Source organism: Oreochromis aureus, linkage group 9 (genome assembly GCF_013358895.1).
Source record: "Oreochromis aureus strain Israel breed Guangdong linkage group 9, ZZ_aureus, whole genome shotgun sequence".
Classification (NCBI taxonomy): domain Eukaryota; kingdom Metazoa; phylum Chordata; class Actinopteri; order Cichliformes; family Cichlidae; genus Oreochromis; species Oreochromis aureus.
The window spans coordinates 7,244,289-7,511,738 of NC_052950.1; the positions used below are offsets into that span (position 1 = coordinate 7,244,289).

Here is a 267,450-nt window from a genome sequence, read left to right on the forward strand (position 1 = left end):
CAGAGTAGCAGACACATCTCTACGTCAACGGTTCAGAGGAGACTGCAGCAATCAGGTCTTTAGGGTCAAATAGTTGCTAAGAAACCATGACTAAGGAAGAGCAACAAGCAGAAGAGATTTGTTTGTGCCAAGAAACACAAGAAAAGGACATTAGACCAGTGGAAATCTGTGCTTTGGTCTGATGAGGCTAAATTTGAGGTCTTTGGTTCCACCCGCCGTGTCTTTGTGTGATGCAAAAGGGGGACAGATGGTCTCTACATGCATGGTTCCCACCGTGAAGCATGGAGGTGTCATGGTGTGGGGGTGACACTGTTGGGGATTTATTTAAAATTGAAGGCACACTGAACCAGCATGGCTACCACAGCATCCTGCAGCAACATGCCATCCCATCCAGTTTGTGTTTAGTTGGACCATCGTTTATTTTTCAACAGGACAATGACCCAAAAACACAGCTCCAGGAGAGAAGGAGAGAGTGTGCAAAGCTAAGGGTGGCTATTATGAAGAATCTAAAATATAAAACATTTTTTGAGTTATTTCACTTTTTTTTGTTCACTACATAATTCCATATGTGTTCATTCATAATTTTCATGCCTTCAGTGAGAATGTACAATGTAAATAGCCATAAAAATAAACATGTATAAGTATATAGTATGTATAAACTTTTGTAAGGGACATTAGATCCAACACAGCTGATTTATATGGCTAAATTACCTCCTTAACATGTCTTGAAGTTCTCCAGAGGCCTGGTAATGAACTCATCATTTGATTCAAGTGTGTTGACCCAGGGTGAGATCTAAAACCTGCAGCACACTGGCCATTGAAGCCTGGAGTTGGACACCCCTGGCTAAAGAGATAAGGTGGGGGCTGTTTTTTTGACCATGTGTGGGTTAGGGTAAGATCTGATATCTGTTTCCTCCAGTGACTGTTTCACTGTTCACACCTTTGTTTGCCATGTCTTGGTTTATCTTTAACTTTCAAAAAAGGGTTTGTCTTCGACCTCAGTGTGTTAATAAACATTTTGGTAGGGAGGAATGTACAAAGGCTATTGTATATCATATATATGTATACATGGGTGTGCATACTGTACAGTGTATTATTATATCTCCCTAAAATCAGCCTCTACTTTTGCCTCTGCAAGAAAAGGAGAGATTTAAAGGGACTGAGAGACTGTTTTGACATGAAAGAGCCAAGAAAGCCATCCAGTAGATAAACAGTCCAAAACATCCTTAGAGTTTGTCCTCAGTCCAAATCTTTTCTTCATCCAAATCCACAGTCAAAGAAGTCTTAACATAATCACAGAGTGCTCATATAAATTAGTAAGCACTCACCCAAACTGTTAAACTCTGGTTGACATCTGCGAGCGTCATTAAATGCTCTGCATATAGACAGAGGAGCTCTTCTCCTTTTATGTGTGTTTACAAAGGGTGTTAGCATGTGCACGTCTCTGTAAACAGACATGTCTGCTTCAGAGTAAGTTCAGCCAGGTCAAGGGGTTACAGTAAAACTCACTCGTCAACTGTCAAAGATTTTCTTTTTATTTTTACATTTCTTCCAGAGGTGTAAAATGGCATCTGGTGGAGATGGACAAAAGAAAGTGATCTGCGAGCACTCGAGTAACGAAGTATCACTCGCTACGGCTTTTGTGCAGACTCTCACAATGGCCTCTGTGATATGGATCCCCCTCATACGAGCAAAGTGGCCACCTATTGTGAGAGGTGAACACGCAGGACCCGAGACGAGCCTCTCTCCTCAGTGCTGCTACAGTAATTATGATGATAATGCTTTTTTTCAGGATTTCAGCAAGTCTTCTCACTTTACTCAAAGGGTTTGGGATTGGACTGAATTTAAGGGGACACCGTGGGGGGTGCTGAGATTTTACACAAAAAAGTTTGCATGGCTTTATACTGCTTTTTTTTTTTATCAGATGATGCTTTTTCATAAAACTGAATTTTTTACAGCAGTGATGATGAGTTTGCATGCGGTAATGTACTCTAGGTGATTTATTAATATTAACATTTGGGCTTTTAAATGGAGCAAAGCCTACAAGCTAGTTTAAACAGAGAAATCAAGTTCTTCCTCATTTTGTATACACAACACACCCTCTTGATTAGGCAATGGTTATTTAGACTTGGTTTGGAGTATTTGAGCCTTTATTGCTGAATACTCTGGGAAGATAGAAGAAAAACCCTGGGGGAGAGTTGAACCCTGGCCACTTCAGTTGCCTTGTGGTGTATGGAGCACCTACTCAACCTGATGACCTATGCTAGCATCTGAACTTTTATCTTTATTAAAGCTACCAAACTTCCCATTGGTCATCATATCATTGTTGGGGTTTTCTCTGTTTTCTGCAATATAAAGCACCTTGAGGCAACTGTTGTTGTGATTTGGTGCTGTATAAATAGATAAATCAATAAATCAGCATCATCAGCTTTAGGCTATAAACAAACTACACCACAGTCACCACACCACCACTAAGCTGTTGCTTTTATCATTGATTGTCCTCACCAACATCTCACTCCAGTCTCATTTACATATATTAGCAAATTATTAGCAAAAGTAACACACATAGTGTCATAGCATGGCAAATTATGTGAGATTTGCTGACATATTAGGGAGGTGGAGGTGTGAAATGATAAACAATTCAGTGTATTTAACTCATTCTTTTAACAGTTATAGTCAACATTTTATTGGTTTAATACCTCTATATGCTCAGCGATAGAGTTTCTGTAGATTTTAATTAATGGATGACAAACATTGTGAAAGAATTATTATTCTTTAAGACAATAAATGCTCTTTGTTCCTTTGTTAAAAAAAAAGAAAAAAAGATTTTGCCTTCTACTCCCTGCCATCACGCTGTTTTTTTCAAAGTCTCAAATAAAAAAACAAAGCAGCTCGGTTGTTTGACTTTTACCCAGTACTGAACAAAATCTGTCGCAATGTGTCCCACTTCTGCTGAGTTGTGTCAATACTGTACTGGGATTAAACAAACAAAGTGTTCCTGGAATTTATACCAACTAAAACTATGACAGTCACTTCGGGTCATGTCCTTCATGCACTGACATCATCCAAACACCTTTCTCTACAGGGAACCAAAGTGATGTCATCAGGCTGACAACCATATGTTAGGACAAGAGGACAAGCCCGCCGCTCCTCCAGACAACATGTCGTTTAACCTGTTTACACAATAGGCTGTCTCCAAGATGGCTAGATAGCTTGTGTGTGAATGCCATTTTTTCTACGCACGAATTATACCGTTACATGAGGGTATAAATATAAAGTAGCAGGCCTCCTGTCGTGGGGAGGAGGAAGTAGGGGGAGGGTCCAGACCCAGAGAGATGGCCCGTGTTTACCCAAAGCAGGTGGACTACTGTGAATATGATAGCAGGTCTCCGCGGTTTCACGTCAACAAGCTGGAGCGCCAGTCTATTGATCCCATCCATGGGGAGAGATAAGCTGTCGCCAGTCATGAAGTCACTGTAACATGCGGCAAGAGAGAGCGCCTGTGCATGTGGACTGTACATACACCGAGCTATTATGTCGACACTAATAAAACAAGATGTTGTTGTGAGTGTAGCAGACAGTATTTGCAGTATAAGCACTTGTATTTTCCGTATTGTTAAAAACACACACACACTTCTTTCCTATTAACTAGTACTGTATGTGTAGCACAGGCTGATTTCATTTTATAACTGACGTGATGGATATTTTTTTATTTCTCAACGTTACAGTTATCATTCCCTGCTACAAAGGAGACACGCAGACCACAAATAACACATTTGTGTGCATCTTGTTTCAAAGAGAAACTCCCACATTCTTGTGCATGTTTGCACTTTTTATTTCTTCTTCTTCTTCATTTTCACAGGAGTCTATTTTACCTCCTAAGCGTGCAGTACAGACGCCAGAAGATAGTTTTGTCTTTTTTAACTGTTTTTGCGTAGGAAGAAAACAACTTACATGAGTATAAAATGATATGAATTAAACTTTTTATTAGTTTCACACAAAAAATGGGAAAACTGCACTACTTTGTGTTCACACTGTACCCATTTTGTTTCTCTCCTTAATTTGGTTTGTGTGAGGGGAAAAAAATGCCACTCAGAAAAATCTGCATCATTTATTGAACATAGCTCGAGGATTACTCATATTACTGCAATACGAAACGTATAAACAGGGCAAAGTTCTTGAAACATTCATCAACAGTAACTCAGAAGGCTTGTTAGTTTTGGTGAAAGTGCAAACCACCTTTCAGTTTTCCCCAAATTGCCCCAACAATGTTTTCAGAGCTGTGAAAAAGGCCGTGTGTGAGGGGCGAGGGGGTCGTTTACGTCTGATGGTTGACTTTTCCTTACCTTGTTCCCTTCACTCAGCGCTCTCATTAGGGCCAGTTTCCATTGCAGTGCTTATGGGGGAACCCATATCTGATATCACTGAAACTACAGTGTTAAACGCAGCCAAAATTTTTAAAAAGAAAGAAAGAAAAGAAGTATTCGTTAGGAGACAAACAAGAGGAAGCAGAAATAAGCTGACTCTGTTCTCTGTTGTATCATTTTTTCTTCTTCATCTGTATTTTTACTGTGCAGAAGCCAGACACTCTGTGTAATCAGCATGCTGGCGATAATGCTGTCTGCTCCCTCTCCCCGTCAAGTCACTTTCTGTCTCCCATTTCTCAGCAGGGAAGGGGGGGATGACTGACAACGCCGGCTACGGAGAGTCAAAAATCTATCTATGGATTTCAGAGTCCTGTTGCTCACCACCACTACCACCCCGTCCCCACTTCCACTCTTTGCCCCTGCCAAATCAATTTTATGCAGGGACTTTATTGACTCAGGTAAAGGGGTTGTGATCCAGCAGTCAATGTCTGTGTCTGTACAGCGGAGGGAGGGGAGGAGACGTGCAGGGAGCGGGCCGCATTAATGGACCCTTCCTACTTGGATCAAGGGACCAGTGTGCAAGTGTGTACATGTGAATGTGCTTATTATATGCATACTAAAGTGTGCATACACATGCATGCATCCTTTATGTCTGCAACTGCATTTTTTGTGTGTGTGTGTGTGTGTGTGTGTGTGTGTGTGTGTGTGTGTGTGTGTGTGTGTGTGTGTGTGTGTGTGTGTGTGTGTGTGTGTGTGTGTGTGTGTACCAGGCATCTTTATAGGAGCCAAAGAGGCAGGCCTGGGCCTCAGGGTGCTGAGGGGCAGACATTGATTATCAGGCACTGTGTGGAGCCACTGGTCTGTCTCCACTGGTGGGAGAAAGGCTGGGATGGTTAGCCCAGGAGCATGTGTAGCTGGGGGCTACAGGCAGAGACAGGCCAGGGGGGTTAAAATGGTAATAGTGGATGATAGGTGGGGATCAGGTTGGGAGGTGGTCTTCCTGCTTCTTTAATGATTAAAGGAGGATGTGACACCCCTCCCTGGAGCCAAGAATTCACCCTAAGGTGCTTTAGTGCTACTGTCCTCAGTACACAGGCCGTTGTCGCTGTGCTGACTGACACGCTGTTAGACGTCATCAGCGGAGCCCTGATAAAAGTCATAATCACACCTGGAGAGACAGCTTCTACAGGAGTATGCCACTTTAAGTCTTTCTTCAACATTCGAGACAAGAAGTAGAGAAATTAGATCAGGAGAACAACACGCAGCGAACAACACAACATGTGACTTTCTGTTCATGTGCCCACCTAAGCACTCGGCTATCAGGTCGCTCTCACGGCCTTTTCGCTAATGTCGTAATGTTGCATAAAGTGGAAACTGCCTAAAAAAATGATTTGGTATTACATATATCTACTACAACACTTGCCTTTATATGTGAATCTTGCAACTTTAGCAAACTTTACACCTTTAGTCTCATTGCATGAAACTCTTTCTAACCTATATTTGCACCATATATTGCAGTGACTGTTTTCCCTTAAAGAAATTGTAAAACTTTTTTTATAAAAAAAAAAATTTCTTCTCAGTTAGGAATGACAGAGAAAGTGAGAACTGTTTGCATGTTGCGATGTCTTTTTTAAAGCATGCATTATAACTGTGTTATTCAGTGTTATTACTCCAACACAGCTCATGACTTTTATTTTTAAATATTGCACCTCTGCTGTTCCTAAACTATATAAATGACTGCTGAGCCTCAGGTGAAGCTCATACTTCTTGCTCTCCCCTCTCAGCCTCTGTACTGTACAGCGGTGTGGGTCCCCCGGCCCACTCATGGTGCCAGCTTACCTCCAGCATTCCTTTGATCAATAGCGGCCTGACTGCCTCGTCTCCGCTCCTCCCCAATTCGCTCCTCTTCAGATCAGCCTGCTCTCTAACCCATCTATGACTGCAGCATCATTAAAAATACATCACATCTAAATTACACTGATCTCTTTTACTCTTTTCATTTGCTTTCACCGTCTCTCTGCCCCCACCTCCCAGTGTTCTCCTGTTCTGCTGTGTCATGATGTGGGACACAAGAAAAGATCTTTTAATGTGAATCTATGAACAGTACATCTCTATTTTCTGCACATATTTCCATTTATGAAAGAAATCAAAATTTCAACTTTATGAGCCAAAATAAAAAGTCAGTTTCAGTCCAGTGGAGCAGTACATTCAGAGGTTGTGGTTCCATTGCATTTTTCCTCTTACCAATAAGACAACTTTTCTTCATTAGCAAAGTTTAAAAGCTTTTCCTTTTTGGAACATTTAAGATTATCTTTCAGAACAACCCATATAACAGATTCACCTGAAATCCTTTAATGTAACAGCTGATAAATAGATAATCCACAAGTGGTTCACATAACTTTTACTTCTCTTATTCTAAAATATCTCTGGGTTGTCTAAGAGTGTACATGTTTTTTGTTTTATTCAAATTGCAGTATCTTCTTCTGAGCTGGGTGGCATTCCTCTGGGAGATAATAGTGAGTGTAGCTCAGCTCATTTGGGGACTACAGGGCGAGTCCGTACAGGCCACTCGTCTCTATCATGGCAGACAACCGGCAGACCAACCTCACAGCGTGATGTGCTGATACCCATCCTGCACTCCCTGCTGCACACAAACACATAGTTGCTGTACTGTGTGCCTCACTAAGTCTGTATTCACATTCTCTCTCACTCTTAAGTTTGATCCAGAGCACTGCGATGATGCTGTGCTGGTGTGAAAGTAAGCTGAGTGAATGTGAGCTAGTCATTTTGGACTAGGAGGTAGTGATTCTTAAACAAGTTAGTTTTAGGAAAAACACTAAAGAGCGCTGCATTTGCATAATAAAGAAGCTAGATTTAATTACATGGTTACTTGTGCTGATCAATATACTGTGTTTACTGTGCTTTTATAGGGGCTCAGTGGTTAGCAGTAATTGATGAAAGCAAGAGAATCATTCTGCGTGTGAGACTGCATCTCTTTTCATTGCAGTGGAAGTTTCCATGTAAACTTGGGCTCTTCCATCGATGAAATCATTAATCAGCATTACATTAAGTGAAAAATTAATGATGACTAGGCCTTCTGGGGATATTCTTAAAAATGACATTTTTAATATTAGAGATTTACTTTCTGCTTGATGGTGATGTGGCTGTAGCTTACAGGGTAGAACAGGTCATCTACTAATTGCCAAATATCATTGGGTAAGATGCTAACAGCCAAGTTGCTGTGAATGTTAGAAATGATAGAAAGCATTTAAGCATATAAAAATGTGCTTTTATAAATGATGGTGAATGGGGAATGAAGTTCTTTGAGTCCTCAGGTACAGTAGAAAAGCACTATATAAGATGCACACACACACACACACACACACACACGGACACACAAAAGTTTTTAGAACTGTGAAATTGAGTTATGGAAAATGTCATTTTGATTTATCAGTGCTCAAACTTGCACCAAAATCAGGTTGTCTTGTTACCTGTTAAAAAGCGAAAGTTTGAAAAACAGAAAAGTAATGTAGCATGATAGTTCGGGTTTATTTAGCTGCTGCTAGCAGCAATTTTGATAGAAAATTCAGTTCTACAAATCCATCTTTGGAGTCATTTTTTTATGCAAACAAGCTTGCCGTAACAACTTGCTAACAGGCAGTGTTAACCAGTTAGCACAGATGTCTTTTTTTCCCCCTTCACTTTATTAACATGAATGAAATGTTGGACAGCATATTGGTGGAGGAGTAAACAGCTCAGTAAAAATGAAAATGAAAACAAATTCATTGCTTATGCTAAAGAGGCATTGGCTAACAAGTGTGTTGGCATTGTTTTAAGTAGCATCGGTTTATACAGCAGTAAAAGTAAAAGACAAAAACGATCAAAGTGTCTCTTGAAACAGTTTCACATTTAAATTTTAACTTTTCTAGTTTGGGTGCATAAGAGTTTTCTTATCTTTAAGGATATTGATGTCAAAAGTTAGCCTGAGTTAATACACAGCAGGAAACAGAATCATGTGATTCTACTGTTTGATAAGAACAGAACATGCTATTAAAATGGGAATGGTTCCTAAAATACATTAGAAGGACCAGAGCAAGCATGAAGGAACTGTGCTCCCATCACAATACACATTTTAAAGAAAAAAAAAACACTATCCCAACAGCCTGAGCTCTGCCCTAATCCCACCTTTATCCCATGTGCTGCAGGTAAGCCTGACCTAGGGTTATCTCCCAGGCTAAAAAATGTGGGGATTCCTCCTTTGTTGTTCCAGATTTAAGTGGAGTGAAGGCTCAAACTCATGGAAAACCCATACATTTTGTTATGTTAAAGATATTTAAACTAATTTCCAGTGCTGATTCTTACATTTTAATAATTTCAAAGTTTTCAACACCAGACAGGAATTCAAATTCTGAAACTCTTCCAGTGTTTTTAACTACAGTTTCACAACTTGAAGGCATTTGGAAAGAAAATAGTCTCTCATGCTCATGATATTAAAATCATGTATATAGATCATTTACTTGTTTGTTTTTTTTCTTATTGGAATACTGAGTTATTTGGCTGCTTGCGAACTCTGCATAAAGAAAAAAGCAGCAATGAGCTAACTGATGATGATGAATGGAAGTGGCGATGCAGGAGAAAGAGCAGTAAGTTCAGGTGAGTGTGGTTGAGGGGGGCTTGCGGGAGCTATGGACATAGAGCTCAGCAGAGGGAGCCCTTTCTTCTGAGTGCCTGTCTCTGAACATCCATTCATGTCAAGCTACAGAAAGCGCATAGTTAAAGGTGTGCTTCTAGAACAACAACACAGGCAATCAGTCAGTGAGCTTTTTAAAATGTATATATATTTTTTAAAATCCCGAATGCAATATTTAGTCTCCAAACTGGTTAAAAAAAGAAACCGCAAAGGCCTCCCTTCACAGAGATCACAGGGGGGCACAAAAAAAGAGAAATTACAGCCTTCAAGTCTCAGCTTCAAAACAGCATGGCTCCCTGTTCAGAAACCACAGACACAGTGATGCTTGAGAAGAAAAACAGCTCTCCCAGACTTTACAAAGAAGAAACATTGAGGCAACTCTGAGCTTAATATGTAAAACATACACACTCATCATAAGTCTCTGACACTGTAAATACCAGTGGCCAGATTAATCAAAAATAATGGACTTGCTGTGTTTGCTGATCCACTAAGTGAATATTTTTCACTCAAAATCCCTCTTCATTCCATATTGCCGTCTGGAGCACTGCCAGTGTCAAGAAACCTGATCCACACCCTCATATTTCTGCGTCCGCCATTAATGACCAGTTGTCAAGAGTTCAAAGAGGAAAAGGTCTCAGAATATCACACTTAATGCCACACACTCCTTTTCATACACATATACAGATGCTCATGTGGGCCACATGCACTGGGGAAATAGAAAAATCACACAGTATCAGAAGATTTTCCCATACACAGCAACACACGCACTTACCTGTCACTTGTAAAGTGCTACAGAAATTCTGTTTGTCTGTCCACACTGTGGGAGGGGTTGCCTGGAGGTGATGAGGAGAGAGTTTCTGTGGAGACAGTAATAAGCGAATGAGGTTGAGTGCAAGGACCCGGGGCTGCGATGTGCTTTGTGCCTCTCTTTGTTCCCATAACAGTAGAAATTACAGGACGCAGGAACAACAGGATTGAGTACACATGACCTAATGAGGGTCCAGGCCTCTGGGAAGAGAGAGCTGGGTGGGGCGGGAGGTTTTAGAGTATCAGGGGAATGTTGGTGGAGGGGAGCCTCAAGGAGAGTCACACAAAGAAAGAGGTGGGATTATAGGTGTCACATTGGTGTTTGTTTTAACTTTGGAGGACAGTTTCGTATAGTGTTATGTCTCCTACATCGCTGATGTCATGTCTGAAGTATTCTTCTGAAGCTCTCTATCCATCTGCATCCCCTTTCTCTGCCTTTTTATTTCTTCTCTCTTTCTTTCTCCGCTGACTGACCTGACGCAAAGTGACAGCAGTTCTCATTAAACACAAAACCCCGGTCACATGTGATATTGACCCCGCAAGTGTTCTGGCTCACCCTGTCCACCACTGGGCTTGACTCTCATCAGCCTCTCTGGCAGGGAGTGACCGAAGCCCCAGAGGTGTCAGGTATGAAGAGGGTTGGAGGTTGGAAGAGATTTTTATTTTTAATCAGCCAATTCGGTAGATTTAATGTGGATTTGCCTGTGATCACCAGTTTATCCCTTCTTTCTTCCTAAATATCTTCTTTAATACACTTGAGAGCAGCAGGGAAGAAGAGCATTGTTTTCCTTATCACAATGCATCACTCGTTTTCCAAAGATTTTCTTAAAGGCACTCTATAGTTTTCTTGTCGTCAGTTGACAGCAATGTACAAACTAATGAGGATTAAAATCCACTGAAAACTCCAGGAGGCTCACAAACAGTCATCTGTAGTTTCACTAAAATCAAAATAATCTACAAGGACTAGCAATTTTTGACTATGATCTTGATTTTTGAGCAAAAACCCATTAGGTGATTGTGTGCAGATGTCACTTATTACTGGACAATACTCTAGGAGTAGTGATTTGAATAACCGACCGCCATTATTGCATACAGTCCTTCGACCAGAGGTAAAAACTAGGATAATAAATTTCCTATTTAAATTATTGTCTAATTTATTATGTAAATTATTTCATCTTCATCTTCTTATCATTGTGGCTGCGACCAGGTGTAACTATAAAGTTTGACATCCAGGCATGGGATCTTTGCTGTTCCTGAGCCTTTGGTACTTTTCCAGCTTCTCCTGTTCCTTCTTCCTGATGTTGCTGTCATTCAGTATTGCTACGCCGATCACTACGTCCACCACTACTATGTCCGATTGGTTATCCATCACCATTTTGTCCATCTGTATCTGGAAGTCCCACAGGATCTTAGCTCGTTCATACTCATCCACCCTAGGAGGCATCTCCCATTTTGACCTCCAGGCTTCCAGTCCATACCCAGCACAGATATTCCTGTATACTATGCCGGCCACTTGGTTATGGCGTTTTATGTATGCCCTGCCTGCTAGCATCTTGCACCCTGCTGACTGAGGGATGTACAGCCCTGCTATCACTTCTGACACAAATGAAGACAGAAAACTAACCAGCAGCAATGCTTGCAGGGTTACTGAAGTTGGGCTAGCTGGTAAATAATGGTGTGGTCTTAACAGTGGTGTTAACAGGAAGCTACTTTGAGACAAGTAAAAAATAATTTGCTAATATATCTCTCTTTTTTAAATCACAACCCCAACAATAGTTTGTAGTTAGCAGACAATATTTACATGTCAGAGTTCCTAATGTAGTAAATGCCAAAGCAATGATAAGAAAGAACTTCCTTGTAGTGAAGTGAAATGCGATGTTACAATGAACAATGAAAGCTGCAGGTTTTTTAAATCTTTGATGTTTTTTTCATGTTTCTTCCGCTTTCTTGGCATTTCTGAATTCGCAGACTCCCGCTCTATGCATAATCAAAGACCTGTGCAAACAGGCACCAACACAGGACCATAAATCCTGCATGAATCCAGTCTAATAAAGTTCAGTCCACAGGCAGCCGACAAGGTTCTTCATCATAAAACACATGTTAAGCTAAAAAGAGCATGAGTTAAACTTTGTATTTAAGTCTCCACTGTCAGAAATAGCACAGCCAGTTTGTCTCGATTAGACACTGTGATTATTCAGATTTGTGACTTGTGTGCGGAGCTACATTGCTGTGACTGTGTCCATCCTTGCGTCCATCTGCCTGTAGTGCACGAGGAGGCCCATCTGCTGTGTTATTGCTCTTGGCTGCCTCTGACAACTTAATGGGATGTTTGATTTTCACATCAGACTTCCTGCGCCGACTTACCCTTTGGTAGTTTGACTTCTCCCCGCTTACCTCTTGAAACTCAAAACAAACACGCACATATTCACACATATATAAATACACAAACGCAACACTGACCTCACATCACCTGCGACACACATTGCTAATTTCATTTACTCAAACGTAAGCGCAGACGACAGATCCAAAACACACACTGCGGTCGTCCACTCTTACTTTGAGGCCAGTTATTTCCATAGTTTCCCCATTTAGTTTGTACAAATAATTCTCGGCGGGGATAGGTCTGAGGTATTTTTCACATCTCACTTCAAGGCCATCAGACATCTTGTTTGTCATCACTGCAGGCCACGAGGATGACCTAGCCGTGAGACTCAATACTCGGCGCTCAGTGATATCGCTTACACCCACTGATGGCTATCTAGCAGTCAGCCATGTCTGCTCTCTGTCTCTGTGACATACGATGATAAAAGATGTCTTCTAAATATCATGAAGTGATGACTCCAGGTTTATGGCCCCATGTGACCTTTTTGACTTATCCATTTGGTCAGAATGCTTAGTGCATTAAGAATGCCCCAAACAACCACTATTTATGTCCTTAACTCTGGTAAAATGAACCATTGTTTCTTCTAAAAGTTAGTAAAATAGCATAAATAGTGGCACCAGCAGCATGATAACAGCACACACTGAGAAATGAGTGCTGGTGCCTGTTGATGGCAAAATTAAAGGTTGTTAGTGAATTTTGGGAAAATGAAACAGGAGTATGTAAAAGTGTCGATTCTGAGGAGAAAGTCTGTATGTGTATAGGTTTGGTTCATTTTATGAACTCATGAGTAAATGCTGATTACTGAAAGCTGCTTATTGGTCAGCTGTGATTATAAGCGGATTAGGTTGCACTTTAGCAGCAATCTATTTTTCTGTAAGATGTTATAGTAATCTCATAGCTTTCAGTAAGGAGTAGCATTTACAACTTGAGACTGAGTAATGATAGTTATCAGTCCCAGGTATGTCTCTGAGATTTGCTGGTCAGCTTGCTTGGTATCTGATGTTATAGTCATTCTAAGGAAAACAGTGGAAACTCTGGTACGAACGAAACGATTGCACAGTCGCTTCACGAGAGGTTGAGAGTGTTGCACAGTATCAGGGGAACTCTCCTTAAGAGTTGCAGGAGGTTGCCGTCTTGTTTTTACTCTTTTACTCTTTGTGCAGATCTATTTTTCTGATTGTCTAGAAGTTGTCATCTAGTGCAGAACATATTCTAGTGTGGAATGTCCACTTTGCAAAAATGTCAGCTACTACCACCTTCTTTGAGCCCAAGCTCATTTCAAACAGGTTGATGGGATGTGTAAAAATATGCTGAACTAAACTGACATTTCTAAAAATTTAGAACTCAGAAATCATGCAGAATGCAGCATAATATCACTTCACAGTTCAAAAGCCAGCATCTGTTATAGCATAGAGCTGCATAAACGCTAACCTCCATCAGTAAAAGTACCGCTAATGCTAAATGACATACAGTATACAGGTTTGGGATCAATACGTGCAGCCAGTATTAACCCAGTTCCTGCAAAAATTTGCCTAGGTCGTAAAACTTGATATGTTGCCCTACTGATTTCAGGTTTTAAATTTTCCATTACAATTTGTTTGCATTGACATCTTAGACAGTGTACTAACTTTTTCCAAAGAAGAAGGCGGTAATGTAGAGGTTAGTTTCTCTAGGGCAGGTTGCATTATGTGACAAAAGGATGAGGAAAAAGTTTCTGTCTCTTTGTGAGAAGGTTAGGTAAGGCCCAAGTTTGAACAAGGCTAGAGTTTGTCACTAATGATGGTTAAAGTTACATGTTTGCAACCCAGAAATCTAAAGTTCTGCAGACTCTAGACATTCACAGTGTATTTCATTTATTTCATTTTAAACACCAGTGCATTTAGTATTTTTGTCAGACAGTTTGATCCAGGACATAATCAAAGAGCTAACTCAATCTAAACTGTAGCTCTGTTGTTTGCCAACGTCAGTGACATACTAGCTCATCCGGCTCATGATCATGTTGTTTGGATTAGTGTGGAATCCAGTTGAATGATGCGAACACCAGCAATTGTTGTGTGAAGACTTTTGAGCCTGCAAAATCACTTAGCAGAGAAATTGCTTTTTTATCTGGTCCACCGTATTGGATGTTGCCTGCACAGTAAACAAACAGCACCGAGCAACTGTCAGCACTCTGTGAACCCTTCAGACAATGTGCATGTGTGTGTGTGCGTGTGTGTGTCTAATCAGCAATCATGCCAAAGATTATTTTCACATGAGTAAGCAAAAGAAACAGAGAATTTAGACTTTAAAAGCAAGACAAACAGCCCCTAACTCTGTGTATGTTTGAGTGTACATGAAGCAAGTGTCAGAAAAAGTTCATCCTTGTGTGTGTGCGTGTGTGTTAGGACAGTATCCAGGGAGGGGGGAACAGACAGCGTGAGCTCCTGCTGTTCTGGCTCTGTGGACACGTTCACTCTGCCCTCATTAGATGGTTAACCAGCGTCCAGTCAGGCACACAAAAAAACGGGGCCCCTCCAACTGACTATTCGTCTCATCTCCAGAGACAGCAAACAAACCTCCTCGCAACACCGATCTAACGCTCCATGAGTGCACCCGCTGCAGCTTGGAACAGAAAAACTAGAAGTATGAAAAGGCTGGGTTGTTGCAAAAACAGCGAGGGGATGGAAGATTCAATCGATTCGCTACGTATAACCATATCTGACATGCATGTCGGTAGCTGCTTGCTAATTACGGTCCAAATCTACACTACAAGGTTGTTGTGTCACTGGGAACAATCTGCTGATTGTTGTGTGAGAAGATTGGTCAGACAAGGGCCGGCCACTTTCCCCTCCCCAATTATCCCCATTTAGCGGTTCTGCTTCAAGCTGCCTGGACGGCCAAGAGGGGAAAAAAGGAGGAAGCGAAAGGAAAATTGAAAGACGTCAGCGAGACAGAGAAAACAGTCCACCGACTGTCAGGCCATTCTTTTGACACGAAACTGTGGAAACTTAAGCATGCTTTTGGTGAGGATGTTTTTACTTTGCAGCAGCGGGCATTTTAAGAGCGATGATCCTTGCCCTAATGAGCTCAGCTACCAGTTCCTCAGTTCCTCTCCCCCTCCACATCTACCTCCCCCGGCCAGTAGGGGTGAGAGGAGGGGAGGGGGGACAGAAAGGGTCGATTATGAATTGAGTTAATGAGCCCAGGTTCGGGTGGTGAGGTGGGGGAGGATGGGGGAAGGGCAGCCTGAGAATTCGCCCTTTTTCCCCTCTCTCTCTATCCCTTGTTTCCTGTTTCCTTCACCCTTCCTCTCTTCCAAACTCCAGCAGGTGTTGTTGAAGTATTCTGATTCCTTGTGAAGGATTTCCGTTGCTGGAGGTGTCAGATGTGTCAGATGTGACAGCTCCCGTAAATATATCTGATCTCTGCCTACTTTGGAAGGAAGGAGAGCTGAACAGAGTGTAAATATGATCAATACTGATAAAAATAATATACATTTGGTCACAGTTCATGCAGTTATTTACCTGATAACTTTTTTTTGCCCCCAACAGGTACCTGTTCCTCCACAACCTTTGGCTTTTAGGTGTGTATTGTCCTTTCATATGTGTGTGCTACTCAAATGAAAGGCAGCTAAGAAAAGTCACTACTATTTGGAAAATTAAAGGTAGTTGGCATAGCCAGTAGCCATTAATGTTTCTTGCTGTTGAGTCATAGGCTACTCCTTGGTGCTTAACTGATAGAGATACCTTGGATACAAGTATCTGCAGACTGAGTATGAATCCAATACCAGTGTTTCAGAAATAATTGGTTTTCCTCCCCATGGAAAAAATCAGAAATTATTCTTTCTATGTAAGGAACTATCAACTATGACTTAAACAGCCTTCCTGATTTTGTAACCATGTAACAGAATCAAAACCATGTAACAAAAATAAATCGATATATCCAAGAATATACATTTACTGCATTAGTATTAGCGAAATAACACATTAAAACTAGCACAGGACAAATACAACAACAATAAAACAATGCTTTCTGTTACCAAAACTAATAAAAGCTTACCAACAAGTGTTACTCTGATCCAAGGTCCTTCTAGCTTCTTGGATAAAGAAGCTGAATAGCAAGCAAGAGGGAGACAAATCCCTGTTGTCAGATCTTTTCGGTCATGTCAGGTCACGTTCACCACAGTTTGTCGTTAAGTAAAAAACATTTGCAAGCACCCAAACACGAGCTGTTGGTGTAGCAGGTGTGAAATAGGCAGGTTAGCTTCCCTCATGCTATGCAAGGTTTGCTGTCAACTGCAGGAAACTACACTAAATACAACTTACACTTATTCACAGTAACAGAGGAACAGCCTTTCTGCACAGTGAAACAGCTAGCCTTGCAAACCTTTATAATGTAGAAGCAAGTTCAGCTTTGACCGTATTGACATGTGTAAGCTTTAGTCGCATTCATCAACACTAAAATAGTTTTTCACTGGTGAAATTTGTTGCACTTTGCACCATCCATGGTTGGCTTATTTTGGCATGCTAAAGTTAGCACTGCTAGCACCAGTAGACTTCTTTACCCCAGTGCAATAGATAAAAAAAATATTTGTGGTCCTTAGATTGCATTCATGGAATCAAGACATCCCTTTTGTTTTTCATTCCGCCAATGATGGCTCGCTAGGAGAGAGGTGAACCTGTGGACATGCTGAACTCTGTGGCCGAGCCTGGACGGAGGTCAGAGGGAAGCGGGAGGAGGGTAGAAAAGTGCGTTTGTGCTCCTCTGCGTGCCAAAGAGAGGGCTTGGCCTACTTAGACTGATTTCAGCCCTAGCAGCAGCCCATCAGAGCTTCTGCATTTCACCCACTGAGCTCGCTTCAACACCCCGACTTGATCAGTCAACCATGTGACTCAGGCCTGGAGCCAGAAGGACTAGAGACGGACAAGAGGGGCGAGGCAGACGGCGAGCGAGTTGGTTTCATGAGCGGCAACATTGCTCACATTTATCAATTTCACTTTCAATCTAATAGAGCCAGATTTTGTGGCTGGAGATTTGTATTAAACCACTTATCTGCCCAATTTATCAAGAATCCTCAAAGGCTCTGCTTACTAGCTGAGTCCATGAGGATGACACAGGGTCAGACCAGTGGACAAAAACCCTCATTCTGCATTTGCCCTCTCCAAACCAAGCTGAACTTTCCATCGAAGATAATGGCGGACTGCTGATCTTCAGCGCCGTATCAAAAGAAGGCCATTTCCCACACTAAGGCCTGTCTCTTTCCCACAGACGACTCTAAAATGCAAAGCACAGATAGCTACGCTCTGTCTCTGCGCGCTCAATATTAGCCATGCCAAGCTTATCATCAGCACATTCTGACACAATTCTCCACAGGCCCCCTATTCATTCCCTGTTTTCATTCTCCTTCACCCCAAAAATGCGTATTGTACGCTGGAAACAGGAGAAAAAAGTCAACTCAAACAAAAGAGCTTTTTGTGTACTATCCAGGCGCCAACTTCAGTAAACAAAGTGTACTAATAAAAGAGCTCAGTTACAGTGCTTTTTATTTGCTTCAGTCCTGTTTGCTGAGTCACAGCGATTTTAAATTCCCTCGCATGCCACCACATTACATAAACAGGAGCATTGTCCACGATCAGGTCACCAGGATGTTTGATGTTTTAATGTCCCTCAGCTGCAACACGGGAGCCTGTTGTTTACAGCGACGCTACATGAGAGACACAGGGTGAACGGGATGGGAACAGCCTGGTGACATTTCGCTGGCGACACGCTGCGACCTTTCAGTTCGTCATCCTGCACTGACGAGACACAAGCACTGATGGAAGAGATAGCACTCTGCCACGAGTCTGCCCTTTAGTGTCTGGCATAAACACACACACTCACAATGATGTTGTCCCGTCTGTCTCCAAGGCTACAGTGATCTGTTCCCCTGAGGGATGATAGTCAAATTAGGACAGTTACTGATGTGTCCATCTGATTCCCACCTTTCAAAAAGGACTGTTTTACTTAAATTGATGTGTTAAATGTACAAAAGGTAACATTCTCACATGGTGTCAGAAGGTTTCAGGGTGTTGGCATTTACAGTTTGTATACATTTTGACCAAACAAAAGTTCCATGGGAGGCTATCGAATCTTATCACCTCATGCACGGTGATCGATGATCAGTCTATCTTGGCAATGTTGCTGTTGGACGTCTATGACATGGTGCCGTAACAACAGAGAAGTGAATACTTTTAGCAGCTGTTAAATTCTTTGATACACACTTAAGCCAGCAAGGAGGTAAATGAATGCGTTGGACTGTTTACCATATGCACATTTTTAAAGTAGCACCATCTTTCTATTGCAAATCAAGCCTATGAGATTTTTAAATGAGTAAAAGTACCCTTTATTACTTCTTTCCTTTGCACTCAAGAGCAGTGTCTGTACGCCTCTTTGTTGAATATATTTTTAATACAGTATTTTATCATTTATCATTACAGTGGTGGTTTTCCCTCCTGCGATAGACCGTTTCTAAACTTTGTTGACCTCTGCAAAAATAAAAAGTAAAACCGTATTTTCTTTCTCCCCTATCTGTCTTCATATTAAGCCACTGATTCACTTTAAGTTTTATCTATGAGGGAAAAGTTCAATGGGGGCTTTGTCCCACCAAAGTTCATTGCCATGCCATTGGGTAATACACAAAGTCTCGATAAACAGCCCAGATTTAAAATATGTACTTTTATTAGATTGAAAACAAGAATGATTTGTGCAGGGATATTGCCATTTTTGTTCTCAATAGGCTGACATTTCTGTGTGTATTAGTTTCAGTATTAGTCCGTTTAATGTCTCATGACTCTTTATTGCTATTGCTCTTTTTTTGTCTCTCAATGCTCACTGTGTCTCTTTTCACCACAACAAGCAGGTTAAAATCTGTGTGCCATGGTTAGCCACTCCCTGTCCATCCTGTTACTTTTATAGCAACAATTTATTCATTTGTTTTTTCTGGAAAAAATCAGAGTTGTCATATCAGGTGAAGGTTTACCACACTGGACCAAGAAATTGATGAATGACCCACATTTAAATACTATGATTTAATAAGTATAATAAAAATAAGTCCCTTTAAAAACTGCAATGAAGATTAAATGTTTAACTTAACAATGAATTATTCTGGTTGATATGTTTATCGGCTCATTTTCAAGTTAGAAAAGTAAAAGCTCTCTCACATTGGAGACTAACTGACACTTCTGCTAGAAATTTCTCTGTAGGCGATATAATAACGACTAGAAAAAAATTGTCATTTTTTTTTTTTTTTTTTTACTGGAAAGACAGAAGTGTAACTTTAAGAAGTTTGTTACAAAATTATAATCCTAACCCCTAAATTTGGATGATCCATCATTCAAGGTAATCTTTGTGTGCACCTCCTGACTGCTTTCAGCATGTCTGCTATTGTTAAAATGCTCAGTTGAAGTAAATTGAGATTGCTGTTGATTTACTTTTGGGGCTTCATTTATAATCAAAACAAGGCTGAAAAGCAACTTTCTCATTAGCTACATCTAACTTTTTGCATATCTGTACAGAAATACTGACAAAGGGAAACAAACAGTGATCTCTAATCTAAATGCTATGTTGACCCATCCATCTGCCCCAGTTTCAACACTACATGACTCAGAACATGATTCAAGTGTGAACAGGGAACCTCCACCAGCTGGAAAAAAAGAAAATGGAATAAATAGAAATACTTTCCCAGGCACTGGGTTCGTCTTTAGTTTGAAATGGCTTTGGGCTCAGTTCCTCCCACAGGCAAACAGAGGTTAATGTGTTGCTGAGCAAAAGAAGCACTCAGCAAATTTGACAGGAAATTCCCAACAACAACCAATTCCATTTTTTTCTTAACCACCAAATCCCTCATTTGACTTGAGGGTGGAGAGGAAGGAAGGTCCACCGGTGCCAAGAACGACAAGTGAATTAACTGACGGTTTCTTTCTTCTTTTTCTTTTTTAAACCTTTGCTACCACAGAAACAAGCCGTCACACAAAATGAAAAGAATAACTAATATAGTGTTTAAGAGCCATGCAATACTTCCTCATTCTAGCTATCATCATTAAAGCCAGGCCTCCGTCCTCCAAGTATTTTCTTACACCTCTCAAAGGTTTATTTTGATTGAGGTTCCTGCAGACCTATAAACCCTTTCGTGAATGCATTTATTTGTCTTTCTTTTCTTTGATTAAAATAAATGCTTCTCGAGGGCGACACACAGAAAAAGTGTGATGTGGAAAAAAAAAATCAATTCCGTCCTTCAGATGTGATGTTGATATGCACCGGACGGGGTTCCACAAAAAGGTTATTGTGTGCCTTAATTGTGCCCAGTCGATCATGACAGTGGTGGGGAGTGAGGTAAGAGTACTGCCCATATTGAGGGCTGGGCCCATCCCTGCCCTTATGTTGCAACGGCTCCACAGCTGTCATCACCTCATTGTCCTGCCAATTACCTATAATTACTCCTGGCAGCGTCAGTGTCATTCAGCAGCACTAACAAAAGACATTACCTTCCTGTCTGTTTGATCAAGAGAGCTACGGATGTTGCCCGAGAGGAAGCTCATTCCAATGAAATGCTTTTTAAATGTCAGTGTGATACAGTGAAACAAAAAGCTTTCTTTGTTGAACCTACTGTGCTGTGACGCTATACTGGACGATATCCTCCTTGCCCAGCAAATGTACCTCCTTTTCTTTACATGACAAAATATAGTAAAGAGAAGAATGCATGCAAACACTAAACCTAAAGCTCCGTCTATAAGGCCATTCACTCATCACTCATGCTTTTTTACTGATAGTTGGTCTGTAGTCAGTCATACTGACTGACATGTTTGCATTTAAGTTTTCAGTGACCGATTGCAAGCAGTTGCGCCCCGTTGTTGAGTGTGCAACACCCTCAGCCTGTGCGTGACCACTTTCGATTGCAAGTCATTGCAACCTGTCTCCAAGCAATGGAGGTCCGAGTTGGGCTGATTGCGATCATTACAAGACAGACTGGTGAAGATCTGGAAATCATTGCCTCGTAATTTATGAATGTAGACACATTTTCAATATATTGCAATGAATCAGTTGAATCATTCTGTGTTGATGAGCACAACTGGTCTGAAACACGTCTCTTTGCAATAGACTGGAGTTGGACTGCTTGCTAACTGGTTGCCCACTGACTGTATTGTGGTAATATATATATATATATAATATAAGTGCAAAGTTACACTGTAAATTTGAAGTTAAACTGCTGTTCTGGTGAAAAAACACTATTTATGGAGGAATTTCTGTTTCAAATGTATGAGGGCCTGGGAGGACTCTATAGTCCCTTTTTCACTAGCACCTTATCGGATAGATTGGCCACGGTTTCCAGGGTTTTCCATCAGGTCATAGTACCTGGTACCAGGTACTTTTTCAGTACCTGCTCGGCCATGGTTTCAAGCAATCCAAACAGGTACTAAAATGTGATGTTGTCAGACTGCATGTCACTGATTGGCTGGTCAGTAGCATCACTCGATGAATCATGAGAGCGTCTCGTTCACAAAATTCAAAAACACCATCTTTGAAACTCAGGAATGAAGGAAATGGCTATAAAAAAACGCCATGTTCCCCCGAGTGTGACAAAAAGCTACAGACCAAGCTGCATCCACCGTTGTTGTAGCATTCATATTGCATATTAATTATGTCACGGGACGCACAGACGAATTGCTATGATGACAAGCGTGCAAACAAGGTACTACTGGGTTGTAATGGAAAACCAGTCGAGCCGAGTCGAGTCGATCCCAGTAGGTACTAATGGAAAAGGGGCTTATCAATGTAAGCGGTTAATATGAATTTCTGGGTATACAGACTGTAATTTTTGTGAGTTTATCACAGATAATTGTCATATTATGACAAACAGACTGTAACTGCCAACGTGGCTCCATTCAATCACAAGCTGATATCACTAATTTAGAGTCACCAAATAATGTTTCCTGTAGTGTGACTGCAGAATAAATGGACAGTCCAGGCTTTGAAGTCTGCTTGAAGTCCAGCTGAAGGGCACCTGCAGCTGCGGTAGTGCAGTCCACACGAAACTGACAAAAACTGCTGAAAGTCGTAACAGTTTGTTCAAACCACTCCTGATATTGTTTCTACAGAGAGGACAATTTCAAACAAGGTGCAGTCTTCTTAATTACTGAAAGAGTGCCATGAGACACGTGAATATAATGGTATATATTGTATACTCTTGCTTATTTTATGGCCAGTAACACAGCTGCAGGGTTCCTTCTTCAAATGATGCAATCAGTAACCTGCTGCATTATCTTGCTTATTACAGTAAATGTGACAGTGTCACCACATGATTTGTGACCGGCATGTCCTGCAATGTTATGTTAATGCAGTCTAGATAACTGCTGTATAGCTCAGACTGTAGTACAAACCCTAAATCTTCCTTTGCAAATCTCATTATGTGATAAAAAGAACACACTGCAGATGTTTCTGCTCTCCTAGTTATCACAGCTCTGCGTCCGTCTGCCACTGGTTATCCAAACCAGGGGTTTAATCATTACCGAGAGCCCAGACGTGTTCCCATGCTGCGACTGATTTCACTGTCATTTTTCATCCATGAGCGGCTTGAATGAACTTTACAGCTACAGCTCCTTCACTTAATCATGTTTTATGGCTCCTCTGACCCTGGCTGCCGAGAGGAGATGGCAGAACATGGCGGACTGAGGCCTTAAACTAATATTTATGAACCAGCTTATGCTGACTGTTTTCCAGACAGGAGCTTCCTCTATGGAACAGTGGCAGAGGCTCATGTAGACTAAGTTCAAAACAGTCAAACATCAGGTAAATCTACAGAAGTAAATATTTCTTAAAGGGAAAATAGCAAGAATTGCATATAAAATCAGTCAGTAGAAGCAAAAAATAAAAAACTTAAGGGGCTAAATCTGGCCCTCTATCAAAAATACTCAAGTCTACAATGAAGTTAAAATGTTCACATGTGTAGTTTACATAATTGCAGATGGCTGACCCTCCCTGAGCCTGCTTCTGCTGGAGGTTTCTTCATGTTGAAAGGGAGTTTTCCTTCCCACTTTCATCAAGTGCTCGCTCATAGCGGTTGTTGATGGTTTTTCTCTATATTGTCGGGTCCATATCTTGCAGTATAAAGCACTTTGAGGCAACTCGTATTGCCATTTGGCCCTATATAAATAAAACGGAATTGAGCTGAATATAAAAAAGGCTTACATCAAAATAATTTATTATGAATTAACTATCTAATAGTAGTTATTTCTGTTTCAAAAGCTAAACGGTGCAGTCTCATGGAGTTGCTATAGTAGGGTTGTACTGCATTTTTACAGTGTAAGCCAAAACTAAACATTTGATAAAATGCCCAAGATTAAAATCATTACATGAAATCCAACCTGCCTTCAACCACCACTTATAAATACTAAAAAACAATAATTAAAAAAATCTAATTAATAGTCCCATTACCATTTACCGTTTGATACATAATAATAAAGCTGGGAATCTTGTGAGAGACACTTAAAAAAGGGTGAAAATTTAGGCAAAAGAGTTTAACTCCATTCAATTTGCAGTTACATCCAAAGTGAGATCACCCTCATGATATTATCAGAGTTATTTCTTTTGTTTTTGCCTCCAGAGCCTGCATTTGTAAAAATGCTGAAGCAAGAAAAATGAAGATAAAAACATCTACTACAGTCACAGTAAGCTGCAAGCCTAACAGGTGGCCTTTCAGAGTCCCACACACTGGAGGAAGTAGAAATCCAAACAGCACAACATGACCTGTGACAACTACGGTTTCCCAAAAAAATGCTACACATAATGCCACACTTTTGTAGGCAAAGTGCTCCATCCAAAGTCAAAGTTTTTGACTGCATTTGATCTATTTTGGATCATTTTTTGCATTTCATCCACATATTTAAAGTAGCACGTTTATTTCATGTCTCCAGTGATAATCACTTATGCTGACTGGAGTTGATCAAACGAGATGGAAGATAATATCCAGCTACCCCAAACTAAAGTGCACACACATGAAAACAAACATGCAAGACATTTTAAACTTGCATCTGTCTCCCCGAACTTTTTTCCCAACATGTAGTGGGTTTGCTGCTTTTCCTTTCTTTCGCTTTAATTCAGTTTCTTTCATTTATGAATCATTAATTCATTCTTGCATTACGTCATGCATACACTTCTGATTGGATTTACAGGCCAGAGGAGACGAAAGGGTTTGAATCAGTCACTCTCAGGGAGAGGGAAAGCTAGAGAGCAAGGAGAGAGGGAAAAAAAGGAATTAACTGAACAAGGGTGCGTTCATAAATTTTACTTTTTGCTTTCCTTCTTTCAAAAGCTTCACAGTCTCACTTCAAATTCCTTTTTCAGTGTTCATGCTGTTATTACTACCCCCTGAAATTCCCATAAGTCCAAACACATTGCCAAATTGCTGTATTTCACACACAATGTCAGAAAACGGTGGCACACTACTGAACAAGGAAGTCCTAGTTTACAGTTTTGCGGTGTGCCTGCATAACTTTTACACCTCGCTGTGCCAGCATCAACACTCGAGGCCTCCAAACCACACCATACTCACTTCCAGAGCTCATACTGTGAACTCACAACAGCTTTTCTGAGAAATTTATTTATCAAGAAGACAGACCGTTGTAATATTCAAGGCAAGACCAAGGTCGGCTGGAGACCTGTCGCCAAGCTTGAGGTACCACTGCCAACACCTCTGCCGGGACAGGTGGAGACAGTCTCGAAAAAGTGGCAACTGTCAGAGAGCAGCCAAAATATCTGACTCCACTTGTAAGACTGAGCTGATGTAATTTGTCCTGGAAGGCCTCCTTGTTGCAGTGACCCGGTGAATTTCCCTACATTGAACTAACTTCTGCCACAGTCCCTGCGTGGTATATCAAATGTGAGTGAATGTAGGTTTTATTAAGTGACTAGAGATCTCTAACGTCTAAACACACAGAAACATCGCTCTCTGAGTCTTGGATGTGACCCAAATCAGAGGAGAGACAGCTGAAGTGATGCCTACTCCAACTCCAGTCTATAAACTGGGAGTCTTGAGCTGCACTCGACTCCCACAGTCAAACTGAAGAGCCTTTTTATGATCTGTTTATGTTACTCAAAGCAGCCGCCATTTTCCAGACCCTCTTCAGTTTGGTCTTCTGTACCCGACTCCCGATGGACACATCAGGAAACCCTGGCTCCAACTCCGTGGGAACACGAAAACCAGCCACGAGTGGCGAGAAAACTGTTCTCCTGCATTCATGGGCGCTCCCGTGAATGCAAACGCTCACATCGCTGCTCTTCCGCCCTACGTCCCTCCCCGCGCTGTCCTCACCTGCACCAATAACTTTGTCACGTCATAAAAAAACAGTTGCTAAAATGAACACCATTTCAACCCCCACCTTGGCCCTAGGTAGCGTGTGAGGAAACACCTCGCTGGAGCTTCGTTCAGACATGGCTCTGTGCAGGAATACAGCTCTCACCATGTCGCTTGAACTTGGCTCCAGGGCCCTGTGCAGTAAACCAAACGGCACAGCAGCTTCATTGTATGCAGCAAATGTATTTCTGGCCTATTGGCGCTCTGATTATACAATGTGCGTATTATTTTCATGCACATTATGTGTAGTGGAAAATGCTTTCATCTCGGGGCAAAGGGGTTTGCTACAGCATTGCCCTCTCGGCTGCTGAGACTCACAGAGTGGAGACAAGGGTCTGCGCCTGATATGAGTCACACTCAATCTGGACTGAGGGAAAGCAGCGGTGGCCACAGGCGTTCTGCACGGGCTAGCTAGTCCCAGTCCTGCTAGTCCCAGTCTAATTTTATGTTACCCCTCTTGTTTTGATCCTCATTCTCAGAAAACTCAAAGGTGGCCAAGGGATTAAAGGAGCATTTTACTTACCACAGATATAGATATTTCCATTATATTTACTTGTGTCTGTTAATATACAGACTGTGTCACTCCCTTATAGCTTAAAGTGGAATTAATAGAGCGGTAGCTGTGTAAGCATACCCTTAACTGAAAAAGCTCAAGCTTTTTCACTTCTGTAATTATGTGATTTATGCCCGCACTGAAACCGATCAGTTTTTATATTTTCTTATAATTTTCCACCTCAATTTGCAGTTGCATCCTTAAATGCTGAAGGGGCCCAAATTAAGCAGCCACAGCGGCAATCTGGTTCCTATTTTGAGACATAAAGACTGAAAATGAAAAAGAAAAAGAACAGAGAATGAAAGAGAGCAAGCTGCAGCCTGCCACTGCTGAGATGCTAACCATTTCCATGTGTTTGTGTGTCTTTGCTAAAAACCCCCACCCCGCCTTCTCTTTTTTTACCCGGCCGCGTCCTGCTGTTTCTTCCCCTCACTAAACAGACTATAAAGAGCATGCATGGCAGTGGGAGGGACGCAACAAGGTGCAAGTGCTCTAAACAGCCAACCGCGTTCTTCGTTCCCGACCTCGGTTGCTTATTGACTCCCCTGATTGGCTGTGCCCGGTGCACAGATGTTCCTTCTTTAATGATTTTTGTAACCATTAAGTTAATAGTTGTTTATGGCAGTGAAATTCAGGAATGTGAGGGGGAAGTGGAGGAGGATAGCGGATAGGGAAGTAGGGGACTTTTGAGAGGGGAGGGTGGAGTGTGATGTTGGGATAAATATGAGGAGGGGGCTGGCAGACTTTGGGCCAACTGTGGTGGAGACTGTGGGTTAACATTACAAGGGGTTGGAGACAGGGGGTTTACACATATTCTGTCATGTAAAGATGCAAATGCACACTTACACATTACCACAAGAATCTTTAGTGGACCATCAAAGCTATAAACATAGAGATTTGGCACAAAGACTAGCATAGTGGGAGTGTGGCTATCCCTTATAGAGAAAGTTTAGAATCTAAAAATACTACCACAAAGTTGATGTAAAAAAGATGCATTGTAACATCAAACCTTGTAAAAGATCATTTGTAACCAGGGCGTTATAAAGTTGCAATACTGAAAGAGTTATTTCATGCATCCCGATTCCCATTAATTTTTCCCAAAGACGGTAAAGGGACTCACATTTGCATCACTTAGAAAGCTTGAATCAACTTTATTCTTTTAAGGCTTATCTTCAATAAAAAGGGTACAAGCTTGTGGGCATAAAGTTGTGTTGACAAAAGTTAATGATTCCTAATGTGGATTTTAATTAGCATCTTTCAATCATTAAGCTTATAATTCTGTTGCTAACAGTGGATGCTAGCTAGGAGGCATTGTTTTATCAACACATTGTTAACACTTGCACAGCTACCCCTTTCCACTAGTACCTACTTTTCAATTTTTCTTCATTACAATTGAGTACCACCAGAATGTACGGTTAGCCATGCCACCAAAGGTCCTGTGACGTCATTTGTATGCGACACAAGCAACACAACAATGTAGGACATTGGCAAACCTGCTGATAAACCGATGGCAAGTATCTGCATCTCGTCGCTGGACTATGGTGGTGCCATTGTCCTCTACAGGGAGTGCAGAATTATTAGGCAAATGAGTATTTTGTCCACATCATCCTCTTCATGCATGTTGTCTTACTCCAAGCTGTATAGGCTCGAAAGCCTACTACCAATTAAGCATATTAGGTGATGTGCATCTCTGTAATGAGAAGGGGTGTGGTCTAATGACATCAACACCTTATATCAGGTGTGCATAATTATTAGGCAACTTCCTTTCCTTTGGCAAAATGGGTCAAAAGAAGGACTTGACAGGCTCAGAAAAGTCAAAAATAGTGAGATATCTTGCAGAGGGATGCAGCAGCCTTAAAACTGCAAAGCTTCTGAAGCGTGATCATCGAACAATCAAGCGCTTCATTCAAAATAGTCAACAGGGTCGCAAGAAGCGTGTGGAAAAACCAAGGCGCAAAATAACTGCCCATGAACTGAGAAAAGTCAAGCGTGCAGCTGCCAAGATGCCACTTGCCACCAGTTTGGCCATATTTCAGAGCTGCAACATCACTGGAGTGCCCAAAAGCACAAGGTGTGCAATACTCAGAGACATGGCCAAGGTAAGAAAGGCTGAAAGGCGACCACCACTGAACAAGACACACAAGCGGAAACGTCAAGACTGGGCCAAGAAATATCTCAAGACTGATTTTTCTAAGGTTTTATGGACTGATGAAATGAGAGTGAGTCTTGATGGGCCAGATGGATGGGCCCGTGGCTGGATTGGTAAAGGGCAGAGAGCTCCAGTCCGACTCAGACGCCAGCAAGGTGGAGGTGGAGTACTGGTTTGGGCTGGTATCATCAAAGATGAGCTTGTGGGGCCTTTTCGGGTTGAGGATGGAGTCAAGCTCAACTCCCAGTCCTACTGCCAGTTTCTGGAAGACACCTTCTTCAAGCAGTGGTACAGGAAGAAGTCTGCATCCTTCAAGAAAAACATGATTTTCATGCAGGACAATGCTCCATCACACGCGTCCAAGTACTCCACAGCGTGGCTGGCAAAAAAAAGGATATAAAAGAAGAAAAACTAATGACATGGCCTCCTTGTTCACCTGATCTGAACCCCATTGAGAACCTGTGGTCCATCATCAAATGTGAGATTTACAAGGAGGGAAAACAGTACACCTCTCTGAACAGTGTCTGGGAGGCTGTGGTTGCTGCTGCACGCAATGTTGATGGTGAACAGATCAAAACACTGACAGAATCCATGGATGGCAGGCTTTTGAGTGTCCTTGCAAAGAAAGGTGGCTATATTGGTCGCTGATTTGTTTTTGTTTTGTTTTTGAATGTCAGAAATGTATATTTGTGAATGTGGAGATGTTATATTGGTTTCACTGGTAAAAATAAATAATTGAAATGGGTATATATTTGTTTTTTGTTAAGTTGCCTAATAATTATGCACAGTAATAGTCACCTGCACACACAGATATCCCCCTAAAATAGCTAAAACTAAAAACAAACTAAAAACTACTTCCAAAAACATTCAGCTTTGATATTAATGAGTTTTTTGGGTTCATTGAGAACATGGTTGTTGTTCAATAATAAAATTATTCCTCAAAAATACAACTTGCCAAATAATTCTGCACTCCCTGTAATATCCTGTTGCTGGGTTTCAAAGATGGTGGTTTTTCAATTTTTGTGAAGGAATCACTCGAATGACTCGAATGAAGTATGACGCCACTACATGGCCAATCGGTGGCATTCAGTCTGTTAACATCACATTTTCGGATTGGCTTAGATCACTTTAAGATATTTAAAAGGTACCTGGTACCAAGTACTACCACGTAATGGAACCCTTGTCGATTTGAGTAAATCAAATAAGTACTAGTGGAAAAGGGGTGTAATTTAATTGATACAGTTTGAGTCGCTGTATTTCAGCACCTGAAATGAAATACATTACACCTAAAGTACACTGCTGCTTAGTGTTACTTGGACTGGCCCTAATTTTTTACTTTTCCATGTTTATGGAGTTTATGGGCAAGCTAGTTGGAAAAACTGTGCTGGTTACTTACTCATTTGTGTTTTCTTGGGTAATAATAACTAAATGTTGAATACATTTGCTACACTGACATTACACCATTGGTGACACCGCCATGGGTACTAAGCCCAGCTCCATCAAATTTACTTTACTCACTTGAAATGCATTTTCTGCATTATGTTTTCTCTCTTTACTTTTTGACTCACTGGCACTCTATGATGCGTCAATATTTCAATAAACTTTCATTTATTTTATATTATGAACAAATAAACAACTTTCACCTTTTATATATATATATATATATATATATATATATATATATATATATATATATATATATATATATAGAGAGAGCGAGAGAGAGAGAGAGAGAGAGAGAGAGAGAGAGAGAGAGAGAGTTGACCGAGAAAGAACATAAGATACTCTTTATTGACATATTAATAATTATCTGAGGCAGGAGAAGATTAGTGGTTACTACAACATACTGTAAAGAAAACAGGAGATTACTCAGCCACTCAAAGCCCCCCTGTCTCTGTGTGTATGTCTGTTTGTGTATGTCCACTTTTTATTACTGTACCATATGTAGTACACCTTCATTTACCTCCTGGTATTTGAACTTTTACTCAGACTTCTGTTAACATCCCACTTCCTCCTCATGCTGTGGTGTTCCTCTCTCCACCTCAGTGGCCAAACTCATCCATCTTAGTCCAATCAGGCGTCTGTCATATTGAAGGAGCCTCTAAAATGTAAACTTACGAGAAACACTGCGGTTACTCCATTCTCTCTCAGCTACTTTGAATTAATGGAAGAGGGTAATCCACACAGGACTGCACTGGGGCGCCCAGTCTCTGGTCAGGTACAGCCAAAGTAAGGGTGTGGCCTGCAAGGTCAGAATGAGTCCCAGGTGTTCCTGAGAGGAGGGGTAGGGGGGTCGTGGCAGCAGTGGCTGGGACTGTGGCTATTGCTAACGACGCTAACACAAACCTTCTGTCGCAGCCACATAAACTGCGGCCCCTTATTAAGAGGGGAAAATGAGGGATGGGTTTCCTATAGGGTCCCTTGAGGAGTTCTGTGGAGCGTGACGTGGAGGGAGTGCTAACTACTACTGTATGTATCTTAAATCTGTCTTCTCTCACGGGTAAGACTGGAAGTCTCCCATGAACTATGTGCACAGACTACATGCGCATTTGTGTGTCTGTTTGGTTGCTGATTTGGGAGTTTTTCTTAATGAATGAGGCTCTCAAAGCCTCAAGACACAGCCTACAATACGTTACACATGCCACAGGGTATTCTAGCCTAAATAAAATAAACTAGGATTAGTTGCAAACCTCCATTTTTTGCCATTTTTTACCAGTATAATACAGTAAAGTAGCAGAAAATCAGTCAACAAACCAATTCAGTTCATACGAACTGTTCATTTTAGCAACAAATATCAGATATCAGCTTAATGTGTCATTAATTTCTATGAATTTAAAGCTGCACTGGGTATTACATCTGTAATGTGATGACTCTCACTTATATGAGAAAATTACCACTCGGCTCTGCAGTTTCCCTCAGCTATACAAAGAAATCTTTTTTTAAGTCATTGTTTTAATTTTAAACCTCAAAACTTTGTTTAGTCTTTTACACTCTCATCAAACTGACACATGGAGCAGATGGCTATATTCAGACAACCACAGCATCCCAAATTGAATTTAGTGACCAGCTACTACCAAAATGCATAAAGACTATGCATATTTACAAGAGAGGTTCCAAGAGAGGTCAATTGCCACTTCAGCTGAGAAAATCTAGCTTTACTTTAAGTAAACCTTACTCCAGGCTACTGTAACCTAAACCATAATGTTACAATATGAAAATCCTTTCAGCATCTCTCAGTTCACCCCTTACATGTATGTATTGGCCCAAATACCTCAGATTTAATGCTACACTTCACCTACTAGTCTCACCTACTAAACAGCTGAGCTCTACAGCGGCTGCTTAATCCTGCCCTGTTAAACCTGTTTTTATCTGCAAGTCAGCCGCGTCCATCAACAGGAAATTAACCCCAGCTTCCTTGTAATGCGAAACAGCTCTGGGCTCTATGACAACAATTCTCATTCACAAGTCTTAGACACACACACACGCACACACATTGTTAAAAATATGCCCTGACGCCTGGGACTGGGTTGAGGATGAAGTCATCATCGCACATGCAAAAGTTTGGATACGATACACACTCACAAACACACACACACGTAATTCCCACCCCCACCGCCCTGCACCACACACAGGCAGCATTCCCAGCACTAAATGGCTGCAGAGACAGGGGTGTTATGGCTTCACTGTGGGCAGACGTACAGCTGGGAATGTTGGACGTGCAAGCTGGAATACCTGGCAAGGCAAAAAACTCTGGGAAAGGAATGTTGCATTGACAGCAAGGTATGGAGAGGAAACTCTAGGTATGCGCGTGTGCTGAAAACAGAAGCTGCAGTTGTCAATTGGTATTATCATTTATGGCTAAAAGTAGGAGTGTTTGATTAATGTGTAGTCAGGAGGGCGAGATAAGGTGGAAAACAGATTGGTTTAAAGAGATAAACATCTAATCGGAGAAAACACATTAAACATGCTGGTTCACGTCTGTGTGTAAAAGATAGCAGAAGCAGCCTCACTGCTGCTGATAAGGTCTCATTAGTGACAGGATCACACCAGGTGGAGCGCATGCATCTCCTCCATATAGGAAGTCTGCAGTGTCTATCTGACAGTGTACTGTGCTGCCATTCTGTCGTTAATGTGGGCAGACCAAAAATGAAGAACATACCTAATCCTATGCAGGAAAAAAGATGTTATCTAGGAAAGTCCTTCCAGGTGGAAAGTCTTTAGACCGGTAAATATCAAAGCTTTTTTTATTTGTGCTACATCAAGAAATCGGTGACTCATAAATAAAAACAGACCCCCCCCCAAAAAAGTCACGGAAAACTACATAATTTGTGAAATCACTCCCTTATTCACTCAGGCACTACTCCCTCCCTATACGTCATTAGTTTACTTTAGAAAAAGGAGTAAATGGCTATATTTTAGACATTCATGAAATCATACAAACACAAGGACATACAATTATGAGAGACGCAAATGTCCCTACCAATTTCTAGACACTGCTCTATGTAAAATAAATATAACCACTGTTGTCTGTGAGTGTCTACTTTATGTATTTGTTGCACACTATGTTTGAATGAGGATTGCATCTCCTATTGATTCAGCAAATAAGAGCATTATTTTTAGATATAAGACATTATTATATCAGTTGGGTGAAAACCATCAACCAGAATCAGTAACGATCTAATGGTAGATAATGTCGATGTTCTTATGCACTATACCTAAACCTGCTCCAAAGAGCAGGTTAGGCTTGAGGGAAGAGATCCACAAATACAAAATCATCACCTATGGCCAATAGGTTTTTTCTGGAAAGTAATGCCTCCTCTCCTAGAAGATTTCTTGGACCTTGGTGTGCAACAGGGTCTATAGTTTTTAGAGATCACTCAAGTGGCAACAATAAAAAAATATAGATGGTTAGAAGTCCCTTTCTTTCTCTGACCATTTGACCATTTGGCTGTAACACATTTTGTGTGTTTTGTATGTTTTCTTTATTAATTTTTCTTCTTATAAATAATTGCATAATGGAATTGTGAGTTTAGATTTGTTTCTATCTGCTCTTATACCATTCAACTTCTCCAGGCTAGCAGCTGAAATAATACAGCTCCAACTGTCTTATACACCAAAAGAACAGACCCCTTACTTTTAAGCAGCACATTAGTTTAATAGTAACAATGGTAAGATTTTGTCAGTTCTTACCAACTGGATGGTAACCACCAACAGAGTCTGCGTTTTGTTTGTTTTTTTCTTATTTTTGGTGATAACCACTTTTGTGTGACTGTGTAAAAGGATTGCCGATATTAGTGTGAGGAAAGCCAGATAAGGAAAAGAAATACTAGTTATGCTGAACTTGCATCATAGTATAGTATTATAAAGGCCCCAGGATGTTAATGTGAAGTATTATTAGAAGACATAGCATTTTCATTGCTATGCAGATGATATCCAACTTTACCTATCCATGAAGCCAGATACCTGGATGATCTCTAATTTCTGCTTCTACATTCAGATAAAATTCAGGTTATTGCATTCAGCCCTATAAGTCTGGTGACTTACCAGGTGATTCCAGTAACACTGTGAGGAATCTTGGACTCATTTTTGACCAGGATATTTCATACAATGTGCATGTTAAACTGCTTTTTTGCATCCATACCTTATCCATATTGGGCCATAATGAAGATTTGGTTATATTTCGTAGTAGTATCTATCCATTCTGAAATGAGATTAGTAACTCTGTAATTATAGCATTTACAATGGCGCTCCCCAACAAACTACAATTTTATCCAAAACATGGTTGTGTGGAAGTTTTTAAAACTTGGTAAATAATACAAAATTCAGGATGTAGATTAAATTCAGTCAAGTTTAAAGATTTCATAATAGACACGTGACACTGCAAAACTAACTTTTAATCTAGTTGATAATCAACAAACACACTGATAAATTATGTAAATTTTGGCTGTTACACATGTTGTTCCCACGTTATGCGATCACCTACTCTTTGAGGTATCAAATTTATTGGTATTGTGAAGATTTTCCATTTTTAACCAAAGTGATGGCATTAGAAATATTGGCGTTCTGGTCCTTTTACTTTCTAGCCACCAAACAAGTGTACTTGTTAAATATGAATGAACATGCTGTCTGGCAGTATCTGCATATACTGCATATCTAATATAATAAGTGGCTATTTTAAAAATCTTCTGGCAAAAGTTTTATTTGAATAGGATGCGGCAAAGAATAAAAGGACATTGTTTCAAACAGTATGCACAGAGGTTAATCAGCAGAATGACGTCTTAAAGTCTGACAACCTTGAGTGGTAGTAGACCAAAATTAAATTGGGGGAAAGCAATCATGCACTCATACAACATCTGAAAGTGATCTACTTTTTAGCTACTGACATAGTGCGACACTAACACTCATATATGCTCCACCATCCACATGTAACACCAAAACCAACCCCCTAAACCCACACCTAGTTAAGCTTAAGAGTTTTGGCAAATCCTTTCAAATCTCCCCATAACATAAAATTCCTCAGGATCATTAAGTAACCATAACCTCAGTGTGGGTTTGAAATTCTTCAAATATACATCCGTAGATCTTTAAAGCAAGTAGCAGCAAAAAATAAATATATACATGTAGTGAGGTGCAGTGTTTGTTTTTGCTAGAGATCAATAGAATAGCTTTTTTTTTTTATTGTCACTGTTACAAGAACAGTGAAAGGCAGTTTGGCATCTCTCCATGTGTGTGGAGTACACAATAAAATGGTAAAATGGCCTGTATTTATATAGCGCTTTACTGGTCCCTAAGGACCCCAAAGCGCTTTACATATCCAGTCATCCACCCATTCACACACACATTCACACACTGGTGATGGTAAGCTACATTGTAGCCACAGCCACCCTGGGGCGCACTGACAGAGGCGAGGCTGCCGGACACTGGCGCCACCGGGCCCTCTGACCACCACCAGTAGGCAACGGGTGAAGTGTCTTGCCCAAGGACACAACAACCGAGACTGTCCAAGCCGGGGCTCGAACCGGCAACCTTCCGATTACAAGGCGAACGCCCAACTCTTGAGCCACAATAGCGTAAGTATTTACACAATAACACACAAATTTACATTTACACAAGAAAGATATGTACAAGTCATATATACACCTGCAAACATACACGCACATACATACATATATGTATATATACATATTTGCATCCGTACATGCACACACACACATATTCCACAAACACGCTTACATCTATATACATACACATACATACCATCTAACTAGCAGGTGCATTGAGAGGTGCAGTGTGATCAGTGATATTGCACATTGAGTGTGTGGGGGGGATGATATTGCACATTGAGTGGGGGGGTGCTGTTGGAACTATACTAAATAATGTTATAATAAATACAGTTTAAAGAGGTAGGGGTGTTGGTTGCATTGAAGTATAAACAGAAATACGATTTATAAATAAGGTGTAATGTCCATGAGTGTTGGCAGTGCAGTTATCCTCCAATCAGGGAGGAGGTAGGGCATGTTTGACAGCCTGTGGGTAAAAACCTCTGTTGAGTCTGTTTGTCTTCGACCTGATGGACCTGTAGCGTTTACCAGAGGGAAGGGGGGAAAAAAGTGAGTGTCCAGGGTGTGAGGGGTCTTTGATGATGATGCTGGCTTTCTGCTGAAGTCTGCCAGTATAGATGTCTCTGAGGGGGGTTAGTGAAGTGCCGATTGCCTGCTCTGCTGCCCTCACCACCCACTGCAGTTTCCTCTTGTCCTCCGCGGTGCAGCAGTTGAACCAGAGTGTACAACAGTAAGTCAGAATATGGAGCAGAATGTGGAGCAGACTGGGTCTATTAGCCACCCCTGTGCACTTCAAACGAAGGAGTGCAGAAGGAGCAGATGTTGCTGATTTATTAAGACAACAAGGAAATGGCTAATGGTATCTGAACTTTATTTGTTTTGGCTAATTACATAGAGAGCAAAGTCCTCTTAATTGACAACCATGATAATGCTGGGAAATCTGTCAGGTTCAGTCTCTCAGCGCTGGAACTGAGCTGATGCACTGTGGGCTCAGTGCAACGGTGGCAGCAGTTTCTTGGCTTGCACTCTGATGTGCCACAGCTTCAGGTCACAGCGGTCACTGCAGCACCATACTGCCCTGCGTACAGTTCTATTGTCTGTGGACAATGCAGACAGAGAGCCTCCACACGGTCACTGGGGCAAATACTTGTGCACATACTGGGGTGGGACAAAAAACTCCCACTGAGATTTAGACTGTGGCACTTTTCTTAAAAAAAAATCAATGTTTTTTCTTTCTTCTTACCAAACTCCTTGTTTGATTTTGCTGTCAAGTAAATGTTTGTAACTAAAGCACTTTCAGAAATCAAAACAGACTGACATTTTTTTACCCACTTAAGCAGCATAGGTCAGTTGGTTCATACCATGACTAATGATCTGACCTTTTCTTTTCATTTTTTTAACAATATGCAAAGAAAATGGATTCATGGGGCCCAGAGGATAAACTCTTACAGGTGCTTTTGGGCAACACAAACTGGTGGACATAGTGACCCCCTTTTCTGTGTCCACACTGCAGGAGCTTTGTAATTTTTAGAGCATGGTTTTTAGGAGCTTTTTTAAGCTCCTAATATGGAGCAGTAGTTTGAGGTGATTGGTCAGGATGTTGATTTGTTTAGCCTACAAATAGACACACTGCTAAAACACTGCCCACATAAATTACAGCTCTTAACCTCAGTCTCAAAAAAACACCCAAAAGCAGTACAGTTATATGATAGACCAGGGGTGTCCAACTCCAGCCCTCAAGGGCCAGTGTCCTGAAGGTTTTAGATAACACCCTGGGTCAAAACACCTGAATCAAATGATTAGTTCATTACCAGGCCTCTGGAGAACTTCAAGACATGTTGAGGAGGTAATTTAACCATTTAAATCAGCTGTGTTGGCTCTGGGATATATCTAAAATCTGCAGGACACCAGCCCTTGGGGCCTGCAGTTGGACATCCCCATCACAGCTGAATGAAAGCTGAATTCAAAGAACATTATGTGTTTATTCTTTCTAGATTTTGCCCCATTCAAACTTCCTGGACCACAATGTAACTGTACCTGGCTTCAGGACTTTTAGGACAGACAATGATGTTAATCTGAATGATGAAGACAAATGTGGGAGAGAATACATTAGATGTGGTAGTAAAGTGGTGGAGTCCCAGACATGTTATTGTGAAGGAATGTTTCTCTGGCCTGAATATTGAACAACTAGCTGCTGTACTGTGGTGAGGAGACAGAGACAGGAAATCTTTACCACTTTCTACCACAATACCTCATCATCTGTCAGATTTTACTTATTAGGCTCCATGTTGCACATCTTCAGCTTTCTTAAGCAAGGTTGTTTTTTGGAGAGAGAGAGAGAGAGAGAGAGAGAGAGAGAGAGAGAGAGAGAGAGAGAGAGAGAGAAAATTTACACACCCTCGAACTGGGATGGATGGATGTGTCGGGGTACCTCGGGCTTCAGTATCTTGCCCAACTACTTTCACAAGGAGTTGTAGAAGCCTAGATCGATCGACCAACCTCCTGATTGGCAGACAACTTGCTCTTTTATTAAGTGTTTGCTTAAAAAGCACTCCAACACTTGGGAAGCACTGTGCAGTGAATGAAAAGAGTTGTACAATGTCATCTTTGGCTCTGGAAAAGCTTACTCATGATGTCCTAGTGACGTCACCAGGGCTGTTCCATCTTGTAAGCTCTACATCATTTTTTTTTTTTTTTTACAGAAAGCCAGCAGGATGAAAAACATGTTTTTAGTAGGAAACAAGTGTCCACTTTTAGGCTGAATTATGGGAAGTCCACAATTTAGTAAAACTTGGTATCTACAACAAAATCTGAAGAAGTTTGGCTTTATTTGGTGTAATTTTGAACATTTTTATTTCATTTTATTTTTAAATTCCTATGAATCTTCCAAGCTTCATGACATGTTTGTGGTTTTTCATGTGTTACATGGTGGTTAGCACTGATCTGGGTGCAAATCTAGCCTCTGTGCTTTCCATGTGAGGTCTGCTCATCTTTCAATGTACTCCAACTTCAGGAGTTAGGTTAATTACTGAATCTGAAATTGGCTGTGTGCATAAATGTGGAAGGGACTCTATGTGTTTGTGACCTGGACAGGTTGCCCTGTGACAGCTTCGATAGGGTTAGGGTTAGGACTGGATAGGATCCAGTCCTGCATGTGACTGTGAATGGGATAAGCGGAAGAAAATGGCTAGATTTTGTAAGTGGTTATTTTCTTTAACATATAATTCCCCATCCTCTTTACGGCACTCTTCCCACCATAAGAGTTCCTTGAAAATGTCAACACAAATTTGCCACAGCTCTCCTTACATAAGCTTTAAAAAAGCAAGTCAAAGAGTCCAATTAAAGCCGCATGCTAACCATGGATGTAACGCAATCCAAAACTAAAGATCATTTAGTGGAAAAACCAATTTTGGCCTGCTGGTTAAAAGAGGGATGTTTTTCATTAACAGGAGTATGAGTGAGCCCTCACTGACAGACAGCAAATGAAGCACGAGGCTTCTGTTTTCGCATGCGTGAGTGACACAGAGTAGCAACATGTTCTCTGTGTTTCAGGACAGTCGTCCTCACAAACATGTGCAAAGTTAAAGTCGGAAACTATTTCTGGCTTGACAGAATGTTGTGAGGGTCGGTGAGGTAACATGAAATCATAATTATTAACCTGTGTGTGTGTGTGTGTGTGTGTGTGTATGTGTGTGTGTGTATGCATAGGTATGTATGCTTGAGAATGACAAAAGAGATGAGTCTGCCTTGGAAGGCCAGTAGAGAAGAATGGCAGCGGGTTCATGGGGGTAATTTTCATACCTGTGTCATTAGTAATGGTTCCCAAATTTCATGGGGCCCCAAATAAGACTGAGGGGATTAGATAAAGCCCCTCTACTGTAAAGAGAGAGGGAGGGAGGCACAGTACCAAGGAGGGAGTGTAGGGAGTGCGTAAAATTAAGAAGGTGCATGTTTCTGTGGAATGACAGTCAAGAGTTTTTATGATTACTGTCTGTACTCAACACACTGGGTTCATTTGCTGTGCTTAGAAGGTCATCAAGGGCAGCCAGGGCTCATTGGTGCACATGGATAGCGAAGGCTGACTCTTGTGTTTTGATCCAACAGACGACCTGCTTAAATTGCCAAAAAAGTCAATACTCATTCTGATAGAAAGGTATCAGAATATACAGTGCACCACAGTTTGTTGTGTATGGGGCTGCAGAGCTGCCAACCAGTCAGGGTGCCCATGCTGTCAGAGTGCCCCTGTCCACCATCAAAAGCACTAACAATGAGCATGTGAGCGTCAGAACTGGACCACAGAGAAATCCCAGAATGTGTCCTGGTCTGCTGAATCATATTTTCTTTTACATCATATGGAGGGCTGGGTGCCCATTCGTGGCTTACCTGGGGAACACCTGTCACCAGGACATATTTATGGGAAGAAAGCCAGTGAAGGCAGTGTGATGTTTTGGGAAATGTTCTGCAGGGAAACGTTGGGTCCTGCCAGCCTTGTGGATGTTACTTTGACACGTACCATCTACCTAAGCATTGCTGCAGACCATGCACACCCTTTCATTGAAACAGTGTTCCCCAATGGCCGTGGCCTCTTTCAGCAGGATAATGCACCCTGCCACAAAGGAAAAGGGTTCAGGAATGGTTTGAGGAGCACAACAATGAGTTTGAGATGTTGGCTTGGCCCCCAAATTATGTGGGCATATCTGTGAGATGTGCTGGACAAACAAGTCCGATCCACGGAGACCCCACCTCAAAACTTGCCGGACCAAAAGGATCTGTTGCTAACATCTTGATGCAAAAACCACAGCACTACTGCAGGGGTCTAGTGGAGTCCATGCCTCGATGGGTCAGGGCTCCTTTGACAGCAAAAGGGGGACCAACACAATATTAGGCAGGTCCCTGATCCATATGTTGACTGAGGTTAAATTAAAGAGCAGGACTTGGCTTCTAATGCTAGCCTAGACTATTTACTGTGTAGCATTACACAGTAAATATGGGCTGTCGTGAACAGCCCATTTTTAAAACTTACTCTGGCTTTGGCTTCTAAAACAATTGAACTGAAATTCAGAACTTTTTTAGTGTTCAATATCAACTAACATTTTTTCTCATGTTGTGAGACGATATTCTTAAAAGTTGCGTGCATGCCCAGGATGAATGGCAGAGACAGTATGAGAGGGAATGAGAGGGAAAAAAGGAGGATCAGAAGCAAAAGGAAAGAGGGGTTGGAGAGCTGCAGGGTGAAAATTGCAGGAGTGGGATTATGAAAGATTACTGTGCAGGAGCAGGAGCAGGATGTGGGGGAGCCAGAGAGAATTGGCTTTCATCTGGTCACACAAGACAAAGGAGCTGCCAGTGACGAGCCCGGCTCCCCCTGCAGCCACGAGGGATGGTGGATTGGGTGTTTGGGGAATGGCAGTGTGTGTGGGGGGGAGTTTGCGTGTGTGGGTAGCGTGGATAAAAAAATAATAAAGTGACAGGAGTGGACAGGAGAAGGACTCTATCTTTAAACAGATCAAACTTCTCATTTTTAAACTTGGCTAATTATAAGTGATGGTTGATTTCCTGCTTCTCCCTCTAAAAAAATCTGAGGCAAAGACGTTTTTCAGCCTGAACGATGTGTGTAAACACAAAATGTCAGCGCTGTGTACTCTTGCACGCATACAGACATAATGATGGAGTGAGAGGGGAGGTCTCCAGATGAGTGTTTGTAGTCTAACAGAAGTCTCTGTGCAGGCAGACAGTCTAATTACACCTCTGCACCACACCACGCTACTGTCTTACTGTAGGTTTAGCACAGATGAAGGCTTTCTTTGTGTGTGTTTGTGTGTAAGGAAAGAATGACAAAGTGCACATCTTTTGTGCAACTGAACTTGTGTATTTATACTTTTGCACATGCATGGGGTATATTTCTGTGCCACTTCTCAGGTTCCACCTCTTTCCTGTCAGGTGTGAACAGAAAGCATTACATGAGTTGTGTGCAGGAGACTCTTTGTGTGCGTGTGTATGTGAGTAGGCTTTACATGCATGTTTATATATCAGTCACCAGCCTATCTGCCTTTGCCATCTCGCCCTCTCACTCGCACTCATTTAACCAGGTCTGAGACACAGAGAGAGCGCGCCACTGTCATCTGTCTACGTCTGCTGCTCAGCCATATCTAATGACCACTAACGGGGCCATCTGGACTACCTCAGCATACGGACCAACTGTTTACACACTCATATTCACATGCACATGTGTACACACACCATTTTCCCTTTTGCGCTCAGCCTTTTGTTTATATGCATATGCACGCATGTACATATTCACTTATACACAAGAACCACATGCAGACGGGTCAAGTACAGAGCGCAACGTAACAAAATCAGATTGAGTTCTCCTTACAAATAAACACTACTGCATGCAAAGAGTCTGCCCACACAAACTCACACCACCCACATATGCCAGCTTGTACTTGGATTATTAGTCAGAGTGTTTTTAACCAAAGAAACAATTCCTCTGACATCTGTCAACCCTTCTTCTCAGGCCTGGAACCTGCCAAATTAAGTTACTTCTGATCATCATCTGGACTCTCTACTCAGTCAGCTACTCGTCACTCTCCGCTTTTCCCAGGCAGCAATCCGATTCATTCTTCCACGGCCTGTATCCAATCCCACACATATCAATTCAGCCATCGGTGTGGTGACGGTTTGTACAGTATGGTACTAAAATACTTAGATCTTCTCTCACCTAATCTGTTTAGTCAGTTTACCTCAAAGTCTGACACCCCCCTCCCCCATTCTGTGGTTTGTTTGTGATCCTGGTAATCGCACTAGGATGCACACCAAAACCACCTCCCCAAAGGCCACCTTTGGGGAGGTGGTCTTGGTTCAGTTCCAAACAAACTCCAGAGCCTTTTTTATGATGTGATCATGGTCTGACCCGAACTACCAGGTGTACACCGCAAGTCTGAGCTAAACACCTTCTCATAGCCACGTAAGCTTTGCATTCTGGGATGCAGCAGCATTGGGGTAAGGCTTGGAGTTCATTTGTGTTTTTCTCTGTGTGAAAAGTAAACAAACCTTTAGTTTAAAAACTCATCAACTGATCAGGCACGAAAACACCTTACCATTTGTGCACTGAGGTCAGACAGGTCATCAGGTGACAAGCAGCTAATTGATCAGTAGGCAGTGACAGTGACCTGCTCCAAAGTGCATAATTTTACAAAATAACACAGTGCGCTGTGCAAAAAACAGAAGCCACACCTTCAAATGTACCAACACTGGGTAAACAAATTCATGACATTCATGATGTGATACATGATACATATTTATATGCAATGTGGTAACTTCAGTAACTGGATTTCTTGGGTTATTTTTGGCCATGCATTTGCTCAGCTGTACTATAAAGATGTCCATAAAAATGTGCAATTTTAAATTTATGATAGAGTCTGTTTTTCTGTGTGTGTGTAAACCTTTTGGATCATTTTTTCATATTTTTTATTGAGGGCTTATGCAAGGGGTTTTTCTTTTCCTTTTTCTTTTTTTCTCTACAGGCATAAATACAAGTCTGTATAAAAATCCCACATCAGCACTCTCAGCCTGTCTGTAAATGATATATACTTAAAATCACATTACTATAAATAAAACATGCTTTTGTGTTGCACTGTGCTCAATGGGGAATTCTCTTTTAAACCTTTTAATCTGTTAACAGCAGCGGTTATAAGTTTTGTTTTGTTTTTTCTGGCAATGCCATGGATCATGTGAGTTGTCGGTTGAGAGCAGGGGAATACCTTGATAACTTGAAGTGAAAAGTGCAAAAGCTAATTGTTAAGATGGTCGTGTTGGCAGGACACACCCCTTCATTCAGTTTCTAACTGCCCCTCAGGCTCATTCCCATTTGTGCTGTGATGGCTTCTCTGTCATGGGAGTGCCTATAGCTGTCTCTCAGGTATCCCTGAGCTAAGACTTTAATCTCAGCCAGAAACTAGAGCCACACACAGCACTAATGGGCCATAATGGCTGACAAAAACCCACGGAACAACCTGCAGGGGCTCTCTGGCTTTTCATTATCTACTAATTCCACCATCTCAGTATCCCTCACGCTGGACCCATTCACCCTCCATCTCTCTTTAATTCTCCCTGCCTTCCTTCTGCTTAGTGATATTCTCTCATTCCTTTTATCATACTCTCTCTCTGTTGCTACTGGCCAGGCCTGTCAGCGGTAGCTGATGGCACGGTCGGCTGCATACTTGTGTCTGACTGAAGCTTTGTTTTGGAACCTGCTCACCCCACTTAACTGATTCCGCTAACGTATGTAGGTGTGAGAGTGTGTGAAAGGAAGCATCTCTGTGGGTGTGTGCCAGTTTATCTCTATCCTTAAACAGGCTGTGCATTTATACACAAATATGTTACCACAGGCATATATGTGTGTGTCCACAGTGAGTCACTCGTTGCCAGTTCTGATGTAAAGCGCTGAGCAGAGTGGCAGCAGCTCCACAGCCGAAGGCCTTTTGACAACAACTCCCTTTGTTGGCCTTTCTCTTGACTTAAGAGCTTTTCTTCTCCAGTAACCTGAACAGTTTATTAGCCATTCAATGGCACAATGCAGGCGTGGCGAAGTGCTGCACAAGTAGCAAGAGGAGGAGGAGGCTTTGCGAGCCGTGTTTGTTTGTTGCTGCTGTTAAATCAGCTTGACCTCCCTCGAAAAATGCCACGCTTCAGTCGCAGTCACCCGGGAGGGTGTTATCTTGGTCAGCAGGATTTGTGTGTTTATGTGTGTGTGTGTTTCAGCCAGTCTCTGATCTCATTATTGTGATGCAGGCTCACATACAAATGTATAAACCCAAACTTACGTGATGCAAAGTAGCCAAAAAAAATTGCCTCTAACCCAGTTTGTAGTGCGTATTTCTCTCTTCATTGCACAACTATATTTGATATTCAGTCAGCTTTTATCGTTCACCGCAACATCCAGCTTCCTAGTTTGCTTACTACATACCGTTAACTAATTAACTGATGTTAAAAAATAAATTTAAAAATCAATAATAGCTAACCAGTTATGTTGAAGATGATGGGCATTAGGTATAGAAACTGTGCTGTAGATTTGCTGTACTGGATGGCCATCTTGCTGTATAGTAGGAGTTATCAGCTGGTTACAGATGTGTTTGCTAAACCTTCAAAAAGACCACAAAACCATAAAATAAACATACTGCACTGCTGTCTAACAAAGAGAAAACTCATTGCTTCTGCTAACTGTGATGGTTCTTCTAATAAACACGTAAATATGTCAAAACTAATTTGAATTGTTGTGTATTAGTTGTTTTGTTTAGCTAGCTGTCTGAGGCTCATGCTAATAATGCTGAGAAGGTACCTGATGTGTTAGCACAGGCTGCAGCTAAGCTCTCACCAACAGAACAAGATTAAAACAACAGACTAAAAATAAAATAATTTATTGTAGTTTTGAGCCTTGTTTTTTTTATCAGTACCCTGAAGAAAAACACAGAAATGTTATCTGGGCTTATCAAAATACCTTGAGTAGCTGAAAAGAGCTCCACAATTTAAAATGAAGTCAATTAATTTACTCTTTAATGTCTTCTCTTTAATTTACTCTTTAAGTCCCATGTTGACCTAAATTAAGTATAAATAATTACGAAACAGTTCAGCCTATGAAAAACAGTTCACTGCCTTTAATATATTTTTATCAGTTGCACAATTATTGCATTATTGGTGTTAATAATTGTGCTTAAACTTTTCATTCCCTGCTATTATAGCTGATTAAATCCATATTCATTTTCAGAGTTTCTAATAAAGATTTTAAACTTCTACAGTCTCACTCCTCGTCGAATATTGGTCAGTTGGTCAAATTAGAAGTACACAAACTGGTTTTCATATAAGGATTGCTTTTTTGATGAGACGAGAAAAAAATGACGAGAAAACAATATCTGCAAAAGAAAGAAAAAAAGCCAATCTAATTACCATGTTAGAAAATATGTATAAAAAACACTAGACTAAATTTAAGATATTAAAATTAATGTTATGCACTCCATCCTGTCTTCAGATTTAGATTTATTTTTTTTTTAAATCAGCTTGGGTGGTTTTGGTGGGCTCCCTTTTGCATCATATGACTTACAGTTGAATATTTAATTAACTACTGTGTTACCTGGGATACTGACATGCTGACACATCAGTTCTACATGACTCACTCTCATTTCCGTGTAATTTTATCATGAAGGTATTGCCTGAGTCACGTCACCACAGAAACCAACGGTAACCAACCAAATGAGAGGCTCAAGGAGCCGCGCAGAGTGGGAGTTGGACTAGCATGGGCGAAATGTTAGCCACCATTGTGTTGAAAGAGACGCTGATTTGGAGAAAACAATGCAGGCAGTGCTCCCATAGACAAACAGGCGTCAAACTGTCACTCAGATAAGGTGTCATCCAGAAGCCTAACGGCTTCTTTTGCTGCATCATGCAATGTTTGTGTGTCTGTTTGTACGTGTGTGTGTGTGTGTGTGTGTGTGTGTGTGTGTGTGTGTGTGTGTGTGTGTGTGTGTGTGTGTGTGTGTGTGTGTGTGTGCAACCCATAAGTTAAGCCAAAGATCATGCTGAAACTTTACAACTTTTGAAAATATCACAAGACAACAGAATCATGATCACTCTTTTTCACCAGTTTTATTTTATTCCTACCAAATGGCCATACATGCAGAGTGATGTTTCCCTATTGTTCAGAATATAGTATGACAATATTCCAAAATTTAAAATGAGTGAAATAAGCATTTAGGATATTTCCCATCGGGCCTTTTTCCAGATATATGTGCACTCTTACTTGGTGTTTTTCCAGCAGTCTGAAACATGCGATCTTGTTTGATCTCAGCATGGCAACACAAACCAACCAGCCAAAAGCAACTGGCCATGATCACTACGACTGGATTGTGGATGGTTGTATATGAGATAATCAGTGAAATATGAATAAGAAATGATTTATAAAACAGATCAAACAGAATATCATACATTTTGGAATAAAAGTGAAGAAAGTCATTACTTTGTACGTAGGGGTTGTCACTTTGAAACAGATGGCCAAAAAATGAAAAAGAAACTCTTACTAAGTGAAGATAACACATTTATATTCATTTGTGTGTCAGCCAGCATCCCAATGGCGCTTTCACTAAACAGCTGTCGCTGGCACAGCTTATCTGAGGATCATCTTCTTGAAGCTTCTCTAACATTTGTCAAGGTTTCAGGTCCCCTCAGCTTGCTGCTACATGCCCTCCCTGGAATCTTTCTGCAGTATTTGACCACTCAATAAGATCAATTAGTCACTGTCTTCCAGCAGGACCAAGCCTAAACAACGCCAGGCCCCTCAGAATCAAGTGGCCTCCCTGGATTCCATCAAAGTCACCGACAATCTCCCATTTTTCTCCCCTTTGCAGGAAACTCTAGTAAGTCAGGGAAACGAGGTTCTAGGGTTTCATAAATTATGTTGGCTCTCCTGAAAGGGGAGCGTGGGATGTGTGAGTGCCTGTATCCATTCCCTGTGTGGAGCTGCACTCATTAGGAGGCCATATCAGAATGTAGCCCTTCCCCCTTTGACCAAAACGACATGCTCTCCAACCGACCAATCACAATATGACCCTGAAGAGAACTGGTTTTAATCAGCATGGGTGTGTGTGTTTGTATGTGTGTGTAGGTTGTATTTTGGATGCATTTATAGCCAATCTGTGCCCACATTTTTCTCTTGCATTCATTCATTCAACATATTTCTTTCTAATTGATGTAACATAGCCGTGAGTAACAGAGCACAATTTTAGATCAGGAATGCGCAGATAAAAAGACAGAGCGCCCCCACAAGGATAACATCCATCCAACTTTCCCTAAAAACTCTGGCTTGGCACAATATACCATTTCATTTAAATTCGAGATGGAAAAGACATTTGTGTGGGAAGCCATTCTCATGCCACAGCTTCACGTGCTGCTGTATTCCTGACCAAAAAAAGTTCCCATTTTTTGTATCCCTCATTCTGGAGGATGTGTTGTAAAATCATGACAGATCCCCACTCAGTAATGCAGCAAGAAGGGAGAGATTTAAAATTTTACAATATGTTGCAACACACTTTCAACGAGGTGAATATAGTGAAAGTATTTACCCCACTCCCAATTTGTTTGTTTTCCCAACAGTTCAGAGGTGCGTGTCCTGCTGCATAACCCAAGTGCACTCGAGCTAAGGGCATGAACTGAAGCCACTGAAATCACTCCCTTTTTACTGTTTTGGACCAAATTATTTCTTTATCCCAGGTGGGAATAAATATTATAATAAACTACCCCTCCAAACTTTGTGCACAGCTACAAGCCAACGTGCAAACAGCACATGTCGTGGCTCAGCTGACTGTTAGTGACAGCAGAAAGCTGCTCGATGCCTTGGAAGGGGTGGTCCCACTCATCATCCCCACGAATGATGAGACGCGATGGGACAATGAATGAAAGACATCATGTTTACCTGCAAGCAAGATCCCAGAGGGATTTCACACTTACAGCCAAGACGCTAAGAAACACATCTTGAAATATTTTGCAGCACAAATAGCAATTTAATCACAAACTGACTCACAATCCTGTGACAGCAGAAAGCACACAGGGATGATCTGGATACATTCCTTTCCAACTTTTCAATACGCACCTTTATTTCAGAGTAACAACTACAGTTACCTAACCTGTTAAATAAAAGACAAATGGACTAGATTGAAACTGTCAGTCACAAAATACTCACAAAATATCCTAAAGTGTGTCAACCACTTGCTTCTTTAACTTTAACTTGCAGCTCTACACTGTGGCTGCTGTTATTCACTTTAACCTTTCATACATTGGAATTTGCTATCCAAGATACCGTAGAACATGCTACAGAACTGAGGCATTTTCACATACATGTTAAGTCTCAATCCTTTTTGAGCTGCCTCCTTCTCTGCATGGAGATTTACAGATGTGGATTTGGGATGACTAACATGCCTTTTAAATTGACAGCAGTTTGTTCAGATTATTTTATATTGAAGTTAAACAGCTGGTCAAAAAGCACTACATAGAAGCTGGATCACTTGTGTGTGAGAAAGAGATATTGTGCATATTAGTTTCATTAAAGAAAAGAAAAAGTTTTATCATTACTTAATTACATAACTCTGTGGTTATATGTATAAGTTCACACAATCAAGTTCTTTGTTTGTGGTCTGCTGTGAGACCCCCAACCGGTCACAGCTGCCCGTCCCTGAGCCTGGTTCTGCAGGAGGTTTCTTCCTGTTAAAAGTCAGTTCTTTCTTTCCACTGTCACCAAATCATTGCTCATAGGGGGTGATCTGATCATTGAGGTTTTCTCTCCAGTACTGCAGAGTCTTTAAGTTACAATACAGAGCACTGAGGGGACTGTTGTTGTGATTTGGAACCATATAAATAAAACTGAAATGAATTGAAGTCTATCGTGACTTGTGTCTTCTCTGCAACAAAGGCTAAAGTGAAAGACCAATAACAGTTACCTACATATTTTTGACACTGCCCAAGTGACAGTGCACATTCTTCAATGGATGCAGATGAGCAGTATATAATCTATTGTACTTATGTTTATGATGGAATATCGCTTATCCAAAAAAACAGGCATGAAAATTCTAATCTTACAAACATTTTTATACACCCCCCTTAAAGATTAGTATTCTAAACATTCCTAAAAAAAAAAAAATCCTTTGCACCGATGGATAACCAGCATACTACCATGTCAGGACTTTTACTGTAGTTTTTTCTCTCTCATCGTTTCTTATTTTAATCCATTGTTGTCCCCCCCAGGATCTCTTAACCCTACTCTGCTCACTCTGACCTTCTTTCAGTCTCTCTTTACCAAGCAGACTATAATCTTGGCTTGGGCTCCAGCATCTCCTCCTACCCTTCAATCTCGCACAGCCATAATTATGGCCACACCAAGCAGAGAGGCTTCTAAATCATTCAGGGATGGTTTGGCTCTCTGACTCCTTTATTTTTTCCCTTCTCTCTTTCTTAAATAAAGTGGGAGTGAAGACCCATTTGGGCTTGTACTGAAGGCTAAATTATAACAGTGAAGATCCACGGTCCTCCTTCGCTCAGTGGCCTTTTGATATTTTATCTTGCACTATTTCGAGCTGCTTATAAAAAATAAAAAAAAACCATTATGGGGGAAAAATGTGGGTTCCAGCTCTTAAGCTCACTTTTCCAAGCTTCTGTCAATCAGCCTTGAACTTCTTAACATGTTTAAAAGAAAGAAAAAAGTTCTACTTTGTGACTTTTAAGACTTCGCATTTTAACAATGAATTCTCAAAGCTGTGACAGCTCAGTGAGTGTCGGCCACAAACTGTTCCAACTATAGTGCCCAGCTTGTGAAACTCTTAACCCCTTTGATTCTTCAGCTGTTTTTGCTTCATGTTCAGTCACTTCACAGACTCATGGTAGAGTCATTACTAATGTCTAGTGTCTTTGCTGTGTCCAAGTTTTAGGTATAAATTTATTTTTAGATTTTACCTCCAAGGTTCCCATCATGCACTGGGTGTTGTAAGTAAGAAGTGCAATGCTGCCATGCAGTTAGTGTCTATCCAACAGTGAGTGATTTTAAATTATCCATAATGTTTGGTCCCTTTATGCTACATAAGACAGAAAGTCATGATACATTAGTTGCATTGATCATTACTTTGCACTCCAACTGCAAGCATGCAGAGAGGACATAACGAATTATAAAGTAAGGTTTGAAGCAAAAGTCAGGGTCTTACAGTGTCCTTCACTACACTTTGACCTGATAACCAGCAGCAGAAAAAGGCAGAGAGAAGGAGAGGAAACAGGAAAGCAACCAAAAATCAAGGCAAGAGTAAAAACTAACATGAAAGATGTTGGAAAGACAAAGGTGGTGGTGGTGGGTGTGTGACATGAAACAAACCTTCCTTGTTTTCTGTCTGCTGTCCATCAGTTTGTGATCTTCAATAAATACATATCATGAAAGTTTATTTTGAGGAGAAAATCCCTCCGAAGGGGAAGGAAAACAAAGTTCAAACGCTACTAATGTGATTATGGTGAGATCAGAGCGCAGATCCTTTCACTCCCCTCGCTTCAATAACACAGTCGCACCACGAGCTCCGCAAGCCACCCCTTACATATGACAGCCAAACGGTAGACGCCGCGGTGTGTGAAATCCTAAAAGCACAGAGCAGCTGGGACAGCATGTGCTTTTCTGGATCAAAAAGAAGGCAGCTTCGTACAAACAATTATATGGATATGGAATCTGTTTTATATATGTTTTATATTCCAAACCACGGGTGATTTTTTTCAGTCACCAAAGGGGTATGTGAAAAGATTACTAGCAACAAAAGCAATAATTAAAGGAGTATGAAAAAAATGGGAAAACCCATAGAAAATTGATAAATGTTATAAAAGTGTGGACAAAAAACAATGTAATATATCTTTAAACAAAGACTAACCTTTAAAAATTCAATTCAGTTCAATTTTATTTATACAGCACCAAATCACAACAATTGTCACCTCAAGGCGCTTTATATTGTAAGGTAGACCCTACAATAATGCATACAGAGAAAAACCCAACAATCATATGAGCAAGCACTTTGGTGACAGTGGGAAGGAAAACTCCCTTTTAATAGGAAGAAACCTCTGGCAGAACCAGGCTCAGGGCTATCTGCCACGACCTGTTGGGGTGAAAGAAGACAGGACAAAAGACATGCTGTGGAAGAGAGCTAGAACACAAACCGCGGATTCCCATGGAAAGCCAACAGCTCACAGATTCCGAAACTCCAGATTTTGTTACTCTATAACCAAAATTCACTGAACCATCAGCAAAAGAAGACCACTGCACCATGCTTCACGTTTGAAAACATTGTAATGAATTACCTCTTACTTTTGCTGGCTTGCTTCCACCACTATAAAATCCCAGCTCTATCTCTCAGTGTGCTTCGAGACTAGTTTCCCATCAAAAATCTCTATTTTCTGCCTTATTTGCTTGCTTATTATGCACCAGTCTACCGCTGTGTACAGTGTTGTTGGCCGCTGTTTTTCCCCAAAAAAATGACATCTGAAGAAAGCCTGATTTCTGCTATTCACCAAAAAAATGTCAATGTTCACAATTTATGTTAAATTGTAAAACGCTTTGCTATAAATCAGAAAACTTTGTTTTTTACTTTCTACTATAGAAATCTCTGGGGTTTTTATGACTACCATTAAAAAACAACATCAAAAATAGACAGTCTACATAGGCTGATCACGGTATGGTTACTTTTGACTTAAAAAATAAATAAATGCTGATGCTGGTGCTGATATTGAAGCCTCACAACAGTGCTTCACAGAGAAATGGGTGGTGTCCATCTTTTATATACAGTCTATGGAAGGTATTCGCTTCAGTATTGAAAGAATTACTGTCAAGTCAGTGTATGAATTGTACTGAAAAGCAGCTCATTCAGACATGGGAACAACAAATAAAACTGTATTTTCATAATGTGCTGACTGTAGCTTGCACATAAAATGCACAATGTCTCCATCCATACTCTTGCCTCATGTTTCTAATATTTGCCCTCCCCACAGTATACGTAATAAGTTTAGAATTTCCTGACCAGTGTTTTATGACAGTATATCATTTAATCTTGCATGTTAACCACAGGGACACGCTCCCGATCGTATACCTCCTTTCTGCATTACACCACGCACGGGCCAGAGCAACCCTGTACAATGACTCCCTTTTACAGCATCTGCAGGCTGCGCTCAGAGCATTAACATTGAAGCGCCATCAAAGGTTCAGAGGGATCTCTGAGGAGACGGGAGCTTTACGGTCCCTCTCCAGCTGCCGCCTCCTGCTTAGCTCCCTCACACCTCCGCCGCGTGTCAAACAGGCTCCAGAGCCAACCCCGCAGGTAGGTTGGAGCAATGGGAGGGGCAATACATAGTTTTTATATTATATTAGTGTTCATTCATGACTTGGAAGGGAGGAATGTGCCAAGAGCTGGCACAAAACAGTTTAGCTAGCTTGCATTGACTCCCCCCTCCCTCTCCCCCTCTCTCTCTCTCTCTGAGTAGGAGACAGGCTGTGTTTATGGCCTCTGTTAGTGATTTAACAAGGTACATGACCTAGGGGAAACTGGAGTTTGGAAACAATGCGGAGCAATATGGGAGAAATCAAAACACAGCACTGTATGTTAGGTAAACACATCCTGCCCTTGCTGTAGGTGGAATTTATCGACATTTGAGTAATGAGTATGGGCCTTAGGTGAGCACATGGCAGGGCTGTGGGAGGTACGCTATGTTAAGTGTTCAGTGTGTTCATGATTGTGTATCATTTCAACATTTAGCAGGATACATGTCAGAAGTATAGGCTATGAATAATTTTAAGCATTACAATATAGGATCAGATCACTTAAAAACAGCTGCAAATCACATCTGGATTCATTCACTGAAACATTTTCAATAGTCTTACTGTTCTAACTCCCTACCCCCCACTCCACCTGAGATAAGCCAGAAGTTTTATGAATGAACAAATAAAAACAAGTGCATGTCTATTTCAGGGCTTATTCGCAGTAGCACAGGTGCACTGAGGTCAAAGACAGAAGGGATGAAGATGCTGTCTGGATCAGCCGATGGTTGATGACGATAGAAAACCTAGCAATATACAAAGATTGTAAGAGCTGAGTGTGCACAGCTGATGCACCACCTGCACCCTTTTAAACACTTATCATCTGTGATCTGGCCCCTGGAGGACAGACAGAGGAGGCACCTGCCTCACCTAGACAGCCCAGTAAGAGGAGCCTCTCATCGGGGTTCACTGACCAAAAGGCGGTGATAGCAGGGGTGCTGGAAAATAATAAGTCGACTCTGGACAGATGGAGCCACTTTGCCTCGGTAAAAGCTAGTGTCATGTCTGCTGCGTGTCTGCCTTGTCATTATCTGGCCCTGCACGCCCTAATTTCAGCCCCCACGACTCTCTGGGACACCTATAATGATGGCAACACAGAGAGGAGGATTGGTGCCAATGGAACAGGCTCCAGGGGCCGACAGTGATGGCGGTGGTGACTCACACTGTAACAGGGAGGGAAGCGCATGTAACCTAGCTGGACTTTAGCATGCAAAGACACACTTGGGAAATTAAAGCTTGCATGTAGTGTCAACACGAAAAAAGAACACGCAAACCGCCCTTATTTCCAGTCCCACTAGCTGCCAGTCTGCCAAGGATCGTTCCCCTTTACCCTGGGGACCTGTGTGACCACTCTGGGCCTTTGTGGGACTGAAGGACAAATCCAAAGCTCAGCTGAGCCCAGCGCCCCACCAGGCACTTTACTTTTATGTCAAGGGGGCATGGACAGAGCCTACGGTGCGCCGTGCAATTATCAAGCATGATGGGACACGGAGAGCGGAGAACATCTGGCACTGGTGGATGGGGGCGGGACGCACTTCCAACCCTCCCCCCTTTTTCTGCACAGGAGAGGCTTTCCTTTGATCTCCAGCTGGAGCCGTCTGCTGTGCCTCTCCAGATCAATCACACAGATGAAGGATTATCTTAGCCGTCAGTATCGTCATACTGTACCGTGCTGTCAGCCATGTTCTAGAGTAAAATGCACATTAACGGCCTTCTGGGCCAGAGGTAAAAGCGAGCTGTGCATTCACCTATTAACCCTGCTCCTGCTGTACACAGCTCAGCAGGTCCCCTTTCTACTCAGACCCATTTTCTCCTGCTGCAGTCAGCAGTCCTGCCGTCTGTCTCTATTTATCACTTTTCCCACTAGCAGACAGACAGGCGGACTCCCAGATACTGAGAACAGGGTTATAGTTTAACTTCAAAGTGCTCTGCACTGTAACCAATATTGAACATTTCTTACTGGGGGGATAATTCACCTTCCAAATGAAAACAAACCACTCTGTCACTACAACAAAGGGCATTTATGCTTCATGGGCTCTTACCGTAATTAATTCAGATACAATAACACAACACATGGTGTGAGGTGTGTCACAGAGAGCATAACATTTACACAACACCTCACTGTCTGTTTACATGGCTGAACTCTAATGTCTTCAAATGATTAGAGTGGTGAAAACAGGCCAGAAACAGAACAAATGAAGGAGTCCTTTACAGACATGTGTTTGCCAGGGACGCCATCTTGTCATGTTTATGATGTTATGAGGCCATGTGACATCATATTCCTGACTTGCGGGCACGCTGTCCTTTGTCCAATTAGGGATGTTGTGGAGGAAGGTAATGGAAAACGGATGTGTCCTCTGCTAAAACAAAATAATAATAATAACAAAAAGGAACAGCTTAATTGGAAAGTAAATCTCTGTGGCCTCTTTGAAAAGGGAGGTTTCGATTTCATCCGAGAGCCTGAACGTCGCTGAATGAAAGAGAACCATGAAAAAACAAAAAGGAAACATTATGGCTTCTAGCACAGCTAACATCACGAGTAGTAATGCCAGCCATGTCGTAGTGATGGTAAAGTTTGGGGGGTTTTTCAATTTCAACAAAAAAGTTTTTGATTTTTTCCTTTGTTGTGTGCAAATCAGATAGCATTTTCCATATTCTGTCCATCATTGCCCAATGCCCAGAATTAACAGTATTACAAACAGATGTTTTGGAGCACTTGTTCGCATGAACCCATCTGGTTAAAAAAAAAAAGAACTAGAGAAGGAAATAAGATGCCTTTGATATCAGCCACTGTTTGAATGTTTTGTACTGTGTGTAACAGGAAGTGCTATAGCTGAAACAACATGAAACACTTGCTCCTTCCAGTGGCTCTGTAGGTATATTGGTTGTTTTGTAATAGACATGGAGATTTAAGAAGTCTATACGCCTTCTTCTAGTTTGGACCCAGTAACTGCCAACCCAGTCCAAGCCTTATATGGTCAAATGTAACAAGTGTGGTGTGAGGGACTGGAAAGATTTAAAGACGATTGAATATGATGATTTTAAGCAGTTTGGCATCATGCCTACTGAATATAAAATATGTCCTGCAACGGCAACAGGTAAAAGATGTAGATTAAAACCGTTTTTAAATTGGGTACACATTTTTACAATTGGATTATGTAACAAATTCCTTCCGGCACAGATACATTTTTAAAGCATGCAATTTTCACAAAACTCACCTTCATAGTTTTTTGTCAAAGGCACAGTGGGCCAGCTCTGACAAGGAGGAGCGAGGCTGACTGTGAAATTGCTTCCTCAATGGCTAACCTCTTGTCAATCACAAGTCATTACCCAAAAAGCCTCCTTTTTCAAAACATAGCAGGGCCAAGATAGACTTAATTTATTATTCAGTATGAGCCTAAACGGGTGACTGAGCTCATAAACTGGTGGAGATTTAAGGTGCTTCCGTATTGGGATTATTTTTATGAACTGGAAGCTTTGTCTATGTTTTGTACTATCGTGACCTAATTGAGTTGCACCCTATGCTTTTTAAACATTTTCTGCATTCTACAGCTGACAAAGTTCCCAAAGTTACAGATCATGTTGCAGTATTGCACTGTTTGAACAGAAGAGGCAATCCTACTTAGACCCCTCAGGGCCATTGAAGATGCTAAGGTGAGCTTCAGTGTTGTATAACAGATTAATATGTAAGGAATGACAAACGACCTGCAGCTGACAGAAGATTTCCACAGAGGTTAAGTGTCATTTAGGAGAGATCCCCAGTTTTCCACACATTGCATTGAACCTCGTAGAGCTCACTCTCAGTTCACCTTTCCACATCCTTTCCTGACTTTAGTTAGCACACTTCTGCAGAGTTTGGACACTATCATATCACTCTCGTCTCCATATCTTGACAGTAGACTTATGTGCAGTGACTCAAAAACACAAAGCGGTCATATTTATGTGATTTGAGTTTTAACATACTTCAGCTTCTAATCTAAGCCTTGTGTAAATAAAGCCCCAAAGCCTGGGCCTCTCCAAACGTACTTGCACAGTGCAGCCTTTGATCAAGAGCCCCTGCACTGTAGCAGTTGTCCAATAACATTTCACTTTATGTTTTTTCTTCTAGTTTTCTTTTCTCAGGACAGATGGTGGCCTTCCAGGGTTGTCTCAAGGTTACACAGACATATTCTCAGTGATAGTGGAAGTGGCACCGGACCAAGAGATATCCTCGACATACTTCTGTTCTTCTCCCAAGGTTTTCTTAGTGAATAACAGCAAGCTTCCAGCAGATAAGAGAATGAGAGTCTCTGAGTATGGAACACGTGTCCTCCGGCATTATCTTGCAGCCAGATAGAGAGACGGGGGAATATGGCTGTTGGTTGGATGTTATTTTTTCTACAAGGGAGTCAGGGAGTCAGATATCCTTACACAGAAATGATGTATTTTTCAATGGGAAGAAAAGCTGGGCAGTGTTAAAAAAGTCAATAATGCTGTGCAGAGTCACGCTACAGATATTAATCGCAGGTCTTTTCTTTGAATTAAAATTTTTGGATAATTGCATTTTTGAAATCAAGCTGATTTCATCCTATTTGCAGTTTTCAAATGTTTGTTAAACTGTTTTATTTATTTTTGTATTTCTTTGCAAAATGTGCAGTTGGCTTTTCATTCAGAGGGAAATGCAACTGAAATAAAAATATTAAATCAAAGGTTTACTTATTCCAACAAGTCATCATTAGGAAAATATGCTTAGTATAATCTGAATGTATACAAATCAAGTAAATTCTGTTGACCAGATGCCATTAAATTTAAGGTTTTACATTATGCTTATGTAACAAATTACATGGAAAATTTACATGTAATCAAATTACTTGAAGTCAGCATTTTGGGCATGGATATTTTCGTGAGTGTTTCAGTGTGACTGAATAATAAAAGCTAATGTTTTCGTGTCCAGGAGTTTGTGGCAGCCCCTCTACATTCACTCAGCTTCATCGCACTCACCAGGCCTCCGTCCGTGCACATGCTCCTACCAGACTTAGCTCAGAGTGCACAGCCTTGTCCCTCTGAACCCGAGAGGACTCGGCGCGCACACAAAGAATTCATTGAAAAGCAAAAAGCGAGAGAAGACAGTTTCTCAGGAAAAGGACAATGGGCGTTCTCCTCCATTTGGCTCACCCTTTCATCCTTGGTTGTCCACAAGGGACGTAATTGTTTGGACACAATGCGATATGGGGCAAAGCTTTAGAAGACGCATCGCTTTTAATTAACTGTTGGTAATGATCTCATTATTGGGGAGAGTGTGTTCCCTCGGCCCAGCGCTGCACACAGAGGTGAGTCTGGGGTCACCGTTCTGAAGGTCCCCACGCTAACTGACAAAACATGGAGGAATTTGTTATGCCGCCACCGTGCATAAACTCAGACACTGTCAAATGGGACTGGTGCACAGAAAAGAGGGGGGAGCTGCTGCGTTGTATCAGTTAATCAAACAGTCGGAGTTTGAGTTTTGAACTCATTTTATGCAGAAAGTTTCTTAATCAATAAAAAAAAAAAAAAATGTAAAAAAAAATTAAAAATAAAAATTAAAAAATAAATAAATAAATAAATAAAAATTAAAAAATTAAAAAAAATTAAAAAAAAGAAAGAAAGTTTCTTAATCAGCTGAAAAGTTGAATGCAAGTTATACTGTACTATACTGTAATCAAAGGAAGGAACACAAAGTCGGGAACCTACAGTACAGGAGAAGCACTGAGAAGCTTAAGATATGTCCATGTAAGTTGTCAAGGTTTTCAGGGAGGAGAGGCCTTCTCCTAGCAACCCTTACAAACTGTACTGTCGTGAACTTTAAATTTAACCTAGGCCTGTAAATGTAGATCTTCTCTTGTCTGACCTTCGAGTAACTTTGCTCGGACATCTCCTGGGAAGATTGTTGATTGTTGCATAACACACACCTGGGTGCTATAGACCAGCAAAATTGCCAAAACGTCTGCTTCTATAGAGGTGCTCATACTTATTAATGATCAGTTAATTAAGTGCATTTGATTAGCAGTGCGTGGATGCTACTTACCCTTTTCTATGGAAGCCTTAAGGATGCAAATAGTTTTTCACCGGACTGCACGGAAGTCTGTGAATACTTTTTCTCTGTAATGTATCTAATACCTGCTTTTTCCAAAAATGCACTGAACTCTCCAGGATGCTTTGAGGTGCATGTGGCACAATCTAATGTCAAACAAGCGTCGTGTCGAAGAGTTAAACAGAATATAAAAGTTGCTCTTTCCTTCTTCTGTCCCCCAGACACCTGGCAGTACTAAGTAAACAGGGACAAAGGGAGACAGGAATAGAAACGATAGACTGAAGTGGGAGGATTTTTTTTTTTTTGATTTTTTTTTTTGAGAAGTGTTCAAGGTCTTATCTCCAGACAGACCAGAGGAACGGCTGGCTCCCTCCAGGAATGATCCTTAACCCTTCCTATCTGCCTGCCTCACACACGCTGACCTACCAGCATTGACGTGTGTGTTTGCACTCACATGACTGCCTCCACAAATATATTCACATGCATCCGTGAACTTTGAAGACAGAGAAGAAAAAAGGGGGATTTTTGTTGTTTATGTGCTTTGTGCTTATCTGATAGTGCTTTCCTCTGGTTTATTTTCGGGTGTCTTCCTCCAGGGTTTGTCCTTTTTCTCATATCTCTGCCTGTCTCACTGCAGGGAGCCTTATCTGCCATCGCAGAGATCACACTGGTGGCTCTGTGTGCCCCCAGCGTATCATAATCAGAGCTCAGCTGCACAGAAGTATCTGATGGTTTGAGTTATGGGAACAGGCCCCATTCAAGGCTGCTTGTTTCAGTTTCTAGAAGAGGAGCCACACAAAAAAAACTTAATGATACTGTGCTTGATAAAGACCCAGCACAACATAAGTGAAGGTTAGCTGGGTGTGGTGAAGACACTGAATCAATGGGTGTGGCTGCATTTTGCAACAGCTCTAATTATAGGATAATAATGTGTAGCGTTTGCCTGTTTGCGTCTCTGCTTTGAGAATAAAGACGACAATGTGAGAATTTGGGCATAATTCGTAATTCTGGTGGGTTTTTTCAAGCTTGTGTTCTACTGTTTTGGTCCATGACAGCTTCACTAAACTCCATGGTCCCAGATTCTGGGCTCTGGGGAGGCCATTCCATGACCGATAGTGTTCCTATCCATGTGCAACCACTGTTGTCCTGAGAAGGGAAGCTGTTGCTAATCAGACACTTTACAGATTGTGTTGCTGGATAGATCTATATCCGATGGCATGTTCCTGCATTCACAATACCATTGGCTTTGACAAGATTGACAACTGTATTTTTTTTGTGTGTGTGTTTGTTTCGTTTGATCTTTTTTGTTTTATGGGAGGTTTAGGTTTTTTTGTAGATTCAGTTAAAGAAATGGGAATAAAATATGTGCTAGTAATACAGTCCTTAAAGATACAATTAAAAGTTGCTTCTTTGCTACTTTTCTGTTAAGTGTAAACTCAAAACCAGTTCATCATTTAAGTTGGGTGCCTTTCTATTCAGTGTTAAGTGGCTTTAAAAAAATGCTCATGTACAGAAACAAAAGCAGCCGTCGTCCAAAGAAAAACTTTGGAAGACCTTCAGAAACCATGAAGAACTATTGCTCAACAACACTTACATTACAAGAAATAAAATCAGACTGCATGGCTCAAGAATTCTGCACAGTACTCTACATGTAGCTGTGTAGATATAGTATGGATGGGTGAAGGCTTCATAGTTCCTGGGTGATCAAAATTGGAGCAGGAATTTTCTGGGGAATAAGGAACTATGTCCAGGAAATTCAGATGCTTGTTTACCAAGTGGCATGATGGCTTGGTGGTTAAGTAACATACCACATAACTGCAAACACTTATTTCCATCTGAGGACCTTTATTTCTCTCATGGTTGCATATTAGAACAAAACAGACAGTCGTAGTTTCTAAGAACAGTAGAATCTTGCATTCTTATGCACATTAGTTTTAATTAGATAATTATAAATATTGAAGTAAAAAAAATCCAGTTTTTATTGTCAGAAGTCAAACTGTGTTATTTCCAATTCAAAAAAGTTGTTATAATTTCACACACACTTAAGATAAGATAAGATAAGATAAGATAAGATAAGATAATTCTTTATTGTCATTGCACAGTCATACATAGTACAGTAGTACAATGAAATTGGAAAAACTGTCCACGTCGGCACTACATATAACACAACACGACACGATATGACACATCACAACGCATAACACAAACAACACAACACAGTATATTAACTTAGAAATAAAAAAAGAAGAATAAGTGTTATGTGTATTGCACACTGTTATTATTGCACATTAATTATTATTGCACCTTGTTATAAATATAAATATTATTATTGTTATTGTTTTAAACATTGTTACCTCCCCCTAAAAAAAGTCCAGGGAGGTAGCCAATCAGGTCAGCTATTTGCATTGATTAGGGCTATTGCCCTGTTGTAAAAGCTGTCCTTGAGTCTGTTTGTTCGGGACCTCAGCAGCCTGAACCTCCTGCCAGACGGCAGCAGCTTAAACACCCGATGTCCTGGGTGTGTACAGTCTCGTAGGATGCTGCGTGCCCTCTTGAGACGCGAGTGCTGTACAGGTCCTTCAGGGAGGGAAGAGGATGTCCAATGATTTTTTGGGCCATATTGATGACCCTCTGGAGTGCCTTTCTGTGTGCTGTGGTGCAGCTGGAGAACCATACACCGATGCAATATGTCAGCACACTTTCAATGGAGCAGCGGTAAACTTATCTGTTTCACTAAGCTGTTGGGGGTGGTTAATAGCACTTGTCAAAGCAGAATATATGATTCTCTCTAAATCTAGCAGCACAGCAATAAAAGATACTGTAACAGATTTTAAATGTCTTGTTAAAGAAAGAACAGCACTTGTGTATTCTCCTGAAATCCGGGGATAAAACTGGCTGGAGGAACTAGAGCATTCCCAGCGGCAAAACACATTTGACAAATCTCATGTTTTATGTGTTCTTTCTGTGCTGCTCGGAGCTACAGAGCTAATTTAATTCAAGACTGAATTTTTCTTTAACCCACTTTTTATCGCCCGTGTCTCGGTGTTGCTCAGTTACTCCATTTGGCCGGGCTGGTTGTGACGGGTGATGAATACACACACTGTTTATTTTATTCATTATTTGGAGGTTTGCCAAGTAGCCTGTTACAGCTAATAGACTCTTCTGTGGTGCATTGTAATGTAAACAGAATGTTTTACATGCCCATAAAGACAAAATATGAACACTCTTACAGTGGAACTCTAACTGAATCCTTATAGGCTAGTGCAGCTCTAAACCCAGAGCAGGGGAGATGCTGGAAGGCACGCTGGGGCTTCTTAGAAGCTTCAAAGGAGGGGCGTTCCCGGGACTTTTTAAGACTAAACACAGGGAGAGCACGCAATATGGCATGTGTGTGTTTAGAGTACCTGAGGGCTGCAGACTGCACACTTGGACACTGTTTGTGTGTGCGTGCTGTGTGAGTAAATCAGTCTGTGGTCTGATGAGTCAGTCACTTCACTTCTAAGACCTCATTACTAAACATAGCGTGGTGGGCATCCTTTGTCAACTGGTGCACTAGGGGAAAGAGGAAGACTTTCTGATAAGAGTGAGATAAACACTTCCACTGACACAGGCTTCAACCATCCTTCGGGCTTTACTTAAAGCAATAACAGAAACTACAGCAAGAGGGACAGAGGATTGTATTCCTTGTGGCATCCTTTCAGCCAATCACATCTCATCACTTCAATCACTTTCCACTCCCATCCTGCTCAGTTTGCCTCCCTTCTGCAGGTGCTGCATCTGAGTCACACTGCACTGAATGCATGTTAAAGGCTTACATGTATGTGGTTACTGACGCAACACGCAATCTGATGTTGTGTCCAATACATCCAGCTTGGCGCATCTGTAAAGCCCATCGACACTGCTGAGGAGCAGCGCTCGTCTCTTCTGTGTGGTTGAATTTGACGACATCTTTGAAAAACATTTTCACTGCAGGGGGACTTCTATTTTGTTTTTTTTAGCTTGTGCATGCAAGGACACCCATGCTGAGTTTACGCCAAGTCATGGCTAAACAGAGCTACAATAGTTTCATACTTTGATGCTTTTTATTTTCACAAAAAAAGTCTTATCACTGTTATTGTGTAAGATTCATGAACAATGAAAGACTAATACTTGGCTTCTACAGTATGATTGTTTTAATAGTTCTGTGTATCATTTCTTGCAGCACTTGTTGCATTCACCTACAGCTAGCTACAATCAGCAGATAGTTAGCTTAGCTTACCAAATTCTGCACTACAATGCTACAGTCACACTAGGGAAGAAAGTGCTTTGAGACCTCTGCAGTACAAAAACTTTTGCAACCATATGCAATGAACTTCCACTTACAATCCTGTTGCTCTGAAGACAGGGACCAATGTCCTCGATCACTCACAGTCAGTTTTCGTCTTCTTTAGGTCATACTCAACATTTCCCTTCCTCTAAAAGCAGGGGACTTGAGCTGATGCCAAAGAGCTCGATTTTGGTTTCATCTGGCCACAGCACTTTTTAGATGTTCACTAGCAAACTTAAGACGGATCTGTACATTTGCCTTCTTGAGGAGGGGGGCCTTGCAGGCGCTGCAAGATTTCAATCCATTGTGTTGTAGTGCATTACCAGTGGTGTTCTTGGTGACTGTTTTCCCAGCTGCATTCAGATAATTGTTAAGCTCCTCCCCTGTAGTTTTGGGCTGATTTACCACCTTTCTCATGATCTTCCTCACCCCATGAGGCAAGATCATGCATGCAGCTCCAGACCATGTCCAAGTAATCACACCAACAATTTTACACCTTCCCACCAAGCTTCATGTGCAGGTCCACAATGTTGTCCCTAACGTCATTTGACAGCTCTTTGGTCTTCACCATGGTGGTAAAGAGATTGGAATGGAAGAAACTGATTCGTTGGACAGATGTCCTTTATAGACGTAATGAGTTGATATCAGGAGTATGTGTACCTGGTGACTGATTGATTTCAATTTGGCACACAGCAAATCTGTGGGACTGCCAGAATGATTGATATTACGTCTCTCTTAAATAAAAAGAAACTACCATGAAAATTGAACTCTACTCATTTCTTTGCATATTCAGAAGAGGAACTTCTTTGCCACCTTTGCTTTTGAGTCTGAAATTTGTCGCTTAGGATCAACTAACTTTTGGAGACAGCTTCAAATTACCAACCCGAGATCTGCAATTTTTTCATGTCTCATGGGGTTAATTTTTCAGTCACAGAACTGAATTTCTCCCTCTTTTTTTTTTATGTTTTTCCCTTTTGTCGATACGTATCTTTAAGTTCACTACAAAGAATAACTTGATATAGAGACACAACATGGACATAGTATAAACAAACAGCGAGATATCAAATACATAATTTGACAAACATTAAAATGAGATTACATCCAAAGAGAAAGGCTGGATCAAAGTAGACTTTCCTACTGCATGCTTCTCAGTATGCCCTGCTCTGCTTAAAATGCTGGCGACATAAGCAACCACAGCTAAACATATAACAGTTGCAAAACAAACAGGAGAACAAAAAGACAAAAACTGTCCTCTGATGTCTGAACACACCCTCGGGTGATTTCGTGTCTTCCCCAATCTCTTTATTCCTATTTTTCACGAACATTGGCTTGCGCTCTCTCGTTTGCCGCCAGTTCTAATTAGCCATCAGTGCACCCAGAACATTCATTTGACTGCACAAACCGTACATACAGTACATACTGTGTACTTTGCATGTCGTGATGCTTGTAGGGAGGCACTGTTAATGCTATGATCTTAATTAAATTTAGGGAAAGGAGATACTGACATAAAGAGAATGGCATTGTTTTCGTTGGATGGAAACCACATGGCATGTTCTTTTTAAAAGTTTTTTGTGATGATGTTTTGGAGTAACAGCTCTTTCCTTTCCCTTCATCACACTCACACATGTACACATGAGTGTACATATGAGTATCATCTTGTAATGTGTTGCAGTGTGTGGTTTTGTTTGTATGTGTGGCTCCTTCTTCTCCCTCAAACAGCCAGAAAGATTTAAAAAATGAAGATTCTTTGTGTGTGTGTGTGTGTGTGTGTGTGTGTGTGTGTGTGTGTGTGTGTGTGTGTGTGTGTGTGTGTGTCGGCGCTCTTGGTGCTAATGGCTTCTGCATTAGTTGATGAAGGCCTCAGCCTAAACATCCCTCTGGGGGTTCTTAGCGGACAACATAAACACTGTTTACATAATGAGGAGCTGGAAAAGCCTTCACCCCCCCTCTCCCTTACACCACACACTTCACCTCATACCTCCCCTGACTGTGCTTCGCCTAAACAATCACAGCCTGACCCCCAAAGACACCATTCGCACATTCCAAATGAAGAAAGGTGTAAGACAATTTAACACACAAACATACACCTACGTTCACATTTAAACCACCACCACAGCAGCAGACTGTTTGTGCACAAACTACTGTCTGTGGCTAATTGACCAGGTGCAGCCTCCTCTAAACAGCCCTCCTCTTTCATTAAGCAAGTCTCCTGCAGGGAAGTCCACCGGACAGCACGGTAAATATTTGCCTTCTGTCTGTCACTACTCCTCTGCTGACAAATGCATTTGTACCTTATCCCACTCTCCTCCCAGGTCCCATTTTCTATCTCATCCATTTCTTCCTCTTCTTCTTTTTCATTCCCTTCTTCTGCAAACAAAGATTGAGAGCAGCGACCTGAGCAGCACAAACAAAACACTGCAGGTCAGCTTTGAACGAGCTGCTTGTTAAGCTTTAACATATCTCACCCACTCTGATGAACTACCAGCAACATGCACACACGCACACACACACACACACACACACACACACACACACACACACACACACACACACACACACACACACACACATATATATACAGGGTGTTATTACCTTCATGAAGACATTGAAGCTCACCACTTTCTCATTCTAGAGGAGCTTCTCTGTCAAAGTCTCTGCCATGGCTCATTTACACAAAATTTAATAGCACTACTGAAACACTAACAGAGCATTAGCGTTACTGTTGCAGAGGGCTTTTTTTGTTATACCCCAAACTTTTACCTATTGTTCAACCTAAAAAAATAAAAAAAAATAAAATAAAAAAAAAAAGCTAAAGCATAAAACATAAAGGATGAAATGATTGTCAAACCATGTCAAACAACTTTTTCCATGGTAGGTCCCTAATGTGGATCTTTCTGCGGTCAGTATTTGCACAGCCAGATTAAGGCACAAACAGCAAGGACTCCTTGTGCAACAGAAAGATGCTGGTGGAGGAAAAAGAACTTTTGTTATTTCCCTGCATGATATATATATAGAGAGATATAGATATTTGGTCAGGAACCATTGGAGTCACTTTTGGAATTACACTGGATGTTCCTTTGCACCATTTTTAAATGTGTTCGAATAAGTGGGTCTTTTCTTGGAGATAACAAGTAGATTTGGTTCCTCAAACCTACATAAACCCAAAGCTCCCAGTCTCTTGGTCTCTTGGTCTTTTCATTTACACCAATCCCACAAGTTGCCTGTTTATGTGGTATTTAGTTTATCAAATGGGGATGTTTTGCTCTTGGTGTCACTCCCTGTTGCATGGTGCCATGCTTCTGTTTTTTAAGTGTCTCTTCAGCCAATCATCACTTCAGTTTTACTGCCAATTTAATGGTATTCCAGTACAGAAGCTCAGAGATATACAGATATACAGAGGGATATGTCGGAACACTTTGAAAACATGACAGTGTGTGGAAAAAAGCTGATGTGCCAACATCAGCTATTGCAGCAGCTTCCTGTGCCTTAACATCGGGCCTAAATAAAAGTGACTGCATGATAGTGTGGCGGTGCGCAAAGCAGTCAACGGGAGGGTATGCTGGTACCCCAAGTTATTGCATCACAGCCAAAAAACAGCCTCCAGGGTTGAAAAATGAACCTCATGTGCATAATAACTGCAGTTCCACTATTGGCCACTTTGGGCTGGCTCTAAAAACTAGTAAACTCCAATAAAATCAAATTAAAAATATGAACTTAAAGCTTTCATAAACATCTTTACAGGATGGTAAGACAAATGTTTTGTCACCTCTCCAACTGTTGTGACTGAACTGGACCATGTTTGTGTTGTTGGTGCTTTTAACTGTACAGTTTATGAATACAGCTTAGCTTGCTAGTTTTAGCTTTGCACTTCTTGTCCTAATATAGTAAGTTCTAGCTCAACATTTCTTTGTATTCCTGATAAACTAGTAAATATGAATATAAAAATAAGAACAGATTGCCTAAGCATTCAGCATATTGTTTACATGCATTTCACCATGTAAAATAAAGAGTGAAAGCATCATCAGTTTGTTGCTACTCCGAGCTCTACAGTTCAGACGCAAAAAAACCTGATTACTTCCTGTTATCCCAAGTTAGCATGTGTTTGTTTCTGTGGGGTTTTGGTATGTTTTTTGGTATTTTTTTCACACAGTGAAAAATATCTGAGCTGCAAGTGTCAGGAAAATTTGTTATCACTGCTTGAAGTATTTCCAACTGTGTCAACTTTGATCCACATGTCTGGTTGCACAGAGCAATCCCATAGCTATTAGTCTCACCGCACTCTTTTACAATGGTCTTTAAATCACTCACAATGAATCACATATAATGTTACATAGTTGTTAGTTTAGCATAATCACAAGACGCTTGGCTCTCTTCTAAAATCACTGGATGTTTAAGTGTAATAATGTTAAGCTGAGAGTAGCTTCAGACTGTAATGGACTTGTAACGATCATGTTTGGCACCTCGGACTTTGACACCACCCTGTTCTGTTGGAATGGAAACACTGAGCTTATGAGCATCAACGTCACTGAAGCTTCCTATGGGCTGAAGAACTGCCATGCACAAGCCTGTCATTTTCTAAATGCTATTAATACTCAGTCACATTATAGGCCAATGTGGCATGGTAGGTGGGTTAATAGCAAAAACTGAAGCCTGAGCAAATTAAAAGAGTGGACATTGCCAGCTCTGTCAGTGCATCAGTATAACATAAGGTCTCTGTTCATTTTGACTGAGTAAGAGTCTCAAATCTCCTGATATTTTATATTGTCAACCAATGATAATCTCAAACCTTTAAATCAGGCCATACAAATTAAAAAGTCAACATTATGTGCAAGCTTCTGCTAATTTTACCATCTGCAATTCATGCAAATGTTCACCTATGTCTCTATTTATGTAAACACCAGGGATCTATGTTTAGTGGCCCGGCCATTATCAGCTGGCGCTGAAACAGAGCTCTAAGGATTAAATGAATGTAGAAACCTAGGGAAGATGAGAGGCTTCTGGAGGTTGGCACAGCTCAAATGACAGGGTGATAGGACTCACAAAAGCTGTCCCAGACACTCAGGAAGTCTGTGAGGGGGTGGCAGTGGATATATGTTTGTCTACAGTTGGTGTCTAATGATTTAAAAGCTGTCAGTTTGTATGGTAACAGTGATGAGTTTTGAAATTAAGCAGAAAAGCTAATCTCTCTCCAACGCCTCCAAGGTTTTGGTTAAACTATCCTGCCACAATATGAAGTTTCAGTTTTTCACTTTTTTGTTGAACGCTGAAACAGCTTTCCTTTCTTTTCAGTCGTAGTGAATACGTATGGTGGCCCTGAAAGGTCAAATGCACTGCAACATAAGAAAGCATCAGCAAATGGAAAAATGTTGCAAAAACACGTAAAAATCAAGTGAAACTGCATAAAGCACAACAGAAAGAGAAGTAAAAAAAAAACAACAAAGCTTTTTGAAATATTTTTATTTAGTTTTTTTTAATGCCCTTTACCAATCAGCATCACCCATCTAGCAGCTTTTCCCCTCAGAAGTACCAAATAATTACTCCCTCCCGAAACCTGAAAGAGGTCTTATTGGTTGTGGCTGTCGTGCTTGAAATACACACAAAAGGTGGAGGCCTCCATAAAAAGGCACACAGCTTCCTGTGTTGGAACTTTGTGGTTCTTAGATACCGAGAGGTTGACTTTAAATGCTTTATGTCAACCCTGATGCTCAGTGCAGAACTGAGATATTTGTGAATGTTAACAACAAATCTCATTCAACCCAGAAACCACAACTGAACTGCAAAGACCCACTGCATTAAGTCGGCATGTCTCCGTTGTCTCTCACGGTAGTCAGAAAGTCCCGTTGAGCTGGTTAAAACCAGTTCCGGGGGTTAAATGACAGGTCTGGAGATGCTGGAATTACACAGTCTGCTACAAAGCTTCTGGTGCAGGACAATTATGGAGAAGTTAGCCGTCATTGTTTAAATGCCTTTATGTTTTCCAAGGTGTGGCGGATCTACAGAGCAAGCACTTCTACAGGTATTTCTCACTTCTATTTACAGTTGTTCCTAACATGCCAGTGGCCTCCATGTGTGCTGCCTTCTCACAGCTCTGTGTTTGTGAGGAGCAGGAAAAATGCAGGCCAGACTTTGAACTAAGCACTGAAAACCAGCTGTTGCTCCCTCAGCTTCCCAGGTGTGTGTGTATATATACTGCGAGTGTGTGAATGCAGGCTCATCACCAGGTGCCTCATCTTATGTCTTCGGCACAGCTTACAAACACTAATTACCAAGGTAAACCATTCCCAGGCCAGTGAGAGGTGCACATTATCAGGCAAGTGCTTTTGGCTGTGAGCGTGGAAAACAACGCCAGCGAGAGAAATGTGTCCAAACAGAGGTGTCAGAAACTACAGCATTTTCTGATTGGGCCCTTTTACAAGCTCATAATACAGCAGAGCACGTTGTTATGTAATGACAGACTAATGACATAAAGGAAACAGCAGGCAGGGCGAAGATCAGGCCACAAACATGCACTCTGCCTGTCCATACATATTCAAAGAATACTTATCCAAATCTGATCCTGGAGTGACATTGTGCATACTGCTACAATAAATAGCTGAATAGCTAACATACACGTATGTTCAATATCAAGCAGAGTGTTAATTATCAATGGAGTTAGCAGTAAACTGAGTGCTGCAGACATTAGTAAATCAGTTTTCTCCCCACTATGTTTTGCACTTTGCGAAAGGAACTCCCAGAAATATAAATGCAACAGGTTCAACCACAAAAACCTCTGAGTTCCCACCTCATACACACAATGCCAACGCTCCGCTCGCTTTGTAAATACTGAAAGTACTTCATCTGATGCAAATTAATTGTGTCAGCTTTAATCATCTTAACTTCACTGTTCAAGTTCGAGAAAAAAAAATTGAACTGCAAAATGAAATGGTGGTTGTTTTTACAGTTCTTGAGGGGAAAAAATGCTAAAAAAATAAATAAAATACCAAAAATAAATATTATTAGTTTATTAAAGGTTTTAAACACTGAAAAGCATAGGTTTTGCTTTGGTGTCATGGTGCAACAAAAATAGAAACAGTGGTCAAAAAAAAAAGAGAATATGTGGTATATTCACTGGTATTTACAGTGTATATATAATATTATACATGTCTATATGAAAGTTAATATAAATACACGCAACAGGAATACATATTAACTAGCTACAGATATTGTAATACACATTAAAAATGAATGCAAATGCAAAATTTTGGCAGAACATGATGTGCACAGACATAAGACAGCAGTATGACAGTTAAAGATGCAACTACATCTGTTCTATTCATCTGTTATCAAACCAGATTTCAGGTTAATTAATAACGTTCAACAGGCAGGTCTGTGTGCATGTAAATGTATTCTGCACTCTCTGATGTTTGCAGACCAGTGTTGGTGCTGAAACTTTTTAAGTCACACAAGGCTTCTCCTCCCAAACATGGGAGGGATACATACTTGCTAACTCCACCCTGATTTACTTCATGCTACAGTATAGTGCTGAGAGAATACTTCACCCCACACCAGTGCATCCCTTCCACCATGCTCCAGGCCCTGCTAGCTGAGCTCATGCAAAGATCATATAGTTATGCTCACTGGATGCCTTATTAGTCTGCCTTGCTATTACCAGATCACTGCCTTTTCGAGTTCAGAACTGCCCTAATTCTTTGTGGCATATGTTCAACAAGGAGCTGAAAACATTCCTCCAGGATTTTGTTCCATGTTGACATAATTGCGGCAGATTTGTCGGCTGCACAACCCAATGCAAATCTCCCGTTCCGCCAGATACCAAAGGTGCTCTATTGGGTTGAAATCAAGTGACTGTGAAGGTCATTTGAGTACAGCAAACTCACTGACATGTTCAAGAAACCAGTTTGAGACGATATGAACTTTGTGACCTGGCGTGTTATTCTGCTTGAAGCGGCCATCGGAAAATGGCGACTCCACGGTCATAAAGGGATGGACACAGTCAGCAACAATACTCAGGTCAGCTATGATGTTTAAATAATGGTTAACTGGTACTAAGGGGCCCAGATGGGTCCAAATGGGACAGCAGAAATCAAAATTAAATAGACCCATGTGAACTGGACCCTCAGTTTCCTGTTCTTAGCTGGTGAGGTCGTCTGCTGCTGTGCTTCAAGGTTTCAGATGTGTTTTAGATGCTCTTCTGCATACCTAATTTGGTAATGAGTGGTTATTTGAAGTAACTGTTGAGTTACCTTCCTAACAGCTTACCTTACCTGACCTCCGGCATTAAAAAGTCATTTTTTCCTACTGCTGACTCGATGTTTTCTTTTTTCTGACGACTCTCTGTAGACCAGGGGTGCCCAATCCCAGTCCTCGAGAGCTACTGTCCTGCAGCTTTTAGATGCATCCCTACTCCAACACAGCTGAATCAAATAGTTGGATTACCAATTCGGCATGCCATCAAGTCTGGCAAAGGCCTGATAACGAGCCATTCATTTGATTCAGGTGTGCTGGAACAAGGACGCATCTAAAAGCTGCAGGGCAGTAGCTCTTGAGGACTGGGATTGGGCACCCCTGCTGTAGACCTTAGAGATGGATGCAGGAAAATCCCAGTAGATCAGCAGTTTCTAAAATACTCGGACCAGCTTTCAAAACCACTTAAATCCCCTTCTTCCCCATTCTCATAATTGATTTAAAGTTCAGCAGGCCGTCTTGACCACGTCTACATGCGTTGATGCATTGGGTTGCTGCCATGTGATTTCTGATTAGGTATTTGTGTTAAACAACAGTTTTAAAGGCGTACCAAATGGAGTGGTCGGTTAGTGTATTTGCATAAGCAGAACTGCTTGGTAGCTTGTTCCTCCTGCTCTCCCCTCTCCTGACTGTAAGATGCCATTGAAACCCAAGTAATGACTTGATTTAATTAAATCCTGAACTGTAATTTGGTGATAAATGAGGGGAAACACAGACAGGGGCAGGCAAAATCTTGTTCTGCTCCGACGCCTCCCTCATAACCTTTACAGAATTACCACAGAAAACGACACACAATGTATGCCTTTTATTTAATGCCTGCATGTCAGTGTGGGTGCGTATCCCATAGACATACAGAATCTCTATACCATACCCACGTTTGCACTCATTCTGCTGAATCACCCACTATGCCAACTAGATCTCGTAAAGTTGGGTGCAATTACACTTTGGCGTCTGTGGCAGCAAATCAGGCTGTGGAATTTATTCAAATTTACTTAATGCACACAGAAACACATACATGCTTCACCCAGCATCTCGCTGTGTGGTACGTCCTCTCCTGAAAACTCATAAAGTTGCGGCTTTGTCGAAAAAACTCGTTATATTTTGGAGCCTCTCAGCACCTCTGCTAATGGTTGACATAAAATCAAAACAGTTTCTGGCAGGGCAGAGGTTGAAGCTAGCGGTATTAATGAGGCAAAAGAGATGCTTTTTTCATAAATACTGCAGATCTGAGTTAGATCATAGGAAAGCTGGTGTTTTTCCAACTCTAATCCAAAGTTGATGCTTTTTTTGTTGTTTTTTCAGCCTGTTTTTAACATGTGTCTCTGTGTAAACAAGCCAGTGTTCGCCACACTGCGATTTTTACGGCATCATTTGAAGAGTCATTTTGGAGATGCGCGTCATGTCTGGGAAACACTGGCTTTTATCATTTGGGGGAAGGAAAAACAAAAAAAAAACACATCTCTTCAGCAGTTCTTTCAAAGCTCTCTTTCCCAGCAACAGGAAGTCTAGTGGCATTTGAAACTCAAACCAAAACCAGTCCCCCCCTCCACCCCACCCCTGCAACTTTGATGAGCATAATTGGGAGTTGGTTCTGTGGAAATGAAAAGGTAGGGCCGGCTCAATGATGTATAATCATCGCGGGTAATAAAAATGGAGAAGTAACAGAAGGCAGGAAGGGAGGGTGGGGTGCGTTAAAACAAATAAGAGTTTACAGTTGCTGGAAAACAGAAAAAAGAGAGATACAGCCATCCTAAAAATACAATGATGATAATAATGATTTTTTAAAAAGGAGCTTGACCTGTTACTCTTACTTTCATTTGCACCAGTGATTTTTGTTCCTCTGAAAACAGACGCGGGCAGAGGGAAAGCGAGGCCGAGCAAGTCTGTAACATCCACTAAACTGTAGCTGGTAGGCTGCTTCAGGCTGTAACAGGATATCATAATGAGCCGGCCCTCCCGCTGGGCATTTCTTCCTGTCTCTGCTCTGCCTGAGACAGTCTACCTGAAGTAGGCAGCTAGCCCTCCTCTGCCTTCTGTTTTCTTTAAATATGCCCCCCCCCCAAGTTGCCTCTTCACCCACAGCAAATGACTGCCAGTGAATTATGGAAGGTTGGTAATTATTTCTAATAGGTTTTGTTCTTGTGATCATGGAGTAATTACTGTGTCAAAATCGCACACTGATTACATTATGATATCGACATAACAAACCCCATTTTACAGTTATTATGACATAATTACTTTTATAATGACATCCAATTAAATCATGTTGTGTGTATTCAGCGATCTGCTCTGAAAAACAGTTTGATTGTGGTCGTGAATTTATAGTTGTGTTTGAGGTGGGGTAGATGTTATTTGTGTTTTTTGCCTTGTTTTTCTAGGTTTTTAGGAATCAGAAGACTGTTCAGCCACTCTCCAATCTGTAGATAAGCAGCTTGACTGTACAGAAAGTAATAGGCCTGCTTTATGAGAAGCAGGTACAGTTGCAGGAGCTGATTGGAGCTGAGATGTGTGTTATAGCCTGCAGCAGCCAGGAGCTGGTTTGGTGGAGTTGTAAAGCTACCATGGAGACAGACGTGCAGGGGAATGAGTTTCATTAGCAGAGTACTCAGCAGGACACTGTCAGTCACGATGTTATTGGAGCAGAACTACAATGAACTGCTAAACGTGAGCATGTCTAACAGCATGCAACAAAATCTAATCAACAACAATTGAAAAATAAAAAGATTTAATTCAATTCAATGTTATTTATACAGCACCAAATTACAACAACAGTCACCTCAAGGCACTTTATAACGTAAGGCAGACCATACAGTAACACATACAGAGAAAAACCCAACAGTCATATGCCCCCATATGAGCAAGCACTTTGGCAACAGTGGGAAGGAAAAACTCCCTTTTAACAGGAAGAATTCTCTGCCAGAACCAGGCTCAGGGAGGGGCGGCAGATCCAAAGAAAATAACTAATGTAAAAAAAATCATTCACAAAATGGGATAACTTTAACTGCATCCTGTGTTTAGAGCTAATGTGAAGTTTGAAAAGCCCCTGACACATTTAGATAGAAAAGGCTCCACGGTCTGATGGAGCCCCCAAAGTAACTGACAAACAGTCCGTCCCTGATCCTGGTTCTGCTGGAGGTTCCTTCATGTTAAAAAGGAGTTTTTCTTTGCCACTGTCACCAAGTGCTTGCTCATAGGGGCTGTGTGATTTTTGAGGCTTCTTACTAATATTGGAGCGTTTTTACCTTAAAAACACCAAGCTCCTTGAGTCGTCTGTTGTTGTGAATTAACGCTATATACATATAATAACACTGACTTGAATTTAGCAGGTCTCTAAAACAAAGAGTGCATTACGTGGTTGAGGAGAAACCAGTGTTTTAACTCATAGGTCAACCAGCAGACTGTGGTTTGCATCTCCTTTGGATCTTTGTGGTTTGCACTCATTTTTTTGCCACTTAATTATTAAAGGCACTTGGTTAACTTTCGGGGTAACGATGACCCATTCAAACTCTCCAAGTCAAGGTGACTACTCTGTCTTACTTGTGCAAAAGTGACGGTGGCATGGAAATGAGAATACGCTGTTTCTTCTAATTGTTTGATATATTTAGGAGTGATTGCACTTTAAATAAGAGACAAGGTGACATAACATCACAATGGTTTCTGGCAGGGCAGGGGTAGAAGCTGCCAGTACTAATGAGACAAAAACAAAGGAAGAAGTGATCCTTTTTTCATTAGTGTTGTGGATCTGAGTTATATCATAGGAAAGCTGGTGCTTTAACAAGCAAGGTGTAGAGTTTTCTTTTAGCTAACTCGCTTAACAACTGGGTTACTAGCTCCATCATGTTTAAACTCTCAGTCTCATTTCCACATAGTTTAAATAAAAGATATCTCTGGGCACTGTGATGTAACCCACTGCAACTCATGGCTGGTTCTAAATAAATGTGAGCATGTGAAAAGCGGTATACCCTTACCACTTCTGCAGAAATTAAGCGGATAAGCAGCAAAGTGTTGCTAATCCAATGACTGATCATCACCAAGTGTGAGCACCTGTATAAAGAAAGATGTTTAGGCCGTTTGCTGGTCTGAAGTGTGTGTCAACAGAATGCCAAGGAGGAAAAACATCAGTAAAAATTTTAGAAAAGACACTGAAGCATCGGATAGACGAGACCAAAGTGGAGATGACTGGTTGCAATGCACAGCAACACGGTGAGAACCAGCATATCAGCACAAACGCTACATACCAACTATAAAGTACATCTGTGTGTGTGATGATTTGTTCAGCAGACATATCACCTGGGCATCTTGTTGTCATTGAGTCAGTTGTGAACCCCTCTGTGTGCCAAAGTATTCTAGAGCCAAATGTGAGGTCATATGTAGTACAGCTAAAGCTCGGTCAAAACTGGGTCATGCAGCGTAGTTACTGCTGCTAAAAGTTGTTCAACAAGCTGCTGATTCCTGAAGTGTATGTTGTTCTTAACAGGACTACATGCATGTGAAAACATTGTATTTTCAGCTTGCGAGCTTGGTTAGCACAATGCATCGAGGTAATCATTAATGGGATGCTAATTTTGGCTTGAAACAAAATGTAGCTAGGGGAAAAATTAAACAGGCAACTCTTTAGCATGTCCTGGAGCATAAGCCCTATGGTTCAAAGCTAGATCCCTTTAATTTCATAGATCTTTAGGACATAGTTTAAATAGGTGAGTTAGATTAAAAATAATAATCCAGTCAGTTGTCATAAACCAAAAGATTTTCTGCTACAAAGTGAGGCATTAACATTGAGGTCCAGAGTGATCGTCTTCCTTTTAATGTAATAATCTTGGATATCAGTAGAAAATGTCACTTAAAAGAAACAAAAGATGGAAGGATATTACCGCCACCCCAACATCCTGCCAGTAGTGTGACTTTGAAGCTTTATTTAAGTGCCTAGAGAAATAGAATACATATAAAATCCCATTAAAAACTCTTATTGGGCGGTAATAATATCCCAACCAAAATGCTTTTCCCAGCACATCGGCTATATTCCTGTTGTATCTGGGAATAAAAACCCAGTGTAGCTCACTCATGTCAGTCACAGCCTCTACCCTTGAAGAGGTAATAACATCCTAAATGTGATTACACATTCACATATCATGTCGCTGGAAGAGCTCCCTACAGGTCGTGAGAACTGTCCAATCCCGGCGGTGTCAGCGTCTGACTCTCAATCTAATTACTTAAAGGTTGGCCGTGAGGCAGTTTTCGCTGTCCATCAAGCTCAGACCCCTGATTCTTGGACCTCACTGTAGCGTTCTTCATTGTGCAACTGCTTGCACTGTTCAGGAGGAGAGTTCAGAAACCTCACCACAGCCAGGCCATGGGAACTGAGAGAAAACTGGAAATTGATCCAGAATGTGGTTATGAATTCATGTTTCATTTCAGACTGTTTCGAGGCTCTTACACAGTGTGAATGAATGCAGCAGGAAGGGAAAACTCTTGGGGTAAGAGTGATGTGGCATATGCTTATGAATGAGTGACAAATTGGTTTCTGTAACCCACAACTGGGATTCAACAACTTGGCCTTGAATTTTTCATCATATCCTGGCTTATGCAGAATCCAATAACAAGACTAGTATTTTTATAAAGCTGATCTAGCACAACTGAACCTCGTAATGAACCAGATTTTCTGAATATGATCATCACTGGGGAGAACCTTTTAGGTTATCATCCTACCAGCATAGTTTGGGCTCTGTGGTCAGACTGAACAGTGCTTCGCTCCTCAGGAGCAGCAGCAAAGGGGGAAAGACTGCCCGTCAGACTGTCAGCGCTAATCGCACCTCATCTGGTTCCTGTTTGCAGTTTTACAGGGCTGCTGCCATGTCCCAGTCAGCATGCTCATTCTTTTCCCTCTCGCCTTATGTATTTATTTGCCCTGCGCAAACACTTGCAGTTGTTAAGTCATGTTTTACTCCAGGACACTATGAAGGAGTTTGTGCTTTTTTGCATACAACGCCCCCCTGTGACAATGTGGTCTTCATTGAGTTTAGATGAGATTAGATGAAACTTTAATGGCACTTGCGGTGCAGCTGGATTGTTGCAGCTGCGCATAATTCGACACAGCTTGGATAAAGTAAGACATAAACAAATGTGCCGTGTGGTTAAAGGTCTGGGGTGCAGAGCGTGGACAGCAGCAAAGTATAACTTTAGCTTAATCCCGAAAAACAAAAAAGTAGCAAATGCGTAGATTAATGTGCAGCCAGTTTATCTGCAAAAAAAAAAAAAAAAAGCACCAGGAACAAGCATCATAGTGTTTGAAATTCATGTAGATGACATCACACACACCCTTGGTCATGAAAACAGGGAAACGGATGATGAAAAATTCCTGGACCAGGCTGTGAGAACGGAAGGCTCCTGCCAACAGCGGATACATCACACACACACACACACACACACACACACACACACACACACAGAGTCACACAAAGACACTAATCTACTGGTATGGGCACACATATACAGCAGAGGTACCCAGAGAATGACTAAGTGTCTCAAAACACACATGCACTGCTCACCACTCTGACATGATGTAAGTATGACAAAGGGACTGGAAGTGTGCAGTTATGTTCAGAATGACATGAGATGATGTTTGCATGTTTTTACATGGAAATATACAGGACACCGATCATCATTAAAAACCACCTGCCTAATATTAGAAAGTTCCCCGTGTTCCACTTAAACAGCTCTGACCCATTTGCGCTTGGACACAAAACCCCCGGGGGTGTCTTGTGGTGTCTGGCAGTAGGTCTTTGGCAGCAGATCCCTCGGGTTCTGTGGGTTGCAGGGTGGAGCCCCCGTGGTTCGGGCTTGTTCCGACACATCTGGTGGATGCTTGATCGGACTCAGATCTGGGAAGTCTGGAGGCCAAGTTAAAGCCTTGGGATCTACGTCACTTTCCTCAAGCCATTCCTGCGCAGTTTTTGAGGTGTAAAGGAACATATTGTCCTCCCAGTTGAGGCTGCTGACTTCAGGCAGTGCTGCTGCCGTTGGTGGGAGGTGTATGATGTTGTCACTTTTAAATTGAACTGTATCTTGTGTCTTATTAATTAACATACATTAGGGAGGTCAGCTTTGACTGGGTGATCGAGAGTTTAGCTGGAAGTCTCAGTGCAGCCCTATTGTTCAGTGTGCAGCACTCCACAGCTATTGATTAACTATTGGGCAGGTAGCACATCATTCAAGTGCCACATTAAATTTGAGCAAATATACATTTTGTGCAAAAATGGTGGATCCGCATAGGAGTGGAGAGATATAAATCTAAATTTACTGCATGAAAGATTATAAATGTGATCCAAAATCTAGTAAAAACTCTCAGACCACCTGAGCCCACAGCACTGCTTGGTTTGTCTGTGAAGTGATGATCAGAGATGATTTTAAACATTAAAGATCTTGTTCTCCTTTTAAGGACAGGCATTCCTGTTGACATGTGATCAAAAGGTTTTTTATTATATTGCTAACTGGCTTTTACAAGGCAATGCATTGCAGGCAATGTTTGCACAAAAGTAATGCTATGAATAGTGGAACACATGACTTTTTACAGGCAGTTTATAAGAGTTGGAATGCATGGCTTAAAAATGGGTTTAATGTGTAATATATTTATTTATTTTGAGCAAAAACCGTAAGACTGATCACGGGACTCCTATGTCTCAGCTAGCCTGCAGCATCTCTCAGTTTAACAAATATTTAAGATATATATTTTTTTTTTTTTTTTTTTTTTTTTTTGTTAATTAGGAGTACATTTTCCCTGTAACCCCATATTAAAAACAGAAGCAGTTAACCAGGCTTCGTGCTTTGTTTTTCGTTTTTTTCACTGCGCCAGACGGAGGCTCTAACATGGCACCAGCCTGTTAGTTCGCCAGCTCATGGTGTTTATAGACTTATTAACAAGAACATCAGTGATGGTGTCAATCACTCACTGTTTCATAGAGAGGCAGTGACTGGCTCACAGTAAGATGTGGGTTTTGTTTTGGGGGGGGGTTGTTATTGCTGTTGTTTTACAGATGGAGTACTGTTGGTGGGCTGTCTGGATATTTGGCTTCAATTGTGTTTTGGAGAATATGCTTTCACGTAGCTCTGTGGAACAAATCAGATCAAATAGACATGGAGTTCAGTGTTTTCAAATGGTGCATGTGTGCGTGTGTGTGTTGCTCAGGCTGCTGGTGGTGTTTGGGCACCATAGTAGTGACTCCTTTAAACACCACTGCCAAGTCTGTCCCTTTATGCCTACAGTGTATCATCATCTGATGGCTGCTTCAGCAGGATATTGAAACCATGTGTCAAAGCTCAAATCATCTCAAAGTGGTTTTTTGAACATGACAATGACTTCACAGTACTCAAATGGTCTACACAACCATCATATCTCAATCCAATAAATCACCTTTGGGCTGTAGTGAAATGGGAGAGTCATATGGGCTCAAATTGTGGTCATAAATATTTTGTACTTGTAAATCAGTTTTGTACTTTGTATGTGTAAAAAGAATTTGTGTGTGTGTAAAAAAAATTTGTATGTGGACTTAGCCAAAATATACATGTGAAACTCTGCACTCAAGTTTCAAGTTACAAGTACGAATTTTGACCCTTTTTTTCTTCCTTTCATCTGATTGGCCAATGTCATGTCAATCACAAATTTTACTATCCAATCAGAGAACAGATGGGTTTGGCTATTGGAGGGGTGCTTTATGGAGCTATCGGATATTTATATAGAGATCCTCCAGCTTCAAACTGTATTACCCTTCAAGGACCTGCAGTTCAAAAAAGCGCCCCTCCGACAGCCAAACCCATCTATTCTCTGATTGGATAGTTAAATTTGTGATTGACATGACATTGACCAATCAGATGAAAGGAAGAAAAAAGGGGTCAAAATTCATACTTGTAACTTGAAACTTGAGTGCAGAGTTTCACACGTATTTTCTGGCTAAGTCCACACACATCTTTTTTACGCACACACAAATTCTTTTTCCACATAGAAATCCTGATTTACAAGTACAAAACTGATTTACAAGTACAAAATATTTATGACCACAATTTGAGCCCATAGAGTCACACCATGGATGTGGGTGACAAATTTGAATGCATGAATTTGTGTTTTGAAAGAACTAAAAACTTGATCTGTACTGAAGTTTGGTCCATTTTCAGTGTCTTTTCCCTGCCGTATGATTGCATTTGGCTTTGACCATCAGGCACATCATTGCACGACATCTAGCTTTAGTAACCATACAAACATACAACATCCTGTTTAATTCTTCTGCAACTTTTAATTTTTAGTTTTTTAGGACTCTCTCAGTCAGAACATGGTATATCATCTTTAGAAACTGGTGAGCTAACTTCATGCTAACTTCAAACACATTAAACTTTATATATTCTCTTTCTCATGGATGTCTGGGTTTATTGTAAGAGCTGATTTTTTAGTATGCAAGCTGAGCTTTAGCGTTAGCTGAGAAGATTAAAACAGTTGTTTTGTATTGAGATGAGTATCTTTTGTCTTCCATTTATGGGCTGTTGTAAGTTTTGTACCTTCACTGCTTTAACAGAGCGCTCAGAAGAATTTCATTCACCACTAGTGAGCACAGAGGCTGCTGTTGGTGCTGCTTTAAAAACCTTACATAATGTTTCTCAACAACTAGTACTACTATTCAAAGTAAAACAGGTAACTTTGGTTCCTGTTTTAAATTTTTCACAAGAAAATCTCAGGTTCATACTCTAATTCTTTCATTCTTTTATGAGAAAGAATCTTGAGAGATAAAAGTGTTTCCATTTTTATTTATTTTTTCTTATACAGTAATAGGAACCACAAATGGATTGACTCTGAGTTGATGCTAACCCAGGTACCATCAAACCTATCCTATACCAGGCTAGACTGGGCCTCCTGTCATCTAAAGGGGACAGGAGTTAAGCCAGTGCTTCCTGTTAGACTAAAGGGCTCTCAGATTCCACCTCTGGTCTAAATTATGTCTGCCTGTCCCAACGGCCATATAAACTCCTTTTTCTCCTCCTTCCATACTGCCATCATGCCCATGTCCACATCTTCCCCCTCCCACTCTCCAGACAGCACTGGAAAGACTACCCTGCCCAGGAAAAGATAGGATACTACTGGCAATTCAGTTAGTTGAAATTACAGAGTTTGAAAACAGACCTTTTGAATTCTGTCCTAATATGAACCTTGAGCCATACCTTTGACCAACTTCAGAAATACAAGTCAAAAATCCATATTCTCTTCACCCAGAGCTAATGTACAGCACAACATGGGGCAAATTTGTATGATTTTAGCCACTGGACTAGTCTGTGCTGTGCTCTGTACAGCTAATATTAGAGATCTACTAGATTGGCTGGATTCTCCCCTTTTGTTGGGATCTGATAGGCACCACCAGGGGCCTGTTGCAATAAGCAAGATGTACATACAGAGGATATCTTTGCATTATCTGGCTTCACTTACCTTTGCATTAGCTATCAGACTAAACGATCACACGACTTAATAAGTTAACCCAGGGCTTCTCCGTCTAGCTATGAGCATGAGGAGCATCTGACAGTCATAAATATTGATAAGTCTGTTGGCAGCAGAGCACCTGACCTTATAAAGAAGGATGAAACTATACTATGGGGTAAATACGAAGTAGTTAAATACATGATAGAGGCTGAAAGTAACACAGCAGGTACAGACAAAGTTCGTGAGTTTGATTGCGGTACAGTAGTTTGGTACAGTACGCATAGTGCTGTATATATTTTTCCTCCAATCTACACTACTATTTTTTTATTTTATTTTTTACATGAGTGTAACCAAGCTAACTTTTTTTGGTAGTTTTCTGCTACAAAGAGCCTTCTGTGAGGCCTGCAGAGAGTCCTGGGTATTTTATAATGTGTTGTTTTCAAACTTTTTACATTCAAAGCAACATTTGTGGACTGCAAACAACGTCCACTGATGTGAAAGTTTGCAGAAGTAATTTTTTAACTTCAGCTCTGGCCTCTAACTCTGGCTTCAGACTGCAGAAGTCTGGCCAGTGTTGAGGAGACAGCCTTAATCTGCTTCTCACTCTTAATGCTCCACAGATGACGAACACCACTGTTGCCTTAACCACACAGGATGCTGCAGACTCCTGGACTGAGGCAGGCTGTTAGGAACAGTTTGGTGTTGATGGGCTAAAAGAAGAAGAGAAAAAAGTAGAAAAGCATTTTCCTGTACACCCCACAGGGGAATAAAAAGAGCAAAGAGGGGGAAGGAGTGGATTATCGCAAAGATCTTGATGGGGGGGGCTTTAATGTTATAAAGGTTCGAGTGGTCACGTAACCTCCCACATTGAAAAAAGTGAGCAAATGAAAGCCAGAGCTCCTACTTCCAGCTCACAGGTTATGGAATTACAGGGAGCTTCCGTGGAAATATGATGTTAGATTTAATTCAGCTTGTCTTAGGGCAAATCAGAGGCCAAATAAAAAGTCATTTACATGAATGTGCAGGTATAAAAAACAGTCACAGGAGATAGATAATTAAGCGTGGCGAGTGTCTTATCCCGCAACTCTAAATGGCTTTTTAAATGTTCTTTTTCTTATGAAACTGGTTAAAATGGGTTTCATTTGCCTCCAAGGCAGAGGGGCCCTGTTAGATATGATCTTCAATGTGGCCATTTCGTGCTTGGGGTGCGTTTTAACAACAATGGCTCTTCTGAGAAAGCCCGTAAACATGTGCCTGGGACCTTGACCCCGGCAGTAAACAGTCTTTCCACCTGATGATGAATAGCAGAGCTGGGTAGGGCACAGAGGACAGGCCTGGTGCTCTTTTTTTTTTTTCTCCCGGCTCCTCTGCTCCTTTGCTCCAACACACACACACAGACACAGACTGTGAGGGAGCAAACTCAAGCTTACAACTATGGCCCTGTGCTTTACGGTTAACAAGACCCCAAAGAATAAAGATTCTATCACATTAACAAGTGTTTATCAAGAACTGCCGTCTTAGAGCTCCACTGTTTTGCAAAAGTCTGAAATGAAAAATCCACAGCGTTGGACTTCATAGCATCACTCCCAAATAGACCATCCTGAAGATACGACTGAGAAACACAAGTACAATGCATACTCACACGTGACGCGTCAATCACAAGGTAGGCCCGCCCTAAATCATACCCTGTTTTAGGATCCTTTGTAACTCCGTGGGAGAACAGTATTTTCCAAAATGAGCAGCATGTTGTATTCAGTAAGATTTGAATCTATCAATTAAGATGATAAATTCTTCAGGAAATTGTTTACTAAGGTCTTTGATCGCAGAGGAATTATGGGTTATTTTCTTATAGACTTATATGCATTTTAAATCACTCCAGCATTGGTTCATCATTTTTATGCACTCTATGTGAGAAACGCGTTGTATTAGGTGTTTTCATCAGCTTTAGCACACTGATATTTCTCTCGTCACCTGGCTTCATATTTTAAAGACCTGCATACACCTCTTAACAGAATTTTTCAATGCGCACAGCAGCTACAATGGTCGCGTATTAAGTGGCCAAGTATAAAATTAAATTCCGATTCAGATATAGCAAATTATAGCAACAGTCGCCTCAATACTCTTTATATTGTAAGGTTAAGACTTGACAGTAATATACAGGAAACTCCAACAATCAGACAACACCAAATAAGCAAGCACTTGGCGACAGTGGGAAGGAAAAACTCCCTTTTAACAGGAAGAAACCTCTGGCAGAACCAATCCAACAAAGACCGCACCGGGCTTCTCACTTTCACCCAGGAGACTGGGGTGTGTACCGCTTTGTGGAACCATCAGTTTTGATATAGTTGATTTATGATTATTGTTTTAAGTTGCTGTTTGCTTAAGCTTAGGCATGGATGATAGTACATTTAGGGAAAGATTGTTGTTTGACTTCAAATACAACCTTTCACAAACTAACACATGTAGTGCAAAGATATTGAAGAACTTCTATTGAAGACTACTGGATAATGCAAGGTAACCTAGTGTGTTAAACATCTTTTTGAAATCATTCACTCTCATAATTACACAGGTAATACAAAGAAAGAATGAGAAGGCTTTCGGGCTTTGGCTTGTAAATAATTGTGTTGTGAACAATCATCTGTATGACCTTTGCAGACCATACAAAACACAGAATTGTGCTTTAGACCCTATAGGTATGGGGCATCAGCAACAGAACTCATTAGTGATGCTTATATTTTTAATCACAGTGAGACATTTCTCTGAAGTCTGTGTAGATGGGTAATTGGATCTCATAAAAGCGCACACATGCACACTCTTGGCTAAAGGAGTTTGGTGTTTCTGTTAACTACAGGGAACCTCCTGATTCCCAGTTCGGTGGGGAAGACAGACAGACAGAGGAAGCCCCCTGTTTGTTTAGCCTGACCTGTTCAGTGGCAATCTCCAGAGACAGGCACACATCTAGACATATTTATGTTTAGAAATCAACTTCCCCTTCTGTCCTGAAGGCAAGGAGCACTCTGGGGTTCTTAGCAAAGAGCTCTCTACATTTGTTTAGGAGAATTCTCTTTTGTTGCGAACTTGCAAGTTCTGGTGAGATATCAGGTATCACACTGGAGCTCATTAAAAAAAGAAGGTTGTAGAAAAGGGTAGGAAAGAGTGGCCAACACACGAAAACTGAAAACTGTCTTCAGTTGCAGTGGTGCGCACCTTCCAAGGGTATCATGCTGGGAGCCTCAAACACTGAGGTTGAGATGAGGTCACTTAACACTAAAACCACTGGCCACACCACACCTGCCTAGAAAAACAGCCACAGCACCGCAGAGTGAAGAAACAACCTGTCCTGCCTCACCAGCCTCCGCTCTGGATGCCAGAGACCCTGGACAGCTTTAGCAGCCTCGTGGCAGATACAGGGACAGACGGCCAGATAAGCACAGGGCCTGCTGTTTACCCCTGCACGCTCGGGTTTCCAAACAGGACACAGACTTCTCCAACAAACTTGGCAAACTGTGTGGGTCAGTGAGGTTCACAGTGCAGCAGTGACATGGGAACAATTAAAACAGGAATATACACATTTACTTATGTAAGTGCAGACTATTGATCGTTAATATTATTATTATTGGGGTGATCTCAAGTGATCCCTATTTATTCTCAGGAACAAGCTTTTTTTACCCCCTCCTCTTTAGGTACTTTGATTGCATTTTGATACTTAAGCTTGTGTACTTGTTGACTTCTCTATAATTATGATTATTATTAAACTTTTAAGTAAATACTTGTTTCACCAATTTGTAAAACACCAGCAGACTTAACACACTCACAATAACAAGTGCCACCCCTTTAAAAAATGGAAAGGCCCCTGAGTTTACCAGGGGCCTTTCCAAACAATCCTCCATCCTTAACTTTAACAAAGTTAAAGATGGAAGATTGTTTTCCCCAGAATAACATTATTTCAATTTGTTTTTATTTATATAGCACCAAATCACAGGAGTCACCTCATGGCATGTTGTATTGTACCATCAAGATCCTACAATAATACAGAGAAAAACACCAACAATCAAACAACCATCTATGAGCAAGCACTTGGTGACAGTGGGAAGGAAAAACTCCCTTTTAGCAGGAAGACACCTCTGTCAGAACCAGCCTTATGGAGGGGCATCTGCTGTGATCAGTTGGTGGTGATGGAAGGAAGACAGGACGAAAGACACAATTACAAACCTTGAAATATGTATGGTATGACAATGGCCTCATTACCAAAACCACATTACCTTTATTTATGCCAAAAAGTAACCATTTCTTCCTTGTATTTGGATGCAAATTTTTTTAATTCTGAAAAGATTTCGTACCCGTGCTTTGTCTTATAGTGGAGATAAAACCATATCTTCCAAATGAAATCAGATGAGTTTACATTCTGAGTTTCTCAGCTTTCCAAAATTGAGAAACCAACAAACGGAGTGACACAGAGGATGTTTTGGTGGAAGCAGACAAGGACATAACAGGGAAGATGGGGGTTGACCCCTAAAGTGCCTGCGCTATATAGATTGCAGGTTAAGGGCCTCATGTGCTGGATCACTGGCTAATAAGTTTCCAGTCATTCCCCCAGGGAAGCAGGCTGGTCTGGATGGAGAGGTGATGGTGATGTTTGTGTCTGTTGCTTTGTAATTTCCCGCTGGAGACTTCATGTGTTTATTTCCCATACATTTGGACATGCTGATGTCTCCTTCAGCTCTGCAGTATTAACTGCGCTGTTCTGATTTCTCATGCCTTATGTAGACATCTTCCCCAAAAACAAACATTCCCAAGAAAATGTCATAAAAATGTGCAGAGAAGAGAATGATTACCAAGTGTTCCCCACACACACAGCAGCTCCTAAATGTCAAATTTTACATGGCCTGAGCAGTAACACTCAGCATGTAAGTTAGCAAGACATAAACAAATAGATAAATTCATGTCGTCAGGGATTTTAGCGCTCTGGTTGCTTTTCACATTCACTGTATTTAACATGCACTCCTTCTGTGGTTTAAAGTGGTGGGTCTTCTCTGTCAAAATACACGTCAGAGCATTTTTCCTCAACATGTTGGACAGCTCACTCTGACAACGCCAGAATAAACACTAGATGAAGAGGGAGTGGTAAAATATGTTTAGATACACAGTCGGCCCGCAGTATTTGGTCTGAAAGATAATGACATTTATCAAACTGAGTTACAGTAGATGAACCTTTCTACAAGCCTTTAAAGTTGGTTACAAGTGATTTAGGTCTGAAAGAAAAACAGCACTTTAACGTGTTTCTCTGTAAAACTGCAGCTTTGTGAGCTACAAACCAGACTTGTCCTCCAAATTGAGGGTGAAAATTACACCTAGACACCTGATAATAAACAACTCTTATGAAAATGACAAATCTTGGCAGCATAGCTTTAAACTTTTAATTAGCCTCATATTTTAATGAGCATACAATGATATCATGTGTGTCCTTTGAAAGGGGTGTGGTGCATTGCACAAAGCTTCAATTCGTTGAATCTGAGCTGTATCGGCATTTTGGCAAATATATACTGCCATACTAAAAGATTCACATCTGTCTTTGGAGAGCCTAATGTACCAAAACTGGCTTCAATTCACTTACCAGCAAGTTGGATCTAGAAGACTGATGCAGTTATTGCTTGTAGATGAAAAAGTTATGTTATTTAATTTTACAATTTACCATGTGATAGATTAAATTAAACAACACCGATGTCCTTTTGTTTTTCCTACGAGGAGGTCAGTTTTGTTCATAAAACGCCTTCCACGATGGCACCTGAGTTAATCAAAACAGAACAGAACCTTTATTGGGCATACTGGAAGATATATGTTCTAGACCCACGGTCCCCAACCCCCGGGCCTCGGACCGGTACCGGTCCGTGAGTCGTTTGGTACCGGGCCGCGAGAGTTGAGGCTCAGGTGTAAAATGTATGGTTTTCAGGGTTTATTTCAGTTTTAAGCGTTATTTTATTATCGTTTTTATCGTTAACTCTGTTTTCCTGGGTCTTTTCACGTGTGTTATGAATAAATCTTCTTTTTTTCGGTACCGGCACTAGTTTTATTTTGTTGTATTTATGCGCGACACCTTATTGCCGGTCCGTGAAAATATTGTCGGGCATAAACCGGTCCGTGGCGAAAAAAAGGTTGGGGACCGCTGTTCTAGACTACTGCAGCTCATTTGATGAGTAAAAACTAAATGAATACCATAAATGCATGATGCAATTTATTCTTACAAAGTTAGTTTACTACACTCAAAACCCTATAAAACCTTAAAAACTGGAATAGGGTTTATAATCTTGGACCTGTCACTCAAGAACTTTAAGGAAACTGCCTATCACTGCGTGAAGGTTACGGTTTTGGGGCTGCAGCTCTTAAGGGCCACAGTAAATCTGGACTTCACCATCTCGCAAACTCTTCTTGTAAAAACAGGAAATTCAAAGAGTGAGAGTTTGCCCCTATTAGAAAATCAGCATAGTGTAGCTTTGCTTAGCTTAGTTTATATTAGCTAAAGGCAGTTAAAGGAGGCAAAAGTTTGTCTAAAATTTGAAAAGTAACAGTATCTGCTTACCACCATAAACTGAACTACTTAAAAACTGTATCTTGTGTAATTTCTACTGATTGTCTATGTCAACAGTGCTCGAGCCAGTCACTGCACCCTGCCAGAAAACAGTCCAACACAAAGCCACTTATTCCTTAAAGCAGGGGTGCCCAATCCCAGTCCTCGAGAGCTACTGCCCTGCAGCTTTTAGATGCGTCCTTGTTCCAGCACACCTGAATCAAATGAATGGCTCGTTATCAGGCCTTTGCCAGACTTGATGGCATGCCGAATTGGTAATCCAACTATTTGATTCAGCTGTGTTGGAGTAGGGATGCATCTAAAAGCTGCAGGACAGTAGCTCTCGAGGACTGGGATTGGGCACCCCTGCCTTAAAGGATTAAAGGTTTTGGCCTTGTGTGGAACGATGCCGAATGCGCTCTGTGAAAACTATCACAGTAAATTCTTTCAGTCCGTCAGTTGAGCAGTGACTGATGGACTCCTGGTTAAAAAAAACTACAGAATGCTTTTACCAAGATTTGACAGTTATTTCTTTCTTGTCACTTTTTCCACTGTGAACATACCTGCTGATACATGGGGGGATCTTTGAATATAAGTTCCTGCAGTCTGTATGGGATTAGAATTTAAACTTTCATCGCTAACACCAGCTTTAAAGTACAAACTCTGGAAGAATCTATGTCACCAACCGCATGTTATTTTAGACCACTTCCTAAACTGATATTGGTTTTTAGCCCTGCTCACACAGAGATGTTGTCAAAGAGACACAAGCTTCTCTGCTTTCAGCCCAGTAATCCCTGGGATCTACACTCACAATGAACACACATCAGAGCCAGCCAGCTAGCATCAAATCCCAAGGGTATGTGCTGCCAGCTCAAGGTGCACATCTCTGTTAGGTAGAGAAAGCTGGTCCGGTGCCAAGCCAAAAGGCTTTATGGGAGCCATTTTTGTCGGTCCTCGGCACGCACGCAAGCTTTAGGAAGTTGCCACACCTCTGGGATGTCCTTGTTCCTGATTCATGTTACCATGCTGCGGTTGCACAAGGTACTTCTCTTATAATCAAACTCACAAAGATTTTGAAAACGTACAGGATTCTAACTTTTAATTTGCTAAAATTCTTCTCTGAGCAGCAGATGTATAGTTATAGTTTAGCAGCCATATTTCTTTATTTTTTGGCGTTTCCTTTCAAGCTATGTTAATCATTACATAATATTAAAAGCTTGGGCAGTAATTTATTTTTCTTATATATTTCAGAATCAGTAGAAAGGAGTAAAGTGAGTTAAACAGTGGGTTTCTATGTGCTAAGTTGGTAGCATGTATGACTACCTTGCTTACTCATGATTAAGCTAGCTTACTTCACAATTACTTCCAAGCTTAGAAGTATTTCTTAGTAGTAGCCTATTGTTAGTGGGTTATGGATATTTTTTTAAAGAATATTTTACGGCTTTGGCGCAACTCTTGAAAATTACTGTTTAAGGTAGTATTACACTCAGCCAACCCACTAGCATTCCTAAATCTTTCATCAAACAATAATTAAAACTAAAAAACTACCATACACAAAATAAATGTGACCTAGATTTTCAGTTTTTTAGGCTCATCAGCTCAGTGGGGCTGTGTTTCAAAATAAAATAACTGTGTGTTTGTCCACTTTTAATTACCTTTAGCACTTCTTTAATCAGCAAAAAAATCATCCTGACATGCAAATGTGCTTTCGCTTTCATAACCAAAGGGCTTTTCTGAGTGACTGGTATCCATGAATGATGCTGTGTCATTGAGAGGAAGGTTGCATTGTTCGGCCATCTGTCTTCAGGGGCCCTCAGCTGACAGACGGGCCAGTGAGACACCTCAGCTGAACAAGAAGCCACATTAATGGTCGAGTATCTAAAGGAGCGCACGAGTAGCTGACCGTTCAAGGACCAATGTTTGCAGATATGCCTTTGAGTGTGTGCTCATTAGCCATTTTGTTTGTGGTTTCTTCATAGTCTTGGCTGGAAATCCTTCTTTTAGGAACATAAACCTTTTTTTTTTCTTTCTTTCTTGTTTTTTTGCTATTTGCAGAGTGCGACATTTAACTTCAAGAAGCCCGCTCTGTCCTGTAAACATTCCCAACATTATTATTTTCCTTTTGGGGCAGATTTATATCTAAATGTTAACAACACACTGGGGTAAATGTTTAGATGGGGCGGAGGAGCTCTAAAGCTGTAGCTTTATCCACTGGAAGGAAATGAATTGGCTAAATATTTAGATCACATCTTATTCCAGCGGATGTCTGTCACCGCAGACGATGATTTGTCTCTGCGGTCATGCACATTTTTCAATTAAAAATGACATTTTTTTAAAAAAAAATTTGTCTTATGGAATTGCAAGTTGTGTTTATTTTCCGGAATGTCTCTATTTGTTTGTGGTTGGGAAATGGTAAACAGCCTTCAAGTATCAGTGATATGATTTAGACCGCAGCTACTTTGCAGTGGAGCCTTTGCAGAGGCTGCTTCGGTATCTTATAGAAGCTTTATTGTTGCTTCTGTTGAGTATGAAAAACCTGTTGTATGATGGTATGTAAGGGCTGAAGCACCTGCTTGTTTTCATGTCCTGAACATCAGCAGAATCAGATGCTTAGATCATTAATTAATCAAGTGTTTTAGGCCAAAACAAAGAAAAGCTGAAGCTTGATTGATCTTAAATGCAGGGTTTTGATTTAGACTTCATCGTGTACATAAAAACTCTATGGGAACATTTTTTGGAAATCTTTAAATTATCTGTAGACTGTATAAAAAGCTCCAGACTTGGACTGGGGATATTGTTTGGCAGTTTGGCTGAGGAACTTCAAATCTCAGCCAATATCCTATGTGACAGAGGCAGACCCTGAAGTCCCAGGGGGAAAACATCAGCTAGGGTAGTTGAGAAGCTTCCTGAAGGCAGGGTACTACCAGTGTCTTGGCTGACACACCTCTTTAATGTCACTTGGACGTATAAGACAGTGTCTGTGAAGTGGCACACTGTGGTAGTGGTGGTAGTTTCCATTTTAAAAAGGGGGACCTGGGGGTGTGCTCTGGGGTATTGTACTGTTCAGCCTCAGAATAGGGGGCTTTGTCTGATCCTTGAACCTTGGATTTGGGTGGAGCAATGAGGATTGTGTCTTGGCCGTTAAACAGTGGACCAGATCTTAACCCTTGCAGGACATCTGGAGGAATCGTGGGAATTTCACTATCCTGTCTGTAGGATCAGGGTTAAATTGTTCTCTGTAAAAGTAAATGTTCAGGACTTCCAGTCAGCAGAAGCATATGCAGAAAATGGACAAAACTCAGTTATGAGCTCACATGAGAAAACGCGAGAGCCTCATCAAGCGAGGTAGACCCTTGGACCTAGAAGTAATCACTGTGTCATCACTCGGCAAGCAGATGGTTTGCTGACTCATTGTTTTAAAGCTTCAGGTGCTGCTGCTTTTTCAAGAATGTTCATCTTGTGCGAGGGCTGCATGACAATTTGTACTCGTATGGCAATCCCAAAGTAGCCACTTTATATGGGACCATTACATAAACAATGAACATATTAGCTAATACATGACATAAACCTAGCTAATGAGACCATAAACTTGCTGTCGAAATCTTTAGCAAGGTCACACATTAAAGGAACAGTAGGGTCATTGTTTTGCAACTACAGGATTTGTCCCCTTGCTAGGATCGGGAGAAGACAAGTTTAAGGCACCTCCACAGTTTATCTTCACTTTTCAGACTAGGGTGTTGTATCCATCTCTTTAGGGCTACCATAATACATGTTGCCAAGGGTAATGTTAGTAATGCCATTAAAAAAAGGGGAGTCCGCAGTTTTTTCTGAAAATTGCTCTATGCAACTGTCATTTGCCACCTTGAAATTTACGTTTCAGGGCAGAAAGTAGCTTTTACATGAGGCAGGAGTTATGGAAGCGAACAGATGTGTAGCATAACAGGATACTAGAGGACCATAATTTGTTTTGGATTTTTTTTTTTTTTTATTATCAGCTATGGCCATCAATTTGTTTGGCATGATTACCTTAAAACATCAATTGCGTGTGTTCCACCTGTGGATCAGGTAGGCAGCAGAAAACACAGTGATCTGAGGATATGGAGTGAAGAAAACCAAGGAAAAAAACAGGATCCTTCTAAAACAAGGGTTTAAAACAGGGCTTGTTACGAACCCCGGGAGGCACGCAACCATCGCCACGCACAGGTGTTAACAGGTTCCACGTGTGTTTACACTTCATATATTGTTCCACACGTCGCTGCTGCCACAGTAGGCATAAGGCTTTCCGGGATGCAGAGGCGGTGGTTCACACATTTCAGATTGTTAACCCTGCAGCAGGAAGGCAGCCCACCTGAGGATGGAGAATATTCAGGAGGTGGCATTTAAGATAAAAAGGGAAGGACGGTGAGATTTTCTGCTGGAAGCTGGCAACAACGTCATGGTGGCGGTTGTACTGGTGTCGGCACTGGGGGCCAGCTTGAAGTCGTTTCCAAACAAATTGGGGCTCTTTTGATGCGGGCCAGTCGGCCACCTCATTAAATTTGCATGTGAATGCAGACAGCTTGACCGCCTAGCGCTGCACAAAAAGGCCGATGCTAATGACCATGCCTGTGTATGCCTCGTACTGTGGAAGCTGGAGCTGTGTGTGTGCATGTAATTAATTCCCAATGCTGCCAGATGCACAAAAGGGGAGTCCACTTGCTTACCCTCCTTTAAGGCTTACCTGAGGTGATTTCCTAACCTTCCTGTGGCCACCTGACACCCATGGGTGAGGCAGCAAAGTGGGATCAAGCTAAAGAAAACAGCAGTCACATTAGGCAGGCCAGGCAAAGGACATTGTTATTATTACAAGGGTAATAGTCCTGGGGGAGGCCCTGAGCATGGGCTGAGCCTCGCTAATGCAAGCTGCCGTTAAGTGGTTAGCTGCTAATAGTGTTTTCCTGTCCTCCTAATGGAAAGAAACAAGGGTCAGTGCTCAACACACACACACAAACTTTTTAGCCAAGCGGACCTCCACTTTCAAAATACTTACAGGATGTCTTAATTGCGTTGCTGTGGTAACAGGAGAGCGACCACAAGGGTGTGAACTTTTCAACCTGAGCGTCTCCTGTCATCCTCCAGCGTGACACATGTGGCGCATAATACACAGCCTGTTGTAAGTTCCCATCGCGATCACTGCCACATTTGGACTTTTGGACTGTGGCTCCTTTCAGTTTGCATCCACGTTCTGCAAGAGTTGAGCAGAAAGGCTGCCCTTCCACAACAGCCCAGATACTTTGTGACAGTGTCACACGTGGCATCGCAGTCCCTTCAAAAAAAATGGTAAATGGCCTGTATTTGTATAGCGCTTTACTAGTCCCTAAGGACCCCAAAGCGCTTTACACATTCCAGTCATCCACCCATTCACACACACATTCACACACTGGTGATGGCAAGCTACATTGTAGCCACAGCCACCCTGGGGCGCACTGACAGAGGCGAGGCTGCCGGACACAAGGGCTTTTATTCTGAAAGGGCAGGAGTGGAAACTAATTAAATATACTTACTCATGTATTGTAAATAACTGGATTTCTATTTTATGCTATCCAGTGCTTCGCAAAGACATGTTGCAATTTCTGTTTAGGGATGTGCTTCTGGAGCCTGCGCTAACTCCAGGCACAGTCAGCAAATTTATGTGAAACTGTATGTTCAGTAACATTTAAAACATGTAAAATTTTAAATGCATGTGCTGTATTTAAAACCATTGCCAGTGGTTAACCTCTTCCATTATGTTCTGCTACATGCTGTTTTGTGAGCATTAAAATCAATCAAGAGCCAGGTCACTTAAATTACTAAAATAAAAAGAAAAGTCACATTTCTAATGTAGTTGCTATATAATGCTTATAGCACGCTGTCACAGTTTTAACTGAATTGGATTTGTTGTTGTATTGGGGTCCTTGGTAGAGACCTGAATCCTGGACAGGATCTTTCTAAAATTAAGTTACTCTCCTTGGCACTCTTCTCTGCTCCTACGGGAACTTATTAGGAAAGTTATTTTAACTTTAAACTTTTAATTTCACTGGCCATTGGGAGATAAAAATATGTACAAGTCAAATCTGGCAACCACTTAAAAAGTCTGATCACTGCACCACAAATGAATGTTTTCAAAAGCCATTTCACCCCTAGAATTATACTTCTCCCAAAATCTTTGTTATTGTGGACATCTCCCATAGATCAGGCTTCCTTGAGTGCTGCCTCTTTCTCTCTCCTATGTTTCTGTTCCAAACTAAGAACTTTGCTGAACAGCACGTTGTAATTTGGGTGAACCAACCTTTTAACAACAAGGAATAACTATTGTTTTTTGTTTTTAAAAAAAATAATAATCCTGCAAAGCCAAAGATTAATATGCCGCAAGTATATTTCTGAGTTTCCATCCACTGCTTGTCTGTTGTTTCCTACTAAAGACATACGTATTGACATTTTTGTTTCAGAACAGCTGGACTCTGTAGTTTCAATAAGTATCACAAAGAAGAGAAAAGATTTTTGTTAGGGTTAGGCTAACCCATCTTCAGCGGTTAACTGATACACCTTTGGTGCTCTGGTGAGCATTTGTAGCAGCAGGACTAAACGTGTAGGAGTGACTTTGTGCTTCAATATTGCAATCCCTCCTCACTGACACTCTGCTGAACACAGACGGGGGAACTTGGGTGACTCTTACTGGCATTTAGAGTGGAGTATAGAAGAAAAACAAAAAACAAAAACAGCTTTACTACTTCCTGTGTGAAGAGGGAGTTATATGAAGCTGAAAACCTGACCTCTGCTGAGGGTTCAGGAATAACTGAGATAGATAGCAGCTTTATGGTAAAATAAGACTTTACTGTTAGCTCCATTAGATACACACACGCACACACACACACACACACACACACAAACACAAAGGCCACCCTAGCGCATGCTTTTAACAAGATCTGATAGTCACTAAAAACTTCACAACAGCCCCAGCAGTGTGTCTGTAAAGTTCACGGATGGTACATTTCAAAGCTGAATACGTAGCAAAAACAGAAGCGTGAATCAGGAAATAAATAAAAAGTCACTTTTAATGGAAGTTCTTTCACACTCAATCAAGCTTATAGTCTGATCACAGAGAGAGATGTTGGACATTCACCCAGAATAAGACACACGCCGGTCAGTTTTATCAGACAAAAATATATATATTTAGAATCTTTACATTAAGCTTGAATCATGAAACATACACAGAGGAGTGCGCACACCTACAGTCAAACACTGATTTTTTTTTTTTTTTTTACTCCTCACACAAGTCCTTTTATTTTGTACCCTGGTGTCAGTGTTGAATTGTTGTCTTAAGCAATGATGTTTTTTTTGTTGCTGTTGTTGTTTCTTTTTTACAAATGTGCAAATAAGACAGATTTGGAATCCTTCAGCGCTCAGTGTAAAAATAAAACAGTCCAGGATCCTAGGGAGCGGTGACAGAGCTCTCACTCTACCTCAGCCCTGCCCTCTCAAGTTTAAATACAGCTCCTCATTGCTTCGCCTTTCATTTTCAAGTAAAGTGCTCCTCTAGCAAAAACCACAAGGCATGAGATCAGTCTCGTATTTTTTCGCCAATGGTTAAAAAACAAAACAAAATGAAAAACAACACAACAGTCCAAAGGACGAAAAACGTGGGAATGTCTTTTTAAAGTACAAAAGAGCCAAAGCCAACGATTGAGAGGCAGTCCTGGCTGTTTGTTGGAGGTGTCAGTCATTCAGTTCCCAGCAGGAAGTCATACAAACTCCAGCTTGCCGTGGCCACTGTACATCCCCCAGTGCACCAGAGACAGGATCTTGTCGTTGCCTAGGTCAGCCTGCCTCATCTTGTCGCAGGTCAGACAGCAGTTCTCGTGGCCCGTCACAGGTACCATGCACTCCAGGTCCAGCTTGGCCACGTGTCCCTTCTTGGTGTGGTGGCCGTGGAAGCTGTAATGGAGCCGCGACAGCATCTGCTGCCGCTGGTCCTGCAGCCGCTTGTTCTCACTGCGCAGCATCCGTAACGCCAGCATGATGAGCAGGACCAGGATGAGACCGCCAGCGATCGGCACAGCGATCACAGCTGCACGGAACCACACTTCTTTGGCTGAGGTCAGCTCCTGAACCCGAGTCACCAGGTTCCTGTTGTTGCCGTCTGGCTGGTAGCGGCCATCTGCACACACGCATGGAAAAATAAAATAAAATAAAATCATCTGGTTAAATGCATGCTCATATGGTTTCCACTGCTCCATAGAGCCTGGTCTTAAAGCAAGTGATTATGTTTGAACTGCTGTTTGGAGCTTAATGAGAAGGAGCTGCTCTACTCGCCAGTCATGCCAGTAAAGTAACCGCAAAGAGGGAAAATAAGACAGACAGACAGACGCGAACGCACAAGTGAGAAAGGCCAGCAGGGGCAAAAACAAATGAGTCACCTTGTCCCGAACTGAGAGCCAAAAATTAATTTGACCTAATAAACTATAGTCTGCTGTGCTCGGGTTCACACAGGAGAGCTGCCGTCCTTCCTCTCTGACTCTTCGCGCACCTTTTCATGACTCTATAAGCTGATGTTTCTGCCCAACATGCATATTCATTCTATGAGGCACATTCCTGCTCAGTGGGAAAATTACATGGTGCACATATAATAAAAAAAAAAGAAAAAAAGAAAAAGATTATATCTGATCTCTTTCCAAGTGCTTAAAGGTAAACGGGCTGCTCCCTGCCTTCCCAGGCACAGAGCTGGAACCCATTAAAAGTCAAACCAAAGTTCTATTAAGCTTGGGGGGGCAGAAAGAGGGCAAGGGTGGTCTGAATATCCATAAACATCAAGTGTTTAAAGAACCTTAGAGCTCAATGTATTGCTCCTGGAACTAGATGGAGGAAAACATGGGAGTATTTGCTGAAGAGGACTCGTAAAATCCCTCCACAGAGTGCCATCGTTTCTAAAAACGAAGGCTAGAGTCTAAAAACAAACATCCCGACAGCCAGTAGTTCAGCTCCGCTACCCTGTTCTCCCTTACCTGTCGAGTCTCTGGTGTGCGCCAGGTCATGTAGGCCCCTGTAGTTGCACATGTCATCGTGGCAGCACTCCAGCGTTGCCGCCCCGCTGAGAGCATCCAAGGCCCTTTGGCTGCTGCAGATGTCCGCAGCATTGGCAATGGGGTCTAAACACCCATGGGTGAGGGGAGAGTTGGCGTTGAGCGGGTCCAGCACCTTGGTGAAGCAGGCGTTCAGCTCTGATTTGCACATGTATCCGGTGGCCACACAGTGCGGCGCATCACAGTAGCACCTAATTTCTCCTAAAAGTGGGAAAAAAGGCAGCATTAGGGAAACCTGTGCTGACATTAATCCACTCAAGGTTTCAGAGTCACGATGGCTATTTTGTCTTTAACATCTAACCGTGTGAATATAAAACTCCTATATTTTGCAGCTGACTTTTTTTTATAAAACTTATGCCGGCTTGTATGAAAGACTATTTTACACCAACTGTAGTTCAACTTTTCCCATAGTGGTATACCCTGCTTTTATTTTTGAAATATTGCTCTAAAAGGATCTACTAAACCCTGCATTAAACAACCTGGTAACTTTTTGAAGAGATCACAGGATGTTCCAGATTTACTCTTTTTCTCTTTTTTTTTTACCTATTCACCTGTCACACCTTCATTTAAGAGCATCCTGTTTAAATGGTTCTTTTTCTCTGTATTCTAAAACAGGAACCACGTAGCTTGTAATTAGTGGGTTGTCTCAAACGTCAATTTCTTTCAACCTAAATGAAAATTAGTAAAGAGAGGAAGAGATTTTTCTTCTTTTTTTTTTTTTTTTTTTTAAACCTGCAAACTTTCTCCCCCATCCAAAGTTTGCATGCAAAATTGCCTGGGGGTATGGGTATGGGTGTGGTGGTTGGGTGCGGGAGCTCTGAGGTCCCATCTAAGGAGCTTCCAGCAACCTTATCATTAAGGCAACCTGCTCTTACACGGGCCCACTCATTACTTCATCCAGGGCTCCTTTCTCAAAACAGAAATCTGGGCCAAGGATCTGCCCGAACAAAACAGAACCACGGAAACATATATTTATCAACTTAGTTTGCCTTTGATGCCCTCTGTTACTGTTATTATTATAAGTATAAGGACCACTGCAGGACGACCAATGTGATTGTCACTTCACATACTGCGTGACTGCTTTATTTTGAGGAAAATTATCAGAGCTCCGCATATAAAGGCTTCCCTTAAGCTTTCATGTGCTGGACTCAGGAACAAAACCTGAAATGAGAGAGCTAAAAAGCCCGAAAGTCTGTGACTGCACCAACTTAGCAGCGCAGAAGCACATTCATCAGATCAGTGTTTTCCCTGTGAATGATTGGAGCGGTGGGGCCCAGGCAGGTCATTTGGAGAATATTTCATTAGAAAGGAGAGGCCCCTTTGTGGACTGAAGGGGGTAGTGGTGGTGGGGGGAGTACTGAAGCTTTTCTAGCCCTGCTAAGTCTCGTATGAATGGCAGCTTCAACATTAGTGGAGTTATTAAGTGTAGCCTAGCTGCTAAGAACTGTATTACACAGCTGAGGATTAATCAGTGTCTTACTATTATATTAACAACAATGTATAGAGGTTAGGTCTTATTAAAATTAGGTTTTAACTGAAAAAAAAAACAAAACAAGCTATTTCATGCCTTCAGAAAAAAACAATAATAATTAGGGCAGAGGTAGTTTTTGTGGTTTCCGCTGCTGTTATTAAGTTTTCTTTTCTTTTTTTTTTTTTTAAGGGGGTATGACTGAATAAAATTAACTGAAATTTGAAGACGACTGGAAGAATAATACGTTTATTACGAAAAAGACAGTAATAAACAAACACGTTTATGATTCCCTCATTGGTAAAGTACAACTTTATGACCAAATCCTAAATCATTTTCTTGCTAATTGTGACGGGGGGGTTTTCCCGCAAACACTGGCGCGAGCGCAAGCTGCCCCGCAGAAGCCTGGAGCCATCGACTGAGGGTTAACTTCAGCCTCGTTTTATCGCTTCAAAACACTGTTTATCCTCTTTTGAAGAAGCCAACAAACACGCTCTGTCCACGCAGCAAAGTCCACACGTACCTTTGGTCAGAAGAACGGCCATGGCACAGAGTTCCAATTGTAGCCAAATGGAAATGAAACTGGACTGGCGATCCATTTACACCAAATTACTGCGCAAGAAGAGTCCTCATATATCCAGTAGCAGCAGCAGAAGAGTCCGCTGGGCAGAGAGCAGCGCGAGAAAAAAAAAGATTTACATGAAGCTATGGCGAAACATTAAGCCTTCGTGGGGTCGGAACGCGGCAGCTCACGAGTCTGACTGGAACACCAAGGAAAAAGGGAAAAAAAAAACACCCCAAAATGTCTCCTCTCCCTCATGGAGCCACCGAGACCCTCGCGAATTTGTTACCGGAGCGCACAAAATACAGCAGCCTCTTCTTCAAGCGCAGAAACAAAAGAAAAGATATATACTCCGTTGAACAGAGTGAAACCGAGTCATAAAGTTGTCACTGCTGGTCTTCATCTGTCTCGCTCTGCAGCCGGTCACGTCGAAGCATCACTTTTGTATTCCACGACTGAGAAACAAACACTAAACACGGACAACTCCGCTGTGCCAAAGACTACAAGGGACAGGCACGATTGAGCAGAAATAGCTGTGGTCAGTCAGAGCTCCGCCCCCTCTAATCTGATTGGCCAGCCTACCGAGAAAGAAGTTAGTGATAGGACGTACAACAAAGCATCCGGTGGCTCTTTTCAAAATAAGGCAAAAAAAAAAGTATTTTAAAAAGGAAAGTGCTATAAAAAAGAGAATGAGAGAAATTAAGGTAAAAAAAAAAAAAATCTGTGAATAAATTCTATCTATAAATTACATGAAATGGGCACTAAACATAAAGCATGTTTTCTTATCGATCTATGTAAAACAAATGGGATCTCCTTTTTATTAGTGCATTACTAAATAAATAAGCAGATGCAATTACACTAGTAATGGAAGGATAATGTTAACAGAAAATTTTAATGTTACGCATGGTGACATTAATATGTTAAACCTTAAACATTATACTTAAAAAAACAGCATTCTTTTAGAATCTTTTGAGGTTTTGCACAGTCTTCTTGAAGAATTATTATTATAGAATTTATTTGCTCCTTATGTTCCAATCAGGTAGCCCCTGAGGATTTATTTTCTAGACATAATCAACTTGTTTCCGGTCTCACACTGCTTATTCTTCTGTAGCTTGATCACTCTGAAGCTTTCATTCATCCTTCTTTATTTCCATAATAACGTATCCCATTTATCAGTAGTGGATGCCATTGGTTCGGGCAGCAGTCACTCCAGCAGGTTAACAGCTGTCCCGCACACAGTCATACTGTCGCCTGATGATAATGCAGGTCTTGGACTATTATCTATGTTTTCAGTGACATGGGTGCAGCCGATATGTGATGTAATCCTCCCCACTTTTTTTCCAACTTTGCATGATATAAATCACCCTAAGCTATATAAAGAGTACTGACAGATTCTTCCTTGAGCACAGGTAAGTGCATTATAAAACAGCCGTGTGTGCAGTGTGGACAGTCGCAGATACCTGCAGGGTGATCCCGATGGCAGCCAGGTTGACGCCGCGATGAGCCTCTCCCCTTCAGGCCATCACACTGCTGCTGCAGGAAAGAGCGGACAGTCAGAGAAATTAGCAATCCAAAAAAGCACATGGCGCCACCGAGACGGCTCGCGCACACACACACACCCTGGACGCACGCACACAGCACACATTTACCCATTAACAACCGGCAATGCAAAACATAGGTGTGCGAGCAAGCTTTATAGCATCCGCAGATAGTGTCTGTATTAAAAAGGAGAAGAAGAAAAAACAAACAACCAGATGATGCGCGTTAATAATCCCACGCATTTGTTTAGCATGCTTTCATTCATGTAATGACTCATTGAGCGCAGAAATAAAACATCCGCAGGCGGTTTGCGGCCAACAGACAACAGGAGGATACTGCCTCAGGCAACACAGGAGAACACACACACAAACACACACACTGCTATTAAAGTAATTATCTGCAATTCCACAGAGGCGCCAGTCCACGGCTGGCGTTACATCATTTATCTGTAACTGTGGAGTGCGTGAAATGGGTGCAACGGGACAAAGGTAGTAGTTCAGAATTCTGGAAGCTTTATTCACCTGAAGTCCTCGTAAAGTTTGTGATGCTGGGCAGAAATGCTAAGGCACCTCTCCTCCCCACGAAATGCTGTTTCTCTGACCTTAGCTCCTGCTAACAGGAAAAGTCTCAGAAATGAGAAATTTTCGTTTCAGTCAAATATGAAGGGAAATTCACCTTTAATATCACGGCTGCATTATTTCCCCCCACTTAAAGCCTGTCTGTACTTTTGGTTGATGGAGAACTATCATCCCCTGGTGGTCGAAGCTGTTAAGGACAATTTTACGTTACAAAGTGACAGTGCCCTAGCCACCGTAGGCATGGTTTAGTGGTTCACACATTTGCTTCAAAAGCCGAAGGTCGAATTTCGAGATATTAAAGGTCCTTTTTGTAATTACCTCCAGACAATTTAAATAAAACTTCTACCATCAGCTGTAGTAATTTACCAGTGAGGGCTGAAATGTTTTTGGATATGTGTTGCTATTCTTTTAACCTTTACTACTTCTTTTTGTATTTTTAACAATAATAATAATAATAATAATCTGCTCTTAATGGCTTGGCTGGTAAAATAAAAAATTATACGGACTCACTTGTACACATTTTTTCTTCACATTCTATTTATGGCTTTTGTTAATTTTGAAAAGTTTTAAAAATGTAAAAATAGTTTTCAGTAAGTACCTTTAAGGGTTAGTCTTAATTAAACCTATTCAACAAGCTCTGAATTCTACATTTCCATAGAAGACAGATGGAGTTGTGTCTGTTTGCATATAGCGAGTTAGATTATACTAATGCAGAGACTACAAAGACAGCTGCTAGTCATCTGGAAAAAAAGAAAAGAGAAACAAGGAATCACTGGTCATCATTACCATGTAAAGAACAAATGCTGATTGGTTTGGAAGTTTAAGAGGAAAGGGAGTGAAGCACTTACAAGTAGAAAGAGTGTGAAAGGGAGAGTTTTAATTGTCTATGTATAACCTGTGAGATAGTCTATTTAAGTAGCACAAGCTGCCTCGTACATATCCAGGGAAGTGTATATCAGGATATGGTGTAGCAGGGTTTCAGAAGGGTTTGGAGTAGCTATGGTATAGATTTAACACAAAAGCATAAATCCTGTTTCAGCTTCCCTCTAGTACAGAAAAAAACATTCTTTGTGCAACATGACGTTTAGTGGCTAAGTCAAATAGCACAAACACAGAGAAAGAGCAGGCGACATCACCAGATGTTCCACATATTTTTGGATGTCTGCAAAGCTCTGCATAGCACCCATCCTGTTCTGTTTATCAGGGTCTCGGGGGGTCTGGAGCCTATCCCAGCTACCATAGAGCGAGAGGCAGGGTAAACCTTGGACAGGTGTCAGTTTGATGCAGGGATAACACAGAGAGACTGACAACTATTCGCACTCACATTCATACCTATGGGCAATTACCAATTAACCTAACCCCAGTAACTGCATGTCTTTGGACTGTGGGAGGAAGCTGTAGTACCCAGAAAAAAAAACATGTACACACAGCTATAGTTAGGTCCATAAATATTTGGACAGAATCAGTTTTTTTTTCTAATTTTGGTTCTGTAAATTACCACAATGAATTTTAAATGAAACAACTCGGATTTTCAGGACTAAACAAAAAGATTGCATTAAAATGAGAGGAACTAAATCATTTTTAACACAACCCCTTCATTTCAGGGGCTCAAAAGTAATTGGACAAATTAAATAAATTAAATTATGTAATGTTAACTTCTAATACTTTGGTTGAAAACCCTTGCTGCCATTGACACCCTGAAGTCTTGAACATATGGACATTTTTTCATCTGTCCAAAGAATGTTTTGGCTTTTTGAGATGTATTTTAGCAAAGTCCAGTCTAGTCTTTCTATTCTTGAGGCTTATGAGTGGCTTGCACCTTGCAGTGAACTGTCTGTATTTACTTTCATGCACTCTTCTCTTTATGGTAGACTTGGATAATGATACCTCCTGGAGAGTGTAGTTCACTTGGTCAGCCATTGTGAAGGGGTGTCTCTTCACTTTGGAAATGATTCTGCAATCATCCACCACTGTTGTCTTCCGTGGTCGTCCAGGTCTTTTTGTTGGTGAGCACACCAGTGCTGTCTTTCTTTCTCAGGATGTACCAAACTGTAGGTTTTGCCACTCCTAATATTGCAGTAATTTCTCTGAGCTGTCTTCGAAGGCCAAGGATGGCTTGTTTCACCTGCATGGAGAGCTCATTTGACTGCATGTTGTCTGTTCACAGCAAATTCTTCCAAGTGCAAGCATCACACCTCAAATCAACTCCAGGCCTTTTATCTACTTAATTGATACTGACACAACGAAGGAATTGCCCACACATGTCCATGAAATAGCATATAAGTCACTTGTCCAATTATCTTTGGTCCCTTTAAAAAGCGGCTGGCACATGTTAAGGAGCTGAAACTCCTAAACTCTTCATCCAATTTGAATGTGGATACCATCAAATGAAAGCTGAGAGTCTACACATTATATCCATGTCCATTATATAACTATAATTGGTATATGTTTCAGTAAACAGGTAAAAAAAACAAAACTTGTGTCAGTCAATATATATGGGCCTAACTGTACATTCATGCTGACTGTATAGTGAATTTATATATTTTTATATAACATACACATTAAACTTTTAAAATTTATCAAGACCAATATTTTATACATTATATATATATAGTGTGGCAGCTTTGGTTGTTCATAGCTGTTCATATACTGTCTATGATCCAGACCTAGGCCAAGATAATCCTAATGAGATCGCTATAGCAACAGCAAGGCATTTCATTATTGTTTATATCAGAATCAGAATCAGAAAGACTATTTATCCCCAAGGGGCAATTAACATACAACAGAGCAGCATGACGTTGAAGATAAGGACAGGGCATAAACAGGCAAAAAGAGTGAGATATTAAATACACAGAATATACAGTAAAATAAGATAAGATAAGATAAGATAAGATAAGATAAGATAACTCTTTATTGTCATTGCACAGTCATACATAGTACAGTAGTACAATGAAATTGGAAAACTGTCCTACGTCGGCACTACATATAACACAACACGACACGATATGACACATCACAACGCAACACAAACAACACAACACAGTATATTAACTTAGTAAATAAAAGAAGAAGAATAAGTGTATGTGTATTGCACACTGTTATTATTGCTTATTAATTATTATTGCACCTTGTTATAAATATAAATATTATTATTGTTATTGTTTTAAACATTGTTACCTCCCCCCTAAAAAAGTCCAGGGAGGTAGCCAGTCAGGTCAGCTATTTGCATTGATCAGGGCTATTGCCCTGTTGTAAAAGCTGTCCTTGAGTCTGTTTGTTCGGGACCTCAGCAGCCTGAACCTCCTGCCAGACGGCAGCAGCTTAAACACCCGGTGTCGTGGGTGTGTACAGTCCCGTAGGATGCTGCGTGCCCTCTTGAGACAGCAAGTGCTGTACAGGTCCTTCAGGGAGGGAAGAGGATGTCCAATGATTTTTTGGGCCATATTGATGACCCTCTGGAGTGCCTTTCTGTGTGCTGTATATACACAAATTACACATGCTTATATGCTTTATACATGGATGTGGGGGTGTCAGAGGTGAGCTGCGAGAGGTGTTGTTGTAAGCTTGTCCCCAGCCCCCCACACAGTAGCAGTAAGAAAACAAAACAGTGTGTCTTCTCCTGCAGAGAAGATGAGCTTCAAAGGGATTTAGGCACAGAGGGGAGAGGGGCGTTTCATGTAAGTGCTCTTTTAAGGGTGTGATCATGCCCCACAGGTAGCGTCTGCTTTCACACATTAGGAGAGACTTGTAGGTGTGACCTGCTGCAGACAGGACAGGCTTTGCTTAATAAAAGCCCCAGTGCTGCTGAGGCAGAGGGAGCAGAGGGCTAACTGGGGTCTAATTTCCCTCTTAAAAATTTGTACATTTTAAGCCAAGCTCCCTAAGGAGGCCCAAGTGATTTCACTCAAATATCACTGATTTCATGAACAGCTCAATGAAAACTTCCATCCGGATAGACAGCCTTCCTCTAACACCTCCTCTTGTGCTTCCTCTTCTCACTTTGAAGTGAGCCATATCGACATCTGTGAAGAGTCACAGACAGACAGACTGTCTCCTTCTTTCGTGATCTAGTTTACTCTCCTCAACATAATATTGTCTGCTCCTGAGAGCCTTCTGTGGAAAGAGAGGCTTGAGGAAACTGCTCACAGAAACTTTGTTGTTCTGGGTTGGGTCCGAGGGGCTACACTCCCCAGCACTCTGGGTGGGCTTGTTTTATCCACAGGGCCGGAACTAGAGAAATTTTCTTAGGGTAGCATGAAATCAAACAGAGTGGCAAAATCAAAGCCATTTTTTCACACACATGCAGGTGTTACATTCTGTAGTATGCATTATATAAGGTAAAAATACATCAAATACAGTAAGAATACACATTTCATATAAATATAGTCTGCAACTTTCTTATTTTCTTTAATCCACATAATTAAACATTTCAGTTACATAAAACGTGGATTTTGATTTTATGTACTGTATAGCCTATATGATAAATAAGTATGTAGTCCAATAAGTATAAAATCTAGAGAGCTACACAACATGGGGTAGTTCATTTCCAAACCCAAGTCTAACTTCAGTCTCAGGCTCCTGAGGCTCTGTTTTTTTTTAATTAGAAATAATCAGATTGTTACATGCTTAAATTTACACAAAATGCCAGAAATCTGCACTGTCATGAACACTTTTTTTCTACCAAAAATGTAAAACTAGCTTTTCATTCATTGGGTTACCCCTCTGGGGTCCAGGATACATTGGCCATTTTTGACTACTTTTTTTTTGTTTTCCTTTTTTTGGTATCATACTCTTCAGCACTATCTCACATGTCTGAATTTACAGTTATTTTTTCTGAAAATTACACAAAAATATAAAAACTGAGTAGGAAAAAGTTATAGTTTTTACTGTAAAAACCACAAACATGTTTAGTGAATGATTTTCATAACTTGAAATGCAAATATAATTGGTCGATTTTAAAAATGCATACAACGCATGCAATAAAGTTATATACAACTATTACCTAAAAAATGCAGTTACTGCATCTGGCGTTGTTGTACAACCATTTAAAAATACTACTAAAGCTAAAAATTAGAGAACAATAAGATGCCACACAAATTATTTGTCCCAGTGCAAAAAATTAGCCTCCATGTGAGTCTCCATGTGATACTATGTAATATATTTAGTTTAAGAATTTATAGGCAATGTTTATTGTAGCTGGGCTCAAAGTGTTAATGCTAGCTTATTTTAATAAACAGCACTGTGATATGCAAAACTGGGGTTGTAAGAGATCATTTTAGGGTGGCACATGCCACCCCTGTAGATCCAGACTGCTTTGAGACAGCAAGCTGATGACATTCACCTTTGATTTTTACCTGTTTAATCGCATTGTCAACTTTCCTCATGCTGCTCGTACTTTTAGCGTACAGCAATGTAGAGTAGAGAGGGGGGTGAGGTTTGTGTGCATTTCCCCCCCTTTAAATGATGTGTAGCAGTAAACAGTAGATCTTTAATACAGATGTGCAGAGCTGACTGAGTTTGATTTATTAAAACAGTCCTGAGAGGCCGGAAATGCTACAGGATAAAATTAAGATGAAAAACAAATAGATAAAATAAAAAGTATATAGAGGTTTAAAAAAAAGTAATCCAAGTCACATGTATATATCCTTTAAATAATATAAAATACAACCTTTCTGTAAGTCTGATTTATCATCTTTGGACCAAACAAGACCTAAAGAAAAATGCTACTCATAATAATAATAATTTTTAAAAGAGGCAGATCAAAAAATTAAAGAACAGTACAAGACTGGCAAATAATTACTTTAGATTTTATGAAAACAAATAAGGAAAAATATGCAGGAAATTCAAAGGGTGGGTTATTTCATGAGAAAATAGCTTTCTTTGATGTTGAAACAGAGTTGTCTTCCTGTCAATAAAACAAGAATAATTTTAGATGCATAAAAAATTTATTGGTTATGACAAAAGAGGATCTCTGAGCCGTCACACTCTGCTTTTAATAACGAGATGAGAAAGCAGATGCTGCCCTCTGCAGGCTGCTTAGAGCTTCAGCAGTAAGTCCAAACTAAGCAAGGCACAAAGTCTGGAGTCATTCCTCATTTCTTTGTTTTTATAGAAAAATAGGAAATAGGTGCAGCGTTTTATTAAACATTGTAAACATATATTGGAACAAATAACACAAAAAAACAAAACAAAGCAAAAAAACAAACTTGTTTTCAGTTCTGAATCTGAATGAATTCAAAGTCAGTATTTGGTATGACCTCTTTATTCTTCAGAACACCCTGAAGCCCTTTGGGCAGGCTGGCATGTTTTTATGTAGTCCTCATGAAGAGTTCTCCAGCCTTCTCAAAGGACATGCAAAGCTCTTCTTTGCCTTTTGTTCTTTTCTCTGCCAAGATGATCCAGCACCACTTCAACAGTGTTGATATCCAGGCTTTAGGGAAGCCAGTCCATGACTGATAGTGTTCTATTGTGTGTTTATTGTGTCCAGGTATGGTTTAACTGTATTGGCAGTGTTAAGGATCATTGTCATGCTGAAAAATGAAGCTGTTGCCACTCAGATGTTTTCCACATGGTATTAACTGGTGGATCAAAATCAGATTTTTCTGTGTTTATAATTTCATAAATTTTGTCAGGATCCCCAACGCCATGGAAGAGGCTCCACCCTTGTTTTACAGATTGTTGTACCTCTTTCCTCCATACATATTCATGACAATTTTAATCACAAATGTCAGTTACTCCCAAAGAACTGATGTGCAAGATGGCATAACTTGGCCTTTCCTTCCTCTTTCCCTTCCTTAAAACAGCTTCTTGGCAGCCACTCTTCCACTGAGACCATTACTGATGAGGCTTCAGTGAACAGTAGATGAAAGAATTGAAGTTCCTGTGTCAGGTTCTTGCTGGATATTTTCCTGTTTCTTAAGGTCATGACTGTTCATCTTTTGTAGTTAGCGTTTTTAGGCCTGCCACTTCTTCTCATCTTGCACTTGCCAAGTGTTCAGCTAATAGCTCTTTGGAAATTGCTTTGTTGGTGTAAAAATATTGTTTTATGACTATTAGACTTTGGTTATTGTTGGTATTTATTGCTCGAATGATTCTGAAGTAAGTGTTAAAGGGGCTTTAAAAAAATCCTCTAAAAACCGCCAAGAACATAACTGAAAATGAATGGAAAATTCAGACAATGTATAAAGAAAAATGATGAAAGATCCTCAGAAAGCCTGCTATTGCTAAGCACTTTAAAAGATTACAGGAAAGACTTTTGTGATGTTCCGTGTCTTGGTAGTCGGAGATTGACCCACCAGGGTCTCGGACCCTTGTAGCCTCCCAACAGGTTATGGATGGAGAGGCCATGTAGAAAGACTTTGGGACTGCCTCGACGAAATTCTGGCAAACCCTCAGGTGACTCCGGTGGGAAAACCTGTCCTCTACCTGGACTGTGCGGGTGGAGCGCGCCTGACTTTGACTGAGGATATTGTCAGGCTGTGAAAGGAATACCTCGAGGACATCCTTAATCACACTGGCAGATCTACCATAGAGGAAGCAGAGTCTGGGCATGAGAAGAACATCATCTATAGGGGAATCACACTCCTAAGCCGCTTCTGGAATATCTATGCCAGGGTGCTGGAAAGGAGAGTACGTCTGCTAGTCAAACCTCTGATACAGAAGGAACAATGGGGTTTTTGTCCCAGCCACAGAACACTAGACCAGCTCTTTACCTACTGGAGGATACTTGAGGGTGCATGAGAGTTTGCCCAACAAGTCTACACACGATTTGTGGTCTCTTGGAGTGTCCTGTGCTAGCTTCTTCGGGAGTAAGGGGTGTTATTCTAAGGGAGCCATTCTTATAAAACTATTGGAAGAGCTTGGTCCGCATAGTCAACAATAAGATTTCTAGGCAGAACCAAGTGGTGCAAGGCTTCCACTTGGTCTATTAGTCTCCTCTCTGCTTTTCGCAGATGATGTGGTTCTATTGACTTCATTAGGTGGTCACCTCTAGCTCACACTGTTCGCAGCCGAGTGGGAAGCAGCGGGAATGAAAATCAGCACCTCCAAGTCTGAGGCCATGGTCCTCATGGTATCCAGTGGTCCAGTTGAGGTATGTCCTTACCCTCACCTATGGTCGTGAGCTTTGGGCAATGACCGCAAGAACGACACCACGGATACATACGGCGGAAATGATCTTTCTCCATGGCTAGCCTTCCGCGTAGAAATAGGGTGAGAAGTTGGAACATCCAGGAGGGGCAGAGGAAAGCTGCTCCTCCACATCAAAAGTAGCCAGCTGAGGTGGTTCAGGCATTATCCACCACAGAAAGTCCAATATTTACTGAAGAGTTAAAATCCTGCTCTTGGACTGGTCTCAGTTACATTTTCAGGGGTTTTTTTTGTTTGTTTTTAATTATTATCAATATTGTAGTATCCCAGATTACCAACCTTCAACATTTTACACAGTTACAATAGACGTTGCTAAAAAAAAAAAAAAAAAAATCCTATTGATGTGTTTGACTTTATGTCACATATTTGATCAACTGATTTAGCTTTTCCATGTGTTGGGCAATGACCGCAAGAATGAAAGAAATAAAAGCACAAGATGGGATCAGAGTCCACACAGCTGACTGGTGATCTTGTTGCTGAGCTCCAGTTTGCAATTGACTGGTGTTTGATTGCAGAGGTATTTAAGAGCATCTACTGTGAGCCGCAGCCACAGCGGGTTGTTAATTCGGCTCAATCACTGACCAAAATGAGACCGGCACAGCTCATCCCAGTTTACATGTTTACTTAACCATCAGGCGTTTCACATCAGAGTTAAATGAAAAGAGAAAAAAAATAAGCTTGCAGCACCATCAAAAACCCAAGAACAACATGGCCCTGGAGAGGCATATTTTATTTCATTTGTCAATATACTTCAGGAAACAATATACAAAGCAATGTGGTCACCTTTTACTGAATGTGTGGTGCAGTTCATTTATCAATAGATAGTTATGGTGGGAGAAATAAACAGGCCTTCGCAACTGAGGACCCTGCTCTTCAACAGTGGGAAGCAAACAAACGAGAGGGGGGCAGGGCAGGGGAGGACGGGGACGTGCCAGAAAATCGAGTGTGTGCGTCACATGCTTGTTGAAGATCATCTTTTTGGGATTTAAAAAAAAAAAAAAAAAAAAAAAAAAAAAAAAAGTGGGTTCAGCAGGTGAATGAGGCTTAAGACTTTCAACAAGGCACTAGCAAATGAACCAAACCTAACACTCCAAGGAAATAACCAGTGCTCGCTTTAGTTTAACATGTTTATTACAATACATACATTTCACATTTGACCTCTTGTTACCCTGCGCTAACTCAAGAGGTGCTCCACATACACACCCACCCGCCTGCCTCTGACCCGCTCGCAGTTGTGATACATCTCCTAACCTTGGGTGCTATGGGGAAGAGAGAAAAAAACCAAACAAAACAAAAAACCAAAACAAACAAACAAAAAAATAAGTGTGAATATTGTTGTGATTTAGCTCTCACCACAACAACTCTTTATAAATAAACCCTTTTCTTATGTTTACTTAAAACTGCACTGCTGTTAGCAACTGTACAAAGGAATGAACCAGTGATGACACCTGAATGTAAAAAAACCAGGAACAGAAACAGCGGGAGGGTGGGGGAGAAAAAAAGGAGGGGTGTGATGTCTCAGGAGGAGGTGAGGCAGGGCAGAGGCCAGGGGAGTGGAGCGGGAATGGTCCAAAGCAGCACGCCATCATGTCTTTCTTTTTTTTTTCTTTTTTTTTTTTTCTTCCCATCACTCACTCATCACACCATCAGGCACTGTTTATTTTCAGACTGGGAAATGCAGGGCCACCAGAAAGCTGCAAAACGAATCAGTGAACCACTGGAAGCACAGACCCACACAGAGGGGATGTCTGCCACGCCTAAGTACATGTTACAGTTCACCACGAGAGGGTGGAAGGAAGAGAATCTAGACAGAGTAGATTTGAAGAAAAAAATAAAATAAAACCCAAACTACATCGACGACAGTGTGTTATGCTTTATGCTAGGCTTCTGTGTAAATAAATGGCTTCAAACATCCTCCTCTGTTTCCACACAGGTCACACATGCTCAGTGGTTCAGCGATCTATGAACTGACAAAATGAAGCTGTAAAGTCTGCAGACGAGTTAACATGAAGGAAAAGGCTAGCTAATGAATGTAGCCGCCTAGGCGTTGATTAGTCTGGATGTCAAAAGCTTTGATAGGCATGGCTTTCCATGGCTTCAATCTACAAAACATATTTACAACATAGATAATAACATCTACAAGAAATCTACATCCCCTCCCCGTCCACCCGCCAGCCACGGGTTTTTACAAAACAAAGTCTTGTAAATTGCCCTCCCCCCTTCCCCCTTCCCCTCATCCTCCCACAACAGCTCTTCCTTTCTCCCTCTTGGATTCCCAGCCCAACGGTCCAAAGCAAACCTGACTACAGCTCCTCTGTGTGTGTGTGTGTGTGTGTGTGTGTGTGTGTGTGTGTGTGTGTGTGTGTGTGTGTGTGTGTGTGTGCGCGCGCGCGCGCGCGCATATATGTGTATGTGTTTGTTAAGACTGGGCTCAAGAGGAATTGAACAACCCGTTCTCCCTCCAGCTTCCGACTATGTGCAATGGGTCTCCCCACCCCCACCCTCCCCCACTCTTCTCCGACACCTGCTCCGACTTGCAAATCAGAAGTTCTCAGACCATAAAAGAATTCTGATTCTTCAGCTTTTCAAGTTCTTTGATTTGCTGTCTCAGAAACAGTATCCTGTGGGGAGAAAAGCAGAGAACAATGAGTTATGTGCAGGTGTGTTTTACATCATTAACAGGGACTCTCCTAAAACACAGACCCTCACCTCTGCTCACGCAATGTTGCTTGTATTTCACAGACTCTGACCAAAGACCGCAGGTTTTTGAGCTCGGTGCAGTTCTCGGACATGCAGATGCTGCCCATGGTGTGAGCTTCTTCACGTAGTCTTGATGCCTGTGAGAGTTAAGACGAAAATCATTTGAATGATGCTTTCATGAAGATGTAGCCAAAACCTGTAGAAATGCCAGTGGTACAGACCTGCTTCTCTGCGTGTTCGGCGGGCCATCCCTGCACGTGTTTGATAAGGTTCTCGTTGAAGTGGGCAGCCAAGGTGGGGGTGAAGGAGCAGGAAGGTCGGGCTGCTGAGGGGGCAGGGGGAGCGGAGGCCGAGTTGGAGGCGTTGCTGCTGCTGGAGGCGACGTGGTTGGGACCTGGGGAGGGACTCCTCTGACTGCTGCAGTGAGCACAGTGTTGGGGAGAATGTGAGCGATGTGCATGAACAAACTGACATGTGACAATCATCCTGTTTACAACAGCCCTCTGAGGTAGAATGCTGAACATGGTAACGTGAGTTTCACAAGATGTCTCAGTTATCTGTATTATAGTTACAATCGATAGATCAACATAGTACGGTGATCTAGAAGAAAGCTGGCACATTAATGGAACAATATACTGTTTGTGTGTGCAGTGTGAGATTTTCAGGCCTTTGTTTGACACTTGTGAGCAGCATGCAGGCAGCGGACTGATGTCAGGCCAGATCTATCTGGTTCTGTGCTGATTTGCAACAGCCTGATGGTCAGCTGTCCTGGAATGTGTTTGCCAGGGTCCAAGTACAACAAATGTAATTGTTCTGCTTGGTGTTAATGTGCACTTTAAATACACAACACAATAAACACAAAGCACACTGACTCAAGCAAGAAACACTGTCAACAGCCTGTAATTTGAACTTGCTAATAGGGCTGTGCGATATGACCAAAATCTCATATCCTGATATAAGACATCTTTCGTCCCGATAACGATATAAATCACAAAAATGTAACATTTTCTATAAATTCTGTGAATCTCGGGCAGCTCGACTTGCATGAAGTGTTTCCAGCTGGGCGTCGTGTACCTGGAGTCGAGTGTTTTGACCGATGCATGAAACATTTTTAGACATAAGTTGTAACGGCCGCCGTTTTCTTTTTGAGTATTTATTACACAGCGTGCTGCGGGGAAAAGCCTGTTCTAACATTTGAGTGTAAGGTTTATTTTTTAGCACCTGGCGGCTCTTTTTTACTTCGCATCCGTAAATACTCTGCATACCCCTTCACGTGATTCAGTTTATTTTGAAAAGTCTCAACAGGATCTTGAGCTTTATTGCGAAAGGTTTATGTGGAAAATAAACAAGCGGACACGCGATGGTTTTACCGTCGTTGTTGCTAACGACAACACATAAAAACAGGCGCTTGTCCGTCCATAGTGTGGTTATATTAAATATAAGAGAAAGAGAGAACTTTAATTAATATAGCCACTACAGTGATCATCAAAACGATGAAAAAATATTGCCGTAAACAGTTTATTTTGCGACACCACGAAACAAATGATAGCGTAAAATGAAACGATAGACGTTTTTATATCGTCATCCGATATGTATCGTTATCGAACAGCCCTACTTGCTAACTCATAATGCTAGTACAGTAGTTCCCAAAGTGTGGGTTGGGGCCTCCTTGGTGGGCCATGATAAAAAACAGAAGTACAGCCTGAATTCAGTCTGACAGATTGGCCAACTCTGTTGTTTTAAGTAAAAGAAGCAGCTTGACATGGCATAAAAGTAACTCTACCCAAATAGGCATTTAAAGCCACTGCAATTTACTTTGGGTAATTTGTACAAACATAGCTCTCTAGAGTGATGTGAAGCAGTACTTCTGATGGAGTGAGTGATGGATCTCCCCCCCCAAAAAACTGAATTCGTCCACTTGATTGCCTGATTCACGCGAGACTGTGACATGAAAATATGGTTTCAAGGCCCCTGAGATTCTGCACAAAAATGGGATAAATATGCTGAACTATATTTACTTTGCTCTGCTGCACTCTAAACTCAGTATGTTACCATGGATATATGTCAGCGTTAATTTGTAACAATGTCAGATAACAGAATATTATTGTTTACAAACAAAAACAAAAAACTAAAATCCTCTCCCCCCCTAAACCAGTAAGAGGCAATGTCAGGGCAAAAATAAAAAATATAAAATACAATAGAAGCTGAGCATAACAAGCTGACATCAAAGTTGGACGGTTCTGTAAACTGGGAGGTTTTGAATTAAGCTTAAGCCCCTTTTCCATTAGCATCAACTCAGATCTCAGATTCTGACTTTCGGAATTGGATTTTGAATAAGACTCTCCATGTACAAGAGATAAGCTCAGAGGAAAGTCATGTTCAAACCTGTTCACACCAACACTAAATACACTTCACAGCAGTAATGAACACCTCCAATCAAAGGACTGTTGCACAAAATAAATCAAGACCTAGAAATGAATCAAAGAGCAACTCACTGTTCCATCAACAGCCAGCAGAGGGAGCAACAACACCACAAAATGAAAACTGAAAACAGCTTTTGAGTACGAGTGTATTTTCGCTAATGCAGAATTTCCACTCTCTGATAGCAGATGTAGATGAAATCAGTGCCCAGAGATTAATATGACTCTAACAAGATATGTCTTAATTACTTTTAACCAATTCTGCCCTCAAGAAGGGACAACCCAAGCGTCATGAACTCACACATATTGACACCTGAACCCAAAAAACATCCCTTGTTTCTCTGAGAGCTCACCTACTCATCATTCATGTCATAATTTCAAACAAACCCCCTCCCCCCCAAAAAAGTGAGATTTATAAAATGAACTCTTGTTCAGACACTGACCCTTGGCGCTGGAGGGTGCGTGGGGAAGATGTGGTCGCATCATAACTGTGCTGCTTATCGCTGGAGAGGGGCTGCTGGGATGTGGCCTGGGGGTGAGATGCCTGCTTTGCTGATGGCGTGCTTACCTAAAACAACAAGACAAACAGCACGTCATTTCACTGGAACAGACTACTGCTATACACAATGGCTCAATCTGAAGCATGTCCGTCTATCTCACAAACAATACATGAAACAGACTGCCAGTGTCACTCGTGACTGTAGGTGGATATTTAATAAATTCAAAAGACTTTGTACAGACCTGTACAAATGCTTAACATTCTTCGGAAAGCATTTCATGATCATAATTGCAAACTATTGATTTTTTTTTCTCCTCTGAACTTTTATTTTCCTTGGGAAATATTCAATATTCACTAAGCTGGGAGTTTTCAGTACCTGCCTACTATTATACTATCTTACTTTTGGCTGTGTGATGACAGGCTGCGTGCTGAGGAGGGGCTTTAGAGGACCAGCGTTGGTCTGTGGTGTGCTGATCCTCGGAGACACATAGGACCTTGGCGATGAGGCGTCTGATGTTAATGACATTGGTGACTGGTTCGACTGCTGAGCTGCTAGACATAAACAAAACAACAAAGTCAGTCTAGGGGATCAAAACAACTTCAAATACAACTTCTAAGTGCCTCACAGGAAACACACAGGAAGCCGACGCAGTCATTTCACAGCACACATAAGAGACGACATAAGCATACAGTGGTGGTATAGAAACACTTGTGTATGCGCTTCATTTACCTTGGTTGGAGAGTTGAGCAGCTTGAGAGAGGATAGTAGTGATATTGAAAGCTGACGGTCCAGCAGTGAGGATCTTATGAAGCATAGACTGTAATGAAGCTTGTGTGACGGCAGCTGTGAGAACTACAGAGAAAAGCAAATGGACACGCGGTTAGAACTGATGACACGAGTCCTGCTACAAGAATAGTTTAGGTACTGCACTGCAGTAAGTCTGACAGTCAAAACTCAGATATGTCTCCTATAAACTGGTTTAGAAATTAGAAACAAAAGCAGAGCCTATCAGTTGTGTGTTTACAGAGATGTTTCTGGTGGGGATATGGTGGTGATCAGTGTTATTCAGCATAAGTGATCCTGTTCATTAACCGAGATCAACTCTATGCTGTGCAATACGACACAGTATGCATGTCCATATGTCTGCTGCTTTGATTGTCAACGGCATCTCTGAAGAGTGAAACCCACCTGTCAGAATATAAATGCGAGGACATAACAGGCCCTCATTTGTTCCTTTTTTGTCTTTAAATACATATAAAAATATTTTTCTCTTGCAAGTTTGTAAATGAGATGTCACACATAAGGAGAGGGAAAAATCTTAAATCTTCAGACCCACACTGCTCTCTCGTCATATATAGCTCATTCACATACATTTGTAACAGAAGGCAACAGGGAAATCTGATATACATATAGAGCAGGGCGATATGACCCAAAATATTTATCACGATATACATTTGAAAATTTGCGATAACGATATAACTGACGATATAATTGACACTAGACAAAATACTTTATAACTCCACAACTTTATTAGTGCAAAAGACCCCATCAATGTATTTTCACTTAAACAAGCAGCTGTTTTTTATGTGCATTAAAGTTAGATAAAAATTTTACAGTGCAAATTCCTTGCTGACAGTTTAACCAAAAGGCATTTCCAGTGGAAATTGGCCGACATATCCTCAGCATAACCATGTATAATATCCACAAAACTTAAAAAGAGGTTATACACACACAATACGGTAATATTATGTTGATGCACAGTACGTATCACTCCGCGAGGCTCCTGCCTACGATAGCCGTAATGCTCTGACAATCCATCAAGCGGTGCGGGTTCGTAGCTTAGCAAAGTCGTACTAAAACATTTGACAGATTTTTGAGCGCCGTGTACCACATAAAATCGTTTCGAGGTCAGTAAACACAACCAGAATTCATACATAAGGCACACGGGATTATAAGGGACACTGTCAATTTTCAGAAAAATCAAAGGATTGATTTTAAGTGTGCCGTATTTTCCAAACAACACGGTAATAACGACGGCCCGCTAGCATGCTCTACCAAAAATAGTGCTTTGTTGTGTATCTGACGGACGAAAGCTAAACCAGTTCCACACCACTGAAGTTGCAGCATTTTTACAAACCAATTCTGGTTCATCCGTTTCATTTAACGATCCACTTTCGCTCTTCTCATTCTGCGTCGCCGCCATGTGCGTATGTAAACATAGGCACTGCGCATGCGCGTTTTACCCATATTCTATCGCGATATTTCATTTTCCTATCGTTGCCCAAAATTACACCGGTATTACCATGAACGGTATGATATAGCCCAGCCCTATATACATACATAAAAAGTACCTTAGCCAAAGTTATTATGCTGCTACAAATACACCCCACTCATAACCTGCTACCAGAGACATTTGAATTATTGATCAAAAATTCTCTACACAACCTCAGAAGCCACTGACATCAAGACCAGGAAGCTCCTGACCATGCACGGAGGGTTTCACCCCAACTTCAGCACCCTGAGGCTGTATGCTAAACTGAAGGAAGACTGGTGAGTGTCAGTACCACAGTCGAGGATGAGATAACGAACACCTACGAATACATCAGGAAGATGGCCCTAACTGACCGCGTGCTCAGTGAATACCTCAGGCAGCAGAAAACCGAGAGAGAGGGGCAACAGGAGAACCATCATGGAAGGACAGGCCCCTGCATAGTATGTATTACCAGCAAATAGAGGAAGTGGCTGACATCCAGAAATCCTACCAGTGCCTGGACAAAGCTGGACTGAAAGACAGCACAGAGGCACTAATCATGGCAGCACAGGAACAAGCTCTGAGCACAAGATCCATAGAGGCTGGGGTCTACCACAACAGACAAGACCCAAGGTGCCCCTGACACAATCCAGCACATAACAGCAGGGTGCATGATGCTAGCAGGCAGGGCATACATGGTACGCCATAACCAAGTGGCCGGCGTAGAATACAGAACCATCTGTGCCGAGTATGGCCTGGAAGTCTGGAGGTCAAAATGGGAGACCACCCCCTAGGGTGGTTGAAAATGAGCTAAGCTAAGATCCTGTGGAACTTCCAGATACAGACGGACGAAATACTGATGGCTAACCAACCAGACATAGTAGTGGTAGACAAGCATAGGAAGATGTCCATAGTGCTAGACATAGCGATACTGAATGACAGCAATATCAGGAAGAAGGAACACAAGAAGCTGGAGAAGTACCAAGGGCTCAGAGAAGAGCTTGAGAGGATGTGGAGGGTGAAGGTAACAGTGGTCCCAGTGGTAATCTGAGCACTCAGTGCAGTGACCCCCAAAGCTAGGCGAGTAGCTCCAGCAGATCCAAGGAACAACATCCGAGATCTCTGTCCAGAAGTGCGCAGTCCTAGGAACAGCAAAGGACCCTCAAGCTCCCAGGCCTCTGGTAGAGGACCCGAGCTTGAAGGATAAAGACTGCCCGCAGGGGTGAGAGGGGAATTTTTTTTTATTGAAGTTCCCACTACTATGCCAGGGTTTACACCATGAGCTGGTACCACAGTGACTCACACTGGTAAACATTGAAACCCTTTCCATCATCTTCATCCCGACTCTGGAATCTTGGACATGACAGAGTCTATCAAACTGAAGCAGGATGACTTCTAAGGACATCTAGCAGCCATCTGGTACATTACAACACATTCTAGACTTAGAAAAGTCTGTGCTGTCGTTCCCATTTTACAATGAATGCATCTCATCCCACTCTAACAGCTGAATCTTTCCTTTCAGTGTCACATGGTCAGATGACATGTTCTCATCTAGCAAACCCTGTGAGGCATTCTTCATCCAGACATCAGCTATGCAAACAGCACCGCGCTGACGATGTCGAGTTAGGACTCTACTGTGCTCAGACTAACAGGACAGATTATGTCAAAGCCTCTAACAACGGTGTCAGAACAGAAACTGATAACAGTAGTTAATAATTTCAAGTGCCTTCTTGTAACCAGTGGCCATCAATCACCGTCTCTGCTGCAAGCTGAATGTGGACAAGTTGAATATGTCAAGTGGATCTTAAATATATTTCTTCTTACCTTCGTTGATTTTTGCCATGTCCACACTGGCGTTGTTGAGCTGCAGGGCAGTCTGAAGTGCTGGGAGAAGCTGTCGAAGCAGGGTGGGGTCCTGGAGGAGCGGAGGAGCTGGGGATTGAAGGACTGGAGACACGGGTACTGTAGACGCCGACGATCCAGGTGGGCCTGATGACGGATTCAAGCTCCCAGAGCCAGATGACGACTGAGACTGGGTGGCAAGTGCTGCTGCAGGCTTTTCCACCTGGGACGACTCTGTGGAGCAAAAAGATAAAGATGCAGTTTCATCAAAGGTGGAAGTCCAAAATCCATTTCCTCCAATAATTTATGGTCCAACATAAAACAAAACCTTATGCTAAAAAAACCAAACAACATTCATCTGAAAAAGCCCTGTGCAGGAACTATCGTTCACTTTCCAGCACAGGTTGATATGCCAATAAATGCAAACAAGCCTCTGTGATTGCTTCAACATTTAACACATCCCTGCAAATGAGACACCTGGTCAAGCAGTCAGCATTGTAAATGCTGCATGTGGTTCTGTTTCTGGTCTTAGTACTTTAAATCAGTGTTGTGGCATTTGATCAGGCTTTACAAGACTTTCTGCTGTTCCAGCTGGATCTTATAGATTGTGTTTCAATGGAAGCACAAGCACTATGCCAACACCTTCAGAGGCCTGTGCATGACTGGTTACAGTATGACTGCCCATAAACGGGGCAAAACAAAACTGAACCCTTATGATTCATCGTATTTTTTCTTGATCTGAAAACAAGAATTCAGAATCTAATTTTTGTCATTTAGTTGTTTATGTTAAACGTTTCACAAAGTGAGACGTTAACTTCCTTTATGGTTGCAAACGTAGTAAAAATGATCACAATAATAATTTTAATAACTGTCTTTTTGAAAGACTACGAAGGAAAAGAAGAACCGTGACCAATATCAGCCCTGAATGGACGAATATATCGACTATCGACGATAGGCTGAGCCCATCGGCGATCATTTTACAATAGCTATTTATTTATTTATTTGCAAATGAGTAAGTTTGCTAATAATGATGGAGCTAATAGAAGCAGTCAACAGCAAAAAAACCAAAACAAAAACCCCCCCACAAAAGCGCTGTTTTAACAGCACCCTCTTTCATCTGCGAGCAAATTCACCCTCCTCAGAGTGCGCCCAAATGCTTGTTGATGAAGCTGCAGAAGCTGGTGATAGCCTAGCATACTCAGCCGGATGGTGGACATGTACATGCTCATGCAAGTTGGTAATGGCCTGTATTTAAGTTAGTTGTGTTTGAGTACTTTGCTCGCACTACACATCTGCACAAGTGGCACACCGCTTTGGTTACATCCTTAAGTTTACCTCTTTCATCCCAAATGGGCAACTTGATATTTTTTTTAGTGCTGTCAGCGTTAACGCGCCGTCATCATGACTAACGCAATTAACAATTAACCCATCTGGAGTGCAGACTGAGTCAAAATCCCTGAAATGTCTCTGTCAATGCTTTTCGGGCAGTTTGTCCAAAGTTTGTTCATTCTGCGCTCCAGATGGGTTGAGCGCGTGAAAAATTTTAACCGTGATGACTGCGTTAATGCTGACAGCCCTAATTTTTGGGGGAAATTAGTTGTCCATGTTTGGACTCCTGTGTTGTAAACGCGCAAATCAGTCCGTGCATGATTACATTGCTCCGCCTATCAAAAAGTCTGCGCATGCGCAAATGTATCGCCCATCGTCGATTATTGGTTGGAAAATTTTTGCATATCGCCCAACCCTAATACACAATACTAGTAACATGGACGGCTGTAGTGATGCATGCCACTATATGATGCTTTCATGTGTTCATACAGTCCTGTTCCATAACCCTCAGGATCATTTAAGAAATTCCACATGACTGTCTACTGCACCCCACCTCAACAGCGATGGCGTACTGCGAGAGACCCTACTTAGGCAGTTCAACAACCCGAAAACATTCAAAGAGGGAAAGTTTTTTTGCCCCTTTGCCATCAGAACGTCATGACTGAAAATGACAATGAAATGCACATTTCTGCACAGATTTGGCCTTTTAAAGGCATGGGGTCCTAAACTTTTGATCAGCTGTAAAACAGCCTGTTTCAGGTTTAAGTGTTGTTTTCAATAAATTGGATGCTCAAAAAATGTTTTGTCTCACTCTCATTTCTTCTTGTTGCATGTTGAAGCTCTACTTGGAACCTTGTTAAGATCCAACCATGCAAATATGACTTTTTTGCCATTTTTCAAGTGGTCTTTAAGTTTTGATCAGCACTGTATTAGGGCTTGTGTAGGTTCATTTTTGTCATTTTATTTGACCAATTTAGTCTGCATCATTATAAACTGGTTCAACACGCTTCAACTATAACTACCTTGTAAAGCACTAAAAGGAGATTCCGCTTTCATTTTCACAGTTTTATAAAGGTGGTGAGAGTGATATACAGACGTTCATAGACTGAAAGCTTGTGATTAGTGAGCGTAGTGCTGTGGAGACCTGTGGCTGATAAGCACCAATATGGAAACCTCTGTTTTTGTCTGACAAATATCAGAACTCACAACCCATCCAGAAGCAATGACAGGCAAGCCTAATGTCACATGTTGTTCACTTTGATTTTTTAAGCGTGTATGTTATGAATGCTTGTTTGTTCATTTTTAGAAGCTGTAAGCATCCTTCATATAATTGCTTTATTACAGCCTGTTAGTTTTGTCCAGGTAAAGACAAAAACTTCCAGGAGGCAATTTTTGCATTGAGCAAGTGTGTGATCACCACGCTTTAAATATAGCAGCAATTACCGCCTACTGGGTGTCTGTGGACGGTTAGAAAATGTTAACATATTACACAACATAACTTTGCGTTTCTGTAAATCAGAAAGATTTAATGAACATATCTGTCAGGTATGTCACGTACTCCTCTCTTAATCAGGAAGCAGTATAAGGAGTGGTTATTAGATATTCAGAAACAGGTTATTCATGATAAATGACATCCTTTTCTCAGTACACCACTTCATTACATGCTTGTTTACTTTTCAGAAGATTACTACTGACAAACGCTCAGCAACATTTTGCCTGGAACTAGCTTGTAGCAGCCTTGCTTAAATTCCTATCACAATAATAGAAGACAACCACGCTCCAGGAAATCTTTTATCAGATTGTTCAAACACACAGCACCAGGAACGGCCCACTCAAATAACTATTTCCATCTACACGCAGATATGTTTTCTGTGTCATTGAGAAATAAGCCAATAACACGGGGAAATAGGCAGAATCGGTAACAGATTGTGTGATTGTGATTTTTAAAGAACACAAAATCTCACATGATGGTGAACAAGTATTTTAAAAAAACCTCTTTAAACTTTGCGCATCTTATTCATATCTGCATTTCAAATTTAAAGTGTGCACAAACAGTCATGCAGTGGTCACGACTTTGGCCTCACAGAAGGACGTCCTGGTGTCCTGCGTGGAGTTTCACCCATCAGAGGCAACTGCTGATTCGAAACTAGCTGTAGGTATGAATGTGAGCACTAATGGTTGTCTCTGCCTCTGCGTTAGACCTGTAAGAGACCGGTGAGCTTTCCTGTACCCTGCCTTTTGCTCCAGAACTGTTGTGATAGGCTCCAGCCCTCACACGAAACTGAACCGAATAAGCAGTAAAGAAAATGGATCGATGATTAGTGTGCAAAGATGAAATTATTTGGGTTCACCAGCAGCTCTAGTTCTGCAAAACAGCCTCATACAAAATAAAAACTTTCCCTGATGTTGGGTTTGGGTCTCTCTGTGAGGCAGTGTAATCAGCCAAAGACTGTTTGATACTTCACTCTGTAACACAACTGTATAGATGTGGCTGTAGTTCCAGCATCTCTAGCGTAAGATCTCTTCACAGTCCCTGTTTTTCCGGTGCTCAAATACATATTTATCATGGATGTTTGTGAGTAGCTGACTACTCGATTTAGTACTGCTGCCCCTGATACTTGACAAGAGAAACTGCAGTCTGTTAACCTAAATATATTTTATTAGTGCCTGATCTCTGGATCTAAGATGCTATACAGCGACTAGCTGCAGCTGCAGCCCCAGCAGATGGCAGCACCAGTGTAGCTATGATGGGAACTTGTGAGCATAAAAGATCATTTAGAAGCTAAAAAGTCAGATGGACCAGTGGGAAACAGAATATTCTGACACTGTGTCCATTCAAACAAAGCAACACACGCACACATTCAGCACAATCATGTGGACACTAACCTGAAACAAAAGAAGGCTGCTAGAATTAGCACAGCTAGAGACCCTACAGCCATACTGATACTGCATGTGCGCACAGCATAAAGTCCATAATATTTTAGATGCACAATTAGGGCTGTGTGATTTGACCAAAATATCATATTCCAATAACGATATGAGATTTTATATATCTTTGGCTGATATATATCACAAAATAGTGCTTTTTCTGTAAATTCTGTGAATCTCAGGCAACTCGACTTGTGAAGCGTTTTCAACTGGGCGTCGTGTACCTGGAGTCGAGTGTTTTGACCGATGCATGAAACTATATATTTTCAGATGTAAGTTGTAAAGGCTGCCATTTTCTTTGTGAGTATTTATTACATGGCGTGCTGCGGGGAAAAGGCTGTTCTAACGTTTGAGTCAAAGGTTTATTTTGAGCACCTGACGGTTCTCTTTTGCTTCTCATCCGTAAACTCTCTCCATACTCTTTCACGTGATTCTTGTGTGGGTGGTAGAGGGAAAAAAAAAAAAAAAAAAATTGCAGTAAACAGTGTATTTTGCAACACCACGAAACAAACGATGGCGTATAATATGAAACAATAGATGTTTTCATATCGTCATCAGATATATTTCGTCATATCGCACAGCCCTACACACAATAGCATTTAAAATATGCATGTTACTGAAGAATGTGATTATTAGAACGTGGTTCTAATGGACACTCCATCTCACTGTGCTCAATTTACTACTCATAAAATTTGGTGATTAGACTGATTTTTATCTCCCATTTCATTCACTAGTAAATTAGTTGAAATAAAAACCATTAAACCATTTTACCAAGTGATATTAAACACAAAGCGCTTTGTCAACTTTTGCCATCCAAACAAAATAGAACGATTGTACAGGATTGCCATGGGAGTTCTTCAGCTCCCTCTAGAATTCTGCTCAGAAAGTAGTCCCAAATATTGTAAAAAATGCGTATCATATTATCCAGTAGGAAAACAATGCAACGATTTTGCAGATAAATTACTATGATCAAATCACAGTCAATAATTCTGTGAAATGTAATGATCTGGTGTCAAACTGACTACAACAGACTCGACCCGACTTGGTTGAACAGACAGAATGTCAAAATAACAGCTATAATTAGATAAACTGAGATGTGTTCCCTTAACTTCACAGCAGAAATTAATAGCTTTGAACTCAATTAGCTTTAGCTCACTGCCACAGTACACAACATAAAACCTCAGCAACACTGTTCAGTCATTTGGAGTCTCAGTAGCTTGGTAAAGAGTTCCTTAGCATTGATCCACCAGAGAGCACCTCAACACTATCATTACTGATGAACCAGTAATAATCTTTAAATGTATTTTATTTAGCTGTGTAGAAGGACCGTTACTCATAAACATCTGCCATGCCAAGCAAAGAAACAAACACGCACACAAAAAGTAAACAAAGCAGTTTTGACATAGTATGATCATAAATAGCAGACCCAATTAGAACAGTGCATGATTTAATAGTGTGTGGAACACTTACTAGGTCCAGTAAAGCCAGGGGCTGCCGATGCTTGCATAGCCTCCCTTCTGTAGTCCCTGTCCTTTGGAAAACTGTTGACAACAGCAGTCTTTGTTGCCTCTTTTTGCCTCTGTTCTCTATGAAACGCATACAATACAAATTAACCATGCATGCATTCTTTATGTGACAATACTGGGACAAAGTCCAGCCTATATAATGAAATACTTTTAGCTACCTCTCCAGCCATTCTTTGGGCTTCTCCCACTGGGACACTTCTGTCCTGCAGTTGTAATAGTATTTCTTTCCAGAGGAACTGATGTGCTCTGACCAGTCATCACCAGGTTCATAAGGCTGAAAAGAAATATATATTTAGGAACATGAAGCCACTGAGACAGAATGAAAGAGTGTGTGTGTGTGTGTGTGTGTGTGTGTGTGTGTGTGTGTGTGTGTGTGTGTGTGTGTGTGTGTGTGTGTGTTGGTAGGTTCTGATGCAAGAGCTTGTAATACAATCTGAAATGTACAAGAGATATTGGGGTGAAAGCAGAAAGCCTAGGAAGGCTGTTTGCAGAGCGGCTTTGTAAGAAGAAGGAAGACTCATTCTAGAGACAGCTTTGGCTGTTAAGGCATCAGGCTGAAAAGGGTTGCTTTTTAAAACATTGCTGTATTGTCACTGAAGTTTTTTTTTCTTCTTCATTTCCAACATTTAGAAATAACCTAACAATTTAATTCAATATTATGAGGCAAACAGATAGAAAAGAGCAGAAACTTGAAGCTTACATATCACTGAGAGAAAAGCAAAGCAGAAACAACTTCAAATAAAAGCACAAGTATATGAGTGTAAGAGGAGGATTACCCTGATTTATGTGTGACATGTGCTTTAAGAATGTCATAGGGGAACTTAGATTAAATGCAAGTACCAAAAAACAACACTACTTTTTACACCTGTGAAAGACACATCAGCAGGTGCTGCTGCCAGGAAACAATTCAGTCTATTGCACAGGATAGACAGACTTTAGGCCGTTATAGCTTCCTGTGTTAAGGAAGAGGCGATACTTACTGTGTCTGAGGTCTTGCTGGGGTTAGAATGTGAGTTGGAGCTATGAAGGGAACTGTGATTGTGAGAATTTTCCTGTGGAGAATAACTGGTCCCTGCAATGAAACACAGCACAGCAGAGGGAGAGATCCATGAGTAACACACAAAAAACAAACAAAGTTCAGTGGCATCACCGAGTGCCTGGATGAAGCAGTCTGTGGCAAGCATCAATGTTCTCTCGGCCAACTTAACTTCCAGGTTGTACTTTAACAAGTAAGCTCCATTAATGTAACAGTGTATAATTTATTCCAGCTGGCCTATCAAATAATTACAAGCTTAAAAATCTGAGAATTAATCTGCCTACTTCATACATTTGAAGACAGCCAACACTTCAACAGGTAACAGAACAAGTACAACAATCCGATGGAAACAGCGAACCTGCTTTTGGATATGAACTCTTTCATCTTTACCAAGCTATTATTGGATGCTACAAGAGTGTGCATTTTGAGATAATATGCCATAACATTTTTAAACTGCTTTGGTGATATAACTATATGTCAGTGAGGCAGAACAGCAGGCAAGGTATGCGTGACAGAAAGGCCTCTGGTGATTATTGTTTCTGCACATGCAGCATAAGGAGATGAATGACTCAGTGAGCATCACTCTGTATAGACTAGATTCTCTAGCGGTGGACACACAGGCATCACTACAGTGTGCTACTGGTGCAAAATGAAAGTTTCAGCTTATAAACTTTACTAGCTTGTAAATCATCTCATTTAATAATTTTTATTAGAAAAGCTGACTAGCATCTTAGGTTTACAACCCAAGAAATAATTTGAGCATATTTCCAGGATAATTTTGTGACATACGGCTGGTCAGACAGATCAGTCCCATCCCATACTAACACTCTTTATCCATTTAGAAATTACACCCATAGTCTCTTATTTACAGATGCTCAAAAGCAACTGGACAACTGACTGAAAAGCAGTTTATATCATTTCACTGGACCTCTCAGGTCCAATGCAATGTGGATGCAACTGAAGGCTGAATATCCAAAACAGACATATTAAACAGATACTGGGATCCTGAGCTGGTGCCTCAATGCCCGACACTATACATACCCTCCTCCCACCAAAACCCCACCTGCCAAATACCTTCAAAAGTTGCCCAATTGTACTGTAAAAAAGATGATAATTAAATAAAAATTAATGCATGAGGTCAAAAAACTATGAAGAGATATATTGACACTTTTGTTGACGAATAAAAACGAGATGAAAATGATCTGGAGAGATGGGAGCCAATCAGAATTAAGTTGTGTAGAGAGGCGGGACGAGTTAACGGAGTGAACATGTGGAGTAACGTTCACTGGTTGAAAACAGGATATATTTCAGTCAACTGAATCAACTTTAGCTTTAGTCTACGATAATCTTATGATATTTAGTGAACTAAAACAAAGAATTTAGAATCCTAAATTATGACTAAACTACATCTAAATTTTCTGTCAAAATTACACTGTCGGATCAACTGAGTATCAGTTTACATGAACTCAATCTGTACCAAATTCAGTACCAGAGCATATCCGGGTTTGAGGAAGAACAAGCGCAAGACCATGTTATCTCTCTCAATGTTGAAGACAAAAACATTTTTTAAAAACCTCCCCCATACACACAATGCTTTCTGGAACATTTCTAGTACAAAGCTAGCCACACATCTAATCTGACAAAACAGCTGGTCAAACACAAACTATCTGAAACCTAAAGAGTGTACTGTGGCCTGAAAGCCAAATTCACCAAAGCAAGCAGTTAATGTCTGTCACCAACGTGTAAGAGGACATCGTCAGCTTCACTGACATCTTCGGGTAGTTATGTAATTGGCTAAGGTGGGGTTTTCTTCCTCCTTGGCTCTTTCCTCCAAGTCAAGAAATGTCAACTCATCTGCTCGTGCAAAATTAATTTCATCCTGTGTGATCAAATGTTTGTGCATGTTGGAGCACTGGGCTTTTTCCCCTCTTTGTTGTGATCAGTCATCACTTAAAAAAGTACTCCATTACACATCACTCACTAAAGAAAGTGATTAATTTCACAACATTACAATACTTTGTTTCTCTGTAAAATGACCTGAAACCCTTCATCTCAAAATTACGATCAAACAATTTAAACCTGAGGCTACAGTCCCACATACCAGTACAAATCCCTGTCCTTATGAGGACGCATATATGATCTTTCTCTTACTATTTATGTATCAACACAAAGCTTGCAACCCAAAGCAAACATGAAAACCAGCACAAAGAGACTTAAAGCGATCGCTACAGTGATTCTACTTTGGAAATATGAACAGGTAGAAACAGGCTGTAGCCTCACTCCTCATCCCTTTGTTAGCTGTTGAAGTTCAATGTCTGTTTGCTAGGCTGGGGTCAGCATTTACTCAGCTTTAACGTCATTCTGGGTTCTTCGCTAGCTTAGCATTAGCTGTGTCTGCAGGTGCTTGCAAAAAGTCAAAGTTGTGTTAGCAGCATAATGCAGTTGTTTCTGTCTTGGATGCAGTTTGCACTTCACTATTGTGCTTTGGTGCAATAAAAGTAATGTCCATATACATGCTGTAGACTGTGCCACTATTTTGCTTCTCTCGGACACAAACTAAAATCAGCTGATTGTAATGCAAGTGGAACAGATAAGAAAAATCAATAGGCAGGCAGACTAACAATTCCAAGGAGCTGAACTACTGGGATTCTCATCTTAACCATGAACCCTTTTTTTCGTTACAAAATAAATGTACAAAAGAAAAAAAGCGCAACTCAAAGAATCCAAGTCTAATGAGTAGGGATGGGTACCGGTGTCCGGTGCCATGATGGCACCGGTTCTGACATAAACGGTAGTAACCAGACCGAAAAGCAGCGCACATTTCGGTGCTTTATTTCGGTGCTTTTTTTTTCCTGAGCCAATTCTAGCCAATCATTTTACGTTTCCGAGGATAGTAGGCGGGGCCAGGTACGTACGCTCTTTCAGAGCAGAGCTACAGATTAAAAATGCCCAAGGCGAAGCGGTCAAAAGTCTGGCTGTACTTCACAGCAAAAGATGCAAACTCAGCAGCCTGCAACAAGTGCTTTAAGCTGATACTGTGATACTGTCAAAGGAGGTAACACCTCAAATCTGATGAAACACCTGGCGACACATAGCGGGTTTTTTTAAAGCCGAGAAATTTGCCGTGTTTGATAGCTTGCTGCGAGACCTCACACCGTGCACATCTACTGCGGGTGTGGTGCCTGTTAGCGGACCTGGAGTTAGCAACATCCCCCCAAAAGAGTAGAGTCCTGGCCCCTAGCCCTGTCAGCGTAGCAGAAATGATGACGGATGATGATGGCAGCAGCAGCAGCCGTTCTCCTCTGTGTGAGTAGCTTCATGTTCGTGTGTAATTAACGTTGAGTACGCTAACCACGTTATTACATTAATGCATGTAAGGTGAACTAGCAAACAGCGTCGTAGTTACATGCGGCTGTCTTCTTGTTTGATGGCAGATACTCCCTTCACCCTGGCCAAAAAGGCTAAAATGACCAAAGAAAAAGTGGAAAACAGTTAAACATGAGAGGTTTTTGGACAAAGTTTGTGTTTTTTCCATTGTTTAAGCACTGCTTCCAGCCAAGAGTGAGACCATATATGCCCTATAGCTGCAGAAAAGGCTAACATTGTTATCTTTTTACAAAAAACCAGCTGAACATGAGAGGTTTTTGGACCAATTTTGTGTTCTCCATTCTTTAAGCACCGGTTTGAGCACCGTTTAAGCACCGGCACCGTTTCAAAAGTACCGGTTTGGCACCGGTATCGGATAAAACCTAAACGATACCCATCCCTACTAATGAGGGATCTTCAACTAAAGCACCGACTTCCGCATGAGCGACCATAAAAATAGTTCCATAGCAGCAACAAATGTCTCTAAGATTAACAAATCCAGTTTGATTTTTACAAACCAACCAGAACTAGAATAAAAATAGCTTTCAATACCCAACACTGTCAAAGCAATTATGACAGAACAGGCAGCATTTTTTATCTACTTGTTATTCTGCAAGCTTGCTTAGACATGGATACAGTAATTCCACAATAAACAGCAGAAAGCCCAGAAAGATGAAATGCTTTACTGAGGAATCATTCTCACCAAACAGCAGGTATGGGACATCACTGGGACATGAAGCACACAAGAGACACCTTTGGTTATTAATTAGCTACACTGACCTGAAGAAACTACACAAATTGAATATTTCTTAAGCATATATGTATATTAAAAGAAAGAAAGAAGTCATTTCTAATTCTGTCACCATAAAGGACTAAATCATTTAACAATTAAATAAATCAGAATAGATACATGCAGTCAGGTCACCCCTGTACAGCCCTCTGTGGCACAACATCGCATTTTAATGAACATCACATCTTTCAATTTGTTTAAAAATTTCACATTTGAAATAAATTAATTTCACTGATTGATTTTGTTATAGAGAGTACCAGATTTCTGCTATCAAGGCATTCCTAGTCTGTAGACAGACACTTCTTCAGGTCAAGGGTAGCCCCAAATTTCATCAACTTAGTAATATGAAAGTTACAGTCATATAACACTACAAGTGTAAACGCATGATTCACTAATGTACAGCTATGATTAACCCTCACATCCATTTCTAAATGCCTTTTCATTCAGACATGAGGCACTTTTACATGGATGCTGCCACTTCTTTAGACACTCCCACCACACTGACAGAACACTAATTTTATGTTTGAGTGGAGGTAGCAAAAAGGCAGTCCTCTGCCAGTTACAGACTGGCTTCTACCTGTAGAAAGTGTTTGTTGTTGATGGACACAGTGTACAAAAATGGGCCCGTGGACAGTCTTGTGTTGGTGTTTTTCTTGCTGTATTATTTGATCTTTGAGGATTTGGTGAATTACACTCTCACTGCCTTTCCTACTCCTGCCCACTCTTCAACCAATCAACTGGTTTGATGGCTACATAGGTCTTTGTCCTCCAGTTATGCGTTTTGGAGGACTGGATGGGAGCAAGTTCGCTGTCTAAACAGGAACGCTTACACAGGCGAGACACATTTGCAGGACCACAAATTATACTTAATAGTACTTACGTGGCATTCTGTACACTGCCATAAGTGACATGACAACAGTATATCAAGTGATATGTAATGCATAAGGTTTTCTTTACAAAGAGCTTGCATTTTAATATTTGGCTAGTTTGTCATTATAGAGAGTACCTATAATAGTAGTTATAATAGTTACAATACAGTTCATGCATAAACTGCAACTTGTTGCATTTCTCTGGTCCTCTGTTTTCTACAGCATTGCAGTTTTTCATTTTCATTACAGCTTTTAAACTGCCGCTCTAAGAGCACCACTTGTGTGAAGATCACAGTATCAGAGTTACTAGAAGTAATTAATGTGCAACTGAAGGCAATAGTCATTTTGAAAAAGCTTATCCGATTCTGCAGATGTGTAAATAATGCAACCTGAAGGATAATGGTTTGCATCACAGTTCACACATAGAAATCTCCAAGACAACTGTTTTTATACACAATTCCAGTGAAATCTGGCAGAAAAAGCAAGATGAATTTGTGCATTAAGTTCATATCTGCTAAACAGATGATTTCAGTAAATAATATAACAATACTGCGACACAGCTATTCAGAAGAAATTGCAAATAAGGAAAAATCATACAGGAGTTAAGACCGATTGTATTCCCTTACTGAAACCTCCAACATGTCAGTATGACCCATCGACATATTAAAAGTGTTGACTCAACCACGGGACAGAGACAAAATCATATCTAACTGAACACAAAAACTGCTACAACACAGAAACAGAAACCATAACCAAAATTTAGACTTTCTATAGGAGAAAAAAAAATACAAACAAACTGCCCAGTGAGCTATTTTTCTTTGAGTTAACACATTTGCGCGTTGTCACATCATTTTACTAATTTGGACTGGTTCTTTCTACTAACCCTCACAATGCTAAGTAAGAAGTGTCCACAACTATTTACTCTGAGGCTGTAAAAGTTTGTGAAAGGATTACGATACGAGTTGATGATTCAGTGAAGCTCACCTCTGATGGATGACAGAGATACTGAGGTGAGTTGTTGAGGATCGCCAAAACTTTTCCATCAGTAAGCATTTTAGTGAGAGTAACACTGCTATTAGCTGGTTTCAATGAAACTTTCTTTGAGGCCAACAATTCACTCATAAGATTTGCGAATGTGATCAAACTATTTATCAGAGGCAAAGTGCGATGTTTAGGACACTCAAACATCAGCTATCATAACTTGGTTTATAACCAGCTGTTGTTGTTGTTTAACCGGCTTGTTGTCAGCTGTCCACAGATGGAAGGGTAGCATTTCTTTTTTGCTTAAAAATCAGTAACTGCAACAATATCTGGAAATTCTGGACATTGTTTATGCACGTTTTTGAGTGTTAAAGCCCTAACTTTAGTTTAGGAAACAAGGTTTCAGGTGGAGAGTAGGACAGGAGCAGAGATGAAAAGGGCAGATGACACTTTAAAGCAATTTTTAAGGCAAGTTTGGTTAGAATGTTTATCAGATTTAACTGGTATGGAGCGCTAATAATGTTAGCATTATCCATTTGAGAAGCCCAAGGATTTAAAGCCTTACCATCAGCTTCACTGAGAACATACACTGTCCTTTCAAGTGTTGAGTTGCTGTTTTCTGAGCGAGTTCCTTGCCAGCTGTAAATGTAAATTTTCAGCTAGCAGTCCTTGTCTGAATGCTTTCAATTTCACATCTTTGCCTGTAGGAGACTACAGTCTTACAGAGAGAGAAAAAGAGAAAGCAGACCAGGTGTTGCTGTTCAGATTGGATGTCGGTGCATCTCTGCAGTGCTCCAGGCTAGTCATTTTGCACTGTTTCAAACATTGGGCTGAACATTATTAGACTGCTGTCATTGTGGATTCTCCCACATTAGAAATGCTTTATATGCAGAAATCTAATTGGAGCACCTGTAATCCTGCACTGAATTTTTGGCTCTGTGGTTCATGATGGGGAATCTTGTTAACCTAAACTGTCAATGCATTTGTCTTTGTCAAAGTAAAGGCTTCATGAAATGGCATTTTAGAAACATTTCAAATAACTAAAATTGCAGAGCAAACAATGAGGGAAAGACAAGACACACAGTTTGTAGAGGTATGGATACACTTCCTACACTTAAAAACATGCAAAATGGATCTTTGGTGCTGGAATGTAATGAAATGTGGCCAATGCCTAAAGGTCAGACTAGTTAGCAAACAGCTGTTTTCATCTGGAAAAGAAAGACGCGTGCTGTCCTTATATTGTGAGAACCTATCCATCACGTGGCTGCTTGCATGCAAACTTGTGGCGCTGTTACTAGTGTTCGAGTAGTATTAGATTGCTGTAGTGACTTTTTGCAGAAAAGTGACCAGGACAGCTGACACTCAGATTCCAGAGAGGAGAGCATGTCTGAAAAGGAGCTCAAAACACCACAATACTCCATGCATGGATTCAACTGCTTGCGTGCCAGTTACTCAAAGTTTACCAAAAAGTCCACTTTGACAAAACTGTACTGAAATAATCTTGTTAAAATTAGCAGTTGACCAAGGCAAGGCAACAAAACGAGTTATTCGCCTCCACAAAACGTGTCCTTCAAGACTTGAATGTCTGTGCAGAGTGTGGTCTTACTCTGGTCTCAATTTTAACTGTACTCACAGAACATCTACCTGTGAGGTTGGAAACCACGATAACCATTCATTCAATCAAATGCAAACTGCAGAGACTAATGCTCAGTGGTTAAAATTAAAACACATAGCGACAGCTTAACAACGCGTTTAGTTTAAATTTGTTTGTTCAAAAACTACCATGGCCGGATCACCCACGGTGTAAAACTGACAGGTGCAGTTTAAATACTGAAGCACTCAGTTGTAAGAGAAACAAAAAAACAAAACAGCGCCTCACTAAGAGAAAGAGCACCTGTTTCTGGAGTAATTAAAGAGAGCAGCTTTATTTCTTTCTAAACTCATTTTATTCCCCGCTCTCACCTCCATCCCTGTCTCTGGCCCGGTGCGTGTGGACACCCTTTGCTCTACTGTGCCCCGTGCTGTCGATGTGCTTGTTTTCAGGGCTGTCAGACCTCCTGAGCATCTTGCAGGGAGGGGTGATGTCTGAAGAGTCTCGCATCTTGTCATGCCGGTGGTCCCCTCCTGGATGGCTCTTGGATGAGTATTTGAGAGTCTGTAAACACAAATCAAATGCCTTACTAAAAACCTCACACTTAAAATAGATCTACGCTTCTGTTATCACCATTAGCAGGTTTCTAAAAGCAGCCATGGTGAGTACAGTCCTCAGCTCTTTAAAGTACTGTCATGTCATTTCATTCATAGTTTCAATGATGCAGAAATTAATTAGCACGAGGAAATACATATGTATAAATTGAGCAGCTTATTTATCGACTTCGCCCCTTCTATAAGCTTATATTTAACAGCCACGTTAATTTAGCCCGTATTTCTGCTCATAACAACGTATGCATGCAAACTAACACATGTTAAATGACGAAGTAAACAACATTTTATCCGACCTACGAGTATTAGCTCGCCATTTCACTTGGCTATCGCAATTTGAATTAGGTAGTGAATACACTGGTTTGCTGTATAAATGTCAAGCACTTTGATATTAAGGAAGCTTAACTGGCTATATCCTTAAAATGACAGATTGCGGTCAGGCCCTAATCGGACTGGCTAGCAAGCAAGCTAACAGTAACAAGCTATCATTAGCTTTCAGCTGTAATAAAACTCGCCCGTACCTTTTCCAAAACAGCCGACTTCGACGAATATGTTCACTCTGTCAAGTCTTTACTAGCAATGCTAACGTTAGGATACATTTACAGGGCTTCAATGGAGGCTTTAAGCAAACCTTTCTACTTTTTGTGTTATTTTCCGCACTGACTGGGGCCTGTTGTGCTCTCCAGAAGCCTGCACTAGAGTGTCCATTTTAATCTTATTTGCTGCTAGCAAGCTAGCAGGAGACGCTTGGCTAACAAGTACCTGATAGGGCTGAGAATCTCTTCGGTCGCACCTGCAAAGAAAAAGGAACCAGTTGTGAATTTTAAGCTTCAAATGTCAATGTTCAGAAATCGGTGAAAGCCCCGCAGCGAGTGAGGGATACAAGTTTCCACACAGTTATTTTGGTTTCAGTAAAAATGGCGGATTGTCAAAGCGTAGCTATGAGGAAAAGGAAAAAAAAATCTGAATAAGTAAGGTTAAAAGGAGGTGTTTACCCATCGCCGAGTCTCGGTTGTTTCCTTGCATACATTACCATCAATGCCGTGTTAGTGTGATTGGAGTGGGATGTGAAAGACTGATAACTGCACTATGTTTTCGTGTTGATTCAGCGACCTGAAATCGCCAGTTATTTTTCAGCCTAGCTTCTGGGTATTGCAATGCTAAATCGGCTGCACTGGTCGAAAGAGCGCCCTCACTCAGTCCATCTCCCACTCTGGCTCACAGCCGTATCTCTAACAGCCGAGCAAACGTAGCAGAGAAGCTGAGCTGAGACCGGGGTTGCCAGATAGGCCAAATCCACCACTAGGAGCACGCCTTCGTGAAGTCAGAAAATGTTTACCCAGTCATGCTAATAACATTATATGTGTGAGTTTTTGTTGCTCTCTGTCATGTACATATATTTGTTAAGCTCATACTGTTAATTTTACTTTTACATTACCGAATTTGGATATGTAAAACTTACACATAAATGTTTTAATGGCGCATTAAAATCACCTCGTGTGCCAGCACTATGACGTCACTGATAAGTATTTGGAAAAATGACGAGTATACATTAACTTCAATTTTTTTTGCAGACCTGGCAACCTAGCTGCAACCGCTGCAACTACACACACCCCCTTTCTATGGCAACATCCGGGCCACAAAGCGACTGGAGTGCCCTCAAAACTTGCAAAAACGTTAATCTGGGTTGCTGCATCGGATATTTTCTACCCAGAATTTGGATTTGATGCGCGTGGCTCTTGTGGTCCTCCATACTGAATAAACGATTATGAATATAAATATCATGTTTACAGATCTGAGAACCAGTGACTTGTTCTCTCCTGACATCTAGTGGTTGTACTTTGACATCGCAGGTAATATTCATCAAAGCGTCAGCAATCAGTAAAACTGCACTATCTAAAACACGGTTTATGGTATACCACAAACGACTGGGAAGATTTTGAATGACAGACTTTCCTTTGTAAGATTAACAAATGAAACAGGGGCCATTTTTTATTACTGTACTATTCTGCTTTCAGTCAACTTTTTAAAAAAATCTGTCTGTTAAAAATTTATGAAAGGGATATAGTAATGATTAAAAAAAACAAATCCAAACATAAATATATAAATCCCCAAAGGAATCGTTATGAACTGAATTATAAACGCGTACTACGTGAAGCCGTTTCCCAACACAGAGTTTGACCAGGTTGTATTAAAGTCTGAGTAGCTGTCACAAGGGGGCTGCAGGAGTCCATTGTTCCCAGACAATGCAGCCCACAACATATCCCAAGCCCGAGGACAAAAGAAGCTGCAGTTAAGCATTTTGGCTCACAGTGCAATTTAATGTGGGGACAAGAGGCCACAAACAGGGGGTGTTTCTATTGTTAGCATATTTCAGCAACTTGTTCACACACGCCCAGTGTTGCGTGTGTCCATGTGTATGATGTCTCTGAGCTATATTAAAATTCCATTAATTAATTAATATATTTATTTACGTATTTGTTTATTTGTTTTAAGAATAAAGCAGAAATAAATCAAATCACTTCTGGCCCTTCATTGGGCAGCTTGTTGCTTTCTATCTTAATGTGGCCGGTAGGGGGAGGTATCACACCACTTTTATGGCTCTAGTACGAAAGGTACAAAAACTCACCTGAACACTAGATTCTGTTGGGTTGTGGTTTTCTAGTTCTGATTTCTTTTCCAGCTATTTAAAAAAGATACGGATTACAAACTGTTTCACTGAGATCCAGGGAATAAAAACTGGCAAAACATTAGACAAAACATTAACGGCTCGAAGCAAAACAAAACAAAAAAGTCCGACTATGCTACTGTTCGATAAATGAAAATGAATTACTTCACTCCTTATGTCCAAAGGTTGATTCTGTTCATCTGGACGTCCAGATGAACAGAATCAACCTTTGGAGATTTACTTACCTGGATGATTGAACATGCATCAAGACGTTCACTCCTTATGATTAAATTGGCACAAATAACCTTTGGACGCACTTCTGTAAATTTCCCATCTATTTGTCCATGAACATATTTCCTCACCGACCTGATTTTTAATTGTAATTGTGCCTCCTTGCTTACTACGGAAAGGCAAGTTTACAAGGCATTTGTGGATGACGGACAACAAAAACAAGCCAATTAAAATGTAGAATGAATCTCTGGACACGCCTCGATAGAACACTGACCAATGAACGAGCGAATGGGGTTGCCTGAGTGGTGAAAGCCCCGCGCGGCACAGATCTGAGAGCAGCTCTGTGTTGTTGCACGCCCTCCCGCTAACGCTGTGTCTAAATATACAAACCGCTTCCAAGTCAGCCCCTTGACAGAGCACTTTACGATTCTTGGAGAGTGGCACTGTCTGCTGAGGCGTAACGTTTTGAAAGCTCAGCAAACACCGCAGAGAGCGGGGATGAGTTAAGGGGTCTACAAAGGAGAGAACAGACGGTTTTGAAAGTGGGAAACAAAACCAGTGAAAAGTTTTGCCCTCCAAAGAACCAGTGGAGTAGCTACACCGTGGCCATTCAACTCCGAACTCCGAGTGAGTAGAACCATCACGTTATTTATCCTCACAGCTGTCAGAACAATGAAAACAAACTAACATATTTGTATTTAAAATAAAAGCTGCCTTGGATATTGCAGTGGTTCCATGGGGAAATGCGTAAGGCTATAGGTAGCAAGACTAGCCGTGTGACAGTGTAGTAGAGGTGGAGTTGCTTTGTATGCGCTAACCTAACAGCGAACTTCAGTTGTTACCAACCTACAAAATATACAAGTGGGACTTGTGCCAAATTTTACACGGTAAAATTGATTTATTCGAAAGAAATGTTAACCTCGTCCCCTTCTTCCGACATTATATGCGCATTGAAATGTGAAATTCTTTCCTAATATCGCCTTTTTAGTAGTAAAATAAAAATTTCACCTGACGGCTTTTCTCGTGTGGGGTTTCCGTGGGGAAGTGAACGCAGCTGTGTTGCAGGGCCCACAACAATGTTTCGAAATGACAGTAATAAGTTGTTATTAGTGATAGCAACATGCACGGCTACATGTACAACCTAATGACACGACACAGGTAGTCCAACCTGGTAAAATACACACAAAGCAAGCATAAAGACAACCTTTCCACAAGCACACACACCTACAATGTAAAGCTCCTTCTCCCTCTATCCACGCCTTGTAGTGTGGACAGAGGGAATACAGAGCCCTTGTGCCCTGCGAAGTCAAGTATGGTGACACGGAGCTTGACACTGGCTGACATCGCCAAGCCTCTGACTGGGCTGCCACACCGGGAGACTCAGCACTTGGCCAGCTGCCACCGCCTCCCAGCTCCGCCACTGGTTTTGCATATTTTGAATGTGCATAATCATGATCAGGCAGGTGTGTGTGTGTTTTGTCTCACACAATTCCTTCATAATCCTTATTGCTCTGCCTTCATATAATTATAGCTCACACCCTTTGTGCATCTTTACTTAAGAGTGCCTGATAGTCCAGAAGTGAAAGTATCTTCCTATAATGGGTTTCTTGAAGTGGCCAAAAGTCAAAGGGACCCAAGACACCAGTATAATTTGCTGAATTAAGCTGTTGTTTTCAATTCCTCTCATTCCTCTGAGTCACTCATTCCCTTGAAAGTTAAATTCTGCATAACCACTGACTGCAGATGTGGCTGTCATGTAAAAGAGGAAGTGCAGTGATGTTTGGAGGAAACAGTTCTATAAAAGAAAGCTGGACTTCACTGGCAAACATCCCATTGAATTCAAGGATTTTCCAAATTTAAATCAATGTCTAGGTGGCCTTATTCCGAATAAACCTCTCACTGCTTGCTGGCAGGTAAAGTGCCTGAACTGTGTCCCATCACTCAGTAGTGATTTTGTTCGTATCCTTTTACCACATTGTGGTGCTTTGGCTGAGAGTGAAAAGGAAAAAAAGATAGTAAGAGGATGACCTTCTTTTTCTCATGGTTCACTGCCACTGAGGGGACTTTCTGAAGAGCTGACATTCCTCTGTGTGGTTTAATCTACAGTTTTTTTGGCCACCTATTGTGCTCTCACTGGGAATAACCCAGTTTTTTGTTATTGTGTTTTTTTTTTAAAAATCTGGTCTAGAAAAAGGTAGGAGGCCTTTAGTCTGCATTCCAAATGGGCAGGAAAAGTCTCTCAGGAGACTTTGTAAGTATTTTAGTCAAGTTCATTACTCCAGCTTGTTTGTGAGGTCAGCAGTCTGGCATCATGACAGAGGGTTTCATTAAATCAGGTTTGTCATGGTTAGTGGGTTCAGGTGATGATTGAAGGGGTCAAGGTACAAATGTTTGCATCCTGGAAATTGACTGTACAAATGCCTGCTGCCAGATGATTTTCTTTTGTTTTTTGTGCACATAGTTCTCTGGAGTGTGTATATGGGAGCAGCGGAGGTTAGGGTGGAGTCAAATGCTGTGACTCAGACGAGGCTCCGTGTAGGAGAGTTTGACCCGTGTTGGTTGCCTGAACAGGTGTCTCCGAGCTGCAGCTCCGCATAGCTCGCATTCCCAGGGTTTTGTTCCTGGCGTGGATGGTCACTGAGCTGGGGGAGGGAGATGTGGGAACTAAGAATGCTATGCGTACAAGGCATAACTCCCAGAATTCACCGTGGCAACTTGCTGACAGAGACAAACGCTTCCTGTCCCTACAGCAGCCTGGTCTATGTTGATGAGAAACCTATCAGCAGCTCAGTGCGGTGCCCACGGCCGGAGACAAAGCTGAGATTTGGTTCGGAACTCCTTGTCAGCAGGGAGGCTATTTTCTTGGCGCTTAAGGGTGGGTGGGATACAGTGGTTTAAGACTCTTAATCCAAGCATTAGTTTGGATTACTATCATCTCTCAGAGTCATGGGAAATTGCCTTGTGTGAAGACAGTTCATTGGAGTTTGCCTGACCACTCTATATCTCTCATGTATCTGTGACTCTCTTGGGTGTCCTGTGGGAGATGCTTCAGGAGAATGGGGTCCTGGGCCTGTTGTTAATGCTGCAGGTTTTTAAGTATCCTGGAATCTTGTTCACAAGTGGGGGAAAGAGTGGACAGATGGATTGGTGCAGCATCTGCATATTCTATTCAGATTTTATGAGGAGAGAGCTGAGCCTTGAAGCAAAGCTGTCAATTTGATTGGTCAGTTTAAAATCTGAGCTTTATCTCTGCCCATGAGCTAATGTTAGCAACTGAAAGACACTTATGCCTGCCTGGACTCACACTTATGGACCCGTTATACCTGTTGTTAGGCTGTGTTGCAACACACATGTCGCCACATTTCTGTAGCAGTTCTACCAGCACTGAGGGCGTGGTTACTTTCTGCAGTATTTTCCTGAACACTAGGTGTCACTACTCAGACAAAACCTTCATGTCAGCGCTGCTGTACAATGAGAATAAGTTAAAACTTGAAGCAAAGTCTCATTTTTTTCAAACTGTTGCAATATTGTCCTCTGTATAATCTGTGAATCCACAAGCTTCTGTACTCGTGGAGCAATAAAATGTTAGTAAAAGCAGCCGCAGAACCTACATGTGCTTACAAAAAACTGAGAGGTGCACGACAGGCTAAAATGACACCGAAATCTAGCTCGCAGCAGCGGATGTTGCATCACCCTTGTCGTACAGCGCCATTTGCGAAGGCAAGGCTGACAAGTTTCCCATCTGAGATAGAATCACAAGGTCAGCGTGTGAGGTGTTTCAGACATGGCCAAAGAGGAAACAGACCCTTGGGCAGAGTCAGGATATACTGTGTCTCTCAGCTGGCTTGGAAACATCTCAGCATCCCCCGAGCAGAAGCCTGGTGTCATGGGAGAAGGAAGTCTGAGCAGCTGTGCTCATACACCAGTCTAAGCACAGCTGTAAGCATTTGACTTGGAAGAGAAACGCTGGGAAAATAAGTTTATTAGTGTTTCACAAATGTTTTCTTCTTAAACACCTCCAAGAATTGCTTATATTTAATATGAAAGCTAATAAATGAAGTCTAATTCAAGCAGTAGGCAGGTGTCCGCTAATTGTGAATCTTTGGAGTACAGTGTGCAGCTCCTCTGGCACTGAAGTGAAGCACAAGACTAAAAAATCCACAGAATCATAAGAAAGACATGGTGTTATTGTAGATTCTTTTAAAAGTCATTGTGTTTCAGCAGTACTGTTCTTCATCAAGCGCTGCGTTCTCTTCGCTCAGGTCTTCAAGCACTGCCTCGTGGCAAACCTACTTTACAGCCAGCCATTTGCTAAACTTGGAATCATATGAAATATGAATACAAGTATGTTGTTTCACTAGCTTAATCCATTTATACAGTCTGAAGCCAGACTGATCAAAATATTTTTACACCTCACATGTAGATTTGTCAAGGGTCTTATATAGCACATTTTCCGTCACACATGTTGCAACCCATGTTGTGAAATTGACAGCTGAGAAGTGATGAGATTGTTAAAGCGAGCTTCCAGGAACTAGATCAACGATTCTGACATCAGTGGAAGTGATCCTCTCTGACTCAGTCTGTTCTTACTACATCACTGCTGTTGTTGTAATGATCCAAGCAGCATGTATACTGAGAACAGGTTATCCAATGACGCACCAATCTCTCCATCCATCCATCCATCCACCCACCCACCCACCCCAGTCATTCTTTCATTACACCATTCATCCATGGTCTGTCTATAGTGACAACCTTTCTGTAATCTGTGAGTTTGCAGTGGACTTGTGAGCCTTCTGCCGCTCTGCCAATCCCAGATGGATACATTAAACTGATGTGCTCGTCGGGGTCCCTTGCAGGGGTCATGGTTGATGAGCATTAGTGATGCTGTGTTCTCATGCCCCTCCCTGCCTTGCAGAGGTGTAGAGTTTCTCTCAGTACCACCTAAGCCTCTGCTGTGCTGCGGTGGAATGAGCCCACCTAGCAGATGCCAGCTATCAGACACCGATGGTCAACTGCATCACATTCCAGCCTGTGTACATGAAACGCTGCGCTCACTGTGCAGGCATGCAGCCCTCCTTACTCACTGTGGCCCATTTTTTGATGGAGAAAACAGAGACTGAATGAATGACAGCACTTAGTGAAAATAAGTGGAGAAAATAATTCTCCTAAGGGAGAATGTCAAGCCATGTGCTACTGTGTAAAGGTCTAAACATGATTAGTAGGAAAGTGATATCTTGTTGTGGGATGCTGTTTTCTTCTCATTTAGGGCATACGCAATTAAGACATGCACGTGCTTAGTTGCATTCCTGTTCAGCTACATCTCTTACCTAATTTGATTTGCATTTAAAGCCTTTGCGCTAACAGGAATATGTACGGTAAATTCTACATACATGGTTTTCTTTTATAATTAGTTCAAAGACAATGTTGCACAGTCATGTAAAGACATGATGCATGTCTGTAAACTTGTGTGCAGTCAGTGAAGGCTAGACGCAGAAGAGGGTACCCTTAAGTGATGTCAGGCTTATTTGTCAAACAATGTTTTATTGATGAGAGTTTTCCATGCGTGGCCCCTGCTTAATGTTACTACGCCTGTTCCGCTTATGGCAGCGCCATGAATTATTCAGTGCGCTCGGGGCAAATAGAACTAAAACAGCCTAAACTGTGCGCTTGTTGGTGGTTTAGTTAAATAAATCACAGCAAATGCAGTTTATGTAACTCTCTTTAAATGTGAACTTAATGACTTTTGTGGATCTGAATAGGAAGACTTTTGTTTTTGCTATTTGACCTGAAGGCTTCAAGTTTACACCATCAGCATGACAGGATCTTCGTCAACTGTCAGTGATGAGTATCCACTGCTGTATTAATGGCCATGATATTTAGAGTGTTTGGAGCCCTTAGTTACCAAACATTTGTCCTGTGACCCATGATTTCCTTGCTTGCCTTTACCTCTAACAGCAATGGCAACTTGACGGTAACTTGAGCATTTGATTTAATTAATGTAAGGGTAATGTAACACCATTTATGATGCAACACGCACATAACACACTGATGTCAGCACAATCTTCCTTGCTTGCTGCTGTGAGAGCATCAGATAACACAGATAACACAAGTGAACATGACTTCTTTTCCTAAAACATCGCCTTCTTTTTTTTTTTTTTTTTTTTTTTACATGGTGAAGGGTCCTGTAGAGCAAGGTCACTTTTAAAGAGATTAAGTGAACTTAATGTTAATGTATTTCCTTTTTTCTGCTACCTTGGGCTTTCTGGCAAGGAATCTGAGTTCCCCTACAACTGCTCTTGTTTTCTTAGCTGCCGATCATTTATATTAAACAGCATGAGGTGAGATAGGTTGCAAAGAAGTTTGCAGACTTGCAGCAGTTGTGGAAAGGCTAAAATAACAGTTTAAATCATGTGACCTGTATGTGCTTCACCAATTGACTTGAAGAAGGGAATGAGTTAGGGTATCCCTTGATGTGGGCTGCTATTGGCCTGCTAGAACTAAAGCTATTCATTCTGTAGTGGATCGCTGCATTTAAGTAAAGCATGTTTCATTTTTTGATGTCACTCAAGATGTCTTCACCTTCTTGACCTTGCTGCATTGTAATCATTGATGTGATGAGTGGCAGGGGACTTAGTACTTGGGTATGCTCTCTGTGACTGTGGGTGGCATCTTGCACAGACCTCCAGAATGGTGCTGATTAGGCTAAGAGGTTTTTTCTCTTCTTTTTCTCCTGTTGCCTGTTTTCTGTCAGTTGGCAGGGACCCTTTCCAGAAAGCAATGCTGGTTTTCATGGGTAAATCCCCCCTCTTTTGTGTGTGGGGTGTCTCAAGTAGTGTGAGCTGTAGTTCTCAACACTTGTTGCTGTTGTCTCCTGCCACCTACTTCTGGCTGCAGGGGTAGCAATCTCAACTACACGCCACTACATGTAAATCTTTGGAGTGTGTGTGTGTGTGTGTGTGTGTGTGTGTGTGTGTGTGTGTGTGAATGCATGTTTTTGTCTCTGAGCTGGAAAGCATGTTCTCAGGCTTCTGTGTGTGTGTTTGTGTCTGCCTGTGTCAGACAGGCATTCATTCATTCATCTTTAGCCCACTAGCCCCACTCTGTGTGTGTCTACTCCCTTGTTGCTCATTGAACACAATTAGGGCAATTTGACTGTGAATAAACCCTTCACAAGAGTCTAATAGGACTATTAATTATGCAATCTTTACTCTTTGATGACCCACATGATAAAGGCTATTCAGTCTAAATAATGGCAGACAAAGGGATTGGATTATAAACTATTTAAACCAGCAGGGCAGTGTGCTACACTCTGAGCTCTGTTAGTCTTTTTTTTATGAGAGAAGGTTTGGTGAGACCTGGAGAGAAAATAACCCTAATTCTTTCTCAATATAAGGATTACACAAGCAAATAGTCAATAGGAAAACCTACATGTTATACGCACCACAGTAGGACTTGGAAAAAAAACGCTACGGAAATGTCCAACTAAATTATTTAGCACTGAGTTTTGTGACTACAGCTGTGACTGCTACAGTGTTTTAATGACTGTTCTGGGCTGATATGAACTGTAGCTTCCTGCATGTACAACGTGTTTCTTGTGACATTGTATGCTTCTGTTGTTTTCTGCAGTGTTGTTTGGTAAATTTCACCCATGTCCGTTTGTCAAATGTCCCTTTGTTTTCCAATACTAATACATTGTTGTTTCATGCTGCTGTTATCTAAACAAGTTTTGCCACATTGAACCTAAACTGCCTTCACATTGCATACATGATTCAAACCAGCAGGAATGACTGCCTCAGCCTAACATTTCTACCAGCTGAAATGAGGTTGGTTTTTTGGGGGGTTTTTTGGGAACCATCCTAAAATGTAAACAGCTGTAAGCACTCCCTGCCGCCTGTGACACAGAACCCTCATATCAAAGCACCGCTAACTTAGCTCACCACTAATTGCTGAGTAACCTTTGACTGTATTTTCTTTTCTTTTTTTTTTGCTCTAGTGAAATCAAAGTATGATATTTATAGTTTGCTTTGGATTGTCAGTTGATAACAGCAGGCGTGTGGTGTTCATGGAGCACCGTGTGTTGGGGCAGTTGACTCTCTCTGGCGGCACCATAATGCAGCTGTTAGTCTATTTAGATTTGAATAGAGTTTGAATAGATGTGCAGCGTGGGGATAGGGTTTGGGTCACATGGTTGCTTTATGATAATGCAACTTGTTCAGAGAGTTTTGATTGATATTATACTACATCACTTGAGCTCTCCTTAACTTGTTTCTGTATTTCAGCTTTCTATTCAGAAGTACTTGTATAGCAGCACAGTGGTGTTAAGGTAGACTCATGGGTAGTGAATAGATTTGTGACCTCCCAAACGGATTACAGATTGCATGCTCTTTTGAAGTAGGCCAGGTTTCTTTAAGGAGGGATGCTTGGCATTTATTCCATGTTAGTATTAGCCAAGTTTTCTATCTGAATGCATACAGAAAAGTTTGCCTCAGTTTTGAAGGGGTTTTTTCATGCTAGCAGTCAGCTAAAATTCCACCCTCGCATATTTTCTTATTAATTACAGTCTTTAATATTTCCAACCACCCAGTGACTGCCTAATGGAGTTTAGTGTCCTGTGTCAGAGGCTTTTTAGAAAACATTTTTAAGAAATACAACTTTCCTCTTCTGGGAAATAAATGCAAACACAGTAATCATTTTAAAAGTGAAGTTAAATTTGTGTTTATTACTATCTGGACAGTTTTTTATTGTAGTAATGTATGACTAATGCAAAGTGGCTGGACTAACAGCATGGTGCGCCAGTGTGCCTTGATCCATCATTTGAGAACCTCTGCAACAACATGAGATACACATTAAAATAAAGGTATATGATTGGACATCGTACTGACCCAGGTACTGCCAGTTTTCCCTGCAAACCCAACCTTTAACAGTTGGTCATTATAATGGCTCTTTCTCTGCCCACTCAGTTTCCTCTCTTATTTCCGGGGTCGTTGGCACCAGACAGACACAAAGCAGCTCTTTATTTGTCTGTTTTCGAGTTGCCTCTTCAGCTAATCTGACTGACCATCAGCAGCAGCTTCTGTCACAGGGAAAGACAGAGAAAAATCCTGAGAGACAGCGAAAGAGGGGTTGGTGTGGCATGAAGGGTGATGACTGGACCATTTGGCATCCAGTGAACAGAGGAGTATTGTGTGCCAGTGAGCCACTGTAGAACAGCTTGGTTTTTTCTTTCATTCTTTTTTAATACAGGAGGACAGTGAAGTTAAATCTCCAAAACATAATAAGGAAATCTGCCAGGGATACATTTACCAACAATACACCTCAACCCAAGATTCTCAGAAGCAGTTAACAAGACAAGACTATGATATGCATATAAGAAGAGCTGCTTTAGTTCTCAGTTAGGTTTATGTGAAGTAACTGTTAAAGGAGAATAAAAGAATTTACTGGAGATGTTTTGGTCACTTATTAATCTGTCGTCCCAATTAATTTAGTGATGCAATTTTTTGGGGGTGTTGACAAATAAATATGAAGCTGTAACTTGATCTCTATGAACAGACTGGATTATAGAGTTAGTATTTGATCAAGAATGCAAAAGTTCGTCCTTCCTTTCTCTTGATGACCTCCAGATGCTGGCAGAGAAGGGAACTTTGTACAAGTTAAGCTTCCAAAATGTTTAAACAGATGAAAGTTGGCTTTTTTAAACTGAGATACAAATCGCCTAAAACTTTGTCTCTGAAATTGTGAAAAACTGACAAAAATAGTCTTTATCTGATTAGTTAAACAGATGAGATCCCGCTCTGTTCATTTTAAGCGTATTTTGTTGAATCCAATTTACGTCCCTTTCTCTGACCTATAGGCAAAATCAGTAATGGCACTGGTATCAGTTAAATGGATATCAATAAGATTTTAAGTATTAAAGAAATCTTTTCACAACAACAACCTAAACATGTGTCCTCCTTCATTAGTACCTTTAATGTATTTCAGTAGAAACCCCATCAAATGAGAAACCTGTGAGACAGATGCTGGAAAGGATTGTTTTAGTTTTACTGGTTTTGACTACACTTTCAGTGGTTTCAGTGACGGCTGGGTTCTAACGCTAACAGCACTCAAATGTGTGAACGTTGTAACCACATCCAGCTGACTATGCTTCAACTTCAACAAACCAAACTGCAGTGTGAAAAAATGCTATGACCTGTGATATTTCAGGTATGTTGTTACTTACACCACTTTTGTTTATTTCCTTTCTTTATTTCCTTAACTGGAAAAGTTCATTCAAGTTCCTAATGGTGCTGGATTGAAAACTGTATTAAGGGAACAGAAAACAGTAGCTACTGATAGAGGAGAGGTGTGTAGACCATAGAGTCGATATAAAAAATGACAGGAACTACTGTGACATCACCTCCTGGTTTCGAGACTCACAGAAGCTTGGCATTTTTGCTGCTGGTTTTTTGGAACCAGATCTTACCATATTTGCACCAGATGGTAGAAGTTATCATCAGTAAAGTGTACTAAAACAAACATTAGGACATCTATTGGTGCTAATTAGGACTAAGTAACATAATCATTCATCAGTAACAACATCACTGCAAGTCATACTATTTATCAAATTATTACACTAATAAAATGTCATTAGGCACTAACATTAAACACAGTGTTGAAAAGCAGTTCAGTGACTCCAGTTAGTGTAGATGGGGCCTAGTACACAGCGATTGGCTACAGCTGCCTGTAACTCATTATTCCATGTATCTTCGCATGATACATGACACTCCAAAGTTCTATATCTAATCAGAATCTTAGTTAGAAAACTGTGCTTTTTACATTTTCCCAGACCTTAGATAGGGCTGAGTTTTCAAAGCTTCAACAGAGCTGCTGGTATTTAGACTGCAGAGCAACATCAGTAAACACTAAGGAGTGTCTAAGCAACTGTGAAAGTGCTTGTGAGTAACTGTGTGTATCCATCACCAAGTGTATTGTGCACACTTTGGTAAATTTGCTTGCGTGTTAAAGGTCACTCATCAGTTTGCTCTTTTCTTGTCAATAACATCTGTGACAGCAGTGTGTACTCTGTGTAGTGCACTCTTGTTCTGCACAATAAAACGTGGGAAATTCCGGGTGCAGACACCAAGCAGGCCCTTTGCCACATCATTAAGCTTTTGACTTTCACCATTGATTCACACACATCCTCTTTCATCCCTAACAGTTCTTTTAAAGCTGGGGAAGCCTAATAAGGCTTAGAAAATGCTTTAGTCCATCTATGTGATTTGAACAGACGGGAGTGTGAATGGGTGAAGTGAATGGGTCGTTGTGTAATGAGGTATTAGAACATCTAGCCTGGCCAGCATCCATAGAATTAGGGATCATCACTGGTGGCACTCAGCAGTCCACTGCCTCGCTGAGACTGTCAATGGTTTTTTAGGTTTTCATTTTTAAAACAAAAGTTTCAGCTAGATACAACGAGGTCTGCCATGTTCACCACCCAGGCAACTTCTCTCAGCTTTGCATTTATAGTAAAGATAACGGCCAGGTACTCCTCCACTATTCCATTATCTGGACTTTTTCAGCCAAAGGATGAGGTTATTTCCAAGAAAAATCTTTATCTAGAAACATTCAACATGTGTCAGAGGTTTGCAGTGATAGCAACTCCCATTTGCACTTGGAGAAATATGTGGTTAGATGGTTTGAATATGTTGGATCCAAAGTAAAGTTTCAAGGTTGGTTTCTCTCTTTGGTGTGTGCCAGCTGATACCAACTTTAGTTGGAAAGTGGTTTTATTTGTTTGTTTAGCATTCTCAGAGTTCATGAACTGGGTAGTTTTCCTTCTTATTTGTGCATGACTTGTTTCCCAGTAAAGCCCAAAATGTGGTTTCACTAATACAAGGTTTGTGTGTCGAATGAGAAAAAGCAGTGATACACCAGCACAGCTCAACACAATTTTAGTTGCATTTTTGAACAGAATAACCACTGGTACCTATCAGACATCTCTGATGAAGTTCATAGAAAGAACTAATATGCAGATACAAAATAAACTGGCAGTTGGGTGGTCAACAGGAAATGTTATACTTTGACCAAACAATCACAGGCCTAAAACTATAAACATCAGACATTAGGAATCTAATTAGGAAGCAACAGCAGGAATTCTATAAAACACAGTGGGTCTCATTCACAGTCGATATGCACAAATCTGAGTTTAATCTACGATTCATCGTCATTTTCACACCTTAATTTGTTCATATTCTACAAACTGATTTAAAACTGCCTCAGACCATGTGCAACAAGAATCTTATCTTTCATTAAAACTGACTTCCAACCTTGTTTATTGTCCTCACCTACTATCACAGATGTCCAGAATATCCCAGAATATGGATGTTTTTTAGTAACTTTCTCTTATTTGGTTGACAGATCAGGTCCCCCTTGTCCACCTTGGACCTTCTTGTCCTCCTCAGACTCTGAGCCCGAGCTTTGCTTTTTATTTGGAAGCTTTGGAAAGCTGTTCCTTTTGTGGCTTCCTCCTAGGACACTATTGTCTAAATTTCTTCAGTTGGTCTTTCTCCTGCTGTCTTGCCTTAACAGGCTTCTCTCTTACAACATCACTGCCACTTTCTTTCCTTCACCTTGAGGTAAATATGTTTGCTCATACAGTGAAATGGAGACGTGAAAATATGCTGATTGCACTATCCTGTTGGTTTAGAATTATGCTGATTCACTAATATATCCATTATTGGCAGGCACAAAATCGGCCAGTGAGCGCATTTCATGAATCTGACAGTAAGTTTGCTTATGCACTTATTTTTTTGCCAATAACAACATTTCTATGCACACATTAGTGAATGAGGTCTATTGAACTGACAAAGACTGAGGGAAAAACGGCTTATTACATATAACAGTTAAAGGGACAATCAGACACAAGTGAACTCAATCAAGACAATAACGAGGACAGGAAAGGAACAAAGAAGGGGAATAGAGAGGGGCCAATGATGTAACCAAATGACAGTTTTCCTTCTTATTGAGAAAACACTCATAAAACTAAGCAGGACAAGAACTAAGAATTAACGCAAAGGAAGATAAACTAAGGATTAGAACAGAGACCATGTTTAATTACTAAGGCCAAGACAGGTTGAATTCCCTTCAGCAGGCAGGATAAGTGTTTACACGTTCAGTTCAATTTAACCCTCTAACCTTGTAACTTAATCTGAAAGGTAGAAAGGACCTACACCTAATCACACAATCCTCTCTGAGTTCACAGTAAAACATGCTTACAGCATGTAGAAACCTTTTGTAAAGCTTTTTTTGAATCCTTGAGAAACCTTTTTCTTTTATAATTGTAGACTTAGTAACCTGTATCCACACAGCTCCGATTTCAGTAACAAAGCAACAGGACGATGGGAGCCAGGCTGCGATGGAAACTGATCCCATTTTGCTAGAGTGGAGGAGGAAGTGCCGGCTGTACGTCATTGTGTGTGTGGAATGTGGAGGAGTGTGGGGATGAGAGCACTTCAGAGAGTGGGATGAAAAGGGTTGGGAGAAATTAATGGAGATATGTGTGTTGGATTCTCTGTGTACCTGATTAGCAGGGTGCTGACAGGTGCTGCTTAGCCACTTAGAACGGCTGTCGTAGGCAAAAGGGATCATTATTGTCTCTCAGCTCAGACGGCTCAGTGACAGGACACTGAAGGAAGCTGCAGCTGATTATTTCCGATTAATTCTCACAGGAACACTGAATACATGGTCTGAATCTTTAGTTCAAGCACATCAGTGAGAGAGTCAAAGTCCCCCGAACATGATGTTAGTTTGGTCTCTGAAAGACTTGTGGTTTTAAATGAGGTGAGTCATGTTTAGAGTTGGGGCACCACTCTGATAATCAATTGAGGCATTGTTCTCCCTGCTTATACCACCTCTTTCATTTGCAGTAACCAAAGGCAAAATCTGTTGCGTTGCCAGGAAAAATAGAGGTCATAAACACTGCTGTTTTTCATTTATCAGTCTAATATTTTCCCGTACTGCATAACATGAATGTCGAGGAATGTGTTAATTAGTGCAGGAGGCCTTCTGACCCACCACCCTGACTTCAGCTGCTGCACTGCTGCACCGGTCTGTTTCCCCTGTTCACTGCCTCAGGTGAATTCTCTCACTTTCCCAGCACCAGAAGCTAAATTCTATGTGAATACCCCTGTTTGTCTATCTCCTTAATCCCAACAGTGACTTTGAGTCTAGCTCCTAATTGCGTGTAAGAACTCGCCTGGTTTTGGTTTTGTTCTCATTCAGTTCTGAAGTACCAGCAGCAAGACATTCATTGTAAACAGAGGCTTATGTTGAAATACACGGCGGTCTCTGGTTTCCGTCCCGCAGATTAAAAGCTCTCGGCAATCTGAGGTGATACCAAAATTAGAGGTCATGGTTTCTAAAAATGTGTTTAATTTGGCATTGTTCGGCCATTGCCTAAAGCATGTTACTATTTCAAAAAAAAAAAAAAAATGTTTCTGCTAAACCTGCACAAGCACATGTGTGAATTGATTCAACATCAACTGATACATCATGTCTGATCTTGAGTCTATTGAATCAAATGTTTTGTAGAGCCAAATAGTTGCTAAGATCCCCCCCCCACACACACACACACACACACACACACACACACACACACACACACACACACACACACACATATACATACATACATACATACATACATACAAAGTCACTACCATTATTGTTTTAACCACCAGTCCTGCTCTGAAGTTCCAAATGAACAAGGAGTTACTGCATTGCTTTAACTGGATGGAAATTACCTGGAAATCACTTTTCTACATCAGGGGTCTCAAACCTAAATGAGCCGTGGGCCACTGCTGGCACTTTCATCTCATTGGAGGGCCACTTTAGTCTTCAAGTATTATAAACAAACAAACAAACAAGACAACGCTTCCAAAATGTAGTGTTTTGTTTGTTTTATAAAAATTTCAAATATTGTATAACAAGACAAAACTGCCAACATGAACGCAATTTTTTTTTTTTTTTTTTTTTTTCTTCTCACTCTTAACTAACTGAAGCCTTTCGTTGAACTACCAAATAAATAAATTGGTCCTCTCTTTCTGGCCAGACACATGGCAGCAGTTCTGCTATCATTTTTGTTCATATTTGACAAAATAAAAATGCAGATGTAAGTGTACACGTTAGTTTTATGACTGCTAGTGAAAATTGTTGTTTGTTTTTTTTTGTTTTTTGTTTTTTTACAAATAACTCTCTCACTGAACTAACACAACCAATCCCTCAACATGTTTGTGCTTCCTGCTCATATTGCCTTCATATTAAATCATTTTTTGCTTTTTAAAGAACTTATTTTAGCATTGCAATCAACAACAAACAAATCCTCCCTAACAAAAAAAGTAACTTCAAGGGCCAAACTGCATTCACGTGAATATACGGGCCACAAGCAGGGATGACATGGGCTGCAAGTGAACCCTGGGTCGCAAGTTTGAGACCCCTGATCTACATTGTTGTAATTATTACATTTATATCTCACATCACCTTATATATGAATTGTCAATTAATTTACAAAACCAGTGTTTTCCCACACATTGACTTAACTTTGATGAGCCTGCCCAAGTAAAGTGACAAATCATGTTACTTTTTTTTTTTTTTTTTTTTTTTTTTTTTTTAATCCATCTGGAGGACCATTGCCATATGCAATGATACATTCTTGGAGACTTTTATTTTTGCAGTTAGTCTCGTTTTATGACTAGAAACCGGCTTTCAGGCCATGTCGTTATTCTGTCTGGACTCAGTATCGTTCATCTGCAAAAACCATCTTGTTCCATTGTAAGAAGTACCTGAACACCACTTTCATGGACCAAAGCTGGTCGCTCCAGGACGGTACTGCTTCATCTGCTCTAAAGTAATGCTGTCGCCAGCTAAGCAAAATGTAAATCTGTAGGAAACTCCCAACTATCACAGCCAAAATCTGTGATGGTCTCTATCAGCCTGAGACATCAGAGCAAAGAAGATTTAGTGAGACAGTAAGCCTTGGCGCCCCCATGCACTCACCCCCATGCACACATGCTGTATTAAACCGCAGGTTGACCTGTGTGTGTTGGTAATTTGGAAGGTGCTGATTGCTGACACTCCATTATGGCTGCTGTCACTCTGCCAGGGGATGGCTATGGTGATACTCTCATTCTCACAGCCAGTGTCTGTGTGAGACGCCGCCCTGCAGTGGAAAAAGCTCCATTTGCAGTCTCCAAGGTTAAGCTTCTGCCCGTGGATATTTTATGACACAGCACAATTGATTCTATAGATCTGTGCCATCTGCTCATGTCTGATGTATTGGTGATGATATCATTTTGAAAACGTGACCTGCTGGAAGGATTGGACTCACGTGGTGGCACACACAGTAGCATTTTAGGTGAGTTTTTTTTGTTTGTTTGTTTTTGATTTTGTTTTTGCGTTGTCTGTCTACAGTGCATTTTCATTTTCCATGTTATACTAAGAGCGAGTTGCTTGTTGCCCTGGTGGTACTACCCTGATCGTGGCAGCCTGGCTGACAGTTGTTTTGCTGCCCCCAGAGGAGCAGCTTTGGTTGAATACAGTATTTTCTGCCACCAAAGCTTCCCACACACCATCTCACCACCTTTGTCCATCTGCTCGATCAGACTTTCTCCATCTGGTATGAAATAAAGCAGAGTCAACCTCAACAGGGTTACTGCTGTGTACAACATGTCATGTTTTTTGGTTATGCTCTGTATTCACCGTTTAGGGACAACTAAATAAAATCTTATTGGACTGAAATTGTGGGCTATGTTGTCTCCAGGTTAACGACATCCGTCACAGTCTCCATTTAATCTAAATGAATTACAGTCCCAATCAAAAGTTCAAAACCACTTGAAAAATGGCAAAGAAAATCATATTTTGCATGGTTGGATCTTAGCAAGGTTCCAGGTAGAGCTTCAACATGCAACATGAAGAAATGAGAGTGAGACAAAACATTTTTTGAGCATCTAATTAATTGAAAACAACGCTTAAGCTGGAACAGGCTGTTTTACAGCTGATCAAAAGTTTAGGACCACACCTAAAAAAAACAAACCAAACAAACAAAAAAAAAAACAACCTGTAAATCCCCCAAAACAAAAATCAAAGTTCCAAACATGAACTCAGTAATGAGTAGCTCCACCGTTATTGTTGATCACTTCAAAAATTCATTGCGGCATTTCCATGAGGTGAGTGGGAACATTTCTCCAAGTGGTGAAGACAGCCGCATGTAGAGGATCTACTGTCTACCATTTTTTAATTGATCTTAAACTTTTGATTGGGACAGTAAGCAGGCATAAAAAGCTAGGATTTTCAGCATATTAAATCATTTTAATCTTCTTAAAATGAACTGTAGCTGGATGTCCACGTTTGGAAGCTACATATTGAAATATGACAGTTTATCATGCATATTCAAAGCCTGAAGTGTTTAACACAGAAAAGGGTGGAACAGCTTGCTATTTTTAGATAATATTAACAATATTTATATAATATTAGCACAATTGATGTAAACGTTACTAATCGCTGTATGTGTGACAATGTTCGTGCAAAGTTTCGTTGAGATTTGTCTGCCCATTAAGGGGGAGAAGATACTGACCAAAAAGTCGATAGGTGAAAGTGATCTGATAACTGGATTGGATATTGATTTGATTCTGAGATGAAAAATTGCCTCAGATGTCACTGTTAAGTCTTGTCACATGAGACACATCAGCAGCAGCACATGGGCTGCTAGCAAGAGAGCTAATGTAGCAAGGTGACAGCAGCACCAACAGCTTTTATTTGTCTGTTTGCAGTAATCTTTAATTTTAGCGTAAACTGTGTTGATACAACCAAATAGCTCAGATGGAGACCATGTTTCTCATTCTCTCTCCCTCCTGCATTCACTCACTTTCACTCTCAGTATGCTCATTGTAACGCTTGTTTGGAAGCTTTTACTTCACTTGCGTGTTGTCGCCAACTCCATTAATAGTATTTCACTTCGTCTGCCTCTTGTCAACTCTGCTCCACACACAACGTGTGCATGTGCAGTAAAAAAGGAGCACAAAGAATAACAGAGGAGAAAAGGGGACACTATAAATAACAGCGTATTCAGTAGCCTGTGACTCTCACATTAATACCAATTCAGTAAGTTTACTAAATTTACAAGTTGAGGCTGGATGACCTCAAACATTATGGAACGATTCTCAGTCTCTTCCTCACAGTGGGAATTACGGTTTGGGACCAATGCTTTGTATAAACACAATTAGCATTATTGTGAATTGATTTATTCTTGTATCATGAAAGTTCAAGAGCCTTCATCTACCAGATGTAGGATGTGTCCTAACCGTGGGACAGTTCGTTATAAAGATTGTGTGTTTATGCACTGGGCTTGTGGTAAATTATGAACGTGAGAGGAAAGGGATTCTGTGTACAGCCCGCACATCTAAATCCTTTCCTGTCTTATTGGTGATGATCCGGTTCTCTCAGCAGGCTAGTTTTCCCAGCGAGTCTCTCAACATGCATTGTCACGATGAATTGATAATGATGTTGTCAGACACACATGCACACACGCGCGCTTGACAGACGTTCTCATGTTTCATTGTTCAATGTGGGAACAGTGTAGAGTTTCACCTGATGAGGCAATGAAACATGTAGCAGAGCTTAGCTGACAAAGTCATGCTTCATTGCCTACAGTCTCCATATTAAATGTTGCTGGTTTATCAAATACTTTCTGTGCTAGGTTTTTACATAACTATATGTATCACAGGACTTTTAAGGAAATATACTCTGTGGTTAACCAAGAACAATTTTATAGTTTTTGTATAATATGTGAAAGCTAAATATGAAAGCTGAATTCCTGCCAGCTTTTATCTTGAAAGAAAAGTCAGGTTTTTCCACCTTTCGTCTTTTAAGATGGGAAAGTATCTGCCATGTGTTTGTGTTTGCTGTGAAGAACTCTGTACAGCCTCCTATTTATTACTGAACTTAGTGTAGGTCTCTGCTGCTTCATTTTCAGTGTTAGGTCTGGGTCATCTGGAGGCCTTGCTTCATTACTCTGAAAGGGATCACAGAGGGGGTGAGTGGACAAATGACTAACAGGAGGCAGAGGTGGAGGAAACTGCTTCCTGTTCCTCATGGTGATGGAGAAGAGTTTGGTGTGTTTTCTGACTTTTTAACCCCCGTTTGCGCAAAGAAGCACTCTGGGTTTTAGTCAAAGCTGGTTTTATTTGTCTCTTTGCAAATTCCAGTGATATTTTAAAAAAGAAGTTATTATTTCCCTGTAGCCAGGAACCAGATATTTGAATACATTTTTATGTTTACAGGGCACTAAACTCTAGTGAACTCATAATGTTAAGTCTGCACCAGCAGAACACAGAAACAAGTTAAATATGCATTTAGGTCATAAGTGCTGATGCCTACTGTTACTGTGGGTGGAGTGTGGATCTCAAAAGGAAACATGTATGATTGAAATACTGATTGATATAAATTGTGTCATGTTGGATGTAAGCTTCTGTCTTCTAAAGTGGAGCATGGCAGAAAGTGCCTTAACAAAAAGAACCCATTACAAAACCATAGAAACAGACGTGCTCACATGGTGAGTGAGTTAACATAGCTGTTGTTGAAACATTTAAATAAACAGTTGCAAACGGCCTGCTAAATCTCCCGCGCCTCTACCGGAGTATTCCTAATCTCACATTTGAGTTGTAAACATCATCAAAGCTGTTATTAAGACTGAGAAATCTTTCTGGGAATGTTTTCTGGAAGCTCAGGTACATCCTACCTTTTCAAATGAATTCCCAGAAGCCGTTAACACTGAATGGATGAGGCATTAGTCGCACATCTTTGGAAGCTCATGTTTCAAATTTGTACAGTTTTTGATTACTTCTGAATACTTCTGATTAAAATTTCACTTTACAACTCCTGCCTTCACTGGACAGCTAACTTATTGCAAACAGTGTATCTTTATCTGCTCTGAGAAACAATCCCCACCACATGGCAGGAGTGCTGACCTGACATCCTTTAGTTTGGTTCCTTGAATAGCTTCTGTGTGACACGCAGAGAGAGTAGAAATGAGGATTTGGCAGCTTTGAGGTTCCTCAGTGCTTTGGACTTTCCTTGGCAGTTAGAAACTATGTTGGACGCACGTAGGATGACTGTCACCCCGGCTGATTTAAACCTGTGTTTGTGTCACGGAGGGGGCAAGACCATAGCCAAACTGTGGAGGCTTATTGGAGGAAGTGGCTCCAGTGGGTGGCATGGTAACCCCCCCCCCCTCTCCAGATAGATGAAAAGTTGAGATAATAACAGCTTCTAGTTAAAACTGCTGTTGGTGTGTGGTTAAAACACATTTCTTCCTGTTTAAAGGAGTCTGTGAATAGTTTTTGTTTTGTGACTGTAAACCACTGATGTGGTTACATGGCTACACAACACATTCCTCTCAGATGTGTTTTGATTATTTTTTTCTTGAATATCTTTGTTTACTTGCAGTAAAGCAGAGCTCTGGACACACAGCCGTGTGCTTTTCACTCTGGGGTCCAGTTTTTGACCAACTCTTGCTCCACCACCAGCTGGGTGGCATCTAGTAATGTTAGTTTTCCAACATAAGCTGCTTAGCCCTCAGATTATCAGTCGCTACAAGTGATGTTCCGCAGCAAGGATTGCTGCGGCCATATATCTTCCGTTGTTATTCCCTTGGCGTGCCAGCTTCTATTCTTGCCTCCACCCTCACAGCACCTGTTATACTGTGAGAGGTGGATTTGGATCCTGCTCTGTTATCAGAGTAGATAAATAGTGACAACATAAAAAGATTAAAGACAGTTTTAGTAGTGTTTAGTCATGTGCAGTGTTGGGTAAGTTACTTTAAATTAGTAACTTAGTTACATTACTAGTTACTTCTCTAAAAAAGTAACTCAGTTACTTCAAGTTACTCGTTACTTTCAAAGTAACTAGTTACTAGGGAAAGTAACTTTGGTTTTACTCAGAATTCTCTTGTTAATGTGTTGCTTCCGTAACTGGATACCCAGCCAGATTGCCAGTCTTCTATCTTGCTTACTTGCCACAAGTGCACTGTGCCACCTACCAACAGAAAGGAAAAATAATGTGCACATTTCCACGAGAGAAATCACGCCTGGACCGTCGTTGACCGCCGCCATGATTCTAGCCTGCTTTTTACATCCAACACAAAACTGCAGTCGTGGTGCTTTTGATTGTACTCAGAACTCAGAAATTCTGCCTTCTGAATAGGAAGATGTAGGTAACACCAGACTGCAGATGAGCTGCATACAGAGCTGGACTGGGACAAAAAAATCGTCCCGGGCATTTTGACTAGAGACCGGCCCACCATTATAGGAAAAATCATAAAGCCTTTGAATGAAAATAAACACTGTTGTGACAGTGATGTACACTGTTCTGATGGTATATATGTATCAATCTATCAATTGTTTGTTGTAAGACTCAGATAATTATTTTTTAAAAGCGAGACATTTTAAATGAGAATAATAAAGAAAAGTATTTCCTTGTGCCCCCCTTTCCTGTTAATGCCCTACCTGGCCCCTGGCAACACTTTGCTAGATCCGCCCCTGCACAGTTACCAGCTGTCAGCTACTTAGAAAAGGATCCTGGTGTTATTTGTCTCTCAGAAACAGTTCATAACTTCCTTCAACTCATTCATGTCACCTAAAAGGTAAACCTGTTTCTCCATCACCTGTTCAGCTCTGATGATTCAGTAAGGACATCTCCTGGTTTCATCTGCATGTTTCCTCTCACCACATATCCAAACTGACATCATGACCAGCAGCTTTACAGCTGTGGCTCCAGCAAACATCAGCTGATACTAGAAATTAATATTAAATAAATTCTAACAACAGCTGATCAAGCTTAAACGTGCTGCTGTTGTTTAACGCGACATCCGCTGGTTTCCTCTTTCTGGCGCAAAGTGGGCGATAAACAAACACGAGAGAAAAGCCGATCAGCTGATCATTGATCAGTTTCGTGATTGAAGTAGAAACAGGAGAGAATGAGAGAAGAAGAGGCAGCTGTGCAGCTTCAGCTTTGTGTCTTTTCATTGTAGCTGAAGTCCGGGACAAACTGTTCCTTTTCACCTCAGTACGAAAGCGCGTAATATTTTCTCTGAATACCAGACGATTCTGTTTTTACGGGACGGTTGGCAACTCTAATAATTAACCGTATGAACAAAATAAAGTTCAGCATCAGTAACATAGCACCCACCCAGCTGTATAGAAACTCCGTCATGCTAGCTAGCACGCAGTACGAAAATGTCAGCATACCGAAAATAAACTCCACCTAAACTTGGTTTATATCTGACCCAGATAGACTGCAGGTCATAACTTCTTACCTGAAGTTCAGTTCACCTGACACGCGGACCGGCGGCCGCTTCGGGTCTCTCCTCTTGCCTCCCTTTTCCTTCATCCACCTGCTGGCCTCCACCACTTGCTAATGTTATTGAATCTGTGGAAGCTCCGCGATATCCACCCACCGAAGTAACGAGTAACGAGCCTATCTAAATCCCAGTAACGAGTAACGCGTTCCTGGTTTTGGCATAATAACTAGTTACCGTGCTCGTTACCACAATAATAACGTAGTTACTGTAACGCGTTACTTAATAACGCGTTAGTCCCAACACTGGTCATGTGGCAGGTGATCAACATTATGATGATAAATCACAAAATGAGATTAAGTGTTGTTTTTATTGTTGGTCAATTTAGCGTATGCATCTCAGTATGCTATAAAAGAATTGCTCACAGTATTCTAAGGAATTTCTTTTTGCATTGGGACAGAATGTGCTATAATGCTGTGTCTTCAAGAGAATGACACCAGAGTCAGTAACCTGGAGTTATTGAACCAGCCCGAAATGAAAAATTATCCTGTTACAGTTGCATTTGAGTCTGCGAAGCTCAGGATATTTTTGTACTATCAAGTTAAAAGGCAACATTTCCAAAAAGTCCACCTCTGGGGATTAATGAAATAAAAGCCCTATTTTTAGAGCGGACGTTCACTTACATGGCAGTTTTGTAATCTACGAGCAGGCAGATGTCTACCTGCTCAGAGGGACTCTGGGTTTATGACTTTCTAAGTGAATTGTGGGAGTTTTGAGCTCATCACGCAAACCATCACTTAAGTGTTTATCTCTCCATCTCCTGAGCACGATGGTGGTGATATTTGTTACTGCAGTGGCATGACCTTACCAGCTCTAGCTCTGACCTGCATCAGCTGCAGTTTTAATCCATGCAGCTGTCTACTAATGTCTTTGATTTTAGTCAAGCTGTAAGTCCTCAAAAATTACCAGGTTTTCAGACTTCTGACTAATTTCTTCTGTTTTTTGTTTGAGTGGTGCAACTACAGAGACTGCATGCTGGAGTCTCGGTGCTTTTAAAATACAGTGAATTTTTTACATGTGGACATTAGTGCTGGGTGCCATGGATCAACAGTCAAATCTCTATTTATCTATACGTCTCTGTATTTTTTTGATTAATTAATTTATTTATTTATTTATTTATTTATTATTACAACAGTTCTATGTAAGATGCTACAAACACCATTACTAAAACAAACTCATAAATATAAAATCTATAAAAATGTTCATAGATCATATAACCCCTTAACACCATATTTGATACATACAGTTTTTTGTGAGATTTTAGACTTCCACATCATCAGCGTGATTTCTCTCCCAAAAAAAAAAAAAAAAATTGTCACATGATTAAAAACACCAGGTTTTACACCAGGGTTAACTTGAAATGCATGTCTGTGTGGACTATAGGAGGAACCTGCAAGGACATACAAACAACACACAGGAAAGTCTCGACTGACCAGGAAGTTTGAAGCAGGAACCTTTTTTGTCGCTAACGACAACAACATTAGACAAAATTTCTCCAATTCTGTAAACTCTTACATATAAAGAAAACTTTCCAGGCCTCTGGTTTATGACAGAATTCCTATTAAATGGATGAAACACCCATCCAAATTACTGCAGCCTTACAGATGGACCTGTACGGCTGTAAATGTATCTGCAGCGATATTATCGACCCCAAGTTATCTTTGCTCTGAAGTTGTCTTGGCATGGCTTGCTTTGTGCCTAGAATTTTACCACAAATGCTTGTTGATACTGCGAGGGATTATTTATAGTGGCAGTGACAGTTATTTTTAGCTAAAATGGGCCAAACACCATTAGAGTGCAGCTAGGACCGTGGGATACAGCTGGTGTCATTGGGATGAGTAAATGCTACACTTCTTTTTTTAGTTATCTACCTTTATTTAGGTGATATTCTTTTATATTCTCCTCATTGTTGCTCTTTCCTCTTGATTTCTACATGTATTAATTATGCACGTGTTAATGGGCTCGCTTCCACTTTCCACTGCAGCTTTGTTAACTCATATGTTAAATACACACAGTGGGTGGGCGTGTGTGTCAACATGCATGAAAAGTAGGCAGACCATACTTTAACTTAACTTTCTGCAGGCCGCATTCCTGCTTTCTTATCGGCTTCATCCCATCTGTCTGTCAAACTCTCTTGTTCTCTCTCTTTTCTTTATTCTATCTGTATATCTCTCTCTCTCACCCCCTCCTCACCACCAGTGCACTCCAGGTAGAGCACTTAACTCCGGTAATATCTGGTGAGGATGTAGGTTACCCGGCAACATTGGCATTTGGAAGGACATAGAGATTAGAGAGGCTTCTGGCTACCTGCTGTTCTCTCTCTGTGCCTCTCACTGTAGGTTTATTTTATTTGTTCATCTAATGAATGGGGGTGTGTGTGTGTGTGTGTGTGTGTGTGTGTGTGTGTGCGTGTGCGTGTGTGCGTGCGTGCGCGCGTGTGTGCGCGTGTGTGTGTGTGTGTGTGTGTGCAGAAGAGTCATGCATTAGCATCTCTCTCACTATAAAGAAACACAATTTCATTCAGGGACTTTGAGTCCTGTGGGGCTTAAGTGAAGTACTCAAATCAATGATATTATCTGATTAAGCAAAGTGTGTTTTACTCCTCTTTTCTCTGCACCACCACTCCCGCTCTATCCATCCTTTGCCTTTTTGTTCTCCATGTGATGTCTAGGATCAATGTAATTGGTTAATGACTGGTTCAACCTTTTACACAGTAGGTGTGTGCATGCGTGTGCGTGTGTGTGTGAGAGAGAGAAAGTGGAATGTGTCAATGGCAACTGATAGTCGCTGTGGCCTCCTCTCCTTGTTAATGGGTCAGAGACAGACAAAGATCTGCTATGTCTGCATGGGAACCAGAGGGGAGTGACAGGAGGAGAACAAAGAGGTGGAGGAGGAGGTGTTAAGGACCAGCAAGTAGCTGACAGTACGCTGGAGCATTTGAAACAAATGTATATTTGTATTTTTAATGAGTCATTGTTTATAGGCTTTATGATACAGCAATTACTCTTTCTTCTGTTAGGAGTATGTAAAGTATGTTGAACATGTGAATGTCATCAAAAAAAAGATTTTTTTTTGATTAGACTGCAATTAGACTGCACAAGACTTGGACCATATCTTTCAGGTTTCATGGGACAAATTATTTTTTTCTTCTGCTAAAATATTTATTAGCTTTAACACACAGTAACACACAGTTCTTTTCAGTAAAGCTTAATTTATGCAGCATCAATTAACAACAACGGCCGCCTCAAGGGGCTTGTGATGTAAATGTCCTACAATATTAGTGAGAAAACCCCAACAAGCAGACACTCTCCTATAAGCAAACACGGGGGAGAAAGAACTCACTTTAAACAGGAAGTGAACATGTTCAGGGAGGGCTCAGTTGAGATAATTTGATGCTATGAGGTCTTTAAGATAGAACTGTAATCAAAAGTTGACATGTACTCATCGTGGGCATATATGTAATAGTAATTTGGGGGTTTTAATTTCTTTCGGCAGTTCTTTCTCTAGGTTGGAATGATGGTACAGCATACATCTTTAATGACTTTAAAGTAAGAATTAGGCAGACAAGTTTGATTTTTTTTTGGGGGGGGTTTCTGTAATCACATCGTCAAAAGTATCCATTCATCCATTTTCTACCATGTATTCGGTACCAGGTGTTGGGGGCAGCAGCCTCCAAGCAGAGAAATTTAATGTCCCTTAGCAAGTTGAGCCTTAACCAAATGCTTTTCGGGGCATCAGCCAGCTTCTGGCATTATTCTGGCTATATATTTGACCACTCTTCTCAGCAAAATTGGTAAAGAGTACATAAATTAGTTTGCTTCCTGCCATTCCACAAATCTTTGGTAGGCTTGATGTCAGGGCTTTAGAAAGGCCATTCCAGAAGCTTAATGCTAGCTTGATTATCAGTTCCTAAACCAGTTTTGATGTGTTTGACAATTCTTATACTGTTCTTAGGTGTGAAAGCCTCGCCACTGATCCTACATGAGACAGAGATCATCCTATATGCGATGTGTGGAGCAGCTGTCTAATCCCTGCCCTTAATGAATGTCTATGAAAATGCATTCCAACCAGAACAAAATGACATAAAAAAGAGTTCATATGCTAAAAATGCATTATTTTATACAGATATTTTATACGGATATAAAGTAGATGAATGTCATGAAAAAAAATAATACAATGCTTTTGCTTTGTATTTTGTGTTGCTATGCTTGTTGCTAAGTGGGTGCTAGGTGAAATAATGATATAATAATATCTGATATAGATAAGAACCTTCAGGAGCCTAAGATGTACCTGTGGGAAAAGTTTGGTTGTTCAACCCCTGATGCTCTACGATAAGTTTGTGGACAAAGAAACACACTGTGTATTATAGCAGTCCTGTTGTATTATTATGGACAATTAATCTCCCATTTATTATCATTATCTGTTAGTTTGAATTTAGTAAGAAGGTTATGCAGGTAATAGATGTCCCCATTCAGTGTACTTGGAGGCAAATGGCAAATGGTACATTAATGCACCTGGAAAAGCCATATCAAGGATTTTTGGCCATGCATCTGCAAAGCTGTGTTTGAAAAAGAATATTCTGCTTGAAATGACCCTTTATCTGGTTTTGTCAAGCTCAGAGTTGGCTTTCTTTATATTGCCTCTTTGGCAGATCAGGGTTGAATTAAATGTGTTCAATGAAAAAAAGCTCAGATAATGTGTACAACTGGCAACTTGATCAAGTCTTGCAAAATTATTGCGCTACAATACTCTTAATTAATTCCTTTTTTTTTCTTCTCCAAATCCATTGTAATCTGATTTATTGAAAAACATTATAATTTTGTGTCTTTGTTGGCCACCTTAACTAAATGAGCATCAAGTACAAAACTGTCTCCTCTGTGGAGGAATAATGGGGCCCCGCCTGGCAGGCAGTGGATGAGATTACTGATCCCTGTATTTACTGGCACACTGAGGCACATCTTGAGGTCATGATGGGGACACTCACACACACACAAAAATACACACACTGCGCAACAATGTAAATGTAAGCTGTCAGCTATTCTCCAAAGTAGTTTTTGCTCCTGGTGGCTGAGCAGTGAAAATATTTAGTGAGCTGATTGCACCATCTAGTGGTTATTTGTTGTTATTACGTTTTGAAATGACATCTATGCTGTATTGTGTTTACTAAGCACTTTATCTGGACCTTTTTGGAGTTACAGTTGTGTATGACAAAAGGAAATATAGTTTGATTGACATGTCTCTATAGTATACTTAAAAGCATGTTTAGCCAAACAGAATCAAGGCTGTGTGTAAAATCAAAGTCAAATAAAGGTTTCCAGTTTCGGAGAAAGACACCAAGATAAGACTTGGATTTTTTTTTTGTGCCAGGGTCAAACTGGTTAACACCCTTTCTGTCTGTTTACTATTGAGTCGTAGTGTAAAGTAAAAGAGGGTGGAGCACAGTCAACCCTTAGGCAGGAGGAACTCGAGTTTCAGGTCTTTCCAGGTGAGCTGACACACCTGGTGGGTGGGTATCATCCTGTATGGGAGGCTCTAGTGTTTTTGTGCACGTCTGAGTGTCTGCTGCTGTGTACAAAGCTGTTTCTGTTGAAGGAAGCAGGTGATCTGGTAAGTCCCTGCAGAGCTTTAGGCCATTTCTTCTTGATTTGTTACCTTGTGTAGTACATCTTTGTCATTGGTTAGACCAGATTTTGGCTGGTTGGCTTACTGAACCTGTTTTTGCCCTGCACGTGTATTCAATCATGTGCTCATGAAGGTTTCTGTGGTTAAATGATTTTTGTGTAGACGAAGTGACTTTGTTTGTTCTTTTTTCACTTTCTATCAGTATTTGTACAGTTCATACTGATTGATACGATAACCCTGTTACTATGAGCTTTTATTAAGTTGAAATTACATGGGAAGTGTTACATTTTGGAGTGCAGCTGCAAAACCTTTAGTGTAGTTTTCTACAGGAAATATTGAATACAGTAGGGAGTTGTATATTGATTTTCTTGGCGTGCGTGTGTGTGTTCATGTGTGTACATACACATACACAGAAGTATTTTATGTGGAAAAACTGGACAATCGTGAGGAACACATGGCTGAGTGCTGATTCTGTCTGAGCTGTCAAAAAATCCCACCTGAGCCCGAGAGATGAGAGCTCACTTTTCACAATATCCCATTAACCGCTTACAAGGACACCACCCTTGTTGATATGAACTCTTCTACATCTTGGTTTACATCGATATTCCACATTTGCTAATCTGTTTCCATACACATGCATGGACTTCTTCCTGTTGCTCATTGTTATTACTGCTCCTCTCCTCCTCCATAGCAGTTAGTCGTTCCAGGAACACAAACCGTGCCAGGTACCGCCAAGTCTTATTTTAAACAGCCCTGATCCCTCATAAAGCTAGCGGCTATTAAGTAGAAGACGCATGGCACACTCCAGAAAACTCAACCCTGTCCCGCCAACGTCACGTGCCTCATGCTTAATAGGAATGGACGTGGTGACACTTTGGCAGGGCCGCAGCGAGGCAGGAGAAAGACATTATTCAACAATGTGTTTTTCCACAGAAGAACCAGAAAACAGCAGAGGGCTGCCATCAGGAGGATTTCTCAATTTCTTTCTTTCCATTTCAGAATGTCATGTGGATGAAAATTCCCAAAGACCACGCTTTAATACACTGCAATTATGCACAGCTCATTGAAATGGAGTTCCACTGTGTGTAAATGAATGTTCGTTTTTACCACAGCTGGTTAAGCTGCAATTATGCTCTTACAAGTGTGTCATGTATGCTTGTGTGCATCGGCTGTAACTCTATCTACTTCTGTCTGTCTGACTTTGCACATTGTGGTGGTTTGGGGTGTTGGTATTGGGGCAACTGTGAAGAAAGAAATCAATTTGTATTTCAGCTACTCTACATCATACTGACTTGAAGCAACCACAGTTTTCCATAAAAAGCACAGCTTATACCTCGTTTTAAACCCATGAGCTTGTACATCTCTCATCTTCAGTCTCTGTAGCAGAACCTCCCTCCTCTAAACATCATCACAGGAAAAATATTTGGAAACCTCTTTTTATGGACTGGAAGATTGTGTGATGTCTGCTACCATAACTGACCTTTATGGGAACACACAAGAGCAAGCAAAAACAACATAATGTACCCTTCAACATGCAGCTGTTGATTACGGTCTGCAAATTTAATAACTCAGCAAGTCTGTGGCCTTGGATGCTGCAAGAACTATGCAGTGGATTTAGATGATAGTTGGAGGTAAAGGGTTAAGGGATCACCAATGATCACACAGACCTCAAACAGTTTTATCCTTTTAATATATATTTGGTACTGACTAAAACATCTAGTAGGATTGAGTGTCTAAGAAGTGTCAAATCTGAAAGCTAACATTAAATATTTTCATCAAATTTGTGATCACTGCAGTGATTACTTTGATTTAAATGTCACAAGATGAATTTCTTCAATCTATCTGACAGAATGGTGTTGGTAAAATGAGCATGTGTTGCACAGGCTGCTGAATAAATTTTCTGTCATATCGCTAAGGACCAGTGTAGATAAACCCATCCGGCTGAAGCTGATCAGCAGACACTGGAGCTGCTGGATAACTTTGGAGCTAACTGCTCCTTTGAGCTGTAACCAGAGCAGGTGTGACAGGGCTGGTTTTGGATGGTCATCAGTTACGCAGTGGAGACGAGTGTCATTCATGGTGGCCCAGTAAAATCCAGTGCCAGTAGCTGGCCTTGCTGTTACTGGATGTGGGAAGAACAGGACAGACAGAAAATCCAACATCCCAATGGGTGCCTGGGGAGGATTCAATGGCGTTGACCTTTGTTGGCAAAGTTGACCTCTCTTGTGTCCTGTTGTTGCTCTTCCTGTCAGGCCCAGATGGAGACGGCATTTCACCCATTGAACCCTGAGAAAGCATTCAGAGGATGACATGTTTTCTCCTGTGTTTCTTTACCTGATGTAGTTCTTGATGCCTTTTGGCCATTTGCTTTGAGCAGTGATTTTCCAATGTCCTGTCTGCTCAAGAAAGAGGAGAAGAAGCTAAAGATTAAATAATGAAACTGTCTTCAAGTTTTAAACTTGAAACAGACTTTACATTTCTTGATAGGCAGTGCGAAGTTTCAGGCACTCGAGTGTTTTTCTCTGTAAGTCATTCATCTCCTGACTGTTTCTCTCTCTAACTTCATCAACATCCAGCTGAGATTCAGATTGTTCCACTGATTCTCCCCGCAGGTCCAGCAGAAAGGCTTGTTTTTGAAAATAGAAGAAGAATAACAGTCTGTAAACATTTCCATCACCCAGATGTGTTTTCTTGCATGCAGACAAGATCTTCTGACTTACACACATACAGGTGTTTTGTTGAGGAAAAGTGCTTCAGGTTGCACCCCAGCTGGGTTTTTTAAGGTGAACACTCCCTGCAGTTGCAACAGTTCCCAGTAGATGGTGGGAGAACCATTCGGAGATGTCAGGCTTTACATGGATACATGGAGGGACAGCTCATTGCAACTAAGCAGAGCTTGACCTTTATCAACATGGCAAGGTGTCACTTTACTCCTCCCATGACCATCAGATTTTCTTGTGGTCTAAACAGACACTAACAGTTCAGAATGTGGTCATTCCCCTTTAGACGGAACAAAAAATGAAGAAAAAGGCAGTGCAACATACCTTAAGACTTTTCATGATTGGTACTATTTTGCTACATAGGCTCAAACTCTACATGTGTTCGTACACAGCTGGAGCTTTTCTTCCTGTTAAAGTTTGTAGTTCCCACTGACACCAAGTGCTTTCTGATACGGTGTTGTCTGATTGTCGGGGTTTTCTCTCTATTGTAGGGTGTTTAGTTTACAATAAGCGCCTTGATGTGACTGTTACTGTGATACAGCTTATATAAATATAATTCTTTAAAGGTTGGGGTAAGGTAGCTGAAACTTGAACTCATGTAGAGGATGAACAGAAGGAGAAAAAAAGGATTAGTTTGATCATGGAAAACTACTTCGATAGAATCCAAGAATAAAGACACGGAGTTGGAAATGAGCAAAAATGAGCATTGTGTTGTCCACAATGATGTACATTAGCTGCTTGGTTTCCTTATGTTGTGATTCAGGGTTATTATATATATATATATATATATATATATATATATATATATATATATATATATATATATATATATATATATATATATATATATATATATATATATATATATATATATATATATATATATATATATATATATATATATATATATATATATATATATATATATATATAGATATATATATATATAGATATATAGATATATATATATATATATATATATATATATATATATATATATATATATATATATATATATATATATATATATATATATATATATATATATATATATATATATATATATATATATATATATATATATATATATATATATATATATATATATATATATATATATAGATATATAGATATATATATATATATATATATATATATATATATATAGATATATATATATATATATAAGCTGAAAAGTCGCAGCAGAAAAAGTAATGCGTTGTAAACACCAGATGTAAATTGTGAACACACCGTTAACACACATGCACTGGCTCACCTACAGAGAAAAATATATGTTTTGCTGGTATAATATATATTTATATCCATGGTTACAGATGCCAGTGTAATCCCTAAACACATACTGAGACATATATATCTATTCTGCCACAAGTAGGCTCAAAATTCTTGTTCTCTTGCAGGGCTCTATGGTATAAAGCCCATCCTCAGATTCAGCTGGAGATTGCTTCCGAGGAGCTCCTGACGCCATTTTCCACAGTCTGAGGAGAACCAGGAAGCAGCCGGCAGGAGACATGCCTGCCCTGGCCACTGGAGCCGGCCACGAGCCAGGTAACGGACCCTCAGGCGAGGAACACAATCAGCAACACTACTAATATGTGTCTTTTAGAAGAAATTGCAAAAGGACTTATTTGATTCATGCTATTATGTGGCTCCACAGCATACAAATAGAAGAGTATGAATGCAAGTCTGACCTCAGCTGAAAAATGAATACATCTTTATTTAAATGTCAGTAAAGCCTGGTGCGCCCACCACTTTAAGGGGAGCCCAAATTTAATTTCAAGGTAGAAAAGAATTACTCTTCGTGTGCCTCAGGGTACTTTTTCTTGACTCGAGTGGACCATGTAAAACTGTGGTTGGAAAATAAACCAAAGTCTATTTTCACTCCATTTTGTGCCCAGCCAAATGAAAAGCATACTGCTGTGAATTTACAGTTTAACAACATGGAGCAAAATGATGTTAAAATACATACACCGTGCTCTCGCCTTCCAGTTGTGAGGAGTGCGTGCGTGTGTGTGATGTCAGAATGAGGAACATGTCAGGCTTGTCATCACTGAGACAGCTGGCAGAAATCACCACCTCTCCCCTCAGGAACGCTTTCCTCCTCTCAGACCGGCTTAATGGGCGGCTACATCACTGTGCACGCACACACAGAGGTCTTGACCCGACAAGCTCCGAACAGCATGAGGACAAAAAGGAGGAAAGACATGACGCTACGCTGATGGATAAAGAGCGTGTGTGTTTCTGTGTCCAGATTTGTAACAGAGTAACAGGGTGGCTGTAGCTCAGGTGGTAGAGCAGGTCAGCTACTGATTGGAAGGTTGGTGGTTCGAGCCCTGGCTCCCCCTAGTCTGCATGCCAAATATCCTTGAGCAAGATACTAACCCCCAGTTGCTCTCCAATGCATCCATCGGAGCGTGGATGTGTGTGAATGTTAGCTAAACAGCACTGAAGTATAGAAGATTGCTTTGAGTACTCTGGGAAAGTAGAAAAGCGCTATATAAGAATCAGTCTGTTTACCAGTAACCAAAGGTCCCATTGTTCTGGAAATTTGTAGTCATTTTGGGCAATTACCAGCAAGGGTTCAGGTTTCCAAATAAAACACGTAAAGATTCCTTCGGCCCATCTCCTCTGCTTTTCCCCCTTGATGGTCCCGTGAAGTTGTGTAAGCAGGTGAAACCTAATGAACATTATGAATGTTGTGTTACAGGTTGGGAGGAGACACAAATGCTTGTGGTTAGCCTGCCATAGGGAGTAACCGGCATTCTACCAACGTTTGCACAGAATACTGGTAGTATTACTCCTAGTATCATAATAAAGCTGTTGATTTAGGAGCCAAGGTTCTGTGAGGATGATGGAAAAAGAATTCATAGTTTTCAAGAAAAAAGCAAACATTTAATTGACAAATATATTTTTAGATCAGCTATGACTTGAAACTACAGCTTCAAAATGTAACAAGGAAATAACATGTTAAAAAATATGATGACTGCTGGTGCGCCACTGTAGTTTAATCTGTTTCACTACAATCTGTACTTCCAGCTGGAAGACATATGATCAGTGTTGGGTAAGTTACTTTAAATTAGTAACTTAGTTACATTACTAGTTACTTCTCTAAAAAAGTAACTCAGTTACTTCAAGTTACTCGTTACTTTCAAAGTAACTAGTTACTAGGGAAAGTAACTTTGGTTTTACTCAGAATTCTCTTGTTAATGTGTTGCTTCCGTAACTGGATACCCAGCCAGATTGCCAGTCTTCTATCTTGCTTACTTGCCACAAGTGCACTGTGCCACCTACCAACAGAAAGGAAAAAATAATGTGCACATTTCCACGAGAGAAATCCCACGCCTGGACCGTCGTTGACCGCCGCCATGATTCTAGCCTGCTTTTTACATCCAACACAAAAACTGCAGTCGTGGTGCTTTTGATTGTACTCAGAACTCAGAAATTCTGCCTTCTGAATAGGAAGATGTAGGTAACACCAGACTGCAGATGAGCTGCATACAGAGCTGGACTGGGACAAAAAAAATCGTCCCGGGCATTTTGACTAGAGACCGCCCACCATTATAGGAAAAATCATAAAGCCTTTGAATGAAAATAAACACTGTTGTGACAGTGATGTACACTGTTCTGATGGTATATATGTATCAATCTATCAATTGTTTGTTGTAAGACTCAGATAATTATTTTTTTAAAAGCGAGACATTTTAAATGAGAATAATAAAGAAAAGTATTTCCTTGTGCCCCCTTTCCTGTTAATGCCCTACCTGGCCCCTGGCAACACTTTGCTAGATCCGCCCCTGCACAGTTACCAGCTGTCAGCTACTTAGAAAAGGATCCTGGTGTTATTTGTCTCTCAGAAACAGTTCATAACTTCCCTTCAACTCATTCATGTCACCTAAAAGGTAAACCTGTTTCTCCATCACCTGTTCAGCTCTGATGATTCAGTAAGGACATCTCCTGGTTTCATCTGCATGTTTCCCTCTCACCACATATCCAAACTGACATCATGACCAGCAGCTTTACAGCTGTGGCTCCAGCAAACATCAGCTGATACTAGAAATTAATATTAAATAAATTCTAACAACAGCTGATCAAGCTTAAACGTGCTGCTGTTGTTTAACGCGACATCCGCTGGTTTCCTCTTTCTGGCGCAAAGTGGGCGATAAACAAACACGAGAGAAAAGCCGATCAGCTGATCATTGATCAGTTTCGTGATTGAAGTAGAAACAGGAGAGAATGAGAGAAGAAGAGGCAGCTGTGCAGCTTCAGCTTTGTGTCTTTTTCATTGTAGCTGAAGTCCGGGACAAACTGTTCCTTTTCACCTCAGTACGAAAACGCGTAATATTTTCTCTGAATACCAGACGATTCTGTTTTTACGGGACGGTTGGCAACTCTAATAATTAACCGTATGAACAAAATAAAGTTCAGCATCAGTAACATAGCACCCACCCAGCTGTATAGAAACTCCGTCATGCTAGCTAGCACGCAGTACGAAAATGTCAGCATACCGAAAATAAACTCCACCTAAACTTGGTTTATATCTGACCCAGATAGACTGCAGGTCATAACTTCTTACCTGAAGTTCAGTTCACCTGACACGCGGACCGGCGGCCGCTTCGGGTCTCTCCTCTTGCCTCCCTTTTCCTTCATCCACCTGCTGGCCTCCACCACTTGCTAATGTTATTGAATCTGTGGAAGCTCTCGCGATATCCACCACCGCGAAGTAACGAGTAACGAGCCTATCTAAATCCCAGTAACGAGTAACGCGTTCCTGGTTTTGGCATAATAACTAGTTACCGTGCTCGTTACCACAATAATAACGTAGTTACTGTAACGCGTTACTTAATAACGCGTTAGTCCCAACACTGCATATGATAGATAGTATTTTATTGAATTTCCTTTCTGCAATGTAGTTTTAGATTTGACATGCCCTGGTTTTAAAGGTTGCTCTACTACCACAAATAAGCCACAAAAATGATGATGATGAAACTCTGCAGAATCGTGTGGCGATTGAGAGGCCAAGCACGAGAGAGAAGAAATGAGAAACCAAGATAAACTAAAGTGAAAGGCAGTTATGGCATCGGGAGAAAGGTTTGTGGTATGCTGAGATTTGTTGCACCCTTAGCAATGTATTACGCCATCACAATTTCCTACCACTGGAAGGATGAACAACATTCATCCATCTATCAATCACCCTGTATCCTAGTTAAGGTCACGGGGGCAGAAGCCTGAGCAGAGAAGCCCAGACTTCCCTCACCCTGGCTCCCTTATCTTTAGTCAGAAAAATTAGGCTCATCTGGGGGACACCAAGACTTCAACAGAGCCAATCAACAGATATAATCTCTCCAGCAAATCCTTGGTCTGCTCTGGGGTTACCTCATCAGGGCTCGCAAAATCGCTAGCCCGACGTCCCGGGCCTAGCGAATTTTCCAGTCGGGCTACCAAAATCTATCTCAGCCCTGCCCGTCGGGCTATCATAGGAAGGAAAAATATATGTCATTGCTTTTGCATTCTTTCGGAAATGTAGCTGGGTAATTGTGTCATTGGCATCGGGGAACCACTGTCAATATGTGACATATTGAAATCGCGTTTGAATTTGCGCTTGTTTTTTGCTTTCACTTTGCGATCGCGCGAACTGTGTATAGAGAGCGGCAGTACTGATTGGTGAGTGACGAATAATTGCGCACCAGTTCCTCTGACATCGTCTTATCACTCATTAGCTTACTATTCAAACCTGACAAGTGAAATCTCCCACAGCAAGCTTAAACATGTGAGAGGTTGATTGCGCAGAGAGTCGCTGACCGTTATGTGAGTGCGTGTGTAAAAGCAGCAGGATATATATTTTAGTTCTGCTGAGCCAAATAAGACAAGTCAGGGTGAAGAAGTGACAGCCAAAGGAAAGCCGACCACAAAACGGAAAAGTTATGACAAATCAGACTATGAGGGAAAAGAAAGTGCAGCTTTATGGTTTCATGGACAAAAGAATTTCTGTGGCTGGAATATGACAAGCTAAATAACCAGGGGTGCACATAAGTGGTCCGCAGGTGCGCATTCGCTGTCAAAATAAAAAACGCGCACCAGATAAGAAGTTGCAACGCGCGTTTGCGTACATAAGATTTTCTGGAGGAGAAAATCTTATGTACAGACATTTGTTTAGAACTCTTAAAGACGAAGAAGCAAGCTCCTTTAAGCAATTACTTTGGTGTTCCTCCACCTCCAAAGAAACGTCAGGAGTCCGAACCGCAAAAGAAGCGCGTATTCTCGGAAAAGTGGTTGCAGGAGGTGAGCTGGCTTCAAACAAATGATGAACGCACAGAGATGTGGTGCAGAATATGCTGTGAAAATCCCACTCTAGCGGACAAAAACAGTGCCTTTTATATATGCATACGCGCGCGTAGCAACTTCTTATCTGGTGCGCGTCTTTTATTTTGACAGCAAATGCGCACCTGCGGACCACTTATGTGCACCCTGTAAATAACATAATGTTCTGCGGGTGTGTTGTTGTTGGTTTCCCTCGATTACTGAGTCGACAAGCGCCTTTGTTACTGGGACCAGTAATTTTAAGAAAGACCCCCATTAGAACCCATGAGAAATGCAAGAAATGCATTATTGCTCAGTCTGCAATATCTTTCCCAGAACAAACACCAATTGCAAAGAACATACTAAAAATAAACCTGAAAAATCTGTTTAGAGCAGCGTACTATGTTGCAAAGAGTGAACTACCATTGGCAAAATTTAGCAGTCTTTGCAAACTTCAAAAAAAATGGCCTAGATCTTGGTTCCACTTACCTCTTACCCGTGACTTCAGTGGAAATTTCAAATTCAGGACCTGACAGACTGATTCACACAGTTCTTACAAGTTCATAGAAATTTCTGTTCAATTAGAACCAAGTATTTGAGTTGATGATTGTAATTTTTATACAATGTTGTAATTTGTGTTTCAACAATTTTTTGATTACTGTTTTGTTTCCATTACAATATTATACTTTAATGTATATAATATTGTAAACAAAACAGAAAAAAAAAAAAACCATCAATCAAAAAATTTCTCTCTTTTTATTCGGGCTACTTAAATTTATTTTGGGCTACCAAAAACTGGAGAGTGCCTGCCCGAAGGGCTACCAGGGATTTTGAAATTTTGCGAGCCCTGCTCATGGTAGGACATGCTCAGAATACTTCATCTAGCAGGCATCCAGAAGGCATCCTAGTCAGATCTCTTATTAATCTGACTCCTTTAAATGTGGAGGAGCAGCTGCTCTACTCCGAGCTCCTCACCCTGTCTCTAAGGGACAGCCCAGCCATCCTTGGAAGTATGGATGGGAATTGATCAGAATTTATTGATTCTGATTCCATTTATCAATATTAGCTGTTGTCACCATTGTTAAGTAGGATCTCAGAGAAATCACATTTGTGCAAATTAATTACAGGCTGTGTGCTCAAAGGTTTGTGCTCATCTGTTTGTAATCTGTTGAAGTTCAGGCTCTGGGGGTGGAATTCACTCAGCTTTAACATTCAATTCAATTCAATTCAATTTTATTTATATAGCGCCAAATCACAACAAAAGTCGCCTCAAGGCGCTTTATATTGTACAGTAGATCGCACAATAATAAATACAGAAAAAAACCCAACAATCATATGACCCCCTATGAGCAAGCACTTTGGCGACAGTGGAAAGGAAAAACTCCCTTTTAACAGGAAGAAACCTCCGGTAGAACCAGGCTCGGGGAGGGGCGGCCATCTGGTGCGACCGGTTGGGGTGAAAGAAGGAAAACAGGATGAAAGACATGCTGTGGAAGAGAAACAGAGATTAATAACAGATATGATTCGATGCAGAGAGGTCTATTAACACATTAACATCACTTTAGGTTCTTGGCTAGCTTAGCATTAGCATGTTGTCCATGCAGATGGTTGCAAAGAGCAAAGTTGTGTTAGGAGCATAACACAGTTGTTTCTGTCCTGGATATCATTTGCACTTTAACACCAGCTGATTGTAGAGCAAGTGCAAGTGGATAAGTGGAATCGATAGGCAAACATACTAACGGTTCCAAGGACTTGGACTACTGGGAACTGTTTCTCTACAAGAACTGGTTATTGATTCCCATCCTTAATTAGAATGAAACTCATTTCTGCCAAATCTATCTTTAAAAGTGAAACCACAAAGAGGAACCAACATTTAAAATGAAAGAGGCAGCAACTGAAAAAAAAGGAGAGAATAAACTCAGACAATAACACATAGACAAAGAGGACATAGAGTAAAGGAAGTTAGGTTCAACAACACAAAGGCTTATACAAACAAGCACTTCCATGGATTTATTCAGAGGTAAGAGAAATGAATCTAAGCTAAACTTCAGGAGGAAATAAAGAATATGGTACTTTTGGTTACACTGTGACACCTGACTTTAAAAGAATGATGAAAAAAAACAGACAATATGGTAGGGATGGTGTCACACACATTAAATTACTAACGTGTGTTTTTTAAAGGGAGTTCCTGACTTGATGAATGGGAAAAAAATGACATTTTCCATACCTATGATTTGTTGCCAAAAAGCCAAGACATTGTTTATATAATAATTCATATAAATTGAATAACTTGAAAAATGTTAACCTCTAAAAACTGTAAGTATGTCTGTAAACTTCAATTTGTAGATACATTTCATTAAAAATGTTTGCGCTTTGATTTGTATTTTCCTGAATTTGTATGCAGCACACATCCTTGTATGTCACCTGCCATCTCTGGCTTATTAAACTGGCAGGTCATAGTGACAAATAACAGAGTCCTAATGGGTTTTTGAGATTTTCCATCCAAATCCATCAGTCTGCAACTTTTGCTGTCACCCTGTTCCCACATTTATACTCAAAGCATGTCAAATATGTCAGCAAAACACCAAACACATGCCTGACAAAAATTCACGCTCTTCAGTGTGATTGCACTTTTCTGGTGGAGTGATCTGTTGGAGGTGTTGATTTGAGGCTGGAGACTTCAGGATGAACAAGTAGACTTAAATCTTTAATCTGCAGATAGCTGCTCCTTTCTGATCCTGGCTTTGCCTGTGGTCTCTGACTGTTATAAAAGATTATTTTTCTCACCACTGTCACCAAATATTTGCTTACAGGGTATTGTCCTGTTGCTTTGGCTCTTTCTCCTTTTTCTTACGATATAAAGTGCCTTAAGATGACATAAACATAACTGAACTTAAACTGAATTCAGTTACACATTTTGGCATTGTGTTATCCATCAGTACATCCTCTTCTGTAATTTCTTTTATCAAAGTTCACTGAAAACCATTATTTTCAGCGAGTTTGGCAAAAGAAAAATTCAAATAAGTATTTTTTACTATCAAGTCTACTGCTTTGTCAGTAAAGCTGTTGCTTGAGGCCGTCTTTCCTCCTCTCGCAACTGGAGAATAGGAAGGTAAATCAAGCCTCAAGTGGATTAGTCAACATGGCTCTCAGACATGTTCAGAAGGCAGTGTTTGAAATATGTTGTCACAACACTATTCACCCAGCAGTCTGGCAAACCTCGGAAACCCCCCCATATATTGAGGAGGGTCAATAATTTACTGAGCACCTGGGAGAAAGTCAAAACCCAGCGTTCATTTCTATGGGCTCAAAATGTGGTCATAAATATTTTGTACTTGTAAATCAGTTTTGTATGTGTAAAAAGAATTTGTGCGTGCGTAAAAAAGATTTGTATGTGTAAAAAAGATTTGTGTGTGTGTAAAAAGATTTGTATTTGTAAAAGAATTTGTGCGTGCGTAAAAAGATTTGTATGTAAAAAAGAATTTGTGCGTGCGTAAAAAGATTTGTATGTGTAAAAAGATTTGTGTGTGGACTTAGCCAAAAACCCCCTGCAAGTTACAAGTACGAATTTTGACCCTATTTTTCTTCCTGTCATCTGATTGGTCAATGTCATGTCAGTCACAAATGTAACAATCCAATCAGAGAACAGATGGGTTTGGCTGTCGGAGGGCACTTTTTTGAACTGCAGGTCCTTGAAGGAATACATGCCCTTTACATGCCAACCCAGCGTTTTCCTTCATCACCACGAAGGAAAACAGTCTGTGGTCGTCCGAGTTTGGTGATTTTTGTGTCACAGGTCTACGTGCTTTATACAGGGACTTCCACAGGCTTTTCAACAGCGCTGCGGACCGCGGGGGGGGCAGTGTTTTGGAAATGACAGTCTTCATTACAAAGCTTTCTTCGTTATGAATTAGCATACATGTTTTTATTGAACATTTGAAGAACTAGCAAAAAAAACAGAAACTGTTGTAGAGGACATAAAGTCAGAGATAGAAACGACAAGGAGCAGGTGCATCTAGTACAGGTAGAGCTGCTGCAAAACCCACAGAGCTCAGCAGCCAGCGCAACAAATTCTGGATCCTTTGCTTTTAGTTAGCAGTTAGCATTAGCAGCACATCCTGCGTCCGATGTGAAAGGACCTTTATGCTGCGCACTGTGACTCACAGCAATGGTCCCGGGTCAGCCCTGACTTTGTGTTAAACTAATCCTAAAGTAATAATGGTATTTCTAACCACTGACATACCACAACTTTATCCTTTCAACAGCTGCTGAAAGTTAGGGGACCTAGCTGCTATCGGATATTTATATAGAGATCCTCCAGCTTCAAACTGTATTACCCTTCAAGGACCTGCAGTTCAAAAAGTGCCCTCCGACAGCCAAACCCATCTGTTCTCTGATTGGATTGTTACATTTGTGATTGACATGACATTGACCAATCAGATGACAGGAAGAAAAATAGGGTCAAAATTCGTACTTGTAACTTGCAGGGGGTTTTGGCTAAGTCCACACACAAATCTTTTTACACATACAAATCTTTTTACGCACGCACAAATTCTTTTTACACATACAAATCTTTTTTTTACGCACGCACAAATTCTTTTTACAAATACAAATCTTTTACACACACACAAATCTTTTACACATACAAATCTTTTTACGCACGCACAAATTCTTTTTACACATACAAAACTGATTTACAAGTACAAAATATTTATGACCACATTTTGAGCCCATACATTTCCTGTATTCAAACAAATAAGTTCATTTTCGTCAGTTTGTCTTTTTGTAAGAAGATCAGTATAGAGAGGGAAGTGGGCTCCCTTAGCAGCCCTTTCTACACCCATCACCTCATCCCATGTCTCTTTAAATCCTTTTTTGAATATATTATGTGAGATGTTCTGTAGAGAGTTCCAAGTTGTAAATGATTGAGAGGGCCAGCTGCCCTCAGTCGGCTTTTGTTAACTACAAAGCAAACTTTCTGATGATGAGGACTCCAGAACCTGCATCTGGCCTGCATCATTATGTGTAAAAGCTCTCTTGGTCTCTCTTCCCCCCTCTTTTGTTGTATGGTTTTCTTCACCAGAGAAACGGTGAGGTATGAGGCGCTAATACTGCACAGGAATCGTGTTGGGGTTTAGAGAAAAGGGCAGGATATCATATTGATGTATCCTGGTGCCCAGCGGCAGCAGCAGCAGGAGAGCATGACATCAGCTCTCCCACAAAACGTTCAGAGCTGCCAGCACACGCTGACTCTAACCTGGTCAGAACCTAGTTCAGTCAGTCGCTCAGCAGCAGTCAACGTCAACCATCAATCAGTCATTTTCAGCTCTGACTTACTCTGCTTCTGTCTGTGGTGAGTTTCTTTTTTTCTCTCTCCTTTCTCTCTGTTGCCCTGTGCTCTGATGAAAGACACTCTCAGAGAGGTAGCCAAGCCACTTGTCTTTGTTTTGACGTTTCAGTGGCTCTGCTGTAGATATGTTTAGAACTTCTTCACGTGATCAGTGTTAGTTCAAAGGCTTTCAAGCATCGTGTGGTTGTGTTAGTGGAGTTTGAAACTGGGGGGCCTTTTCTGGAGAATTAGTGAAGGGGTCTTTGATACAGCTTGACTGCATTCAGTATAAGCCTGACCTTTAATGCATCACCTAGTTTGGTGGATCACAGCCACGCTGAGGACGAGAAGTGATCAGCAAACAAGTATCTGCTACCACTCTCCATCAGCTGTGCTCCGAGACTGTGTTGTGTTTGGATGTAACCCCACTCACTCACTGGTTTTGTGCTCTCTCCATCTTGAGTGCTTCACCTCCCCCCTGCTTAATCTTGAAACCATCAGCTTCCCAGTCTGATTCTCTTTAAATTGAATTTGAAATCTTCATTCTTTTTATAAGCTGGGTGAGTAAAACCCTGAAAGGCCTCGTGGATTTCAGCATGTGTTGTTCTGAGAGGATTCAGATTTAGCCACGGGCCTCTTGTTCCACGAGGCCTGCGTCTCACACTGTAACCAACAAACCTTACACATGCAATAGTGATGACCTGTGCATGGCTCACATAGACCTGGATTAATGCAACGTCTGTTCATTTCACTTACTTCAGATTCAGTTGCTGAAATGGTTTAGTAAATGGAGTGTTTACGGACAGCGAAGATGTGTGCACATGTGCCGTCTGTTTTATTTAAAAATAAGTTTCATATTAAACTTTTTAACTAATCAAAAAAGAAGTGGGATTCTTCGTTCCCTGTTTTTTTTTCAGTTGTTTCTAATCATGGACAGAAGCGTCCCTCAAACAACAGGAAGGGCTGGAACAAAAGCAAGAAGTAAAGGCCGGAGGAGGGAAATAGTTTATTGCCTTTATGTTTCCTCTTCTTTCCAGTGGCAAGCAAGCGAGGGATATCATCGTCTGTTTTGTCGCTCGTAGAAGTTTCAACCATACATTTTTGTTCTTGTTTTTTTTTTTTTAATGTGTAATAGAATCAGCATGGAGGGAAAAGGGAGAGCATCCACAGATTATAATTAGAGCTCTAGTCTGTGTAAGTATGTACTCCTTCCTAAAGGCACTAGTACAGGACTTTGTGTGTTTTGTTTTTATGTGTCATCTGCTTTCTGCCTGACTCTGTGTGTGTTGGGTTTATATGTATTCATGCACACATACAGCACTTGTGTCTTTTGCTGTGCATGCAACAACTCACACCTCCCACTACCACACTGACCCCCTGCTTCCTCTTTCCTGCTGCAGGTCTGTATGAGCTGCTGGCGGCCCTGCCATCCCAGCTGCAACCTCATGTCAACTGCTCTGAGGACAACACCTTCCTTCAGGATATGTTTGGAGAGAGAAGTCTCCACTCACTTGTTAAGGTAAAACAAACAAATAGAGTTGTGCCTACATATTTTTCAGAAAATCATGTGTTGTTTAACTCATATATGCACGCACTCATAACTCTTAAATACACTTAAAACACTTACGTAATTTCATTTAAGTGCTATACATATGAATACCTCAGTTTAACTAAACCTAGCTTTAATTGCACATGTAGATTGTATGCAAAGTGTATTGCCAAGAAGGCAGACAACTAAATTAGTCAAATAAAAAGTCTTGAAAAGAGGAGCCCCCCTGCCTCCAAAGCAATTATTATTCATGCATTACGGAGCCTATTGCCCCGTCTACCTGCCCAGATCTTCTAATTCCTTCCTCTACCAGCAGGAAGGGGCCTGTGGTTTGGTTACTGCCTGTTAAACTAGATAGCTGCAGAGATTGGGGCAAAGGTTTCTCTGAAATCTTTCTTTGATTTTTGTTGTTAAATAGAGAACAATTTTTTTCCCCCAAGCATGGGGTAGTTTTCCTGCATATCAGCTTTCCATTCTGGGTAATTAAAGCCAGTTATTGGTCACTCTGTCTGGAAGGAGAGAGACGGTCCAGAGGAGGAGGTGTCACAGATGGAGAGAGAGACAAGAAAGAAGTTCAGACCAACATGAAGACTTAAACCAGACATATGCTCTTTCTGTCTCTCCTCACCTGTACTCACCAGATGGTCGGGACGTCTCACATCCCTCCTAATCCGATTATGTTACAGAGATGAAAGAAATATTGTCCAATATCATCTCTCAGCTTTTATTTGTATCTGTTTGTTGCTAGAAAATATTCTCATGACACGAGCCAGGTGTTTATTTATAGTTTGAAAGCATCACTTGAATCCAAAATATATCCCCTTCCTTGCACTGTCTTACTTTGTATTTAGGCTACCTTCCAAATATTTTCATTAAAGTTCAGTGGTCGACTGCAGCCCAGAGTTACTGGATCAAGCACGTTGTCCACAAACAAGCACCTCTGAAATGAGCCAAAAGGGGCTAGATGATGATAGATGAAGCCAAATGCAAGGTTATGATAGGGACAGGGGAAGGAAGAAGGAAACTCCATATTGCAGCAGACAGGTCTCAGTATGCTGTTGACTACTGAAAAACGTTTTGAACCATGTCTCGCACACTGGAGGGACAATTAAAACAAGAAGAAAGCTACAGGTCCACCAGTCCCTATTCTATCATTCAAATGTCTGTATTGGTAATCAAGGAAAATCTCTCGAGTGATCCCACAGCCATTACTCCAGGTCCATCCATCCACCCCTCCATCCATCCATTCTCTGCTGCTTATCCTTTTCAGGGTTGCAGGGGGACTGTGGAGCCTATCCCAGCTGTCTTAGGGCGAGAGGCAGGGTACACCCTGGACAGGTCGCCAGTCTGTCGCAGGGTTTTGCTCCAGGTCACTTTGAAAAAGATGTTCAGCTTGTAAAGGGTGTGATGTGAAGTTTTCTGGGCAGAGGTCTTAAGCCTGCTTAAATACTGTTTTATGTCTTCAGGTATTTTGAAAGGTCTCCAAAGTGTGCAACCCTGACCCTTAACATTACATTAGTTCATGTTAGCTAACTAGTGACAGATTAGTAAAAACGAATACCTCAGTGGAAAGAAAAATAAAACTAGTTAGCCATAATGTTAGGGCTTATAGATGATGTTCACAAGATGCAGTCAGCACTGTTTTATATACTGTTATAGTGTGATTTGACCCCCCAGTTATCTCAGGATTTATTCTGAGATAACTGGGGGTCTAAAAAAGTTTACAACATGACAGGTTGTCATGTGTGCATCATACCACCAACACTAAATTGTTACCGAAGCATCAACAGCAGTCCTAACATATATCAGCATGTCCATAGGGGGAAAAAATGTTTACGTCCACAGCATGCCTAATGCACCGAGTTTTATTGCTGAGTAATAACGGCTTTATGCAGGATTTGAACTTCTAAGCTGACCTTGAAACATGACTGTTGTGCTGGCAAAGACAGAGTCCTAACAGGCTGTGATTTATCTTGGCAGACTGTGTGGATAAGTCCAGCTGAAATGGCTGTAGCTGTTTAAGGCCAAGATTTAAACTGGAGTCTTGATGGGGAGAGACGATGTAAAGACATTTCACACGTTGTTGCATCGCTTTTTCTTCACTGGAAAGTTATAAAAGTGCATTTTGATGGGTGACATTTGGTGTTTGGGTAATGTTTTTGAATGACATCATGTTTTGGATTTTGGTGCTGGTCCCTGGTGATTATCGAAGACAGATGACAGCTTGAAGAGACTCAAATCAACTCATCTACAAACGCTGCTCATGTTGTTGCTAATCAGAGCTATTGCCAGGGCCGAAAACATTGAGGACAAATACCGTCCAGTGATTGTGTCAGAACATTCAACTGACTCTGACGAGCTTTCCTCCGTATTTACAGTACTGCTACCGTCTAGCTTTAAAACATAATCAGTTGTGTTGTGAGGAGTAAAAACTATGTCTAACATTCCTAAAACAGATGTTTTAATTGCACACAGCATCTGTAGCTGTTCAGTGTGACAGCAAACAAACTGCTTTTCTTGTCTTTTTCTGTCCTGCTGAGTGATTTTCTGTCACACTTTGTCACTGCTCCATCTGTGTGTGTGTGTGTGTGTGTGTGTGTGTGTGTGTGTGTGTGTGTGTGTGTGTGTGTGTGTGTGTGTGTGTGTGTGTGTGTGTGTGTGTGTGTGTGTGTGTGTGTGTGTGTGTGTGTGTGTGTGTGTGTGTGTGTGTGTGTGTGTGTGTGTGTGTGTGTGCACTCCTGCATGTGTGGATTTGGCCCTTTAGATATAGAAGTGGCCCAGAGCGTCTCTGTCACTCTCTCCTCAGCCAGAGGCTCCTCTGTTCCACCATCCTCCTGGAATGCTTTCTAGGACATCCAGCTGGAAGCTCCAGGCTTGGGGCCCAGCTATCAGTCAGACCCATGGCCCAGATCCCCTTCACCATGCTGGGCCTGAGGAAGGAGAGATGCAGGAGTGGCTGCTGGGAGAAAAGCTGTCCCTGTCTGTTCCCTGATGGGACCTGACAGCAGCCTGTAGGCTGTCAACGCATTCCTGCGCAGCTGCTTTTAAATCACAAATGAGATATCTGTAGTGTTTTTTGTGAGTCTGTGTGTGCGTAGGCCGGAGCACAAGTGTGGAACTGTGCCTTTGACGATGTGTGCGTGGGTGTGAATGTGTGCTTTGTGTGTATATAAATTATTCCATCTCTGCTCCACATATCGGTTTTTCAGTGATGAAGTGGTTTTGCGTATATAAATGAGTGGAAGTGAACGCAAGAGTCAGGCTTACTTTCCATTTTAGCAACTCTGTCTCAGACGCAGCTCTGTCTCTCAACACTGTGCAGTCACAGCACTGAGGCTGATAAGGAAATGTTTAGCCAATTTCACCAGACTGTTGAAATGATTTGGAATCATCACGGGGCCACTGGGACATATCGAATGCATGGTGGAAAACTGGATTGTTTGTACAGTGGCTAAGCTAACTGAAATACTTAGAGGATCGAGGGAGTGAAAGATCTTTGTGTGCACTTTTGGTATTTAAGGACATGGTTTAATGAACTCTGTGCATGTATAAAATGGTGCTGATGGAGGTTGTACATGTTTTCTTACATCTGTGTTTGGAGACGTGCACATGGCTTCTAGCATGCACGCTTTTTCTTCCACATGTGCTGAGTACTATCTCTGCCTTACTAATGAATACAATCTGTCCTTTCAGATTCACGAACGGCTGCAGCACTATGAAGAGAGCAAGCCCGTCCCCGTCCTGGAAGGAGCTGCTCCTCTGGCACGTGTCGTAAGTGTTTTAAAAAACTTGTTTAAACTGATCTTTTTATTGGCTGGGAGGCAAATGAATCGATTAAAGCAACCTTTGGTAAACAGTGTCTGTCTAGATGGGTTTCGGTTAATGGAGGCTTAATTTATTGACGAACATTAAATGACAAATGACACTTCAACCCCCGTCTGGCCCCGGCCGCACTGTCTAGAACTCCCAGCAAGTGACTGCCAGTGCTCAAGTGAAACCAGCATGGCTAACGCTGTTGGTGTAAGGAAGCGAGACACACCACATCATCAATAAATAGTTCAAGTGATGGCCACTGATCTAAAACTGTATGATTGTTATGGCTAGGCTAACTTGTATCCTTCTCCCTGTTGGAAAACCCTTTTCCTCTTGTGGCTGACTTCCAAACATCTTCATACAAACTCTGCTGTTACTTGGACAGACCACTTGGTGCCATCAGAGAGCACTGGTCTGCATTTTATTCCTGCAGGGTCAGATAGGAAAAATACAAACACAGAGAAAGGGTTCATCAGTGTCAAGTGGCTTTCATGTCAGTTTTTACTGTGTGGGACGGCTTGCTGCTCTTTTCCACACTCCAACCACGTCCAGGAGGATCTTCCATAAATCAGAGCACAGATGGAGGAGCGTGGCCTTAGCTAATTTAAGACAAGATGAAGCTGCAGATAAATCCTGGAACTGAAAGAGCTGCTTTTTTAAGTGTTAATACAATACGATACAAATAGAAGATACACCAACATATCTTCTTTAATAAAGCATAACTAGTATGTTTATTTGTCTAAATGCAAGTCCCCTATTCATTACTGACACAAGGCACACCTTGCAGAGTTGAACTGTAAATTACAAACCTGTACCAGTGATTTTGTCCTGCAGACTGCTGTTGTCTTCATCTTGAAGCATAAAGCCAGTAAAACATCTTGAATGTTCACATGCACTCCTGAAAAAGAGAAGCATGCTTAATGGTCGAGCACATTTGTGTGAACATTGTGTCCTTGACTTTTTTCAGGTGTCTGATGAGCTGGAAGGCAAATCAGCCAGTCAGGATGTCAAAGAGCTTCTTAAACTGCTGGCAAACCCACATGTAAAGGTGAGTTTGGCTTCTGTTCTTCATGGCTGGATTTGCTTATTTTGTACTGAGTATATTTTAAAAAACTAAAACCACATATTCTCTTTGTGGAGGATTGTATTATTCCATCCAAAAACAGCAAAGCATTTGGCAATTCTGGCTCTGGATCTTTGCTGTTTGCACAGCAGCCACATTAAACCGTTACAATCATCGTGCTGTACACAAAATAACACGTCTGTTAGATCCAGGCCTTGTCTTGTTTTCTTGGCTGTCGTTGCTGACCTCGTGAGCCAGATGCAGACAGCTATAAAATAAATTGACACATTTTTATTTTCTAATGCATAACTGGGGCCATCCATCAGGGCCTCCAGGTGTCTCAGCCAGACAGAGCTGCCTTCACGACGGCAGGATAGAAGCAGAGTTGGACAGGCTCCGTTTTTAATGCGCTGTCGTCATCCTTGTTTGGGCTCTGCCAGAAACAACAGCTCTCTAGTTCTCCCCCAACATAACACACACACACACACACACACACACACACACACACACACACACACACACACACACACACCTTACAGTACATGCAAATATTCAATACCTATCAGTGTCAAACAGCAGGGATTCAAGAGACGGTGGTTCCCAGACGTGGATTTTTCAATGTCTGAGCTGGTAATTATGATTCATTTCCTAAATTCTCCAAACACATTAAGAACCAACTACATTAATCTGTTCAAAGACACAAGTGTGGAGCATGTGATTTTACAGGTGCTATAGGTACAGACACATATCTCACCAGGCAGCACATATGTTAGACATAGAATCAGCAACTCCACACACACCTCCATCAAACCGGTACTCATTAGGCTCATTACTATGTTTTTTCCCCTGCACCTAACACATATAATTGCTGTTGTAGTTGCGCAGTGGTCTCTCAGCTCCAGTGCAGAATGGGGTAAGCCAAGCAATTCCCCACCAAACAATGGAAAATGTTCTTTCTGCTACTGCTTCCTCCATTGCTGGCTGGTGCATTTTGGCAGACGGTGTAGCAGCACAAGTCAAAGAAGACAACCTGGAGAGGAGTGGCATTTTATCTCTGAAGTAGGATTAAAACCAACCGTTTTTAAAGATTTTCCTGGCTGTGAGATTTTCTTTACATATGTTATTCATTTGGGATTCTCTTGATCGAAAGAAATTATTCTTTATAGTTATAATAAGGTAACACAGACTCTTTGCCTTCCAAAGATTGCTCACATAGCTCCAGTTGTGTCTCTTCCTCTCATCTGCTCCCAGTTAGCAACATCTTGAATGCTGTACTGCAGCATGCTCCCATGTCATAAAACACACTGGTTCTCTTCTCACCATATCCTTCTCTTTCTTGCCTGTTTCTCTTGCTCTCCACCCCTCTACTTTTGTCTGGCGCTTTGGTTGGAAGATGTTTTTCTCACTTTTTTCCCCCCTCCTGAACCACGGAAAAAGCACCACACGTCCAGCTGCATCTTGGTCCGGACACGCAGTTGTTAAATACTTGAATGAATGTCTCATGAATGGCATCATTCTCGTCTGTGTCCCGTCTCTTTTTATGTCTGCTCGTGAAAGTGTGAAATATCTGAGCTGAGAACTTCATCACTTTGAGCCTGCTGGTGAACAGTGGAGAATATCGCTTTTGAGTCTTCACCACCTTACCCTGCAAAGTGCTGATTTTGTGGTGGTCACATTGCCCCCCCCCCGCCCCTTCCCTTCCACTTGCAGCTCCTGCTGAGCAATGGTGCAGGGCGAGCCTGGGTTGCCTTTAATCAGAGAGATGTATGGAGGGAGAGCACGGGCCTAATGGCAATTAACGCTTGTTCATCTACAAGCTTTGGCCTTGAATGCTTTCAAATCCATCACCCAGCACATGAGGGAGACAACCCAATTCATAACCATCCTCCCTGCAGTCTGCAGTTTTTCTGTCCTGCTTAAAAAAGGAAGTGATAGATCGGACTCTTAATAGCATGCATGGCCATACTTTATTTAGCTAAGTGGACTGGGGTAAAGTTGAGGCCTTCATGGCTTGACAGATAACCCTTGCCTGTTATGTGTTTCCTCCCATAAATCCTATTTTCTCCTTTTTCTAGAGCCTCCTGTCTGTCCACGATGCAGTTGCCCAAAAGAAGTATGACCCAGAACTACCTCCGCTGCCTGAAGACATCGATGATGATGAAGATTCTGTGAAAATCATAAGATTGGTCAAGAACAAGGAGCCACTGGTAAGTAACTTAACAATCATCCTGTGTGCAGTATCTATCTGTCTCTAGGCCTTAATTTTCATCTGAATACCTTTTACAGTAATTTTAGGTCATTGCTGTTTGACTTGTACATTATAATGTCATAGAGGTAGAAATGCTGTTATAATGACTATTGTTCTTTTAAAGGGAGCAACAATAAGACGTGATGAGAGCACAGGTGCCATCATTGTGGCCCGGATCATGAAGGGAGGGGCAGCTGACAGAAGTGGTTGGTTCCAGCCTTTTTCTCTCTTTTATAAGTGTGTGTGTGTGTGTGTGTGTGTGTGTGTGTGTGTGTGTGTGCGCCTACCAGTACCTACTTGACTCAATTCTACTTGGTTTTCGGTCATTTTCTGTCACTGAATAGAATAGAATAGAATAGCTTTTTATTGTCACTGTTACAAGAACAGTGAAAGGCAGTTTGGCATCTCTCCATGTGTGTGGAGTACACAATAGCGTAAGTATTTACACAATAACAGACAAATTTACATTTACACAAGAAAGATATGTACAAGTTATACATACACCTGCAAACATACACGCACATACATACATATATGTATATATACATATTTGCATCCGTACATGCACACACACACATATTTCCACATACACGCACATCTCTATACATACACATACATGCCATCTAACTAGCAGGTGCATTGAGAGGTGCAGTGTGATCAGTGATATTGCACATTGAGTGTGTGGGGGGATGATATTGCACATTGAGTGGGGGTGCTGTTGGAACTATACTAAATAATGTTATAATAAATACAGTATAAAGAGGTAGGGGTGTTGGTTGCATTGAAGTATAAACAGAAATACGATTTATAAATAAGGTGTAATGTCCATGAGTGTTGGCAGTGCAGTTATCCTCCAATCAGGGAGGAGGTAGGGCATGTTTGACAGCCTGTGGGTAAAAACTTCTGTTGAGTCTGTTCGTCTTTGACCTGATGGACCTGTAGCGTTTACCAGAGGGAAGGGGGGAAAAAAGTGAGTGTCCAGGGTGCGTGGGGTCTTTGATGATGATGCTGGCTTTCTGCTGAAGTCTGCCAGTATAGATGTCTCTGAGGGGGGTTAGTGAAGTACCGATTGCCTGCTCTGCTGCCCTCACCACCTGCTGCAGTTTCCTCTTGTCCTCCGCAGTGCAGCAGAGTAGCACCTCAGTTTACATAGGGTCGTTATAGCAACTCAGTTGAAAGTCCCATGATGTCATTTGTATACAACACAAACCCAGCACACAACAGTGGACATGGAGGCGTTGGTATACCTGTCCGATCACACTGTTGGTTTTTCTGCACCCATTTCCCTGGATGCCGTGTTTCAAAAAGGGCAGTTTTGATGTTTGTGAAGGAATCACTCTCATGACTCATCAAGTGACATAATTGACTGGCATCACATGGTGACATGGAGTCTGTTGACATCACAGTTTCAGATCAACTCAGGTTGCTCAGAACGACCGCTCTAGTAGGTATCAGGTGCTGCCACCTAATAGAAAACCCTAAAAAACAGAGTCAAGTCAAGATGAGCAAAGTACAGTGGCTTGCAAAAGTATTTGGCCCCCTTGAACTTTTCCACATTACAGCCACAAACATGAATCAATTTTATTGGAATTCCACGTGAAAGACCAATACAAAGTGGTGTACACGTGAGAAGTGGAACGAAAATCATACATGATTCCAAACATTTTTTACAAATAAATAACTGAAAAGTGGGGTGTGTGTAATTATTCAGCCCCCTGAGTCAATACTTTATAGAACCACCATTTGCTGCAATTGCAGCTGCTAGTCTTTTAAGGTATGTCTCTACCAGCTTTGCACATCTAGAGACTGAAATCCTTGCCCATTCTTCTTTGCAAAATAGCTCCAGTTCAGTCAGATTAGATGGACAGCATTTGTGAACAGCAGTTTTCAGATCTTGCCACAGATTCTGGATTGGATTTAGATCTGGACTTTAACCTAACCATTCTAACACATGGATATGTTTTGTTTTAAACCATTCCATTGTTGCCCTGGCTTTATGTTTAGGGTTGTTGTCCTGCTGGAAGGTGAACCTCCGCCCCAGTCTCAAGTCTTTTGCAGACTCCAAGAGGTGGAGCCAAAGCCCCATCCATCTTCCCATCAATTCTGACCAGCTTCCCTGTCCCTGCTGAAGAGAAGCACCCCCAGAGCATGATGCTGCCACCACCATATTTGACAGTGGGGATGGTGTGTTCAGAGTGATGTGCAGTGTTAGTTTTCCGCCACACATAGCGTTTTGCATTTTGGCCAAAAAGTTCCATTTTGGTCTTATCTGACCAGAGCACCTTCTTCCACATGTTTGCTGTGTCCCCCACATGGCTTGTGGCAAACTGCAAACGGGACTTCTTATGGTTTTCTGTTAACAATGGCTTTCTTCTTGCCACTCTTCCATAAAGGCCAACTTTGTGCAGTGCACGACTAATAGTTGTCCTATGGACAGATTCCCCCACCTGAGCTGTAGATCTCTGCAGCTCATCCAGAGTCACCATGGGCCTCTTGGCTGCATTTCTGATCAGCGCTGTCCTTGTTCGGCCTGTGAGTTTAGGTGGACGGCCTTGTCTTGGTAGGTTTACAGTTGTGCCATACTCCTTCCATTTCTGAATGATCGCTTGAACAGTGCTCCGTGGGATGTTCAAGGCTTGGGAAATCTTTTTGTAGCCTAAGCCTGCTTTAAATTTCTCAATAACTTTATCCCTGACCTGTCTGGTGTGTTCTTTGGACTTCATGGTGTTGTTGCTCCCAATATTCTCTTAGACAACCTCTGAGGCCGTCACAGAGCAGCTGTATTTGTACTGACATTAGATTACACACAGGTGCACTCTATTTAGTCATTAGCACTCATCAGGCAATGTCTATGGGCGACTGACTGCACTCAGACCAAAGGGGGCTGAATAATTACGCACACCCCACTTTTCAGTTATTTATTTGTAAAAAATGTTTGGAATCATGTATGATTTTCGTTCGACTTCTCAAGTGTACACCACGTGGAATTCCAATAAAATTGATTCGTGGCTCTAATGTGGCAAAATGTGGGAAAGTTCAAGGGGGCCGAATACTTTTGCAAGCCACTGTAGATACTAGTGGAAAAGAGCCATACAAGTCTGTAGTGTGGAATATATTGGCATTTTATTATTGTGCGATCTACTGTACAATATAAAGCGCCTTGAGGTGACTTCTGTTGTGATTTGGCGCTATATAAATAAAATTGAATTGAATTGAATTGCACAGAATTTAGTACCTCACTTACATTAGGGCGTTAAAATAATAGAATACCAGAATGACTGCAAATTAGCAACGTCTGTTTATGTGTGGCAGGCTTAATTCATGTAGGGGATGAACTGAAGGAGGTCAATGGAATCCCTGTGGACGACAAGAAACCAGAGGAAATCATTCGTATTCTGGTAAGTCTTGTCTTTCTATGGACATTTGTGAGACTGACTGTTTTTCAGCTCCACTCCCTTGGTACTAGCCTTTGTTTATAATGACAGAAACCTCCCCTTATCAACTCATCCAGGCCTCCCATTGGCCGATGGATCACATGCATTGAGCCACACGGTCTTTGTGGATGAGGTCGATGATGTGTAGTTCCTCCACGCAGCTTTGGTCACAGGCCTAAATGAGCTCTGTCATGAGCCTGGGATCTTAAACTCTTAAGGCCTTCTCAGACACAAAGGTCTTTGAGCTCTCAACACTCCTCCTTTACACCCCTGCCCTGTACTCCCTAATTCTGTCAAGAATAGTTATACTATCCCACTGAACCTTCCTTTGTTGAAAAATCAATGCTTGATGTTATGTCACTGTAACTAGATTAGGTATCTTGTAAAATACTTGAAAGGATAGGAAGACTATCCTTTAAAATTACTCCAACTTCTGTTCCTACATTATTTAGGCACAGTCACAAGGAGCCATTACCTTTAAAGTTGTCCCTGGTGCAAAGGAAGAGGCATCTATCAAGGAGCCACAGGTAGGTCCTGTCTTTCTCGGTTATTTGGTTTATCCACTTCTTAAGTGATTTAGACCCTTTGATAGTGGAAAGTCATTGAAAGACCATCTTGCCCATCACTTGCAGCGTTTACCATCAATTGCTGTGATCTTTTGAGAATAATCACTCTGAGCTTTGGTGAATCACCTTTAACCATGATGACAATGTTTTAGAAAGAAAACATATTTTATATACAAAATAGTGAACTTGTTCCTGTTGTGTCTTCAATCCTCCTCTTTGTTTTTCTGCCTTTCCCTCATGATGATGTACAGATGTTTGTGAAGGCGCTCTTTGACTACGACCCAAAAGATGACAGCACCATCCCATGTAAGGAAGCTGGTTTGGCCTTCAAGAAGGGTTGCATCCTACAGATCATGAGCCAAGATGATGCAACCTGGTGGCAGGCCAAACACGAGGGTGACACAAATCCACGTGCTGGCTTAATACCATCCAAACAGTTCCAGGAGAGGTGAGAAACACCTGCCTGTTTACAAGGCTGACCTTATTGGCTTCAGTGCTGTCACTGTTGTAGATGTTCCATCTCCTTTCTCTCCCTCTTTACTCCATGTATTCTTGCTTCACTCGGCCAAAGTAGTCTGGGTTTCCACACATTTTCAGGCCCAAAGTGAGTAATGGCAGAAAATGATAGCACTGGTACCGATCCACATTGAACTGCAAGTGGATGGAAAACACACACCAGACCTACACAGAACTCAGGAGGCTCGGGCAGAAAGAGGAAGGGTGAAGAGTAAGGGATCAAGTAGAACATTTTATATTCAGGTTTATTCATCCACTTTTGTCAATAGAAAGATGTTCTGTTCTTCACCTCCTCAATCTTTGGTTTCACCAGTCTCAGCTGACAGAATAGAAATGAAGGATATTGTAGAGCAGGGTTTCTGTAGCATAGCAGAGTGTTTTCTATTCCCAGAGTGGCCATGAAAACTGATGGTTTTCATTTTTCTGTTCTTTCCTTTTTCTTCTTTCTTTATCCACCTTTTTGCTTTCAGGAGACTTGCATTTCAGCGACCTGTTACGACTGTTTCGTCCCTGAGGAGCTCTACTAGACGATCATGTAAGCATATATTATTTGCTGTGTTAGCGACTAATAAACCAACAGTTTGTGGAGTTCATTTCTGAAACAGGCTCATCCTTCTGCTTGATTCCACAACTGGAGCCTTTCGTGTAGTTGTGTAGTTCACGCTGGTCGTCTGAAGAAGCATTTTAGATTTATCTTTGTTTTCATTTTCCTTCCTGTCTGCTCAATGTTTCTCCCTCTGAATTTCTATCCAGACTCTGTTCCATGTGTCTCCTACAGCCTCTTTGTGTGTATGTGTGTGTGAATGTGTGTCTGAATGGGTGGATGACTGGATGTGTAAAGCGCTTTGGGGTCCTTAGGGACTAGTAAAGCGCTATACAAATACAGGCCATTTACCATTTGTCCACTAAGTCTACAGCATGTCTTTTCTCCTGTCTTCCTTCGTTCTCCCCAACCGGTCACAGCAGATGGCCGCCCATCCCTAAACCTGGTTCTGCCAGAGGTTTCTTCCTGTTAAAAGGGAGTTTTTCCTTCCCATTGTTGCCAAAGTGCTTGCTCATAGGGGGTCATATGATTGTTGGGTTTTCTCTGTATGTATTATTGTAGGGTTTACCTTACAATATAAAGTGCCTTGAGCCCACTGCTGTTGTGATTTAGCGCTATATAAATAAAATTGAATTGAATTAAGTTATGCAGGAGCTTTAATATGAAGTAGGAGAGGGTTTGCCCTCTGGCTGTTACTCTACCTAAAGAGATAACTGATTGATTTTTCTAAAAGCTGTGCATAATGCAGATAGCAAAGATAAAAGACAAGTTCATGTGAACTGGTATTGTCACTTGGCTGCCTGGCTTCTAATTTGCATAATCACTTATACTCTTGGGGTGATGAAGATGAGGGTAATAACAAGGATAGTTTTGATGGCGGCCTGTTATTCAGCAATTGTCCGTGATTGACTCCAACTGCAGAGTTCAACTCCTTCTCATCACTGCCGGATTTATTTGGAAGAGAAAATGAAGACAAATAGTATTACAGTATTATTACATTATAACCCAGATTTTTCCAATGTAAACATACCTGGCAGCTCACACATGGACTTGATAAAGGTTGACTAATCATACATCTTTATGGCAGTTGTCATCACATTCTTTCTTTAAGGTTTAGTTTCAACTAAATTAGATCATTAAATGTGACTAAACTCTTATTCACAGTACTGTAATTCTCATTCTTCTTAAAACCACATTTTGAGGTTGCTGTCCCAACTTAAGATGCCACATTAGAGCAGGAAGAGGGCAACATCAGTGGGAAAACTGACCTGAACACTAACATTTGAAACAAGATGTCAGATAAAGGTACACACACTTCAGGACAGTTGCCGCTCTCGTGCCTGATGCGTCTAGCCTGAAACAACCTTGCACAGATAGGTCGTTGTTGTTTTGGTTAGACATTAATTCTGAACATGCTGAACAGCTCCCTGAGCTGTGGTGCACTCTGGAAAATGAATGCAGTGATGTAAGGTGAGCTTCATACTGTTAAATACTTAGGTACAGAGGACTATCAGTATTACAATATCAATCATTTGGAGGCTTATGAATCTAAATGGCTTTTTTCCCCCCTGTAAATAGTGACTGCACCACAGACATGTACCTCAGATTGTGTATCACTAGGTAACAATGGATATACATATTTTCTATCAAAATAGGAGCAAATAGAAAGTAAAAGTTTGTTATATTCTCATAAAACCTGACCTCAAGCTCCACTTACTGGTGTTTTCGTAACCTTTTAGTAGCAGCATGGCTTATGAAGGGTTTCTGTAAGTGTTCTTTTTAAACCCAACCTTAAAAAAGAAAGAAGTTAAGGATAAGATTTCCTCAATGAGTTCCATCAATTTATGTCATGACAGCTAAGTGTACTGCAACTTCCTCTCAGGAAGACCTGATGAGTGTTTCAGAACTAAGTGGAACTTGAGTTAGGATTGTTTTGTCAAATTATTTTATTATTTTAAACGTAGATAGTTAAACTAGTGATAACATTAGAGTGATACTGGGAGTTACTGTGTAGTGGTCAAGCTCAGTATTTTTCACAAACATTACAAAACTGAATAGATAGAATTGTTAGCTTTTTCAGTGTTTTGTGAGAAATGACTGAATTGAATCTCCAAAAAGTTGATTCTGTTCATCTGGACGTAGCGTTTTGTGGGAGAAACGTTTCGTCACTCATCCAAGTGACTTCTTCAGTCTCAGCTGACTGCAGGTTTCCCCAATCTTGTAAACAGTACATTTGCATAATGACTGAAACCAGCCCACTGAAGGAACAATGGGCTGGGAGGTCAGTTCCTTAATCTAATTATGCAAATTCTCATGACCATTGATCAACAACCACTGACCAAAACCCACTGATCAAAGACCACTGATCAATGGCCATGAGTACCATTCACAGAGAGTTGGGGAATGGCTGCAATCACAAGATGTGTACATCCTCATCCTTGAAAGAGTGTCCACTGGCCTGTAGGTGTAAATAGACTGCAGAGTCCTGGCCTGACGAAGTGGCTCTTCTGTGTTGTGCCATCCGCTTCGCCAGAGGTTGTTTGGTTTCCCCGATGTATAAATCCTGGCAATCCTCCTGGCACTTAACAGCGTACACTATGTTACTCTGTTTGTGTCGGGGGACCCGATCCTTGGGGTGGACCAGTTTATGGCGCAGCGTGTTTTGGGGTTTAAAAGCCACAGAGACCCGGTGTTTAGAAAAAATGCGTCTCAACTGCTCCGATACTCCTGACACATATGGGATCACTACAGGTTTTCGCTTGGGCAGCGGTTGTCCTTCTCTCCTGGATCGGCTGGAGCTTTCTTTAGGTGCCTTCCCAGCTTTGACAAAAGTCCAGCTGGGATAACCACATTTACTCAGGGCCTTCTTGATGTGCTGTCCTTCTGCCACCCTGGCCGCTGTGTCTGTGGGGATGGTGTTCGCTCTGTGTTGTAGCGTCCTGATGACACCCAGTTTATGCTCCAGTGGATGATGAGAGTCAAACCTTGTCACTTGGATGAGTGACGAAACGTTTCTCCCACAAAACGCTACGTCCAGATGAACAGAATCAACTTTTTGGAGATTTACTTTCCTGGATGATTGAGAATGCATCAAGACGACTGAACTGAATCTGCATAGGATGTTTGTGGATGTGGCACTCAGCTTTAAAATGTTTTATAATGTTCTCTCTGTTGTCTTTTGCTCTGCTTTTCTAAGATGATGTGACAGTAGAGTTTGGTAGGTTTTTTCTTATATTTCTTCCTCATCCCTGAGTTATGTTTTTTTTCCTAATCTAATGTTTTGTTTAGTATTACCTAATTTCCATTCCTTGCTTCTCTTGCACTCAAAGCTGAAGAGATTGAAGGTACTACTTTTCTGACATCCTCCACTGAGTAGGACTTTACTAACCAAACCATCTGTGATTGGTTCCCCTTCATGCTATTTGTGTGTAATGAGGTCTTCCTCTTACCTCATCTCCCCAATTGACCCATTAAAGCTATTCACTATTTAAGAGTAACATTAGTTGTCACACTCAATGATTCCTCGTAGATTTTATTGACTTTAACATTTTACAAAGCCTCGTCTTTCCCCGACTCATTTTCATAAATGTGGACATCATTTTTGAGAATCATCCCGTCACAAGTAATATTTGTTGGACTCAGTCACAGCACAAAGTGATTCACTGTCTCCAAGAATCATCCAACACCACAGCCAAGAATGTAGTGGCCTGTGAGGCTAAATTGGACTTAGTCAGTTAGCTGGGATCATCAACATTTTTCAATATTGTTAGTTCTGTAAAGTAAAAAAGAGCATTTTTGTTTATTTTGGTCAACTTTAGCTGGTCACTAGATGGAGGTTATATTGAACCTGTCCTTGAATTTACCTCTACATACGTGGCTGTCATTCTGGGCAAAAGGCCAATATTTAAAAAGAACGAACAAACTTTAAAATGTAACTCAACCAAAATTTACCCCAAACCACTCCGACCACTCTAACAGCACCTGTGTGTTTTTCCCTTTTCCCTTTATCATATTTAGAGGGTCACAGCTCATTTCTGACTATTCTCTTTAACTTGATGTTGTGGTTCTCTTTTGGCTTCTTTGTTTCTTTTCATCACCAGAGGATGCTGATTATAGTGGTGGATTTCACCTAGGTGAGAGATTGTCTTCTTTTGTCTTCTTGCCTTCTCTTCCCGCCAGATGTGGTCATTTCACTGTTACAATAAATGTGAGGACAGTGGCCAAGTACTAAAGTTTTGTTTATTCTCCATGAATCCTTCATATATCATCTTTTAAGAACTATTAAGTCATACATGTTTCATGGGACGGAACAGTTGTTCATATCTTTGACCTGTTCTTCTAACTCACAGAGCACTTGTGGGGCAAATAATTCACTTGGACTTTAATAGTTTTGTACTTTCTCACTATGCTGTGCTATTTGTGCTCCCTTGCTGACAGCATGAGTGCACTGGCAGATCATGTCATGGATTTGCAGTATGTAGTTATCCTGTTCTGCCTCTGCTGTGGGTCTGAGGACTTCTTTGAGAGGTTCTGGTTGGAGTTGGCTTAAAAGGAAGGTTTGTGTGCTTCGCTGTATTGTGGAGGTCCGGATGAAGGCCGGTCTTGTTGATGTGGTTCCAGTCAAACTTAATGACAATTACCATGGCCCACTTTGGTTCTGCAACCCGTTCCAGAGAGCTGCTTCCAATTCCCTGTGTTGTACAGAAAATGTTTCCCATCATGTTTTTATTACCACTGTCATTTGCACATTACAGCATTTAGACTCCAGATTTCACAGGATATCCAGAGCACACGCAAGTTTATAAATGCTACATTTGAGTCATGTCTGCCAGGCTCAATCAGGGTCACTCCCAAAGCTGAATTCTGCCAAACATTATTGAATTTTTTTGCCCAAAAAAGTCCAGTACCTGGAGTCCAGCAGCCAAGAACGAGGTTTAAATGAAATGAGAGAACCTCAGGAGAGGAAGTAAAAAATAATAATTTATAAAAACATCTTCTCTATGAGAGTACTTGCTGCATGGCTTTTAAGCCTGTTGGATGTGGTTGTATGATTTAAAGTTGGCCTGTCCCTAAAAGTTTGAAATCTTAGAACTTACAGATGCTTTTGCAATGCTACTGAGGTTGCATGGGGAAATAAAGGAGTGGGAGGGGGCCGGCAGTTGTTGTCCTTAGTTTTTGGTTTGTTTTCTCTCCATGCCTCTCAATGATGCAACGTCTATAAGGTCCATTGCCAGAGTGATTCTTAAGCACTACTTTGGGATGAACAGATTCCTGATTTTACAGCCAGTATCTGTACTTTACCTGAGTATTTACATTTATTCTCTACATTTTTGCACAAATATCATTTTTAAAACAGGCTCGTTACTTTAGGTTTAACAGTATCAGGTGAAATTGAGTCGGAAAAAGTGCGTTTGTCTGTATGTTTTAGTCAGCTTGTAGCTAGCGTTACAGAAGAGGAATGAGTATAAAGGGAGTAACCTTGCTTCACAACATAATGTTTCTACAACATTTCTATCAGCTCAACAAACATCAGCAGACTCAAACTGTTTGTGTGCCATTTGTCTCACAGTGTGTTGCTAGTTAAAGGTCCAGCTGCTGTATTTCACAAGGAGAGAAAAGAAAGAGAGCTAACTTCACTCAGAGACAGAGAAAGATAAGAAAGACAGGACAGGAGAGAAAGAATAGAGATTATTTTTAAAGCTGATGCCTGCTCTGGGACATTTGATGACCTGCAGATTTAAAGGTTACATTTCATAATTTTTAATCACATATCACATCTGTATATGATGTGTTTTGACAAATGATCTATTTTCATTGTGTGAGTATACTAACTTTGTGTTTTTATAGTATCATGTTTGCAGAATAAACAGGTTAGCTTGCATTAATGTGGTGAATTCACAGTAAAGCTCTGTGTTGGACTGACACAGAGCAGCTGTGGTGGTCAGTGTTAGGTTACATCAAGTGTAGAGATTAATTTACATTTAAGCTGATGACGCTTAGATTCATTCACTGATTTCAATCTTTATACCAACTTTCGGTTTTCATTTTTCTGTTTATGTGTGGAAGTATAGTCACTTCCTGTATGTATCTGTGTGTAAGTGTGTGTCGTCTCAGCTTGTGTTAAATATGCTCATCTTTTTCCTTCACCTTTTTGCACTTCTACTTTACTGAAGGGGCTTTGCATCAAAGTAGATATCAGAACTTTGTGCCAATTCCTTTCTTCTTAGTAACTTGATCGTGTTTGGATCATCTTATGAGGCTTTCCATAACAAATGAGCAAGCTTCATTTACCCAGACCTGACTTGTTCTAATATTTGGAGCACATTCATTTTCATCCTCTCTGTGTAATACAGTTTCCATTGGTATGGAAGACAGGATAGTTGTTGTTGTTGTTGTGTAATTAGTTACCTGTGTTATTTTAGTGAGTGTGTCAGTGGGTGCAAGAGGAGGAAGGGACTGTATTTTGGATGATGATAGACCTATGATGCTTTTTGAGTTTTCAGCTCTGTTTGATGTCACCTGGGGAAAATGTGAGTAATGTTTGTGTGGAGGTGTTTGCCAAGACCCTGAAACAACTATAAATTGAAGTCCACAGTATTTGTATGTGTACATATGGTTGTGCTGGATTTTACACACCCTCATAGACACACTACTGACAAAGACTTTTCTTTTTTTGTATTGATTAATCTGTTTCTTCTGTTTCCTCTTTTGGCTCATGCTGACCTCCAGCTGGGTTCAGGAGAAGCTTTCGTCTCAGCAGGAGAGACAGAAAGACTACCAAGTCCATGTACGAGGCGAAGAAGAGTGAAATATACGACATGGCTGACGTGCCCACGTACGAGGAAGTCGTCCCGTACCGCAGGCAAAGGGGAGACAAACACAGGCTGGTGGTCCTAGTAGGTGAGTAAAGAGAAATTTAAGTTCTCAAACTCTGATGTCGCTGCTTACCTCACACACTGTTGCTGTTATATGTGGCATCATGAAGGATACAGAATTGAATGAAAATCCTCACCTCCAAGCTCAGTGTCACAAAGAGACGACAGAAACAACAAAGGTGGCCCAGCTCTACAAGAGAGAAGCTGAATATTATGTTTCTCTATCATCTGTTCCTAAGAAGTGAATAAGAATAACCAGAAATTTATTTTTGCAGAAAAATAAGTGACTTTAGTTCATCATTTGATCCTATTAGACATTTGAATTAATATTCTCATCATTAGTGTTTGAGGTCTTGAGTTAAGATGAAAAATGTGTTTTCTGCAGCGACTCTAACCACCAAGTACAGAGGAAAGATAGTTTGAATGTCTCATATCATGTTATGGATGTGATAATAACGTGATGAGGAGTTTGGCTGAGTTTATAATTAGATGTTTGTGTGTAGGACCCACGGGTGTCGGCTTGAGTGAACTGAAGAAGAAACTGTTGATCTCTGACCCCCAGCACTTCAGTGTGACCATTCCACGTAAGTTTGTTGTAAAAGAGACGTTGGGTGTCAATGTGACTACCTGTGTAAATAAAGGTTGAATTTTAAAAAAAGGAAAAAAGTTCACTTTTCTGATTTAAGCCCACCAAACGTTGGCTGAACAGTATAGTCCATTTGTCTTTCTCTCTGCATATTTCTTCGTTCTCATCTCTGCGTATGTGTGAATGTGTGTTTTATACTTTCCGTCCACAATAAACCTTTTTCCAGACCAGTTTTCGATCTGCTGTGTATTGGCAAATGGATTTGGAGTGAACTGAAGACTGTTTGGGTTCCTCCACAGGCTCACACACAGGTTTACAAGTGAGCCAGACACCCTCCTGGCCTTGATATTAATTCGCTGACCATTAAATGTGGTGTTCCCAACTACCCATCTCTTTTCTCTTTGTTTCATCCCAAAGAAACCTTTAAACATTTGTGTGCCAAAACTAAAGTTTCTATCTTTCTTCTTTTCTGTGCTTTATCTTGAATAATGAAATGAAATAAAATAAAATGTAATAAAAACCTGGCTGTATTATTCTCACTCTTCTCACTATTCAAAATATTTCTTTACATAGAGAGATTTTTTTAATTATTGAAGAAAAAAACTTTTATAACCAAGTTTTATGACGCTATTGTCTTTCCCCAGGCAAAGTCTGACACTTGAAATGCCCCTGGTATTAAAATCCCATTGGCGTGGCCCTTTTTTTTCCACACAGCCTGTTAATTGTTCTCAAATGTGACCTGTGCTGCTGTTGTTTAATACAGCCCAGACAGTCTGATTCAGACCCGTATAGGAAACGTATGGCACAGATCCTGGCTCTCATTGAGAGGAAAGAGAATCGGAAAGTATCTCGTCTCGCTCTTTTTGAATGTTTGCTGCCAATGGACACATGGATATGTTTAACACTTGCTGTTGTTTCGGGTTAAGCCTGAAAGTGTTGCCCCTTTTTGTTAATTTGAAAACCGGAGCTTTGGAGACCACCAGCTCTCTCTCTGTCTCTCTGCTTGTTGCTGTAAGATAAAGTTGTGGGAGAAACACAAGGAGTATTGCACTATTCATTGCAATGACATGACCCATTGTGCTGCGTTTTAGACTTCAGCTGTTGGTAATAAGAGGGGCTCAGTTCAGATGGTCTCTGCCCCAGCAGTGAGTCAGACAGTCTGGGTTTAAGGCAATCACTCCCCCTCTTTCCATCTTCATCTTCTTTCACTCAGACACCAGTCGGCCCAAGAAGAACCAGGAGACCGATGGTGTGGATTACCACTTCATCTCCAAACAGCTCTTTGATACAGACATTCACAACAACAAGTAAGCAAAACTGATGAATTCAATCACAACACACATTCAGACTTTATACGGCAGAGATGAACAATTGATATTCATACTCTGGCCAAACACCTTAGACGTTATGCTGGTTTTAATTTGCTGTTGTCTGTCTGTACATCCATTCTGCCAAATAAATTTTAAAACATATTCTTTTAGTAGTCACTGAAAATTACCACTGATAATAATTAGAAAAGTTTACATCCACAAGTAGATCATATCGTCCTCTTTCTAAAACAAAAGTACTTTTTCACTGTTCTGGATATCCTGCTGTGTGTAGATTATACGTTTGTACATCTCTATTTCAAACAGCCTTTCTTTAATGTTTACTACAAAGGAGAGAATGACTGAATGGTTTTGGTTCATCACTATTTCTCAAAACTCTAATCTCAGAAATCAGTGATTGTAGAAAATTAATTATAAAAATGAAAGTTGAAAGTTGCTGTTTAAAAAAAAAAAAAAAAAAATAAAATAAAAAAAAAATCCTGCTCATATGAGGATATATTAAAAAAAATCTTAAAAGAACAAATTTACATAGCTTAAGAAAGTGGAAAAGTGAAAGGTTTGTTTGTTTCATGTAAACTAGTTTAAAAATGTCCTCCTGATGCTCATTTCAAGTTCTATATTTTCTTTCTTGGATAATATATGTAAATAATCCTTGTCTCATCAGTCTAAAAGAACCTCTTTTAGCTCAGGTACAAGGCCTGAGGCTTTAACTCAGAGTAATTACTCTTCTAAAAACTGACATAATTATTTGAAACTTTGTCCATGCGCACACAAAAATGATCATGATCAAACAAAGATGTGCGTTCGTGCTTTTTCTCATCACTCTTCTTTTCATGTCTCAGGTTCATTGAGTATGGCGAGTACAAAGGGAATTACTACGGCACAAGTTTGGACTCGATACGCTCAATCCTCTCAAAGAAAAAAGTGTGCCTGCTGGATGTCCAGCCTCATGTGAGTGACACATTCTTTCTCACCATCCCTGTACTGTATTCTTAGCCTGTTTTGGCAACTACCTATCTCAGAAGCAGATTGCCTTGTTACTTTATTTGAAGATTTCCTCTTTGGCTTATGTCACCATAAACCTCCATAGTAATGCCATTTCTCAGTTATTGACCAACTGAGTGAATGATGGAAGCTATGTTTCCCAGTGGTTCTGCTGCTGCCTCTCCATTAAGTTTTTTTTATCCGTCTTGTTGTGAGTTGTGGGTCTTGACCCACTGCTATTAGCATAGCAAGAAGGTCAGATGATCATGTCAGAACCAGACACCAGACACCACCTCTAATCAAATCTCATCTCTCTCATACCTCTGAAGGGCCTTTCACGTTGGACACACATACTGCGAGCTGGAGCGAGTGGCCTAAAATTTGTCTTGCACTGGTTGTTGCGCTCTTGTATATCATTTTTTTTTTGCATGAACTCTCTGTAAACTCGATGGACCTGCTATTTCTCATCCATAAAAAAGAAAGCTTTGGCACTGTCCCCACTAGTGAACACTAGTGAAAAGTGTGTTGTTTCCTCCCAAAGTCTCAGTATGCATGTAAACTTGTGTCATGAAGTTTGTTGAACTCGGAAACACACACAATCAACTTTTCCTCCATGTTTTCATTCATTGTGTGGTTGAACTTAGCAGGGCTGTAGGTTTTGTTTCTATTGGTCGTGCGAAGGTACGTCGCAGGGGTCAAAGTTTAACCAAGTTTAACCCAGTTGAATGTTGACCCTGGCATGCAAGAGTACTCTCACCGGCGCACTTGCTCTTTAAAACTGTTATTGAGTGGCACAAGCAATAGAAACAAATGGGTTTCAGAGTGCAGCTCTGCACTTGCCACATCCTATGTGAAAGGCCCTTGAGGTACCAGATTGGCATATTATTTCAGAAAACTATCACCACAAAGAAGAGACAGACACAAAGATCAGGCATAAATAAAAACATATATATATCCTCAACTATCTTCCAAAAGAATCTAAAAGCTGTGATGAGTTAGTGTGTGTAATTTTTATCCCTGAGATTGGTGTTTGTGAGTCATTTTTAAATGGCAAAAACTATAAACATGATTTCACAGTTCTAGATTTACTCAGAATGATGGAAAGTCATGTGCTCTGTGATCATTATTAATTGTTCTGTCCAACTAATAAGTCATTTAAGCAAACACTTCTTCATTCTAGAGAGGTCAATAAGTTAAAAGGTAATTTAAGATTTAATTCTTTTCTCTACAGCAAAACCGAAATGTATTTGGTTTACAATGAGAAGAAGGGAAGAAAAACCTTCCACTTTTCATGTTTGATTAACTTAAGGCAGAAAATGTTTTTGCTTAAAAATAGACAGAAAACTTTAATTTTTAATATCTCCTCGATTGGGAATCAGCAGACTCAATCTGTCAAACAGGACTTTGTGACAACCCCATAATTCACATAATATTACTATTAGGAGTGGACCATGAATTGGCAACCTTTTTTTACAGGATTATATTTTTAAAAGTTTTGTCTATTCATTTTCTCACAGTCTGTTTATACCATATGTGACACACTTTGTGATTACGTCTTAATGTGCTGCCAAATGCCTAACTCCTTTTTCTCTGCATCCACTTTTATTCTTTTCAGCTAATAAAGCATCTTCGAACAGCAGAGTTTAAACCTTTCGTCGTGTTCGTGAAGCCCCCGACCGTCGACAGACTGAGAGAGACCAGAAAGAAAACCCAAATTATATCAGGCAAAGACGACAAGGACTCCACCAAACCCTTCACGGTAAAAACTTATTCTTTAACTTCAAACTTTGAAATTTGAAGCTTAGATTTGAAGAGCTTAATACAGAGTCCTTCTGGTGACACTGACAGGGAATTACTACTGTGTAGCTAAGCATTTCTAGTGTGTGGGTTGTACATGGCTGATAGTTTATATGGTATGTTAATCAGATATTACCTCCCTTCTTAAGTTGAGATAGAAAAGCAAGAGGAAATTGTTACTGTGTAACTAGGACTGGGTCGGGTTTAAATGTATTTTTCTCTCTGTCCGCACGACCTTATCGCGACCTGTTTTATGTGATTTGTTCTGATGTATTTTTTGCCTGAGATACATCATGGTGCTTGGTTGATTCAAACAGATGTTTTCAAAGTGCAGCCTTTGGCCAAATGGCCGTTCTGAAGACCAACAAGGAACAAATACAATCCTGTACATTTCATTCAAGCATGGTTCACGTGATACTGTGAAATAAAAATATTTCTCTTCAGTTTCAACAGCTCTGGTTGAGCTAATATAGCAGTTAAACCTACTTAAAGTTGTCAAATGAAGCATAGCATTACTTCAGACAGGAGTCAAACTCAGCTGCAATGCCAGCAGATCAGCAGATTAGCTGATCTTAATTCCACATCAGTTGATGACTCCACTGATACATGTCTAGTCATAGCTCTGTCAACTCTATACCCACACCAGAATGGACCATAGCGAAATTACAAACTGGTACATATTGTACAAATAGTACAATGGTACAAAAACCTGGTAATAGTCAGACCCAATCTGAAATGACCTGAAAATAAGCAGTCTCTGGCAATTATGCTGTGATGAACTACCAGTCACACACATGCAATCTGCAGTGATACAGTCACGGGACTTTAGTTGGCTTCTGTAGAACAACTGGCAATATTTCAGGGCTTCTGGTATAGCCAGCAGACATCTGAGCCAAAGGTGTTATTGTTTATGAATGTAGAAAACTTTTGAAAGCTAATAAAAAGCTAATTTGTCATCAGTCGATAACCAGTGGTTTCATTTCCACATGGATTGATTTACCGGGGTGGCTGTGGCTCAGGTGGTAGAGCAGATCAGCTACTGATTGGAAGGTTGGTGGTTCGATTCCTGGCTCCCCCAGTCTGCATGCCAAATATCCTTGGGCAAGATATTAACCCCAAATTGCCCTCCGATGCATTCATCGGAGTGTGAATGTGTGTTGCACTTGACTTTAGAAGTGCTTGTATAAGTGGGTGTGAATGGGTGAATGTGGCATGTTGTATAGAGCGCTTTGAGTACTCCGGGAGAGTAGAAAAGCGCTATATAAGAATCAGTCCATTCAGTCCATTTACCTGATTCACCTGTTGATTTACCTTTAACTCAAACGTCAAATCAGAAGGTCAAACGTTACTCTGTTTAAAAAAGTTACAACATACATGCCCAGAGCTGATAGTTAGTCAAGTCATATTCACACAAAATACAATAGGATCCGACTTATTGAGGCGTAATTTAGTGCATTTATGGGTAATAAGTGTTGAGGAAAATGCTAGAGTACAATACACTTTCAACTAGAACATGCAGCTAATATATGGTTGAAGGTCAGCTTGTTAAACCTTGATACAGACACAGCGTCAGCTTATACTATTCACACAGGTAAACATAATTCTGTCTCAGTCTGCTCCTTATTTCCCAGTGGGTCTTGAGAACAATAAGCTTTAGTTGTCAGAAGCAATCTGGTTGTGAACAGTCTGTTACAGTTTTAATGTCCCTTTATTAGCTTCTGTTATTCTCTCATGTAATACAAATATACCTCTATAAAGCTGTGTGACAGGGGGCTGTATTTCAACCAGGTAACAAAGTTTCTGTGTAAATGTTCATGTACACTGACAAAACCAAACCCATCTCACATTTACTATTAAAGAAAGGGAAGCTGTTGTTGGGCAAGTCGTCCCAGACATTTTCAATCCACCGCCAGCTGTATTTTTCTTTGCAAGAGACAGGTCTGCTTTAATGATAAAGGCTGAGGAACAGTCGTCTCATTGTTTCAGTCGAGCTGGCTGGAAGCGTGATGTGAAAACAAGCAAAACAATCTGATGTAATGCAAAATCCCAGCTGTAATGTGGTTAGCATAGAAACTGGCACCCAATCTGAAACAACCACAGGCATTTCAAAGTGATTTGAGGAAATCTGTTTGGTTTCTGACACTTTTTTAAAATGCAAAGACAGGTGGGTTTTATTGGAACAACAAAGCAGGTGTCCAGCAGAGAACGTGCTCAATGTGTTGATTTTAAAAGAAGATAATAAGGCAATGTGTTGATTTTAAAAGAAAGATAATAAGGCATATGACATGTGCTGCTTCATGCCACTGAAATGGGTAAAGATTTATAGTCCTGTAAGGCAAAAGCAACAAATGTATAAAGACTACAACTAAAAGAATTACAATTAAAACAGAGGGAACATTCACTTAAAATATGACTCAGTATTTTGTTGCTGTGTAATGAAATTTATCTATGCTGTGACAAAGTACTTAAACAGGCACAAAATGCTACATAACTTCATGTGGAAATTAGGCCACCTAATGGGGATAAACGAGTCCCGGGTGTGCTTTTTCTCAAGTTTGGTCCTCCAGAAGAGGCATCGTCCTAAACCAATCTTTTCTTGTTAAGTTCTCTGATTTTCTATCCATCTTCCAAACCCACCTTGCTGTTTCTTAAACGGCTTCCTCCTGTTATTAATGTTCTTTTTACCTGGAGACAGACACAGGGATGCATATAACCTGCACACAGTTTCCCAGGTTTGTTTAGGACAGGTCAAGGGGGTTGTATTTCTGGCACTGGGCACTGTGGTCACTTGTGAGGCAGATACATGGTAGACAGCTGGGCAGAAAACCAGACAAGGCTTTGCTGACTGTCACAGCAACACAGCTAATCCATTATGATGCAGAAAACCACCAGAATCATTCTGAAGGAACTGCTGGCAAAAGTCCCTGTAAGAGACAGCTTCATCATGACAACGTGGAAAAGCAAAGCTGTCAATTTACCCGTGGATCTACGTCCCTACCCTCATCTATGGTCATGAACTTTGGGTAGTGATCGAAAGAACAAGATCGCAGATAGAAGCAGCGAAAATGAACTAAACTCCAATTTAAAGTTAAGTGTTCCCAGTAAAAACACAGCACCCTAACCCACCAAGAGATACCTGGGCTCATTTAGAAAGGCAGTATTTACTTCCAAAATGATAAAATAAGTTCTTTCAGTGGGAGAAACGTTTCGTCAGTCATCCAAGTGACTGACGAAACGTTTCTCCCACTGAAAACACTACGTCCAAATGAACAGAATCAACTTTTGGAGATTTACTTACGTGGATGATAGAAAATGCATCAATATGATAAAATAAGTTATTTTAGTGTTCCTCACAATAAGTACGTGGTTTCTTCTTTACACTGCATGGCTGGTTTTCATATTGCCTTGGAAAACTCTACATGCACTTAAGTATTTCTGTGCGAGCATCCATGTTAGGAGGTAAAGATTTTATGTAGCTTCCTGCCATCCAATTGGACATTAATATCAAATTAAGTCAGATCCAGGACTGAATCCACAGCTCTGAACCATATCATTACTGCTTCCAGGCAGATGCCTTCAAATATAAAACAATTGCAGACTGAAAACCAAATTTGTACCATGTCAGGTTTTGTCAGATTTTACTTTGGCATGTTTTCAGAATATTTCATTTTGGATGACCATGTGTATTTGGGGCAGGAAACAATTAAAATTCCTTAGGTCAAGTTTTAGTGCGTGGTCTGTGCCAGGTTTCATGTGTGGGTGCCATGTCTTTGGGAGTTTATATCTGGTGCTTTGTGTTTATGCAATTTGTGTTTACAGCATGTGACTTTATTTCCCTTCTTGTTTACTATGACAAGTGTTTTGTCTTTGCAGCAGATAGACTGTATTAAATGCTCCTTTCAGGGTCTCTGCTTTTATCTGTTTTGTGTTTTTAACTTCCATCTATTTTGTCTCTTCCCTCTTTTCCCAGGAGGAAGACTTTCAGGAGATGGTGAACATGGCCCAGACAATGGAGACTCAGTACAGCCATCTCTTTGAGATGGTTATAGTCAACGATGACCTCGATGTTGCCTTCAGCGAGCTGCAGTTGGCACTAAAGAAAGTGGAGACAGAGACACACTGGATTCCAGTCAGCTGGACTCACTCCTGAGAGATATACTGACTGTAAAAGGAGAAAAGGGAAGCGCTTTGACAAAAATATGCAGGTTTTCTATCTTTTAAAAAAAAATATTTGCCACGGACGGTGTTGGGAAGTAAATCAGGAATAAAACAGTGCCTGGCTGCTGTGTCGCCATACCTGAACTGCATCGAGCTAAAAATAAGCTTGTGCCTGGGATCAGGTTGGATTTAGACCTCAGCTGTGGTCTGGAAGCTCCAGGTCTGACCAGATGTGATCGGGTTGTGGCTGCAGGCTTCTTTCCAGAATCTAAGACTTGGAAATTGATCAGGGTCTCAGTCTGGGTCACACATCCATGGCCACAACTTGGAGCTCCTTGGTCCAAACCGGAATGTGGCGCGAGCTTGGACCACCGTAGCACCAGCAGTCCTGCCAGCACATCAGTAAACCGGCCAAACAGGACTCCTTTAGTGGTTTTATAACATTAGACCATTAGAAACCAAAGGGATTGATGTATTTCTTCTTCGTGGACAACTTACATGTGTTTGTCTGTAATAGAGCACAGCACCAGGGAAAAGAGGAGAAAGGAAAACATACTTGCCTTCTGTCTTACTAGACTTTTGTACATCTAAACTCTTCCATGACTGTTATTCCAAGCAAAACACTGTCAGGTACACTTTTGAGAAAGGGCAATAAGTGTAGTTTTATTTAAAAGAAATTAATATATTTTCTAATATCTGCTTGTAGTCCTTTTTATGCATTTTATATACATTTATGACGTTAACATGATCTTAGCTGTAGCCATCTCTGTGACAGCCTCTTTGTACTAGAAGCATTTTTTTCTCTCAATCTATCATTTTTTTTGTTCATCACCCCAGTTTTGTTTTTTGGCTCTGTCAGCTCTATTTGGCTTTATTTGGCTCTATTATCACCACTGCTACAATTCTCCTAGCTCCAGATTTTGCTCTCTTGTTGATTCTGGGACAAGCTGAGGTCCTTTAAATTAAGGGGAGACTATAAATGGTAAATGGTAAATGGCCTGTATTTATACAGCGCTTTTATGGTCCCTAAGGACCCCAAAGCGCTTTATATATCCAGTCATTCACCCATTCACACATATAATTCCAGCTACATTTTTATTCACCAGAATTCACAAAAAAACCATATTTATTTATTTATGCGTTGTGCTGTTGTGTTTTTTTAACTTCCTGCTCCTTAAAAGTATACTTTCTTCTGATTGGTTGCCCCTCACTTAGCCTCTGCAAACTGAAACTAGTGCTCGTAAGCACTGCCTCCCAGAGATGGCCTCAATATTTTGCATATTTAGCAGTGTTTAATATCTGCTTAGTATATGACAAAATACAAGCAAATGGTTAAGTTGTCCTCTGTACATGGAGGTAGAGCGCTAGGATAGTTGGAGATTGGAAACCATTAGGAGGAGCTAGCCTATGTCTGCTAGTCTTTCTGAACTTGTGATTTTAGTATATTGTTCATCCCTATTAATAACAGTTAGTTCATATTGAAAACATTTTGAATTCATCTCTTACTTTTTGTGCTTGCTCAGCTGATTGCCTCCAATCTCTAGCTGCATTTAAAACTCTAAGAGTGCTATCAGTCCTTCAAAGTCTCAGTAAAAAAAAAAAAGCATTAAGCATATTATCCAAACTGTCTAAATGATTCCTTAAACTCTATATTTATTCTTTTTTCTTTACTCTAAGAATACTCTCTTACACTGCTGAACGTCCAGCTCAGGTTGTATTTTTCCAAATTGTGCATCATTTATTTCGCCCTTTCCACCAACTGTGATATATACAAACTAGATTTGTGTCCTTTTTTTAAGTGTAAACATGAATGGTTATACTGCTCTGATGTAATACAATTTAATGTCTTTAACACTCTTGTCTGCTTTACTTTGTCCCAACATTTTTTGTCTTTTTGTTTATTCTGTTTTTCTACCCCCCCACCCCACCCCCCCTGCTGCCCATCTTACAGATCAAAGTCACATTTGTACAGTCTCCAGAAAATACCTTTTTAATGTCTCCCTGTAAATGATATACTGTTTAAGTGGCACATTGTATGAATTTACATTATTCTTGATAACTGCTGCATTTTTTTATTAAAGAAAATACGACTAAACTTGTAATTGCAATGTCCCCAAATTAATTCATATATGTTTTTATCCAAGCAAAGAGTGAAGGCAACATTATGTTAACTAGCACAATCCCTACTTCTCTTTAGCAAAATGTTGCATATTTTGTGAATAAAGGTAATGAACAGGTGGAGTCAGTGGAGCTGGTAAAAGGGGGACTCTTAAGAAGAGGATTTAGCCGCCCTCCGCGTGATGTTCAAAAGAAATCCTTTACAGATCAAAATCAGGTTGACTTATCCCAAACATTTTGTCCCTTCCATGGTGCTCACTTTGAGAGTAGAGCAGAGCAAAGGAGAGTTAATGGTGTTGGGCAGAGAGGTGTAAGGTGGGGGAAGAGGAGGAGAAGGTAATGGCACTTACTCAGTTAGTCCACACATTGCTGCTGATGTCTTTCACTCATTCCTGCTTCATAATTAGGATAATAGATTAAAGGGGGAGACAAAAAAGGCTGCTTTCACATACAGTAATGTGGCACTAACCCTCCACGCTCCCAAGGCTAAACGCAGGAGTAAATAAATGGGCAAATAAGTTTTTCCCCTCCAAAAGCAATCAAGGTCAGTGACTCATTTTTAATATGCGGAGATGTACTGGGTACTGGCAACAGCACCTCCAGGCTGTCTAAAGCTTGCACAGTGATGGGTTTAGGAGATGCTAAGTAAGTGTATTTGACCAAATTTTCTCTTAAATTGTTAATACCACAAGTGGTCCGGTGCTTTGCATCTTTTAAGGAAGACACTCTAGCCCTCCTGTTGTCCTCATGTCCTGTACACGCCTAGGGTCAAAAAGTGATCCAACCTCCCTAAAAATCTAAAATCTGAAGAACCTTTACCCACTTGTCCCACACCTCTGTTATGGCAGCTATGTCTTGATGAATGTTCAAACATCCAAGTAAGTAAATCCCAAAAAGTTCTGTTCATCTGGACGTAGCATCTTCAGTGGGAGGAATATTTTGTCCCTCCTCTAAGTGACGACTTCAGTCTCAGCTGACTGCAGGATTTTCCCAACCTTATAAACAGTACTTTTGCACAATGACTGAAACTAGCACCACTGAAAGAAGTGGTGCAGTCATTATGACATGTTTATTCTGCCCTGGTTGTTTTATGGTGATGAGGACCATGTTATAATGTCATTTTTCGACAAAAAAGTTTCTCGTTTAGCTTCTTCTTCATCTGAAGACGATGCATCTTGCCCTGGGTTGTGTTCTTCTCCATCTTCTTCTTGAGATAAATGTAACACCCTACCCACGATACTGTGTCTCGTGGGTTTCGGCCATCTACGTAGGGCGTTGGGTTTGTTATAGAACAGATACCACAACGACTGTGGTTTGAACAGGAATCGGGGAAACTAACACTAAACCATTTGCTTGCAGGTTTGATAAGAATTGAACTAAGTGAACATTTACTGAACCTAAACCCCCATTCTCTTGCTACTTTTCTCGCTGTCTGGCAAGAAACAAATGTAGCATGCAGTGTAGATGTTGTAATGTAGTCTGGCCCTACTAGGAGAAAGAAAGTTACAACGGTAGCTTAAATGATCTGAAATGAACAAACAGCCATAGTTTGTGAAGAACAGTCATCAATAATAACATATTGCTTTTATATAGCGCTTTTCGAGACCCTCAAAGCACTATACAATTCCCCTATTCATTCACACACTGGTGGAGGCAAGCTACTGTTGTAGCCACAGCTGCCCTGGGGCAGGCTGACAGAGGCGAGGCTGCCATATCGCGCCATCGGCCCCTCTGGCCAACACCAGTAGGCGGGAGGTGAAGTGTCTTGCCCAATGACACAACGACCGAGACTGTCCGAGCTGGGGCTCGAACCAGCAATCTTCCGATTACAAGACAAACTGCCAACTCTTGAGCCACGATCGCCCCGGCATTCAATCAATGAATGTATCCTTTCACATCCAGCTGTTTATAAGTTTTTCCTTTAAGAATTGTGTGCATGTACACATGTGGGACAATAGCCATAACTTCATGAAAAAATCACAATCATAAATTATTTCCCAACACACATGAGATCACCAAGGACCTAAATGTGATCATCTGACCAGCTGTGTTTTCATACATCTCTGACATGCAAACTATCACACAGAGTGATTTTTATAATTATCTCATTTGTTACATACCAACCTTCCACAGGCTGAATCCTGAACTTTTCATAGCTTTTTATTTTACTGGTTTACTGGTTTATGACACTTACTAAACACAAGTATTATCCGTGAAAAGTTTACCACACCTCTGTGATCATTAAAATAACAAAATAGTACAGTAAGTGATAGGGTCGCAGGACATGGCTTGTCTTGCAGGCTCCTAACATGTTCACCAGCAGCTGAACAGCTTGCCAACTTCAGTAATAAGTGACAATAACACTTGACACCCTCGAAATATCTTTCTTCTTCTTCTTCTTCTCCTTTTCTATATAAAAAAGCCGTTTTCTACTGTCATCTGTCAACTGAAGCAATTGGTTTTGTGAGTTTTGACTTCACTCGCTTGCCGTTTCGTTTATCAGTGTCATGGCAACGAAAATGGGAGGGGCAATTACCAGAGCCGATAGTGGTGCTGTTTCTATGGACACTGTGGATGACTAGCTACCAGTAAAGGTTTTGTAAAGCAAGTTAAAATACACGGTGAGTTTGTACTCGAACAGATAGTCATAACTTCATGACAGTCAGTGGAAGAGACTTGCTTCAAGGTTAATTAATGAGGAATATCTGAGTGTGGTTTCAGTTGTTGTACCTAATATTAGCTGAAGACCATCGGCTTTTCTAATAACGGGACTCGGTAGCATAAAAATACGCTTAACTGTAGTCACTTCTGTCCCAAAAAAGTGTGCTGATGCTCTTCACGGGTTTCGTTAACGCCGTTATTATAATACATTACTTGTTATTATATTCCTGTCCTCTAGCGAGTTTTGATTGTTGGATATGTCTTTCTTTTGTTAAAGTTCTGCAGCTAACACAGACGTAAGAGTCTGTCTCTCTAGATTTTATTCAGCTATAATAATGATGGGAGGAGGGAGGGGATTATATAGTGTATATAGTGCATGTTTGCTTCCAGAATACATGTGAACCATAGGCTGCCATTTTTATTTATTATTTTATTTATTTTGATGACCCATTATGGCCATCATGATACTAGTGCAAGCTTCTGTCTTCTTTTTAAAATATCCATGAATCCATCCAGAAATATTTATTCATTTCCTGTCATATCCAACAAGCAAACCAAGACTTAAAAGGCTGTTTCAAATGGTTCTGTTGTTAATGTTAAGTTTTAGAGTATCCCAGACACAGCGATGGGGATATCATTGACCAGGGCTGCCCAGTGGACCATGGTCAGCTCCAGTACTGCCAAGCTGGTGTCCACACCGATGAATGAGTCCTTGTTGAAAGAAATCCTGCACTTTGTGGAGCACTTTAGGTCCCAATACCCACAGGAAGCTGAACATGTGTTTGAGGAGCCCCTCCAGTGGAGTACCACTTTAGTGGCATCTGATTTCAAAACAGACTACGACATCAGGTTGGTCTAATCATGAGGCGGGCAGCTGGCTGGCTCTCAGTATTATGTGTCTGTGCAGGATATGCTGTCACCAAATGCTGCAGGATATGCTGTGTCCAAATGTATTTTACCTTAGACATACTGTATAAGCTTTATGTGGACCGTAATTAATTTGTTTTTCAGCTTCAGTAAGATTGAGAACGTTCCACTGTATTTCATCAGAATGTCTGCTCTACTTTAAGTGTGTGGTTTCCTTTGTGTCTCATAGTATGGACCTGGAAAAGTACAAAAATGAAGACTCAGATCTCCATTAACCATTTCAGGCAATTAAAGTTTCTGTTTTGTTTTATTTCCTACTCAGTGACTCAGATGTTCAGTCCCACGAAAGAGATAGTGAGGGCCATCCACTGTTGCAGCTCTCTCCACCGACTGTTTATGTACGCAGCTTCAGCCAGCTCTCTAAACTGCTTCATCTGGCACATGATAAGAAGCTGGCGGAGGTTCGGGCATGTCTAGAAGGTAAATTTGAGTCCAATTTGCATCCCAAGCAGTCCAACCACCAGCATTCCTCCATAACCCACAGACTTAATTTGTTTGTCCTCCTTGTTACTCTGTACAGCCATCCAATTATGCTGCCATTGGTAATTCTTTACAGATATGCATTTACTTTAGGGCCACTGCCAACAAGAGATGAACTAATATATATTTCTTTAACAGATGGACACATGATGAATACAGTAATACTTATTTCATACTGCCAGTGGATTTGTTATGAAGAGATAATATTAGCTTAGTTTTGAAAAGAAACAAAGTACAGTCAAAGCCAGCTGTTTTTGTAGTTCAGAATGAATCCAACTCATAGCATTTGAATTTGAATTGCTAAACCTCCCCTCTTTTGTTGTTCAGAAAACAGAGAGCCCCTGGTTAAGATTCTTGGTAGGAGCTTTGCCTCTGACCTGGTGATAGAAGCCCATGACGATGCAGTAAGTGTGGTAGACAGGACGAAGGAGGAAGGCTTATCTAAGGACTTGGAGGTCAAGGTCAAACTGTTTCAGTTGTTCCAAGACATGGACAAACAGATCCTTGACACGCTTCTTAAAGACATATCAGAGTGGGTGCTTTTTTGTATTCCATCAATCCTCCACAATATTTCTATTTAGGCATGTTCAAGCACATTTGAAACAGCCTATCTGATTGGACTGTGAAGCATATTGAAAAAAGTAACTACTAATGAATTATTGTTTTGTTTTCCTTAATATTCACAAAAGACAAGTGAGGCTGAACCCCAAAGCAGTGAAGAATGAAGTGGAAATCCTTCAAGTGTTCTGCGGTGGAGGGGATAAAGGGCTGTTGAAGTCACTGCGATACACATCAGGTTTGAATCAGTTCCACATTTCACTGGAATATGAGGAAAGCAGTCACTGTTAACTCTAATGCTGCATAAAAGCTGTTTTCTGCTGCTCTCAAAGACATGAGAGACAGATTCCAGTTTACAAAGTCATTTTTCAGCTCAGGTATTTTGCTTCATTGCATTGCATTGCATTTAGCAGCATGCACACATGATGACACATTTTATTCTATTCTACAAAAAAAAAGCAAACAAACAAAAAAACCCAAAAGTATAACTATAGCTCAACTTGTGCCTCAGACCTGTTCTTGGAGTATTATGTCCTCTCTCCAGCAGAGCAGACACACCTTCATCCTTCGTTTTCTTCCTTTTATGGAGACAAACCTGTTGTGAAATGATATCATGCTGTGCTTCACCTTTAGATGTCAGTAGATTGGCCACTGTAGGAAACATCAAAAACATGAAATTTAGACTGTGCCCCATGATGGCTACACCAGCCGGTGTGGTTTACCTACTGTTTGTTTAAAAAAAAATTGTTACACACTATATTTTTACTTTAATTCAAAACAATTTATATAGTGCCAAATCACAACCATCACCTTTATTTTGTAAGGAAAGCACCTAAAATAATACAGAGAAAACCTCAACAATCAGACAGCCCCCCTATGAGCAAGACAACAGACAAATTTAAGTGTTTTAATATATTAATATTTCATACTTTAAAACTGCCTGTTTGTTTAAGGGAGATGACCAATACATTATAAGTTGACATAATTATATCACAGATGACAGACTAAATAAATAGATTTTAGGTAGATGCTTGTGCATTCTTAAAGTCTTATATGTTGAATTGAACTGAGCATATCATCTGTTCAAAGCCTCTCCCAGTCAGTGCTGTTCTCCATGCCTGTCTTACTGTACATGGTGTTATTAGCACAAACACTTTAAAGGTGATAATTTATGACTTTAACGATAATACAGACAGCAATGTAGTCAAACATCTCGCAGTTAGTTCTATTGGGAATTAACTTTAACCTGTTAGGTCTCCAGGGGTTTTCTGAGCTTTCTGTTCAAAAATGAAATGACCAAAATAAATGGAGTATTTCTCTGCAATTACAAGCTCTGTGTAAACAGTTTGTCAAAATCAAAATAAAGCTAATGCTTTTGACATGTCATCAGAGGTGTAAATATTATTGCAGATGTTACTATGTCAAAGTTACTGTAACTCAAACTTAGAAAAATTGGATCTTTTATTTCCCTCACCTAATTTATTTAAAAGTATTTTATAGCATATAACACCTTTAACTCCAGAAAACCATAAATCAAAATATGGATATTACCTGTCCACAGATTCATGGTGACATAACTGCTCTTTTAACTGTTTGGTATCTTCGCTTTGTTTGGTGGTTGTTGAAATGGTTTACATGATTTTTTGGCTGAGATTCTGAGGTTTCTACGGACACTATTCACGTAGGCACTTATATTTCTGACCTCTTGTTATAACTGATTAAACGCAATCTCCTCCCTTTTGCCCCCATTTTTCTGGGCATGGGTGTGTAAAAAAACAAACATCTGTCTCCTATTTTTGTGTCACATAGGAAAGAAGCATCAATACCTGATAAGAGACGTATTCATTTGGCCTTGCTGTGTATTATTATGGTGCAGTTTTCTTGTTTTGTGGAGTTGTTGTTTTTTTCAAGTGGAGATGAATATCTCTAACAAGTTGATTTGTTTACATTTGCTTATCTTAATTTTTAAGAGAAATGTGTTTGAGTTTGTATACTACATGCATATAAGGCAACCATTTCCTTTTTCAGTATTTTTGTGTGGTGCATTTTTCTCTGTTTTAACAAAAGAGGAACAAAGTAGAGCAGGGTGATATGACCAAAAATATTTATCACGATATACATTTGAAAATTTGCTATAACGATATAACTGACGATATAACTGACGGTAGACAAAATACTTTACAACTCCACAACTTTATTAGTGCAAAAACAAAAAAACATCAATGTATTTTCACTTAAACAAGCAGCTGTTTTTATGTGCATTAAAGTTATATAAAAATTTAACAGTGCAAATGCAAATTCCTTGCTGACAGTCTAACCAAAAAGGCATTTCCAGTGGAAATTGGCCGACATATCCTCAGCATAACCATGTATAATATCCACAAAACTTAAAAAGAGGTTATACACACACAATACGGTAATATTATGTTGAAGCACAGTACGTATCACTCCGTGAGACGCCTGCCTACGATAGCCGTAATGCTCCGACAATCGATCAAGCGGTGCGGTTCCGTAGCTTAGCAAAGTTGTACTAAAACATTTGACAGATTTTCGAGCGCCATGTACCACATAAAATCGTTTCGAGGACAGTAAACACAACTAGAATTCATACATAAGGCACACGGGATTATAAGGGACACTGTCGATTTTCAGAAAAATAAAAAGGATTGATTTTAAGTGTGCCATATTTTCCAAACAACACGGTAATAACGACGGCCCGCTAGCATGCTCAACCAAAAATAGTGCTTTGTTGTGTATCTTACGGACGAAAGCTAAACCAGTTCCACACCACAAACCAATTCTGGTTCATCCGTTTCATTCAACGATCTGCTTTCGCCCTTCTCATTCTCCGTCGCCGCCGTGCTTTTTCCGCCATGTGCGTATGAAAACAAAGGCACTGCGCATGCGCATTTTACCCATGTTCTATCGCGATACTTCATTTTCTTATCGTTGCCCCAACATTATACCGGTATTACTGTGAACGGTATGATATGGCCCAGCCCTACAACAAAGTACATTTAAGTCGACCTAAGAATGTTTTTTTTTTTTTTTTTTTTTTTTACATGGTCTTACTGAGGTGATGCAAATAGAAACATGCATTCTTTTTCCTTTGGTAATGTGCTGGAAAAGCTTGAAAATGGACCTTGAAAGTGCTTAAAAAGTGCTTGAATTTCACACTCAAAAATGCGTATGAACCCTGGTTAGAGCCCTGACTTGAGTTCAGGAGATGAGGCTTGAAGCTGAATTCTTTTTTTCTGTGAATTAAACTCAAAAATCAACTGACTGTACCTTTAACCATTTCCAAGGCTATTAAGTTGGCTTTCTTTTTTTTGTTTTTAGACTTTGAATTTTCAAATGGCTATCGTGCCCCACTGTGGAGACAGGTGCAGGGTGACATTTGCTACCTTGTGATTGAGCCCTGTGACACTGAAACCCTCCACATTACCTGCAGCACTGCTGGGATTTTTCTCAATGGGGTAAGACTAGGAGTGAAAGGCACTGTGGTTCACATTGTGATCTTTTATATTTCTATGTAAATATGATTTAAAACATAATCATATTTTCACACAAGCTTTCAGATATGTTCTAACCTCAGCTCAACTGTAACTTCAACTAACAACAGCTGACATGTGAGCCACAATAAATTGTGGTTTTTGGAATAAAAAAACTTAATTTAACTTTGTTTTCACAGGGCATAAAACAGGAGGGGGAGGAGAATGGATATGAGCAAACAAGTGATACTTATGAAGACCTGGTAACACTTCTGAAGAGTAGATCTCCACATTTTGCTGAGAAAATAAACCAGGTAGAGTAGAATAATAGCAATTAACATAAACACATTAAGGCGTGTCTTTTTTTGCTGTGAATTGTAACTCTCAAAGCAAAAGTGTGTGGGTTCTCAAATGCCTCTTTGTCTTATGGACTAGCACCTTCTCTCTAATCCTGTGATTTTATGGCTGATGCGGTGTGATTCATATTTGTACACAGAGTTGGGATTCTGTAATCCAGGCTAAAATTTCGTTAAAGACCAAATAGACAGCAAAGCAGAGTATGCTTCTGGACATGACTTCAGTGATTGAGCAGTTGTTAGTATATGAACCTGCAGTGTCCCTTAGTTGTCAGATCCAGTTTTTTTACTTTTTATCAGACTTTGCTAATCAGTCAATAGTCTGCACCAACTCCCAGTTTTATTAGCATGTTGTACTACTCTCAGGAAAACAGGATAAAGACATGCTGTGGAAGAGAGACAGAGATTAATAACAGATATGATTCAATGCAGAGAGGTCTATTAACACATAGTGAGTGAAAAAGGTGACTGGAAAGGAAAAACTCAATGCATCATGGGAATCCCCCGGCAGCCTACGTCTATTGCAGCATAACTAAGGGAGGATTCAGGGTCACCTGGTCCAGCCCTAACTATAAGCTTTAGCAAAAAGGAAAGTTTTAAGCCTAATCTTGAAAGTAGAGATAGTGTCTGTCTCCCGACAGACTTCCAAACTGGAAGCTGGTTCCACAGAAGAGGGGCCTGAAAACTGAAGGCTCTCCCTCCCATTCTATTTTTAAATACTCTAGGAACAGCAAGTAGGCCTGCAGAGCGAGAGCGAAGTGCTCTAATAGGGTGATATGGTACTACAAGGTCATTAAGATAAGATGGGGCCTGATTATTTAAGACCTTGTATGTGAGGAGCAGGATTTTGAATTCAATTCTGGATTTAACTGGGAGCCAATGAAGGGAAGCCAAAACAGGAGAAATATGCTCTCTCTTTCTAGTCCCTGTCAGGACTCTTGCTGCAGCATTTTGGATTAGCTGAAGGCTTTTCAGTGAGTTTTTAGGACATCCTGATAATAATAAATTACAGTAGTCCAGCCTGGAAGTAATAAATGCATAAACTAGTTTTTCAGCGTCACTCTGAGACAGGAAATTTCTAATTTTAGAGATGTTGCACAAGTGCACAAGTGTCTTCCTTCTCTCACCCCAACCGGTCGCAGCAGATGGCCGCCCCTCCCTGAGCCTGGTTCTGCTGGAGGTTTCTTCCTGTTAAAAGGGAGTTTTTCCTTCCCACTGCCGCCAGAGTGCTTGCTCATAGGGGTTCATATGGTTGTTGGGTTTTTCTCTGTATGTATTATTGTGCGATCTACTGTACAATATAAAGCGCCTTGAGGCGACTTCTGTTGTGATTTGGCGCTATATAAATAAAATTGAATTGAATTGAATTGAATTGAGTACAATAACCTCAGTTTTATCTGAATTAAGATAAAACTGAGGTTATTGTACTTTATGTCTTTAAGACATTCCTGCAGTTTAACTAATTGGTGTGTGTTATCTGGCTTCATGGACAGATAGAGCTGGGTGTCATCAGCATAGCAGTGAAGCATGTTTTCTAATGATATTGCCTAAGGGAAGCATGTATAATGTAAACAGAATTGGTCCTAGCACTGAACCCTGTGGAACACCATAATTGACCTTAGTGTGTGAAGAGGACTCTCCATTTACATGCACGAATTGGAGTCTATTAGATAGATATGATACAAACCACTGCAGTGCAGTACCTGAAATACCTACAGCGTGCTCTAATCACGCTAAAAGAATATTATGGTCAACAGTATCGAACGCTCCACTAAGGTCTAGCAGGACAAGCACAGAGATGAGTCCACTGTCAGAGGCCATAAGAAGATCATTTGTAACCTTCACTAAAGCTGTTTCTGTGCTGTGATGAGCTCTGAAACCTGACTGATTTGTGAAGAAGTTCATGAAGTCATTACTAGTTAGCGTTAAAGGGATGGTTGGCTCAACAGAGCTCTGACTTTTTGTCAGCCTGGCTACAGTGCTGAAGAGAAACCTAGGGTTGTTCTTATTTTCTTCAATCAGTCATGAATAGTAAGATGTTCTGGCTTTGCGGAGGGCTTTCTTATAAAGCAACAAACTATTTCTCCAGGCTAAATGATGGTCTTCTAAATTTGTGACACGCCATTTCCTCTCCAGCTTGCGAGTTATCTGCTTTAGGCTACGTGTTTGAGAATTATACCACGGAGTCAGGTACTTCTGATTTGAGGCCTTAGTTTTCACCGGAGCTACAGTATCCAGAGTCGTACGCAGTGAGGAGGTAAAATTATTAACTAGATAATCGACCTCTGTTGGCATAGCATTCAGGTAGCTGCTCTGCTCTGTGTTGGTACAGGGCATTGAAGATGATAACAATGGGTGGATTATATTCTTAAACTTAGTTACAGCGCTTTCAGAAAGACATCTACTTTGATGAAGTCTACTCTCCACTGCTGTGTAATCAATTATTGTAAATGTAAATGTTATCAGGAAATGATCAGACAGGAGAGGGTTTTCAGGAAACACTGTTAAATGTTCAGTTTCTATGCCATATGTTAAAACAAGATCTAGAGTGTGATTAAAGTGGTGGGTGGGTTCTTTTACATTTTGAGAGAAGCCAACTGAGTCTAATAACAGATTAAATGCCATGTTGAAGCTGTCATTTTTAGCATCTACATGAATGTTAAAATCACCCACAATAATTATTTTATCTGAGCTGAGCACTAAATCAGATAAAAAGTCTGAGAAAGCAGACAGAAACTCTGTGTAAGGCCGAGGTGGACGATGTATGATAACAAGTAGGACTGGTTTCTGAGTTTTACAGCTGGGGTGGACAAGGCTAAGCATCAGGCTTTCAAATGAATTAAAAGTCTGTCTTGGTCTTTCGTTGATTAATAGGCTGGTGTGAAAAATTGCTGCCACACCGCCCCCTCTGCCTGTGCTTCGAGATTTCTGGTAGTTAGAATGACTCGGGGGTGTTGATTCATTTAAACTAACATAATCATCCTGCTGTAACCAGGTTTCTGTAAGGCAGAGTAAATCGATTTGCTGATCAATTATTAAGTCATGTACTAACAGAGACTTGGAGGAGAGAGACCTAATATTTAATAATCCACATTTCACTGTTTTACTCTTTGGTTCAGATGCGGATACTGTATTGTTTTTTTCTTTGTGATTTTTTTATGTTTAAGTTGTTTATTGGTGGTTTTTGGTTGGTTGGTAATTTTTATTTCAACATGTGAACAATATACAGGTACATTTAGAAAAGAAAATAAGAGAGAGAAAGAAAAAAAAATACTATACAAAATACATCCAAAAAAAAAAAAACCCCCATTCTGATTAATTTACATGTTGAAAGGGAGTGGGAAGAAGTAAACACTTATTTAATCCCACCCTGTTGCCATAAATTATCAGTTAATATTTAGTCAGCTTCCTTACTGATATAATTTGTAATAGAAATAGTGAACAGATTTCTGATATACTTTATACTATAATATTACATCATGAATTTTTTTTTTTTTTTTTAAAAATAGAGACATTCACTTAATTTCAATATTTTCCTTTTCTTTATAGTTCGAGAATATCATATTTTTATAACTCTTTTTGAACAGTTTTATGTTTGGACATTGCATTCCACCAGGAGTGGAGCCTGCGGCTTAATTTGACACAACACGGGAAACCTCACCCGGCCCGGACACGGAAAGGATTGACAGATTGATAGCATTCTGCGGCAAGCCACAGCAGGAGTCCAGACCCCTGCAGATTACCTCGGCGAGCTCAAGCAACTTGCACGCCGCAGCGGCAGGGATTTTCCAGATATTCTGAGGGAAATGATGGGACAAATTAGTGAGAATCTGAAACTGGCCCGTGAATATGCCTTGCTGGGAAACTACAGCTCAGCCAGTGTTCTCTATCATGGGCTGCTTGAACAAATCAAAAAATATGTGTACACGGTGCGAGACAGCAGTTTCCAGCAGAGGTGGCAGCAGCTGTGGCAGGAAATCATCGAAGAGAATCAACAAGTTCAGGACATAATGTCAACTCTGGGGAACTTTCAGTTGGACACGGCTCCTGTTAAACCCAGTAACCACGATGATTTTGAAATGAGACCTTTGCATGTGGAACAGAGACACTCTCCCTGTCCTGTCAGACGTCCTACCAACCCCCATAAAGACAGCAAACCTGCAAACAACCGCCTGAGCGTGGCTGTGAAGGCCCAGCAGAGGCACCTGCCCCAAGGGGCCAACGGCGACAGAGGCAGACCTTCCAAGGGTAAAGAAAAGAAGGAACCAAAGGAGGCTGCTGGCAAAGCAAAGGATGATAAGAATAAATCAGATGTCCAGGAGAAAGAAGCAAAGAGGTTTGATGGGGCAGGATATGATAAAGACCCCGTGGAAGCTCTGGAGAGGGATATTATATCTCAAAATCCAAATATTAAATGGGATGACATCGCAGACTTGGAAGATGCAAAAAAACTGCTGAAAGAAGCAGTTGTGTTGCCGATGTGGATGCCAGCGTTTTTTAAAGGAATTAGACGACCCTGGAAGGGTGCACTTATGGTGGGACCTCCTGGCACGGGGAAAACACTTCTGGCTAAAGCAGTCACTACCGAATGTAGAACCACGTTCTTCAATGTTTCCTCATCAACTCTGACCTCTAAGTACAGAGGAGAGTCTGAGAAACTAGTTCGCCTTCTCTTTGAAATGGCACGTTTTTATGCTCCCACCATGATCTTCATTGATGAAATTGACTCAATGTGCAGCCGCAGAGGGTTTCTCACCTGGATCCTGTAATGTATTCAGGAATTGAGCAAACAACTCCTCTCCATCTTGTACTGTGGCAAAAGCAGAATCCAACACTTTTAAATAGATGGATGGAATTGTGTTTGAGCCCAGCCCTTTTACAACATCTGCTGCCGGAGGTAGCAAACTTTCAAGGATGCGACGAGTGATCTGTAGAGGTGCTAAATTTGGATCTGCCAACAGCAGTTCCATGTGAGATCTCCAGGTCTCATAATCAGTTTCGTTGGCTGGTTTGGGAATCTTCCCAGAGAAAGGACGAAGTCTGAATGCAGGTACGGTGTCTGTTTTTACGACATGCTCCACCACTACCTTTTGTATTTCCGGGGGGTTCATTTCAGTCTGCGACAGTGAAAATCTTTGTGGCTGTGGCAGTGACCCCTGTTGGTCAGGTGAGGGATTGCTGGTAGCTGTCTCAGGGATTGCGGAGTGTCCAGACAACGACCCCTGCTGGCCAGGCAGAGATGGTGCAGGCTCCACGATTTGGACTGAGGCTCCCTCTTCTAAGTCACTGTCCTGTTCCATTCCTTCCAGATGCTCACTGATTTGTCCCATCATTTCCCTCAGAATATCTGGAAAATCCCTGCTGCTGCGGCGTGCAAGTTGCTTGAGCTCGCCGAGGTAATCTGCAGGGGTCTGGACTCCTGCTGTGGCTGTGCATTCCGCGGCAAGCGATTTTACACAAAAAGTCAAAGCAGAGTAATTCTTTGACTGATGAGTATACGGGAAAAATGGATTAAGAGCAGTTAACGCAGAACTATCAACGTATTCAACGATCAGGTTTTTGTAAAACACGCTATTTACAGTGACTTGCAAAAGTATTCGGCCCCCTTGAACTTTTCCACATTTTGTCACATTACAGCCACAAACATGAATCAATTTTATTGGAATTCCACATGAAAGACCAATACAAAGTGGTGTACACATGAGAAGTGGAACGAAAATCATACATGATTCCAAACATTTTTTACAAATAAATAACTGCAAAGTGGGCTGTGCGTAATTATTCAGCCCCCTGAGTCAATACTTTGTAGAACCACCTTTTGCTGCAATTACAGCTGCCAGTCTTTTAGGGTATGTCTCTACCAGCTTTGCACATCTAGAGACTGAAATCCTTGCCCATTCTTCTTTGCAAAACAGCTCCAGCTCAGTCAGGTTAGATGGACAGCGTTTGTGAACAGCAGTTTTCAGATCTTGCCACAGATTCTTGATTGGATTTAGATCTGGACTTTGACTGGGCCATTCTAACACATGGATATGTTTTGTTTTAAACCATTCCATTGTTGCCCTGGCTTTATGTTTAGAGTCGTTGTCCTGCTGGAAGGTGAACCTCCGCCCCAGTCTCAAGTCTTTTGCAGACTACAAGAGGTTTTCTTCCAAGATTGCCCTGTATTTGGCTCCATCCATCTTCCCATCAACTCTGACCAGCTTCCCTGTCCCTGCTGAAGAGAAGCACCCGCAGAGCATGATGCTGCCACCACCATATTTGACAGTGGGGATGGTGTGTTCAGAGTGATGTGCAGTGTTAGTTTTCCGCCACACATAGCGTTTTGCATTTTGGCCAAAAAGTTCCATTTTGGTCTCATCTGACCAGAGCACCTTCTTCCACATGTTTGCGGTGTCCCCCACATGGCTTGTGGCAAACTGCAAACGGGACTTCTTATGGTTTTCTGTTAACAATGGCTTTCTTCTTGCGCTCTTCCATAAAGGCCAACTTTGTGCAGTGCACGACTAATAGTTGTCCTATGGACAGATTCCCCCACCTGAGCTGTAGATCTCTGCAGCTCGTCCAGAGTCACCATGGGCCTCTTGGCTGCATTTCTGATCAGCGCTCTCCTTGTTCGGCCTGTGAGTTTAGGTGGACGGCCTTGTCTTGGTAGGTTTACAGTTGTGCTATACTCCTTCCATTTCTGAATGATCGCTTGAACAGTGCACTGTGGGATGTTCAAGGCTTGGGAAATCTTTTTGTAGCCTAAGCCTGCTTTAAATTTCTCAATAACTTTATCCCTGACCTGTCTGGTGTGTTCTTTGGACTTCATGGTGTTGTTGCTCCCAATATTCTCTTAGACAACCTCTGAGGCTGTCACAGGGCAGTTGTGGAGCTGTTTTGCAAAGAAGAATGCGCAAGAATTTCAGTCTCTAGATGTGCAAAGCTGGTAGAGACATACCCTAAAAGACTGGCAGCTGTAATTGCAGCAAAAGGTGGTTCTACAAAGTATTGACTCAGGGGGCTGAATAATTACGCACACCCCACTTTGCAGTTATTTATTTGTAAAAAATGTTTGAAATCATGTATGATTTTCGTTCCACTTCTCACGTGTACACCACTTTGTATTGGTCTTTCATGTGGAATTCCAATAACAATGATTCATGTTTGTGGCTGTAATGTGACAAAATGTGGAAAAGTTCAAGGGGGCCGAATACTTTTGCAAGCCACTGTAAGTCATCCATGAAAATAACCTTTTGTATACGACCGTATTGTTTCAAATAATCAAGAATTTCCTCATCTTTCTCAGTGTTTGTGGCACCAGAAACAATGACAGAATGTGCAATATTGACCCCACTTTCCTGAATAAACTTCATTTTTTTCTTGTCGGGGACCTTATCAAAACCACAGAAAATACCAAATATTCAATTATATCAAATAACACAAAAGACACTCATTCACACATCAGGCTCCTGGCTGGCTCGCCACGTGTAACGCAAAGTTATTTAAGGGCTAGTTTTATTGCAATGGATGAGTTTATTGACTGACGCGCAGAGGAAATAGTTCTTTATGGAGCCTAGATGGTGTGAATGACGAGACCAAAGACTGCAATATCTTGTACCAAAAATATATTGAATAAATGGGGGAAAGGGGAAATGGAACAAATTAATACAACACACAACATAAATAAATGCCCACAATTAAATAATAAATCAATTGCTGTGATTTTCTGTGCAAGAGTCCTTTTGTTAAGAGTCCTTTTTGGTCCTTTTCTTTTTAAAGTTCACTTTTAAGGTATTCCTCCTTAGGGTCCAGCTTCATACAATGGGGAAATATGTCCGTAATCCAAAGACGGCAAAGTGGGGGAAAAGAGGGGAAAAAACAAAGAATGGTCCTACTGGCTCGCCACTTCAATATGAAGAAGATCAATTCAAAGGGGGAAAAAAAACCCTGACCTGTAGGCCAGAAAAATGTCCATTAGCACATCAAGTTCAATTCAGTTTACCGGTAAACAAATACATTTTTCTGCAAGTCTATGCAACAATGCGAATCATGAATCATCATCATTATCATCAACAAATGTACAACAGTTAAATTAATAATCATCTTGGCTACGTAGCTTAATCTATACATTCCAGTAGCGTTCGCTACAAACAAATGCAAAAACAACAATAAAGAAAAACAACTGTCTAACAGACAGCATAGCCGAATTCAAGGCAACACAACACATAACAATAATCATTCAATTGCACCTTGTTTCAAAGTAAGCCCATTAAAGTGCTTAAGTAAATAAAAGTGTTCAAAAACAGCGGTTTTTGAACCGGAGTTCTGCTCGCAGTGGGAACGCCGCCGAACAAAATCATTTTTTAATCGCAAAAACGATCGACTGGTTACTGACAACTAAAAGGTTGTTTTTGGTAGATATTAAGGACACTTACCGCTGAGGTGAAATGAGTTTATAGATGAATTGAGGGGAGAAAACGCTTTGTTTTCCAACGCCGTTCTAAACGCCATAAGCTTACAGCCACAGCAGGAGTCGAACCCGGAAGTATCCCTCCACAGCCGGTTTTCATAGTTGCCGCGACATGGAAGGAGCAAATCAGGAGAGGGACCTCAAATCAGCTGACGTGGGTCACGTGACAGGGTGTAGTTGATATGGGTTACACTGATAGGGCATATGTACTGATGGAATAATAAGCTGGCCACAGGAGGTGATAGGTGGCATTGATGTCGAGACATAAAAAACTCCTTACAGTGCATTGAGGTCTCCACCTGAAGTCCGTGAAAGAGGGAGCGTAAGGATTAGTGAATGTCAGAGTCACAAGGATGAAACACGGAGTGAGTATCCTGGATTGTAGATCAGGAAGAAGGATCTGAGTCCGACCCATCTCTCTCTCTCCCCGCTTTCCTGTCTCTCTTCACTGCATCTGTCCAAATAAAGGCTAGAAGCAAAAACAAAAACAAAAATTAAAAAAGGACAGCACAGAGCCTCTGATTGTGGAAGCACAAGAACAGGCCCTAAGCACTAGATCCATAGAAGCAGGAGTCTGCCATAGCTGACAGGACCCAAGCTATAGTATGTGCAAAGGTGCCCCAGAAACTACTCACTATGTAGGCGCAGGATTTTTGTGATGCAAGTTGGGACTGTATGCACTAAGAGGCACAACCAGGTAGCTGACATTGTGTATAGAAAACATCTGTGCCGCATATGGACTAGACATCCCCAAGTCTCAATGGGAGAAACCACCAAAGTTGGCTGAGAACAACAGGGCTAATTTCCTGTAGTACTTTTGAGTTCCAGGCAGACAAGTACAAATTTGTCCATTTCTCATATAGTAGAATTGGAGAAAGTTGGTTAGCCTAGTAAAGTCAAACTGTGGGTTTGTATATTGACATATGTTTCCAATAGCACTTTGTGTTTTATAAAACACAAGCCAATGAAAAAAGCAATTGGGCATGCTTGGCTCTAGCTCATGCACGAACACAGCCCAAATAAATAAGTCCATATATTGTTGAGAAAGGGCTCTTATTTCAATTTTGTGTTTTTAATTATAACTTTTTACTCTTTTTTTGGTTTTTATCTTCTATGAGTGGCATGACCAACACTTTGTCAGACATAGAGTTTGAAATAAAAACAAATCAGTGCAAAAATGGATGGAAAATACAGCAGACTGATTGACAAGAAGTCAAAGAAATGCTAATCAGATTAATCAGAATAGCTTTTTTTTATATAAGCAAGAATTTGAGAAATTTACAGTCAGATTACAAAGCACTTTACAGTCAAATTTCGCTTGTTTTGTTGCAAATTTGAAGAGGTATTTACACTCATTCTTCACCTTCTTGCTTTCCCCCTTACCAGCAGGATTCTGCAGTTCAAGAACTATCAACAAAAAAGGAAAAGACTGTGAATGAGCAACTACAGCTTGAGCTGCACACAACACGTAGGAACATATATGAACCAAGACCAAGTGGTATCTTGTCTACATGTGGGTATGTGATGATTCCTCACTTATTGCATTGAAGGTATTCTTCTTGAAGAGCAGATGAACTTTGATGATCATGATGCCAAGTCTTTAATACATGTGCTCAGTGTATCTGCTAGCAGTCAGATGTTATAAAAACATGGTTATATGGTTTAGAAATTCAAGGGAAACCCTCTTTGCTCTCTGCTAAACACAAAACTTAGGAATAAGTATGAGAAAAGAATCCCCAAAAGATCTATCACATATGGTCTTTGATTGATAAATAGATCTAGCATGGGCTGAGCTGTTGCAGCTTTACCTTAGGATATTTGTACCCATCTGAGGAGAAACTGGCTCAAGATAAAAGTCTTTTTATTCGTAATTGCTTAAAAAATGCTGAACCCTGTCCTGAATTGTTAAATAATGATTATGCCAGAAAAATGACCATCTCAAAATAGAAGTAGGTATAATTAGTCTTATTTCACATCATTACAGTAAAACAGAGGAAAATAAAGGCCATAAGAGTTCTGAAGAGGAGAAAAAAAGTCTTAGACAAGGAGCCAAGAGCAAAATAAAAGCAGAATTCTCTGCATCTTCTTCACCTGGACACATGTCCTCCCAAAAACGGTAAGATATCTTTTGTCAAAACCTACAAGGGTTCCTTCTTGCTCTGCAGCTGGGGTAAATTAAACTAAGCAGAGGTTAGAAGTGCAAGGGATCTGATTGTAGCCATGAAGCAGCCATAATGACTCTTATTTCACCTCATTATAGTAAAACAGAGGAAAATAAAACCCTTAAGAGTTCTGAAGATGAGCACAAAAATCTAAGACAAAGAGCCAAGAGCAAGACGAAAGCAGAATTATCTGCATCTTCTTCACCTGGACACGTGTCTTCCCAGAAACTGTAAGTTTTCCTTTAAAGAGTTTCCTCTAGATCTGCAATTGTGGTAAATTCAACCAAGAGGTTAGACATATAGGGATTTGATTGTATGTCTAATTAAAAAGTCAGAAGCTGGTCTTTTGTATTTTAGGAAGACATCAGCAGGAGCCCTGCCAGGGGAACCTTTCAGTGAGAGCTCCACTGAGAGTGAAGAGGAAGAGGAGCAGCCATATCGCCATCCAGAGACTAACACAGACCTGCCCTCTGAATACTGGCAAATCCAGAAACTGGTCAAGTATCTCAAGGTATGATAAGTTCACTCTGCACAACAGAAGCAAACTCAGATTTCAAATAAACATCTTTGTGTGTGTGTGTGTGTGTCTGGATGCCACACAGCACAGTTATTTATAGAGTTTGCCCAGTAGTCATTTTATAATATCATTAACATTAGATGGTGAAACCTACCATGAGCCAAACTGAACACCAGGAATTCAGCAAATCATTTTTTTTCTATCAGTGTTAACCAGCACAACGCTAAACACTTACAGTACAAGGCTGTGGCATTAATGAAACAGCTCCAGCATGCGTAGCATTATGAAAAGAAACAACAGAGTAAGAGGGAAGAGCGGTATGAGAGAATATAGAATTCTTAATGTTATTTCCTCCTCTCCTACTTTTTAATTCATTTGTGTTTGAAATTATTGTTTCAGGATGGTGACCAGATTGTCACTGTTCACACTCTTTGTGCCATGATGGACTTTAATTTGATGCAGGAGTCATGCCAAATGGCTATCCAGGACACAGGTGGCCTTAAAGTCCTCCTTAACTTGCTGGATACAGATGAACACAAATGCAAAGTAAGTATCCATGGCAAAGTTGGACCTGCATGGCCTGCTGGCATGAACAGAGCTGGTGCCAGCTTGTGTTTTAGTTTCAGAAACATGAGTGCAAGGTAGAAAGCATGCTGTCTAAACAATGGGGTAGCAATTATTCTATAGCCTTCCTAATGAGATGTGTGTGTTGGTGCTTTTGAACTTGGTTGTACTGAAACATTTTATCTACTTTTAGTCGAAAGTTTAGCTACTTTTTTGGCTACTAGAGACCTTTTGTAGGCATAAGTTTCTTTATCATAAAACAAACATAATTTTTAACTGGTTATATTTAATATTAATGTGTGTTCTTGTGATTAGATCGGATCTCTAAAAATACTGAGAACCATCAGCCACAACTCACAAATCCGTCGAGTTATTGTTGACATGAGAGGTGTGCAGAGCATAGTGAAGATCCTGGACTCACCAGTTAAGGAACTGAAGGCCTTAGCTGCTGAGACCATCGCTAACGTGGCCAAGTTCCGCAGAGCAAGAAGAAATGTCAGGTTATATGGTGGTATCAATAAATTGGTGAGTGTAAGCACAGTAAAATGTAAGTTCAGAGTGTGACATGGCTCAAGCTCTAAAATCCCATAGTGAGGAATGCAGCAGGAAAAAACACTGCAGATTTTAACCTGATTTTTCTGTACTGGTAATAATGAAAAATGTCCAACAGTGGCAGATTTTCCTTGAAAACACAGGTCAGCTTGTTTATGATGTAGTACTTTTTTGTAATAACCTCAGAAAACATGAAAACCTTGAGAAAAATTCTGTTTTATTCTGATGAAATCCATATATTAACATAGTTCAAAGGGTAAAATTTTTGTTGTTGTTTTGGCTTCCTTGAAGCAAAGAATTATGTTCCCTTTTTACACAGTAGATGCCTGATAGTGGTCATCATTTTTTTTAAATTAGAAAGTGGGTGCTGGGTACCAGATAGAATGTCTCCTACATCCTCTGACCTGCATTTGTGATTATTGATGAAGGGATCTTTGACTGGACTGCCTTCCTAATCTAGCCGCCATGTCTTGTTTATTTTGTTCAGCCCCAAATCAAATGAACACAGAATGATGGCTATAAATGGTCACACTGGACTTTTCAGGCCTAACATCAACATCTATCCTGACAGTTTTCCACTCCTAGCGTCTCTGATGTTTACATCCTCTCTGAATGAAACATTCTAGTAACAGAACTTTAATTCCACCCATCATGACCAAAAATTTCCATCTGGAACCATTAATTATTACCCAAATCTAGCAACTAAATTTTTGAGTTTAGTTCTTGAATTTGTGTTAGGCTCACAGATCTTGTATGTAGAGATCATCAGATTAGAGTGTGTTTGCTTGTCTGCACACAGCTTTATCTGTGTGTTTATCTACATGTAAGTTTGGGGGTGTCTATATCTCCAATCAGGTAAAGCTGCTGGACTGCCTTCCTAATTTAGCCAGCCTGACTCCCAGCCAGGAGGAGGATATAGAGGTGGCCTGTTGTGGGGCTTTAGCATTATGGAGCTGCAGTAGGAGCACCAAGAACAAGAAGGCCATTCGTAAGGCTGGGGGTATCCCTCTGCTGGGACGCCTGCTCAAGTCTCCACTTCAGAAAATGCTTATTCCAGTGGTTGGCACCCTACAGGAATGTGCATCAGAGGTAAGAAGGGCCTAGGATTGACAACAAGTTGTCAAATTAAAATATCTATTAAAAGTGTAAAAAAATATACTGCAAATAATATTTATTAAATTACAATGCTAGTAATTTCCCTATCTTTTTTATTGTAAATACATTTACAGAACTGATAATAGTTTTGCATTTTTTTAATTAGTTTTTATTTTTATTTCATTTTAACTCTTTTAAAAATTCAATTTAGTTTCAGAGTTAACTTTCTTATTTACATGGTTTTTTTTGTTGTTTAAAAATGTTTAGTTTTTAGTTTCTCCTGGTTTTCTGCTAGTTTCAAAGCTTGTGACCATAGGTGAGGGCAGGGACGTAGATTGACCGGTAAATCGACAGCTTTGCTTTCACACTTAGCTTTCTCTTGACCACAACGGACGAGTACAGCAGCCGTAATCTGTTTGTCAGTCTTCTGCTCCTGTATTCCCTCAATCAAGGGAACAAGAACCCCCTCCACTTGGGGCAGCAACGAGCCCCTTACCTAGAGGGGTCAAAATATTTACCCTATTCCTGCTGATGGCCATGGCCTTAGACTTGTAGGTGTTAATTCTCATGTCCACTGGTTCATGCTTGACTTTGAATTGCTCCAGTGTGAGCTGGAGGCCACCACCTGCAGCCAGCAAGACCACATGAGATTCTGGGGGCCATGAAGCTGGAAACTTTCTGATACTTGGTTGTTCATACAAATTCTGTTCTTAAAGATTGTGAACAAAATGTGTGACATAGGAGAGCCCCGGAGGAGCACAAAACAATTCTGACTTATTGCCATTCTTTCCGTAACTCTCCCCACATAGTTGGAAGCATGAGCTTGTCAGAAATGCTTTGGTATGCTGAAAATTTTTAAGTTCCTTCTACTGGAACTAAGGGGCCAATCCCAAGTCCTGAAAAACAACCCCACACCACAATCCCTCATCCACCAAACTCCATGAAGCTCTCTATGCACTGTTCTTGAGCTAATGCTACTAATAGTTGACTGTGGGATGTTTAGTAGCAAGGAAGTAGCAAGGAATTCACTGGGCATGAGTGTGGAAGTCTCCTAGTAGGAAAACAGAAGCTCCAGACAGAGCACTATCAAGCACACCACCCAGCGACTCCAAGAAGGGTGGATACTCTGGGTACACTGGGTACTCCAAGCGCAAACAACATCCAGGACCTGTTCCCTGGCTTGCAGGCGCAGGGATCAAACGCTCTTGTCCACTAATTAAAACTCCAATTCAAGGATGTCCACCGCAGCCCACCACCTCCCATTGAAGGCAATTCTAGACTAGAACAGAGTCCAGTCATTCTCTAGGAGACTGTTTCCATAGTTGAGCTATGTGTTGAGGTGAGACCGACTATATCTAGCCGGTATTTCTCGACCTCACACACTAGTTCAGGCTCCTTCCCCACTAGAGAGGAGACTGGGAGGCTGGGACCCAGTCGCCAGCCTCAATAGCCGGGAATCGGGCCACCATGGCCTTCACTCTTGGCTGGTACCTGAGACACACTGAGCCTAACCCTACAGCACCTCCTGTGGGTGATGGACCTACAGGAGAGCAGGCCGATGTCTTCTCTTCGGGCTGCATCCAGCCACCAGGTGCTCTTTCTCGAGAACCCTCTCTAGGCCTGGAAAAACCTTTCCTAGGCAGGGTAAAGTGTTCCCTTAGTCTTTCTCTCACTGTCCACAGTTTATTACCAGTCAGTGTTGTCCTACTGCTGTGAATATTTACTAGGATACCAAATGGACATGAATGGACAATACAAGATTAAAATTATATTTAACTTCTGACAAAAATTTGGTGACTAGCAAAAAAAACAAAACAAGAAAAAACAATGAAAAAACAAATGATTCATTGTTGGATATGATATTTCCACTAACTTTTATAGATTCTCCTCTAACGTTAATGTAAAAGGATTGAAAAATGTGTGGCGGACAAGTTTCCATTTTGTGGAAACTCAAAATAGTGAGTTGAGGTATCTTTTGGTGCCAAATTGGCTTATAACACTGTTCTTCTATTAAATGCTACACATCTAACAGCCTGGACAGTGAAGGTAAAACAACCAGTGATATAAGGTTAAAAATATATTTTTGAGTGGCAGGGGGCTTGACTGAGCTGAGATAATGATAATAAAAGTCAAGATAAAGTTCAAAACTTCAGCCCAATGGATTCATTCATGGTTATGTGATCTGTTTATTCTTGTGTCACTACAGGAGAGCTACAGGACTGACATTCAGACTTTAGGCATGATCAAAGATTTGGTCAGAAACCTAAGCAGTGACAACGATGAGCTACAAATGCACTGTGCCAGTGCTATCTTTAAGGTACCTTGTTTCTTGTCTGTGTCTTGGATCCATTGGAGAATAAAGGATGTGGACTAAAAGAGTTCTATAACAATATTAACTTAGCTCTCACTTCTCTCTTTTGCTCTGCAGTGTGCAGAGGACAAGCAAACCCGTGACCTGGTGCGCAAGTATAAAGGTCTGCAGCCACTGGTCTCACTGCTGCACAAAGCAGATAACAAGCAACTTCTGGCTGCTGCTACCGGTGCAATATGGAAGTGTTCCATAAGCCAGGAGAATGTAACTAAGTATGAATACCTCACACAACAGAGCAGTACCACTCATTAACACACACAGATTTTAATACAGAAAATAAAAGAGATACAGAGAACATTGTAGTCATAGCTTTTTAGATACATTGTGTGTTTGTTATTATATGTAACAGATTAGTATGACTTTGACTAATCACTTGATGAAATAGATTGATAGCAGTAAAACACTGAATCATCCACATATGCCCATGCCTTTTGGAACATATGTCTGCCAGGATGATGTTGTTAACAGCAGTTTGTGAACACATGAGTAGCAGCGGTGGATATAAAACGCATCCTGCTGACTTCTGTGCATGAGGGACATTATACCATCAACACATGTTATTTTTATAGAGGTTTTCAGCCATTCACAACCAGCTGTTTTGTTTTGTATGGATTCTGTCAACTCTGATCTTTTATGTAAGATTTCAGTTTTTTCCACTGCTAAACAAAAGGATCAGTGTGGATGCTGATTGCATAGACGTCACATAATTGCTATGATAAAAAAAAAAATACTATATGAAGTTGAAAGCTTTTTCCTGAGGTGAGAAAATGCCTTTTTTCTTATGTGTAGTTCAGATTTCAGTGGTATTCTAAAAATAATAAGAAAAAGGGTTCAGTAGCACTCACAAGGCTTTCTGCACTTCATATGTCATAACTGACACAATGAAAGCTTAACTGGCCATCAGTAATTTAGCAGCTTAAAACACTTGCTGTCAGTACAGGGTCTCTGCCTTACTTAATGAATTGTCACACTATAAAACAGTTATCCTGCTACCGATAATAATAATAATAATGATACTAACAGAAGAAGCACCCAGACAGTGCAAACCTCAGCCAAGGCAGCTCACTCTCTGGGCAGTATTTACTTTCAAGGAAACAGTATTGTATTTTGTATATAATCATATCGTTTTCTTTGTTCTTTAAGTGAGGTCAGAGGTCAAATGTTACATGATATTTGGATGTAAACTATAAAGTAATATTTAGAATTCCCATATACCAGTATCACTTCCTAAATGTTCCCCTACAAACAATGGCAGTAGAATTTTAAGCAGTTTACAACATAAAAGACATTTTATGAGCATTTGATCTTGAAAGAGAGGTGAGAGGTCCAAAGTAATGTGATATTTAGAATCTCTTATCAATACAAACAATGGCAGTAATGGACATAGTTTTAAATAGGTCTGTACGGTACTTTCTGTATGTTGACAATACACACTACACTTGAAGCTTTTTACCAATTTTTGACCAATAAATCATCAACTCAACTTTCGAGACCTCGGAGGATGTTAGCCAAACTTTAATGGATGGTAAGCATGACCCCACTCTACACCCTTAGACATTTTTATTAGGATTATAAAAACAATTTTTAGTGTTTACAGAAAGAATGACATGCATGTACACACACACAAACACTTTCAAATACATAACCTCCATGGGAGAAGAAATGATGCCATTAATCTTATGTAAAGCACATTTAGTGACACTACAAACACTAAAAAACACTTTGGTTGTCCTCCTTCTAACTTTAACTTGTCACAAAGGTTGACAGAGTTCTCTTATTTTGTGGTTTGGTTCCCGTGTGTTGTGTTATATTGTGTTTTTTGGATGACATGCACAGTTGAATGTTAATGAAGGTGAAATTGGCCACCAGGAAACCAGCATGATGCACAGCAAATCTTTTTAATGCCCACTTGAATGTGTAAGTGGATCTGTTTTATCGTACTCTCTCAGGCTTATTTGAATCACTTAAAATGTCTAGGTCAGGCAAAAGCTTGGAATGAAGCGACAGAGCCATTACTGTCAAAAAGGAAAGGCCGTAAATGGTAACAGGGTTTTAGGGGCATGTGCTCATTTCAGAATCAGTCACAGGCTGAGTGGCGTACTGAAATGAAAATCATTTTGGAATATGTTTTGCTACAGGAGTAATGAGAGGCAGAGTCGACTTTCTTCTCTTTTCCTTCATTAAGTTCATGGTCAAATGAGACCCTGTGGCCCACTGCAGACAACAGGATGTTTTTTCTTTTCTGTGACTGATGATTTACATGGTCTGGACAGCAGCGCATATTAGCCATTTTCTTGATTAATGATAATACAGACATTGATTCCATGGTGCAGTTAAAAGGCAAAACTGGAGCCACACAGTGTGCTAGCTGTTTACATTTTGCATTTATTGTTGACTTGGTTTTCTTCCCATTGTGGATATGCATGTATTTTCCTCGTATTTCATGCTGGATTTAGTCAGAAACGGCATGAAAGGAGAAGGTGAGTAGAGGTGGGTTGCAGTGTGTCTTGCAGATGCACGGCAACTAATGCCGTGTTAAATAAGTTTGAATAGTATGCCCTGCATGGGGTTCTAGACATAGTGATAGTTATCCGTCTGTTGTTCAAACCACTTCACACCGTGGTCCAGACATGGTTCAGACTATTGAATGGATTAAAAAGTGAGATAAGAAGTACTTTATTCATCCCCTGACTTTTCATCTGTGAACATTTTTGCTGCCAGTGATGGCACAAATGTTTACAGTTCCCAGTCTAGCACAACCTAGTAAACACTTAGTGTTGTTTCACATTCTTTGGTTAACATAACTAATTGCTAAATTATATGAAGTGATTAGTTAATATCATACAACCCCAGTTTTGTCTTCTTTCCTTAAAGGTTTCAGGAGTACAAAGCCTTGGAGATCTTGGTTAGTCTGCTAACTGATCAGCCCGAAGAAGTCTTGGTCAATGTAGTAGGAGCCCTGGGAGAATTTGCCCAGATACCTGCTAACAAGGCTGCCATCCGTGAGTTTGGAGGCATCAAACCACTAGTTAAGTTGCTCACAAGCCCAAACCAGGTATATAGATTTTTTATTTTTCATTATTTTTGCATTAAGGGTGATGCCATGTTTAAAACTTGATCCTGTACTGATTCATCTTCCTGTAATCTAACCAGGCGCTGCTTGTGAATGTTACCAAAGCAGTGGGTGCCTGTGCTACAAATAAGGATAACATGGTGTAAGTCTCTGTCGCTTTCTGTACATCACAAGTACAATTTGCACAAGGCAAACTGCCTGTTAAAATGTGATGTGTCTGACTCATATATTCACACACTCACATATTCTCGACAATATGGTCATGCAGTTTTACAAAAGAATGACATCAAGTCTAGGATCTAAACACGGTATCATTAACTGGTCATGCATTGATGCTTCAAGAAATCTCCTGTTTTTTAAATTGGTAATTATGCAGGTAGGTTACGCTTTTATCCCCAGCTTAATGACAGGTTTTAAAAGCTTTGTTTATTGTACCTGCTGTGTTAGATGTGGTTGTGGTTTAATTCCCAGTGTTTTACTATAGGCCTGCGGTCACTGTTAGGAGCTGAGCTGGTCAGACTAACATACCTAAACCTAAATACAACTTAATGTCAGAATTCACGTCTATTAATGCTAACTAACAATGAACCCATTACATGTGTTTGGAATCAAAAGCCCAATAAAAAAATTGTCAGTATGATAAAATATAGCCAGTTACTGTGGGGAGTTTCACACAGTGGGCAAAATGTGTTACATTTGTTTATTTGGTTGTTCATTCTTTTCTTTCATTCCCTCCTTTCTCACAACACTTTCATGTCTTTCTCTCTCTTCAGAATCATTGACCAGCTTGATGGAATCCGTCTGGTGTGGTCGCTGCTAAAAAACCCCAGTGCAGATGTTCAGTCTAGTGCTGCTTGGGCTCTTTGTGCATGCACTGAGAATGCAGAGGTACGTATTTCTATTTCTTTAGTTCTCTGTGACTTAAAACTGCTTCTTGCGTCTCTCCTGTTTCTGTGAAGTGAAGCACATATTTATCCTCTAAATCAAAGAGTTCTGCAGTCTTCATGTTATTACAGAATAAAGGGTTATCCCTCTCACATAACAGAAGCCATCTTATATCATCAAGCTTGTCTCCTAAGCTCTTCCTTCAACCTGCTGCTGCTGGGAGGTTAACAGGGGCAGAGCTGTGTCAGAAGAGGCTTACATGAACCTTGGGCTAATATGAAGCAGAGAAGCTTCCTTGGCACAAAGGGATTGGTGAATTGGGAAGCAGGCGGGGAGAAAGACTGAGTAATATCCTGTGGCATGGCTTCTGATTTCCCAGCTCAAATCTTCTCTCAACATACTTCTAGCTCCAGAGGCACACAGTTGGGGTGCCTGTAGCCCAGAGGACAGAGCAGCAAACATGCACAGAATAACATTATATTCATTTGTAACCATGACATGTTAAACGCATAGAAAGCATATAAACTTATGATATGCTGTAAATTTAATATAGATGTACCCACTGTGTCCATACCCAGTGATTTATGGACTGGGTATGGTTGGTTGATTGATTGATTGATTGATTGATTGATTGATTGATTGATTGATTGATTGATTGATTGATTGATTGATTGATTGATTGATTGATTGATTGATTGAAAAAATGTAACATGATTGGGTATAAAAAGAGTTTAGAGTTTCCCATTAGTTGAGATGGGCAGATGTTTAACAATCTATAAAGGAGCAATTGGAGTAATTTCAGAATAATCCTTCTTAACCTTCTTAACCTTGAAATTGACTTTTATCTACAGTACAGTTCGAGAATCTGGAGAAATTGTGTTAGCGACAAGGCTGAATATCAGTTCTTGTGAAATTTGGGCTCTAGATTGAACTGGACTGCACTAAAAACAAGCATGATTCTATTGTGGACTGAATGGCCTCAGGAACACTTCCAAAAATCATTGTCTCTGAACACATTTCACAGTCTTACCCACAATTGCAGGTTAAAGCAGGTTAAAACAAACACCACGTCCTGTAGACTAAAGAAGAAAGGGACCATCCGGTGCTTTTACCCAGGTTGATATTAGATGCTTTAGTTTCATGTTGATAAATGTTATTCTGTTGTTAAGAGGTCAGTCCGTGCCCATCTTAAGACAGCATCTTTGGGATTTTGTTTTTATACCTAATCAAGCAATGAACCAAGTTTTTATGAACTAATAATTTTTTAAAGATGTTTTTTTAAAGATAACATAAATTTTCCAATTTCTTGTTACCCACTTCTCAACTCATGAATTAAGTTTCAAGTTTGAGTTTCAGCATTTGATAATTTCTCTTTAAATGATTTGTAAATGCTTGCATTCTGTTTTTATTTACATTTTTAAAAGCATCCTGATATTTTCTGGAAACAGGGTTGGGCTTTGTTAGTACTTATTTTCCTTTGTTTTGTCTGCGATTCTCAAATGTCCCAGTCTGCATCTCTTCTTTTATTCACTGGACTAGATTCATTGGACTGCTCCCCTCTTGATCATCTTCTGTGTTCGTTTGCAGCCAATAACAGACTTTTTGACTCTAGGATGCAGGAGAAACGGCACGCTCGCTCATCGGTGGATTCCAACTGATTGTTAAATTGCTGAGCTCAACAAACAATGAGGTGCTGGCAAGTATTTGTGCTGCCATCTGCAAAATAGCCAAAGACGAGGAGAATCTGGCAATCCTCACTGATTTCGGGGTCGTCCCATCGCTGGCCAAGCTGACTAACACAGTAAGAACACCTCACTGCTGGGGAAAAACAACAGGGTTTTAGTGTTGTTGTCAGTATTCATATACTGTCTTTACGCTGAGTTTAGGTGCTCTGTAACCACTCACTGCTGTGTGAATCCAGCTAATGAGGAGTGTGTTAGTAGATACAACTTGTTCTGGGCAATGTAAAAGAAATGCTCTCCACGATTCAATACCGTCCTATTTCTCTCCAGACTGATGACAGGCTCCGTCACCATCTTGCTGATGCCATCGCGCAGTGCTGCATGTGGGGCAGCAATAGGGCATCATTTGGTGAGGCTGGAGCTGTGGCACCACTTGTGCGTTACCTTAAGTCGAAAGAAGGCTCGGTCCAGCGGAGCACAGCCATGGCCCTGTATCAGCTGTCGAGAAATCCCAACAACTGTATTACCATGCACGAAAAAGAAGTAGTTCAGGTCAGTTACAGTGCTGTGGTACCTAGATTTCTGACTCCAAAGTTCAGTCACATTCAAATTGCTTTTTTGTGTCCTCCATTTAGACTTAAATTTGTATTAGATTTTAAAAAATGGGTGTTACATATGTGCCAATTCAAGAAATAACACCCTTTTTAATCTGTCTCTATGTTTGCCCTTATTAATGTACCACTTAAGAGTTGCAACACTACTCCATAATGTATATTTGGACTTAAATCACATGAAACTGGAGGGCAAATGTTTTACTCACACTCCTCGACACTGAGCAGGCTGCTTTTGACTTTTTCCACAAAATAATGTGGTTATAAGTAGAAGAAGAACAGCAGTTTTTTTTATTTTAACTGGACTTATCCTGTAAGTTCACAGCGTTTTCACCCATAGGCTGGCTCACTTCATGTTTTGTGTTTTTAACTAACAACACCGATGTGTGGAGTGGTGTATTATAATGCATTTCATGCTTCGAAGTTTGATGTTTTTGTGGTGTTTTAATTCAGTTTTGAGAAACACTCTTTAGTAAATGAGATTTGTTAGGAATACATTCTTCTGCTGGTTGTCAGCTCTGTCCTGTATACTTCCACAGCCACTGATCCACATGATGGGATCCGATGACGAGGAGCTTCAGGAAGCTGCTGCCGGCTGTGTGCGCAGCATCCGACTACTGTACATGGCTAACAGGAACGCTGAGTTATTCACTTTTAGAAACTGATCACAGCAACACCCCTGGTTATGCAAGAGGGACTATACAAAAATGATCAGCGCAGTTATGTAATGTGTTACTTTTAAGAACTGCGTTTTTCCAGGTTTATCAAATTTAGTTTGGACCATTTAATTGTCAGAAAAAACAAAATACCTACACTCTCCCCTTGAATAGCAAAACTGTTCACTGAACTGTCTTTCAGATATGTTCTATCTCTTGGTTTTGAATAAACTGTTTTACCTTGATCGATGAGTGTGTATTTGTTTGCGTTCTTGTTTCCATTTTAGCAGGGAACTTTGATCCTGAGTTCCAACTTTAAAGTTCAGGTGCCTACAACAGAGTATTTGGACCGATTTAAGAAGAAAATATGTTTGTTTTGAGAAAAAAAACTTTAAAATGCAGATGTTAAAGTTGTCATTTGAAGTCAAACAACTGCCACAGCTGCTAGAGCCTCTACAAAATGCCTCGTGTCAATGAGGTAGTGAAAAAAAAATCATTGATCAGCTGTCTTATTGTGTCTTGTGATACAGCATACATCCTCTTTAGTGCATGAGAGTATAACAATTGATATTCTTGCATTTGTTCATTGCCATCCACTTCATTTTGTACAAATCCAGCCAACTCTTCCAGTTTGGGGTTGGTTTTTCATTCTAACCAGATGCAGCTTTCTGCACCATCTGTTCATCATCCATACATTAACATTATAGCAATGGTGGTATAGTGGCGAGCTTCCAAGCCAGTTGACCTGGGTTCAATTCTCAGCCATTGAGGTTGGCAGTGGTATCCTTGGGCAAGACACTAGCTCCAGGTTGCTTTCTGATGCATTCATTGGAGTGTGACTATTAGATAAAAAGCACTAGAATCAAACTCAGGGCCTTCTTGCTGTGAGGCCACTGTGCTACTCACTGTCCCAGCCTGCTGCCCCATTTTTCCTTTCTTTTTTTGCCCTATTCAAAAAGCATGTTTTACTAGGGAGGTGGTGTGACTTGCCATAGGGTGGTAGACAATACTAATCAAGTGCTTCCAATGCAGCATTTGACAACAAACAGAGGAAGGGAAACAGAGGTTTTGTCAGCTCCATCACCTCCCAGGAGACCCCACTAAGTACCACACAGGTAGTAGCCATGATGGTGTCTGGGGATTCGATCTGTGTCAGAAGTGAACTGTCTGGAAAAAGCATCTGACTTAACATTTCTGGAACCAGTGCGGTAAATTACGGTATTGTTGAAGCAGCCAAAGAACAGTGACAATCTAGCCTGATGAGAATTGAAATGCTTGAGGCCAGATTTACTAAAATCAGGCAGCAAAATCTCTAAATAGTGCTGATAGCTGTGGTTAGTTTTGGTGATTTACAAAAGTTGTGCTGTTTTCTAAACACATGCACAGTGACCTGCGCAATTTAGAGCAAGGTTAAAAACTAGGAGATCATATTCAGCTGCCGGTAATTACTAACATGACAGAGGCAGTTTGTTAATTGCATTTAGGAAAGCATATAAATGTAGGTCAATATTAATATTAATTAGTAATATTACCGGGGAAAGATCTTGACCCCACACATAGTTTGAGTACCTAGTTGGTTTCATTTATTTAGAGCACAGAAATGTTCCTTTGTGGTTTTGCACTGTGGTCTTTTTCCTGGCAGTCAGCTTTGCAGCTGAGTCCAGACTCCATGCTCTCTCGTCTCAGGTCCCCGGCGTCACTCAAAGGAAGGAGACCTCATTTATGCGATCATGTCCACTTGTCCCATCAACCTTCATAGCTGAGCCCCTTGAGCCCACTGCAGCGGAGCCAGAGACCACACCCCTGCCACAATAAACATATCAATAATATTTTTAGGAATTAAGATTAATTACTAATATTAATAATATTAGCAGATTATATATTATGATGTATATTAATATTAGGGATTGAGAAAAAAGAGATGCCATTTACAAGCCTCCAAACTTTCCCAGTGAAGTCTGTGCTGAGCCACAAATTTAGACAACATTGACAAGGTCATAGGAGGTAACTTGAGTTCACATCAGGTGAGAAGTCAAACTATACACTCTATAAGACGAGCAACATGACTGGGCCATTGATGGTATGTTTGCACATGCTGTTAGTAAAAGTTAACTTCCCCCATTAAATGTAAATAAACACAAACAAACAATAATTACACAGGGCTCGAACCCTTCATATGGCTCTTGCTGCTTAGTCACGTCCTTCGAATAACTAACTACCTTGGATAAACCCCAAAGGAACACATGGGTGATTCAGCTTTGTGCTGAATCTGATGGAATAACTCTTATTACGAGGAAAACATTAGACCTTGAAGATGGTCTGATACACTAATAGGCAGCTCATTTGGCTTTAGTCATGCTTTTCTGTTCCGCTTTCACAGTTTTTGCGCTTACTTTCGGGAAAAGACTGAAGAGAATCTGCACACGTCTACTAATTTATCATTATAATTACTCAGGCTTCACTAATGACTAGTTATAATATTGCTTTGCAGTATTATGTTCCAAACAGAAGGCTATTAAAATACCAGCCAAAGGGTGTTTTCACAACCTGACAACTCTGAGTAACATTTCAGACGCCACCGTGGATTCGTGATTTAGACAGCCTACTTTTTGCAGCGTGATGCCTCCCCTCCCTCACCTTCCCTTTGCTGGCCCCGGCCCCAGAACAGGCGTAAGCCATCACAGTCTCAGGCTGTGTACTAGGAAACATGAGCAGGGTGAGATATTCAGAGTCCCGGGCAGCGCGGCGCAGGAGGCTCGATAAAGCGGAGGAGGAGACGGCGGTCCGTGCGGTTTGAGCTCAGGATCTCAGGAGGGGAACGTGTGAGCAGGGAATGGGTGACTGGAAACAGGATTATTGCTCTACACAGCAGAGAGACGCAGGAGGGACCCGGGACAGGTAACTGCGCTCACAGTGATTTACTGCAGCAGGAATGGAGCCGCGTTACTGAGACTCAGGACAGGGATGATGTAGAGGAAGATAAACATGTATACAACTTGTTTACTTAACTTTTAATGATCTGAGCCGAGTTTGCATGGCTCTTTATTATCAATTATAACCCCATATAGAAAACTAAATGTCATAAATGGTGACACAGGTTGGAACTTAAAAATACTACTTGGGTGTTTTGTTTCGGTGCTTTTGCTGCGCGGAATTAGCGCCAGGTTAATGATGAAAGCTCAAAGGTGATTCTCTTGTCAGGACAGAGTTCAGTATTCAACTAGAAATTAAAAATACAATAGAATTGAAGTTTACTGCATTAATGCACACGAGTCACATAACATTTATTTATCCACTGTACTCATAATTGATCTGCTGTCTGCACGCATTCTTCACAGTTTTACTTATGTTCATTTCCTGACGCATACCTTTGCACATGAATGAATATGATGTTTACTAATGGGGTTTTCTCTTGTCTTGTATATATCCCTCTTGGCTGTATATATTTCTGTTGTTTGCTACTTATTCCTGCTGTCTACAAAATAATGTTTTATTCTGGAACAGTTAGTGTGGAGGACTCACAAATTCGTTGTATATGTACAATGACAATAAAGGGGTATTCTATTCTATTCTATTCTATTCTATTCTATTCTATTCTATTCTATTCTATATTTGTTCATAATGAGTCTGCACAAGTGCTTCTGTTGTTTTGTTTGTAAAGCTGCACTTTAATGATGCATCGGTCTGCTTTAGGTAAACTCTATCAGCACGCTTTTTTAATATTTGGAATTTAAATTCATCAGAGAAACCGGTGTACTAACATTATTTACTTGACATCCTCTGATGTATGTCTCAGCACTCCTTCTGTAAAATATGCACACTTGTTCCACAGGAGAGACACGGGGACACTGTGACAAATCTGAGGATTTCCTTCCCTCCTCCTGATATTTTAAGTGTCAGATATAAGGATAAGGATAAGCTTTATTTGTCGGTTGCAGTTGCCTGCAGCTGAAATGACAGACCTAGCTGACCATACATATGATACAGGGAGACAGGTCAGGCTAAAAAGCAAAAAAAGGGATAGACAGTGAGATGTGTAACACATAGGGGCAATTCAGGAGAAAAAAAAAAGTAATATCCTTTAAGATGTTCATAGTGATCTGGATTACAAGGAAAATATTTGTAGAACATGACTTTGAGGTTAGATTAAAGTATGTTACATTACAGTGAGAGCAGCTTTTTTGTGACATAAAAGTAGAAATGCAGCACCGCACCACACTGACATGTACAGGTTCATAAGACCTGGAGCTACAGGTGAGACTTTACAGCTCAGGAAAAGCAGACTCAGAGAAAGACTTTCATTTAAGGGCTCACATGATAATGAATTCATAGCAATTTCATATATTGTCATTTTTCATCTTGTGTAATTTCACTTTAGCGATCTTTTATGAGTTGCTGTTGTAGCTCTACTCACCAGTCGTACGCAGTGAGGAGATAAAATTATTAACAAAATAAACGACCTCTGTTAGAGTAGTGTTCAGGTAGCTGCTCTGCTCTGTGTTGGTACGGGGCATTGAAGATGATAACAGTGGGTGGATTATATTCTTAAACTTAGTTACAGCACTTTTAGAAAGACATCTACTGTGAAGAAATCTACTCCTCACAACTGTGTAATCAATTATTGTAAATTTAAATGTTATCAGGAAATGATCAGACGAGAGAGGGTTTTCAGAAAACACTGTTAAATTTTCAAACACTTTCTATGTTCTAATAAAGACCAAATTGAGTATACTTTGCCTCATTTAAGTAATCATAAATTAGCCATTTTCCTAACAAAGATCATCCTGCGTGCAGTTTATCAAGGCATTGATTTTCATTGGAATACCTTTTTACAGTAATTTTAGGTCATTGCTGTTTAACATAATCATAATCAACCTAATTCAACATAATTATAAGCACAGAGGTAGAAATGCCGTTAAGGCATAAGGCATATTTCCAGATGATGACAATAACACTCAGTCTTTTCAAATCTCCGATGTCACCATGACACGATAATTTAGTAGCTAACTTACATTAGCGTATTAAAACACTGGAATATCAGAATTGCTGCAGATTTTTACTTATCTCCTGCCTTTTATTCTGCCTTTTCCAAATATACAAAACCTCAGTAAGATATACTACACTTGTACTTGGCTTTAAAAGCCTACTTATGGTTTCATAATGACCCCCTGGAACTAAAACCTAGTTCTTATTGGCCATAGTTTTCAGTATAGATTACCACTTTGAGATGGACATGTCCATTTGACTACAGAAACGGATGGAGTGCCCAATCTGTGTCAGTGATACGTTACTGCCCCACACTGAGAAGGGTCTTGTTCACAAATGAGGAAAGAGGGGAACGTAAGATCGAGCCAAGTGGTTCGGTCATCTGACAAGGATGCCTCCTAGGCATTTTCCAGGACACGCTAGAATTCTCTTGGATAAGCTGGAGGAGGTGGCTGGAGAGAGGGAGCTCTGGGTTTCTCTGCTTAGGCTGCTAGCCTCCATGACCCAGCTGTAGATAAGTGGAAGAAAATGGAGGGATGGTGTTAGGTTTAAGTCAACCTTGCTGATAAACAGAAACTGTTATTGAAAGCAACCACACAGACACCACAGGAGGGCAGTGCTTCCACTTGCCTATCCCAGCAACTCCGACTACCTCTGCGTCCGCCTCAGTCTTTTATTGACAACAGAGGTTACACATAATTCAGTTAACCATGTGACAGTTTTAAGTCAAGCATGTGTAAGCAAAGTGTGTGTGTGTCACTTCCTGACACACCTTACATGAAACATGACCTCTCAACGACATCGCTAGTCACTTCATTTAGAGCATGACCTTTTAACACCCCAACATGTACAAAGGCAGAAGTAGCAGTCCTGCTAAACTTGTAAAAACAGGAACTTGTGGTTGTGGAGACAGCTTCCTACACCTTATGTCTGCACTTCTAAAGCTGAAAATAAAGCTTCTAATCGCCTAGCACTTTCTGCAAAATGACAACCATATTAGGACAATTAAAAGTAATGGTCACATGACTTTGTACAAATGACAATCTTAAAATAATTAAGTCTAATAGATGGCATAAGTATTCATATCAAATAAGTTGGTGTTATAAAGAATGTTTTATTTATTTATTTATTTATTTTTTTGCTCTTGCAGGACACCAGGACATCCACTGCCACTGTATATATTTAAAATATAGTGAAATATCACAAGCTCTAATAGTGGCAATATATTGTTTGTTGTGCAACAGAACAGTGTCCAGTCTGTTGGCTGATATACTTTTTTGTTTTGAAAATAAAAGTTGGATTTAACTCCATTACAAGAAGTGTTGTTAATTCTTTTTGAATCATACTTGCAATGTTTATATTAAGTGTTGTACTATAAATATGAGAAAAAAACATAATGTGATTTAGTTGCATTTAATTTGTGTAAGCAAAAAATGTTTTCTTTCAATTTAGTAGCAATTGATGTTTAGTGGGTATACAATTGGTATTGCGAATAATCAGGTTATTCTTATTACTGTGTACATGCAATGTCTAAGTTGTCCTAACTTAGGCTATGTCCACACGTACACGGGTATTTTTGAAAACGGAGATTTTCCGTTTTCGTTTTTAAAAAAAATCCCGTCCACACGCAAAAACCAAAAACGAAGGAAAACGCTGCCAGGAACATGCCAAAGCAGCAGGTGGCGATATATTCCTAACCGTGTAGAAATGTTGGCCAATCAGAAGTCTAGAAGCCTGGGTGGGAAAGAGTAAACAAAGATGGGGCATAGAAGCAGAACTGAGTCCTGTGTGTGGAGGGACAGTAACTGTGTGTGTATATGTAAGCATTTAAACACTGCAGAGAGTAAAATTAACAGTAACAGTAATTTGTCTAAGTCCGCCATTGTAGAAATTCATTTCACCGAAACAATAACTTGGCGCACAGTGTGACGTGAAAAAAAGGCGCACACATAAACGCAAAAACAGAGTTTTCGAAAATCTCCACCGTGGCAGGAGTTTTTAAAAATCTCCGTTTTTAGTGTCCGAAAACGCCGTTTACGCCTGGACGAAATATGCAAACGCACAGAAAAATCTGCGTTTTCAAAAAATACCCGGGCACGTTACACGTACACGGGTATTTTTGAAAACGGAGACTTTCCGTTTGCATTTTAAAAAATAATCCCGTTCACACGTAAACGCAGAAATGAAGGAAAACGCTGCTAGGAGCATGCCAAAGCAACAGGTGGCGATATATTCCTAACCGTGTAGAAATGTTGGCCAAACAGAAGTCTAGAAGCCTGGGTGGGAAAGAGTAAACAAAGATGGGGCATAGAAGCAGAACCGAGTCCTATGTGTGGAGGGACAGTAACTGTGTGTGTATATGTAAGCATTTAAACACTGCAGAGAGTAAAATTAACAGTAACAGTATTGTAGAAATTCATTTGACCGAAACAATAACGTGGCGCACACCTTCGACGCTGCGTTTTCTCCGTTTCCCTCGTCCACATGTAAATGCAAAAACGGAGTTTTCGAAAATATCCACCCTGGCAGGCATTTTTAAAAATCTCTGTTTTTAGTGACCGAAAACGCCGTTTACGTGTGGACGAAAGGTGCAAACGCATAGAAAAATCTGCGTTTTCAAAAATACCCGGGTACGTGTGGACGTACGTTGGATTAGATTTTACAGTGAAATGTGTGCCCCTCTCTCCTTTTGTATACATTTCTGTTTTGTTTTTTTTTATTCCTGCTGTCTTACAATGAATATTTTATTCCTTCAGTTGGTGTGGAGCATCCACACTTTCGTTGTACATGTACAATGACAGTAAAGGTGTCACGTTTGCTGTGTGGAAGGCACAGCTCAGGACATAGGGAGTAAACTCAAAACGGCAGCTTTATTGCTGGAAAACTCTTACACTAATACAGAAAACAAAACCAAAAACTCAAACATGAAACTCAAACCATAAAGGTAGAAAACAAAACTGGGAAGAGAATTCCAAAATACAGGGAGCATGGAGGAAACACACACAGCACAGAGAGGATGTATGATGGTTAAGCCAGTACCGTGACAAAAGGGCTATTCTGTTCTATTTACTGGGGACATTTCATTCTTGCATGTACCAACTTCCTGTTTGTCATTCATAGTAAAATAAAAATGCACAATTTAATGTCAGCACTTGTGTCATCACAGGTTCACACAGAGCCCTCTGGCTCTGTATCCTGTCTTCACCAAATGACCAAGGAATAAGCTCAACACAAACAAAATTGCCATATCCAGTTTAACAATGTTATTCATTCATTTTTCACAGTTTATTGTTGTGCTACTAGAAGTGATGAGTATACTTTTAACAATCCTATAACAGTAATAATCACAGAGCTGGGAGATGAATTGAATTATGATTTAAATCACAATTCTGGCTTTTAACAACTAAGTAAAATCTCATCATTCAAAACTGAGTAGATCCAAAATGCTTCACTTAATCACTTTGTCAAATGATTTAAATTTCTTGGATTTAATATTTCAAAATTTGGTACAGATACATTCTTGTCTGGTAACAATAATAGACTCAGCTGGCTCTTTTCTTTTCCCTCCTTTAAAAAATGTTAAATTGTCTTCCTCCACACATGAATCAATGTGTGTTTTGAAATAAGTCAAAATACAAAATATCACATCAGATTTTTGAAAGGTTTAAAAATAGGTTACACATTTAAATGAAACACGAAGTTGGTATGAATGTATTTGTTCAACTAACAGACAATGAAAACAAACAGAAATCAGGGCATGAAATTTAAACATTTTTATTGATGTTAATTTGAAGTGCTGAATTAGTTATGTTGTCAGTTCAATTCAGTTCACTTCAATCTGTAAGGGAAATGAAATGAAATGATGGTCTTTTCACACTGTAAGGTTTCCTTACAGTAATGCATTGTAAGGTAACCTTACAATGCATTACTGTAAGGTTTGTACTGCTACCTTACCTTACCTGTCTGTTGGGGTTTTCTTTTTAACACTGTAAGGTTTCCTTACAGTAATACACTGTAAGGTAACCTTACAATGCATTACTGTAAGGTTTGGTACCTTACAGTGTTAAAAAACCCAACAGACACACCCCTCTGAGCAAGCACTTGGCGACAGTGGGGAGGAAAAACTTTCTTTTAAGAGAAAGAAACCTCCGACAGAACCGGGCTCAGTGAGGGGACGGCCATCTGTCGCGACCGGTCAGCTGATTTTCATAAATGACTCGATGGATTAAAGAGCCATTGTGATTTTAAAAATGGCTCCAATTAGTTTTTAAGAAATGTTTTTCAGTTGATTCCCCTACCTTACAGAAACCTTATTTTGTCTTCTGCTCCAACAAAAACAAATTGCGTGCAGACGAGAAAAACCGGCGCATCCAACCCGGTTTTTTAGATAATTTTGCTACGTGGTTTTTGAACACTTCCACGATTGTTTCCTCAACTATTGGCTTTTGTAACTGCATAACCGTGAGAATGAACTCTGGCCACTCTTTGCAAAGAGATTTGTAAACCAACTTGCTGAGGTTTTTAAAGTTCTCCAATGGGACTTTAACATATTCTTCTTTGATTTCTGCCCAGACTACAGTGGTAAACCGGTTTTGGATGGCTTCAAGCCTGTCTAAGGGGATGCAAACGCCTTCCTTCCCAAGAACACGCCTAACCACGTCCTCAATACAGATTTCCACAGAAAGCCTGTATTCTTCTTCTTTTTCACGTGATTGAACTTGACACGTGTCTGTTAATGCCAATAGACGTTGTTTGAATACTAAAAAAACTGTGGTGTCAATCAGTGTTTCGTCTAAAGCTGTTACTTTTTCATTTAGATCACTGAAAATGTCCTTGGCAACCTTTTCCAGCACTTCTGGGCCTAAAGGCACTTTAATGTTCTGGATTTCAGCCCAGACCTTCTCCAACAAACGTTCATGCAGAGAGTCAGAAGAGGGGGACAATGATATTTTAGTCAACTGTGAAAGCACAGTTTGAATCAGTGTGCTCAGCCATATTTTATCCTCAGAGTTGTTTTCAGCCGGCACGCTGCTTTCATGTTTAACAGAGGATTTCTGTGGGTTTTTAGTTTTTTCCACAGCGGGAGTTTCTGCTTTTACAGAACTAGATGTATTTTCACATGACGGCACCAGGTGTTTTTTGAATGTAGAAACGATCGTTTCTTGGTGTTTTTGGTCTAAAACCATGGCGGCGAAAACAGCATGCTCTGGAATAGCCAGCTCCTTACAGATGTCAGAGAAAATGACCGTTTCCACATTTTCTGCGATTTCTACATCTTTAGACTCCACTTCAGGCCAGAGTTTGTCAAACATTTGTTTCTTGTAAGTTTCAGCAGGAGGAGGTGCGCTGCTTTTTTCGGCCTGTAAATTACACCGTCAATGACTGAGTGTACGGCGTAATCCTTAGGAGCGGCACAAGATGGCACAATGATTGGATTTTCTATGGCGCTTTCAACTCCGTCTGCGGAGCTGACAGAACTTGACTGTCGCCTAAGGCACTTCCACAGGTTTTTAAGTTTTTTCTCGAACCCACTGCCACATGCAGTCTTCCTTGGCTCGACTGTTTTTCTGCCAGCAGTGGAAGAGGAGACGTCAAGTGCAGGGGTGCCCTGGGAAGACCCCTGGTTTGCAGCTGTTGACTGCGGGCACAGGTTCACCATGTTTCCTACAAATGTAGTGAGCTGTTTTGTGGTGACCTTGTCTGGGCGACCTAACAGAAACTCGTCCCACTGCTCAGGTGTAATGTTGTCGAACAACTGGCCCACAAGTGATTTCACAGCACTTGCTGTGTCATCAGTTTTGCAATTGTCCAGATTACCACTGGCTTTTTTATTTTTCATTTTATTTTTATGTTTCATTTTTGTTGTGTGTCTTTGTTTCGTGAAATTTATTCTAGGTATTTTTCTTAAAGTTATAATTTGAATTTTAAAGGTGTGTTTGAAATGGGTTTGAAATTCTGTTAATAGAAGCAATTTTGAAGGCTTTAGGCGAGTAAATGCATTTGAACTAAACACAAGCAGTGTGTGTGTCAGGCTATTTATGGGTATTTAAGACATTGCCTTAAGGGCCTTGCCTGTGACATCACTCCTTTGATCCTTGGATGTGATGTCCTTTGATCTGCGTTTAACCCCGCCCACCCTCAAAGAAAAAAGGAGAAACTGTTGCCTAGCAACCGCTACACGCGTCTCTGGCTGAGTGCGCAGAACTATGGGCTCAAAATGTGGTCATAAATATTTTGTACTTGTAAATCAGGATTTGTATGTGTAAAAAGAATTTGTGCGTGCGTAAAAAAGATTTGTATGTGTAAAAAAGATTTGTGTGTGTGTAAAAAAGATTTGTATGTGTAAAAAGAATTTGTGCGTGTGTAAAAAAGATTTGTATGTGTAAAAAGAATTTGTGCGTGCGTAAAAAGATTTGTATGTGTAAAAAAAATTTGTGTGTGGACTTAGCCAAAACCCCCTGCAAGTTACAAGTACAATTTTGACCCTATTTTTCTTCCTGTCATCTGATTGGTCAATGTCATGTCAATCACAAATGTAACAATCCAATCAGAGAACAGATGGGTTTGGCTGTCGGAGGGCACTTTTTGAACTGCAGGTCCTTGAAGGAATAAATGCCCTTTACATGCCAACCCAGCGTTTTCCTTTATCACCACGAAGGAAAACAGTCTGTGGTCGTCCGAGTTTGGTGATTTTTGTGTCACAGGTCTACGTGCTTTATACAGGGACTTCCACAGCCTTTTCAACAGCGCTGCGGGACGCGGGGGGGGCAGTGTTTTGGAAATGACAGTCTTCATTACAAAGCTTTCTTCGTTATGAATTAGCATACATGTTTTTATTGAACATTTGAAGAACTAGCAAAAACCCAGAAACTGTTGTAGAGGACATAAAGTCAGAGATAGAAACGACAAGGAGCAGGTGCATCTAGTACAGGTAGAGCTGCTGCAAAAACCCACAGAGCTCAGCAGCCAGCGCAACAAATTCTGGATCCTTTGCTTTTAGTTAGCAGTTAGCATTAGCAGCACATCCTGCGTCCGATGTGAAAGGACCTTTATGCTGCGCACTGTGACTCACAGCAATGGTCCCGGGTCAGCCCTGACTTTGTGTTAAACTAATCCTAAAGTAATAATGGTATTTCTAACCATTGACATACCACAACTTTATCCTTTCAACAGCTGCTGAAAGTAAGGGGACCTAGCTGCTATCGGATATTTATATAGAGATCCTCCAGCTTCAAACTGTATTACCCTTCAAGGACCTGCAGTTCAAAAAGTGCCCTCCGACAGCCAAACCCATCTGTTCTCTGATTGGATTGTTACATTTGTGATTGACATGACATTGACCAATCAGATGACAGGAAGAAAAATAGGGTCAAAATTCGTACTTGTAACTTGCAGGGTTTTTTTTGGCTAAGTCCACACACAAATCTTTTTACACATACAAATCTTTTTACGCACGCACAAATTCTTTTTACACATACAAATCTTTTTACACACACACAAATCTTTTTACACATACAAATCTTTTTTACGCACGCACAAATTCTTTTTACACATACAAATCCTGATTTACAAGTACAAAACTGATTTACAAGTACAAAATATTTATGACCACATTTTGAGCCCATACAGAACATTGACTGTAGAAAACATGGACGACGCGACACCGCCTCCTCCCATTGTGCAAAAATGAAGCCAAAATATCCCGCTTGTGGAGGCTGCCATCTTGCAAGTTTGGAGCCAGTCTGCGCAGTAGTGACTTGAGGTGGAGCGACTGTGTAACGCTCCCGCCCACACACCCGCTGGACATGACCGCAAACACGCCCCCCTACACTTATTACGTAGCCCGGCTGCTCGAGTTTTTTTGTTGTTTTACCGCAACTGACGACTCCTTTAATTAAGGTAAATACAACCATGTCACTGTTATAAAAAAAGAAACACAGCTTATCATCTTATAGTTCTAAAATCACTCTGTTGTTAATTTGTTAGCTAGATTAGCCGCTAGCATACGCACTGTGTTGGAGGCTTGTTGCTAGGTAGTTAGCGATGCTACACACCTGCTACTCTAATAGTCTGTATTATTGAAGGATTCAGCACTTCTTATGTTTTTTTTTTTTATCCATTTTTAGACAGCGATGAGATCATCTGCACACTCTACAGAAGCCCAGAGTTACTGTTAATATCAAAAATATAATGCTGTCCTTTGAGATTTTAACATAAAACTGTGAGTGTAATGGATCTAAAACTGTTTAAGTCGTCAGAGCCCTCTACATCCTGGTAACATGGAAACTTTAAAAACAGCAGCAGAACGTTTCAGTAATGTAGTCTGATTTGTTCTTTTCATTTAATAATAGAGTCCATATTATATCAACAGCTACATTCACCCTGGGGAGAAACTAGTGAGGGAGACCATCAGGACTAAGCTGGGTTTCCTGGGTCCAGAGGTTTAGAGAAACTTCTTCCCTTTCTTTCATCACAGCTGTCCTGTGCCAGAAGTTCTGTTGACCCACTGAGAGAGGCATCATTTAAGAAACACCAGGAAGACAGAAGCTCATCGCATTGATCAAGCAGGACTCATGATCTTCACCAGCAGCTCCCTCACAGGGAAATCTTCAGCACTCATCCGTAGGCCCGATCCAGGAGATGGATAAATCCAGCATTTCATGAATACTGTGATGGAGACCTTTGGTTTGTGTAATGTTATAAATACTCGGATACTCCCCAGAGGCTCCGGACTTTTACATAAAGATATTATATTCAGTCCTGTAGAAAGTTATATATTTAAAAATATATGATCCTCTCTGGTTACTCTGGTATGAATAACTCTGAATCACTTTATGGTAAACAACACACTATCTGCAGAAAACTGTGAAAGAATTCCAGATGACAAGTTTGTAGTTCAACATACAAGTGACGACCTTTGACCTTCATCAGGTTTTATTTAATTGTGCCAGAGAAAATCTCATATGCTCTTCATGCAGCTGAGTACATCAAGTGTTTAAAGCAGAAGCTGTGCAGATCTGAGATCAGCAGCTTTGTGAAACACCAAACTGAGGTCCTGTTAATGCTGATATATAGTGACACTATTACACGAGTGATTAATCCTTTTGTTTTTTTGTCTTTAACTTTATCAATAAAGCTGCAGCTTTCACTACAGCACGTGTACTGTTTTCATCAGTTCATTTTGCAGTTAGCATGTGAACATGTTGGATGATCTGTCTGCTGTCACTGGGTGGTGCTGACGTCTGAATCTGAGGGCAGCTCCTGTAATCACAAAGAGAACAGAACCATCAAACTCAGATATAAATTTTATCCCTCAAAATTGAAATAAAGCTGATTCTTCTGTCCTCACACACTCGGGATCTGATGTTCTTCTCTTACATTTTTTTCAGTATTACAGTACACTAGAGTACTTTAATCCACACTTCCTGATTAATGAGGAGTTACTGAAGTACAAGCTTTTAAAAAAGATGTTACGGTCTTTACAAATGTGGCAAGAGATTGAAAACATGCTGTTGTTTGCACATATTTGATATTCAGCTCTGCACAGGAGCTGAAGCAGCGTGCAGCCTGTTGCTTTTACAGTATAATACTTGTAATAAAAGTACAGTAACAGTAATTAGTGACTGAGTAGCCCGGGGCGTTTCTCTTGATTTCTTTAGTAAATTCATTCACCTGCACAGATTAACGAACCCTGACAGCCGAGTGCTCATTTTAGCTAACTAGGTCTCAGGAGCTAGCTAAGGACGGTAGTTACGGATTATCTTACAAACACGTTTAACTTACCGAAAAAGTGCAGCGGGGCCTCGGGTCCTTCTGTCGGGTAGTCCAGTTTACTGAAGAACACCTCAGGCTGTCAGGTTAAAACAGGCGGTCGTGTTTTCGTAGCTTAAAATCCGCTAACATGGAGGAGGCGGGGTTTATGACCTATACTGCAGCCAGACACCAGGGGGCGATAGAGACGTTTTGGCTTCATTTTTCAAATCAAATCAAATTAAATCACTTATTGTCATGCCACATGTGCAGGTACACTGGTACAGTACATGCGAGTGAAATTCTTGTGTGCGAGCTTCACAAGCAACAGAGTTGTGCAAAAATACAATAACGTAAAACAAGCAAAATATAAGAATGGCTAAATCTGAAAGTAATAACTATATATATAAGAGTATATGCATTACTGGATGTGTATACTAAATATGTTTTTCTACGTGTGTGTGTGTGTGTATGTATACATATTTTACAAATTAAATAGAGTAAACAATAAAATAAAATAAAATATATAAAATATACAGAGGTTTGGGGTGCTGTTGGGTCGTCCAAGTTTTCTACAGTCAATGGCGCAGAACAGTTTGTTTTTTTAAATGTAGGGAAAAATGAATTGCATGGGTCTAAGGTAAATATGAAATGTGTCAATTCAATTAAAATAATAAAAACGATTGAACTCAAATGAAAAAGGTCACCAAATAAAGTCTTGCATATGTAATGCACCTTTCAAATGTACACTTTACTGTTACATTTAACTTTTGGGTGAGGGCACCAAGACTGAGAGAGGGAGAGAACAGCAACACCTCTCACTCTCACATATGCGTAGCTGAGGTAAAACAACACTGACAGCCTGCACTCACTACAAATGAAGGACAGTGAGTTGTTGAGAAGAAAATGTAAAATAATGCAAAATATTTAATAGATACATATCCCTGTTTTACTCCTGATCTATTGGCAAATAATGTGATAGGCAGATATAATGCTGTATAATAGAGTGAGGTCTTTACAGTCCATCAGAGCGATGTTTACTGAACAATTAATTAAAATTAAGTGGTTATAAACTAAATTCATCAAGCGAAACTGGATTGAAAACAAAAATTTAAAACTAATTAAAAGGAAAACAAGTGAAAAATGCAAAGCTTTAATTAAAGTTGCAACCAGCAGTAGAGGGCCCTTGCACCTGCATGCTGTTATGGTCCTGGGAACTCCCCAGTGTTTTGTGTTTGAGTTCTATTTCTTGATTATTGGTTATTCATGGTTTTGTTCTCTTGATGTTATTTGTTGTTTTGGTTTAAGTCACTGTCTTCCTTGTGTTCCATGTGTCATATTTTTTCAATCTGTCTCTCAGTGTCAAGCAAATGTTTTGGGGAATTGTCTCTTGTTTTGTTTTATTTTGATAGTCCCAGTCCTTTGTGCAGTGAGTCTAGTTTTGCTTCCCCGTGTCTCTTTATGTATAATTAAACACAGCTGTGTTTCCCTCCTGTTTTTTCATTCCCTTATTGCTCCTGCGTGTATATAAACCCTGTGTTTTCACCTGCTTGTTACTGATTTGTCTGTGTTCCTACATGCTGTTCTCCCTGTTTATCTTCATGTTACCGCCGGTCTCTGTCCCCTCGTGTTAAGGTTTGCTGTTTAGTTCTTAGTTTTCCCCAGTTTTGATTATGTTTTAGTTCGGTTTCTCGCCTCCCTTGCTTTTGATTGTTTGTCACTCTCCCTCAATAAAGCTCACTCACGTCTCAGCTAGTGCCTGCATTTTGGGTCATTCTCTCTCACTCCAGCCGTGAGACACGCAACTCGAGGCAGAGTGCAGTCGATATGTATTGCAGCTCGAGAGTGCTGTAGATGAGGAGTGTCACACTCACTAATTATACAACACACTGCTGTATGTCATTCACTGAAACCACCAATGAAAGATGTACACAAGATGATGATTATCACTCACTGCTGATTTCCTGTTCCTGTGGCGCTATAAGTGTCAACTGTTATTTACACACAGCTGTGTCCAGACTCGGATTCTCATCAGTCAGATGAAATTTTGGTTATATTGGACGATGAATACTTGAGATATTCAATTTCATATTCTGTGGCAAACATGTTGATTTAATGAAATCTTTAGGAGGAGTTTATTATAATCAAAGGCCTAAATAAATGACACCTTAAGTTAAAAATCCCTGAGTTCCTGTTGAGACTTTTTTGCACATCTCAACACATTACATAACGCCGCCAAATTTCAGACACAGATAAAACATAGACTGTGGGAGATGTTTAATGTTTTACACTAAGCACATTGACTTTATGCATAATGAAATGTGCTATATACATTAAACTGACACATTTAGTAATAGACATAATTTTTTATGTTTGTGTGCCACCTTAACTATATGAGGATCAAAAGCAATACAGTCTCCTCGGTGGCCCCTTCTTATCATTAGGAATAAGGGGCCTTGCGTGGAAGGCACTGGATGAGATTACTGTCTGAAAACAAAAATACAGACACTGAAGCCACAATGTAAACGTAAGGTATCTACCATTCTCCAAAACAGGGTTTGTGTGTTGGATTTTTACTGGGCTGATTGCTCCATCTAGTGATTTTTTTTTATCATCACATTCTTAAAAGACATCTGCAGTGGACCATGCTTTACTTAGATAGATAGATATAATTTTATTTCGAACATGCAAATATAATTGAAATAACAAGAGAAAAAAACAAAAAGCAAAACTTAAAAATCATCAAGTTTTCATGTATATATCTATGTCTACAGAATGTGTGTGCTTGAAAAGGAGTAGGATGAAGTTTACACTTTCTTGTTCCAGGACTCAACATTATTTGATCATATATGTTTAACTATGTACAAGTCTACTACATTGAACATACACAAATAAAACCATTTTCAGCACGTAAACCAGAACAACAACAAACTACATTTTTACATAAACTAATCACCCTGTCTTTAACACCCACTTAATCTCTGAGCTTATTTTATGTCTTTGTGACAAACACCTTAATGAACACTTAAGAAAACTGTATGTATCAAATAAGACACATTAGACGTCGCGTTTATATATACACACACACACACACACACACACACACACACACACACACACACACACACACACACACACACACACACACACACACACACATATATGTATATATATATATAAACCCGACGTCTAGTGTGTCTTATTTAATTATTTAATACATACAGATTTTGGACAGTTTTTGAGACTTTTACATAATCAGTGTAATTTTTTTCCCTTGAAAAATCTAAATAAATTGCACAATACATTTTAAGCAAAATGCCAGATGTAGCAAATAGTATAAAGATTAAAAGTACATTTTAAAACAAATTTGTCAAATGGTTCAATAATCTAAAAAAAAAAGGAATTTCCTGGAAATTATTTCATGTTTCAGGCTTTAAAGGGTAAAAAAAAAGCAAAACATGTTTAACCAAACTGTATGCTAACACAAATGGAATGAAAAATTCATGTTTCTCAAAAAGTCTTTGATATATTTTTTTTTCTTTTGGTGCCGGGGTCAAACTGGATAAAACCCTCTCTGTCTGTTTACTTTTGAGTTGTAGTGTAAAGTAAATACTCTGATTCTTATATAGTGTTTTTCTACTCTACAAGAGTACTCAAAGCGCTCTATACAACATGCTAACTAACATTCATACTCTGATGGATTCATCAGAGAGCAACTTGCCCAAGGACACTCGCCATATAGACTGGAGGAGCCAGGGATCGAAACACTAACCTTCCAATCAGTAGATGACCTGCTCTACCTCCACAGCTACAGCCACCCCTATTTAACTTACAGCCATACCACCCTGAGCATGCCCGATCTCGACTAAAGTAAAAGAGGGTGAAGCGCAATCAAACCTTAGGCAGAAAAAACTTGAGTTCCAGGTCTGTTCAGGTGAGCTGATACACCTGGTGAGTGGGTATCATCCTGTATGGGCGGCTCTGGCGTTTTTGTGCACGTCTGCTGTTTCTGTTGACACTAGAATTACTGAAGGAAGAAGGTGATCTGTTAAGTCCCTGCAGAGCTTTTGGCCATTTCTTCTGGATTTGTTATCTTGTGTAGTACATGTTTATCATCACTTAGACCAGATTTTGGCTGGTTGTCTTACTCAAACCTATTTCTATGGTCAAATGATTTTTGTGTAGACAAAGTGACTTTGTTTGTTTTTTTGTCACTCACTATCATTATTTGCACAGTTCATACAGATTGATACGATAACCCTGTAACAACGAGCTTTTATTAAGTAGAACATGACACAGGAAATGTGAGGGTCTGGTATGAAGTTCAAAACCTACCAGTTATTTACTGTAGTTTTCTATAGGAAATAAAAAATACAGTAGACTCATGTTGATTTTCTTGGCGTGCACTAAGTAAGGAGAGAATAATTTCACATATCTAAGCACTCTGTAAGGAGAGGTTGACCTAAACACAGATTTATATCTGTATTGCATGTATGTGTTCATGTGTGTACATATACATAAGCAGAAGTATTTTATGTGGAAAAACTGGACAATCATGAGGAACACATGGTTGAGTGCTGATTCTGTCTGAGCTGTCAAAAAAAATCCCACCTGAGCCCGAGAGATGAGAGCTCACTTTTCACATTTTCCCGTTAACCGCTTACAAGGACGCCACCCTTGTTGATATGAACTCTTCTACATCTTAGTTTACATCGATATTCCACATTTGCTAACGTGTTTCCATACGCTGTTATATGCATGCAAGGACTTCTTCCTGTTGCTCATTGTTATTACTGCTCCTCTCCTCCTCCATAGCAGTTAGTCCTTCCAGGAACACAAACTGTGCCAGGTACCGCCAAGTCTTATTTTAAACAGCCCCGATCCCTCATAAAGCTAACGGCTATTAAGCAGTAGACGCATGGCACACTCCAGAAAACTCAACCCTGTCCCGCCAACGCCACGCGCCTCATGCTTAATAGGAATGGACGTGGTGACACTTTGGCAGGGCCGCAGCGAGGCAGGAGAAAGACATTATTCAACAATGTGTTTTTCCACAGAAGAACCAGAAAACGGCAGAGGGCTGCCATCAGGAGGATTTCTCAATTTCTTTCTTTCCATTTCAGAATGTCATGTGGATGAAAATTCCCAAAGACCACGCTTTAATACACTGCAATTATGCACAGCTCATTGAAATGGAGTTCCACTGTGTGTAAATGAATGTTCGTTTTTACCACAGCTGGTTAAGCTGCAATTATGCTCTTACAAGTGTGTCATGTATGCTTGTGTGCATCGGCTGTAACTCTATCTACTTCTGTCTGTCTGACTTTGCACATTGTGGTTGCTTCAAGTCAGTATGATGTAGAGTAGCTGAAATACAAATTGATTTCTTTCTTCACAGTCGCCCCGATACCAACACCCCAAACCGAAGCTCACCAATGGGGCTTCAAGTTAAATAAACACAGTTTTCCATAAAAAGCACAGCTTTATTCCTCGTTTTTAACCCATGAGCTTGTACATCTCTCATCTTCAGTCTCTGTAGCAGAACCTCCCTCTTTTTAAACATCATCACAGGACAAATATTTGGAAACCTCTTTTTATGGACTTGAAGATTGGGTGCTGTCTGCTACCATAACTGACCTTTATGGGAACACACAAGAGCAAGCAAAAACAATGTGGTGTACCCTTCAGCATGCAGCTGTTGATTACTGTCTGCAAATTTAATACCTTAGCAAGTCTGTGGCCTTGGATGCTGCAAGAGTGCAGAACTATGCAGTGGTGGGGAATGGATTAAGATGCAAAGACAGGACTCATAGAGTGGATTTAGATGATAGTTGGAGGTAAAGGGAATGTGTTGCTGTTTTGTTTGTATAGATTTATGCAGTTCCCTTTTGCACACCTCTATAATTGGATAAACCAGCAAGATTAAGAATAGAGGGGAAATACATTAAAAAGGCTGGTTTGGTTCACAGTTAATCTTTAGCTGCCAATGGTGTGGAGGTAGTAGAGGCAGGAGGGTTTAACCCCATTTGGAAATAGTCCTAAAATGAGTTTTAAATTACTGACTAAATTGTGATTCTCCTTTCTGGTGCTGGATGTGCTTTTGGCTGAAAAATCTCTATCTTGATTTTTTTTCATTGCACTACAAATGTGACTCAATCAAAATGAATTTTTCACTAGGAACTAGGTAATTTCACAGATGGAGTGTTATTTGTCTATTTTCTAGTCAGATCAGGCCTTTTGGGAGGAACAGTCCGGAAAATATCAATGCATGGTCCACTATTTTGCAAGAAACAGAAGATTTAGTATGATTTTGGAGGAGGAAAACAAAAGGACAGGCCTAAGTCTTACCGTAAACCTAGCAACTCGTTAACCCTGTGAGATGCATCATAGGTGCTAACCCTAACCTTATGTTTTGGAGAAAGGCAAATCATCCGTCCATCCGTCCATCCGTCCATCCATCCGTCCATCCATCCATCCATCCATCCATCCATCCATCCATCCATCCATCCATCCATCCATCCATCCATCTTCCACTTATCTAATTCAGTGTCACAGGAGGCCTGGAGCCAATCGCAGCCTCAATAGGGACATGTGAAGTTTAAAGTGACAGCAGAAATACAATTTCTGATTGTCTATGGTTGGATTGAAGAAATTATGGGATTATGGGTTAGAGCTGGGATCACTGATGCAGGAATGGAAGTTGCAGCAGTGCTTGTGAAATTGTAATTTGAGTTTAAAAATTTTTTCATTGAGAGTTATTTGAAAACTGTGAGAGTAAAGTACTTTTTAATTGTTTTTCTTAAGATCAGAGGGATTCATGAAGTCAAAAGCACCAGCACAGTGGAAAATAAAAGGTGATCTTCGTCATTTGACCAAAGATCATTTAGGCCTAAGGCAAACAATGTTGAAACAGACAGAATGGTGTTGGTAAAATGAGCATGTGTTGCACAGGCTGCTGAATAGATTTTCTGTCATATCGCTAAGGACCAGTGTAGATAAACCCATCCGGCTGAAGCTGATCAGCAGACACTGGAGCTGCTGGATAACTTTGGAGCTAACTGCTCCTTTGAGCTGTAACCAGAGCAGGTGTGACAGGGCTGGTTTTGGATGGTCATCAGTTACGCAGTGGAGACGAGTGTCATTCATGGTGGCCCAGTAAAATCCAGTGCCAGTAGCTGGCCTTGCTGTTACTGGATGTGGGAAGAACAGGACAGACAGAAAATCCAACATCCCAATGGGTGCCTGGGGAGGATTCAATGGCGTTGACCTTTGTTGGCAAAGTTGACCTCTCTTGTGTCCTGTTGTTGCTCTTCCTGTCAGGCCCAGATGGAGACGGCATTTCACCCATTGAACCCTGAGAAAGCATTCAGAGGATGACATGTTTTTCTCCTGTTTCTTTACCTGATGTAGTTCTTGATGCCTTTTGGCCATTTGCTTTGAGCAGTGATTTTCCAATGTCCTGTCTGCTCAAGAAAGAGGAGAAGAAGCTAAAGATTAAATAATGAAACTGTCTTCAAGTTTTAAACTTGAAACAGACTTTACATTTCTTGATAGGCAGTGCGAAGTTTCAGGCACTCGAGTGTTTTTCTCTGTAAGTCATTCACCTCCTGACTGTTTCTCTCTCTAACTTCATCAGCATCCAGCTGAGATTCAGATTGTTCCACCGATTCTCCCCGCAGGCCCAGCAGAAAGGCTTGTTTTTGAAAAGAGAAGAAGAAAAACAGTCTGTACAACTTTCCATCCTTCCACTTATCCATCCATCATCCAGAGATGTTTTCTCTTTAAATATCTGTTGAACCTCAGATTTCACACACTGAATACGACAAAACACGTGCTGACAAGATCTTCTGACTTACACACATACAGGTGTTTGTTGAGGAAAGTTTGGGTTTTCTGGCTGAACACTCCCTGCAGTTGCAACAGTTCCCACTAGATGGTGGCAGAACCATTTGAAGATATCAAGTTTTCCAGGGACATACGATGGAACAACTGATTGCAATTAAGCAGAGCTTGTCCAAACGGTAAGGTGTCACTTCTGAACAGACTCTAACAGTTGAGAATGTTTTTTTTTTTTTAATCTTAAAGTTTGTCTATTATGATCCTTTTGGGCCTTGTAAACATTCCCAGGTGTTCCAGGTCTGCGACATGATTTTTGGCCTTCAGAAAACTCCATGAATGGAAAGATGAATCCTTCCTCAGATCAGGGACAATGTGGTCATTCCCCTTTTACAACATAGCATACAGTAAGTCTACCCCCATTAATCCCACCACAGCCATTTCTCCATCCCTTGTTTTTCATAAAGTCTGTCATTCCAATCACAAAGGTTATGACAAAACCGTGCCATAGTCCTCTCTTTTGAAACACTGAACTGATTTAGCATGGGTCAGTGCTCTTGGCATGAGCTCAGTGGCTGTTAGGTTCAGTCCCCAGTTTAAAATTGGCCTGGTGGAGAGATTTTGTGGTCACGGCTTGAGGCGCCTTTGCTCTTCTCTGCTGATCCTCTTAACCTGTTTTATCGAAATACACAAAGGATTTAACATAAGTTAACTCTGATTTCCTCAGGTTTTTTCGATTGTCCCTAACCATTTTGCAAAGCTCATGCAAACGACTGTCAAATCTGCTGTGACATAGTAGCAGGATTTTGAATTCATCTCCCAGATCTCCTCACATTGGAAAATCTATCCTTTCTTAAGTGCTCTTTGATGGATGCACCATATTTTGTACGTCTTAATCCAGAAGAAAAATATCCCTTTTTCTGATACTGGACTGTATTGTCTGGATGCTTTTTCCACAAGGGTCCACCTGGGGTCTGCTAGGCCCTGAGGTGAGTTCACGTCGCAGTATGTCAGACAGGCGTGGTAATATTTTGCTACGTGGGCTTAATGTCTTGGCAGGTTTGAGGCTCAACCTCTGCATGTGTTTGTACACAGCTGTCAGCAGGGGCCGAGGAAATTAATTTACAGAAATGTTTGTATAATAAAGTTCTGGTTCTCATTTGAAGAATTCTTTTCAGATTTCATGTGTGTGTGGCTTACACCACCTAGCCATTGACTGAACCAGTGAGCTGGAGTGCCGCAGGTGTCTTGGTTTTCCCCATCATTGGTCAAGTGGCTCTGAGTCAAATACTACACACTGTGACACAGTGTTCCCAAGGAGCCAACACTTATCAACATGAGAGACACACATAATGTAGCTTATGTCACCACTTGAGTTCAATTATAGCATTTTCTTCCAGTAAAGTGAAATGTTAAAAGTACCCAAAGGAACTACAGTTTGACTGGGCCACAGCACACGGGAGCTGACATATAGCTGATGATTAGGCTGCGTGCTGTAAAGAGCCTAATTATTTTCCATTCTCTATTTTTTCAGTTAAACCATTTGTGCTGGATACAAAAAACTAGCTGGACTTGGGGACCTTGCACAGATTTCTAAGGGCCTTAGAAAATTTTGAACCCTTGTAGTATATAAGACAGATGGACATTCATGGACGTTCAAAACCACTGCTGGCACTGCTGAATTTAGGGAAAACCTTGCAATCTAATACTAATCTGAAACTGTGTGCCTACAACATATACATGGTGCAAAGTGCTGCACATTTCAGCATCACTTAATCATGATTTGATTAACGAGGAACATGATTAATGGTTTCATACAGCTCCTAAAATACGCAAGAAATGTTTAGTTGGCGAATGTTTAACTTTTCTATTTAGTGTGTGCAGTTTTACATAATATCTGAGGACTTTCTGTCTTTTAGACTAGCTGATTAGGATCTTTTTTAAAAGAGTAGCAAATTAGTCACAGGATGTTTGTTTAAATATACGAGGGGTCAGTCAGAAAAAAACTGGCTTAAAGTTTTCGGGAAGAAATATAAAACTAACCCATACAGATGATGAAGAGAAAGATAAAAAAGTAGTTGAACTATGGATCATAGAAAAGGACTTCACTAGAGTCCAAGAATAAAGGTATAGAGCTGGAAATGAACAGATTATGCTTTGCATTGTCCAAATTGATTCACATTAACTATTTCTTTTCCTTATGTTGTGATTTAGAAGTGTTTATGCAGGTTCATGTGCTGCAGTGGTATGGAGGACCACAAGAGCCACGCGCATCGAAATAAAAATCTCTGTGCTTTAATAATGAATTGTAGAATAAATTCTGCAATTGTAAATTCATTTTGAATTCAATTTAATAAACTGCATTTCAAAATCCTTTTTCCAATTGCATTTCAAAATCCTTTTTCCAATTGCACTTTAATAAACTGCATTTTAAAATCCTTTTTCAGTTGCACTTTAATAAACTGCAGTTCAAAATCCTTTTTCCACTTGCAATTTAATAAACTGCAGTTCAAAATCCTTTTTCCACTTGCAATTTAATAAACTGCAGGTCAAAATCCTTTTTCCACCTGCAATTTAATAAACTGCAGTTCAAAATCCTTTTTCCACTTGCAATTTAATAAACTGCAGTTCAAAATCCTTTTTCCACTTGCAATTTAATAAACTGCAGGTCAAAATCCTTTTTCCACTTGCAATTTAATAAACTGCAGGTCAAAATCCTTTTTCCACCTGCAATTTAATAAACTGCAGTTCAAAATCCTTTTCCACCTGCAATTTAATAAACTGCAGTTGAAAATCCATTTCCCTTTCCTGTTCGCTCCGGGATTAGCTGCTGGATTAGCTCCTGGATTAGCTGCTGGATTAGCTCTTCGATTAACAACTTGCTGGAGGCTATTCAAATTAGCCACACCGTGGGATGTAAGGAGCTCTCTGATTGGTT

General features: G+C 40.7%; 5 protein-coding genes across 13 annotated transcripts; 3 read left to right on the forward strand and 2 right to left on the reverse strand.

Annotated features, from left to right (window-relative positions):
- Positions 1–94,918: 94,918 nt before the first annotated feature.
- On the reverse strand, positions 94,919–99,505 carry bambia (BMP and activin membrane-bound inhibitor (Xenopus laevis) homolog a). The gene is made up of 3 exons (XM_031749087.2): positions 98,953–99,505; positions 96,884–97,162; positions 94,919–96,039 (listed from the first exon to the last, which is right to left on the reverse strand). Exons 1-3 carry the CDS (start codon positions 99,026–99,028, stop codon positions 95,624–95,626), a joined length of 771 nt encoding a protein of 256 aa, XP_031604947.1. The 5' UTR covers positions 99,029–99,505; the 3' UTR covers positions 94,919–95,623.
- A 10,720-nt stretch (positions 99,506–110,225) lies between these two features.
- On the reverse strand, positions 110,226–137,023 carry waca (WW domain containing adaptor with coiled-coil a). 5 transcript variants are annotated; one of them, XM_039617100.1, is made up of 14 exons: positions 136,910–137,021; positions 136,626–136,679; positions 134,759–134,789; positions 133,757–133,949; positions 125,733–125,824; positions 124,911–125,026; positions 124,697–124,812; positions 118,952–119,203; positions 115,606–115,728; positions 115,276–115,427; positions 114,820–114,944; positions 112,178–112,373; positions 111,966–112,093; positions 110,226–111,877 (listed from the first exon to the last, which is right to left on the reverse strand). In XM_039617100.1, exons 4-14 carry the CDS (start codon positions 133,893–133,895, stop codon positions 111,808–111,810), a joined length of 1,509 nt encoding a protein of 502 aa, XP_039473034.1. In that variant the 5' UTR covers positions 133,896–133,949; positions 134,759–134,789; positions 136,626–136,679; positions 136,910–137,021; the 3' UTR covers positions 110,226–111,807. The 5 variants fall into 5 exon arrangements, with proteins under 5 accessions (XP_039473034.1, XP_039473033.1, XP_039473035.1 ...); XM_039617099.1 differs by lacking the exon at positions 136,626–136,679 and having other exon boundaries at positions 136,910–137,023; XM_039617101.1 differs by lacking the exons at positions 136,626–136,679; positions 136,910–137,021 and adding an exon at positions 135,459–135,575.
- Positions 137,024–137,289: 266 nt separating this feature from the next.
- On the forward strand, positions 137,290–210,578 carry mpp7a (membrane protein, palmitoylated 7a (MAGUK p55 subfamily member 7)). Of its 2 annotated transcripts, XM_039617097.1 has the most exons (17): positions 137,290–137,522; positions 169,040–169,187; positions 180,666–180,784; positions 184,508–184,585; positions 185,595–185,675; positions 187,766–187,897; positions 188,063–188,144; positions 191,251–191,336; positions 191,825–191,899; positions 192,190–192,386; positions 192,925–192,989; positions 199,728–199,898; positions 200,377–200,457; positions 201,673–201,766; positions 202,630–202,738; positions 204,387–204,530; positions 208,539–210,578. In XM_039617097.1, exons 2-17 carry the CDS (start codon positions 169,151–169,153, stop codon positions 208,716–208,718), a joined length of 1,731 nt encoding a protein of 576 aa, XP_039473031.1. In that variant the 5' UTR covers positions 137,290–137,522; positions 169,040–169,150; the 3' UTR covers positions 208,719–210,578. The 2 variants fall into 2 exon arrangements, with proteins under 2 accessions (XP_039473031.1, XP_039473032.1); XM_039617098.1 differs by lacking the exons at positions 137,290–137,522; positions 169,040–169,187 and adding an exon at positions 180,343–180,459.
- A 2,798-nt stretch (positions 210,579–213,376) lies between these two features.
- Positions 213,377–242,167, forward strand: odad2 (outer dynein arm docking complex subunit 2). 4 transcript variants are annotated; one of them, XM_039616876.1, is made up of 22 exons: positions 213,377–213,465; positions 214,107–214,354; positions 214,695–214,852; positions 215,240–215,444; positions 215,602–215,708; positions 218,810–218,946; positions 219,162–219,275; positions 229,162–229,289; positions 229,757–229,888; positions 230,033–230,164; positions 230,292–230,445; positions 230,851–230,997; positions 231,331–231,540; positions 232,423–232,656; positions 234,869–234,979; positions 235,091–235,245; positions 237,908–238,088; positions 238,187–238,248; positions 238,880–238,994; positions 240,604–240,792; positions 241,004–241,225; positions 241,824–242,167. In XM_039616876.1, exons 2-22 carry the CDS (start codon positions 214,131–214,133, stop codon positions 241,947–241,949), a joined length of 3,243 nt encoding a protein of 1,080 aa, XP_039472810.1. In that variant the 5' UTR covers positions 213,377–213,465; positions 214,107–214,130; the 3' UTR covers positions 241,950–242,167. The 4 variants fall into 4 exon arrangements, with proteins under 4 accessions (XP_039472810.1, XP_039472809.1, XP_039472808.1 ...); XM_039616875.1 differs by having other exon boundaries at positions 214,113–214,354; positions 229,159–229,289; XM_039616874.1 differs by having other exon boundaries at positions 229,159–229,289; positions 241,824–242,166.
- On the forward strand, positions 223,127–224,628 carry LOC120441657 (katanin p60 ATPase-containing subunit A1-like). The gene has a single exon (XM_039616877.1). It carries the CDS (start codon positions 223,127–223,129, stop codon positions 224,084–224,086), a length of 960 nt encoding a protein of 319 aa, XP_039472811.1. The 3' UTR covers positions 224,087–224,628.
- Positions 242,168–267,450: the final 25,283 nt, after the last annotated feature.

Bases quoted from the DNA above. Each gene is read 5' to 3' on its own strand.
- bambia (XM_031749087.2), bottom strand. From the start codon at position 99,028: ATGGATCGCCAGTCCAGTTTCATTTCCATTTGGCTACAATTGGAACTC. The intron at 97,163-98,952 runs GTACGTGTGGAC...TCCCACTTTTAG, and splicing joins GGCCGTTCTTCTGACCAAAG to GAGAAATTAGGTGCTACTGT. The intron at 96,040-96,883 runs GTAAGGGAGAAC...GCGTGTGTGCAG, and splicing joins GCACACCAGAGACTCGACAG to ATGGCCGCTACCAGCCAGAC.
- waca (XM_031749123.2), bottom strand. From the start codon at position 135,032: ATGGTAATGTATGCAAGGAAACAACCGAGACTCGGCGATGG. The intron at 133,950-134,758 runs GTACTTGTTAGC...TTGTGTTTACAG, and splicing joins GAGATTCTCAGCCCTATCAG to ACTCTCAAATACTCATCCAA. The intron at 112,374-114,819 runs GTCAGTGTCTGA...TGCTCACTGCAG, and splicing joins CGCACCCTCCAGCGCCAAGG to CAGTCAGAGGAGTCCCTCCC.
- mpp7a (XM_039617097.1), top strand. From the start codon at position 169,151: ATGCCTGCCCTGGCCACTGGAGCCGGCCACGAGCCAG. The intron at 192,387-192,924 runs GTGAGAAACACC...TTTTGCTTTCAG, and splicing joins TCCAAACAGTTCCAGGAGAG to GAGACTTGCATTTCAGCGAC. The intron at 204,531-208,538 runs GTAAAAACTTAT...CTCTTTTCCCAG, and splicing joins ACTCCACCAAACCCTTCACG to GAGGAAGACTTTCAGGAGAT.
- odad2 (XM_039616875.1), top strand. From the start codon at position 214,131: ATGGGGATATCATTGACCAGGGCTGCCCAGTGGACCATGGTCAGCTCC. The intron at 230,998-231,330 runs GTAAGTATCCAT...TCTTGTGATTAG, and splicing joins CAGATGAACACAAATGCAAA to ATCGGATCTCTAAAAATACT. The intron at 238,089-238,186 runs GTATATAGATTT...TAATCTAACCAG, and splicing joins TGCTCACAAGCCCAAACCAG to GCGCTGCTTGTGAATGTTAC.
- LOC120441657 (XM_039616877.1), top strand. From the start codon at position 223,127: ATGGGACAAATTAGTGAGAATCTGAAACTGGCCCGTGAATATGCCTTG.